The sequence below is a fragment of the Polyodon spathula genome, chromosome 17 (genome assembly GCF_017654505.1).
Source record: "Polyodon spathula isolate WHYD16114869_AA chromosome 17, ASM1765450v1, whole genome shotgun sequence".
Lineage (NCBI taxonomy): Eukaryota > Metazoa > Chordata > Actinopteri > Acipenseriformes > Polyodontidae > Polyodon > Polyodon spathula.
This window is the reverse complement of record NC_054550.1, coordinates 933,239-1,221,596: the sequence shown is the minus strand read 5'-3', so window position 1 is coordinate 1,221,596 and position 288,358 is coordinate 933,239. Positions and strand designations below refer to the sequence as shown.

The following is a 288,358-nucleotide window of genomic DNA, read 5'->3' as shown; positions in this document are numbered from 1 at the left end:
ACATAGCCGTTGGAATATCATGCTGCATCTCCCTCTAAGACAACATAATTATGATGCTGTACCACAACTGGTCTCTGGCTTAATGGGGGGATGTAAGCAGTCTGGTAATTGATTTTCTTTATAATTGACATAAAACCTGAAAGTAAAAAGGATGTCTTGCAAGAGGGACAACTACTGCAAACACATAACTTTGCCTGCTTTAAAGCCTTTCTCTTAGAAAAGTTTACCCCAATACATGTGTACAGTAATTGTACAGTGTATTCTAACTCTGATGGTTAGATTGCATTACCAAAGTTTACCATGGTTTGCCATGTTTTAATAAGCTTGGCCATACCTCCCAAGGCTTTACAATGCTTACCCATGCTTTACCATGTTTTCACCATGTTTTATTACTCTTTGCCATGCTTTTTCTATTTTACACATGTGTAAGAGCTGTAGCCTACAAAACCCAAAGGTATGTCTAACAAAATATAAGGTTGCCAGGTTGTAGTTCCGCTAGTTGACAACCCAGTAACCCCTTCTTCAGCAGCAATAATTGAAGTCCCATGCAGGGTTGGAAGGGATGCAAATGCACCCCACATACATAAATGCAGTTAACTTGAAATGCCTTTAAAATGACAGAAACACAAACATAAACAAAAAAATAAATATAATAGTTTTGCACTTGGATATATTACAGCATTGCACAAAAAAACAAAAACAAACACTATGAGTCACATTGCACATAAAAAAGCAGCTTAAATGTTTTCGTTATAGTGGAATAAAATCATATTTTAATAATAATGCACTGCAGGGGGTAATGAGCAGGGTACTGTAAATAATCAGTAATCAAATACAGAGCTGAAATTGACTACAAAAAAATGAATCTGTAGGACAAAATCATTAAGTGATACATCTTTTCTACATCTATCCCATCTCTCCTGCAACTCTCCAGACTCCACTCTGAAAGTAAACAGCAGCTGTGCATAGTAGCCTACAGTATAGTATGAAAGACATGTTTTTTTTGCAACTCCCTGAAGACAGATACAATAATACAATCATATTTTTTCAATACTGTACTGTATCAGGTAATAAGCAGGATACAGTAAAGAAAGCAGTTATCAAATGCAGTGCTGGAAACAAATATATTATACACCCACAGACTACTGGCTAAACAAATACATGTTTAGGGATAAATTAATGATTTTAGAAGCAATACACCATTTCTGCATCTCCTCCAGCTCTCCACAATGTATTCTGCCAGTAAACCGGAGCTGTGATTGCGGTGTGTGACATTTTGTGCACCACAAAAAAATGTATCATGTGCACTTTAAAGAAATATCACACCCATTTCCTGAGTCGGACAAGGACGCTCTCTGTATCAAAATAAAGGTAAGCGATTAGAGAGTAATGACATGTAAGGATATCCTGAGATCTTTGAACAGTTATATGGTTACATAGCTTCATTTTAAACACACTGGGGTGAATTTGCACACCCTGTCGCCGCCAAATTCCATGTCTTATGTTTGTACTGTATGATGTTGATGATTTTAACAAATATTTGACAATCAAGGATAGTCTACAGGTTATTCATTTAGCCATTAAAATAGCGTTGTAGTAAAGCACGTGCATGCTTGAGAAAATGATTCAGATCACGAAACTAAAGGGATTTCAATAGCAGTTTTAAAATATGTTTAAAATGTGTTTAGTGTTCTGAGTATGATTGCTGCACTATTTGAAATGCTATGAGGTTATTGCTGTTAAGCACTCATTTAATTACAACTCATTTAATTTTTAATCAACATTAGGTTGAAGGAGAAAATCTGATCTTTTCTAAGACCTTGAAATTAACAGCGAGGCAGAGATAATAACTTTGTTTGGAGTTATCAGTTGCCCTGCTCATTAAAAGAGGGGGCATGGGATGTAGACAGAAAAACTGAACTTGTTAAGAATTATAAAGTGAGGGTAAATATTTTTTGTGATTATTGCACATCCTGGTAATGCTTAAGAATTCTGCTTCACATGCTTCACCAGAACAGCTCACAACTCATGAATAAAATATGAAAAGTTTGATAGCATCCCTTGCAGAGGGTTCAGTGACAGTCAACGTGCCTGGGATGCTAATACTCTCCTCCCTCTCCCTCCTGAACTGTCAGTTTTTGGATCTGAAATGGGCTTTCATTTGAAAATTGGTGCCCCATGTGGCCACACTGTATTGTGCTGTTGGCTGAGGCAATAACCCTAATGTTTATAATACATTATTACCTAACAGAAACAGCAAGTGGCAATGTGGTACGAGGACCCCCTTTAATATTTTTTATATCTGTGTCTTAATAAAAACCACAAACAGTACAAAACCACTGTAGGAGCTTCCAGTGATGGCTGGCACAGATGTTTAATATTATCTTGAATAGATCTGGTAAACATGATTTCAGTTCCAGTGCCGAACAACAAATGTTAAAACAGACAATAATCTTAAATTGTGCATTGTTAAGCTGAATCAGCATTTTGGTATAGGGATTTTGTATAATTAATCTAAATTGTAAAATGTAGATTTTAACCTGTCATAGTTTTTTATAATTATTATTATTATTATTATTATTATTATTATTATTATTATTATTATTAATAATAATAATAATAATAATAATAATAATAATAATAATAATAATAATAATAATAATAATAATAATAATGAGAGTAATGTTAAATAAACCAGCTGCATCCACTAACATTTATTCCCAATCCTTTCAAATAAAAAAGCACAAAATAAAAAAAAAAAACACTGACTAGTGTAACGGGTCACTGTAAATGAGATTTCATAAAGGAAACATTTACTTGAATCTTTTTGGAATTAAAAGTATAAATGCAAAACTTTTCTTTGTGACCGTGCTAAGTGAAAAACGGCAGGGGGGGGGGGGGGGGGGGGGGGATTAGATTGGATTAAAAGAGGAGGGTTTTAAATAGTAGCTGCACATCACATACTTCAAGGACCTTCAGCACTGCCTTTTTTAAATCATCAGTAGAGCAATTGATAGCATAGCATTTCTGGTGGTGTTTTCGGGTCCATATGTGGAAGTTTGCTGGGAGAAGAAACTCGCTGCCACACTTTGAGGTGTAAGCCTGAGTATTTCAGGGTGAATAAAGATCCCATACTCCTCCTTCTACACTCATGCTACCCCATTCCAATGCAGTATAACTGTATGTCTCCAGTGCACTCCAAGTTAAAAATTAATCTTTTGGGCATATAACTCAAAAGAATACTTTATATTGTGTACGACTTCCACTGTGCTACCTGTTTAATATTATATTATGTGGGATCTCTTTATTCTCTATTGTCATTTCTGCCTAGGTTATTATTTGCCATGGTTACTTACTATTCTAGCTAACAACTTAATGTGCATTGCCAAGAGAGACATTTAAAAGTCGATTCAGTGCAAGTGAAGTAGTTTCCCCAAGTAAATGAAAAATGGAACCTTTGGGGGTTGAGACAAAGAAAGAAGACGATTCACAGGAGAAGAATCTGGTGTCATTTCAACGATCATGTGAAAGTAATTCCTATCGTTCCGCCTTAAAATTCGTGGTTTTTAACCCAGCATACAAAGCAGAGTCAAGGTGGCACAGAGAGTTTTATGTAATGTGAGAATTGAATTGCACAACAGGGAAATGTCACTTATTTCCAGCTTATTATGTCAGGCTTCAATCAGAGTCTCTTACATAGTATGAAGGAGTATAAGAAGCTGAAATACATTTTTAAAGAGTGCTAAATAATTTACAGTGGGGGAAAAATGTATTTGGAATTCAAATCAAAACCAGCATTTCACTTGGTTTCTGCTTCATAAAATCCATACAAATATTAAGTAAAAAAAATAAATAAATGTATAGTAATACAGTATTGAAATTTGGCATTTGTTTTGGTGCTAGGATCCTGAATAATCTGAAAAACATTAATACCCAAAATCTAATAATATGATATCTGGATCAAGCTTCTACACTTACAAAAAAAATAAATAATCGTCCACAATTCCTGGAGGTAAAGCACTCATTTCTACATGAAATATTCATGAAGTTATAATATTAGTAATGCAATTTAAGTATACTTAAAGCAGCTGCTGCAAGGGAGAAATTAAATGTGAAGTAATTATCAGACAGCACTCATGGGAGTGTCTTGGTTTGTGACCAAAAATAACACCACCTTGTGCAGGACTGGTTGCTTTATCTCCCCTGCAGGCTACAGCAAGCAGAACTAAAAAGATTTCTAACCACAGATATCATGAACGCGAGACCCGGGACATCTTCTTTGGTATACATGTTTAATATCGATGGATAAAGCGCTGACCCCAGCCTGTCCTTGTTAAGTCAATTGTGCACACAGTACATCACAGTAAGTTCAAAAATAAATCACCATTTACAAACCTGCCAACTCACATTTATAAGCCTGTTTCTGCTCCTTAGTTTTCTCCACCATGCCATATTTCATTTAGAGACGCAGATACCATATCTCACTTAGCTATCCTGCATGCAATCTTATTTTTAATTACACGGTATAAAGCTGTTTTAGGTGGTAAATGAATGCCATAAATCATACCTTCGAAGCAAAATCACTTTTCCCCCAGTGCACAAACCTGGCTTTACCCAAATCAGTGTCTGATTCCTCATTGGAACACATGAAACATGCTGTGGTTACACTGTACAGTCTTGACGTAACCACGTGAGGTGTAAGCTTATACAAAATTAACCAGTTCATGTGTTATATATTGATGATCTGCCATCCAGACATCTATAACACACATTACAGATGCAGTGTTCCTTTCCCCTGGGGTCAGAGGGGGAACATACCCCTCACTTTGGGAGGCACATAGCAAAGTCTTATGTCAAAGGCACTGTACAATGTTATTAGATCAAACCTTAAAGGTTAATTTTGAAAGAAACTGTTAAACAACAACAAAGAAACAGCTTCAAGCTGTACATTCTAGAGTCCATACTGCCTCAGTGGAAATGCAAAGAAGTAAGGTGGATTACCTTGAAACAAAAATGATTTGCTATTGTTATGTAGTCCGGCCACTTGGATTACTCCAGCAGTTGCATTGACTAAATCCAGTTCGGTGATAATATCAATGTGTAACTCAGGATCCATTCCAAACCCTAAAACTACACAAAAGAAAGCAAAAAACAAAATGTTGTTATCATTTTAAAAAAAAAATACAATCAGACGTATCAACGTATGACACATTTCACTTTATTGGAATAACAGGTCCTATTGTTTCTAATAATCATGCTTTTGTCGTTTTTGGTTGTTGTTGAATTAACAGTTTGCTCATATTGCCGTGCAGTAATTGTGCAGTCGAGTATAGCTGCTTGTCGGAGTAATCGGTTTCATTTCCCTGCGGAGGTGATGCCAGAATGAAAAACAAAAAACAAAACAAAAAAACAACCCCCGTCCCCCCCGTCCCCCTCCCCATGCCTTTTCTAAAAAGTCATTTGGGAAGGATGTTACCATGGCTGACTGGTGCAGATTACTGCACACTTTAAGGCTTGTATCAAGATTGAAACCTCTTTTCAATAAGAGTAAATAATAATTAAGAATTATTCAACAAGCACTGCCACAATGCCGAAAAGATTTATATTGTGTTATCTATGTAATTGCATTACCTTGTAGAAATATGCAAATAATAAGAATTACAAAAAAAAAAAAAAAAAAAGTTCTGAGGGGAATTGCAGCATCAAGCATTGCTAATAATTGTATAGTCACAATAAGGTTTGCATACACTATATAGTTATGAACAAATAGTATACATTTTGAATGTATTCTCTATTTATTGAATTCACTTACTATTCGGTCAAGACTATATATTGCAGCAATACTGTATACAACAACGGCACTGAGTCCCAGATGGACTTCTTTAAATCGCGCAATGCTTTACAAATACATGTTACCCACACGATGCTCTTCATCTAGCACAGGCAACTGAAGATGTACGGGTGCTCTTCAATTTTGTACAGAACTTGACTTCTGTATTCATGTTCATGCAATTTTAAAGGCTGATGTAGCACTACTAGCTGAGCTTTATTTGTAACATCCTTTGTTTAACATTACGGTATCTGTTATTTGGTAACATATGTAAAGTTTTGCACACACTTATAATAGAAATAACACTGAACAGAAGCAATTACATGTTCTCGCCAATGTCATGCAGCAGCAGTATATATATATATATATATATATATATATATATATATATATATATATATATATATATATATATATATATATAAGAATTATATTTTTTAACCTAAAAACTGCACAGATAAACTCTGACACAATGATGTTACATGCAAGTGTATAAAGAAGTCAAGTGTTTTTATATATATATATATATATATATATATATATATATATATATATATATATATATATATATATAAAGTACACAATATATATATATATATTATTAAAATGCTTACCTGGTTTTGCAACGAGCAGGACTGCTAAAATCATCAGAAAACCGTCCATTTGTATTTATTGTGTGTAACTCTGTACAGTTTCCACACACACAAAAAAAAGACCAGCGTTGTGGATTTCAGTGAAATCCAAACTTGCTCCCAGGCTGCCTTGAAAACTGTGCCAGCACCGCTGGTGTTGTACGCTGCTCTATGGAATAGCCCACCCCCTGTCAGAAAAGGGACACTCCAACCTTCGAGCTGTTCAATGGTAATTGACCTATAAAATGCTTACAGTTATTTCCAGTGGTGCTTGTGGTTGTAGCGTTTTGAGACATTTGTCGCGTCAACCAGCTTTCTTATAATTAGCGTGTTTTTGTTATTAGAAAATCTGTTTCAATTTTAAAACATACCCCTACAAATGTAATAGACAGACCCCGGTTTAGGCATTCAGCGATAGCAGCAGTTAGTTGAAAATAATAGTGCTGGAATATTGGAGAGAAGACCTTAAAGAATGGCTGTGAAGGAATGTATTATTATTATTATTATTATTATTATTATTATTATTATTATTATTATTATTACACTCACTTGGTGGTATTTACAAAAGCTGATTTAAATAATATATCTGTTTAAGTGTTAGCTTTTCCCTTTGAAATAACGAGTGAAGGTTTGTCAAGTCAGCTCTATATTTTAGCTGCCCTGTATATTTTATAGTTTAGCTGGCATGACAATGTGTGTCCTGTTTGAGTTGGTTTAGCAGGTTAGGGTTTGACCTGTTTTATATGTTTTGTGGCTCACAGTCAAGTTACCAAGGCAGAAGTGTTGAGCTTGCACGAGCGCATTAATCACCCACCCTCGCGTCCAATCTAAAGCCGTTCAGTTTGTGATGTACACTGTTCTAGGGCGCGCGCGCGCTTCACAACCAAGGAATGGATGCACACAAGCGACGTTTAAAACATTGACATTTATTTAGTGATTTTAGAACTTACGCAGTGTAGGATAAACTCCAGTCCGTAACATTGTAATATAGGCAAATCTACAATACATAAATTGCATTTGTATACATAAATACAAAATCTGAGGTAGGGCCTCAAGAATAATTTTTTTTTTTTTTTTAAATAAATAATGCATCTGACATGTAATATACTATGATACATATGGCGCAATATTCAGAACATAATATTTATATCTTTCTATTTTATCTGTATGGCAAACAAGTATGTTATAGGACCTGACTGGGGTAGATATCTATATCCATAGGCAGCAGCACCCCACGAAGAACACACAAAAATATACATACGCAAGTAATTAAGAATTAAACCTATACCGTGATAGGTCCACAATGAAGTGCCAAAAAAGATGTGGCATACACTACATGAGAGATATACTATATATGGCAGACTATAGGCTACTCTGTTTATTTCATTTTTTATAATTTTTATTATTTAAATACATATATTTCTAAAATTAGAACACATCTATAAGGCCAGTGGCTACCTGAAGATGTATTTTTGTACCATGTTGCAAATATAATGAACACAAATGAAACATGACTGGCAGTTTCTCAGTCTCTCCCGTTTATTTATTTTATTTACCCTTCATAAATCTCTCTTCCCTCTTTGGTTATCTATAGCCTAAAGTTGACTTGTAGGCAACAAAATACATGATAATAATAATAATAATAATAATAATAATAATAATAATAATAATAATAATAATAATAAATATTCTACAGACTGGGTATTTAGAACAAGCTAGCTAAAGGATAACCTTCTTCACGCCAATAAGAAAGTGAATTCTGTACCACGTTGAGATGAGTGAGCTGGGTGAAGCTAAATGCAACCTGTTGAAGTGGAAGATGAGTTACAAAACAAACTGAAAGGGCAGATATCACGCAAAACACCTAACAGCGGGAAGCGTATTTAACACACTGCTGCTCGAGTGTAAAATTGGATTTCACTGTTGACAGATGCAGAGAAACACCTTTGATGCAAGTGGGGTGTCAGATACCAACCTTCTTAACTATTAAAGAGTTTGAAATTGTACAAAACGTTGCAGCACCTTTGCTGTGGTTCAAAAGGTAGCCCTGTGTGTTTTGTTAACATTTAATGGACTTCCACAAAACATGCTGTTTGAATACAGATATACTGTGCTTTTTATTGCCTTAAACAGAGGCAGATCTATAGCACTTCCCTCATTTAGAGCTGTCTTTCCAAGCTGCGTTTTTTAGGAAAAGCAGCTTCTTTTAAGATCAACGATGGCCCAATTTGAATTATTTACCAATTGAAATTTATGTATAACAGGGCCCAAAAATGTAACTAGGAGTATATAGTCACTGGGATAAGCCTGGTCTATACGCCCATAACTTTTCAAACTTCATTCAGAAAGCTATCTCAAACTCAAAAATTACAGAGTGCAAACAAAGCTAAGGTCACAACAAAAAAAAAATGTATTTGTTAACAACTGAATGACTGCAATTATGCTATGGCAAGGTCCATAGAAGTACACAACTACATAGAGCTGCAATAGACTTACTGGTTAATGGGTTAAGAGTGTGGCCCAAAGTATGGACAGATGATGACTTTGGAGTTTCTGTAGCAAGGCAAGTCTTCAAACTCACATACAATTCAAGTATATATGCATAACAAGGGACAGTGTCATGTACATGAAATGCTCTTATAAAATCCATGCTTCACAATTGTTCATAACCCTGCCTTGCATACCCAGTGTGTAATGACTGTTCAAATGTAATGGTTGACATCCTTCACATGGTGTTTGCTCTGCAATTATGTCACGCTGTTACAGTACTGTAAAATGGCTTTTCTTCTATTTGCTCTATTAGCTAAATAGCAATGCTATTTCAACTAAATATGTGTTGCTCCAAAATAAAAAGCTTAAATCCAGCAGTGTATTTTTTCCATTACCAACAGAAGTGCAAATCTGCAGTTTGCAGTTATGTTAGAATTGTCTAAGGCAGCTCTGAAGAGTCATGAGCATGGTAATGAGCTGCTTCAAAAGAAAATGAACTTGAGTCGCAGTTCTGCCTGTCTGGAAGTGGCTTCATCTGGACAAGTCCAAATGTAACAAGAAACCATATATCTTAAGGTATAACATTCCGATAACACATGGCTTTAAAATACGGGTGATGATATTTGAACTACATCTTGAATTTATGAACATACGTTTACCTGAGACCCTGTAACATGAAGACAAACAGACAAGTTAATGGCGAAACAGTCCCCGGAAGTCAATGAGGATTTCCAACTATAACAGTTTAAGAAAGATGTGTCCCTGAACTATTCTATTCTCACCATCTCTACATCATAAGATACTAATAAGAGGGACATGACAACACTAGTACACACTACATGAACACTGGTTACTTCTTAAAAAAAGTATGCATTTGTACAAATAACAATTAGATAGACAATTTGCAAATTATAGCTCAATTATAGCTATACAGATTCTCTCTTACTAGTTTACTTTCTACTTGACAAATCACTATCACATGATTCTGTAAGGGGGAAAGGCCCACCACTCCCTGAACTAGATCACAACATGTACTGTTAATCAATAGCAAAACTGCACTGTGTATATGGCCATCAAATGCATTTGCAAATTGTAAAGCACAGATCAATATTTTCGGGATGGCATTTTCTTTTAAAAAGGAGGCAAACGAATCATATCATAAACATGTATGGTACAAGCTATCAACAACCATTCACCTATATTAAGTTTCTATAAGAGAGAATATGTATTGAAAAGTTTACATATAGATCTGGGGCGCAATTAATTTCCCCTTTAGTCAAGAGAGAAAGGTATATCTACTTTCTACAATGCATAACTATACAACAGCAGGGTAGTTATAATTAAAATGTAAGAGTAAAACAAGCAATATTGTGTAAAACTGAGCATACAGATAAACTACTGCGAAACTATAGAAATTAGGCACAGATCACATATTTGTTATGTACCTTATGATAAAATAAAATAAAATAAATTGAAATACTGGTGAAATTAAAAACGAATACCAGGATTACATTTATTACATATTTTAGGAACAAACATACTGTTAACTGTAAATTGACTTCATGTTGGAAGCAATGGTAGCCAATTACCATTTTTATTTCACATATTCAACTATTCTTTATACAAAAGAATAGCCTATAAAGAGGTACTGGTAAATGTCAACCTTTAATAGAAGTCATTGAATTTATAGGGGGCACAGATGTTTACTGTCTGTGCCAGTTTTGTAATAAATTAGAGTGAAGCAGAAAAATGCCTTGAATGACATTCAATCTGGAACCACAGCACTGGAACAATATAGCCAATATATGTAGTTTAGTTAAAATGTTATTCGTATTACTTGAATGGACCTCCCCAAGTATGTGACTGTAACAAGCCCATCATGGAAACCACAGACGGAGAACAGACAGTGTCACTAAAACTGAGTTCCTAATTCAAAATCCTTTGGTGGTAGTTTGAGCCCCAGAGAGTTGGTTCCCAGGGGGTCGGTCATGTTCTTGTAGCGTTCTCCGCGATGCTTCATCAAGAACGGGCCCCAGTCTGGTTGTGGAGAACAGACCAGCTTAAGCCTCTGTAAGCAATATAAGCACAAATCTATTTTAACATATTATCTCCACTGTACTCCATTCAACTAAAGATGATATATATATATATATATATATATATATATATATTATATATATATATATATATATATATATATATATATATATATATATATATATATAGTGTTCTCCACTATTATAACAACCTTGACTAGCATAAAGAAGGAAACACATTGAGTGAAATAGCTCGCACAACTTGATTTTCAAGGTGTGGTACCCGAAGCATAATCAACAAGTACAGAGAAACATAATCTGTAATTGACAAACCCAGGACTGGAAGACCCAAAAAGCTGTCTAACGAGGATGAGAAATACTTGAATAATATCCTTAAGGAATAGAAAGAAGACGAGTGTTGAATTGACAACAGAACTGGCAGAAGGCACAGGTGTCGTCGTCCATCCATCAACAGTCCAAAGCACTTTTGAGCATTATTCCACAGTCCAATGTCTGTGTTCTTGTGCATATTTTAGTCTTGTTCACCTTTCTTAACAGAGGTATTCTTACTGCAACACATCCTTTAAGTCCTGATTTCAAGAGTGACCTTCGTACTGTTGAATTCCTTCTTCATGCAAGTCAAGGTTGTTATAGTAGAAAACACTTGTGGAGGCTTTGAGTAAATTGATGCTCATAATACATCAGAGTAGAAAAATGCAACATGTCTAAGACTTTTGAAGATACATACACACAATGGTGAACATCAATTGAACTTTAACATTGTCTTGCCTTTATTATTAATCCAGTTTTTACTCACAGGTCACCTAGTGGCCCACTGGATAACGATACTAGTCATTTACCATTGATCATGTGCCACCTGGTGGATTACTGTTGTAATTGCAGAGCTTACGGTAATGTTAATTTGATGTACAATTGTACATGTATATTACTGTTTTTATGACTGTCCCTTTCTGTCTATGCTTGAGGACCTCTTGCTATGGTTTTCCATTCCCAGCATGGGACTGTGGATTATTTCATGTCAAGTTCCCTTTTATCTGACATGCGTCACATGCAACCTCTTTGTCTAACAGCTGTTTACAACTTAAACTAACCCTGGGACCTTTCGTTCTTTACAACTTACGACTGATATCTTTGTTGCTTATTCAGTTTTGATAATTTTCCTGCATGGTTTTAACTTACTCAAAAAAAACAAATGTGCCCCTTCCCCCAATGAAGCAGACTGGATGGAGGGTGTGGATTACAAAGCACGATGAGGTCACTGTATCACACATCTATCTCAAAATCTCCCTTTGTATTACTAATAGCTTATCAATAAAAATGACATTTAGACCATAGGGCTGCATGTGCCTTTTAGATAAGTAAATGATTTTCTCTCTCCATTGTACGTGTGTTCTGATCAAACTGGTATTCAATGCTTCCTCAATACATTACTGAAGGTTAAATTATTTCTGCGTATCAACTGAATCTCTCTAGAACTTCACATATATCACGGTACTAACTCTCTCTAGAACTTCACATATATCACAGTACTAACTCTCTCTAGAACTTCACATATATCACAGTACTAACTCTCTCTAGAACTTCACATATATCACGGTACTAACTCTCTCTAGTACTTCACATATATCACGGTACTAACTCTCTCTAGTACTTCACATATATCACAGTACTAACTCTCTCTAGAACTTCACATATATCACAGTACTAACTCTCTCTAGAACTTCACATATATCACAGTATTAACTCTCTCTAGAACTTCACATATATCACAGTACTAACTCTCTCTAGAACTTCACATATATCACGGTACTAACTCTCTCTAGTACTTCACATATATCACAGTACTAACTCTCTCTAGAACTTCACATATATCACAGTACTAACTCTCTCTAGAACTTCACATATATCACAGTACTAACTCTCTCTAGAACTTCACATATATCACAGTACTAACTCTCTCTAGTACTTCACATTTACCACAGTACTAACTCTCTCTAGAACTTCACATATATCACAGTACTAACTCTCTCTAGTACTTCACATATATCACAGTACTAACTATCTCTAGTACTTCACATTTACCACAGTACTAACTCTCTCTAGAACTTCACATATATCACAGTACTAACTCTCTCTAGTACTTCACATTTATCACAGTACTAACTCTCTCTAGTACTTCACATTTATCACAGTACTAACTCTCTCTAGTACTTCACATTTATCACAGTACTAACTCTCTCTAGAACTTCACATATATCACAGTACTAACTCTCTCTAGTACTTCACATTTATCACAGTACTAACTCTCTCTAGTACTTCACATTTATCACAGTACTAACTCTCTCTAGTACTTCACATTTATCACAGTACTAACTCTCTCTAGTACTTCACAAATATCACAGTACTAACTCTCTCTAGTACTTCACATTTATCACAGTACTAACTCTCTCTAGTACTTCACATTTATCACAGTACTAACTCTCTCTAGTACTTCACATTTATCACAGTACTAACTCTCTCTAGTACTACACATATATCATAGTATTCATTATTTTCTTACAAGGCATGTACGCATATCTGAGCTGTATTTGGGTTTCTGCACAGTGAATTACAAGCCTGCTCATTGACAAATCTTGGGCTTTTGATATTTTAAGCTTGAACAGACTGATGAATTTCCACACACACAGTATTGAACACATGTATTCTTAAAATTGCCCAACTGGTCTCATGCCACATTAAATGAATGCCTACTCATTATCCTCTACTTCATTTCTTTAAGAGAGATTAAGACACTAATGTAAGTAATTACAGAACCTGCAGATTCATTATTATTTATTTCTATGTAAAGCATACCCTGACACCACTCTCAATGTACTTACCTCAATGAAACTGCCAGGGGCCAGATGCATTTTAATCACAAACATAATAGGAATCCAAATGACGGAACAGACTACCATCAACCATCCAAGCACCATTGACCAAGTGGGGTAGACATAGTCCTCATAGGTCATAACCTTCCATTGGTACAAACTCAAGAACAGGATGAACTAGAAGGAAGCAAGAATAGATTTTCAGACTAAACCATGCTCAGATAACAAGTTAACAGATCTTCAGATGCAGTTTGCATCCCTTGGTTTGCTGATAATGTGGCCAGTTGCAGTAACCCTGAAGGATGGGATGTCATTTATTGTTTGAACAGTAATTCATCTCCTGTATTTAACCATTGAGATACTTCCCCAGTTCATAATTACATAACAATAGAGACATTACAGATAGTTATAGATACGTGTCTATATCAATACATATCGCTTCATGTATTAATACTATATATATATATATATGATATATATATATATATATATATATATATATATATATATATATATATATATATATATATAGAGAGAGAGAGAGAGAGAGAGAGAGAGAGAGAGAGAGAGAGAGAGAGAGAGAGAGAGAGAGAGAGAGAGAGAGACATACTGTAAGGATAGTTGGAGTAACTAAAGCCCAGCAAACTCTCCAGAACCTGTTTGGCTGGAATCCAATCATCATTTCGATATCTTCACAAAATCTTTGCAATCCTGTGACAACACATACAAGTCAAAATCAAGATATTGCCAAGAACATCTGTTGTAAATGCATAAGTTATGTATTAAAACAGTGTGGCATTGTTAAAATTAATCAATTCTACATGGAACAGAGAAGTGTGTGTGTGTGATGAAAGCCATCCACCAGTAGATTGGCTTAGAAACCCAGCATGGAATTGAACCATCTCCTAATTGCTAATCAGACGAGGGGTACAATAACAAACGATGACACATACCCTGTTTAAAAGGTTAATCTCATACTGTCTTTTTAAAGAGAACATCCTGTAAACCCAATGCATTGGTTTCTTCTTAATGACACTATGCTGCTCCTCTTTTAGATTAATAACATCTGTCCTCCAAACAATAATGAGAATATATTTTATGTAGTTATAATGAAATTTACAGTTAATGAGCGCATTGCATGATTTACATACTGGTACTTGGAATGTCCAAACAAAGGATTTTAGGGAGACTGCAGACTTCCCTCAAAATAAAAGTCTTACAGCCATCTAGTGGTTAAACTTTGTATTGCGTGCCTAATTTTATATGTTCATTGTTTTTCAGTAACACTTTACCTTTCAATAAACACTCAACAGGTATGTAAGAGCAGTAAAAGAATTAACACCTGTAACTAAATAACGATGCAAAAATGAGCTAGATATTCCTGATTCAAATAACCACAGGATAAATGGGAAGACCTTTGTGGACAATGGCATTTGGTCTGGATCCTGAATTAAACTGATTTATAATAAAACAAATGGTGGTGGGAAGTGGGGGATTAATGCACAATGTTTAAACCACACTGTAAGTTTTTCCAATGATTCATACTGCTCCTTACCATATATATATGAAATTCCAACTAGTTCGAAAATTGCAATGATGACCAGAGAGTAGGAGGCAGCATAGGTATCCACAAGCTGCAACATATACATTCCATTCTGTTAGTGAACAAATAGAAAAGAAAAAAAACGTACATGTGAGTAGAACACAAATCCTGCTCTATGTTCTTTTTCCACATGTTTCACTCTATGTACTAGATGTGTATTTACTACTGTGACTTACAACACTGCAATTCAAATATGTTCAAATCCCACACAGGTGCTTATTATTAAACATGATTGCTACTGGCATAGCAAACCCATTCTTCATATTCAGCTCACAATGTGGTGGCTTTTTCTTACTGGAAAATTACTTGCAACAGAAAATGTGCACCTTATCCAAACAAAAAAGCACATTTTGCTTTATCTAACTAAACAAGCTGCTTCAGGGTGCATTCTATTGAACAATTGAGAGCTCTGGAGCACACACTGCCTACCTCCGTTATCATGGGAAATCCCAGCACGAAAAATGATATACAACACACCAGTGTGAAAATGGGCTTGTGTTTACGAAGGTATTTGGGAAACTCATCGGAAACAGATGTTACTATCGTCTCAATGGTAGCAAACTGCAGAGAAGGAAAGAAATAAAGAAAGAAAGAAAGTACAATGAATGAACAGAATACAAAGGATTTAAATTACATCAGACTGCTGCAGAACAGGGCTGAGCTGGACCCCCTCCTTGGAGGAAAGTCAACACAATTCCTCGACAGATATGATTCATTTGTTTTCTGCTGGAGGCGGATTGCACTGCTATACTGTGCACAGTTGTTGTTTAACACCAGCCTGATGCAGCATGTAAATATCATTCAAATGTTTGCCTCAAGTATACATTTATTGCTGTTGACATGTCAGGTTTTGCATAAAGTCTTAAGGGAAAACACCTTGTCATCCAGTGAAAGAGAATGTGCTCTCATGACCGGTCTTTCAATGCACTTAAATGACAGCGGGGCGCTTTGCTACAAAATCACCCAATTTAATGTGTGAAACCTCCTCCTCTGGCAGAGCAAGCACCATGCCGCACATTCTGTTAATTAAAAGCATTAGCAGCTTGGGAGGCATTGGGAGACACAAAGGATATTCAACTAGACACGTGTCTTCTACTTTGGAAAGAGCCCAAGGGCTGTCACACTCCAAACATCTCCTGTGTTAGTACAACAACGCTCCAGATTGAGGTCTATTGATTGGGATTTTATTTACATTAAGAGCAATCAATTCAGCTGGTGTGAATTTAAGTTGTTTGCCATTGATAATCAACACCTCCGTAGTGATTCCTGAATATATCAACCCCCTCCGTAGTGATTCCTGAATATATCAACCCCCTCCGTAGTGATTCCTGAATATATCAACCCCCTCCGTAGTGATTCCTGAATATATCAACCCCCTCCGTAGTGATTCCTGAATATATCAACACCTCCGTAGTGATTCCTGAATATATCACCCCCTCCGTAGTGATTCCTGAATATATCAACACCTCCGTAGTGATTCCTGAATATATCAACCCCCTCCGTAGTGATTCCTGAATATATCAACCCCCTCCGTAGTGATTCCTGAATATATCAACCCCCTCCGTAGTGATTCCTGAATATATCAACACCTCCGTAGTGATTCCTGAATATATCAACACCTCCGTAGTGATTCCTGAATATATCAACCCCCTCCGTAGTGATTCCTGAATATATCAACCCCCTCCGTAGTGATTCCTGAATATATCAACCCCCTCCGTAGTGATTCCTGAATATATCAACCCACCTCCGTAGTGATTCCTGAATATATCAACCACCTCCGTAGTGATTCCTGAATATATCAACACCTCCGTAGTGATTCCTGAATATATCAACCCCCTCCGTAGTGATTCCTGAATATATCAACCCACCTCCGTAGTGATTCCTGAATATATCAACCCCCTCCGTAGTGATTCCTGAATATATCAACCCCCTCCGAATATATCAACCCCCTCCGTAGTGATTCCTGAATATATCAACCCCCTCCGTAGTGATTCCTGAATATATCAACCCCCTCCGTAGTGATTCCTGAATATATCAACCCCCTCCGTAGTGATTCCTGAATATATCAACCCCCTCCGTAGTGATTCCTGAATATATCAACCCCCTCCGTAGTGATTCCTGAATATATCAACCCCCTCCGTAGTGATTCCTGAATATATCAACCCCCTCCATAGTGATTCCTGAATATATCAACCCCCTCTAAGCTAAACTGAAATGTGAGGGGTTGTTTCGGTTTTTTTTTAGTTAGCAGCATGAAACTGAGACAGATAAGATGTTCATAAGAGATCAATTTGAATGATCTTAACAGTGCCTTAATACCACCAACAACATATCTGAATTGTATCAAATGATCTCAATAAGGGGATCAGCGGGTCACCCCTAGGGAAAACCCTGGCAGAATGAATATGGAGCTAGAGGACAGCTGTATTTATATCTAGCATTTACTTAAGATACATATAAAGAAATGTTTCCTTGCAGATAAGATAATAATAAAACAGTTACCATTGTATCCAATCCAAGAGTCAACAGCATTAAAAAGAATATCAGAGCCCAGAATGGAGAGAGTGGAAGCCTGGTTAATGCTTCTGGATAAACTACAAAGGCAATGCCAGGCCCTACAAGAGAAAATAAAGATGAATTATAGTTACTTGTTTTAATAAATGCCCATAGCCTGATAACAATTACTACAGTGCATGCGCTTAAACACAGTTAACACATTTATATTAATGCATGGGTTCGGTATAGCTTTGTGAATATCTTACACATGAGGTTTGGCAGACTTGAGCATTTATCTGCCTGCCTGGTCCCATTATGCATTAATACATTGCCCACTAGACATATTTAGCGCTCCCTCTTTATTTTGCTACCTGACTTACATTAAAAATTGACACATACGCCTAGTAACTGATTTAAACAAACTAGTGAAGCATTAATGTGTGCATCACTTTTAAACTCAAGTATACCACCTCTTTGAATACCCTTTTTTGATACTGTGTACTTTCTGTGAAGGGGAATGAAACAACGCAATGTATAAAAGGGCTCCTCAGAAGAGCGCTTACAGGTGAAGTACCTCATTGCCCCGTATCCTGCTTTAACAAATGCACTACCTGGCTTGTGTGTAAAATCCCTTCCTGCGTGCAGCTCTGTCACATTACCTTCATCAGCAACTTTTTCAATTGGCACCTGAAGCTCATGAGCCATGAACCCGATGACTGAGAAGATGACAAATCCTGCGAAGATGCTGGTAGCGCTGTTAGTACACGACACTATGAGCGTATCCCTGAAATAGAGAAGATTGCTCTGTGAGTCATTGCTTCCGACACCGGCTGCAGTAAAATGCCGTCTACCAAAAGAAGTCTCAAAAAGGTATGTTTTTCCCTGGTTGTGCACTGTTGGAAGTTGGAACCAGGGCTGCAGCAGAAATTCACAATACAATTTTACATCCCAGTACATGTATGTACCTCTAGTGCCCTCTGCTGTTTAAACAGCAGCATGACAGAAGACCAACCATCCCACATCGTTGGGTCTACTTCAACAGTCAAATCATTAGTGGCCTCTTTTAAACTGCTCTGTTTTTTTTTTTTTCAATTTGAAAGCCAGCTGGACACAACCATTTGCTTGATGGGTCTGGCATTTTTCTTGCCCATCCAAAGAGTTCACGAGAAGACAGTCATTTTGAGCAGAAGAGACAGGGACAGCTGTGTGCAATAAGATAACAGAGTTTTCATGTTTACCTATAAATGTTATTGTGGAATTTGTTGTATGATGAAAGAGTAATTAGTCCACCCCAGGCTGCAGACAGGGAGAAGAAAATTTGAGTAGCAGCATCCTTCCACACCTATTAATGAAACACAAGTGTAGGAAGGTCTGTAAAGAGCACTGTGGAAAGTGATTGGAACTGCATCAGTAAGCAATCTACTTGCACTATTTACACTGCTGTTCTATGTAAAAGCTTGAGGAAATAACACCATGACGATGCAGCTGTCCTGCATAACCAAGCCCACAGTATTAAAACCTTAATGCATGAACACACATAATTTTTGCCTATATTTTTAAGATCAGATCATCAGCTGTTTGTAGTCTCCTCTTATTGAAATAGAACACCCTTTTATATAATTTTAGACAGCAGCAGAACTAATATTAATAATAAACCCTACCTTAGCATCGTTGAGTTTTTCCCACTTTGGTGTTATAAAGTATAGGATTCCAGCTCCAGCCCCGGGCAATGTGACTCCTCTGATCAACAGAATGACCAACACCACATAGGGAAACGTAGCTGTAAAATATACTACCTGCAATGAAGAAAATTCAGGTTCAGGGTGCAAAGCACAGCAGAGGAGTGACAGCACCAGAACATGTAATTATATATATTGCAGAACTTTTCAAGTTGTTAGATTTTTTAAGTTGAAGATGCATTGCAGACTCCATTAGAGGGCCTTCTTGCATCATGTGGAGAGGAAACTACAACAAATTCCTCCCTCTAGTGGCCACATTAAACACCACAACAGAGACCAATTTTGATTGTTAAAGATTCTTAAAGGTTCATTAAACCTTTTTCAATTGCAAAGGGGGTTATTAGTTTATACTCCAAAAAAAAAATAAAAAAAGTTTAACTGTAGAGAATGAAAGTGCTGTGAATGGAGCCTTGGAGCTGTATACGTGAACCATATTAATTTATCAGAAATCAAAGATCTTATAATGAGATCTTATTATAACATCTATATAAAGGAAATAATGACTGCTGATTTACGATCAATCATAGCACTAAAAAAAAAAAAAAAAACACAGGAATGTTCCATATTCAATATCACAGTTCATAGAATGTCAAACACACAGAAATACTGTAAAATCTTTGCTTTGGTACAGAGTGCCAAATATCCTGAATATTGCACTTTACTGAGAGCAAATTCTGTAATCTTATGAAATTGATTGATACAATCATGCTGTAGGTATATTAATAACAGCAACACAAAAATAAAATAAAGCTGACATTTACACTTCTGCCCGTGGTATCAGTAAAACACGAACGCTTTTTTTTTTTTTTTTAAGTGGAAAATCTTACTTTCCCTGATGACTTTATTCCTTTAGCCAGCGATACATAGACAATGAGCCAGGCCAAAAACAAGCACAGGGCTAGTGGCCACCTGATGTCCCCTGGGTATTCAATGCCTTTAGAGATGTGCAGTACATTGTATCTGCCAAATAAAAGGGTGTTATTGTGAATACAGTACATCTGCAAATATACATAATAGTTTGTTATATAGTTTTAAATTTGAAGTTGTATACAGACAGTAAAAAATAGATTACAAAAATAATTTATAATATATAAATAGAATACATTATCTCTTAATGCTCTTATGTATTTCTTCTTTATGTGGGTATGTAAATGAACAAGATCAGACCAAGAATGCTAGTACTTTTCAGTGGTGATCACATGATGAAAACTTCAGCCTTGTTTAAATATATATACTGATGGTATTATCAGTCCCAAGAAAGAAACACACCTTTAGAAATAAAGCAGTCAAATATGCTGTCATTTAGAGATTTATAATCGTTGCTAGATGAAATGGTAGCCATATTAGTCCAGAGATGATTTTCCTTGTCTATGGAGATTATATAAGAATGTTTTGTCCTGCTTTGTGGCTTTGTTTAAACAGTCTGCACTTCGTTGTGACTGTAGCTCAGAGAAATAAAAATCATGGAAATATAAAGTCGGCCTGTATTTTAATGATCTGAACCGGGGATGGGTAACACTTCAAGATCTAAATTGTGAAAAGGGAAAATACCACCATCGTAAAAACCATTATAAAAGAAAAGGACTTTGTTAAACATCTCTAAGGGCCCTATTCTCACTGGTGTACACACTATTAACATGCTGGAAAAGGGCTCAGTCCTGGAAGACCTTCTTCCAGCGCGTAAATAGAGCATAAACCAAGTGAGAATAGGGCCCCTTAGAGCATGTGTGAGACTAGAACAGTGGTTCCCAATCTTGGTCCTGGGGACCCCTGATGTCGGCTGGTTTTCACTCCAACTGAGCTCTTAATTACTGAATTTCATTGAACTGATCATTTGCTTATTTATATCTTTTTGATTGTTTTCAGCTCTTAACAGTTGCATATATTTCAAGTTCGCTATACCACTTTATAAGTAACTTGAACTCTGTAACTGTTTAAGAGCTGAAAACAATAATACAAAGGTCTAATATCAGCTCAATTAAGGGTCTAGTTCAGTAACTGAGAGCTCAGTTGGAATGAAAACCAGCAGACACAGGGAATCCCCAAGGATGGGGTTCAGAATCACTGTTCTAGTGTATTTTTGTCTTTAAAAGGTAAATTGTCCTATTTAATAAATAAATTAAATGGTGGGTGAATACTGCAATCTTACTCATTTAATTGAACCAATTAGCCACCAGGCTGACCACACCCTCTAGGACTGGAGCTGCCCATAGCTGATGTAACAACCGTCAATATAAATACTACCATCATAACTCAAATCCCATTTGTGATTTCTTCCAGCGGCCAGTTATTGACCTTCTTATTAACATTGTAAAATAAAAAACACTGTGGGAAGAGGTTTGCAAAAGAGCTGGTTTACAAGTTTGAGATCAGCTGTCTGCCATGGTTTAGATTAGGGGCGGACCATGTAAGCCAGTCCTGATCCTCAGTCCAGCCCTGTTCCACATTGTTTAATTGAAGCAGTTAGACCTCCACCCAGACCCTAAAGTGGTTCCATAGTGCACAGTATACAGACACACTGAATGAGAAGAACATATACAAATGTTTTTGAGGAGTTGTCAGGGTGAATAAAAGTGATGAGTTTCTGGATTTTATGGAATACTGGAAACAATCAAAGACAGACCCCACGTTACTTTAATCGGTATACTCTTACTTGAAATACTCCTCACTAGGGCTGACAAAAGTTTTGTTTTCCAATGTGACGTTAGTGAGCCTGGTCAGGTTATTGGCGACACTGGCAGACATACAAAAGGTACTGTTTTTAATAGAGGTGATGTTTTTATCGCGCAGTATACAGGAATCTGTAGAAGCAAAAAAAACAAAACACATCATAGCATAATTACTTACGAATTTATTTATATTCACTTTGCATGAATTTGTATTACTAAATACAAGTTTAATACATGCTGTAGTTATATTATAAAGCGAGATACTTAATACATATAAATACATTGATAATAGTAGCCTACAGTATTGTATTTACATATTTGACAACATAGCTTTCTATAAATAAGAGGCTTACTGCAGGAAATAGTGGTGTCGGCTGCAGAAAATGAAATCTCTCTCCAAAAGGCCAAAATGAAATAAATGAATTACAGAGGGCTCATAAACATATGCAAAGAAATGCGTATTTAAATTACCGTGTAGCAATTGTGATACGCTATCTGAACCAGCCGCAGGAGAAAACCAAACGAATACGTGCATTAGCACATTGATACCACTGGAGGGGATCTTGCATTACGCAGTCACACTGTATTTTGCGGTTAGAAAATAATTAAATTTATACTTAAACGCGATATGACGATGGTTACCAAAATAGCAGAGCGGTGCAAAATATATGAATGCTAAAACAGATGTGACTCTATCTTAGTGCTGTGTATCTAATACATCATTAAATCAAAGAAGCATGAACAACAACAAGTTGGATCTAAAACTAGAACTTATTCAAATAAAATTATATACTGAAACGATTATTTTGCAAGGGTAATCGTCAACGTACATCGCAATGTAAACTAAATAAATTCAGATATAAACAAATGCTTAATCAAATTATTTATCTTGTAATAAAACCATTTAAAAGTATTTGCCATGCGTAATTTGCGCAAAATCAATGGAGAGCTATACGTTCCTTCAATTTATTATGTTTAAACCAGAACAGTTTCTTTGAGAGTTGTATATTTGAAGAGTTGAGACAGCGCCCTTTAGTAGGTTCTTACCTAACAGAAGCATGTCTTTGTCTTTGCAGTCTGGTGTGTTCCAAGGGTTCCTGCAATTCGCCCACGGCAAAGACCCAAGCGAGGAAAACAGGTAGTAGATAGTCCAGCACATGATGATGTTGTAATATATGGCTATTAGGACAGAAATAATCAACATGGCAATCCCGCAGCCTACAGGGAGAAAATAAGAGGGAGAACATTCCGGTTTAAACACAAATTAAATATCTATATACAAAAGAAATTAGTTCCTACAACAAAACGGATATGTTATATTGTAGTTTCAAAAGCAGATACGATAACTAAACTAACCCTTATTATAATATAAAGACTTTACCTTGGAGCGCAGGAATAGCTTTCCATACAGAGACAGGTCCCTGGCTGGCAAATTGTCCCAATGACACCTCCAATAAAAATATAGGGACACCGGCGAGAGCCAGCATTATCAGGTAAGGAATTAAAAACGCACCTGTGGAAACAGGTATAGAAATCTGCGATTACAAAGAGAATTACACGATACGTTCAAACGAGTTAACAATACATCAAAAGAGCAACAATGTACTGACAACGACTCCGTTAAAGAATAAATAGGGCTGGAAATACGTGTTTCTGTTCAGATAAGTTGTGCGCAAGGATGAAAAAAGAGTGGGTCCGATCAGCTTTAAATGTCTGTAATTCATGAAATAAGTATTGAATGTTATTAAACGAATTGATAATAGTTTATAAAATGTAAAATTGTATTTAATTATTTTAATTCGTCCAATCAAATGTTTAACAATTACCTTGTACATAACAGTGTAATATTTCTATCTCACGAGGGAATGTTTATCTTGGAATCCTTCGCGTTACTTCTGTGCGTGCAAAAGCACGTTCTTAAACAATTAAACAAAACAGTAAGATGCGTTTAAAATGAACGACTGAAGGTTTGGTTTTACGAGGCAATGCTTGTCAAAGCAAGGATCATTGTCGACGTTACTGTAATATTACTTAACTTCTGTTTGTATTTCTTCTCAAATGTAATCACGTTATATTATACAATCAGAAAGGCATGCATTCTCAACCTTACAAATATGCTTTAATACGACGTTTTTACGGCTTTTCGGTTGATTGGTTTTCAAGTTTTAAATTGTATTGTAATTACATGTACATATCCTGGGATGATTAACCCACTTTTGATAACCTGGATTGACCTCTATAATAATAATAATAATAATAATAATAATAATAATAATAATAATAATAATAATAATAATAATGAAGGAAAATGTTAAAGTTTTAGAATGTTTCAATTCATTCAACTTTATGACAACACCATTTACAGATGTTGATTTATGTGTGAAATAATTGATGTAATCATCCACGTCTATCCCCGTAGCCTCCTCTTTTGAGCAGTTTATTAAAAATTTAAATTTTTTTTTTTTTAGCCAAAATACGTTGCAACATACTTTGAAGCACGCCCAAAGGCAAATGCACATTTTGGTAATGGCATAAAATTAGCAAGAATATTCATAGGTACAGGAAGTAGCCCTTAAATGGTGGATACTATTACTTTTACCATTGCCTTTGCACAGCTTGTTGTGCATTTCATCTTACAGACAAAATTAAATCGTTAAAAATGTGCTCACGCAAAAGGTGATAACAGTTTAACATCTCTCACAAAGTGACACTGACTTTTACCACAGGCTGATTCTCACCCCCGTGAATTTTAAACTAGGCTCATTCTCAACCCTAGGATACAGGGTAGGGATTAGTCTAAAATTCACGGGGTGAAAGTTGGCCGGGGGTGAGCATTATATTAGGCTGTGACACTTGTCCTGTTGGGATTCGCCATTGTTACAGACCCCGAAGTAACAGAATCTACCCGTTTAAGCAACTTTATCTGCTTACATATCTGGATATAAATTGAGTCCTTGAAGTGTGGCAAATCCGTTTTTTTTTTTTTAGGTTCTTACCTCCTCCGTTTTGAAAGGCTAGGTAGGGAAATCGCCATACGTTTCCCAAACCCACAGCGTAACCAACCATAGAAAGGATGAAATCCAGTTTATTTGACCAGTTTCCTCTGACTTTGTTTTCATCCCCATCTTTGTCATCGTCATCATCATCACCCTGAAGGAAATACCTGATATTTAATATATTTTTTCGGTGCTCCAAGATATGATTTCATTTCTTTTATGTCTCTGCGCTTGATTACATGTATTTTCCATATTCAAATTCTAACAGATCCTATGCTGATGACACACATTCTAACTCTTCTATCCTAAATACGTGGTACTGAATGCTCTGTAGGGAACAATATGGTTTCTTATCTCAGCGCCTGTGAAAGTTTATTAAAATTACAGAAAAGTACAGGAAAGCATAGTAAAATCACGTGGGAAGATTAAATATAAAGTACGGTAAAGGAACATGTAAAAACCATCGTTAACCACGTCAGTGACACTGTAAAAGCCTACGGTCATTAAAAATGGGAATCTACAACATTACACTGTACATGCACCCAGGCGTTTCTTTTATAAAGGCGCTTTCTCCAGACCCCTATCCTCTTGTCTTAAGAAGAACAATGTGCGTAGGCCAGCTGAACAGAGGACTTGCCCAATATTAAACCAATTGATTGTCAATAAAATAAAGAATGGGGTTGAAGTCTTGAACCCGCTGTTGTTTGGTTTTAGAGAATAGTTCACGATAGAAGCTAAAGTTTCCACTGGCAGCTAGTTATACAGAAAGTACTATTGCAGGATTAATGTAGACGTCTAGCCCGGATTTAATGTAAGGGTCTTGAATTAAATTCCAGTTAGTCACTATCAACAAGAATTAACATTACCTTTAAAAGGTAAATCGATGTACATTAACACAGAATGATAGCACTGAATTATAGAAAGCACTCGTGTGCAATTGTTACCTCCTTTCATAACACCACAATAGCCCTAGATTATATTTTATTTTACTAAAAGGCTTACTAATAAACCTGCTATAGCTGGGTGGCTACTATGGCTTCCTGCTGCAAACTCGGAGGCGCTAGTAATTGAATACAACATGTGTTTATTTAGTTGTTTGCTGTTGGGGTTTATTTACGCTAAGAAGGAAGTTATTAGATTTTACAGTTTGTCAGCTAAGCACCATGGCTTAGTTAAACCCCACCCCAAGAGTGTGTGCTGTCCTGGTTGATCCTTCCTGGAGGGAAACAATGATTCGGAACCACTTACCCCGTTGATGGTGCCAGGCAGAACAGACGTGTTACCATCTGTGCCTAATACCACGGTGGTCTGACTCATCGTTGTCCAGTTGCCTGCGGCATTGTTTTGCTCCACCGTGCTCTTCATAATACTTTGACTGAGTACCGCTTCGGTGCAGTGGGGAGACACACATTTGCTATAAACATTTGTAGGTGTATCCTTGTGCGGAACGGGCTCCATAGAATCCTTGCTAGATGCAGAATTGACGTGAGAGGGACTGCTGTTCTTGAACGTCCCAGCTATTGTGGTCCCCCCTGGTGCGTTAGGTTTGGCTTCAACCGCCGAAAAAGTTTTCTGCTCAGTGTATGGCGATTTAGAAACCTTGCCTTGTTGTGCTGGTGGATGGACCTCGGAAGGTAGGTTTTGGTCCTGTTCAGTCTTGTTAATTATAGCTCCAGCAGTACCGCCAGGCTGTCCCCCAGGGTTGAAGGGAGCAGGGATGTTAGTGGGCTGCTTTGCCATGTGTGGAACCTGTCTTTATGAGTCTCTCTGAGACCCAGAATACTATTATTTTATATATATATATATATATATATATATATATATATATATATATATATATATATATATATAACAAAAGGCGAGCACCGTTATTTGAAAGACTCAACGGTTATACAATCTTGTTTTAAATCATACTTCTGTAGTCTATGAACATGGCAAAAGTCTTTAGTGTATTCACAGTCAAGGGGAGTAAAACTAGAACATTGTTTGCCTAACACGGCTATATAAAGGTAGATGATTATACCATTTAGAGGATGTGTAAATATTTGAGGGCGAATCTAACAAGGCGTTCAGATGTAATAAGCCTCACAAGCCCTTCACAGAAACAAACATCCTCCCATTCCAATAAGAGAACGTTTAAAACATAGCAAGCGAGCAGCTCAAGGGGCTCTCGCGCGTAACCTGTGCACATTAATTACAATGACAGTATTTTCTCTGTATAGACGTTCCAGCTTTGTGTTCATATTTAAAATATTGTATAATGTGCAAACAACGGCTAGTTTTTAAATCAATTTTGGATGCTTTTAGCTCAGGCTCTTTGGTTTTCAGCTCACGATTTGCAGGGCGCTTGGGTCGCCCTTTTACCATTAGGGAAAAATTCTTTAATTTTACGCCCCATTTCCTCCCTGTCATTCAGAAAAGCACATTTGCTGATTTTATAGGCAATAGACAAGCTGCTGGGCTCTTCTAATGTGCGGGATAAATACAATATCTGCTCCCGCTGGTCGAGTAATATTCACTATTGAAATTAAGAATTAAGAAACAATAAGACTTGTTTTATATATATAATTTTAATCTTACAAAACAAAAACATACATTTTAAAATAAAATAAATACGATAAGATAATTTAAAACACTTTGTTTCTTCAAAATAAAATTATAATTTTGCATCGGAATTAGTACACCGCACGGGGAATAGACATGCTATTTGACAATATGTGTAACTTATACATTCAAAATTATTTCTGCACTTCAAAATGTTATAAATGCATACATAAAAACCCATGTACTATAATCTACTATAGTAGCGGAACAACTTTCTAAGCTGTTATCGCTGTTTCAAAATAGATAAACGTCTAAAAAGCAGAGGAATGCATCAATAAATAATTTAACATAAAACAGTGGCACAAGTTAAGAAATAAAATAAAACTGTGTTTAAAACAATCTTGCCCATGGTACAGCTTTAAAAAAAAAGATCACTGAGTGAAAACGCAGAAAGAGCTGCATGCATGACCAGCAACCACGTTTCACACACTACAGCAAGACATTACAAAGCCCAACAAATAACATTGCTGGTTAAATAAATTTAATTAATCAATCAATTTAAAAGCGTTTACATAAGAAAAAAAACTATTGTGCTCTCTTATAATCAGCAAAACAGTTAAAAAAATAGTACAAATGTGCTTACCATGTTTGCAGCAGCAACAGATAGGCTAGGAAAACAGCAGTAAAAGGTTTAGATGGACTGGATTTAGCTCTGGTAAGTGTAAGGCTTTCTATACCTCCGTGGGAAATATTGGGTTTGCGTCAGTGCATAGCAAGGTGCCCTTCGCCTGACATTTTCTTGATAATAAGAGTTTGATAAATCATTAGCCTTGGATTCAGATTTTTAAAGGGACAGCAAGTGCCAGCTAGCTGTCACTCATCGTCGTCGAGCTTGCGTATTTGGAGTGACTCACTTGATTAATACAAGAGTCTCAGGGGATTAAAAGTATACTACAATGTTCCACTGTTGGTTATTAAATGCTGTTGGAACGTGGTAGTTGAAATTCATACAGAAAAGGAGCATTGATTTCAATACAATGCCATCATAATACTGTGTTATACTGCATAAGTGTATTTTGTAACTTGGTGTAGACAGATTAATTAAGTTTGCAAAACACTGTGGTATACATGCAAAACGTTGAACATTTTTTATATTGCGATTTGGGGTGCGTTCAAACACTTTTTTGTTTAAGATCAGTATTGCATAAGATCAGTAATTAATACTTTAAAATTTTTAACATCTAATGGATATACATTTAACTTCATACTTTTCAGTATACTAATTGAGAAAGGAATTAATGGAATGCAGGCAATGCAGAATTATCGTCTGTCGAACTGAGACAGTTTTTTCATATTAAAAAAAAAACAAAGCTATCAGACTGCAAGGGCAGTGTAACTTAATGGTGTTCTTGTGAACATGATGTATATATAAAGTTATATATATATATATATATATATATATATATAATATATATATATATATATATATAAATATATATATATATATATAATATAATTTAGATTATAAAAGATCTAAACCGTCCCCAGGGTTTTTACATTGTTGTGCATAGGGGGAACTGTTGGAAACCAAAAGCATCTGTAGAAACTCATTTTTACGCTTTTCAAAAATAAGAAATGCGTTCGAACTTGCGTCACATTGTCACGCATTGTTAAGCCATCGTAATCACTTTGGGGGGGGGGGGGACTGTTTGACAGTAATACAGCAAGTCTAAAAATAAATACAAACATAAAAATATACGCCTCCGTGATGCCAGCAAAGGAGTTGCGTTTTATTTATAGCGAGGAAACGCTGGCTTGTACAGGTAAAAACTGCACTTGTTTTATATACAGGCAGCCGTGTGAAGAATACTATTGTAAACGGTAAACCATTTAACAAATTGGTATATATATATATATATATATATATATATATATATATATATATATATATATATATATATATATATATATATATAATATGAGTGTGGTGCTGTATTTACTGTAGCCAGCAGCGGTATTGTCCTTTACGTGCCATTCTGTGGTTTGCCCTGCGTTTTCTGTTCTGACAGTGTGAGCTTATCGCTTCAGCTGTGAACACCGAGCACTGGCCATAAATCTGCATACATCGCTGATCAGCCGTTCAGGAGTAAATTAACAAGCCAATCCAGTCTTAATTACTTTGTCAAAGATGAAGAATTGTAATTGATTTTTGTTCTCCATTACTTTGTCCTTTTCTGTTCTAGTTGTATTCCAGTGATAAAGGAGACAGTATAGGCTAGCAAAAACAAAACAAACACATACATTTAACGAAATATACTTACCGGTAGCTTCAATAAAGAATATATATATATCTTACATTTGCTTTTACACTCAGTTTAAACTTTTAAAATGCAACAATTAGTTATAATATATGTTTTTTAGAATATACTGTACTGAACCGTTTGAGTCTATTATAATATAAAAATGTTTCTTCAATATTTGAAAGAAAAAATAAACACCAAATAACCATTGAAGAAGCTAAAATCAGAAGCAATGCTAATATAATTACAGCGTAAGTGTATTCTTTAATTGAAAATACAGGTGACCTTGCAACACCTATACCAACTGTGTGTACTGGAAAAAAAGTTAAATATAGTGGAATAGGCCTACTATAGTGTATGTAACTCTATATTTTAAAAGACAACGAAATGGTTTCTATGTAGTTTCCAAATGATATTATTCTATTACAAAATCGCTTGAGTTCTTCTCCCTAAAGCGAAAAGCGTTTAATTGAAATAAGCTTTCAAAGCAATGACGTGCAGACATTCCATGTCACGCCAGCAGCCAGTGTAGGCACATTACCCGCAGTAAACACATTCTAAGCACGATATTGGTTGTATTGTTGCTTTCTGCTTGAATGGATTACTTGAAACAGAGATTTTTCAGATTGTCAGTTTAAAAAAAAAAAAAATAGTAATAGAAAAAAAGCAAAGCACTGTACTGCATCTCAAAAGAACCATCAGATTTCTGCAATAACTGGAAATTGCTAAGAATATTTGTCCGAGATTGAAGCTCCTCCAATGGAATTCAGTAGCTTGGGGATCAGGTGTTAACAGAAAAAGAAGCCATCTGACAGAAGTTCTGCTTCATTTGATGAAGCATTGATTGTCTAAACAGTTAACTACTTATTGTTTTATCTTATGCGTTTGTGTGCTTATAAGCGCATTCTGGTTAAAGCGACTGTTACATCTCACAGCAGGTTGTACAAACTAATTAAAAAGATAGCCAATACATACAATGTTGAGGATAAAAGCATCCAGTAAAATAAAACTTATATCCTTCTATATATGTTCTTGCGGTAAACTACCGTTTGTGTAAATCTATTTAATTATTACGCACATATGTAATCGAATTCATTATATATTCAATATTTACCATGAACTGTCCCGTTGCATCTGCACACTGACGGAAGGAAAAAGATCCTTCTTGACCAGAGTTAATCGTGCTAGTGATCAGATAACATTTGATTCATCGACACATCATTATTTCATCACTTCACCCCTTTCCTGGCAGAGCGAAGATGAGATGGATGTTTTACCTCAAGCGGAGTTTTTGAATTTAGAAAGCTCATTGAAGGTCAAGTAGGTGGATGCCTTCCAGTCCGCTTAAGGGTTTACATGGACAAACCATCAACCATCAACGATTTGGTTTGATTTTTTTTAAAAATACAGTGTAGTAAAAACGTGTTCGATAATTTTTTTAAAATAATTTTTTTTTTTAAATCTGAAAAGTTCTGTATATCACCAGTCATATTTAAATTACAATGTAACTGTAATTACAGTATCATTAATACCACTTACGAGTATTAATTAATCTTCATCTTAGTAAACACATTAAATCGATAGAAGCATTTTTTTTAACTATCCCATTACCACCCTTCAGAAACGTGTTAGCAAGGAAAGCTTTTGTTTTTTGTTGTTGTTTGACTCCAGTCCTCATCGACCAATCATTTCATTAAGTTCAGGAGGAAGGTGATGATCAATGAAAATGAAAATAAAATGTGCCTCATCCTAGTATAAAAGAATATTGTTTTTGATAACAAAATACATATATAAAAATAAGAGTGAACAATATATTTATATTATTGCTGATCAGTAAAAATCATTAACTTGAAAGGTTGTGTTCAATAGACTGATAGCCACAGAGTAAGTGTAAACCAGGCATCAGAGGTAACGAAAGGGGCAGTCAATGCTTAGAGAGTATGGAGATGTCTTTTTAAATACTGGCACCATGAATAGGCTAATACAGCCCCACCTGAATAAGTCTCTCTGGCACTGTTTTTACTTTTTTTTTTAAGGCTCTGGGGAGATGATGAAAGACAAACATCCCCACTGGCCAGCAATACTCCATTGCCACACTGTTCAATTCTGTTGTCGGAGTGCCGAAGCTTGAAAAGCACAGAAATCGTATAGAGCCAGCAATCTATAAAGGATTATGATTGTAAATTTTTATTGTCTCATTTACTAGGGCCACTAAAATGGTTGCTTTAGGTGTTTGTTGGTGTTTCTTAAATAAATAATTTCATTCTCCAGTATTCACATTATACTGGCACATTGTTTCTTCAGGGAAGGAAGATTATTGTGTTTGTTGAGTAATATTTACTCTCCATAGAATAAAATAAAAAAAGATTTCTGGAACAATTTTAATTCGGCTACACACACTATACCTACAAAATAAATAATCGATACAACCAGTAACAGAGAAAGTGCAGCTTGAAACGAATGGTTTGTTATGATTCAGTGTTATCAATATGCATGACCAATAAGGGGATATTATGTAGCCCATGTGCAGAATAGATCATTTGCATTGCCAGTAATAAACAAAAACGGGGCATTTAAATAGTTCTGGAAAAAGTCAAATCAGTTGTTTACAAGACATTTTTAGTCCATGTGCATTTTGATATCATTATCAAGATGGAAGTGGAACCATGAAAGTTTTACAGCAGTATATTGTTTATTAAAAAAAAAAAATGTATTCAGGTTACCAGTGTCTTGTACAATCCACATGCAGTGTGCAGAACTTTAAAAAATGTGATTGAGTTACATTGTTACAGGAACTATTCTACCAGTTATAAGTCTTAGTCCCAAGTCTAGGTTCGCTGGAAGAGTTGCAGGATTTGTCCAGCCCAGGGATACTAATGTGAAGTCTTTGTCCAAGTTCCCCAAGAACATCACATTTGTGCTGATGCAATAAAAACATATTTGTTATGTGGGGCAAGTATACCTAATCTTTCCTTGCAAGGGTCACCTGTAATGCATTCCTCAAAGACAGACGATACACACCTTTGCTTAAGTCATCAACAAGGTCTTTGAGAGACTGATGTGCTGTGCTGCCACAGTGAACTGGACAAAACAAGAAATATGACATGAGATTAATCAGATCTTAAATAACTGCACATGGGCAAATGCCTGTTTTTCTTCTTCAGCATTATGGATCCTGATTTTGAGTTTAAAATAAACAAAGTATAAAAAGCTTTAAAAATGCTTGAGTAAGGATTGTTTGAATCACCATTCTTTTGATAAATGAATTGTTACAAAGCGTACCTTGTTATTTTCTGTATTCCTCTTTGCTGTTGACCATTACAGATTATTTACCGAAAAGGCAATCCTTCAAATGCCTGTACATAACAAGGATTTAACATTTTTCAATTGAAATTAAAACACGATTCATCACTTTCAAGGAAAGTGCTGCAAAACCGTTTTTAAAAAGTCAGCAGTCTGGTCAACGATGTGTACATTTATTGTCAGCCTTTTTTTAAAAAAATTTTAACCCCATTGTCAGCTATTTCCCTCCATCACGAGACTACAGAAATGTCTGCTTGCTTCCCTCAGTATATGTGGCAGCAGTCCCACTGTACATGGGCAATTGTTATGCTAATCCTCACTTAAGTAACTTATAAAGCATTCAATGAGGATATTGCTCTTAAACTGTGGTTTTAATCATAATTAAACCCAATTCTAAATTTGAAGTTTTGTAATTTCCAAGTTATCTGTTCATAGTACACAATTGTTTTTTTTGTTTTTTTGTACATGTAATACAAATATATACATAACAAATGTCTATACTGTATACTAAACTCTCTCCAAATCAGTCTTTCATTTTGGAGTCCCTTTCAATAGCAATCTATTATGATCTGTTATACCACTACACCCATTCCATTTGGTGTTTCTAATACAGTAATTCTACTGTATTTCAGCACCAGCTCCTAGTGAAATTTACTTCAGACTTTCATGCTTTGTGGTGTTGTTCCTTCTCCAGGGGATTAGCTTGACAAAAGCATCATTTTTAATGGCACCCCTCCCTTGGTTTATTGCTGGTGTCATTCCAATATAAATATATTAAGTTATGTATCAGGCCAAACTGCAAATCACAAGTGAACTATACTGTGATAATTAGGCTAATAAACATACTTCTGAAACAGTGAAATACTGCTCTGTCTATATATATATATATATATATATATATATATATATATATATATATATATATATATATATATATACACACACATATACACACACACATACACACACACTGTACATATAGTAATTACTATGGTACTAAAATGTACGACAGTATAGTGGTTCGATTCAACAATCAAAACTTTTTTTAAATATTAAAGTTTGGCAAGGGATATAAAGAGAGCTGGCTGTATAAAGTACTCAGCGTGGCGGAGTGAAAACATTATCACCAAGTCAATATTGGAAAGGTTTAGCAGATTTTTATTTTCCCAATTCCACAGGTATAAAAAACAACAAGCGGCTGTGCAGAAAGCAGAAAGCTTCTCCTGTAGACCGTCACTCTGCTTGGTGTTGCTCATGGAGATGGTGATGATGAGACAGCGGGAATCTTCCCCTGCAAGGTCTCGCCTGCAAAGAAATTAAATAATAATTAGTAAAGAAATGCAAAGAATGCTTCCAGATTGCACTTTCCGCTGACTTGCCTTTGCACTCGTTGCTACTGTAGACAGCAATGTTTACATCAATGGCTAGTATTTGTTTACAACCAGCCTGAGACCTGGGGATATCATCAGAAGCTGGAAGTGCTAACCCTAAACTACAATAAACTATGGAACCATCAATAATATACAAAGCTACAGTCAACTGTTTTGAATCGCCTAATTTTAGGATTGAGACAATTAAAAAAAAAAAAAAATAAATAATATAAATATATATATATATATATATATATATATATATATATATATATATATATATATATATATAGAAGCCATAATAGCAGTACAATATTTCATGTTCGATTTCGCTCAACAATAAAAAGTGTTATGCTTTTGATCTTTCCTGAAGTGTGTTACCAAAAAGAAAAAAAGAAAAAAAAAAATCTTACTACTGATGTGAGAAAATACATTAAATGTGCTTTTACATTTTATGACCAGATGGCAATCCAAATGCATGCATTAAAAGTACACATTGGCTAAGAGATAATTCAGCAGAGATAATTACTTTGATTAATAACACTTTTCACTACCATTATAAATCGCTGTTTACTTGTTACACCCCAAGCCTTTTCCATTACTTTACTTTCCACTGTTTAGGCATGCACACATAGCTGTAAGGTGTGTGTTGCACTGCTGAATAACTAGTGCATCGTTAAGATAGTGACATTTTTCTGAACTTTAACTTAAAAAAATTATTGTGAAAAACAGTATTTTACAGAAAAAACAAGATATTTAAACCCTCTCATATGATTCATATTTACATACTCAAATAAACAAAAATGATAGAAAAATAAATGGAACAGAAACAAGAAATACATTTGAGAAGATTTTGATAAGGCCACATTATTAACCCAACAGTTTAATTTGTGCAGATTACACTTCAATGACTTTTGATTTATGTCTGTAATTGTAGGTGGAAATGGAATATGATCACTAAGCATTGGAACAGTAAGTGCTTAGCATTCTCTAATTATTAAATATAAATGTCAAAAACAAAAGTAAACCAACCCTGACCAAATCAACAGATGCTTCAGGAAACAGATGGGAAGTTACACTTCGTACAAACCATTAAATATGCTGTAGCTGCATGCCTTTACTGGGAGATTTGAGAGAGAGAGAGAGAGAGAGAGAGAGAGAGAGAGAGAGAGAGAGAGAGAGAGAGAGAGAGAGAGAGAGAGAGAGAATGACCCTGGACTAATTCTAAAGACACTACAGTCAATTCCGATATCCTACCTATTCTGCACAAGACATAGCATTGCAGGGGGCTTTGCAGATTGATGGCACTTTACTGTCAGTGTGTTTCTGTAAAACATCAAACCTTTGGTGGAGAAGGACTCAGATTAGTGGTCATTAACAAAAATAAATATATATATATAAATAAATAGTGTTGCAATATACTGCAATTGAATCCAATTAATTAAAACAAAAAATTCCATGTAGTAAGGCACAAGCTGGCACATGTATAATTGAAATTTGCTATCTGGTCTTGCACACCTCAAGTCATATAGCGATGGGGAAAAGGTGTATTTGTTTGACAAGTCATTTTAAATTTAAACGAAATGCAGCTCCATTTGTCAAGGACGGGGCTGCCGTCACTAGGGAGGGATATCTTCAGATCACACCCTGGTTGGTCAATGCAGGGCGGTTTTTGCTGTACGTTACTACCCTTCTGTCTTGTTAATGAATAACGCTTTGAGGGCAAGGGGCCTTTAGAAAATACTGTACCAAATTCAACAGATAAGGAAACTTTGGCCATTTATAAAGGCTGCCAATTAAGAGACCACTGTGCAGTCACCACTCTGAATAACCGTGTATGTACTGTGTCCCCTTCAATTTGCTGTGTTAAATTTCATTTACTGTGACTTTCCTTTCTAGTTGCACTAAGCAGGACCGAAAAAAAAAAAAAAACAAGCGCCGCCTGAAACAATGAAGTTGGCCTCGACACTCCTTCCTTTGCCGCTCCAAGCGGCTCTGGCGCACCTTGGTTTCACAAGGAGCTCCAGCGGCGAACTGAACTAAGCTGCACTTAATGGTAATCAATCATGGCAGAGCCCACAGAGGAGCAGCGAGCCAGGGGCCGCATTCTTGAAAGTCTTTTTAAGACAAACCTTAAGGAAGTTCATAAGAAAATAGTTAAGATCATCCAAAGATTGTTCTGAAGTTCAATTCTTCAATTTTTCTTACAGTCATCCTAAATTTCTTTTAAATATTGTCTTAAAACAATAAAATCCTAAGCTATATAGGCCGAAAGCAAACTGGATTTAAAATACATGTATTGTGATTTAGCTTAACATGTGTTACATTTATTTATTTATCGTATATGTATTACAGCATTTTACTAAAATAAATAAATACACCACGCAAATCAGTCCTCGTTTGCATAAACATTAATGTGAACGTAGGCTTCTGTTAGTTTCATCTGAGCAATTTACTCATTCAGGCAAATCTAAACAGAAATAAAATATACAATGACTATTTCAATAACTGTCAGTGACAGGCTTTTTAACTAAATGGGGATTTTTTTTAAGACACCTTTGGAATAAGTAGCTTTCTTTTCGCCAGTATGAAACCAACTGGTTCGTCGAATCTAATGAAGCGCGTCTCTAATGCGTACTTAATTTCAATTGAGTTCGGCACGCCTCTGGAGCATCCATCTGAAACTGGCCCTAGTTTTCACTCTTGATTAGGTTCCCTGTTGTTTGTTACCCCACTAGGAGTGTATTTTAAAAAAGCTGGATTCACACGGTTGGTTTTAAACGGTTTTAGAATGCCAATGGATCTGACAGCCTTAAGAACAAACCAGCTAAGTGCAGAAATGAAGATAAGTAGATGATCTTTTTAAACAGGCAACAAATACAGCAGGGCACCATTTACATTTAATGCATGTGCAGGGTTACTTGAGATTTGAGTGGCACTGCGCAGTGATGTGGGGCTTGCAAGAACTTAGACCACATGCAATTCCACTCTGTACAGATATCAAATATTTATTTTATTTATTGCATTTATGTCATGCTTTTTATAGAAAAAAAAGTAATTCTAGATGAAACAATCTTCAGTAGTATCAAAGATATCTTGCAGAAAAACATCACATATAAAAAGTACAGTGACAATTCTAAAAAAAAAAAAAAAAAAAAAAATGCATATTTTGTATTGGTCTTGAATTTAGGGATGCTACTTGAATTTAACTTAATTTTAAATAGTGTACTGTAACTTGGATCCCAAGAGTGGAACTTCATGTCAAATTGTGACTAGTATTGCAAGAATGGGAACCATTTGTTAAGTTATTGCAAAAACAGGCCTCAGTTATGACTCATGACTGTTTTGCACATGACCCTCTCCACTTCAGTGCTCAAGTTCAATGCCAGCACCGTTTTAAAAGAGTTCAATGCACAATATACAGTCCATACTGTTGGCTTAAAGGGTTACAATTCTTAGTGGTGGGGGTGGCAGCCACCCCCTGAGAGAATGATGATCACCCATCATGTATTCACCAGAGCACAGACAGCTGACTTATTTTTACTTCTAGCTGGTGGCAGATGCTAAATGCAGCTAATTCATAGCATTTTTGCAAATTACAATTTATAACAAATCTTTTAACGGTGCACTGCAGGAAATTACAAACATAAAAATAACTGATGCACCATAAAAAGGTTAAAAAAAAAAAAAAAAAAAAAAAAAAAACTTTAAATGGTTTGCTGGGAGATTTATGAATGCATTTTTAGTTTTAAGTGAACTTTTGCAAATGATCTGCTATTGTAGAAAACGTGTGAATATGTTGTCCACTGTTAAAAAGAAGACCCTGGACTTATTTGACACTGCTGAAGATTCCCTATTCGCTACATAGCTTCCTCAGCTACTGTATTCGACCTACCTAAACAATCAGTAGATAATTAGCAGGCTAGAAAACGAACCTCTATCCTCTTAATCCACTTCACACTAGCACTGAACAAAGGGCCATGTAGCACAAAGGCTGATCGGAGCAATTCATCACTGTCACGCTGGTGTAAAATGACTGATGTTTGAAAGGCTCCACTGCCCCTATAAGCCTGGAAGACTCTCACCGGAGCAGAGCTGCCGTACTCCACTCTCATCACACCCCTTCAACTGTAAGTGTTCTGCACTGCATTGCAATACTCCAATGTGATTAGAACGGAAACTGAATTCATTAAAAATCTATTATAGTGAAAGATTTTTCTTCCTCCTCCATTTTGTTTCTGCTCGCAAGGCGCTAGTGGATTGATCTCCCACCCCCGTTGAACCGTGTGAAGAACTCTGCGCTAGACCTTCACAGTGAGTGCTTCATATACACACATTTCTTACACTGTATTTCAAAACATCTGTTCTCAAAGTTTCACACTTTGGACCAGGATCTTAAGCCTGTCCTTGAATTCAAGACCCATTAAATGTGTGCTTAGCCTGAGCAGAATGAAATTTTCCTGCCCTGATCCATCAAACCTGTAATTCCTGCTTCCATTTTAATTTGGTTTGATAGTTGTAATGCGTTGTGTCAAACAGCATAACAACGCTAACGTGTCTAACTAATACAATAATTGACCAAAATAACGGACCAGTAATTGAGAAAATGAGAAATTCACCTTTAATGTATGCATCTCTATGTTGTCATGTGGCACGTCATAGGAGTCACAATACAAGCTGTGTTAGAGTTCTGTACAAATATTCAGCAACATTCATGTGAACAGTGAAAAGTCTCCAGGACTTCACAAGGGGCCTTGAACGCAGTGGCAGAAAATATGTCAAGTGTTCCCGGAATGGTAACATTTGCAGAAAACTACCAAGTAAAAGCACAACTCAGGTCGCAAGCAGGTTATGATGGATCAAGCACACAGATTTCTGAAACTTATTATTGTGGCAAGCAGCAGACTTGCTGCAATACCCCAAATAAATTAATTAATGAATAAATAAATAAATAAATAGTCCTCTAGGGTCAGTTTAATTTGAGTAAACACACTGGTGCAATTAAATCATAATGCCTGTGTTAACAAGAGTGTTATTTATTGAATTGTGATCAACCAGGTTTTAGAATAAAATCTGGGATAAGATTTCATTCTAAAAATTAACACAAGTTTAACATAGCACGGAATCAACTTGTACAGGGTGTACTGTCCCTATCACAGTACTGTACATAAACGTTAAAAATCAGGGACACATAATATAGAATGGGAAAGCTACAAATAAGTTTCACTTGTTAAGGTAAAGGTTGTCTTTACTCAAGGACAGCACTAGCCTTGCTGTGCTGTAGGATTTGAGAGAGGGAGCAGTCAGGCTGAAAACCAAAGGAGGGCGCAAAATGTTAATATCATTTTAACGCCCCCAGAGAGAACAGTGTTTCGGATTAGAAAATTAACTGATTATGTGTAATCATTACTTCTTGCAGATTGTTGTAATGAGCATTTCCAGAAGTCCTTGACTCATCCCTTACAAAAAAAACAAACAAACAAAAAAACTTGATTACTACTGTTACACTGCTTATTTGGAAGTAACCATGTAGTAACCTGTGGTAACTAAGCAGTAATTGTGTAGTAACATTACTACTGAAAAGATGTAGTAGTGCTTGTGTAGAAATGGGCAGGAAACAAGTAGTACTGTAGTCAGTAGTGTCTGTGTAGTGTACTTTACTACTTGAATTGAGTAGTAAACAAATAGTCATGTTACCACACACAACAGCAGCTGTGTACATTAGCATGACTACTAACAGGCTACTACACTGGTAATAAAGTACACTATACAGCCACTTTAATTTCTAAGATATCTTTAAAAAAGGGCATTCCAAAGCAGAAGGAAAGACTGCACATGTGGCACATGCTTTCACATTTCACACACATGCTCCGAGTTTGGAAATGATTGCGAGATCACGTACTCACAGTATTAGTGCATGCTCTACTGAGATGTATCTGTGCTGGCTTTAAATCAAAATTTATTTATTTTTATATATTTATTAACAGAAGACACTAGTTAAAAAGATCAAAAATAAAAACAGCAAAAAACATAAAAACAGTGAAACAACTCTAGTACATAAAAAAAAAAGAAACAGCAGAAACAGCAAAACTGTCAAATACAAATGAGTCGGATCAGAATGGAAAGGATAGATCAGAAAAATGACTTTTCAATCGACTTAAATTGCACTGGTTGGAGTCTCTCTTAGAGCCAGGGAGTTCCACAGTACAGGGACCCTACAACGGATTGCTCTACCACCTGTGTGTGTGTGTGTGTGTGTGTGTGTGTGTGTTTTTAAAGCCCTTGGGACAGTAAGCAGTTCAGCATCCCGGGACCAGAGACGCTGTCTAGGAATATGAGGGACTAAAAGACCACTTAAGTATGATGGGGCCAGACCAATCAGAGCTTTATGAGTTAAGAGTAGGACACTAAAATCAATCAGGAGCCAATGTAGGGCTGCTAGCACAGGGGAAATGTGTTTAGTGGGCACAAAGTGAATACAATGAAACGTACTACTTAGAAGGCAGTAAATTGCCAGAACATATTTTTGCATGAACCTACTGTACATATGTAGTTAAATACTTGTTTGTGTCTTTAAAATTTTGCTGATAAACATTATAAAATGCTCTAAAGTAGCTTAGCTTGTAAACAGCTGGCATAGAAATGTTTCTTTTCATTACAACAGCCATTACCATATGCTGGGGAATTACAAACTCTATATGAACTGATACCCTAAGAGCATTCATTCACCACATCTTTGGTATTGCAGCAGGATTGATTTTTTTGTGCTAAAATTAACCTTGGGTTCTCCAGATTATATTTAAAAGTATATGTATAGGGAGTGGTTCATGTAAAGAAGTTGTCATTATAACAGGTTGTACTGTATTTGGTATTGCACAATATAACTGAATTCATTGCACAAGGAACAGACCAGGTCCGACATTATTCCTTTCCGGTCCGACCCTGTCTGACATTATCAAAAAGACGTCAAACACAGGTCTCTAGTCGTTTTTTCTCTGGAAAAAGCAGAGAAAACCTTTCAATGGCCGAGTAAGACCGGTAGAAGCTGAAAAAAAGGCGGATCTGAGCAATACACAGTCCCTTCACCACAGACACAACACAGACACAAACAAACAAGACAGCTGCTTCCGCATCCAGCACTCACAGAATATCACAGACACAACACGGACACAAACAAACAAGACAGCTGCTTCTGCATCCAACGCTCACTGAATATCACAGACACAACACAGACACAAACAAACAAGACAGCTGTTTCCACTTCCAGCGCTCACAGAATATCACAGACACAACACGTATACAAACAAACAAGACAGCTGCTTCTGAATCCAGCGCTCACAGAATATAACAGACACAACACGGACACAAACAAACAAGAAAGCTCCTTCCACATCCAGCACTCACAGAATATCACGGACATCTGCCAAGCTTTTTGAGATGTTACAGTAATAAAATAATGACTTGGATAGCATTAGTGAGGAGTTTGGTGATAAAACAAGTGATGAGGAGATGATTTATCAGTATCCACTACCATGAAGAGATATGTGATAATTACAGAGAGTGGGGCAGGGCTGGAGACGAGTGTCCTGTTGATAGGCAGTGCCTTTTAAACCTGTTTTTACTATGCATGTAAAATAAACAGTGCGTGTGAATATAAACTGGACCTGATGCGCCTGACAAAGGGTTAACTTGGGATAATATCCATCGTGTTTGAGACGTGCTGTACTGGCAATGCATTTTAAGTGGCTTTGGCTGTTGGACAGACAAAGACCTAAAATAGTGATCAAGCATTTCCAGAAACAACTACAGGAACAAGATATACTCATATAAAACAGCAAAAAATAGCTGCTTCTTTTCGTAACTGTCAGCGACTGAAAACTTTTAAAGAATGCATGTTCTTCAAAGAAAAATAAATATTGTTTCTTCCATATAATGTTTTGCACAGATGTCACAGAATAATCTATCTTAATCTACCAAAACAAATGGCTGGTCAGAAAGGTTTCTGTTCTCATTTATAGGAATGAGAAATCACTTTCACCTGTGTAACTGATGCACTGATGAAGTGTAAATGTACTTTACTGATCACTGTATTATTAAATCAGCACCTTTTTTTAACCCATAGGTTTTCACTATGATAAAGTGAACCCAACCTGAGGCAGTGGAATTGTGCACTGCAGTCAGTTTTGTTTGTTGATGGACGATCTGTGCAGTTTGTGGTGAAAAGGCCATTAACCCAAACTTAGAAATGTGTATATTTTTTACAATATTCACACATTGAATCCCTATATTAATTCCAATGTTATTTTTTTTAGTAACACATACTAAATTATCATGTTTTAATAATGTAGGGACGGGAATAAGACTCCTATTGCACAGCAGTTTCACCCATTCCAGTTTTTAATATGTAATCGATTAGCACCAGTGTAAAGGTAACAAGCTTGGGTGTGGCTTATTAAACTCCTATTAAAACCAGGAATGGATCAAACTGCTTTGCAAGTCTTTATTTCCATCCTGAAGTGGGGTGAAAACATCAAGGTTCTTGTTCCATAGCCCAGCCTACAGTAGCTCTGGTTCTGTATCCTGACATTGGTAAAAAGAACACATCTTAAAATCAGCAGTTTAAGATTGCAAATGAACTGTTCTCTCCATTTCTTTCTGGCTGTACAAACCGGATTTCACTGGAATGGGGTGTTTCAAGAAGAGCACTGTTTGCTTCCATTTGAGTCTTAGTGCTCTGGGGGTCCTGTTGAGAACATGAGCTGCAATGCCAAAAGAAGATAAACATTACTTTGAATACTGGATTCAATTAAAAAATAATAATTGCATGGTGTTTTCTTAGTTTCTGAAATACCTTCAGGCAAAACTGTGTAAACTTGATAAACAAACAAAAAAAAGTAATTTCCTTTTCAAGATCCTGTTACCACTTACCTTGTTGCTGCAGTTCTTGTTAAAGAATATGTCAAAATATTCAACGAGTGCCTGTAACAAAGTAAAGGGTGAATTATAACACTGAAAACTGAGGCTATGTTTTGCTTTAGGATAAAAATAAATAAATCCCTGGAACAATTTTGATGATATAAAAATTGTTCTCAACTTAAAAGGTATATTTACACAGTGGTAAAATTAACCAATTAATTCACAAGTAATTTGTAAGACACAGACTAAACAACAAACAGTGTGCTGTACTTCATATGCAGCGTCCCTGAACTGGCTTCACTTGCTTCACTGTCCAAGACACCTATGGTGAGAGAAACATAGAACACAGCTGTGCACCAATTGTAGACACCATCTCAAAACATAGACAGATTATTTTGAAAGATACCTACGGTCAAAGCCCACCTGGAGAATCACAGGACATTATATACTGACCATCATCCACAAGAGGTCACATGACCACGTCAGAACTGCTTTATGATGTCAGCAAAGCATCAGAAATGGTTTATGGGATACAGATTTGCTGAGTTTGTTACTCAGCTGAGCCCTGTACCATGGATAGGCTGTTAACATGTTCTTTAAGCTGTAACATTATAACCACTATGCATGAATAACTGTTATTAATAAATGTGAAACTGTTTAAGCATCTGAAATCTGAGTGGAGGATTCTTTCACTGGGGTCATATCCACAATTAAAAGTATGCCTGCTGGATACATACACTAATAACATTTTTTTTATATATAAAATATACTGAAAACACAACTATAGTCCTCAACAAAACCGTAAAACCGTCTCGAAATTCATGACGTCAAAGAAACTCTAGATAGACCTTAATAAAAGGACATGTTGAGACTTTCAGGTTAGATACATATGTGTGTGTGTATATATATATATATATATATATATATATATATATATATATATATATAGAGAGAGAGAGAGAGAGAGAGAGAGAGAGAGAGAGAGAGAGAGAGAGAGAGAGAGAGAGAGAGAGATAGACAGATAGATAGATGAAAAAAACTGAACACATTTCCACCAAGAAAAAGGAGCCCATCAATCTGGAATTCATGCTTGTAAATGCAGCCACGTGGAACTAATAGCCTTTAATCCTGACATAGTTGACAACACAGAGAGAGAGGTTCTGGACAGACAAAGAGAACAATAATCATGAAGAGATGATGCTGGAGAAGATGATGCTGGAGAAGATTCTGCGATGCTTAGCATAAATAAAAACAAAACAAACAAAAAAAAATAGTTTTTAATTCAGCAAGAGCAAATAAAACAGCTAGTTCTGCCCCCCATGCCCCCCCCCACAAAAACATGTAACAATGCTACACACAATATGTAACAGCATTTGCTAATAAAGCGCTCTAATTGTGCAATTCCTGTTGCCATGTTATTCAGAAACATTACAAAAATGCACTCTTGCAAACTTCCTTTTTAGTCTACACACTGATGTAAACCATTATCAAGTAAAACAGTAAAAGGAATAAACCCAATCGAGCCTACAAAAGCTAGAAAACATTCCAATGCAGTTTCTTTTTCAAATAAAAAAAAAGTTCATGCATGTAAGAAAACATAAATGAGCTTAAAAAAAAAAAAAACACAAACATTTTACCAGTAAAAATCACTAGACAAAATAAATGCACACTCAGCCAACCTAAGGAATACATATATCAGCAAAGCAGAGCATGTTCCACAGGGGTTGTACTTCATAATTACTGTGTCAGCACAGCGTGTTCATGTCGTAACAGAAACAGAAGTACAAATCGCTTTTTATTGACAGACAAGTGAGATGAAAAAAAAAGCTGTGATGTGCAAAAATGTTAAATCATGTCAACCGATTGAAATGATGAATTTTAATGACCCCCACTCGTTAATAACATTAACCAGATCTATAATTCCAATTTAGATGAAATCATTCACTGTGTTGGCGTGGTTTTCCAAATCCAGTCTAAACCCAGCCTTGGACACACAGCTTAACCCTTGTCTTCTATTAATGACAACAATAAGGGTTAAAGGGAAATCTGTACCAACATACTGTGCCAACATACCATAACAACATCAGGGAGACACATTCATTGTGGTGCAAACCATTTCGAACAAGGGTTTTTTGTTCTGCCCACATAAAAAGGGGTAACTTGAATGTTCAAGCTCTTGGAAACAAACAAATAAACTGCACTGATCTTCATCTGCTTCTTGTTAGCATTCCCAGTTAAACAATCCAAACATTTACATGTGAAATGCTATTTGCCGTGGTTGATGGAATAAGGGCAGAGCTTTGTTGACCGGCACAGCAGTATAACCAACACATTTCACTGCTTCTTCTTCAGAAGAGTGCCACTGGACCTTTTAAGTAGACAAGACTTTGTTTAAGTGTTTTATTCTTGGTTAGGCTCTGGTTCCTTGCTGGGCATCAAACACAATTTTACCTGTCCAAGGTGTATAGATCTGTTTGGAACCATGGACATGATTCAAAAAGAAGAAAAATAAAAAGTTCTGTGGAGTTCTAAGTACCTTATGTCCCTCAAGACCTGGTGTGTTTGTCTGAGGCTACAAGCCAAAGGCATAATAGATTCAGTTCATACAGTTAATTGAAATCTGCACACTTCCAGCGCAAGGTCTTCCATGAACTTCTCCCTGGGGAGTCTGTAGTAATGGACCTGGGTATCAGACCGGAGTCGTTTCAACTGGTCCATAAAAATAGCACAGGCTGGAAAATTTAAAAGGATGAGTAACAGCCTCTGTGATAAACAACAGAAACCAGCCCCTCTTTTTAAAGAGCATTACAATGCTTAGGAGGAACTGTAGCAGCAGCATAATTCATCCTTTTGTTCCCACAAATATCTTGTCAGGAAGAAAATAACTGGAAGAAAACACAACAGCCATCTAAAGAGAAGTTTGAACTAACAAACTTTCAAGACATACTGTCCTCAACAGAAGTTTCAGGTGGAGGGTTAGAAAGGCATGGTCACTGAGGTAATAGCTATAATAGCTGACACATTTATTTCTGAATAGGAAAGCAAATGTGGGCTAGCTAATACAGTGCTCACCCTTTGTAACGCTATAGTGGGGAGCCATAGTTACAAGACCGTGCTATTTGTGTTCCGCCTTATAACGAGTTAAACACTGCCAGTTAAACACTGTTCTTTCAAAGTTACATCACAGTATGCCCTTGGAAAATCCACAGGACTAGATCTACATATTTTATACAAAAATATTAGAAATATTAAGTGTAACAAAAAACAATAGAAATGCTTCAGTCTGATACTCTGCCACCGTTTCGATAATTAAGAGTTTCTTTAGCGTTTTTCAAAAAAAAAAAAAAAATATTATATAGGTCCTATTTATAGGGAAGGTCCTATTTAAAATGTGATATATATTATATTTAAGGGGTATTCTTTAATGATATTAGCATTTTAGCCTTGAAACTGTCTTTTTTTATAGACCATCACAGATAAATAATGAACACAAACTGTACAAAGGAAATAAAAATAATAACAACAGGCAGCACCATACAACACTTCAGAGAAGAATATATATATATATATACACACACACACACACACACACACACACACACACACACACACACACACACATGCTTTCATCACCAACAGGAAGTAATTCATCACTTTTCCTTTACTGGTATCATGTTCAAGCAGCATGTGGCTACTATGTACAGTTATGCAGCTGGCCGTGGAAGGAGGTGGATAATGTGCTTTTGATGGAGTCTGTCCAAGCGTGGAGCCTGAACGCTCACCAGGAGGGTTAGGGGCTTCTTAGAAAAATGCAAAGCAGCCATTTATATAGGGATTTTTTTTGCATTTCCTTTTTTAATACTATGTATGAAACATTCACAAATGTATAGCAATCCCTCATCATTAATTATGTACTACCCCAAATTCTTACTACAGTATTGTGATGAACATTATTCTTTAATCCCTATTTGTGCCTGCCACTTTAAATGTTTTCTAGACTCCACATAGCTGCTTTTGTTATTTGTTATTACAATTTCAACACAGTTGCAATGCAATAACAAACAGATTCATTCTGGAGACATCTTTGCTGAGGTCTGATATCCAGTGACCTTGATCATGATACTGCTACTGACCATACCTGAACTAGAAATAACGATCTATTACTTCCTTTGTAGACAATGAAGGCTTAATGCAAGAACAATAACACGAAAAGCAAATATAACTTTAAAAAGCACAGTGCAAATCAAACACCAGATTATGTGATTAAAATCATCTGACCGTGTGCTGGTCAAGTGAAAGCAGACAAAGGGTTTAACTGGTAGGTGACCTTTATGACCTTAGGCAACTGGCAGTTCTATGTCTTCCTACCTGCACAGCTAGAGTGCAGGTAAGGAGACTGGGTACCTTTACACAGTGCTCATCCGTTACAACATACCCCGTTATAGTGCGGAATCGGTTATAACACAGTAGGGTCGTGGCTCCCATTTGCTCCATAATGCCATTACAGCAGCCCTTTTACACTCGTTATAAGGCGGAACACAAATAGCACGGTCTTGTAACTACGGCTCCCCACTATAGCGTTACAAAGGGTGAGCACTGTATTAGCTAGCCCACATTTGCTTTCCTATTCAAAAATAAATGTGTCAGCTATTATAGCTATTACCTCAGTGACCATGCCTTTCTAACAAATGTTAAATGCTTCACAGCACACTTTATGGAAATGTGGGCATCACATTTTTTTGGACTAAAAGCATCCTTTGCCAATCCATTTGAGACTATCTGAACCAGCATTAATAAAATGTACCTCATTTTTTATACAATAAAAGCAGCCCTCAACAAATACAGCTCTAGATTTGAAGAAAAATATGTCATGTACAATTAAGGCACTAGTTTCATATCTCGGAGAATAAAAACGAAGGGCTGTATTGTTCATTTAATGCAAGGTTAGGCAGGCCAATATGATGAATGGACTGTCAGCCACAAACTAAAAGCATGCAGTCAATCACGGCAGTGGTAGAGACTTCACTCACTGAACATCAATGACTCCTATGATATACTGCAAAACACCTGATAGAACTCTATTTATTTTTTACCTGCATTCATCAACAAAATCTTTCAGGCACAAATAAACACTCTCTGGAGAATCGCGTTTCCCGATTGGCTTTTCATAGATCATACATCCTCCAGTTCAGAAACAGCAACACTGAAATGAGGCTTTATACAATTACAAAGACAGAATCAAAAGCCTGGTGGTATACACTGTTATCCTGTTAAAAACAGTTAGTGGCAAATAAAAGAATAGATCTAATCCCATTAGACCATGGGAGCTTAACAACCTCAAGGGCAACCTAGACAAGACCTTTGTATTGATCAACAATACACAAAACCGTGGCTTAAATACTTTGTGCTATGACTCAGAAACAAAAATAAAACGGTACTGTATATCATTTCTGAACCACCTAAATACTTTGTGCTATGTTGAAAACCACTGCTATATGCCGTTTGTGAATGTGGTTTTAATTAGTTTAATTAATTTTTAATTAGAAGTCATACAAAATGATACAGGGACACCTCGAAGACTGAGTCCAGTCTGCTCTTATTTTTCCAAGCTTTCTTTATAGGTCTGCTGTGTTGAGACTGAAGAACCCGTTTACCTGTCCTATAGCTTTCCTTTTTAACCATGCATTAGCCATCATCTGGTTAGTTCATGTTGTACTGTCTACTTATGAAAATAATTTTACACCAATGGTTTTATAATTGTGTGTATTTTTTATGTTTTTTTTTATTTTTTATTACATAAAGTATACACAATCACATTTTTAGAGCGTTATCAAATATTAAAAAAAAAAAATCATTTGAAACCTGTTTAATGACAGTGAATGCAGGAACTGCAAAGAGTAACTGCATGAAAATGAAACCAGCTCAGTCTGCCTCCTCCCATACTTGTGAACGCTGAAGTGGACCATCTGAGGTAATCTACTTTTCAATTTATCTGCACTCCTGGAAATAATCATCTAGTGTGCCAATCATGATTAGCCATCGCAGTCAAAGAGATACAATTGTAACCAAAACCAACTTACCGTGCACGGAGTACTGTCAGTTATCTTTAAAGAGAAATCCACAGAAAACTACAGCTCAGAAATCAGCGTTGCGTTACAATTAAGATTCTGTTAAATAAATGCATGAGTCTAACCGGAATATGCACCAAAATTTTTTTTAGCCGTTTCACTTACAAGGAGAGCAATAGTATTATACACATTTCTGGCCACACTAAGGTACACGGATCTTGAACACCTGTACAATCTGATAAGTCAATGTCTTTAGAATGTATAAGAAGCCTTACCAAAACGTTGCTACTAAACTTCTTTTGTACCACTAAAAAATGAACTAACCTGCTCCGAAATACTGGAAGCTTGCTTGACATATTGAGCAATACTGTGAATAAATCAAACTACATAAAACAGCGTAAAGGTCTCCTTACAAAGCTATCTATACAACAGCATCAATACAATAAAACTCCTGACTCCACACAGTTAAGTCGGACTTTCAATTATATATGACACTTTTACAATTTATTGCAGGCTTCACAATAATAAATGCAATATTGCTGAATTCTATCAAGTCCCGTGATGTATGAATAGCCTTGTAATTTAACAAAGCAGCTGTCCATTTTTCACAGTAAAGTTACAGATTAAAAATTCAAATCCCATTATTTCCAGTGTTTAAGTCATTTATCATGAAGGGTAGTGCTACTCAGTTATGAATCTGATGTGTGTGTGGGTAAAAAAAGAAGAGAAAAAAAGGTAAAGTCTCTGAATATTTAACGATGAGGTCATAAAATATTTGTTTACAATAAAACGCTAGAAAAATTGCGTCAGATAATTTGGGAATGTGGTATTGCATTGACTTGAAATTGTAATATTGAAAGCATTTTAGAGTTTATATATGTTAGTGTTTGTGTTATTTTGGGCTATCCCTGGATACAATAATATCCCAAACTGGAGATCAATGCAGGTTAAATGAAATGCCAATGAATGAAGTGGCCACTCAGGAGACAACTGGTAGCACTAGACTTAGCTGACCTGAAGGAAATGAATTCCTTTCATTTGACTCAACACTGAACTGAAATATCCCACTTCCCACAAGGAGGAGAGACACCAAGCAATTTGAATCCTGGACTGTAAAAAGATACGTTTGAGTTTAAGGAATTCTCTCCATGCTTTTGGAATTGGATGGCTTTGTTACAATTAACACTGTATTCCTCCATTTAATAAACTGACAGGTTAATAATTTGTCATTTGTGTCTGAGAAGGTCAAGGCCACATAATTTCTTAACAGGTAGAGCTGAATGGTGCAGGGCTATTTAATTCTGTTCGTGGTTGCCTGTCACTCTTGGTTTTGATTGAACTTTCTCTAAAACATCTCTAAAAGACTATCTAGATGCTTTCTTATCACAAGCACATTTACGGTTCAGTACTTACAGAATTAGTTACTCCACAGTATGTACTGTATTACAAAAAGCACAACACAAATTGAAATTGTTATGAACAGTCCAAGAAAACGTCATTTTTTTGGCATCTCCTTGGAGATACCCTGGCAACACCCTGGCACCCTACCCTGTCCAGAATACAACGCCAAATAAAACTGCCACTACTACTGTATGGTTCATTGTAATGTAAAGCTGGTTGCTTCCTTCTAAATTAATTTTTTTACGGTATTAATAAATGTTGAATTTTTATTTTTTATTTTTTTTTTAACTACTTATTCACTTGAGATGCTGGAATAAATTCAAGCATACAGAAGATATTTCATATTCACTTACAGCAAGGGTGAGAGTAAATGGGTACCAAAGAAAGTCGTGACAATTTGGGATTAATAGCTTACCAACACCTCAACTGAGAGACTTGGAAAATGTATACTTCACCTGGAGTATTTAGGTAAAAAAAAACCTGCAGTAATATATAAACAGATTAATAAAAAACAAATTTAATTCTATCAACTGCCAGCACTAAAATGTTATCTTTGCTTTGGTGCACAGTACCTGGATGACACAAGGCTCTGAGATGAGTCTCTCAGGTTTCAACACCTCTACAATAGCCCCAGGCACCACTGCTTTCTTCATGAAGGACATCTGGAAGCCATACACATCGTCCCAGAATGCTACCTGGCCATCACCCCACAGCTGCCGGGCTGATGATACACTGCAATGGCAAGAGTAAAAAAGTTAGCAGATTCATAGACTTCCTTTCAGCCTCTCCAAATAAAATGCAGGCTTGTTCCTTGTTAAATTGCCTTGCTTGATTACAACAAAGCTGGGGATGCTGCAAGGGCATGCAACAAAAACATAATTCGATATTTATTACATATAAAACCAACAACTGCTGTTATTTCAATTCTATTCCAATTTTTACAACAGCAATTTAATTACATTTGCGCATTTGGTCAATCATAGATGTTTTGAGACATTTCAATATACCTAAAGAAAGTAATTATTTTTAAACACCCACTTTTCCAACATCCATCTCTGTGCGTTTTTAGGCATTGAGCAGGCCATTCATTTTGTTCTCATCAAAACATCTTCAAACTGTTTGATGACCTTCCTTCTAATTTACTGCTAGGGGTTTACAGATTCATTTACATGAAAACATCCATGAACCTTTCAGCCAGTACACAACCTAGGTCTTCATATAAAGAAAGATCCATTTCCTTTTCAACACTCCATGCATGCATGCACCCATTATTCAGCACACTCCCATCTCTACTCAATATCACTGCATCTTCCAATCACCATTTTTTTAAAGGTTTGACAGCACAAGAGACCAAAGTCATCTGAGAATAAGGATACACAAGCAGTAGGTTTCCTCACATTGTCTCACGATCCTGTCTCAACCCTGTCCCGGACAGAGCACTTCTGGGGTGCAAGATCACTTTAGCCTCCATGCATATCCAATTCTTGGTCTCGCTTTCCTAGATATTGCTTCAAAGACATCTAGTTGCGTTGTGGACAACTGCCAAATAACAGGTAAGGTGATCAGTGAAGTCTACCGCACTCGTTGCAATTGTGGACTCCAGAAGTGAAAGGCTTGGGCAATGTCTCTGCATCATGTTTGTATTCATTGGTAAATAGAGGCATGCAATGCACTAAAGGCACAATATGATACATATCCCATCACAGTACACAGGTCTGATGCAGGATCAACAACACCACGCTGGACTAGCTAGCCAGCCCCTGTGGAGAAATGGCAAGAGTGACTGACTCCTGTCTATTAGGTTGTTGGTTTGAAACCAGCTCTCTCATTATATATTCATTTTGACTTTTTATTTTATTTAGTTTTTTCGACAGAACAAAAAAGGCTGTGGTTATCCGGTTTTGCTACATAACAGGGGTCTTCTCATTTCTGGTGCCAAAAGTTTTTTTTTTTCCCCCCTTCTTAGAGCTGTAAGCACCTATAATTAATTATGTGGGTCTACTGGTACAGATGGAAGGTAAGTAATCCTAGCAGGCATATTCTTAAATCTTCATCTAAACAACACCCCTAACGCATTTATCAAACATGCCAAGAACTATCAACAGGGCATGCATTCTAAATACGTCGGAGAGAACAAGAGTTTTATAATAAATCACAACATTAATTTCAGTGTATGATACATTTCCGCCTCATGATAGGGATGGCCACATTTTTATCTGCAGGATTCCTAGACTTAGAACCACAGAATGCTAACTATACATTCTAATGCGAGTAGAACACAGAGAGAAGAACACAATGGTACCATTCAGTGTATTGTGTCCTTAGGATTCCAGAACAAATATAGCTGAGCCAGCTCTCTGTGCAGGGTAAACTAGAATCAAGATATCGTTGGTGCATTGGGATAGGACTGGGTTCAAATCAGTCTTAGATCACATCCGAAATGCATCCTGTGGTCTCCATGTAGTCCTCATCAAGTGGTACTGTAGTCTGTATTAGAAAACCACAATATAATAATGCAGTATTTTACAAGGGAGGCCAATAAGCAAATGGGGAAGCAAAACACTAAGAGCAGACCGTAACATACTCTAGGGGCAAGGTGGGGAAGCTTACACTGACAACAATGTTTCACCTTATTTATGACATGCTCACTATTCATAAAGACCACGCAGCCCGTCACAGTAAACCTCTTATTGACTCAAAAGTTATTGACTAGGAAAGTGTTCGGATAACCAAGATGCATCTCTGAAGGGATCAAGGACAACTGAAACATAACAACTACAACTTGAAGTATGAATGAATACCTACAATATGCAAGCAGCACAATAGCCAGCGCAATCGGGTGAGGCTTGGTTCCTTCTGCTAGAGCCTGCCAAGCACCTGCCTCAACAGCAGGCAACCTTTCATCCTCCCTACATGACATATTTGTCACTTCATTTTTCTCTGATTAGTGTAGTAAATTAATTATTATTTCCAGCACAGGTGAAATTGCAAAAGTGCTGATTGGGCAGTGCAGGAAGGCCCAGTGCATCGCTCTTCACAGAGATTCATGGCTTTGACATCTGCGTCCTTCTCGATTCACTGCCCAGAACCCGTTAGCCATTTCGAGAAGCTCACGTGGTTACAGCACAAAGAGGGAAAATCCTTCATCTCTCAGTAATGCCTCACAAACTCTAGGACACTTAAGGATAAAGGGAGGTTAATGTTATGGGAAACCATTTCAAATGTAAAACTAAATGCATTTGTTTTAACAAAAACAACACTGCAACTTCTGATTGCTACTGCAGAACTGGATGCAATTTTCTCTGCCTCAAAGTCTGTCAGATACCAAAATGTGTTCAGGAGTAGGCTTTGCTTCTTTGGTCCAATTGCCAGCCTAGGTGTATTACACAGAGATTACCACGACAGCTCTGTTGTGGGAAGGAACATTCCTGTTGGCTGAGCAACAACCACTAACTGTCACTTTCCAAACTGTTACCATTAAGAACTTCGGGTTCTTCAGTGACATATGTGTTGATTCAGTACCCATGATGCTTCAGTGGGACTATAATCTCCAGGGAGGGCATTGGCACAGGGCCAGTGTTCCTAATTTAGAGTTGTCCATACAGAGCTTGAAATGTGTTTTATCATCAACGCTTTCCGCATTCCAAAACCTGGGGTTTCACTCGAGTCTAAAGCAGGCAATGCTATGGAACAGAGAGGATAAACAGGAATCAGGCTGAATATTCCCAAGCATGAAAACACAGATTCACATCAATAAGTGCAATACACACGTTTTTTTTTTTTTTTTTTTTTCTGTTAAAGGATACTGATGTCATTGTTAATGCACTAGCTGAACACGTACAGTCTCATAAGTCTCTGTAAGTTGCCTTGAATAAAGGCGTCTGCTAAAAAAACAAATAATGATCTTATCAGTGAATACCCATTGTGTTTAAGCCAGGACCTCCACCATTATGTGCAACCACATATCATTTTTTATCATCAGTATGAATTTGAATGTTGTGTGTCCTGTTTAGTTTTGGCCATCATGTTCTGTCCTATCTATTAGCAAAAAAAAAAAAAAAGTCTCTCAGTCAAGCACAGTTCACTGCAGGCAAGGCCTCATGATGGAGTCCAGGTGACCTTTTCATGTCACTGTCCCTAACTGCCTACTAAAAACCAGCGTCTTGGAACAACTTTACCGCCAGGGCATGGTTTGTAACAAGTCATTACGCTGGGTCAATGACAGGCACCTAGCACTATCTGTGGGGGAACGAGAGATGAATAAGTAACACTACAAGATTTTGTAATTTATTTAAATAACCAACAAATACTATAAAAATTGAGAGAAAAATACAACTTTAATAGCAATCTAATAAACAAAATACAAAAAATGAAAATGTAAGACTTTTTATTTCTTTTAAAGAAGGAAAACATTTATTTCTCTTAACCATAAGGTAGCAGTGGCTCAATGTGTTATTAAGACATTCAAACTGCACTGCAATAGATTTGAGTTAGGCTTTGAAATACTGTATTGGTATTATATATATATATATATCTATATATATATATACTAGATATATATATATATATTATATATATATTGTAAGTAAGACTAAATGAATGCCTGGAAATATCTTATAATGGGGCCATACTTCATCTGTGGTAGAATATTACAGATCGGTCACAAATAGCTCATAAGTGGTGCTGAGAAGTCATAAGATTTTAAAATGAATTGATTAGTACAAATGTGACATTTTTCACATTAACACAAACCTGATCCACTATCTGCCAAGTACTTGTCCCTTGCATACAGAACAGAGTGCAGCACGGATTCGAAAAGAAGAAAGTAAACCTGTGTGAAAGAAAGATCAACCGAAGAACTGGTTTGATGCAGATCCGGGAAAAAGGATTCTGTTCCTACCTTTATAAATTTTACCCATTTGAACGGCTGAATAAATCGATATTCAGAGAGAATTCTTCCATGTTCTCCAAAATTCGTACTAAAAACAAGGATTGGAATTTTATGTACGGTTAACGTGGTTACCCAATACAATGCAATAAGCCCTCATTAAAAACGCACAAAGATTAACTTAACCCAATCTTTGTGTTCTAAAGTACAGTGTGTGTCACAAATACTCAGACAGGTCCTGCCCCAGAGGTCCTACAATAAATAATCAAGCAGGCTGAATTAGCCAATAAACAGCAATCCCCAAGGGTATGTTTAAAGGCTCAACAGTAAAACCTATCAACGGCTTCCCAATGAACAATCATTCTCATCCTCTGCTGGACCATAAACCAACACCTGGCATTGTTTTCAGTTGTTGCAGCTGGCATTAAAAGGGTGGACAGTTAGTGTGCAAAATGAAAGTTCTAGCAAGGATCCCCTGGTAAGATTTCTGATAGTGTAACAAAATTACTCCCCACTTCGCTAATATCAAAAAACAAGCCTTGGATAAATTAATTCTGTACTTCGTGTTTAGAACAGGAAGCAGTGTTTAATTAATATATATATATATATATATATATATATATATATATATATATATATATATATATATATATATATATAGAGAGAGAGAGAGAGAGAGAGAGAGAGAGAGAGAGAGAGAGAGAGAGAGAGAGAGAGAGAGAGAGAGAGAGAGAGTACACACACACACAAACACAATTATAGCAACACGGTCACAAAAGATATGCAATACAAATCAACAACACTGAATATTTAATTACGGCAGTAAATGTTTATGGGCTGTAGAATTGATTCTGTGTCTGTAAACTCCCTAGAAAATTCACCAGCACAATTTCTGCTGACTGTGTAACTATTTCCCCCCTAATGCCTATATCCAGCCTCTGTTACACTTCTCAGGACCCCCAGCTAAACTACTGTTTCACATGCAAGTAAATGATTTTAAAGCCTGAGGAGAAAGCCTTGACATTAGAAATGTCTAATTACCATACCTACAATCACTGTTCTATACTCTAAATAATGGTAAAAAGAAATCACACTTTGGCCTTGAAGAATCAGATAAAGGTACAATATATTGATTTTACAGCAATCTTACCCATCTTATATATATATATATATATATATATATAAGATAATATGTGTGTGTGTGTGACCTAAAAGTGACCTATCTTTTACAGTGGTGATGTGATCGCTATATTCACTTCACAGTTTTTGTTTTTTTTCGGGCATGTTCATTAAAGCATATTCTAAACATGGGTTAATCAACAGACACACACACACAATTCCCACAAGAACTGAAACTTGTCATTGGTTGGCTGCTACTGTGTGAACACTCATTAAAATATTGCAGCATTCCTAGGATGATGATTATGTATTGAGCAAACATTAGAAAAGGAATCAATCCCCAAGAAATAAAAGGGTAATTAAGAAAATTAGCAGTTAATTAGAAATACAGTCAGTTCATTTGATAATGCATTACTGTGAACAATCCCTTTAAGATGCAAATGAAGAAAAATGCTGGTCCTAACTAGGCATTCCTAATGTTCAATTTCCTTCGTTTGACCTTTTACACTAACCTAGCTCCCTCCTCCTCTCAACCTCTTGCCTTCCATACCTTCTCTGCATAGGAATATTTTAGTGCTGTCCTTGGTCCTGAACCATACCATTTATAACCAATATCAGAATCGTCTCTGTGTGGCCTGTGTTCCTTGCTCATCTGCAGTGTAATTTAGAATGCAATTTCACAGGCTGCTGCCTCACCTGTAGGGGTGCCATCTGGAAGGAGAATTACACCTGACATGGACTCCCATGATGCACCAGGAGCCACTGCCTGCACTGCTCACGTTTCCCAGCATTAGCACCTTCACAATGAATTACCGGAAAGGGAGCTGTACTGCACAAACCTGTGAGCAGAATATTAATGCCAAAGCCACTAGCAGGTTACTGATAAAGCACAGACCCAATGGAAAGTTACTGGAAACTGCCGCTGCTATAGCTCAGAACACTTTTGAAAAAAGACACAGTATTATACGCCAAGCCCAAGAGATACAAATATCGAGTGACTGACATAAAAGCTGTCGACAAGAAGACACATGATCTAAAAATGGAAATAAAGAAGGTTTCTCACTCAAGAGATGTACTTCATAAGTATTTCTGTAAGCCGTACCTTGGACAGCTGCCTAGGCAGAAGAATTGATCAAATCAAGTTAAACTCTAATCTGTTTTGTTCACTTTTTGGTACCACATAAAGAGGGTGTTCATAATCATGTGTGTATATAATAAAGAGTTTATCAGATTATAGCTAAATGCTATCTGAATTGTCTATAAGAGGCTGGAAGTATATGATAAAAGTTTGGGTAAGATTGCTGTAAAATCAATAGTTATTGTTATTCAACATGTAGTGTGTAACAGCTAGACACAATCAGCACAAAAATAAATACAAAATATAACAACAACAACAACAACAACAATGGTTTGCATACAAACATCTGACCTCAGGAGGTGTATCACTGAAGCAGTGCATTTATAACTGTTACCAAGAAAGCTCCAATTGTGCTATGAAAGCATCTCAAAGGCCCCTGTGGACAGGTTTCTTGTGCAGCATTTTGAAAGGAAGACAGGCTGTGATTATTTTTTGGGATGCTTGGGTAGCCTGGCCTTCACACTGCTCAGATTCATTGATTGTATGACTAGGAGGTTAATGTGAAAAGCACACAGGAGAGAAATAATTACATTAAGCAGAAAAATGTCAGAGTGGTTATGAGTAGCAAGATCCGTGCATGTGTAGAAAAACAAAGTGTGTCAAATATTAGGGCTCATGCTGTGTCCCTAAATAAAATGCATTATTGAATAGCTGGAGAAAATGACAACAACAGGGATCCAATAGACAGAACTCAATTCGAATTGCACTAAAATCTAAAACACCTTTTGTCTATAAAAACATTGAATGCAGGTGTAGCTTTTGTGGACCATAAAAAGAAAAAAAAAAAAATCATTCTGAACCGAAAGAAAATCTTTCATAAATAGAGTACGTTTTGTCACAAAAAATCAACACTTGGTATAAAATGTGTTTTATGACAAACAGGCTAAACAGTGGAATAATAAAATTCACACTGACAAAGTATTTAACCTCTAGTCTGTTGTCTTGAGCGAGACAAATCACCCAGTTGACACTTGAGGACGATCGTGGACCCAACCAGAACCAAGGAGCAGGGTTAAGGGTGGAGAATGGGGAGGGGTCTTCGTCAGCCTTCTGTGGGTATGGTTAGACACCAGGAAGAGGCTACCCGATTTGCTTTGGTCTACAGTACTGTACAGTACCAACAGTTATTATATAAAAGACATCATAATTACTAAATGCTATTAATGGTAATATAAAATATATTTTAAAATCCAGTTTGGTAAGTACTTTATGATGGATTTTACTGTTCAAGTATATTAACAATAATGCACATTAATTCATATTTACATTTGTTCTGTAATCCTTTCAAATCCAGTCGGATGTCCCCTTTTCTCCAGAACTGACTAACAATCCAGCCCTTCCTTTCTCCACTACCACTATTCTCTATTATGCAAAAGTAGCAGATATACAGCATCTGAGCTGCATCCTCTTCAATCAAAAGGGTCCTTAAACTCACCAATAGCTTTGACGAAAGACAAATCCCATTCATCTCTTTTACAAGGATAAGGGATTATGTGGTGGTTTTAAACTGCATTGAATCATTTGACAGTGAAATGTAACTACACACACACACAGACACGAACATACACTGTATATGTTACAAGGCATTGTCAGAAAGAGAGATCTGCATTCCTCTTTAAAATATGAATAAGGGATTACAGCTGTCAATACCAGGAGAAAGTAGATCACCTGGAACAGCACATGAAAAAACCTGGACCTGGACAGTCATGTTTCAGAACAGTGAAAAGTAGGATCCAGGAACAGCAGTCAGAGAAGGTGGAATTAGTGCTTGTAACTAAATACAGAATTAAACAGATTACTTTAAATATCGTAGAATATAGCTGGGTATCAACTTTGGAGGCAACACCTAAAAGCATTTGGTCAGACCTCTCCTTACGTTTCTTTTCTAAAATGACAGTATTGTTATTTTTAGCTTTAGTACACAGAAACTCCACACTCGAATATATGTAGAAGAATCTGTTAAGAAAAGCTGAATAATTCTACAGAACTAAGAGTAATGATGATAAAAAATATATCAAATTGTGACGGTAAATTATCTGCTTATAACTATATTAAGACAGTTTTAATAGTTATGCGATACGACCATCTGGCATCAGGATTTCTACAGAAGCCTACATTTCTCAAGCACACATACACGTTTCTAATTATTGTAAAACATCACTACCACTCCCCCCAAGTGACACAACATGTGATTGCGTGGGTATGCTTGTAATACTCAGAAATCAAAATAAACACATAGGACGCTGCTATAGCTAGCTATGCTGTTGTTTTTGGCCATTCGGCATAAAGTACTGCCTCGGATATTGCAGTTGCATCAGGACAATATAACCAAACAACATTTAATTTAAGAACACTGAGAAAAAAGAAGAAGTCACTCTCAGCAGCAAGACTCCTTGGTAATGCCTCACAAGCTTTCAGACACAAAATGGATAAAAGGGGGGTTGCTGTGCAAAGCTGCTGCAAATGGAAACTGGAGGCACTGTCACGTGAAAACCACGCAGTGGAAAACGGACAACACAAACAAATGAAACATTCTTTACCATGAAGCGCAGTTTGTTTAAAATGAAAGTGCAGAATATTTCTGGGTATCTCTGTTGAAGCCAGTACCTAAAAACATTCAATCAGAAGTCAAAATTTCTCACGACGACAGAGCCGAATGCCTTAATAGGACAGAGGTCAAGGTCAAACACACAGAGATATTTTGCCCCAGGAGTTTCTATAACTGCATATTTGAAGTTTGTATCCGAGAAGTTTTTTTTGAGATATGAGGTGTTTAAAGGACGACACTGAGTTAAGAAAGAAAAATGAACTTTAAAGTTTGAATATGGCATCCAATGTATTATTATAATAATAACAATAATAATAATAAAACATTATTATTATTAACACCCCCACCAATTAAAAATGTAAATTATTTACACTGTAAAATCACAAATTTGCACTGCAAGCAATTATGTTCTGCATGACAAAACAGAAATGAAGAAATAGTAATGCTGCTCACATCAGTTATAATGCCGCAATTAGAAACACGTTGAAGGCAATGTATTTGTGCCCTTGCTAATTCCAAGCATTTCTTAATGAAGAACTTCACAAGAGCAAACAGCTAATCAATTAGGCAATATACAGTGGAATTCACAGGCAAATTAGCCAAAAATAGCCTGTTTAAATATAGTTTTATTTATTTATATTCAATTATTTTTTAATTAAATGTGCATTTACGGGCCAATAAATCTTCGATCATTCATGAAAATAATCCCTAATTCAATTTTCTTCATTTTAGGCGCCTCTGCCCTACAAACAACAAAACTAATGCCCAAACTCAAACTCAAAGGAATGAATCAAAATCACCCTGACTTGGAGTGTTTCCCGACAAACAGAATGAATGGATACAGCAACTCCCCTGGATGACAGGCTATCCAGTGACAGGAGATAATAAAGCACAGTCCACCCTGCCATTAATTTAAATCAAATCTGCCATCACAACCACACATTGCTCCCAGAAGGGGCAGAAGAAACAGAATGAGACTGCAGTATATAATTAGCATGACAAACCTGCCATTGAGTGTTTTGAGATGTGCACAGAGCTGGGAGCTTGTGGCCACTGAACTTCAACGAAAGGCAGAAACTTGTTTCACCCACAGTGAAAAATACAGATCTAACGAAAGTGGTAAGAGCTTCCTTTATCCAAACCCAGTATCCTAGCCTGTTACAAAATGTTTTCTCATTTAAGGGTCTCAACTGGCATATATTGGCATGTAATGTTGCATAATTTAATTATCTACTGCAATGACTAGAAAAAATAACTGGTCCTGTATTCTAACAGAAAAAAAATCATTGCACAGGTACCATGAATAAAAGGTTAGTGTTGAAAATAACTCTGTAACTTTCCCTTGAAAAGTTAGTCACAGTCAGAATAAAACAACAACTAAGACAAATCCTAGCAGAAAATTCAAGTAGCCCCCCTGTTCTCGAACACTGCTGTATGTTCGTTGTTAAAGGCAGATTTCTAAAATGAATCTCTTTTTTGGAGTTAGTCACTGTAGTGTAGAATGGGGTCATTTTTAAATCTTCATGACATTTTGCATCAGTTTCCACAACAAACAAATAACTGTTTTGTTCAATCCATTGTACAAGTAGTGGTAAAGCAAACAGATATTGAACCTACTGATCAATATTTTGAGGTTAAAACAACAGTACGATGATTGCAATCTGGTTCATCTCAGTCAATAATGGGTACACTGGTATTTTTCAATGTCTTCACATCATGTTCTTTGAACAAAAAGAGTGCGGCTATTATAGAAAAAACCAGCCCTTAATGGGTTTGAATTTACTAACCCCCAATCCATCAAACCACTGCAGTTACAAAAACAATACACTTAGTTCAGAAGGTTTTTAATTCAATAAAAGGGGCATGGCTGGAACAAAGACCTGGACTGGAAGTTCTGGATTCTTTTGAGACCAGAGGTCTTACGGTGAAAAGGCATCCAAGGATCTGTAGAAGAAATAGGATTGCAGTTAACAAGGGGTTCACAGTGGATAGTTTAAATGAACTAACCCTATCCCTAACCTTACAGTAACTCAATTCAATGACATAAACCTCGACTCAAGTTCACAACCCAGATATAAGAAACCACTCCCAAATCAGAGCTGTACAAACTGTCAATAAAAAATATACATTAAAAAAAGCGATCAATTAACAGTAATTGATGTTTGATTATAAGCCCGACGGCTTGTCACACTTGAAGAACTACAGACTGTCTCTAAACGGCATCCCTTAAACACAGAAAAGGACCGTAAACAATGTACATTTTTAAAAGGCCAAAGGGTATTTTTTTCCACCTAAAACAAACAAGCTCCCCCTCCCCCTTTTTGATCTCTGCACCTGCATTAATGGAATTCACCCACACAGTAACGCCTTTTGCTTCCACTAATTATGAACTTGAAAGGACTCATCGTCGACATCCTAATTCCTTGCTTCAATAAGCCTGAACATTAGACTTGAGTAAATATATCTAATTAAATGTTCACTAATTGTATTTTAATACAGACATTTCCAAGCCCTTGAAAATTCTGCCACAGCTTTAAAAACAAGACAGAACAGTCATCTACCTTCACAAAAGCTGAAAACATCCTGCATCTCCTAAAAAATCACGTGACACGGATTTAAGACTTATTAAATGCTTGTGGACTTTTAATGTCGCGAAATATTACGCTCCCCGTCACTCACTCTGAAGCACCCAGTAATTTCAGCATCTTAAACTAATCTAGCTTTGATGTCCGGTGCATTGAGGACCACTCAAGCTAACCTGGATGAAAATAACACAGTCTCAAACACTGGCAATTTCACACTAGACTTACCATCCACAATAATGATGTCCACTTTTAAACTGGGAAGTCCACTTCTTAAAACTTTCCTTTGATTAAAGTAATTGTGCCATCAAGATTATTTGATCTGGTCGAGGGGGAAACAAACACCAATCTTTTGAGATGTCTGGCCATCGCACCCTCACCTTTTACTGCGCTATAAAATTAGCATGTCCTTTAAATTCTAATCTACATCCCAAACCCAATGCAAAACCATCACCCACAAGTGTTTCTATTGCTGTACAGCTTACTTTTTCTTTTATTTAAATGAAAAACACTTTTTACACTGTGGGTCAGATTTACCAACATTAAAACTACTAATTTTAGAAATTAAGTACCAACTAAAAACTAACTTTGTCTTCATCTACATACCTTATTATTTAAGCTCATTACCTTATTTCAATGAACATGAAAAGGAAAAAATATCAAATTGACTGACAGCGACCACCAAAAAAAAAAAAAAAGTTTTCAGAATAAAATAAAATATTGAATAACTGTGTGAGAGGTAATGTTTCGTTTCAATGAAATGGGGACATACTTTATCAATTGTTGGGCATTATCTAAGGTGACCAAATAGCCATTAAGGGCAGCAAAATCTTCCTTAAAATGTGTACCGCTAGCGAGTTCGATTTCTGGTATAAGCTGAGGAGGCACTAAAACCAGGGCTCCAATTAGTATAGACTGCCAGCACAGTAGGAGCAATGCTACCTGATTAGAAATAACAGTTATATTAGGGGCTGGCGTTAGCCGTTCACTTACAGTTCTCCCACAAGACAACGGAAACAAGACCCAGGAAAATCTGCTGGCAGTCTGCTTACAGTGCTAGAATCAATGCCCCGAAGCAGAAATACACTTGCACTATCTTTCTGTCGCTCTAGGGGCTTGAAGCAGGGTAGTTAAAAAGGCAGATACTAGAGAAGAGACGGATATGCTTGGAAAACTAAAATTAGTTTGGTGGTCAATTCATTTCAAACGCAATTTAAGCTAAAATGACATTTAAAAAGAGAGTTTTATAACATGTGCTGCCTGGCCTCTTGTGTTTTAAATCTGTCTCCACTCAACATTAAAATGTCCTGTGGCCCTGGTCTCTGTGTATTAAATCTGTCTCCACTCAACATTAAAATGTCCTGTGGCCCTGGCCTCTGTGTATTAAATCTGTCTCCACTCAACATTAAAATGTCCTGTGGCCCTGGCCTCTGTGTATTAAATCTGTCTCCACTCAACATTAAAATGTCCTGTGGCCCTGGCCTCTGTGTATTAAATCTGTCTCCACTCAACATTAAAATGTCCTGTGGCCCTGGCCTCTGTGTATTAAATCTGTCTCCACTCAACATTAAAATGTCCTGTGGCCCTGGTCTCTGTGTATTAAATCTGTCTCCACTCAACATTAAAATGTCCTGTGGCCCTGGTCTCTGTGTATTAAATCTGTCTCCACTCAACATTAAAATGTCCTGTGGCCCTGGTCTCTGTGTATTAAATCTGTCTCCACTCAACATTAAAATGTCCTGTGGCCCTGGTCTCTGTGTATTAAATCTGTCTCCACTCAACATTAAAATGTCCTAAATGTCCTTAATATTTTCATTGGATTCACTTCATCAAATTACTTCTTACACCATATATTATTATTTTGTTAATTATTAACAAACACATACATAAATGCCACATATCTAGGATGTAAGGCAAAACATTTTTAATATCCCTCTAATGTACTAGGAGTATGGCAGCAGTAACACCTCCACCTGCAGACTTTCCCACAATCAAAGTACAGTACACTGTGTGCAGGTTTGCATGTGCTTGGCAGTGTTATTAATTGTCTCAGGTCAAACTCACACATTTCTTTTTCAAGTGTAAGCCCATTAATTTTCAATTGCTCGCAGAACCACTGGAGAGAATGGTTTGTTTGCACCATGGAAACTAATAGGTGTCATGTTTGATTTCAAATCAAACACAGCACACTGACTAATGGGATAACAGTCAATGCAGATAATGGGAGAATGGAATTTTGAAGACTGCAGAACAAAGTAGCTGGCTAAAAGTAACATGAATAACATAGGAATATAACTTAAGAACAGCTATAATTATGTTATAACAACAGCTATGTGTTTTAAATTAGACTTGCACCTACCCTAATATGATATATATATATATATATATATATTATATATATGCAACCTAAAAGTGACCTTTCTTTTATAGTGGTGATGAATGATCGCTATATTCGACCTTCTTTTATAGTGGTGATGTGATCGCTATATTCACTTCGCAGTTTTTGTTTTTTTCTGGCATGTTCATTAAAACATATTCTAAGCATGGGTTAATCACACACACACACACACACACACAATTCCCACAAGAACAGAAAATTGTCATTGGTTGGCTGCTACTGTGTGAGCAATTGAAATATTGCAGCATTCCTAGGACGATGATCACGTATTGATCAAACATTAGAAATGGAATCAGTGGAATCAATCCCCAAGAAATAAAAGGGTACATTAACAAAATTAGCAGTGCTGGGACAAATATCAGAATATTCGAATATATATATATATATATATATATATATATATATATATATATATATATATATATATATATATATATATATATTCTTTTTATTTTTTTATTTTTTTTACATATATTCGGATACAAACATCAGATGTTCGCATTCGCTACAAATGACAAAAATACCTTGCGCTTATTTACTGTCTCATAAGAATTACTGCAACAGTTTAAAAAATATGGCAAATGAAAAACAGCTATGTGTGACATGCGAGATTATTATAGTGCAAGTATGTGAACTTTTCTCATGCACTGAACGCATGCGTGCCACAGGGCTCCCCTGGGTCCTAAACCCTGCCCGGTACACACGGTATTGCAGTTACCACACAACGGCCAAGAATCTTACAGACATTAAAGGTTTGCTGTCATAAGGGGTTTAACAGTAGTTTTGAGCAATATATGGGAGAAGAGTCCACATGTACATTATTAGTGTCTTTCATAAAGCTGGAAACCATTGCTAACAGAGCTTCACGGAAGATGACCGAGGTTTGTACCGCCCCCTGTAGATACGCACGAGGCACGCAATGCAAATCGTACTGGACAGTGGAGTACAAATACCTACAGTACAGAACAACGTGGATAGAATTTAAAAGGTATGAAGTTTATTTTATAGACCAAAAGTAAAATTAAATAGCTTAAATAAAAACATTACGAGTTTATAAGACAAGAGGCAATGACCTTACAGGATATGATGTTTGTTCAGTGTCTATAAAATGTCCAGTATCTTGCGTACTTCTCCTGCTTAAACTTGTGAAATGTGTGCTTTAAACACAAAATGTTATATGTGAACACACATGGCTAACTAATTCTTAATAAAACAAACCCAGCGTATTTTTTAATTTTTTTAAACTTTGGTTGATATCCCTTATTCTGTTATTACTTCTTAGTTAATTTCTTCAAAATTGTACAGCATTTAAAAATGCAGTGAAAAGGCAGGGTGCGAACTGACATACTTATGAACAAACCAGTCAGTGAATGAATGAATCTTTTAAAAGTAGGGTACCATGGTGGAATTAGCTTTCATTTTCAAAACAGCTCGGTTGTGATTGTAACCTTATAATTTAGAAGGTCCTACAATGCAGGATTCAATGATATTGTGGCACACACATAAAGACACAAACACACACACGGTATATTGTGTTGAACTATTTGTTGATGATATTTACAATTTTTTTAAAAAAAAAATCACTTTAATGCTGATGTTTAATTTTTCAAATGCTGTACTGTATTCTTGCATCTCCTAATAAAAACTGTGTAACAAACTTCAACATAATTCTGTTTTCACAGCTGCCCTGGTCACACACGGCTTTGAATACAAACACTGAATCCAAATCAGCAAATAATGCAAGTGCCCAAGTTTTAATGATTGCTCCCTCCTCCCAGGCACACAGTATCAATCTTTCTGAATATTCCATTATCATGACAGCTAACGTTACTGGGGACTGAATAATTACTGACACCGCTGCAATTCATTTCTACAGACAGATCCTTATCTCGGTCCTTTCCTGCTATCTCATTCTCCCAGGATCCCACAATCACTCTGCCTGACTCTCAAGGAAACATTGTAATCTCATTAAAAGTGTAATTTAGAGAACAATGCCCGAGACAGCTGCAATGAGAAGCAGGAGGACGGAGAAGCAGCAGAGTGAACAGCCTGTGTGCACTTCTGAACTTGCTTTATTGTTTCATACGAACAAAGCGTCACGTTTTACACTAGAGGTCTCAGATTGAACTGGATGTACGGTACAGAGCAATGAGAGTGAGGTTCACTGTTCTGCGCTTTGCATGAAGTAACACACTGAAAAACCACATGCAACAAAAAATGACTGATACATAAGCAAGTAGCTATTCACAACATGTTGGAATTGTTCTTTCTTGAAGTCAAGACCAAATTTATTGCAACCAGCTCCTGTATCAAAGAACCTTGCTTTTAATTATTCCAGCACCATGTAAACTGACAGGCATGCGTTCCAGTCAACGATACGATACAGCAGACCTCAGAGCCTTAATGTCATTGGGTTACAGAGCAATGATGAAGAGCATATGACATATGTATTTAATGTATTATGCATTGTGTTTTTTTGTTTTGTTTTTTTAAACTGTATATCATGCATTATGCATTTCTCTGTATTTGAAGTATTGTGGATTTGCTTGTTGTTACTGCATCTTGTAAAGCGCTTTGTGACGGTGGTCAACTATGAAAGGCGCTATATAAAATAAAGATTGATTGATACATGTCTGATTCCAACTGCTCATGCTGGAAAGTGGTTGCACATTGGCAGCAATCCTCTTATTTGGAGTAATCACATTCCGTAATATATGTAGACTCAAAGGGCGTTAGTGAATTCTGTACCAACAGTGTAATGTGACTAGCATACCGCTTCAATATAGCCGACACCACAATTTAACACACCTTTTACAGCACAGCTAGTGGGCTTGGGGAAAGGCATCAGATGGAACATGTCTTCCTTAATACAACAAGTCTTTTTGTTTTTTGTTTTGGTGCATGAGGATTGCATGCAAGATTCACTGTTATCACGCCTAATCATTCTTGTGACTATTTTCAGATCATCCCTGAAGGCTTGAGGCAGACTTAAGGTTTACTCTGTGGGAAAATTCTATTAGAGTCATAATGCATGGTTAATCTCTGTATGTCCCTGTACAATGCATACATCTCGTATACTGGCTCTACATTCAATGCTGGCAGCTGCCAATGGGCAATGCTCTGCTTTTATTACCAAGACCACAGTCCAGCGCATGTACCTTACTATGTCCATGACTTGATAGATGATCTCAGACTGGTCAACTCCAATTAACGTTTTGGCCCCAGCTTTGGCAGCAAACATTGAGAGAATTCCTGCTCCTCAGCCCACATCCAGCACTACCTGCAGGCCAGTCAGATCAATCCTTACAGTATTTTAATGCACAACCTTGAATATTTGAATTCAGGGTTTCAAATTGTAGGGTCGCAAAATGAAGTGCAGCAATGATCAGAGACAATCAATCACACCGATTGTTGCATCAAAGGTTTATTGCAGTGGTCATCAAAATACAGAGCGCTCCGGAGAATAACAGTCAGTTCATCAGTAACTAGTGTATTCTGCCGAGGTAAAGCACATACATGGGTTATATAGTTCCTACATCAAATCCCCTGCTCCTATCAGGATTTGGCATACCTAACCTAATTCAAATGCCTAATCCAAATTAACATGTATTTATACTAAAGTAATACAAAAATGACTACAAAAGATTTAGAAGTGAGTAGTTTTTCGAGATTTACGATTATACTGCATTTACAGTAAAATCATAAATCTCGAAAAACTACTCACTTCTAAATCTTTTGTAGTCATTTTTGTATTACTTTAGTATAAATACATGTTAATTTGGATTCATATGTTGTTTTGTTCTGACTTTATGTGAACGAAAAGACACACATTTGCCCGTTTTCCCATTGGAAATAGTGATATTTTGAAATATCACTGTCCTGGTCACAAAAGCAAAGTTTGTGGGGAATACTTTTGAGGCATAGGCAATTAGGAAATAACACTTACTACCCAGGCACAAAAAAAAAAAAAAAAAATTGTTACACGGTGTTATCATTCCAAAACTACTATGAATGATGACTTTTAAAAAGTTTTTCATTTGTTCTAACTTTTTTGTTGCCTCTATGATTCACAAACAATTTGAAAATCGATGTATTCCATTTTAGGTCACCTTTTTCTTATCTGCAAAGAAGCTGGCTTAAAAATTGATCCTTCTGAACCACGACAACAAAGTATTTGAAATAAATCATTATTTTCTTGTCAGGAGACACAAGCAATCTATTTCTAGCAAGAGACAAATAAACAGACGGATTTCAGATTATTTTGCCAGCCTTTCCTCAGCTTGTTGCTAGGATAGTTAAAACCAGCCACCTTAAAAAAAAAAAAAAATTATATTGTAAATTATTGTAAGAACTTCTCCCTCTGATAATGAAAAAGCACAAAATTAAGAGTTTTTACTTGCTGGCCCTGCAAAGAATAATGCAAATCTATGCATCTATGCATCCTGTGACCAGATTCACCACTGTATTTGTATTAATAGTTAATCTAAGCATGTGTATAAACTGGAAAAATGTAGGAGAAAACAAACATACACACACACAGAAAAAATAAATAGGGGCTGGAAAAAAAAAATGTAATTGAACCTCTATCCAAATTATTCACTACAAAGACAAGAGTGCTAGCATCAAAATATTAGTATTACGTTGTTTTATTTCTCTCTGTAGTTACATGTTCTTAACACAAATTCCAGTAGTGTTCTTCCGATTGTTTCAATTTACAAAAATATAGAATTACCCTAACATGGCTCAGCAACTGTGAGTTAGGTGAACTGGGGAAAGACATTGGGCATGTGTGTGAGCCTGGGTGCTGATACGCTATTCTCCACAGTATAACCCTCTGGAACAATCCTTACCATTCTTTTCTGGTCATTCAAAGCACCTATCATCCTATTATTATTATTACTATTATTATTATTATTATTATTATTATTATTATTATTATTATTATTATTATTATTATGTTGTTTCTAATCTTTTAGCAATACAGTCAATGGAAAGATAACTCAGATGACTTTTCTTCCAATATGTTCAACATGAGATTTACATTCATAAAAGGGTTAACTAGGCAATGTCACTGTATAACTGATGACCGTGATGCAGGATGCCACCAAGTGCAATGACTAAACTGATCCGGATTTCTGTTATCAGTGCTCCACAGTCTCCACCAACTAAATAAAACTCTCATGTGTAATAAAGCCAAGGTATATTAAATCAAATGCTGCCTGTCAATGATCCTCAGCTCCCAAAGATAGCTAACACTGGAGGACTCTCACTGTATAATAACGCTGCAAAGCCTCTGTGAAGTTCAGCCTGTCCCAGTTACCTTGTCCTTGAAGACATCTGGATTTAGGTATATGAAATCCCAGTAGCTCTGGAAATTGTAATGGAAAAAAACAAAACTGCACTTTAAGAACATACATTTTAACATGGCTTCAGCATTGAACTACAGTAGAAAAATATCGTCAAATTAAGATCAAATCATTTATATACACAAAAGTACAAATTATTATTATTACTATTATGATTTTATTATTATTATTATTTTTTATGTAAAATGTTTGCTGTAATATCCTAGACTACTTAAGAGTACCATAACAGAAAACTTCTTTATTGTATTTAAGTGTCCTTGATTTGCTCTTTTTATCTAAAATAAATGTTGTAGGACAGTATATTTCAATTACTTTTTTTAGAATGCTTTGTAATAATGGCTATATCATTAAAAATTAACATTGGCCAACTTTACTTGGGAAAGGGACTGTTTAATTCTAAAGTGATGTAAAATCAGTGATCACAACCACAGGTAGTGATTCTTGGTTTGAACCAACCACTCCAGCATGAGGAACAGTAAACAACCTGCAGCTGCTGCAAGAACAGAAAGCTGACGAATAATACCGCACATGTTCAAAAGCAATTAAGTTTTATTTTTTGACATCCAACCAAACTTGGTATTCCAATTCAAAATCAAGCTGTGAATCACGGGGTCAAGGGTTTTTTTTCCCCATTATTTGACACAGCTTGCAATTAGAGGGTTAGCAGATAATGTTCATTTCTATTGCTAGTTCCTCTGTTACAGCTCCAGGTTAAACATTTCTATTGCTGAGCAGCTCAAAACTGAATGGGATAAAATAAAACCCGAACCGTCTGACACGTTAACTGGGGAAGCTGCAGTCATTTCACTTAAACAGAAACAGCTGCACCTTCGTTCATTATTAACCTTTTTCTTTTTCACCGGGCAACTACTGCAATGAAAAGAATTCATACATACTGTTTCTAGCCTGAGGCAATGTTTTAACTGGTACCAGTGAAACTGCAAGCACAAATTTACTGCAATTCAGCACTTTTAAGAAAACAACATGAAACAAAAGGGCGTCTATTCAAGTAAACCGAACCGTGTAACAGGTCTAAATAACAGATTCAGTTAGGTCATTAAAACAGGTCCCTCTGTGAAAGGGAGGGGGGGGTGGTGTCACTCAGCAGCTGCATTTTCAGAACTGTCCTCAACAGTGTCACTCTACAGAGCACTGAGCTGGAAAGAAAGTTCTCAGACTTACAGCATTACCAACCTGTGGCTTGCCTCTATCTCAACTTAATCCACTGCACTCCAAGTGCGCTGACATGACTGCGTACATCAATGCTTCACTAGGCTAATTTTCGCTTTCCTTGCAACATGCCTTATTTATTTTTATTTTTTGTATTTACTGATTTTTTTGAAAAAGGGGAACAGAAACAACCCTTTTATTCCTGACAGTGAAGTGTACTTTCTGCAAAATACTGACTCCTTGATTTTTCTACAAATCGATGCAGAATTAAAGGTGTGCAAGGTTTTAAACTCCATTTTCTTAACTCTCACTAGCACTGGTTTTATAATCACGAATCCCATTTTTATTCTGTTGAAGATTCTGTTTGTTTTTTGCTTTGATGTTATATTTGGAAAGCATACTTTTCAAAGACAGCCCTGTAAGATGTTGTAGCTTATCTGTAGCACTGTATTTGAAATACATGCATATTCTGATGTAAATGAAACAAGTAAAAAAAAACTAAAAGATTCTGAGCGCAATTAAAGGGAGAACATTAATAAAGCTGGTAAGAGTTAAATTGTTTTTGAAAGCAATGGCTGGCACTCATTTTAAAATGTAACTGCACACTAGGTATTAACTGCTTTTTTTTCCACAAAAGACAAAAACAAAAAAATGGCAAACCTAGCACATATACAAAATTAAAAAAGGGAATTAAAAACATAAAAATAAACATATTTCAATTAAAAACAAATCTCCACCTTGCTCATGTGATTCTATTTATGACTGTCCGCAACATTTCTACACTGAAGCACATAAGAAATTCTGCAAAGGAATTTATTTATTTATTTTTTTTCATCAGCAAGACGGCTTTTACAAATACTAATTTTACACTGTGGTGTTGATTGCCTGAAATTATATTTGGGCATTTAATTATAACCACTGCTGTACTTTGTGGGGTAATGGTGCATTATACAACCTGGTAAAAGTTAACCTTGAATAAAAATAAAAAAAATTGTGTGTGTGTGTGTATATATATATATATAATACTATATAATATATTATATATATATAGATAATATATATAATATATATATATTATATATATAAAATTTGAAAAAGAAAGATAAAAATAGCCTGTTCATTTTCACATAAAGTAAAATAAAACTGAAGCACATTTGGTACTTTGAAATAAAGAGAAATGCAAAGTCCTTGGAAGACAAGGGTTAAAAATGCAGCATTTCTCACATGCAGCATAGCATCACAGGACACTGCTTTATAGGAGCCTGTAAAATATTGACATTTCTCTTTCTGGCTGCTGCGCATTCGGATGGAATAATGCGCCTTGTGCAGCACGGTCACAAGAAGATATGATTAATTCCAAAGTCATAAAGATAAAGACCTGGAAATACAGATGGGTATTCTGATAGTGTCAAAATACAGGGTCTTCCTTTTGGAACCCAAATCAAAATGACAACCCCCCAAAAATTATTTATTACAGCAGTTTGCGGACAGTCCCACCTTCAGCATCTCCTCGTGGATTCCACAGTGCCCGTACGAGCTGAAGTAAGCATCGTCCTCATCGGCTCGCAGCCCTGCTACAGCACCGCCTGCTGAAGCACCCGTCCCCACATCTGCGTTCATCACCACATTCTGGGCAAATTGTCTGTAATCAATTTCAAACACACCCTTGAGGCAGAATAACTGGACCATGAAGAGGAGCAACTCTGCTGCAGTGGAATTTTCCTACCACGCTTCCCATCATGCAGAAGCTCAGAATCCCTCTGCTGGTAGTGATGATAAAAAACAGCAGCTGAAAACAGATAAACTCTACAAACTACTGAGGCTCACAGCCCGAGGCTAAAATAGCTAAATTGACGAAAATCATGTTGAGGGCTTTAGCTTTTTAACTTCACCTGTACTGTATTTATTTCCGATATGACTATGCATGCATTGAAAAAGCATTCTCTTAAAGGTTACCTAATGTTACCAAAGATAGTCCAAGATTAGTGTTATTTTGGGGTCTGTGAAACCACCAGTACAATTTAAAATATTGAAATTGTGTTTTTTGATGGATTGCCATGGCTTTTGTTATACTGTTTAAGCATAACAAATAATGGTGCTGTATGCTCATGCAAATTAAAAAGAACGTGTCAGGTTATATATGTGTTCAAAGATCATTATCTAAGAAAATGTTATACAGTAAAACCTACTGACTTTACTTTGTGCAGATCTTCCAAAGCTCTAGCAAGAGCTTCGTCAGCCTTTTGCGCTTTGTCTTCAGAGTTTTGTACCCTCTGTAGCACAGCCGCCTGTGTGCTGGGCTTCCATTACCTGACTGATCACAAGCCTGGACTTCCTGTGACTGTGAATCCTACAGCTCTTCAACATCTGAATTTAAAAAGAAAAGCTGCAGTGTTTTTTTTTGTTTTGCTTTTTTTTTTTTTTTTTTTTTTTTTTTTTTTACAGGTAGGGGGTATCTCTGCGGCAGCTTTGTGTGCATGGTGGGTAACAAAGCACTTTCCGACAACGCAAGTTCAATGAAGCTAGGATGTTGCATCACAGGCATTTTTATGAAACATAATACAAAATTTAAGTCAAGTCTTTGTGATTCCAACTAACTGTGCTCCAGAGTTAGTGCTAGGATGTCGGTTATCAGATAATGAATGCATCACATACCAAACTGAAGTAGTGGGTCATCGTTTCACTTTTCCAAGGAACTCGGCTTGATGCTGACAACAGAGTCTCAGCGCTGCACTTCTGGACAGGACATAAAACAAGAGTTAAACAGCTGCAACATCTTAAAATGACGTTCATTATTATTAGTTTATTTAGCAGACATTTTTATACAAGGCAACTTACTGAGATGAGGGTGTGTGAACTATGCACCAGCTACAGAGTCACTCACAACAACATCTCACCTGAAAGACAGAGCACAAGGAGGTTCCGTGACTTGTTCAGGGTCACACAGTGAGTGAGCTGGGATTTGAACCCGGGACCTCTTGGTTACAAGACCTTTTCTTTAACCACTGGACCACACAGCCTCCTATAAACTAAACATGTGCTTTTTAGAACAGGGCACATGACACTGACTTCATTCTTGAGCAGAAAGTCGCTCCAGTAATTAAAATAATGCTACTTTAGCTGGACATGTTTCTTTCACTGTGTTTAAAAAGTAGCAGCCGTAAATACAGCATCATAAGCCTCAATTTTTGAGGTTTCACCTCTAAAATATTACAATGATGGCTCATTCCCTTCTTGTTAATGCATTTCTCACTATAGATTATTCTGCCAGTCAAACAAGAGCTATATTTAAAACAATTTAAAACCACACCGAAAAGCATGCCCACTTACTGTGGTTCTAATGAAGTTGATGAGTTTAATGTAGCCAAAGTCGTCAAGTCCTGAAACCAAATATTGTCATTTTATTTCTGTCACTGGAATTCTCTCTAAACACCAAAATATATAATTATTCATCATTAGTCTTCCTTCTCTGTCCATTCTACATTCTTTCCTCCGGGTACAGAAAGACGTCACTAATGTGTTTGGTATTAAAGATGCAGTGTTCAATTTTGCAATACTATACTCGAATTCCATTACATTCACTGATCCACCTCCACGCTGCTCCTGAAATACTATCACCTTCACCTTTGCGAAAACATGCGTCGCCATTGAAATGCATTTATTGTAAAACAGAACAAGATAATACGACTTTAGCATGTCTGGCTATTTACTTCTACGGAAATTTAAAGTATCTTAATTGTAAATAATGAGGGATATAAACACGGTTACGAAACGTATCGATTACATTTTACTAAGCAATTATCATAATATAATTTTTTCTTTAATTTACAAAAATTTAAATACCGCAGAAAAAGAAATAAATAATAACGTTGGATAACAAAATATAACCGACCCAGATATGCCGTGGATCGTTTCATCTTTGCTTTATAAACCAATCTAATTCACATATTTTATATCACAGTATTGTTTTACTTTTTGAACCGTTAATTCTACAATAAATTAATTTAATTTAATAAATTTCGCGTGTATACCTGTGTATTTCGCCATTTTGGATCTCTGAGCCCTGAACGCCGCGTTTTCCATCCGGGCCAGAGTCCTGTGAGTCTGTGTAGTACTTCTTTTCTGCCACCATGTGGAGCTTGTGAGGCCAGCAAAGTCTTTCAAAACTTTGCTGAATCATCCATCCCAAGAAAAGACGTTATCTACCTCATGCAGTTTAATAAATGTGTGATTGTATGTATATTGTTTTTTTTTTTTGGGGGGGGGGGGGGAGGGGGAGGGGGGGTGGGGGGGGGGGGGGGGGGGGGGGGGGGGGGGGTCCAATAATATATAATTAATTACTTAAAAAATATATATATATATCCTTGCACTGTAAATATAATACGGTATTTTCACAGTCAAAAATAACTTTCCAGAATCAATGGCAGAAAACATGCATGTTTTATTTTGACACTACAGTATATCAGCTTCATGTGGTTGTTGATAAAGTCCTTTCACGGATGCCTCTATTTATGGAACACTTTAAATTCCTGCCTTTAGATCAAGCCTAAATAAATAAAAGCTTTCAGATTTAACATTCTTCACTGACTGGACACTGTAGGCTGACAGACATGAGGCTTATCATTATGAGCAAGCATTTCATTTCATCAGTCCTCTCCTCTAATAAATGCAAATTGCTATATAAATCAGTGGAAGGTATCACCTCAGGTGTATATGACTGTGTTGAACTGTGTATATGTATATATATATATATATATATATATATATATATATATATATATATATATATATATATATATATATATATTTTTTTTTTTTTTTTTTTTTTTTTCCTCACTTGATTACTGTCTCTATTTTTGTTGCATATTTAATTAGCGTTTCAATGTTCTATTTTTTATTTCTCAAAATCTCAACTCAAAATTGAAATCTCTCTAAGATCACAGCACCCAATAATCAAAGACTGAAACATGAAAAAGTCTCAATACTATGCTTTAAATGCATAGCTGTCCATAGTTTGGGATTTCTCCTGATGAAGGGGCATGTGTAGTCCGAAAAGCCTGCGTACCCTGTGAGACACCCAAGTCGGTCTAATAAAAAGAAACACAACATAACAAAACCCTAATAAATAAGGCACAAAATTATTTTCTCCATGTTTAGATATCCATTCACACACACATATGGGAATTAGTTTCTTAAGACGAGGGTAAAACGCAAACTGAGTGTCGTATATCCGAGTGCTGACTGTCATTTAATATTATATATATATATTAGTTCTCCAAAGGAACCCAAACTTGATCCCATACTATCTCTACCCATACTATATCAACCACCGCCTTTTTTTTTTTTTTTTTTTTTTACAAATTTATTATGCAAGTTATTATTACACACTTTTCTATTTTTCAGTTCTCTCCAAGTTTTCCAAGGTTGTAGATCGGTTTATTTTCTAATATTTCCACCTTCTTGTCCCCCTCCATGACTGTATTGATAACCATGGCTTTGACCAGCGATGAGATAGGTATTGAGAGCGCAGTTGGAAAAATACTGGAGACTGGAGATAGAAATTTCCTAGCCAGCCACTCTGCGGGACGTGACTCCTGTCTATCAACCATAAGAACGCTGCGAAGAGAATTTAAAAAAAAAGAGGGTTACTGTCACATTACCCACACAGAAAGCACACCAAACATACTACAGAGAAAATTAATCAATGTGACCATGACTTTGTATTGGTTGAACAGCAAACGGAATGCAATTTTTAATTGCAATATGTAGTTGTTTCAAATAACTAGTGATCCTATTAAGCAGTGTTCACTGTATATTGTGGTTTTAAAAAAAAAAAATTAAACAAAGCATTCATTAACAAAAAAACAAAAAAAAGACTAAAGCATTCCCATTCCATCCCATCTCATGCCACTTCAAATCCCAGGTTCAAGTGTACTGCGGCACTGGTATCTGGAAAGCAAAGCAAAAGCAGTCTGAAGATGCAGAACGGATTACTTACGCAGGTCGAAAGATGGTATATCTGTCAAAGTCCAATTCTTCAATCTCCACCTCAACTTGACCCTAAAAATTTAAGAGAAACACTTCCAAATTAATTTTTTGTCCAAGAATCACAGGATGCACAACACACACAAAACATTAGTGGGTGCAGAACTAGAGTGTCCTATGCAAGAATTTTTATTTTATATATTTATTTATTTTGTTAACCCACTAAATAAATCGCTAAATCAACCACTGCCTTTTCTCTTATGAAGGCAAAGCGTTGAGGATACAAACAACACAAGAAGAAGAACAATCGTTGTTATTATTATTATTATTATTATTATTATTATTATTATTTTATTATTATTATTATTATTATTATTATTATTTATTATTATTAATTAGCAGAAACCTTTATCCTGGATGACTTACAGTTGTTACAAAGTATCACATTGCAAAATATCACATTACACAATGTTACATTACACAATATCACCTTACAGATAACAGCAGTTATAAAGTACTGTAAAAAATAAGATCAAATTCCAATAAGAGCTAAATAAAGAATACAGTAAATAATTACCTTTAAGAGCAAATTCGACTAAGAGCAGCTAAACTTATAGTAAAAATATTTGCTTAAGACTGAAGTGCATTAAGAGCATGTAATAAGTACGATAAATGGATAAGAACAATTTCAAATATCAGCAATTACAAAAAATGTGAGTACAGATACCTATAAGAGTATGCAAACAATTCAGAAAGACTCAGTGTTACTGACTAGGCAAGTTAATGTGTGCTCAGAAACTTTATTCAGTTATAGCGGTATAGTGCAACAATTACTAGATTTACACTTAAAACTACTGGAGATTTATAGCTTTAAATATTTCATAACATCCTACTCACTGCAGCAGAGAGCAGTGGTTGTAATACAGGATATTGGAAATGGTGTTCTGCCCAATTAAAGAACCATTCATTTTGTACATGTGAAAGGAGAGCACATTTCCACTTTGCATACCTTTACTTTTAAATATAGAAAGCTGCTGGTTTTATCTGCTCCTTTAGACGACTCCAAATTGAAATGCGAGCATCCTCCAGCTTTCGCAAGCTTGGCTGAATTTAAAACATAATCGTGATCCACACGAATGAAGCCTTGCTGTTGCACAGGGGAAAGAAAGTGCATTGGAAAAGTTACAATCTGAACTATTTCTGGAAGATAATCACATACAGAAAACACACAATAAAACTGTGATTAATAACAAATAAAATGAAATATGGATAACATTATGCAAAATGAGGACAAAAAAAAACACTTTAAAATAAAACAGCTATTGCATAAATGTTAGCCATAACATTACTCAACATAACATTACTCAATACAGGAAAATTGACAATCAAGTTGTAAAACCATTTTTACATCTCATAGACAGATAGTCAGCTTGATGCATAATATAAATCCACAGCCCACCAGTCAAGAGCCTAGAGATCTCTACACGGAGCTTCATTGGTGCATTTAAAATTGTGAACGTTGGCCTTCAATAGAAAGCATTGCCTCATCTTAATGTTATTCAAGGCCTGTATAATGATTGAGTGGATTAAAATGAGGCCCTAATTATTTTGGCTTTAGTTCTGGATTAGCCCTCTCTACTGTCGACTCTAATTCACTGTGGCCAATTGATGAAATGTGAACCGACATAAATGCTGCGGCTCACTTTCAATCCCATTATGCAGCTTGAACCACATCAATACTAACCCAAGCATAGGACGCTGGCGGGCCCTTTCCACCACTCTGAAAACCTCTCTCCCATATACAAGCACCCATGCTGTCACCCCCCCCCAAGCCCCAAGCTAGACCCATCATCCTCCCTCAATGGGTTCTATTCAACAAGGTGACACACTCTCGGCCCCAGATCAACCTAAATATTGTTTTATAAGCAACAAGTGGACTCTGAAGCCTAAAGAAATTTCAGATCTTCCGAGTTTGGGAATTTCATTAGCTTTCAAAGTGTCTGAATGCCACAATGACCGTGTTGTGCTGAACGAATCCCAAAAGGTAATCGGTGCGTTTGCGAAAACTGTTTTTGGCCGTTTTAAATGCACCACCAACAACCCGCCTCACAAAACTCACAATGCCTGATCACAGAGCACTCCACACTTAACAAGACAGCTTTTTTTTCCTCAAGAGAATGTATAACCTACTATTGAAGACTCAGCACTCGGAAACAAAAGGTCAAATTTTGTAACAAAAAAACTTTACATTTTTATATACACAAAATATAACTGAATTTCAGCAATGCTTCCTATTATATGTGGATTCTCAGCAGTTCGTAAAATGCTTTTGTGGACCCTAATTCTAAAAGCGTCCAGAGGGGTCGAGCATTCTAATGCACCTTATTTTCATCTAAATACTTTCATCTAAATAGAAAGAGGGATTTCAACTGCAATCTGTAATCTACACTGCAGTTGTACTGCTAAATGACTGTGCCAAAAATTCAAACACTTTCTTTTTACAATTGTTTATAAACCTCCAGTCAAGAACTAATACAATCTGAACTTGTAAATCAGTCAGTCTCTGGGGCATTAATAAATTTATTTTACAGTCCAAAATTGGAAGGCACCATGGCATTCTCTTCAGTTTAACAACATTTAAAAAATACTCTTCAGTGCTCTTCTTACCTCTCCTGATTTGGCTTTTGTTGTTCCCAGGCAGCAGTAACCCACATCATGTCCTTGAAATGCAGCTGCATAGTCATCCAGCTTTTCAAAATCTACAACCTCCTGGAACTAACATCAGCACACAGTGTCAATGTTTGTTTTCACTGTTACAGCTGCACAAATCACAACCTGTTACTGCAATGTGTAATGTGGCTATCGTTAATCAAACACCTTTAATTGCTTAATACTGTATATAAATGCAACTCATAATAATGCTGTGATGTGAGTGTCATGCAGTTGTGAACATGCTAAAGTGTCATGGATTTTGCTAAATATTTTTGCTATGCGTCATCTTGGCTTACCACATTTTCATAAGCTTCATTTTCAAACGCCAGTCTGCGGCCAATAAGAGTGATCTTTGAGAAGATCTGGCTGTTTACAATCTCTTTGAACAGCAGTTTGCCAGTTTCCCCAGACGCCCCGAGAATGAAACAGGTCTTATTTTTCTGTCTGTAGTTTTCCAGGAGGGTTTTTATATCTGCTGTCATTCTGGAAGGAGGACAAAAAGCTAAATTATTTTTTAAAATATATATAAAACACAGTTTTTATTTGTATTCCTGCTGAAATGTTTCATAGTTGTCAAATATTTTCTTTAAATGTGTAACCACATGTATTATGATACTTTGAACTGTGACACTTTGTAACAATTTGTTAGCCCGTGGATATAGGGACCTCCTGCCAAGAAAAATAATAATATAATATTAATAATAATAATAATATTAATAATAATAATATGGAAAATCATAATGATGAATTCCTCTTTTTTACCATTTCACAAACCTTTTGGAATGTATATATTGTGAATAGTTTGTGTTTGGTATTTCTCATATTAACAAATAGAAAAATAAAAAAGCACCATTAGTTCACGTTAAGACAGGCTATTTTCCTGGCTGCTGTGGATATAGGCACCTGGCTGGTGCGGTTGCTAACATCAGAACGACACCTGTACCTCTGGGTGTAAACTTAAATCCTGACTTAAAACAGCTCTGGAAATAACTGCATGTCCACGGCTAGTAGTACCCAGTGGGACTGTGAAACAATTCGATATATTTTTGCAACCCTGAATCATTGCTTGGACGGTTCAGCTCAGTGTTAAACTGGAGGTAGAGAATGAAAAAGGTCATACGGGCAGTAACTAGACTCGAAACCACACGCTGACCTTTTTTCCCAGGGCAACTGCCGTAATTATCAACAACAAATTACGTTTTTATCTCGTGCAACGCCCGCATACACGTTTTAAGCATGTATTGCCCATATGCCTTTTATATTTGTAGCAAGTCGATTTTATTGAGGTTGAACAGTAGTTTTGTCGCGTAAATGGCAAAGCACCACACCCGTTTCTCTCAGTCTCAGCAAGGAGGGGGGAATGTTACGTGAGGCCGTGGAAGATTAAGGACTTTAGCCAAATTAACAGAATATAACCTCACACCGCTCCAGATCAGAGTTCAAATTAACCTAAATATATTACAACCCGTACATTATTAGCAGTTTTCCAGGCTTACCTGGATAGTGCGATAGGTTCAGAATTCTCCAAATTATTTAAAATAGCAGCGAAAAATACAACTAAGACACTGACAATGCCAACTACGATACTGGTCCAGCTGCATGCAGGTAGTACCATTACAAATGAGATGTTTACGACAGTAAAGTAACAGGTCTGCGGTGTTTATGTGTTCGTCTTCGAGTCCTTCCTGGTTGCTACGTCACGGTTGAGCATGTGCACAGCTGCAAACCGCACCCGCTTTTTAGTTGTTATTTTGTAATTGTCCTGCAGAGGGCACTTTGAGTTTAGAAGGCGCTGAATCTTACGAAGAGGGCCTCAAGGTCAGTTCCAGAACTTACGGCCCGTCCCTCCCAATTGGTTGACAGTTTTATACGTCACTGATGTGACTCAGATATATATATGCTATTATATATGCGTATATATATATATATATATATATATATATAATATATCTATGGGATAGTCACGCTTAGATTGTAATTCTCCATCACTGTGGCTTGGTACAGCCTAACATCAGTATTCTCCACTGGACCTTAGAGAGACCGACGAGGAGGTGTGACCAGGAGTAATACACACTGGTCCTCTACTTACCTGTAATAATGAGTATGGCACTTATCGAGTTTCTACGCGTTGCAACACAAGATCAAAATTCTTATAAGGTCGCAAGACTTAATTTCCAGGCGTTGCCTCTTTAGGGCCTTTTTACGTAGAATCTGGAATCCTACGTAAATTGTAACCGGCCTTAATATGACCCTTACTGGAATTGCCTGCTGTGTGCTCTCTCTCTCTCTCTCTCTCTCTCTCTCTCTCTCTCTCTCTCTCTCTCTCTCTCTCTCTCTCTCTCTCTCTCTCTCTCTTATTATTATTGTGTTGCGATTCTGTCACTTTCATGTAGGTGGCGCCAAAGTCACTACTTTGAGTTCAAAAACAAACTACAGCGGCAATAACACAGAAAACTTGAAATGGTGATTTTAGCCCTGTATGAACATGTATTTCTTTGTACTAGGTAAAAAACATAATAATAATAATAATAATAATAATAATAATAATAATAATAATAATAAATAAAAACATCTCATTTCTAGCACAGATTGTACAGTGTTCTTTCTCTACGTTTACATTACTTTAGATATTTCTATTCCTGATAAATTCATACCAGTAACTACCCGCTTTGCTCTGTATTTATGAAAATAATTTTATGAACAAAGCTTTAACTAATCAATTAATAAAACAGTTTTCTTAAAGCCAATTTTGATTAATTAAAAGTTTTAAATCTTTGAAATAAATAAATAAAGCAATATTAATGAATAAACAGTTTATTTAACTAATTCTAGTTTTGACTATTTTAGATTGTACACCGTATATGTTTATTCAAATAGCTTATTTTTGGTTTCACTAGGTAGATTTACTCAATATGTATTTATTATAAAGCTCATAAAATGAAGGACCTGTCACTCGAGGTCTTTGAATAATTCTTACAAAACCTCAGCACATGAAATAATTTCGAGTATAACAGGTAGAGACAAAGAGGGTATCATAGAAAACCTCCATTATATATATATAGAATATATAAGAATATCTCAAATATCAATATATATATATATATATATATATATATATATATATATATATATATATATATATATATAACGAATACATACATATTTTATTAAAGAATATCAAACATAAATGTTACTGTGTATGACATAAAACCATCAAGAATAAACAACGACGTGATTTAACACTAATGACATCACCTGCTGTTGATGTCATCGAAACTTTACTTCCTTAAAATCATTTTAAGATCTTTAGAGCTGTAATGCGGCCCTACAGCTTGCTTTGTTACGAAAGGGAAATGCAGACTCATTGTTCTCTTAGCACTAGGTATTAATTGCAACCAGCAGCAGGGAAGGAGCTTGAGCTGAATTTCTGTCATTTGCACATGTTGATTCATTCATTATTATTCATTGATTTGTGTCAGAATAAGGTCTTTTATTCTTGAAACAGTGGTTTAATGACTAGTAAATAATCAGACCTCTAAGATTTTCACTAAAATGTTACATGATTTATTTATAGATTATTAAAATTATAAGTATTATAGCAGTAGTAGTAGTCATATTAGTAGTATAATTAATGTGTGTATTTCATGTTTTGCTAAAACGGCTGGAAAAATCAAGTAATCTGGTCTGAGGACAGATCTGAGGTGCTCATGTTTATTTTTTAAGCTCCCAAAAGCTGCATGCCTCTGTTGCCCTAAGCACTAACTTCATAGCAGCAGAAATGTCAATAAGGGATTTAGTTGATCAGTAAAATACTGTCCTTTGGAAATGTCAACACTTCCTTGTCTGAAACTCAACTTTCCGATACAGACTTTAAAAGTGTTACTGATTCGAAACGGGAATACTAATGATGGCCATTAATGGAGCCTGACAGTACAATCTGTTTGTTATTGTGCCCTGAATACAGCCTACTGGTCACACTCACTCTCGCTTTCGCTGATCGGGCAGATTGGTACAAACTGACCCCTCTGGTGAGGTGGCCTGTGCACAGCTGATCCTATTGCAAGGATTAGATTAATTAGAGTCACTCTTTGTCATCAAAAAGAAACTGTCAAAAGGATTTTATTGTTGAATAATATGTAATTAATATGAGCTTTATTCTGGTCATCTGGCACCCAGGCACCTGAAAGGAAGAAAAGAATACATAATTTGACTTGCTTGTTTCTCTGGATGTCATGCTTGCCTGCTTGATTTTGACATTATGAAACTCTATCCTTTTATGAGTAAATAGCATTTCGTATTTCAACACCCGTCTCTCAAATGAAGCAACCGCAACACGAATTGCAAAAATAATAATAATAATAATAATAATAATAATAATAATAATAATACAGTGTGATAGGAAGATATGGATCTATGTAGAATACAACTTTTAAAACAATGAAGGTTTCTTGATATCACATCAATAACATGGGAAAGATGTGATGTGGATAACCATACACAATAGGTAGAAATGGCACGAGCAATGTTTGTTTAGCATGATATGCAGAACACAAATAATATTGTTTTATTTCTTTGTCTGCTGTGCTGGCTATATACACTTACCAAGCATTCACATAAGCTAATTTAAACAAAAAAAAAAATTATGTTGTAACAGTGTACAATTCCAAAGTTATTCAATTGGGAGCATAAAGCTAGCAGACTGTATGCCCATTTCTTATATATATATATATATATATATATATATATATATATATATATATATATATATATATATGGGTATATATATATACCATTACTGGTGTGGACAGTATATCATTTACACCTTGTTATATTAAATAACAATATAATTTCAACCCTTTCAAAAATATAAGTGCTGTGCATTACAACTCAGATCTTGAGCTATATACTGTACTCGTGCATTTTGGAATATACAGACTATGAAGCAAACATTTAAAACAGTAATACAAGCATTGCAATACAGTATGTTATTCCTCTAGTGCATTTTCAAATTAACTGGATTCTGTGGGTGGGGTATGTAATGTCAAAATATTTCACTTTTGATTTATATATATATATATATATATATATATATATATATATATATATATATATATATATATATATATATATATATATAAATGAACAAGAAGCCACTTAAACAGCAGGACGTACTTGTTAGGTTCTCACAAGCTGATTATTGTGGGCCTCATAGCAGCCACCAGACCTTTCCCTTATCTTTTTGTAACAAGTCATGGCTGAGTCTTTAAGCCAGGAAAGATCATGCAAGAAACCTGGGGAGAAAGCCTAGTTTAGAGAATACCAATACACATAGTCAAAGCCAGCTTTAGGAAATCTCAATCTGCATCTAATGCTACCAATTAAGCACAACTGAGCCTTCACTTTGGGTTTAATAGATGCTTCCAGCTCGGAACAGTTTAGAACAATCCACTCATTAAGTGAGTAAATAGATTATTACAGCTTCAGGATGCAAAGTTGCTAGTAAACTTTTTTTTCCTAACTACAGGTACCTGTCAGAAACAATGAAGTAAATAGTTTTGTAAATTAAAGGAAGCACAGCACAGTAAAAGACAACACCAGGAATGCTCTACTTAGCCTCAGTTTTGTTTTAGAGGATAGCCTGGAGTAAATATGAGCCACTTTGTGTAATTTATGTTATAATTGCTCTCACCACATAATACATCACATGATTGAATTTGTGTCTCTGTTGTGAGTGGATGAAACAGTTAATAATCTTCCTTAAAGGAAAGTGGCATTCTCCAGGCCAAAATAATCTTCTGGGGGGAAAAAAAAAGGTATGTGTGAGAATCTGTTTTGTTTTTTGTTTTTTTCTTTCCTTTGTTTGAAGCTGTGTTTGTTTGTAGCTGGAAATCTGTTTGCTGCTTCAAATCTTCTCTGTGTCCTAATGTTTGGAAATCTCAATGAGTTCTTAGGCTTGCAATACATTCTTTAAGCCCTGTGTTGTATATTACAATTAGTCTTTCTAGATTTGTGTGCTTCTGGGTTACAACCTTTATTGCCACCCTTTGAAAGCTTAATGTCATAGAATGCATCTAAAATATATTTGAATGTAATCCATCCTTTATTCATTTATTCATGAAAGTTCCAATGCAGTCATATACACGCAATACATGTACATATGAAAAACATGAATATAAGAACATTAACACATTGGAAAAACCATTCTCTCCCTGTGTATAATAACAATGTAATTAGCAATATTTCTTTCAAATCTAGTGAAAAAATAAAAAATACTGCACAGGCATAATTTATTTTCAAAATGCATGGAAAATACAGTGAGAGCTTTGTATTTGTATCGTCTAATAAAATAGTAGAACTGATTCAAGTTAATGTTTTGAGCAATTAAAACTGTGTGACATTTAACCACCTGCATGTGTAAAGATAAACTGATACCCTCCATAGGGATTAGAGCACTGTGTCAAAATAAATAACTTGCGTTATTTTCATCAGTTATCAGACATGTTGAATTTCCATCTGAAAGCATGTTAATACAGAAGTAAACTAGCTGTAAACGTGCCATCTAGCTTGCATGCATATGGCAATGTATTATGTGCATGTGAATGGATTCATTATGTTGCACCTTTATATGCATGTCTATAAAGTATGGTAAGTTGTTCTCATTATCATGAGAAGAAGGCAATGCTGTACAGTGAAAAGGACTGCAAATTTAAAACACAACTTCAATTAACCCTAGAATTTGGATTTTCTTTTTTTTTTGCAGGTTAGGAAGTTGTTTACTTAAGTTAGCATACTGAAATAAATTAACTCATAATACGTCATAGAAATCTCAACAACTGAAGTTGAAATATTATTTTTATGAACTTTTTTAGCCAATCAAGTGTTTTTATACTGTAGACATCCATTGAATCTTATTTAAAACTTTTTCACAAAAAAAAAAAACACATATTTAGTCATAATTTTCCAAATAGCGGCAAATCCTAAAATAAACTTTGTAAATTTCAAGAAGAAATGTTTTGACTATCTCGGTCTCATTTTCTCTTTCTTTTAGTATTTCAAATCATAATTTGCATGCTTTTTTTGTCCCAGGCGTGGTGTAAATCAGCCCTATCTGAAACTTTCCCAGGCAAGCTCTTGTGAGAAAAAGAAAACCAGTTATGTCTGGTGCTTTTGAGTGAGATTAAGTAATAACAGGAAGCCTATAAGATGCTATGTGTATTTGGTGCTCTCTCAGTCAGCTGTTTGCTATTTAATGTCTTCCCATTGTTATGCTGTTTGGGCAGGCCAACGTTTCTTTGGCTTGCTAACATGTACTACCAAACTATTTTAAACACCGAATTGTAAGTCACATTTACCAGCCTTAGCTGTAGATTTCTTAAATCTGAACCTTTAACCTTTTTCCTCACATAGTCTATCCTACAAAACGTTCACTAACACTGAATGTTGCAGTGACGTTACCTCAGATCTGAATGACTTGCATTTCTTGTAAAATAATATTAAATGCCATTCGATATCAACCGGTACTTCTTTGGATGTATAGCAAACAATCTGGTATCTTGAAGTTTCTCAATCTTGAAATTGGCAAGCATTGGTGCTCTAACAGGCCCTTAGCCTCTGCTCATATTAACCAAGCAGACTCAAGCATAATACCCATTTTCGAGATGTTGGCAAGTATTCACTAATGTGGACAAGCAGAAAGTCAGGACCCTTTTAAAATGTAAGCTCTAGTTTGCAGCATTATAAAAATAACTGCTGACAAGAACTTATGCCATTTATTTTTAATCGTCTTCAAAAAACACATTACAGTGTAAATGCCAGCATTGTTTTTTTGAAAACAGAGTAAAGAATAAACATTAAACGACCAATTAATGTAGAAACGATGACAGGATTAGGACACAGGTTCCATACTTAGTTGGATTTTTGTATCATCCAAATATATATATATATATATATTTTTTTTTTATCTCAAGCTGACTTTAAAATTGTCTAAAATGTTTGAAACATTTTTAAACCATTTTAAAAAGGAGACTTGTACCTGTTATACTGGTACTGTATGTGCCAATCATTTTATATATGTTTTGCTAGATCAAATAACAAATAGTTGAACACTAACTACCAGCCAAGTGATTAGGCAAGTGTATTACCTGTTTTACATTTTCAATCAGTCACTCACTGTGTAGCAGTAGTATTCATAGTAGACAATTAAGGCTATTTTTACATGTAAATCATTCTTAGCCACTGTGCAAGACATGGCGAATAAAGTACAGATACCCAACATGCATTGTTTCTGACACAAAACTAAAGATGTGTTTTTCGTTGTTTATTTCAATAACAGACAAATAATAAAAAAGGTGTAGCATAAACTGCAGTCTTTGTAGTGGTAGAAGTTCTCGCTGATACCTGGCACCAACCCAACAAAAACCCTCAAGAGCTTCATTAAGATGTATCTAAGCCGACTTGGGTCTGGACTAACTGTAAGGGGTCATGTCAGGCCCACCACATTACAGAACATGTCCCCTGCTGGGGCACAAACACTACTACAAATGGCAGAGCTGCGAGTACAATCACAGTATGAATGGGTCTAAATTAGCCAGATCCTAATACCAGTTTACTAACACCTGTATTAGTGTTATAGCACTGTGAGGTGGGCTACTGTTAGGCAAGTATTAATCCTATAAGCTTTGCATTTGCATATCCCTCATTAGCTGATTAAAACCTGAAGGAGGCTGGTCTCCGCAGCTGGTGGGTCCATTCCAGCACTCACACAGCCTGGGTGGCTATGCAATGAAGTAATGTTGGTGAATGTGAGGTTTATATGTATGGAAGGGATTAAGAGTGTTAGAATTTGTGTGAACCAATGTGGCCATATTCTCTCCACTGGATCTCAGTAATTGGATGGGAGGAGAAATGGCTGATCCATTAGTTTTGTCTGTTTACTCAGGAGTTGGGTACCAGAGTTCCAATTTTGCTTTCTATTTGGCTCCTTGCTTTTGTAAAGCAGGGCTGCTTTGTCCAGACCAGCCCTTAGCACCTCTGTATGCTTACCAAACTAAGCAGATTCCACTACAAAGAAAATGCCTTGAAGATTTAGGAGACAGTGTTGTAAAAAAAAAAATGCAGCCTAACTTTCAAGTGATACTTGAGGGCAACCCAATCAGGACCAGCTCAATCCTAAGATAGAAAGCAGAATATAATTGAAATCTATAAACACCTCTGAAGTCTTTCTTATTTTATTAGTTCTCTATTTTAGGTTCCCAACAAACCTAGCATCAAAAACGCCGCAAGCTACTTACAAGAACATTGAAATGTATAGAATTCAGAATAAGGAGAATGGAATTATTGTAAGGATTTACTAAACCTGCATAATTTTAATACCAATCCGAAAACCTATTTATTTTATTATTTGTACAGCTGGTGTAACCGCTAGGGTATAATTATAGATTACTTTTATTGAATGCTTTATTTCTAGTTGCAAGTAATGTAACAAGTCCAGCATTTTTCACACAGATAGTGGGGTCTGGTTTAGTATTCCAAGTGAACCATTTGTCTAGTGTGGCACAATGACATCATGAGAAGTGTCCCTATGTTCCAACAGCAAGAACAATATCACTGTACGTGAAGGTGTTTAAAATATTAATGTTGTCCTGCAACATGTTTCCAGTTTTATTCAAAAAAGTGTTTTTTTTTTTTCATTTAAAAATTAATTAGCAATTTTAAAACTTTTTTTTTTTTTTTTTTTTTTAGGAAATGGTGCATAGTCAGTTGCACAGTGTTTGTTTTCAAATGCATGCATAACATGTTAGGTTTCTATGATCTTGTAAAAAGACATACTTGAAGTGCCAGATAGATTAAATCAGGACACAGGTATACAAGTACCTGCATACCTACAGTACCTGTGCACAGAAACATTGAGTTCTTCATTGGAGGTAAAAACCTGTTCATCATGTCAGGCTAGAATTTATATAACCATACAAAATATACAGTAAAATACTGGCAATTCTGTGCATGCTCAATTCAAGATCCATACCTGTGACTGGAGTGCCTTGAATATATATAATATATATATATATATATAGATATATATATCTAATATATCTATATTATATATAATATATTATGTATTATATATATATATATATATATATATAATATATATATATATATAATAATGACTTTCATGAATGATGAATTCCACATAATACCCAAATGGAGATAATGAGCAAAGATAAATTGAGCTTAAGGGTTCCTTGGGATTCTTAAGCAAATTTAAAAACCATGTGCTATGTATAATGTTTCAGAATCTTACAGTCTGCCTAGTCTGCTCAATACTATTTCACATGTATTCCCAGTTTAAGGTGGGACACCTATGTTATAATGACTTGCAACAGTGGCTGTCTGTCCTTGCATAGCCTTTCCAACATGTTAGCTCTGCATTGTGTCATAGTGATGCAAGCTGATAACATCACAGCTGTGCATCAGTTAGGATAGCTTTTAATGACTTCCACAGCCCTCTAATTGAGTGATGTTTGTCATCGCCAGGAAGAACAGAAACAGAACCCTCATTAGAAGCCGGTCTGTTGAAGGGTCCACACCTTGAATCCAGCATACTAAATGGCTTTTATTATCCTGTGCAAAATGCAAAAATGATTGGATCCCAAAGGTGTCTTCCAGCACTCCAGATTGCTAAGAAGTTAAAGAAAGTTCATACACTGTAACTATCATTATTTGTATCTTATAATGCCATTGCTTTTAACTTTAAACATATTCATGGTTAAAACTATAATGCACTATTAATACATGTAATCATGTAATACACACACATGCACACAGACATACACATTTCAGGCATTAATATATCTAAGAAAAGAAATATGACATTGAATCTTCTTTACTACGTTTTTTTTATTATTATTATTATTGTTTAAACATATACAAAGATATTATATGGCCCTATTTTGAAACAAGTCGTAACAGTATAAAATTAAGAATAAAGAAGGTGGTTGCTGGGGGGAATGCTTCAATTGTTGTTCAGAGTATTTTCTTGCTAGTTTTCTATCCAATGATATTATTTTTTGGGCTCCCGTAACATTTGCCTGTGCATTTGCCCATACTGTAATGATAGCCTTATTTAAATGTGAACACTAGGAACAAATGATGTCAGGTGTTTCTTAAGAATGAGCACTTATAAACTTGGTCCAAGCTCTTTGTGTAGTTTGCGACAGCTCAAAATGATGAAGGGTTAAATGATGCTGGATCTGCTTCTGTGGAATACGATTAAAGCGCCTAACTAGCTGTGAGAACATCCCCTGCTCTGTGGACAACATTGACGAGCTCCCTGTGATTTTCACTGTATTGATCACTTCATTTTGCCTTTCTGAACTCATCTTGCACAGTCTGGTGCTGGGTGTCTGAGGTATTGAAGCTGACGGTCCGTCTGTTCATACTGTCATGATCAGTTATTTGTGTGAAGAACAGAGGAAGCAGGTGGTGTGACTAAGCAAGGCCTGGTTAGAATAGAGGCTCTGCTGTTCTGTCCCGTCCCACACTGCCTGCAATCCCCACCCTCCCAACTGTTCCAAATTAAAAACCAGCACCCCAAGGCTTTACAAGCCATTGTTAAAGAAAGAGTTTTACCAACCAAAAGAGATGCATTATCTCTCACCCGTTTTCTGAATGATTTATGTCTTTTACAGAAGATTTATTTTTTAAAAAACTAATCTGTTTTTGTTTTTCATTCTTTTCAGTAAAATGCATTCCTCCCTAGGCACAAAATATTCTTAACTATCCGTTTGTATTAACAGAGTATATGCTTTTATATGAAATAAAAGGTGTGATGGATGTAAAATTAGCTTAAAAAGTGAATGTGAATGATGAAGAATTGGGAAGATTATAACACTGCTCAAACTGTCTCTGATTTTCCTATTCTAGCAATTAATAATAGCCATAACACAGATATTTGCAAACTTTTGCTATTTTCTGCAGTAAATTTGCTAACAAAAAGTGAAAAACAACACACACACACACACACACACACACACACACATAAAAATAAATACAGTGCAATCTGTTTAATCTACCATTGTGTTTAGTTTGTCAAACATGAACCCAGTTCTAGTACTACAAAAATCAATACAAAATATAGTGCATACTTTTCTTAAATGTAGCAGTTGTCAGAAACTTTTTAAGATTGAAATTACAATGTAAAAAAAAAAAGTTGTGAAAGAATAATGATATAATATTAATGATTTATTTTTTTTTATTTTTTTAAATGCCGATTAGGTTGCTAATCCGAATCGTGTCATTTATTATTATAATTTGTATTATTTATTTCATTTTGGTTTTAACTTGCGCTTTTTCTTTGTCAGACTCATCCAGAGACTTTCTCTTGACAAAAGATGCTTTCATGAAGAAGCAGCCTAGTGACGGCCAAAGGTTAAACAGGTCTTCCCATCATGATAAATCACTGGTTAATGAGATGGCTATTGTCCCGCATTGTTGCTGCTCACTTTTCGACTGTTACCTTCTGGTTGTAAAGCTGACACAGCTAATGAACTGTCCTCTTTGAACTTCTTCACAATATTGACTGGTTGCACACAGCAGATGTTCCTGACTGAACAACTACCCAACGTACGTTAGGTTAACAATGAGGGAGCAAAAACGCATCAGGGAGCTTAGAATTGAGAACTGTCTTTAAAAGAGTAAACATTTCAATTACTCATAAAGCCAGACACCTCATCTCGACAGTCAAAATACTTAAATAAGGGGGGCATAACTAGAAAAAAGTATGTGTAATACGAATTGCAGGGCATAAATAAGCGTTTAATTGATATGCAGTTACCCTTTTTATTCAGTTACATGTTAATCAGCAATCAATAGGTATTTAATAACATAGCTTCCTAAATGTTTTTTTCTGGAGGTAATTGCATACTGATTAAATAACTGTTTAAGCCATGCAAAATAATGTGCTGCCAATATAGTGCAATCCAGCTAAAGAAACCAATCTTACTGGGTTGGCATTTTGCTGAAGGAATTTAACATTGAGATGTAGAATACAGTCCCTGAAGGCAGCTATGTAGCTTTAATGCAGCGGTTTTCAAGCTGGAGAAAGAGGATTTCTTCTTTTTATGAAGGAGGCTGAATTATGGTCAAGGGCAAACGATATTTTCTCAAGCTCTATCACATGAAGCTTTCGGACCAATCAATACATGCTCTCACAAAACTCAACAGTCAATAAAATCCACATGCAGGGCAGCTAGTGCAAACTGATGGAGGCGAATGCGCATCCTGGCTGCTCTCCTAGGTAATTCATAAAGACTGTGTTATCAGACTACAAACTTTATTCATGCATTAAACTGCAGGGCACTAAACTTAGAAAAACAACCAGTGAAGTAGCAAACACGAAGTAATAGCAGTTAGATAAGTATTGAGGATGAATTGTTTACCATGCATAAGTATCTTCTGGCATAATTTACTGTTATTGATCAGGGACTGAAGAAAATACATCTAAAATTCTCTATTTGCAATTTAAAAAAATAATCCATCAATTATACAGCACCTTGCACAATGGGACAACCCAGATTTTTCCAAAACAAACATAACTCCCAAGGATAATATTGTATTTTTCCTTTTAAGTTAATGGAAGAGAAGAGAGAATAATTCCACCTGGGAGGAATGCTATGGAACCCAAGGTATTGACTGCCATATAAATACAACAGTAATCTCAGGATTCCCTGAAAAGATATCAATAATTGAATTGTCCAGGAACTGGTATCCAGTACAGTAATTGGTATGTAATGTATCTATTAATAGAGTTGCTGATTGGATAAAGTGTTTCTTATTAAAGATCGCTTCCAAAAGGAAGTCAGGTTTAATTATGCCATGGCCCAATGTTTTCAGTTGAACCATGTTTTATTCTAGCATTAATTAAAACAGAGAGAGACAAATGGGCTTCCTCACATAGATAAATGATGAATCTTCTTAACTTTCCAATATCGCTTCTTTCCACAGGTTGAAGCAAACATATAATACCTAGAAACCATCACTATAGATGAAGTAGATGAAGACCACTTCTCTTCTCATAAGCTGTTGAATCTCATCATGATATCATTGCTTCACCTATTTATTTATTGCTTCACTTCACAAGCCCAGTTTTGATCTGAATAACATCAGTGCAACTTCGTTGGAGATAATACTTGCACCACAATATTGGGATTAAAATAGAGCCCCATGACTTTTCTCCCAATTACAATTGCATGGAGTTCTATTTCCCACTCTCTCACTGTCACCATGTCGCTTTGCAGCTTTGGGCTCAGTAGCATCCTGAGTTTTTAAAGGGCTTATACTGCTGGTGGCAACCATCTGAGCAGCTAACTCTCATCCCTATCACTATTGCTGTCCAACCCTGTAAGGACGGGAGGCTGGTAGCAGTGGTAGTAGATTTCAGTGTAAGTGTTCATTTGATCTCTTTAACAGCTTTAAAGAAGATGAAGGTCTCGTCAGTTAGCTAGAGTCCAATAGACTCATCCTGTGGTTGCCATCGATGTCCGCCATCTTGGTTAACAATGATCTTGCCTGTGAAACTCTTTAAGAAAACAGGTGTAGTGGTTTATCATCCAAGGACTTTTTATTTTATATGACTGGCGCCATCACTGTCCATTTTAGTTATTTATTTTTATTTTTTCATTGTTTGTTTGAAACACTGTGGCAACTGACGTCATTCTGAGTTGCTCAACTCTGGAATTGCAGGCCAGAATCTGCAGATATATAACACCTGAGTTTTTTCCAGCTAGGTGGCAGACCAGCAATAATCAGCCTATGATTATTCAGTAACAAATACAGGTTGTGTCCTATGAACATATCCACAAGTGCCAGAAGAAAATGAAAAGGTGTTACCTGGGTTTAACTTATATAAGGGGACTTTTTAAAAAGAGTTAGGTCGCAGCTGCATCTTCATAATAAAACCGGAATGTGGACTATGATATTAAGAGCATAGGAGAATGTAGCAAGGCATAGTGAAAACATGGCAAAGAACAGGACAGCACGACAAAAGCTTTCATCAAGGAAAAGTAGAACTGCTTTTATGAAAGAAAAGGATTTTGTTTTCAGTGCACATACAGCTCTGACAGTAGGATGTGTTTATTTATTCCCTCACTTTGCTAGTATTGTCATTAGGGCGCATGTAATCTGATTAGAAGGTTAAAAAAAAAAAAAGCCAGGATACCTAATTAAGTAACGACTAGAAAATTGGTCTTCTCAGTTTAGTATTATTTGAGTTCAAAAGTAATGACTTACTAGGAATGCATGACTAAATGACATTCACTAATCAGACTTGTAGTGACAGAGAGAAGAGAGCAAAAAGGTTTGTGTTAGATACACTGATTAGCATATAATTGCTGCTATTGTATTAGCCTGGGAGATGGACAAGGAATTAGGGGCTTGTTTGGTGGCTAGCTTCGTATTCATCCTGTCTCTGAATACAACTTTGCTCTCCATTAAAGTTTGACATCCAGGCCTTTTGAATAATTGAAATTCCTTGCACTCCAAGTTGTGTAAACTATACAATTCATGCAATAGATTTTAAAGAGATTCCTTAACCTGAAATTGTCACTTCCTATTCACTGAGAACAGGAAAGAACAATGACCAGTGATAATATTTCAGATAAACACTGGTCAGACTTTAGTTACCATGTATTACAAAGGGTTATCAATATGGTATTTTTTTTTAACTATAGCACAGGACCAACAGTAAATCAATTTAAACACAATGATATACTTGATTGACCCAAATCACAAAACAACTGTAACCTAATTTAGAAATGTCAGAAAAGCCAAAATGACAGAGTGTGGAGAATGAGCCCATATACGAGCAGAGCAGCAACAGGAATACAATAGCAGTGAGTTTTCATATGTCTTGATGGGGTGGGTCAGGGGCCCTGGTTTGTCACTGACTGAACTCCGATCTCTTCTTACCCGCGCAGTCCTGCCACCTGACAGCTTCGTGGCTGCTAAAACACAGCAGTATTTATTAAAGGAAAATATTTACTTTGATACTAACATCTGCACATCATTGGGGAGTAGCACAGTACAATTTTTGAACTGATTTCCCGTGGATGTGTTTCAATAAGTATTTTACACACACGCACCCTTGCACTCACATGCTTGTGTGTCTTTCAGGGAACCAAGATAACACGTAGTAATTAGCCTACGTTTGAAAACTGATAACACTTTGGAATCAAATGCTTTTTCACTGGACTAGAAAAAAGAAAATCTTAAAAAAGGGGTCATCTGAAGTAAAATAACTAGTGTGTGTATATATATATATATATATATATATATATATATATATATATATATATAGAAATAGAGTAATCATATTTCCATTATCTTCATCAGCCTGTGGGTGTACTGCCACCATTTGTCGCTATATTGACACAGCCATTTCCATGGCAGGCCTGTTGTAAATGTGTTGTTACATGGTGCGTCTGCCACGGTACACATACATTTTTGTGTGTGTTGTCGCTGGCATGGGAGGGGGTATCATGGGTTTGAATGGAGCGTGTGATGTGGCTCCTGCTGGAGTTCTAACCCTGATAAATTGTTTACTTGTTAGCAAGGGAGCTCATGAACGGGCCTGGGGCTGCCAGCTCAGCGGGACAGAAGTATCAGGTGGACCTACGCCAATTATGGGCCTTTGTCATGGCCGGCCCTGTGATTGACATCAGTGTCCCCCTCTCACCATGGGTCCTTTAGTAACACTGCCCCAACACAGACTCACTGTGCAAAAGGCAGCGGTTTCACATCTTGTGCTCCTATTTTTTAGCAAAAAGTTACCCAAGTCCTGAGGGACAGCACAAGCTAAGACCTTTACCATATGATCCATTTCAATTTAGTTTGCAATGAAAATCAAAAATGAAAATGAACAAGTGTTATCTTCCACACAGAATGGTGCCCTTGGGTAGTCAATAAGGTCTTTGATTTGCTAGAAAAGAAGCACCTCTTTAATCCATTACCTCTTCTTTGTTCCTTTGTAGCAAAACGATCATTTGGTCAGTTTAAGTTGCTTGTTTTCAACCCAGATATTTTTTTTTTTTTCTTGCCTAGCTGATTCAAAGAGACGTATTTCTCCCCTTCATTTTTCCTCAAGTGACGGCTGAATAACTATGCAAAAAAATGAAGGCATAATGACCCGGCAATGGTGACAAAACCTAATTAGTCACGGAGGCCACTGGCTAATGAGCCACAAAACAGGCCCCCTGAGTGTGTAATAACTGTATTTTACTCCATTTCTTCCCCTTTAGTCACAGCCTTGTGTGGCATTTTAACAAACTAAAATGGCACCAGATGCAACAGGGTTCAGACATTTTAACTTGAATTAAGAAACCATATGTTCTGATAAGTCATGGCTTCCTCTTTCCCACAGGCTAGGCTTTACATCTGTGAGGTAATACACTGGTGGCCAGGAAGCTGTCATTTACATCAATTCATTTCAAATGTACAGATTCAAATAAAAAACATCATTTCAAAATAATTTTTAGGTTCTACTTTTAGATTTACATTTTTTACATAAATATTTATGCATATTATTAGTCTAATTGTATTGCTCATACAAAGTGTGTGTATATATATGTGTGTGTGTGTGTGTAGATAGATAGATAGATAGATATACTATTGATGATACAACAAACATTTTAATGTATCTTTATAAGAAATAGTAAAAATATATGTATATATAATACAAATAGTTCATTCTTAAAACTGAGCCGTAGATTTTTGCATTTGAACACCATTTAAAATTTGGTTGTTCTGACGTTTTTATGTTTATGGAATTAATTACTTAACCTCAGGTTTTAACTGGGATAAATCCAACGTGGCACAATACCGCAGTTTATTTTTAATAAGATAACACACTTTTTCTTTGCTTTGTACCAACAGCAACATGTTCTCAGACTTGCAATATATAGAAATAACCTAGTATAGAAAATGTTTTATTTTTTATTTTTTTGGTCTGACAAACAAAATCCGTTCTATCTATTCTGCAAGCTTGGCTGCTCAGTTCATGGGGCCTTTGCCTGCAGTCAAGTGAAGTTATTTTCCTTTTTTTTATATACTGCACTTCGTGCCCTTGTGAACCTGTTGAAAAGTTCTGAAAGACAGCTGAAGAGTACCACTGGCTCCTGAAAATAGTTTGGACTACGAGGCAGAAAGAGGGAACTCCGGCTTTATTCAGTGCTAAAGATAACACCATACAGAATGATAGACTCCTCTGAATTGTGTGTCCCCTTCAGCCATTGTTCTTCCTTTGAATGAATCAGACTCTTAGCTGCACTTGAGGCGCTGTCACAGGTAGGCAACCAACAGAGATAATTCCCAGCCCATGCTTGATTGCCTCCTTATAGACACTCACTCATGGCTCTGAAAGGCCTCAGACATTGGTGAATACACTCCTACTCGCTTCCATAAACTTTTTCTCCTACTGAATTTTCCGGGGATGTGAGCAGCTCCCAGCCAGGCCCTCGGATGCCTCTGAATACATCCCTGTTCCGAATCAAAGCCTGACAACTCCACCCCTCTCCACAGATAAAAAGAAAGAAAACGAAAACCCCTTATGGATCTGGAGCCTAACTTAAAAGACACATTTCCCCAAGCAGGTACATAAACATGCATTGGATTCACCATGATCAGTAATAGACTCACTGATAAGAGAGGGAAAAACGAGATTTATAGGGTACAAAAACATAAAGCAAAAATTACTGTATAGCTTTATTTTACCTCTGTAGATATACTGTATTGCAGTTTTAGAAGTTAATTTCAAATTATAATATATGTTTATGGCAAACCTTTCGATTATTTATTTATTTATTTTTTAAAATATGACTAGATATAACTTTTTTTTTTTTTTTTTTTTGCTTGTTTGTTTAAAAAAAAAAATCCCTTAAATTACTAACTAGAAAAAGATGAAAATATTTTCAAAGAACATAAAATATGTTATTAGCAGTACTGCTTGGGCCCTGTACCTTATCTTCAGTTTGTTATCCCTAAGTCATGGTTGCAACATGACAGATTTTGAAAATGAATAAAAGAAATATGCAAGTTGAAATGCGTACATGAAAGATAATGCAAACAAGTGACAAGGGTTTTGTTTTCGATGGCTTTCTGACCGTTTCTTCAGGAAGCAAGTGGGGGCATTGCAGACAGACTAGAAACTGAACGTTTGTTCCTAAAGAATTGCAAAAACACAGCTTTTGTACCAAAGAAAGCTCTCTCCACAGAGGCTCTGCATTGCTGTCTTCATTCTGTAACACAGATAGAGACTGCAGTCTGCTGAACAAGCAGATGAGTTCACTCTGCCATTGTTAAACGACCAGGAGTTAACTATTAGCCTTGCTGCTAAAGGGATATTTCTGCTTTGGTTGCATTACCACAGCTGGTTGGTAGCCAGAATTGATTTTGACACGGAGGAAGGCTGATTTCATTTCAGAAGGATCATTACACCACATCTCTGAAGGGATATACAGCATGTCATGCTGTCTGAAAAAGAAGGATTCTCATAGCTATTTACTCCAGTTTGGTTTTTCCTTCCAGGAAAAAAATGTGCTGATGACGTTTTGGTGAAAATCTCTTTGAGAATCAGGCCCATAGAGTTCTATAGAAAGAAACATCATGTGTAAAGTTGTTGGAATTGATAGCAGTTTTGGTGCTACACACCCGGCATCTTCTCCTTGATTACATCGTTGCTTTCCTACATTTACTGAAATAAAAAACGTAAAAATGGTGTAAATTAAACAAAAAATATGTCCTCAACCATGACTGTTCCTGACCCTCCTGGAGTGCTGCATTAGCTGAACACATTTAAGCAATGGAGATGTCTACGACGAGGGTCATCAATGTTTACTGATAGTGGCTGACTGGATGAGCACCTCCTCCATCTCGACAAGCTCATCACCAAATTAACTTTTGTTTATAGTTTGATGTGTTGAAAAATATACCAAACACTGATTCAAAATGTGTGTATATTTCTGACTTCCTGTGGCACTCTGGGAGATGCACCATTAGACTTTCCCACAATAATTGTCATTTATATGATGCTAGAGCTATCAGCGGGATCAAATTCCATCCCACACAGAGATATATTTCCTCCAAGGATTCATTACAAGATGAAGACCTGATCCAGCTCTCAACCTTTTTGAACTGGCAATGAGTTTTAATCACCAACTTGACAAATGCCATCAAACCACACCACAACTGACACAACAAATGAAACACACACACAAAAGAAAAACAACAATCGTTCTTGTGGATCAGGTCAGAAGGTATAAAAAAGCTTGTCACTTTGCTGCTGTCGGCTTGCTCATTGAAGGCTTTCATAATGGATTGGCTGATGTCATCAGGAAGCTATTCCTACTTTGAAAAGGAACGCCACAAAAATATCTATGCATATTAGCCTCCACTAAGCAAATCCCAAAAAGAAAGCTTTCGATACAACCTTTGATTCTAGGCTGCAATAACTGTATGTATTAGTATATTTATACTTCAGTCAGGAAGACTCAGGGGATAAAAAGAACAACGTGTATTAAAGCTTAGACAAGACAATACTACGTTAAACATATTTTCATTACATCTTTGGCCATGCCCTTCGAGGTACTCCTATCCATCATTTCGTTTTCTGATAGTGGAGAGGCTGACTGTATTGAAGCCATGGGCAGGGGGGCAGGATAGCTGCCCTCACCCATCAGACGAAGCCAAAAAGCAGGTGGAGGCTGGAGAGGAGGAGGTGAACTCTGACGCACAATTGGGACAAATGGATTGAGGTACGATATAAAGGCCTTTCTAGCTGATCATTGGACGTGTTGTTAATTCGAATGGCGAATGAGATACAAGCCTTTTGCCTGACGAATGTTCTGGTCATGGAGGCGCTTGATATACTTGATGTTTAAAACCTTCTTTATTAAATGTGTACGTGGGCAGTGCTTCATTTGAATTTTTCATACTGGGATCAAGCATACTCAACAAGTACTTTAAGGACTCATGATTGTATTATTAACACAAGCACATACAAATTAAGCAAGCACAGCTATGCATTCAGACACAGAGCATTTCTTCTCATCCTCAATATTTGTAATTATTGGCACACCCACAAAACCAAAAATCTATTAGTAAGTCGAATGAATGAATGCTCACAAATCCACACAACAAAACACTGTCTATTAAATAGTGCAATCTGTTGTGCTAGTTGCCAAGTTAAGTTACTGTCTATGTAATTTATGCCTTTACAGAGACCAGATAGACTTCTGTCAATGCAGCACAATACTTTTTTATTTCCATTTAGTCTTTTAAAAGGATAGGCTACCAGTTAGCTGAAGGATGCCCCTGTTTGATTGACAGTATCTGTCAGAGGCAATGAACTCCACTTAAACATTGTCTTTATGCTCCTGTGTAAAGTTGTTCTACTGTGACCCCTCCATCTGTTCCAGCTAATCTGAAAGTCATTTAGGCTTGCTTCTCTCATTCATCCCCAACACAGGACTCTCTCTTGTTAACACACATATGCAAAGGTGTCAGACTGTCAACAGCTTAAGCTGTCTAAGTAAAAGTTTCTTGTACAACATCTGTTCAAATGCGACTTTTAAAAAAATGGTTCATGTTAATTTTATTGTCTTTGAAGAACTAAATGCTGTCTTGAATGTCATTTCTGCTAACGCTTATAGGATACCGTACAAGTTACCGTCTCTTAAATGTGTTGTTTCACTTTTGAATAGGTAGGTACTGCAATAATAGATAGGTACTACCTTGTAATGTGTTTTATACATCATTGTTTCACATGACAATCACAACAGTTTTTTTATTCTGTTGTTATGTATTGTTTTTATATAGAAATGTTAAAAAAGAATTAATATAATAACAAGCTAGAAGCATACACAGTATAATGATGCTTTATTCTTTAGCTAGTTATTAGTTTCATTATTCTAATCAAATGTGTGCCGATGAATTTGGGGTGTACTTCAGCTTTGCTCTTGAGGGTGACCCTATGGTGATGCTAAGCCTCAAAAGATCTAAAAACACCTAGCCAAGAAACCTACTGTTTTTAATCTTTATTATTACTAACAAATTATGTGGCAATGTGGGAGCTTATGGTATATTCCAAAGAAATATGAGAAAAGGCAGATTTTCACACCTTTTGTTATTGGCCTTGACCCCCAGAGTCCTTCGACCTCGGGGGACCTTAAGCAAGCTTGGATCAAGGAAGGGTTTAAAAATCGAATTTATTCAGAGCAACAAAACCTTCTGTGAGGGGATTCAGTCCCCCACAAGCTGTTGCCAACTTGAAGTCTCCTTAACGCTCTACCCATTTTCATGGGTTGTGATAAATATTTCTGTTAAACTATTATTTGAAATGTGAAACAGTTACATCAGGGCACATTTTCAAAGGGTCTAGAATCCCCCCCTCCTATGTTTTCAAAGGGGGAAATCCATTAAAGTATTGCATAATTAGAAACAAACACCTTGACTGTGTGAAAAGGGATGTTCAATTTAATGAGTTTGCTGCTTGTTACCGCTTTTGTAAAATTAACAGAAAAAAAAAGTCCTGCGAAAAAATCGTTGCAATTTCTAGAGCGTTTCGACAGGTAATTCAATTCAAAACTACAAACATTGAACATGGTAATGAATCCATATGTTTTGGTTGTTGTTTACATGTTACAATGCTAAACGTTGCTAAAAAACGAACAACAAATACATGTTATTTCTTTTCAGTGAACCGTAGAACAGAATAGGCGTGAGCATGCATGGAAAGCACAGTTTATACAAATATTTTTTTGTGAAGAATTTTTTTTTTTTTTTTGGAAAGAAATCTGTGCAGGGAATTTTAAACCCAGTGATGCTTTGTTCTAAAGTGATGATTCTACTTAAGAGATTTATAATGTTCTTATCTAAAATAGCTTTTACCCTTCTACTAAATCGACTCAATCAACTCCCCTCAAACTATAGAACAAAAGCTTCATAGATAAAATGAAGTGTACTAATTAAACTCCAAAGTTTCCAATCTCTTTTCACATCTTGAGAATCTTTTTAATGGGAGAGTGAGAGAAGCAGAAGCATTGTTGATTAGCACTTTGATAGCCATGGGTCTGTTGGTGCCAGCAGACTGTTTCATTAGATACAATGAATAAATCTATTAAACTGGGTTTCAAATTAATACTGAAGAAACTCCTCCACTCCCAATGTCATCCCCTTGCATTATTTAGAATGAAGAACTCTGAATAGAGATGAATGTAGCTTCTTCAAAGTCCTCTTCAAGGCAACACTTTTTGCTAATTAACTCAAGCTATTTATTGCAACCCCATATATAGGGTTTTGGGCTTATAGAAAACTTTAAAATAAGTTTATAACATTTTCTGGCCAAATGCCTTTTTCCCTGCCAATGAATCAAAATTACCAATAAAATTAGCAGGCTGTTACTACTAAATAACTGTATTATTGTGCTACTAACTCAATGCGCTTTTTTCTTTTTAAAGGATAGCATTATTCCCACAGTAGTGGTTAAGGCATGGTGTTTATAGAAATGTTACGCTAAGCTTGAACTTCACATGAAAGTCCTAAAATAATTGGAATAATAGAAAATCCATTCTATTCAATAGTCATATCATTAAACTTAATCAAGATCCGCATTGTGACATTAATATTTTTCTATTGCGACTTTGCTTGCAAGCTTCTTGTGGATTTATACTTTTTAAATGAGATACTACTGGGAATATCAGTGTTCACTTGATCAGTGAAAGCAAATGCCCAGCCTTAGAGCAGACTTGTTTTGTTCAACCTTGTTATTTTGGCCCTAGTGTCTGTTTGTTTGCTCCAATGTTTTTGTCTGTTTAATAAACAGGCACAAGGGTCAAAATAAAAGATCAAACAGGGTGGGCATTCACCTTCACTGACCAAGTTGTCCAAAACTACAATGCACAGTGAACTCACCTACACAACAACTAATGTCTTCCCTATATACCTTGTGGCTGGAGCCTAATTAATCATCAATTATTCAGTTAAGGCCCCAGCCACATATATTCTGGCATGAAGGATTTTACTGGAGTATGTGATTTGCTGTTTAATTGTTTCAAAAATATTACTTTTCTACGTCTACGTTAGAATAAAGTTTTAAAGCAATTATGACAAATGTTTGATAATCAGCTGGTTTTGATTCATTGTATTTCTTTTACAGAAGTGTTTTTAAAAAATGTAGATGCAAAAGAAAAATTAGGAATAGTTAAAAATTCCCCACCGCTGCAAAATTCAAGCTGCTGCTTTATCTTATCATTTTACCATCAGTACACAAACAACATTTTACACAGGCAGAGCCATTTCCAAGGCTAACAGACTCATACATGACTTGGTAGAAGTCTGTTATACATGACATTAGGTCCATTATTTTATGAGAAGCCGCCGCTAAATGCAACCTACCTAAAGTTGCCTGTTCATGACCACAACGTGCCCCTTTAAACAAATCAAACACTTTATTTTTATGAAAGATGGGAGAAACTCTCAATATGTAAATTGTCAACGTGTGTGCGCACACACAGCCTTGTTTGTTAATTAATTTTTTTTTTTTTAAAGAAACGGTCAAAAAGAAACAATTATTGGCACTACAATGGGGTAAAATAGACATTTTGGGAAGAATTACAGAATAATTACACATATGCTTAGATCACGGGCATTCTTTGAGGCTGACAATATTTTAAGGATTTAAGATGTTGGTGCTGCGGCCGTCTCTAAGAAACCGAGATAATTCACACATTCAAATGCAAAAGTGTACCATTTGGAGAGTGTAATGCAGTCACTGTTACAAATTTGGGAAAGGATTCCCTGGGCCCAGACATTAGGCACTTAATACCTAAATCTGTTTCCAAATGTAAAGCAGTTAACAAAGGCATGGTGCATTAATGAAATGTGCTGCTGCAGTGGTGTAAAAATAATTAGCACAGGTCTGCTTCATAGAATGAGTAAGCCCCCCTTCTGACAGTCGCATTGTGCCTATGGCTACTAAAAACACACACACACACACAAATAATCCGTCAGGTTCAATATATTGAATAATGTCTTTTTTTTTTTTAATCAGCCCATATGATTCAAACAAACAGCTGTGCTTTAGGTTGTAGATATATTCTGGGGCACAACAAATGATGTAAGTTTTACTTTAATTTTATAAATACAAAAAAAAAGTAGTGTAACAAAATAACTTTTTGAAATTCATCTATGGAACTGTGATATAATTTACAGAGCTATTGTCACGTGTTATGGACTATCCACTTAGTTCACAATTTCTAATTTTTATTTTTAGAAATTGTAAAACAGTTTGTGTGAACTCTATGGTGTTCGAGCCATTGCCCTGCTAAAATTTTGGAAAAAAATCTATGCATGCATTATAAAATAGATACGTCGATAGAAAACTTAACATATTACACTTGTGCACGCGGTGACTGAAGGGTTAATATAGTTTAACCTCAGTGCTCTAAGATCAGTGGAAGGACAAGGCATTTGTGCACATAAAGTCAGAACCGGTAACTGTGTTAATGAAAGTGATAGTGAGCTTGCCAGAACGTCAGGAATCCAACTTGAGGCCTGTACCGAAACATAACAGTGTGAAGCAGCTTTAAGGCACACAAGAGGTGTAAAAAAGAGCAGAAGCAGGGAACAGCAAGGAAAAAATATCTAGCCAGAGGCATTCTGTTATCAATAGCCTTACAGAAATAAATGTTTTTTTTTTTTTTTAATAGAAACATGTGGGTATCAGCAGAGAATTAATTTTCTAAAACATTGGCTAAAATGTTTAATTTCATGTAAAACACAAACAGTGCAAAACAGGGTGATTCTGAGAAACTTTTGTAGTAAATTTTGGTGAAATGAGAAAAATTATTAAATTAAAGAAAAAACTTTGTTTAAGGCTTTCTAATCTTGAAATACAGATTGGGATTTAATTTTAAATACAGCACAGCTATCCATATAGCACCCAAATATAAATAGGTCCCAATATGCAGTGAGGACAACTGAATAGGGTTACTGCAATTCAACAACAATGCTACAAACTATATGTATACCAATACAGTGTTGTTGCTTTACGGAAATCAAAATGTAATCAGCAACAGTTTATTTTTCTGACCCTCTTATAATATGATATCATTCTGCAGTATCTCAGTCATGAGTTTGGGCATCTGACCACTTTAAAAACAATGCCTCTTTGGAACTGCCATGAAGCTTTTTGCAACAGATTGATGATGTGTAATCGTGGAATGTTCAGACTTCAGTTTTGATTTATGAGTAAAAATTCTTCCTTGCTTGTACTTAGTTTGAAGTCAGCACAAGCTTTTCGATATTGTTAAAATATCATCTCGTTCTAACCTCTCAGGAGCTAGCCAAGGTGGTGATTGCATTGAAATATTGGCAAGGTCAGGTGCATCTTAAAGATTAAATAGCAGGGTTCTGAAAAATATAGCATTTTTACACATCACCACGTGTTACTACAACTGTTTAAATAACATATCTGTATATTTTTCCCTTCATTGTTAACATTCTGACAACTTTTTACACATAACTTTAAAGTCTGTTTAAAAGCTCTTTGCAAAATGTCCGCCCTAGTGCACTGATAGTGTAAGGTTTACTGCCCATGTTGTCAAAAAGGTAGCACAGCAATAACGATCCATGATGTGGTACGGAACAGAAAAGCCAGAGCACTTGTTGTTATGTTCTTTTTTATTTGTATAGCTCTTCCTGCAGTGATTTAGAGGACAGATTTCAAACCACATTGCACTGGAGCGGACATTTTAAAAAGAGCTTTAAAACAGACTTTAACGTTATAAGTGTCATGATGCCAACAATGAAAATAAAAATTACAGGTACGTTGTGTAAACACTTGTTGCAACATGTCATGTTATGTGAACAGAAATATTAATTAAAACCAACGTAGTTATGAAAATAAACAATGACTAAGGTAGAAATGCTCTATACAACCATGGTGATAGTTTATGCTAGATCATTTAACCCTCCTTGCAGGCCAAAATATGTTAAATAGGTAAACAATCGAATAATATTAGTCTTCAGATAAATTATAGAACTTTATACAGTATGTATTTCTAAAAAAAAAATAAAATAAAAAATAAAAAGACCATAAATGAAGCACACTGGAACTCTATCCACTTAAAACATTGTTTTCAGTCATTTAAATGGGAAAGTCCCTAAATTAAGAGTTTTAAGGGTAATGTGTAAATCTCCAAGCTCATCACAATTAATAATAAAAAGACCCCATTGTTCTTTCCAAACTGTAACACAAGCCCTGCTTTTGGCAATGTATATGTTTTCTTTCTCTGCCTGCCAGTAGCTCTTCCTTAGCTAAATTCAAGCCATGAAATTTCTTTTTTGTTGATGTTTAGACATGGAAATGTAAAGTATTCATGGGAGCTATAGGCATGAAAAATTGATGAAATTACAGTCTGTTTGGGAATATAAAAGCGAGCCGAAACAAAGGGTGCTTGCTTCTGTCAGCAATGTGGTGGCGCCTTTCAACAGGTGAACGTCTTGTGTGTGGGATTGGCTCGTGAATGAGGCAAAACAAGGGCACCCCTGCTGAGGGGGATACAAAGAAGCACAACCCAAAACCAGAACGATACAGATATTGATTAAAACAAGACTCGGCCTTCTTTTCAAAGTTCTCAAGCTCTTTAATGTTACAGTTATGGTACATTTCACCCCCAGCTTAGGCATGAGGCAGTTTGAAATGAATGATAGGAGCTGGTGGCTGCTTTGCAATTAAAAGCTATTCAGTCTAGGTTACACTTTGAACAGAGCCAGTCTGCAAACCCCCCCCCCCCCCCCCCCCCCCCCCCCGCCTTTTGTCAGGTATGGAATCTGAGGTGTTGTTATAAAATGTAAGAATATATAAAAAAGCATATTTCATTTGTATTAATTTTTTTTAGATAATTCAGAGCAACAGATACTTACTAGTGTTTCATACTGTTATTTTCACAATTTTTTCGTTATGTTTTATCATGGGAATTTGCACTTAACATTGTGCTTAAAGCTTGTTAATATATTTTAGTCACTCAATTATTTTACTTCTATATCAATCACCTCTGGACAAAAACTGAAGCTGATTCAGACTGGTGTCACCATCCTATATATAACTGCATCTCAACTTAATGTTGAATACCAGTGGAAAAATTACGTTTTAATGCAAACTGTATATATATATATATATTATATATATATATATATATATTATATATATATAATATATAGATATATATATATATATATATATCGAACCCCTTGGGGGGGTTTCATTGCATTAAAGGTGTCTGATAAGTTTCATTTGTTTTGCATTGCATTGTATAAGTATTGTGGATTATCTGATCATTTTATTTGCTGTTTCTTATTAATTTATTGTTGCAATCAAATTACAGACATTAGATTCTAGCAAAAAATAATATATACATATAAGATTATTAAAAATGCCAACTGTGTCTTTTTTATGAAAAACTAACTAAGCACTAACAGTAATTATTCAGACACACACATTAACAGGTGTGGAATATGTTTGACGGGTCCTTGCTCTTGAAAAACATCAGCAGCTGCTTTAACACAGGTGCTTATCAATGAACTATATTGTATTTTAATAGCCAGGAACAGATAGTAAAGTAACATTTCAAGAAAATAGATGAATTAGTTTGGCATTATATTAAATAGATAGGTGAAATTAAATTTCAACTTTTTGGGCCCTGTGTCCAGAAATCACAGAAGTCTGACCACCTAATGGGAGCCCAGGGTTAATTAGAAAATCCCTCACAAGGGCTCAGAGTCCAATATCAGCTGTCAAAATCCCACGTTCCCCTCTCTCACCTCTTTCAAGTGCAAAACAACCTGTGTCTCAAAATGTGCCAGAGAATAAAAGGACACGCCACTACTGTGGGCTTTGACTCCAGTCTATTCAAGTCTGCGGTGCTATGAATACAGCAAAATCTCAAATGAAAGTTTTAATCTCTGCATCGCATTCAGCCCAAAGAAAAAAAGGGCTTCCCTTTTAAGAACTTCCCCCACAAACCTTTTGTATAGCCTTGGTCCTAAAAGTCTTAAATTTTGCTCTGACTCTGCAAGGGTTATTTGACACAGAAAGCCCGGCAACTAACCCCTTTGTCCTGATGAACCTACAAAAAAAAAAAAAAAAAAAGCCTCTGAAGCCAAAAGCAACTCATGCAAAATGGTTTCAGGATGTGAGCTGTGAGGATTTAAAAAAAGAAGCGGCAACTGCATTGAGTAACCTGTCCATACCTTGCCTAATTTGCATCATTGCAAACAACTTCTGCAACCTCAGCTGCTAAGCTATTAATATACTAAACTGTTACAGAAGTTGGTAGATTAAAAAAAAAAAAAAAAACATAAAGAAAGTACATGTTTTATTCAGAATTAAATTTGGTATCAAGTTTCAAAAAGGCCCCGTAAAACATCTAAAGTGCCATTCAGAGCTTTCCCTGCTTTTGTGCACGTTCCTCTGGTCATCAGAAGGAGGCATGATTTCATGACTGAGTGAGAATGAAAAAACCCTTAAGATTGCGCTCTGGCTTTCGAGTGAGTATTCTTGTTATTTTCTCTCAGAGCAGTAACACCTACATTGTATGCAGAGAGACAGAGTGCATTCAGCGCCTTCAGAGAAAGAAAAAAACCCTTCTCTTCAAGGCAGCTGGGGAGGCCTAGTGTTCAGATAGACCTCTTCACTCTTGGGTGGGTTTTGTGCAAAGGCCAAATCTGGAGGCCTTTCCTTTTCACATTCTGGCAGAAAATGACTATAAATTCACTTTAGGACATTTACAGTTCTGAAACACTGGTTTATTTCGAACCTTTCAACAAGTTAACCATGTATTAACGTTTTCTATATTGTATACTTAAATCATTTTTTTATAATTCAATATTGTTTTTTACAGTAGAAAAGGAGGTGTGTAAATCATGAAGAAAAGAAAAAAGGAATGAAATGGGAGGACACTAAAAAAGCTTTAAAGCTGCTCGCATTTCTGAAAGGTTATACAAGGTGCTTTTGGACACTCACAAGGTTTACAGCCTTGGTTTCAGAACCCCGCTGATTTTGACAGACTGCTGAATAAAGTACTTCTTTCAAAGGCTCTCTTTGCAGAGCGGTCAGAGTTCAAAAGGTCCCGACTGAATGTTTAGGACCTTTCTGCCCTGAGTCTTGACCAGTTGTGGACAGGAGCAAATACCACAGAGCTTGTGTGGCTGTTCACTTCATGAAGTCTACAAAAAAAAAAAAAAAAAAGATGAACTGGAGCCTGCTCTTTATCTTTCTCCTCATTATACCTACAGCTTCTCATCTATTGTCCCCTCTCTGGCTACTGATCGCTCTCTGTTTACTTATCTTCACAACACTTAATAAAGACATTTTCAGAGCATACTGCCACATATAGAGATATCTGCATTTTGTCCTTTTTATTTATTTTTTAATTTTATTTTATTGTCAGACTATCTAAAGTAAGTCTTGCTTAATTGTACTGATGAAATTAAAGATTTTGGAATGGTAATGACAAGTTCAAAAATGCCCTGTGTTCAAATCAGAAGAGATCAATTTGCTTTTTATAGCCACAAAAAAAGTCAGTGGGCATCTTGGCTTGTCTAATCCCCAGTCAATCAGGCAACTCATTCTAGTGCTTCCCTATGCCTTTGCAACCTTTGAAATAGTCCTATATCTCAAATCAAATGAGTTAATATTAAGCACTGGTATTTGCCCAGCTGCTGTTGCTTTCCACTGATTTTAAAATCTGCTAAGGGTCAGTGAAGTCAAAGGTTCAAAAGAACATATGCTCTTTTTGTCTGAGCCAAATCATAAAAGTACGCACAGTTGCTTGACCAGACCTGGACGACTGAACTTGTTATATATACAAAAATATATATATATATATATATATATATATATATATATATATATATATATATATATATATATATATATATATATATATATGACCTATATATTATATATATGGAACTGAATACATACACTGGAAAGGTTACTGACATTTACATTATGTACAATGTACAATGTAATACCATATAGATTGTATTGCAGTGGGAAGAAGAGCCAAAACATTTGTCTACTTGAGTTTCTAATATGTCACACCTCATATTTTTGATTGAGCGTTTTGAAGTTATGAATAAGTTGCTGGCATTTCTATAGAGCTGAGGGAAGACAAAGCCGTTTTGTGGCTAGGAACTTGGGTTTCAGGAGGCTAGGTTTCAGGAAACTGCATGGCACACTAGGGGGTAGACTTGGGGTTTGATACAGTAAAGTTGCCTCAAACTCGGTCTCCCAATCTCCTGGAACTAGGTTTAAAGCCAGTGTTCCTGAAAAAGTGGCTTTGTGTTCCCTCAGCTTTACAAGTCACATCAATAGAAAATCCCAAGGTTCCAAATTATCCAAGCAGTGTCATAACAGCTGCTAAGAAGATGTTGTGAACTAAAGTTAACAGGCAGTGATAGGAGGCGACTAAACCACCCTGTGACCACAGACAGCTGCTCCTTTCTGGCCAGTGTCACACACATATACACTATGTACAAACAGTTGTCCTGCATTCCCCACTACAATGCAAAGGGTTTTTTTTCTAGTTAAATATTATGGCTAGTTATCAGCATTTAGAAAGCCATTTGTCTCCATACCACACATCAGAATATAACAGTCTATTTTTTTTTTGTTGTTTCATTCAGTTTCCATGTTTTTGGATTTGTATTGTGGTCATGTGCACAGAGCAACCATTCTAACTTCAGCTTTCTTTTATGTGCCCTGGAAAATGACACCCATAGGTATTAAATAATAGGGGGAGATTTATCTACAAATTCAACGGGGTCTTAATGGAGAGCTGGTATATATGCTGATCTATGAAGCACTCGTGTAGATTGCCTAGGGAGGTGTACAGATTCCACAGTGAAAGGGTTGAGTACACCACTGTCTGCACACTGATCTTGGCTGTCCAGGTATTCTCAACAACGTAGAATACTGGGGAACAGAGTATTCCCATATAATACAACATTCCAGACAGCAAGGGTGATAACCCTCCGTTTAGAGTTCCACGGATGCTTGCCCCTGTCTAATATACCAGCATTGTCCAGTACGTCTAAATTCTCCAACATAAAAATTGATGGTACTTACATCAGGTTATAGTTTAAGTGTAAAAAAACTCTTGCCTGTTTCATTTAATTTTGGAACTGAACTGTTTTTAAGTGCTGTGATCATTACAAAAAGAAAAGGTCCAGTTACAAATGATCTAATAAATCCTGAAAAGCAAAATCACACTTTAGTAATTGATGATAGAACTCTTTTAAATAGTACTGGCATGTAACTTCTTTATTAATAAGCTAAACTATTCATATCAACTATAAATTACATTTACCCATCCCTCGAGAGCTATGTGGTGCGTTTGATCATGCATCAAGATGCACATGACATACTGTACATGAGACATACCTTACTATATGATATATCATGTGCATCACCACTCATCAACACACAATCAATTGTTACACCGCTATGCTTTAGGGAAGATTGCTATTAAGATGATCCCATATTCACAAGCGCCAGGAAACCAACTTACATTAAAGTATCAAATGACACTAATAAATGTGTCCCCTACCATGTAAACATCTACAACCAAAAATTAACACCACATCCACTTAAACTGGTCTGAATTATGCAGATCACTCCCTGCGAGACCCATGTCGGGTACCAGGCTGCTGCAATATAATTAAATTTCACGCATTCACTTGGGTAAAGCCTTTCTCTAATCTTGAGCATCCTGGTCCCTGTCTCTCCTAGAGAATACCCAGTTCAGCAAATCTGCAACGGTGCCTCCCTTTGTTGGCAGAAATCACCAGATTAATCCCCAATTGTCACCTCAGTAATAGACTTAATTAGCTGAATCTTAAAACAAACAAGGGCAAAACACACTGTCTACCAGTGTTGTATCTCAATAACAGAACCCCCTCCCCTTTGTGGCACTGTACTAGTATAAGAGGCACCACAAACAGGTGTGTCCTCAGAGCAAAGGTAGCTATGCTGATTTTATCTACCCCACAGTGCCTCAGATCTGCCCTGTAAGGCCCCTTAGTACTGATCGGAATACCCCTCTTGTACTCAGGACAGCGTGCCAGCAGAGACTGCATCATACCTCATAAACAGATTTCAGGGTGGGCAACATAGGTGTATCAGCAATAAATAAAATGATAGAACTATAGTGGGTTTGTCCTCAATGTCCCAAAACAACTTAAGAGCCTTTTTTTTTTGCCAGTTGCAATCATTTTAATAATTTTATTGTCATGCACTACATTTTCTCTTTTTAGCACTCAACAGCAGTCAAAATTATTTTTATGCACTCAACAGCAGTCAAAAATGATTTTTATGAACTTTTTGTTTTCCATGATTTATTTATGTTGGAGGTATACATTTCTTGTCCAAGGACTCCACTTAAAAGCAATACATTCTGGAAATAAATACATGAGCATTCCTAGTGTACTAATAGACATGCAAGTCTGCAAGCAAAGAATTGCAAAGAAACTGGAAGAAAATGTGTACACCAGTATTAAAAAAAACAAAAAAAAACGACCTTGTTTTAGTTTTATTGCGCACAAAATCTAGTAAATGTAAATTTTTTTTTTTTTTTTTTTTTTTTTTTTAATTATTATTGTTATTTAATAGCAGCATTCATAGATAATAATGCAGTGAATTGTGCATTTATTATTAGTTATTTACAGCTATCTACATGGAGTAATGTGAAGCCCCAGTGCAAAGGCTGTTATGCAAATCAATCAATCAATAATGCTTCAGTGAGAATTATATTTGAATTAAATGAGGCTTTGGGTTCTTTATGACTGAACTGCAGACCCAGGTCTCAATACAGAACCTTTACTCCACGGCTAACCATATTATTCATTTGACGAAATGTGAACTGACACGAATACCATGGCTTGATTTCAATCCCATTACTTGGCTACATCACATCAATACCGACTCAGCCAACAGACGCTAGCGTCCCTCATTCATAGGCTCAGCTAACAACCGACAGCTCCTCCCTGATAAACAAGCACCCACGCAGACACCCTGTACCCCCGCACTCAACCCATCATCCGCTCTCAATGGAGCCTATTCGACAAGGTGCTTTACAACTCGGCAGTAAAACAAAGCAAAATATTGAGTTGATGCGACCACATTCCTAAACAGCATCATGCTTCCACAGAGCCCTGGACAACCTATTGGATGTAAAGAGCCTTAATTCTAACAGAAAATGCTTTCATTTTTTGGGGGGTTTTTTGGTGCCATTGAAATGTTATTGAGCTCAGTGTTGATTGTTTCTCTTTTACAACCATCCACAAGAATAATGATGCGGGTTTGCATGAGACCAAGGGTCAATTTTGGTTGAAACCATTGTTATTAACCCACTGGCCTTAATTTAAACTCACGTTGACAGGCACACAGATTCTCTTTTTATATATCACACCTCTGAGCTTGGGTTTCAGGGGACCATATTTAAACCGAAGGCATTTACAAGGCTAAACACTGTACCAGGTGCAGAGAAGTCTTTCACGAGGGTAACTGTATCTGTGAAGCTATATGATAGAGATTAAAATTCGAATGACATCTTTTCACCACGTTGATTCTCAATAAGCTATATGGCCAATTTAGAACTAATGAGAGTGGTCTCTTTTTTTTTTTCACCCAATAGCAGAATGCATGCAAAACACGGATCAATCTAGCTAATGGGAAAAACATGGTTTCAATAGAAAGGTTAAACCCTGTGCAAAAGATTTATTCACATTTTAATCAAAGGAAAAGCTCTGAAATACTTCAGAATGAATGCATTACATAAACAGAAGATTGCACATTCACTTCAAAACATAATATTATTATTTGCAGTAAACTCCCTTTGTTCACGTTTCTTTGAGAACAAGCTTCTGGAAAATGTGTAAGGGCTTTGAGTGCTGTAACTTCTTTTCTACAGTTTGTTTTGTATTAATTAGCTATTAACTTTGTACAAGCTGGTGAACAATATCTTTAGATGTCAGATTATGCAAATAAGCATGCATACTATCCACCGGCACAGAGGTTATAAATGTGATCATTCCTGTTTCCTAAACACCTAGGCAATGTGTACACTGTGAGCAGATTTTTCAAAAGTTTTTGAATGGTTTCAAAATGGATGATTAAGCATACATAAAATAAAACCCAATGAAAATAGATTATCAGTAAATTTATTATCAAAGAGTCAGAGAGGCATTTGAAGAAATAATGTACTCTTTGTTTGTTTTTGTTTTTTTTTTCAATAGAACAGGGCATTGTTTTTAATATGCCTTTGAATGCTTGTGGTCAGTGCACCATGGTATATTATTTAAACGATAAAACTTTGTCTAAACTTTACTCTCTGCAATATTCATGGCCAGCACTGTTGCCTATTAAAAAGAAAAACGTTTTCTTCAGAAAATTCTAATTCAAGTGGTATTAACACAACCACTAATCACCCTGACATGTGACCTGTTTTTCCAGAAATCAATTAACCAGTTTACACGGAAATGTAATCTTGATTGGTTTAATCTAAAAGACAATGTCAGTGTAACTTTTTATTAGTTCCTGTCCCTCTTTCACTCTCCATTCATTTGAATACCAGGAGAAGACAGTCAAAATGGCAAATCTTTGCTCCTGGTTGGTTTTGATTGCGTCCAGCATTGCACATGATCTATAGAGATACTTTACAAATTGTCTAATTGAATTGTTGTCACTCTGTTTTTTGTTCATGCAGTTCAGTAATTGATGCAGATGATATGTTAATTAATCAGCTATGTGGTGTGTTGATCATATATGCTGATTGAACTATTGATTGATTAGATAATGAATTCACTAAATTATTATGAGATGTAGTTTGTAGATTAGTGTTGTTAATGGATGATTCATTTTCAAGTTTACTGCAGAAAATGGCTACTTAAATGTACTTAGTTATTTTATTTAACTTACTAAGTGCCTGTTTGTTTATGGCACCGCTATACTTTAGTGTTATAATGGCTATGGCGCAGCCATACATTTAATTTAAGAATTAAACATACATGTTTTGCAACAGATAATATGTATGTACTTTATTACACTGTAATAAGTGTTGTGTAGTATTCTAGTGTCTATCTTGTTTTCTCAACAAAAAATACACAAAATAAACAATAAGATGTGTTCAAAATCTATTGCGTAAGATAAACACATGTAGGCCTAATTCTTCTGCCCGCTCTAGAATGTCTAGGAACAATCTTTTCTAACAGTGTATAGAGAGTTTTAACATTAACACTGTATTGAGCAAAACCAACCTTGTATTAGTTAAGTCTAGTTAAGCCTCATCCCCAGGGATAGGCTACGAGTTGTGGGACACATAATAGAGTTGGGTTTTGTTATTTGTTTAATTGTACTGGTGTGTAAAAAAAATAAAAAATAAAAATAATATCGCCAACTAACCTTAAAAGTTAAACACTTCACCAGGCATTCAAGAGAACGTTCTTACTGGAGACTCGTTTGGGCTTAGCAAGGAAATCACAGAACAGGTGCTTTCAAATCAAGACAGACTGAAACGATTTGTTCAAAAAGAGATATGGCTTTTTCACTGAAAAGGAGCTCTGTGTTTAATGCAAAGTTAATATCGATTTAATGCTTGTCATAGGTTTTTTTTTTCATCTTATTGCATTGTTAATCCTAATGTTCCACAATCCTCGGATTTAACTCTAAAACAGATGCAGCTGGTCTTGAGACATTAACCATCAGAAGAAAAAAAAACCCAGAAAGGAAGAATAAACTCCCTGTACCATCCACCAGGACGATAACAAAGGTGATGACTTTCTGGGCGCATCTCCTTCAAAACCACGCTTTGTATAGCAACATTACCCTATGCGTCTCCGTGTAATAGCAGCCCAAAGCCAAAGCACCGGGATGAATTGCTTGGTATGCTGTACACAATTATTTGGATGAAGGCATTTTGTTAAACAACAGAGTATTATTTACGATGTCTGGAGCAGCGTAGTGATAGACTATATATAAAAAAACTCAAAAGAAAGAATATATTCCGCTAGAATTGCATAATATTTGCAACAAGTATAAGGACCCCTGAACACACCTATAGCTCTTCCTGGGATTACAGACTGCTAGTTTATTAGTGTAAATACTCAAGCTGGACTTCAAAACTGAAACACGCAGGATATATGATATAAAGTATTATATAATCGTAGAAAGACTAATTAATAATCCAATTCAAAACCATCAACGCGGAATTAAGAAAAAAAAAAGTTGGTCAGATGTGTTCTTGTCGACTTGTTTACAATTAAGTGAAGCACACAGCTAGATATAAACCAACTAACAAAATCAGTACATTGCATCGTATAGTTTCATGTGCACATTAAAGCATTTGTATGCATATATGACTAATGTATAGCCTTGGAATCTATAGGAAACACGCTGTGCACTACATGTAACTCCTTTCTCGCAAGCCCAAGGGAGGGGAAGAAAAAAAAAAACAGTTAACCACCTGTCAGGCTATGCGCACAATAAAGCTGCCCAAATAGAGCTTTTCATGCATGGGTAATATATTTGTTCAGCCATTCACTTAATGAAGCTGATAAATGTGATACGAAACAATGGTCGAGTTAATCTGTTTAGTAAAATGTTTGGAGACGATGCGGCTGTGTTAAGGACAGCAGTGTTTTCATTTAAATGTACCCATCTCCCTTATTAGGTGCCCAAGGGGGCTGCGATATTCTATGTGGATATAATTTCTTATAAATGTGCCTTTAATGGGTTTAATTCATCATTGCCAGCTGTTTTGCGCTAGTTGGTAAAGGGAAAACAAACGTGGCAAGCTTGGAAAGCTAGATGAAATTAGTTTCGGTCACTGGGGCTAAGCTATATTTCCTGCAAACCATCTGCTTTATTGGCACAAAAGAAGGATTTTCGGGCAAAATAAAGGAATAAAAAGCTTTGAACGTTCTAACTGTTACTTTTTATGCAGCGAATTGTGACAGTGTTGTGTTAGTTGTTAATATGACTGTCACGGCAATGATCCAGTCAAAATAGTCCGGTCCTTAAACCACACAGGCTATTGCAGTTTAATAACACGTAATACTGCTTGGATTGGAATACTTCACGAACGCTTCAGTAAAAGTTATGTTTTGCTTTTGTTTTGGTTGGTTGATTGGTTGTTTCTCTATATGCTAGTCTTTGCAAAATGCGTTGGCCATTAATTAATTATGATAGAGGCGAATAAAACACGTGCAAGATATTCATTATACAAGCCTGTCTGAAGGAACCTATTGACCAGCAAGTCTGTTTCATCTTCTTATCCTGGAAATTGCATCTTGCAAAATGTAAAACTGACCGTTTCATGATGCCCTGTAAAACCAAATGCTATGCATTAGTATTTATTTTATTAGTTGGAGAATCGATGCAGCAGATTTAGTTTTCCACAGCATATCAGTGATTAAATAAAGTTTCCCAGAGCTTTAGGCCTACCAATTCCTATGAACTGGGAATACATCATTTAAGTTAATTCTTAATTATAAGATAGAAGGTCGTGCTGCATTCTGATTTAAAAGTAGCCATCATCATTTTCATTTAGTATTGACCTTTACGAATTGATCGAATAAAATAACTGATCACGAGGGGGTTCCTGCTGAAAACTGACATACGACTGGGCCATATTTTCCACTCTAAAGGCATGGCTTATTTAATTTAATAAGGTCAAGAAATAAACTCACACTTTCTGTAATAAAACCTGCAACAAATTTTCTTTGGACTCTACATTTATTTTAATATTGTCACTATTGCATCTTAACAAATATAGTTTGGCGAAGAAATAGTAATAATAATAATAATAATAATAATAATAATAATAATAATAATAATAATAATAATAATAATAATAATAGAATGCATCATTTTCCTTTTTTTTCAGAATTAAAGTGAATATCTTACCTACGGACCTAACAGGGTCTAAAGGGAATATAGTTACAAAACAATGATTCCCAGAATCTGGACTAGAATATTATTTTTTTATTAATTGTATTTTTTTATTTGAATATATGTAATATTTCCAGCTAGAGTGGACTGTTGAATTTGATTGCAAAGAAGAGTAGTGAACAATAAACTATGTTTTTAGGCGCACGATAACTAAATGCGGGTGGTTTAACAAGAATACATGTTTGGGAGAAAGTATTTAGCTGAATACTAGAAACGGTTGGCAAGTTGTCCGTGTGCAGCTTGTATGATTTTTGTACAACTGAAGAAATAGCCTACGTTTTAAAAATATGTCAAATCCCTAATCAGTTAGAAACTACTTTAATATTGCATTTTTTTTAATCCATCGAAATGATATGCAAGCAAAACAGACATTTTCTGGGCAAATAAGTTCAAATTCTACTCTCGTTTCTCCCAGGCTGCTGTAAAGATGCTTGTTTGATTCCGAGCGCCTGCCAGACAATTTCATGGAGATTTATCTTCACTGGCTTTACTTGTGACACACGCAGGGCTAAAAACATTTATCTTCCCTCAACTTTTTTTAAAACTGGACACAAAGAAGGTGAGTTGACTTTTAAGAAATACATTTGAAGATAACCACTGTCAAATGAATGGTCATGAGAACAAAACTGAACGGGTATTGGTCAAACACCGTTAGTCACAGGTCTTAGCCTTGCAGCTTCAGATCACAGCGGACTAAAAGGAAAAAGTCGAAAGAGATCATCAAAAATTAAACCTTTTGTCAATTGTTCTTGCTTATTATCTAGTTTCTTCTTTATGTATGCCCATCATTTTGTTCTTCTCTTTGGTTATTCGATAAATGAAACCCGACCAACGTGTGTCTCAGCAAGACTCCGACCCAGCCATGCACACAATGGAACTCTCCTTCAAACCAGACATTAGCAGCAGTGCGTCCAAAGCATGGCCCAAGTTACATGTATAAAGAGAGTAAACCATCCTAATAGAGATCATCATAACTAAAAGCAAATAACCCAACATCTGCATGTTGTTAAAGCCCTCCTGGACCCAATCTTTGTATCTGGTATATAATTAACTTAAGTCAAAAGCCGTGGATTTTAGGTACACTGCATGGTGCCACTTTGATGCTTACGATGAATATACAAAACTAAATACTTGTTGATGGATATATATATAATATATATATATTATATAATATTATATATATATCTATATATATATTATATATATATATATATATTAAACATAAAATGACTAGTAAGAACTTGATGTTACTTCACATTAAAGTTCTGTCATTATCTAACAGTGACAATAGATTTCGATAAACTGTTAAGCATTTTACAGCATGTAGAAATAGCATAATATATATATATATATATATATATAAAACCCTATTTATTTTAATCTCTGTTCACAAATGTGTTTTTTTCTTTCTTTTTTGGATTATTAAATTGCTGTGATTTGCGTATCTCGTATCACTGTAGCCATTGTTTTATATGTCCTATGATTTTACCCTTCTAGAATTAATAATACAAAAGGTGTTTGCGATGGGACGCGACATAACAGCAACGCTGAACATTTCGCAAGGCTTTTAATGTTTAATGTGCATTCATCGACTCCCTAATTTGAGTTTAATATGAGATTTACCAGCCTTTTTTTTTCAAATGTGATATAAATCGCAGATTCGCTTTTATTCAATGGTTAAAGCAGCGAAGTGAGGATAATGAACAAAAACCGTCCAGAAATGAAACTGGCTAATAAGATTTTTCAGAAAGCTTTGTGTTGAATAAAAAGAAAGAATAACAGCTGAAGGTGACAGTTAGTTCATGGTTAACAGGATAAGAACTGCATGGTTAGGACTGCACACTTCTCATTGCAAATGTTCATAGGAGCCAAGGAAATGAATGGGAACTTTTCAAACCTAGAATATTTAACACATCTGTTAAAGAATTCTGTGTCCGTTTAATATCCCATAACCATGAAACGATCCAGTCATAAAAAAGTCTCACTAAAACAATTGTTCCGCCGTTGCTTAAAACAAACAGATAAAAACTAAATATGCTTTATTTATGTATTTATTTAAATATGCATTATTTCGTTATTTTTATTCAAAAGACAACAAACAAATAATCAAAACGCTATTTCAGTTAGTCGATTAATATGCACAGTGAAAATGATGGATTTATATGTTGATAATTTTCCTAGAACACTATCCTCCAGATTTATATAGGTGTTTCTTCACGCCAAAAAGCACTTGTTACCATGTTCGTGAAAAAAAAATAGACAATAGTTAATTTTACAAGCAATGTAGATACAATTTATTACCCTAAAATTAAAAATACGCATTGTATTTGTTTTGTTAAGATTAATAATTGTATTTTACTTATTTTTTTAATGCATCATTTATAATAAGGCCCAATATGTTAGTTTGTTTTAAAATATTTTAAATGTATTCAATTTGTTTCAAACAAATGTGATAAATAAGCAAGTTATTACTAAAAGTAAAACTGTTTTAAAAACATGCTTGTTTAGTTATTAATCCAGATAGTTATGGTCTCCTCGGATACATTTTCAATCGTTTGGACCCACCACCTTTTCAATAGCCTGCAGCTTTTTCTATATGAATACTTATTGATCTATTTTGTAAACACAACGGGGGGCTGAAATACATTTAGGAGATTCTTTTAATAATTCCCTTATTCAACAGGCAAAATCACATTTGAAACTTTTAAAATAGGCTTTTAACGAGCCTGTATGTGCTGCGTCCAAACAAAACCCCGCTGAGATTCTTTACAGCGATGTATTCCAAAGAGGCGGTCAGTATGCAAAATTGATGACTACACCGTCTTTGTTAAAGGGACATTGTCTATTGCTTGCTTATGAAGTCTAATCCAATCATAAATTGCACCCTTGGACCAATCAGAGAGCACAGATCCGGGGCTGAAAGAAACTCATGTGGAGAACTTTGTTGAACCTTATTGTTCGAGCTGTCACTTTTGAAAGGGCTTAGCTAAGCAGTCCACTATAAAACCCTCTATCCAGTAGGACGGACCAGAAGAAAACTGCCAGGCTTTCTTGTTGGATCCTAACTGAAGAAACCTGCTAAAGAATATTTATTACGGACTTCTTGACTACCCCGGAAGGTGCAATGATGTTCCCCAATGTTATTGCGCCTTCGGCGATGTATCCAAGTCTCCTGCGGCCAGCACCAACTCTGACACTGCCTCAGTCTTTGCAATCTGCGTTTGGCAACCATTCCAGCTTTTTAGTAGAGGACCTACTAAGGATCAGCCGGCCTGCCAGCTATTTCAACCGGACTGTCCATTCGCCAAGCACGTCACCGTCAATCTCAGAAGCCGCCACGCTAAACACAGCCTCAGCTGATCACGTCATCACCTCCACCACCGTGTCACGAGGAACCTGCTCTCCACTGACGTCACTCTCCACGAATAACAGTCCCAGTTACCTGAAGTTTGGAGTTAATGCCATACTGGCGCCATCTACGAGAAACGGTAAGATGTTCACATATTCATGTTTTATATAAACGTTGTACACAGGCTTCTGTCACGTGTGTTAAAAGTGAACTGTTTGCTTAAATGTGCCATAACGGTAGCTAGACACAGCTCATGTCTGGTTGTTGTACAAAAGTTTATAAAATCGAAATATAAAAAAGTCTTAAAGCATGCAATAAGTACATCAAATTCGTGTAAGCATTATCAAAACCTGTTTTGGTAATTTGCAAATATATTCATCCTTCCATTTAGCTTTCTAGCATTGTTGATTAACAAGACCAATTAAATACGTGTACAAGTGAACTCAATGCAAGCAGTAATGTTTTAACTCGTCATTTTTATGTTTGCTTAACCTGCATATCCTTCTATTCACAGAGTCCTCCCTTCCTTTGATTCATAGCATTCACCCAAAGGCTTTCCCGTTCCCGTATTTTGACGGATCATTCCACCCTTTCATCAGATCCTCCTATTTCCCAGGTAGGCCTCTTGCCTTTTCCCCCTTTTTGGTACTAGACCTCCAGGGGTTTCCCCTGTTTCACGCATATTCTAGTGCCTCTTAGCCAATCCGGGGGGTGGATAGGCTCTCAGAGGTTGGAAGCAGTACAACACTCAACAATCAGTCTCGCCAATTTGATGCCCTATTTAGCACAAGCAGTGACTGCTGACATTTTGCACCGTTTCCCTAATCTACAAATTAGCAGGAATTGTCATGGTCCAAATTTGAGGCGGGTCCCTTCTCACAGAAAAAAAAAAAAAAAAAAAAAAAAAAAAAACTGTTGGCTTCTCTTCACGGCCCCGGTTTTCCCACAGAGCAACTGCACTTTGCTACTGATTGCTAACAAAAGTTTCAGCACCATGACCAATTGGTCAGCTCCCTGTGGGCAGCCACACACAGACCTTGCACTGGCATTTACCAGTCATGCACTAATTTCCCATTAAGGGCTATTCAGTGTTTCAGTATTTTCACAAGACCACATAGAGTGCAGTGTGTGTATGTGGGAAGTCCAGGACTCGTTGCTGTGGAATTTGAATATTGTGTAAAACGGTTGCATTATTTAAAAAAAAAAAAAAAAAAAAAAGAAAAAAGAATGTATTTGTATAACGCCAACATAAAAAAATGCATTGAAAAATCACAACAAACAGGAGAAATAGGGGGCATTGAATACTATATCTGTATGTTTTTAATATTTATATTACATACTCTATAAAAAGGCCTATATCAAATTATCCCGGTTGCAAATATTGTAGTGAGTTTTATATGTTAAGGAAAAACACTTACAAATACAAATTGTGACTATTTACTGTAATGTAGCAGTTAAAAAACTAATGATAATAGAATGTCCTTCTTTTCTCTAGCAATGTGAATGCCTCAACAAAACAACGTGAGCTTTTGAATAGCTTTCCGTGTTCATTTAATGACAATCAGTCATCAGTATTCTCCCAATAATCCTGGCATGCAGTTGTGTTTAGTTTGAAAGTGTAAATCTCTTTTGTTACAATAATATATGGCTTTAGCTGCCTGTCCTCAGTCTTTTTCTGTTAGTTCATTACTACACAATTACCGTTCACGCTTCATTAGAACCTCTATCTTTCATTGGCATTTTCTTAAAGGACATTCCCCCTTTTTACCATACCAATGCCACTGAGAAGCAAGCAATGTGCTAATTAGTTGTTTGGTGCCATTTTATTCAAATTGAGTGCTATTTAATAACGTTTTTTTCACAAAATGCATTCAATATTGACGTTTTAAAGAAAAAATATTTTCAAGGGATTTTGTTTTCTTTTCGAAGGAGTTCAAACGTTTTCTTCCTTTTCTGAACTAAACTCACGTGTGTGATTCGTTAGTTAGATATTTCTTAAGCACTTTGCAATGCTATTGCTAATTAACGTCCTCTTCCTGTTCCATTTTACAGCTTCGTCATCAGTGATTCCCATACCAGGCACATTCTCCTGGCCGCTCGCAGCCAGGGGAAAGCCGAGGAGAGGGATGCTTCGCAGGGCTGTGTTTTCTGATGTCCAGCGCAAAGCCCTGGAGAAAATGTTTCAAAAACAAAAATACATCAGCAAACCCGACAGGAAGAAACTGGCTGCAAAACTTGGACTTAAAGATTCCCAGGTATATGTCTTCCTAATCCCTTGAAAAAAAAAACGAATTTATATATCTATATGACTAATAATAAAGAGTCTTCGCCATGTTGACGAACTCAGTCAATGATAACTTATACTTTCTTAAATACATTTTCTCATAAAACGATTTTTTTTTTTTTTTAAATCAACAGGTGAAAATTTGGTTTCAAAACAGAAGAATGAAATGGAGAAATTCCAAAGAAAGGGAGCTGCTTTCTTCCGGCGGGTGCAGGGAACAGACCTTACCCACCAAAATGAACCCTAACCCTGACCTCAGCGACGTGGGCAAAAAATCCTCCGAGGAAGAAGAGTCGTTTTGCAGAGACAGTCCCCGGCCTTCATTCTGCCAGTCCCCCGCGCAGCACAAAGTCATCGATACACATTTATTATCACCCTCACACTCAAGCAAACACTCAGACTTCTCAGAATCAGAGGACGAAGAAATAAGAGTTTCGTAACTATTATACTTTATACAACATAAATAAAATATATGTTTTATATAAAGATGACTTTATACAATATTTGAGTGATAATAAAATTAAAGAGATGGTATCCTGATAGGGGCGCATGTTATTATGCAATTAGCTGAACTGACTCTTACTTTCAGTTTATTATAGGCTACGGATATAATCATTTTAATGCCGTACAATGTATTTTTAAAAGCAGGTGGCTTTAACAGTGTATTAGATTCCACACTGTGCAGAACAATAAAATTAGCAATTGTGTTTGGTTGCTAGTTTTTTTTATATATAGTTTTTAAAGAGACAGACAGAATTTGAAATGTATTTGAATTGAATGCCTCTACTCCAAATCCAAGTGTATTAACATTTTTTTTTTTTTTTTTTTTTTTTTTTTTTAATATCAGTATTGAGAGTTTGGTTATTTAAAGGGATATACCTCTTTGAATTGACTTGCTGTGTTTGCACAGTTTTTGTGAACTGTACACTATTTTGTACACATACTCTGTGGTATGGAAATTATATACCAAGAGTATTATGAATGACTACACATTCAGTTTTTTCATTAGATTTCATTTTTGAAAGTTGTTTAAATGTAGACGCTCAATGTATAACTTATAAAGACATATTATTTTGTATGCTTCTGTATATAGAAGTTAAATGTGTATATATTTAAAATGTTTTGTACAAACACCAAATAAAACGTAGAAGATTCAAAACAAAGTCATACTAAATGACATAAGTGTCGTTATTCAGGATTGAAATCCATGTAGAATATTTTTTGTGTGATCGTTTTATGTAATATTATTTATTTATTTTAAATCAACATCTGTCTCCATATTATCTTTAAGACTGACTCTTCAATACAGGCTCTGTATAAAGTGATGACAGCTTCAAATCAAATACGCAAAAAATAAATAAATATTGGTGCAAAACAAACGTTTTGTTTTTTTGGACTTATTACCAGTGGTTGTTGTAATAAAGATTACATCTGAAAAAAATGGCATTTAATATAAGAACTACCAATAAGGAAACTTTGTAGGGATCTATAGACCTACGATTTAAATTTAAAGGGCGTGTTCTATTGGCCGACTCATTAGTACAGCTGCATAATAATTAGTTGCAGGTACGCTAACAACACTCAATTCACAGCAATTAACTTAATTAACTAAGCAAGTATGCTTATTAAGCTTTGATAAAACCTAACTTTTTAGTAGCCTTATCTGTATTAACGTCTGGTCTCTGAGGCATTTCCCATTTTATTTTGTTCGCGCAGTTGCAATGGACGGCGATAACCGTCCGGTCTTCCCGCACAGTTCAATGATAGCAATTAATTACACTTGCGCTGTCGCCGAGTTGAAATATAACACGATATGTGCAAGAAAACGGTATTTTTCAAATTCCAAATTGTAACAGATGTGTTTCGCGTTTGAAAAAAAAATCGCACTAATCGCGCAATCGTAGAGGCATGAATAATAAAAAAGCACTGTCCTGCAAAAAAAAAAAAAAAAAAAAAAAAAAAAAGGCTTTAGACGCCTCGTGCGAAGTTTCTCAAAGTTTTCTTTCAGTAGTTTACACTTATTTTAAGGCTGTCCGATGCACACTATAGAGAGTTTTATTATCTAAGGAGATCATTGGAGCAGCCGCTAATCCACTAGTCACACCGACGGTCGTGTAAATCTGTGTTTTTCTATTTGATTGACTGAGAAAGTGCAGTACTATATTGTGATCTCTCGTGGCGGCAAGTGTTAGGGCTTGCTATCAAATCAAATATGATAAAATTACACGTACAAAAACACATCATCGAAACACTGGGGTACTATTGATATCAATGTTATTTTTAAGTAATATTTTAAAACCTATGATATATATATAATATATATATATATATATATATATATATATATATATATATATATATATATATATATATATATATATATATATATATATATATAATAATAATTAAAAACAGCGGTATCCCCAAAAGGAATTTGTTTGCATTCAGTTATTTTATTTCTATTGCTATCATAAATTTCAGCACAGCATTTAATAAATAAGCATCCATTTTATTGAATCATCATGAATAATTTAAGACTGGTACAGTGATCATATTTATTCTTGAATGAGGATTAACATGATCTTGAACAGACTCAATGATAAAATCGAAAAAAAAAACCCATCATACTGTACACAAAAATCATTTCCTAGTTCTTTTTTAAAAACGGCTGAAAAAAAGTCATCAAAATGCAGCACTGTAATCAAATATTTACATATCTATGTTACAAAAGAAAATATACATCATACAGAACACATTCATGAACAAACTTCCACTTTTAACAACTAGATTCAACAACAACCTTCCATAACATTTCAACAACCAGACTTTGTGAAAAAAAAAAGAGATCACAAGTAGACAAAAAGGAGAAGGCTTCATTGCAGTGCTCTTCTAAACAATGATGAACAAACATGTCCTCAAATGCACAAAAAAGCCACTTACAATACAGACAGTTATTCACAGGTCTAATTACGTCCTGTACAATTCTTGGCAGTTCTTAAAAACAATAGGAAACTTATTTGGCTTCCATTTAAAATTCCAGATGAATGTTGCATAGGATTGGAACACTCAAACTAAACAAATGCAAGTAACACAGAAAGTGAAATGGAAGCATTTAAATACCAAAAAATACCATAGCCTTCAAATCTGAACGACGAGTTAGTCTAAAAAGTGCAAAGAAGTTACCTTGGGAATAGGGGAATAGTTTTTGTTTTAATCTGTGTAAGTTTTCACCAGGTGTTATTTTATCCTTACAAATCCGATTCGGTTAATGCATGATAAGCACCACAGTCAAATCACATGTCAAATGAGTCAGGATTAAGCAATTCAGTACTGCATTATTTTGCTATGCAACAGAACCCCCCTCCCCCTCCCTTCCTCTGTATTTGTTTTGAAAATCACTTTTCATGCAGTGGCACATTTCTGCCCATTAAAAAATAAACCGATGACATCAGATGTTCATGAGTAAGGCTACGATTTTGGAACAGTCATTTTTAGTACATTTTACTGGCAAAAAATAAACAAGAATTCAAATACGTAGTTTTAGCTACATCAACATACACAAGAGCTTTTAAATAGTACACCAAAACCAATTACATAAAGACTATTGCTTTTGACAAGTTTAAATGTTAGAGTAAAAAACTAACAGTACATATAGGCTCTGACATAATTTCTGGTCCGAGTCAAGGGTTTCCAACCCTGTGTGACAAGTCGGAACTACGTTATCTACAATCTCAAGTCTTTTTTCAAAAGGCGTACAGCCTTAACATCAACCCTTTCAGCTGTCTAAAACACCTCTCTCTGTCACTTACCCGCATCTCTCTAATTAATGTTTGAAATTCTCCCTTTCGGTTTCTCTGTTTGTTGAGAGGATGGATGTACCAATGGCGTAGTTTTTTATTTTTCTTTAAACCTCTTGTATAAGAGGTACAGACTCAGCACATCCTACTTAAATCTCAGTGTATCCAATTTTGCAAATGCAGTCTGTATTTAAAGTATGAATAACAGCTGTGACCACTTTGCTCAGTCAAAAGGGCTGCGACCGACGCGTCCCATACAGCAAAGTATTTTCAGTGCATGACATGCTGCAGTTTTTAAAGGATGCAATGTGCCTAATCAAATGTATTTTGCATCCATTTCCAAGATTTCAGACTATTCAAATTCCATGACAAAATCGTAGCCTTATCCTGAGATAAGAAAAAACCCTTATAAACCAAAAAGTATTAATACAATCTGTACCTCTTAAAAAGGACAATGAGCGAGCACCAAGCTCAACTACTTGTTCCATAAGTTGGCTTTATTCAGTAACATACACATTAAAGAATATCATTTTGAGGATATTTCTCCATTTAAGAACAGGAAGTTACTGCCCAGTGGAACAACTAGCTGCAGGTCAATACATGAACCTGAAAACATAGATCTCATTTTCCTCCTAAATGTCAAGTCAGCATCTGACATCAAAAAATAACTTTGCAGCCATAAACCTTAAAGAAGTTTAGGAGATGAACGCTCAGCCCTGTTTCAAAATGTAAAAAACAGCACAAATGCGCACGCTAACACAATTGTTACAAAATTAAGTAAGGCATCGTTTGAAAGTTCAGCTCCACAAAGATGTTCACAAAAGCGTGTACAGGTGAGTGGAGGGAATGTACTGAGGTTCGATTGCATGCAGCTGTTTCCCCCGGTGGGTTTGCTGCCACACTGGTTGAGGTGTTCTGATGCATGTGTACTTAGAGGGGATATACAGAAAGCAGTTTTCAGCTCACGCGTCTTAAGAGGTTGCACTGCTGATGTTACACAATTCGTATGAAGGACCGATTTAAAAACAGCTGAATTCACTTCACGAACCACCTTGAACAGTTTAAATATACACAGTCTAAAAGTAAACAATGGCACAGTAGTTAATTAAAAAAAACAAAAAAAACAAAACACAACTTTTTTTCTTGTGAATATTCGTGTAAACTATTTTTGCGATTGTTAACAGATTTGCAGCGTTTGAGGTTTTGCTCACTTCCAAGAGTTTACTAAAGCTTAAGCAAGCTTTTATAAACCTCCTTTCTGAATTTAAATAGTCCTAGCCTGTGACAAACACTCATTTCTACACCACTTGGGACTGGGATAAATGTGGCTCCAGTATAGGACTGCTGTTATTATAGACATTCAGTCTATAATAACAGTCTTGTACTGTCCTTTCAGTTGAGTTGACTAAGACTGGTTAGCCACCAAGCTCCTGGGTTTGCAAGAAGTGTGTTTTATCCTTGCAGCCTGACCTAGAATACATTTCAAGGCTAACCATATAGCACCATAATCACCTGCTGCTGAGAAAAGCACTGATAAAGCTGGATGGAAAAGTCCATCCTTCACTGGTCGTTTGGTTCACAGCAGCATAGGCAAGAAGTGTTCTTGTTGACCAGTACACGGAACAATGCTTGTTCCGCAGCTTCAGAACGCCATCATTTTTGCACAGGAGTTCAAATACATTTAGTATTTCACAACTTGGCTTTAAAAAGCCTTTAACAAATACACAGTAAAAAATAGAATAGTGCAGTTTTTTTTAGTTTTTCTGTTTTTTTATATACTTAGAAAAGACTGTTGTCCTCTGGGTTGCCTGCACCCATGGTCACAATAAATGTGATTATTATAAAGATGCTTGTTCTTACAGCAGAGTTTAATTATTATTATTCTTTTTTGCCAATATTGTTTAAAAGGTAAACAGAAACACATTCTACATCAATTGGAGCCCTTGATCACAACGTGGACTCCAGTGATGAATCCAAGATGTCGTCATGGTGACTGTTGCTATTGGAGTCGCTGTCGTAACTCTGGGGGCTGGAGTAGTTGGCTGCTTCTTGAAGCCTCATCAGCATATTCATCTGAAAATGAAATCCACATTGACAGTGTTATTAATGTATGTACAAGAGTCGTGGTTACATCTGGTAACCTGTATGGCATCCTATAAAAAGAGAAAGTTGACAAATAAACGAATGGAAACGCTACTGCACATAGATACACTACTGATGCGCACCTGCCATCTACTGGCAAGTTTCTTGAACTCCCCCTCTAAAGCAGGCGATTTCCCAAGCCCCATGACGGCACTCACCAGCGGATCTCCTTCTGCGTCACTCTGTGGCACTTGCTTGCTGGAACATCCCTCCCGCGCCACAGTGTATCCATCAAAGCCAACGTCCTCAGGTCTCAGTTGAAGCAGAGGAGGCCACTCATGTTGCTGTGGGCTGACAGCCCAGGGGTAGGTATCCATCACCCATTTAGCAGGGTCCTCCCAGGGAGCTCTTCGACCATACAGCTGTAACAAACACAGAAAGAAGTCCAGCATTTTTTCAGTGTCAAATCGCCAAAGGATTGGGCTCAGCAGTCAAACCCATTTCATCTTGACTAGAAGAAAGACCTCAAGCTTGACTGCATTTCTTCATGACCTATTTCAATCAAAAGTTGGAATAAACTGGAGACAAGTACAAAGCAGTCCAGCAGTTCGCCGCACAAAAGTAAGAGGAAAAACTCCTACCTGAAGTCCCTCCCGGACTGCCTCCAACATGTACGGGATTATCGAGTAGTTCCACAGGTCAGTGAACCACACACGTGAACCAGCCACGTCAATTGGGCAAGACAGGAACAATCGGGGACCTAGTGAAAACAAATGCACATCTAACCAGTTCCCGTAACAGTACATGCTCAAGATCTTCCACAAATAAAGGAAGCCTGGACATTTATAAAATAACTAACCGCTGAAGCACTGAATAACTGAACAACATTCGAGGAGGAGACTGCTCACCGATCGTAACATCAGAGGAGCTGTGTGCTTCCAAGAACTTGTTGAGATGTTGCCAGACTTTAGGAATCCAGTCGATGATTTGAACCAGCTCTGTGTTTCTCATCCTGCTGCTGATCTCGGTTTCAATCAGCTTTCTTCTCAAGAAACGTCCCAGGAAGCCTTTCACGGGTTCAGTGTGGTTGGCACACAGCACCCACCTGAGATTAGAAAATAAAACAGATAGAAACAACATGGAACCTGTCCCATATATTCTCTAAACTGCAAGGAGCTCTACTGTAGGGTTGCTGTATAGCATTGTAATTATTTAACCATCAAATGCACAGCCATAGTGCTGGCTGAATCAAAAAAAAAAACCCACCAACAACAAAACAGCACACCTAGTGGAAAAACAACATTACTGCAAGCAATCCTGGTTTTGCACTGTATTTATGGACCTTTTTAAATACCACAAGTGAAAACATTACCTGAAATTATGATGAAGCTGGAGGTTTGGTGTTGAAGATGTTGCTTGATTCATTGTGCCGATAATGTAAGGGCTGTCAGAACAAACATTGAAAGAGTTACAAACGTGAAGAGCACTGTAAAGAAAGAGGCTAAAAAGCTCGAAGCATGTCTCAGGCCAGACGTTGCTAATTAAAAATGCCACCAAACAGCTGAAAAGCAGTTCAGGAATAACTCCTTATGGATGAAATACCTAACAAATTAAAAACTGTTCATCCTTTTTCCCCCCCACTATAATTATTCCATGCTGTTACTACTGTACTTCCTTCTTTGAAAAGGTTAAAGCAGTCCGTGCTCACCAGCGATGGTACTTGCAGTTGAGAAGCCCGTTGAAGATCTCTCCGAGAGAGCTGACATGATGCAGGTTATCCAGAATAATAACCAGGGGCATGCCCACCGCACTGCTTTCACTGTTACACTGCTCAGCCAGGCTGGACAGGTACTGACGCAATTCCTTAAGGACAGGCCAGTCAAAAAAGCATTTGACACGTTAGTAAAGATAAAAAGAGCATGAACTGTTGCTGCAAACCTATTCATCCCTTTTTAATGGGATAAACAATGACTATATACAATCACACTATGAGAGTACCATACAGATTGTACTGCATTGTTAATGTGGGTATATATGTGCTTGGAAATTCTGGCCTGTGGATTGGTTAAAACCGCAAAAATAACATCCTTACAGCACCGTGCAACAGTCTCCCTCTGACATGTGATTGGTTCACATCACTATCAGCCCCACCCCCGTCCCTATATATATATTGTATACACATACAATACAAAAAAAAAAAGTTTTTTGGGGGGATGTTCACAAAAGTTTTAAATGATTAACAGATAATTTATTTCAGGTTGGTGTTTCAGACTAAAGCCCTTCTTCAGCAGCAGTTGTATCTCCTTTCAAACCTATCTATTTCTATTTGGTCTGCTGGACTCTGCTCACCTTGCTGGACTTGTGGTCCACGTTGAAGGTGGCAATGACCCCATCAGAGACCTCTCTGCCTTCTTTCAGCACAACGTACTCTGCCAGCCGATTGGCCAAATAGGTCTTCCCAGTTCCGCTGGGTCCAGACAGGATAATGCGCCGGTGCTCCGAGAGGAGGGAGACGTATCTCAGCAGCATGGGCTTCGGGATCAGGGTCTCAAACACCAAGCAGTCCTGGCTGTGCTCCGATATACCTACATGCAAAAACAACACACACACTGTCACAACGTGTTCTCAATACCTGCTCTTTAGACAGATGTATTGGAAACTTATAAATAAAACTGTGTTTGGATGCAGTTCACAAATAACCCAGTAGAGGGAGGTACTGTACTACCATACTGTATGCTGAAGGGGTGCAGGGGCTCGGGTTACATACACAGCTGAAGTACAAGAACTACCCATATACCAGTAGTTTTTGAACACCATGCTCACCGTTGTGTCTGTTTCAACTTGACACTTTGCCTAAGGATCAGAGCCATATTTCTTTTAAGTCTGTGAGAAGTAATACCGCTATGTACTTATAAAATCACAACTTTCCTTAAGGCAGCGTTTTAATAGAAACAAACAGCTGGCACTAAATGCAATGTGCATTTAAAATACAAGGAGGGACACAAAGATATCGTTTTAAAAGGTATCAACTGTGTATTTTTACCAAACAAATACATTAAAATCAGTAAAAAAAAAAAAATAAATAAAAAAAGTGAAAACTGTCCAAAACGGTTACACTTTTAAGGGGCTATTAGTTTAAATAGAGCACTGACGACCCCTGCTGGAGAAATCTGGCAACGCTATTTCAAAAAGAGAATTTCAATTTTCAACATTTTCTGTCTGAACTGGAATCGGCTAGATTCTGTTGTACCTTTCAAGGTGACGGAGATGGTGTTGTTGTCCCCCACCAGGTAGCCACAGGGCAGTAGTTCTGGAGTCTGAGCTCCGGTGGTGCGATGGATATCCCCAATGCTGTAACCCAGGACACTGTCGGAGCTCAAGCCCAGCTGACTCATTGGGTCTACATGGATAATGTACTCCTAGAGGAATATACTGCATTAGTTACTCCTTGATGGAGCTAGACTGGAAAGCATCATGAACAGCCAGAGAAAGCAGGCACTGTCAATGTTATTTGAGTCTTGTTGTATCATGTTTCACTGTGAAAGTCCTTTCCTCTTGCTACTTCGACACAGAGAACAATAAGAGAGTCTTTATCTTTACCTTGAAAAGGCGACGGACAACCCCGTCCAGCACATCCCACTTGGTTTTCCCACTGACTCCGATGCAGCCGACAAGAAAATGACGAGGTCTACCCTCCTGCACGGAGCAAACGTTTGCAATTGAATATACAAAAGGTGCGAGACAGACGAAAGAGCGATTCTGTAACCAAACACACACTCTAGATAAAACGGAACATTCCACTATATCTCACCTCCTTCCGTTTCATCTCATTTCGCAGGCTCACAACTATCTTCACATGTCTGCCCTCTTTACGAGCTGTGCCGCCATCAGCATTGTCATCCAACAGCATATCTGGGAACAAATCAATAAAATAAAAAATAATACTTTCCAACAACCCGCCAATGGGAATTTAGCATAAAAGTGTTTTCTGCAGAATTAACTCTAATGTTTACTCTGCACTGAGTGGTGGATTCACTCAGCATGCGCTCCTGCGCACAGTGCTGTGAGTGTTCACTTGTGTATGCAAGCCTGGTGAATGTCACCCCTGGATTTCCCTCAGTGAACTCACCCAGGCTGGTGGACTCGGTGAAGCTGAGGCTGTGCTGGGAGAGGCCTACAGACTGCCTGGGGGACGAAGAGACTGAGAGCTGGGATGGGGCCCGACTACCGACCCCCTGATTCTCAGACTTCAATCGATCGTTCTCAATTTTCAACTTTTCAATTTCACCCTGCAAATAATTAAAACAGAGGTTAAACATTTGAAGACAGAAATGGACAAGACCAGTCACCTTGGAAACACGACTCAAAATCAACCTGAGCAATGATTGGGTGATTGAAGTATGAATGTTAACATGGGCATGGTATTATACATGCACTGTTCATTTAAATAGTCTGACTTCCTGCACATTTAGTTTAGTGAGATTTGCTTGTGTACCCAATTCTATTGGATGTCAGGTCTGTTCTGAACTCAGCCTGTTGGTGGCAGTGTGGCATGGTGTTCATTATTAGAACACTGGAGGCCCTCACCTGCATTCTGTTCATTGCCTCACGAAGCTGGTCCAGCTGGTGGGCGGAGCTAAGGGCCTCCAGTCGAATGTCAGTCAATTTCATCTCCTTGTCTCTCAGCTCACTGCGAAGCTGCATGACCGTCTCAGCCTCACCCTCTGTGCATTCGGAAATACTGTGCAGGACAGAGAAACACGTTCCATGGAGTTACTGATCACTAACCTCTGCTCAATACTTGTAGCCAGAATCACCCCTCTTTAGTGACTGCTTCAATGAAGGGCTAAATACCTTCGTATGAAAAAGTAACTGAAGCTATGAACAGTGGCTGATATTGGTTAGTCTAATAACCATTAAAAAAATATATACATTATAATATGACAAAATAATAATTTACAAGTGCCCAGAAAATCAGCTGTGTATTGGTGCTCAAATCATTGGTCAGTGAACCACATTTAGGTAAACAGATCAAAAGTTTAACATAGGAATATCTGTGCCTGATTGGATAACCAGCAGTTTACTTTCTGGAACATGAACTTGTTGGTAAATATTAAACAAAAAGGTGTGCCACCCTTTCCCAGCATGCCAGGTACACACACCACGTAGATTACATTCACCACGCTGACTGAATGATAAATATATTGCGGAACTGCCCACCATTACCGAGCCAGCGAACCACTCCTGAAATGACCGTTCACAGCACTTCTGCACATCTCTTTTACAAAGATGTCAGAGTAAAAGACACTACAAAAATGGACAAGGAAGGGATACAAAGTTTAATAAACACATGCAACTAAACAGGATATACTTAGACTTACAGTGTAAGAGAACAGCCTAGACACAAAACAAACCAGTGATTTATTAAAGGCTGACAGTATCATACAATAATACATCCAGGAACCTTTTAATGTAAAATGAGCCCCCCACCCTCCCTCCCCTACTCCCACCTCCTCCCCTTCCCTTCCTCCACAACCTCCCCTACCCCCACCTTGGGGGTGGAAGAGGAGGAGGGAAAGGGGGTGGAGGGGGGATCCTAGGACCTGGAGGTCCTCTCCCTCCCCCTCCTAAATTGCAAATTTAGCTAGCAAAGGTACTGTAAGGTGGACCTGTTACTTCAGGCTAAGCTTATACTGTGTGGTTAGGAGGGGGTTAGGAGCCTCCACTTCATGACATCTCAGGTGAGACATGCAAAACCTTAATTATTATTATTACTTTTTTTTTTTTTTTTTTATTATTTTTTCTTTTATAGAAGGTCAGTCAGTTTACTAACTGAATTGCCAAGAAAAATGGCAGCCCAATCACAGCTGCCAATCTTTGCCGTTTTATTTATTTATTTATTTTTAATTGCTCTTCAATGGCAACTGCCTTAGCCTGCTTCAGTCAATGCAGACCCCTTAGGTTGCCAAGCGAGGGAATTACTATTAACATTATTAATATTATAGGCAACAGTTTTAGACAGATTATTTCAACAATTAACCCTTCGTTCCCTTGAACAAATCGTTGGTCATCTGCTATAAGGCAGCTTGCTGGATCCAGACTACCACTTACAAAGAGTTGGAGTGCGAGGTTCTCATGAGAGGCGTAGAGGCCGTGGATGTGTTGCGAGGAAGCTTGGGGGACGAGGGGAGGGAGGAGTCAGTCATCTCCTCGATGTCTGAGTGTGAGGAAGCTGACTTGGGGGACTTCTTCTTGCCAAATGCTTGTTTGAAGGAACTCCGTAACTGGAAGTACACAAAATGATAGAGACATAAATAAAAAATAAATAAATACAAACACTGTTTCCATCAGGTCTTGTATAATAATAAGGCGACGAAGAAGAAAATAAAGTAGCAGTGAAGGTGTCTTGTTTCCATGGTTACGATGAAGCCACATTACAAATGATATGGATGGTCTATGAAAGATCTGGGACTAAATTAGCTCTCTTGCAGAGTCACTTGGAGGTGAAATTCTTATAATCTTGTGCATCACTATATAGCAAAAAAAGAAAGAAGATAAAATCGAAGTACGCTTACTTAGAAACACTAGGGTATTGTAGCCTGAAACGTGTTTCAAGGGTTAGCAAGCAAAGTCTTTGGGTTAGTTATGTACAGCACTGTACAAGAACATACATCTTACCTCATAGACCTGCCACATGAAGCAGAAGTACAAAGAAAAACAAAAAAAATGAAACACAAAAACGATGGTTTTGGACAGATACATACAGAAGTGGTAACAATCCCAAGCAAATCTGCGGTGTAGCTGTTTTCTTTTGACAGTTACGTTACAGAAACCAGCCTCACTAAGTTTTCACTGCACTATTGTTATTAATAGACCAAATTCTAGCTTATTCTGCAGTCAGGACGCATTTATAAAAGGAAATTTGGCACACTAACACTGTTTCCTCTCTGTCAGGAATGTCAACACAACTCCCCTTGCATAGATGTTTTTAACTAGTCCAGGTCTTACTGTGATTTTAATTAGACACATCAGCTTGGTAGAAACTGCCAATTACAATGATTCATCTGTACTGAATATTTTGTTCTATGGACTTGGGTTTATATTGGGTTTTTGCACCAAAACAAAAACACATTTAGTATTTTGCCATGTTAAGTAAACAGCAGCACAACTAAAATTGTCAACAATTTAACTATCAAGCAGCTGTTTGCAGTTCCCCTTGGCAGTGGTTAGCTAATTAAGCAGAGATGGGAATAGCATCACAACATAAATGCTAGAACAGGTGGACCAACGTAAGACACCAACATACAGTATCTGCCATTTCGTTTGCTTCATGGTTCACGTGCCTGACACACAGCAAATGCAGGTTTTAACATGCACTACTTTGAAAGAACTTTAACAGTCATCTCTGTATAAAAGCATTGCACACTACTCCAGCACACTGAAGGTTAACACCGCCCATATTCACCTTTCCTCCAGTACAGGAAGTCGACTATAGGATGTAATGGCAGGAAAGAAATGTATAAAAGGGAACAGGCATATCATTCAATAACACACTTAATAATATTACATTTGCTAATTTCGTACTAAGAAATATATTTAAAAATAATAATAATTTTGATTTAGCAGGAGATCTATTTAGAGTTTAGAGTTATTTAATCCCTACTGTGGTAATAAAAGCTTTCTTTCTTCAGTTTGGGAATTTAAGTAGTTTTGTCTGATTTGAGAAAATACACTGAAAAGGTCTTTAGAATGGTCCTGCAATGTATATGTTAAACTCCCCATCTGAAATAGCAACCCATCGGCTTGAGATTAAAGCTAGTGTGGGTTAGGGATAGGGTTCGATTGTTTCACGTATCTGCTATGAGCCCTATGCTGATCAGGTCATATTTCTACATATACATATTTCCAGTTTCCAGGTGCACCAGACTCAGTTGTTTTTCATTGTGTTGACTGTTGACGAGTCGAGACGGCAGCTCTTAACAAAGCTTCTCAACTTACCCAGTTCTTCTTCTTCTTCTTCTTGGAGTCCACCTCCACGTTGCTGCCCACACTGGAATGGCTGGTGGCGCTGTTAATACTGGACACGCTGTCTGAGGAGTGCTGTCTGCGTATGCGGAGGTCAGTGGACTGAGGGGTCCCATTACCTGTGGCTGCAAACAACATTGGAAACCTTAGTGACACCTTGGTCATGCTTCAGACAGATCAGCATGACATTTCAGTGGTTTTAAACCAGTGCTGTAAACCAGAAGCCAGTTCTGTCAAAAAACTATGCAGTCAACAGCAACTGCTGTAAAAGAACTGTACGTCTTTCTGTCCAAACTGGGCAAGTATGACCGTAGAGTTTGGTGTTAACAGTGGGTTGGATAGGTGAGTGAACTCTTCATAGATGTGTACATTGCACAGGTATTAAGATGCATCTACGTACCTTTGCAAGCAAGCTCTGGGGTATTGATGACTCCATTAATGGCAGCCTGGGCAGCAGCATTTTGCTTTTTCAGAAACTCAATAGTCTTTCTTAACTCATTAAGCTCAGAGTCCTACACAAAAAACAGTTGTCCATCAGTATAATACACAACACGGCAATGAGTTTTCCTGTCCAAGCACAGACATTACAGGGAAGCACATTTGTACATATATATAAATATAACAATTTAGCAGTCACCTTCTGCTCTGCAGTCATAGTCAGACTCTGCAGCCTGATGGTCATGTTCCCAAGACTCTGCTCAAAAGCAGCCACAAGGTGAGCCTGCAAAATATAAAATGGCAACAGCTTCATTATCTATTTCTGAACTAGATGTTTTTAGACAATTTGACAATAGCTGGGGAGTTTCTGAATATAGTTAAACTTTTGGAATGCTTTAGCAAATTGCCTGTCTGGGCATAGTAAGGCTTGTGCCTTTAATATGCATCACTATGGTTAAAAAAATTAATGAAAAGGCCCACACAAGCTTGCTAAATCTGTACTGCCTGAAGGAAAACAATTACTGAAATAACACATATCATGCATCCCATTGTACTCAACAGAAAACAAGCTAGTCTAAGTGGAAATTGACGCCATTAGCATTTTAAATTGGGAGCTGTCTGTACAAGCAAGTACAGAATGTTGCTGTTTCAGGCAATAAAATAAGACGAGTCTGAATTTATAACCATTAACAAGGTGTTCTAAAACAATCCGAAAAGGCACACATTAAATCAGACTTTTTTCCCCTTTGCAAAATTGGAAACAAAATCAAACTATACTGTGGTGTAAGCACAAAAAAAAAATGTAATAAAAAATAAAATACCACAAAAAAAAAAAAAAGAAAGGATACCATGGTCAAAATACAGTCATTGAATTGACCTGTTGTGATTTCTACATAGTGCACAGTCGCAACTTGCAATGGTCCTAGTAAATCAACTGTAACCCCAAAAATCACTTGCATCAGTCTTCAAAGCACAGGCACTGTTAGTTATTCCTTGTCAACTTAATTAACATTACATTAACAAATACTTTCTAACCATGTGCAAAACATTACAAATGAACACTCCTAGCTATAGGCAATCAGAGCAATTACCCCTGAAACCGCCATTTGTAGCAATTATCTCGTTCGTGTTAGTTAAAGTGCCCTTTGATCCACCTCAATAAAACAAACGAGCGAGACATAAAAACAGCGACATGTCATCACAGAAACCCTGCGAGCTTAAGAGACAGAAGGTTCCTCAAGATGTAATCCCCACTTTTTACTTTGAATTGTTATGTGCATTTTGAGTGATTTTTACTTTTGTTCTTCAAATTAAATGGATATTCTGCTTTTGCCCTTGTAAGTTTTGATGTTTATGCAATTATGTGATGCACCTTTTTTTGTTCGCTAACTTTATATAACTTTACTCATTTACCAAGCTTGGGAAACAATCCCCTCAGTGCTGGTGGAAAAACAACAAGCGATTGAAAACATTGAAATGAGTATGGTTCGACCCCCTTTGGTTAGGGAGTCACGACCGACTTTTTTCCCTGTGTCGCCTTTGATCCACCTCAATAAAACAAACGAGCGAGACATAAAAACAGCGACATGTCATCACAGAAACCCTGCGAGCTTAAGAGACAGAAGGTTCCTCAAGATGTAATCCCCACTTTTTACTTTGAATTGTTATGTGCATTTTGAGTGATTTTTACTTTTGTTCTTCAAATTAAATGGATATTCTGCTTTTGCCCTTGTAAGTTTTGATGTTTATGCAATTATGTGATGCACCTTTTTTTGTTCGCTAACTTTATATAACTTTACTCATTTACCAAGCTTGGGAAACAATCCCCTCAGTGCTGGACTTGACAAAAGTGTTAGGCACCTGCACAGCATAATTAAAATATATAAATGTTTTAAAACATTCAAAGTAATATTCCTTACATATAATACCTTGTAGTCGTGGGGTTAAAGCTACTGTAGCACATTTCATTTATAAAAAGCAATGCCTCATCACCTCTGCACTTACACAGACTACTGAGCAGACATAGCAAGCTGCACACAATGCTGTTTCACACGTCTCCCGCTGCAGCCAGTCTCTAGGCGCGGGTGGTCTGATAACAAATACAGTGTACCTGGAGACTGACAGGGACTTTAGAAGAGGTTAAAACCTGAAGCCAATCATCTGATGTGTTGTACTCGAGATTACCTGCTACTGAATGAAAGTGTGTTGGCAAATTTAAGTTACCAGGGCTTCCCTATAGCACCCCTGTGGCCATGCACTGTACATACTATATATATATATATATATATATATATATATATATATATATATATATATATACACACACACACACACACACACACACACACACACACACATACACATACGTATATATTTAGGAAAAAACAATATGACACTACATTTTTATATGTTGATACAAATGTGCAGATCAAAAGATAATTGCAACCCAGCATTAACTCTCAACTTCCTTGCAAATACTATTTAATAAACAGACTTGAGAAAGCCAGTGTCACAAGCTACCAAATGTATGCAGACAAAAGAGAATTCTCTCAGGGAAACAACACACTCTGACACTCGTTTTCGACAGTGTAAAATATGCAACGCACGTTTCTTTTAAACACTTGTGTGCCAATGTTGCACGGAAGGAAATGGCTTTGAAAACCAGCCTGTATATGTTTTAAGTTTTAGTATTTAGTAAATGAGGCATTAACTAATTAATTAATACATGTGAAATGGCTCAAGAACATGAACATGCTCAGATTAACACTGCTTAAAACTTGAACGGGACCACTACAAACACACAGATTAAATTCAGGATCAGCATATAATGAAAAAAAGCAATAAAGTGTATGCCAGTTTAGATTGGTCAAGCTGCATCTCTAAAGCATTTGGAGCAAGTCTCATTGACCTGCCAAAAGAATCGATCACATACAGGATCACAAATGTGTCGTATATATCTGCAGGCTTCAATATCCTACCTGCATGAAAAGCCTAAAGCCGTCTTTACCTCTTCAACTACTCCACCTCTCATCTATTCTTTTCTCTTGCTCACGGGAAAGTAAAATACAATTATTAAATGCATTATTTTTTTACACTCAGAAGTTATATTAGAAGCAATATGTAGTAAAATCACAGAATTATGAACTGCCTATAAAAATAAAAACGTTTTAATAAGCCTTAAATTTGAACGTATTTCTTGTATCCAACGTAAAACACTCTCCCTCTCTCAGGATAGCCCCATACCTCATTAATATTGTGAAGGGAGGAGATTGCTGGATCCATGCTGTAAAAGCAGATGTTTTTGTCTTCTTGCCCATAGTTGTTTAAAGACTGTCCAGTCTTTCTGTGTGTCCTCTTCAGAGAGGGGTACTGATTTAGACTAGGCCAGGTCAAAGTGCTGACCACATTACTAGTGGGACTAACAGACATTACTGTAAGGTCAATATCTTCCATTTCAAATCACAAACACCACCAAAAAAAAAAAAAAAAAAGCCCAGACAATTCTAAAGTCAGCATGAAAGACTAGATCAGCCATTCACATACTGTGCAACACACAACTTGATGAACATCACACCAAACTGAGATCATACAACTTGATGTTATCACACCAAAAGGCGTACTCAATACAACATGATTTGTTGGCAAAGACAAAGTTGATAACTAGACATCTGTTAATAACTAGATGCCAGCAGATCTCCAGTTAGGCAAGAAGTTCCACTTTTTTCCCATTTCTTGTAATAAAATCAGAAATGCCTGTTTTGCACAGCAAATATATGTTGGTAAAAAACTTCTGATCCCTTAAATTTATGAAAAAAACAGCTTCCTTTGCAGATCTCAGACTCTCAAATACCTGCCTGTAGCACCATAGTGAAAACAAGCCTGTCTTCAGAGCATTGTGCTATGAGGAAACAGAGCCTCAGGTGCCAGAAAGTACAATGAAGAAAACGCAGTGAGGATCAACTATACAAGAAGCATGAGGGCCAGAGGAAGCTCCTCCTTTCAGCTTTCTCACATGACACTCTGACAAGCTCCTGAATGCAAGTGGAGCTACATGTTAATCTCTCCATCACTGGCAATGTAGTAACATTAGCATATAATATATATATATATATATATATATATATATATATATATATATATATATATATATATATATATATATATATATATGAAAAAAATAAAGATGGCAGCAGCAGACACCATTTCAACTAATCCCCAAATAATCACATTGCACTTTCTCTGAACTAAACACAAGCATTCAGATTCTTAGACAAAAGAATAGAACATGCTCCTTTCTCTTTGAATTGCAATTAAAAAAAATGTAAATAAATAAATAAAAAGGGTTACTATCTTGATACTCTTCTAAACTTGTAGCCTTCAATGCCAAGATTCCCAAGACTAATACGAACAAGAGGCTGTGTACGGTTATTATTGTGTACGGTTATTATTGTGTACGGTTATTATTGTGTACGGTTATTACGCTATGTCATTGAGTGAAAACAGTTTGGATTCTACATCATCAGATCCTTTTTTAGGAGCACGACCAAAAAACAAAAACCCAACCCTTTGAACGAACATACAGCACCAGACCAAAAAAAACAAGACGAGGAAAGAGGACGGGGAAATTGGAGGGTATCCACCAGATACAAAAAGTGATTGTAAATCTGTTTAGTTGGACATTGACATACACTGAGATTTCGGTATGAAACAAAGGCTTGTCTTTTGTCCGTCCTGCAAGAACAGATCCATTTATTTATTTTTATAGTCTTTATTATTCAAATTTTTAGCTAATATAGAATTGAAGTATTTTTTCAGGGACACAGGCGGAGGTGCAAGTTCACAGCTTAGGGTTGTGAACGATCAAGAGTGTGTTTGTGCCTTCTGCTGTTAGTACTTATCTAAACTACAAGATAACCCAATTAGACCAGTTATCTACCCACGCAGGTATGGGATAATTGACTGAAACCTTATCAACATTTACAGACTCTCATATTAAATCATATGTTATTTCCCTACCTGCAAATCTTAGAAACACGACCGATATGTTTTAAACACAGAATATTCAACAGGATGATATGTGGGTAACGTTAGATGTCACTGGTCTTTATAAGAACGTTCCACATGAGAAAGGATTACAAGCATCGGCATATTTCCTGAGTAGAGACATTACTGCCCAACCGCCTGCTGATTTTCTATTGGAAATGGTTACTTTAGTTTTACAGAATTATTTTTTATTTGAGAATAAATACTATTTACAAAATACTACAAATACTATGGGTTCCATTATGGCACTGAATTATGCAAATGTATTTGTGTAAATTTGAATACACCCTTTTGTTGATAAATACAGGGGTAGATATAGTCATGACATTTTAATGTTTTGGATAGGTACAGACGATGAACTTTTTTTTTTTTTTTTTTAAATTATATTAATAACCAGATTGAATCTTTGAAATTCACAATAACTAAAAGTAAACAGAATGTTTTTGGATTTAACTATTTTCAAGAGGGATACTAAGTTATCAACTACGGCATTTGTGAAAACAACAGGCAGGAAAAATATACTAAGAGCTGACAGCTTTCACCCTGTACATTGTAAAAAAGGGCCTTCCTCTGAGTCAATTAGACAGAATGAAGAGAATATGTGAATCTGATAATGACTATAAAAGCAATGCAGATTTGAATCACCTATGTAACGAAGGTAGGGTTAATTAAACACTCTATACACGCTAAGGACAGGCGGTAGGACCGAGACGTGTTCCTGTTTTTTAATATGTTTGTTTTAAATTAAATAAAAATAAAGAAATTTTGAGTGCAGACTTTTCGCTGTTTTATTTAGTAATATAATAATGGTTCACATACAGAATAAGAGACTTTGAAAATGTATATTAACTGCACAAGGGCATTACTGGAATTGTAAGAACGCACGTACTCGTCTCAAAAGCATCTAAATCAATTCAAATCAGCAGTTGGACCCATTATCCAAGACATGTTAAGGCACTGAGAGACTGATAGAAACGATCTGCGGCTAGGACAATGCTTGAGTAGTGATACGGCACCTTACTTTATCTCAGACTGCCCACAGACAAAATAACTGACTCATCAGCTGTTTACAGGAGACCGCATTCTCAGACACAACCCAGTCTACATGCCCTTCTGTGCACACCACCTCCAACACGAAATGCCACAAAATTGATTAGAACACAATGAAAAGGTTTTAAGGTACAATATGAAACTTATTTTTGCGCTATAAAACAAATGTGATACTGTTAAACCCACCATGGATAATAAGCACCCCACCCCCCCTTATAACATGTATCTACCTGAACCAACAGTCTCTCTACAGCGCGTAGCTGATTAATCTGCAAGATGAACAATCCTCTTCCCTTAAAATAAAAAAAAGCCAACACAAACACAATCCAGGACCTACAAAGAAACCTCAGGTCGAGTGTTGATAGGGCAACAGTGCCATCCACACCTTTATTACCCCTCACACTCACTTTAAGCAGGTCCTGCTCGTGATGCCTTCTCATTTGGGCTACTGTGTTGCTTAATTCCTTACTTGCAGTAAGTGTGTGTTTTTTTCCTTCAAAAACGTTTGTGCTTAGAAAAAACAACAACAACAAGTACAGCGCAGATATGTGTCTGTGTGAACGCAAAGGAATTTGCTTGTACAGTACATTGCTAATAGGAACTGCTTTCACAAACCAACACGGTGTTTCTTTGCTATGCTTATCACATATCTGCAGATATGCATTGTGTTAGTGCTGATCGTTAGCAACATCAGCAATCTCAAAACCCAAACATTTTCTGCATGATAAACAATACCGAAAACACCCCTATGGTTAACCTAATTCCACCCCTCTAAGCAAAGTAAACATTGCCAAAGTAATTCTATCCCTGTCATTCAGAATATGACCTTCATGGCAGCCTACCCAAACTATCTGAGAAGCTATGTGCTATAGGCACCTGTTTCAGCTGTAAACACCTGTTCCTTATAGGCTCTACACAGCATTCCTGTTAACCAATTTGAACAAGTAAGACACAATGAGCTTGTGACCTCTAATGCTCATCTCATTCAAGTTCACAGTAAAACCTGGAATTGCTAAAACTGCTACAAAATGACAGTCTTATTCCAGTCTAAATAAAGCAGTTTTAAAAAGTATCCAATGATGTAAAAAAAAAAAAAAAAAAAAAAAAAAAGTTTCTGGTTAAGGTCGCCAAACATTTATTTTTTTTATTTTTTTATTTAGTAGTCGCCATTTGATTTTACCCAGTTTTTCTCTTAATTTGGAATATCCAAGTTAGGCTCAGCTCCCCGCTACCACCCCTGCGCTGACTTGGAAGCAGCGATGACGAACACACGCTGTCCTCCGAAACATGTGCCGTCAGCCGACAGCTTCTTTACACTCTGCAGGCCCGCCATGCAACCATCCCAGAGCTACAGCGGTCGGAAGACAACGTAGCTTTGGGCAGCTTACAGGCAAGCCCGCTGGCACCCAGCCAGTCTACAGGGGTCGCTGGTGCGCGGTGAGCCCAGGTCACCCTGGACAACCTAATGAAATCAGCGTTGCAAAGCCCCTCCATACCACGACTAGTCATGAACTAGTTTCTTTTCAGTGCTGGGTGTGAGCAGAAGAACCACATGCAACCACAAGCAGCCTCTTTGGCTTTACTGGCATATTTATTGTTAAAAAAAATAATAATAAAAAAAAACACATGTTCCTACAAAAATTGCAGGTACTTTTATCCACCCATTAACAACAGAGAACATAAAGCCGTCATTTCGTTTCTAACATCACACTTTATTGTATACAGTAACCAAGCAAGTTCGATCAGGTTTTACAGTACTTTAGTCTGTTCCAAAGCCTTCCAAATTTACTTGCAGTCACGGAAAGCAACTCACTCAAGTAGCAACAAGAACTCTGTGATTGAAATTGGATTTCTGTTCTTTTTTTAAGGTAGTCGATGAAACTGGTGAATGATTAAGGAGTTGCTAGCTAAGGAAACCCCTGCTCTGAACACACAGCTGTTTATCAGACTTTCTATCAAGCAGTTCATAAGTAAAAACATAGTTACTGTGACTGCCACAACAATCTTAAACACCAGCATCTCTGTGTTAATGGCCTTCTTTCTTAAATGCTGGTAACCAAGAAGTTGCTTAGCAAATATTGCTCAGAAATTGTTCACATCATATTGATCACCACACAGAACTCTTGCCAGCTAACAATCAATGTGGCACATCTACACGGTACGTAGAACATACTTAGGTATGCAGAACATACTTACGTTAGCACTTAGCTGAGTGGTAAGAGCTGACACCTTTTCCTGTGATGCATCAAGTTCTCTTCGCAGTTTGCGTATCTAAAAATAAATAATTAAATGAAGCATGTTACAGGGGCTATTTCCACACGCTACCAGCAATAGGGTAACAACACTTTTAAACATTATTATACTGGAATGAGGGAAACTGTTAAACCAACACTTTTTATTAAGGTTATGCCTGACGTAACTATTTATTTGCAGTGGACTATAAAAAATAAAAAATAAAAAGTTTATTTATCTTACCTCTGACTGTGATTTTTCTTCAGGCTGAAAAACAGAATAAATAATGAAATTATAATATAATATTATAATAATATATTATAATATAATTTATTCATATAGCAACAAAATATACCAACCATATAAATCATAAAAAAATGGGTAACACTGCACCTCCCAGGAAGTTTTTACCCAGAGTAACAGGAAAGATCTTTGCATACAATAATTATGAGCTGGCAGTCTATGTTCGAAGTCAGGGTAATTTCTAGGAGTCGACACTTCAGACATTTTGCTAGAGTCAAAAGAGCCGGCACAAGATTTATTGACTTCCACATTTCCTCTCTAACACACAGTAATACAGCTGTGCTGCCTCCAGAGTAGAGCAAACGTCTCCTTGCCTTTATAAATCTATAACACTGTCAATGCAGTCATTATTCTAAAATGAGATTCAGAACACACACAGCCATGGACATGTGTGTGTGTTTGTGTATGTGTATGTGTGTATAAACGGATACTTCTAATAAAAGCTGTGGTTCTAATTACTAATTATATGAACTTTGTAACATGAGACTAGGTGAGAAACATTCATGGGACACACTGACTTTGGCAGCACACAATATTTTGCTGAAAACTGTTTTGACTCTTTGAAACAAATCTGGATGAGTGACACAAGCATATCGCTCAACATGCTGTTCCAGTCACTTCACAACCACAACAGCTTGCTTTATAATTATCTGAAATTTTTTCCAAAAGAAAACATTTCGATTAATAGAAAGCCTTTAACTGTTATTCTTTCATTTGCCGCTCACGAAAGTACAGAATACTCACTTTAAAAAAAATTGTTGTTTCTCGGTACTTATTACACATGTATGAAAAGTATACAACACAAACTCCAAACAAAACTGGGCAATCTATTTTATTGAACTGAAGATATTTTATGATGCTTGTATGTAGAATTCACCTCAGCTCCTTAGTATTTTAATTATTAACGCAGCTGCTATGGCATGAAGGCACTATAAAACAAATCAACAGACAACTTATCTGCAGTGAAAAATGCCATCACAATTGTGCTAAAATCCCACTAGTCAACATAATAAATCCAGTATTAAAACAAGATATTTGGTATAACCACTGATTTCAACATTAAAAGTGGTTGTAATTCATTATTGTAAAGGAAATGCCCTACCGTGAAGTCCTTAGACTTTGCTGTCCCTGCAAACGACACTGTTGTCATCATTCTGAAGCAGCTTTTTTTCTCTGTTCACAACTTTCAGTGCTTCTGCTAAAGGATCACATTTCACTGCACCTGACCAGGCTATCATTTTAAAAAGTAGAACATTCTTTGTGGCAAACGTCAGGCAATGCATACGCAGAAAAGCATATTCACAATCCATTGGCTCATGTTTGCATGGGTGGAACCACCGTGACAGCTTCTCCACACTGTTTGCTGTAAATGTTTATACAGGTACCAGAAACCCTACCTGGCCTCTTCTGCAAACACAACATATCACTTATGTCGTCCCTTTAAACAATTATATTATAAATCCACCACCAAATCAAAAATTAACTTTTTAATACATATTTAATTTAGATGAAATTGGACCTGGTAGGAAGGAAGACTGTGTTTCTGCCCCCTCCGGAGATAACAGAGTAAAAAGTAACGCTGTGACTGAGGCTGAAGTGTGAGCATAATCAGAGCACAGCTATAGAGAACCAGACCACTAACCATTATGTATCACTCCTACAACACACATCCGGTCTGTGGTCTTGTGAATTCACTAGTGCATAGCCTTGGCATGCTATACCTGTAATCTAGCGTGCTATTCTGAGGTTCATTCACTGTAATCTGGACTGGGTAAGTAAGAGAGTGGAGGACTAACTGGTATGAATTAAAATGATTTGTACTGACCGTGGAGTAGATTGAAGAGGTGCTAGAGACCAGAGACAATGACGAGCCATGCACTGGAAAAGAAAAAGAAATAATGCAAATGAAAAAAACACTGAAGCATCAGCAGACAGCTAGGTGTCTTCCTGGTTTATCTGTCAAAGAACTGCAGTAAAAAAAAAGGATATAACTACTTGTTTTAATCTGGAAAACAATTATGTCTAAATTTCGAAAATGGCAAAATCAAGAAACAAAGTTATATACATGGAAATTCCTTATTTTCAACACAGTGAGTGTTTTAAGTAATAGCCTTATTTACAGCAGCAGCCACCTCCCACCTATCCCCTTTGCTGCTGCATTACTTCAATTTTAATTTTTTTTTTTAAATGATTTTAAATATCATCATACAATAGGTCAGATCTCTTTTCATTTATTCAAACAAAAGGACTACTTCAACAACAACTGCACAGATTAAAAAAAAAAAGTGTCAGAAAGAAATGAAAACACTTAAGGGCTTATTTGTTGTTTTAAGTTTTACTTTGAGTCTTGCCGTCTCAAGGCTTCCTTTTTGGCAGCCTCTTTCTTCCTGTATTTATGTATTTAATTTGCCCTAAATGTGTTTGGCTCTTAGGTTCCATTGTTGCTGGGTTATTAACCCCATATCTATCATCTGGATAAACAAGTGTGAGACACTTTTCTGCACAATAGGCACCATTGATCAGTGCTGATGTATTAAATCTCTAAGACCCACACAATCTCAGGTTTTTTGAAGCTTAGGATCTTTATCTCGGAATGCAGAAGAAACTGAAGCTCCTTTTCAGTTTAATAAAAATCAAGAATCTTGATTATAAAATAAGCAAGCTGAAATGTAAATGTTACGGTTGAGCTAGTATGGACTGCTTATTTTAGTTTTCATTTGTACTGTGCAAACTGTTTTTAAACAAACCTGCGATATGTAGTTATATCTGTGTGACGAAACAAAAACACTGCACACCGACTGTGCATAATTCCCAATGACGCAATTTAAACAGGTTGATTACCTGACCACCTAACTCAGCAAAGCGAAGCAAATCTGTTTATAACACAAAGTATATTGCAACTGACATTAACAAGCTTTGCGATGGTATACTGTATTTATACATTGACAAGCTTTGTGATGGTATACTGTATTTATACATTAACAAGCTTTGTGATGGTATACTGTATTTATACATTAACAAGCTTTGTGATGGTATACTGTATTTATACATTGACAAGCTTTGTGATGGTATACTGTATTTATACATTAACAAGCTTTGTGATGGTATACTGTATTTATACATTAACAAGCTTTGTGATGGTATACTGTACTTATACGCTAAACCAAAAGGAATATGTGACAAAACATGGCAATAAACTGTATCAGGAATGGGTTAGAAAAATAACAAAAAGAGAGAAGCAGCTAATATTTCTAGCTGGATCTTAATCCTTATTTTATTGGTAAAGCCTAAAATAATGCAGCAGCTCCCATCAGAGATACACATTACAGCAGCAATCTTCCCCCTCAGGTAAGTAGCTTAAAATGTCTTCTGTTAACAAAGGCCTGGTGTAACTCCTCAACCACCTGCCCTCACTAATCCCCCTGGTCCCCATCCTGTTTATTTATTTTTAATTTAGTCATTGCCATTGTTTTAAAAAAAAAAAAAAAAAATGTGTTCCTGCCAATCTGTCATTTTTCACACTGTGGATCCACAGTGAAGCCACCAGACTTATGGTGCCAGAGGACAGTGCAGACTTGAATGGATGAACTATGGATTGCTCTGCTGACCTAACCCCTTGCAGCCAGGTGGTGCTTGGCTAATTGTGTGGTGCCCCCTAGGAACCCTTGGTCATGGTTGGCAATGACATGGCCTAGATTTGAACCTGTGACCTCCAGGCTATAGACTGCATCCTGCACGCCACGTGGAGTGCCTTTACCGGTTGTGCCACTTGGGAGCCCCCTCCCATCCAGGTTAATCTACGTGACACTACTAAGAAGTACAAGAGGTTCTGCTGTAGGCACACATGTAGTGTGCATACTTAAGTCATATTTACAACAAACAAAATAATTCCTATTACTGCTTACATTCTTTTGTACGCTTTCCTGAAAGGGGGTTGATGCACATACTGGCTCTGGATATCCTCCAGGAGGACATCCTCGCTGGTTTAAAGAATATCTATATGTAGTGTGCCATTAAAGTTTTTTCTTGATCCAAGTTCACCAGACAAAAAAAAGCTTCATTACAGGGCATGTTGAAATGATTCAGGGTTTGGCTACGTTGACAGTAACTTGTACAATTTTTTGATCTGTAACGCAAAATAATGTCGCTACTATCACTGAAATGCTTTATATTTTGCTGTGTGGGATTCAAGCATTTGTACATATCTGTCAGATCATTAACCTTTCTTATTTTATTTATTTATTTTTATTAATTTTCATTAGAACTATTTTAAAAATGTTCCTTAATCTGACATTCAAACACACATCTGCATCTCGTTATTCTTCTTAGGAATTAGCTTAAAATTCAGAATTCATCGTCGCCACTTTCAAAATGAAAATAAAAACAAATGTGTTATAGAGATATGCAGTTTAAAAATTACATCATCAGGTAAAACAATTAGTTACATCTGGTGTTAAGCAAAGACTCTTAAATCTAGTAACATCTTCTCATTTGATGTGCAAGATACCACAACAGTTTGCTCAGCTGTTACAAATAATCCAGCTGGAGCATGTAGAAGATCTTTGTTAAATGGTACACATATGTATTTGTTAAATGTATCAAATAAGTTACCAGAAAGGAGTAATTATGGCTCAACTGATCCCTTCTCAACTACAAAAGAAAATTACAATTGAGGAATCGTTCCCAAATACTGATAAATATACTTCTTATACCCTTTCCTGTGCTTATAAAAACACAAGCTTACACAACGACAGGACAGTCCCTTTGTATGTTGTGAATATACTGGCTTTATGTGCAGATCGTCTAAAGAGGGCTGTGCAATTGCCTGTCTTTCTTTCTTTAGGAGGATGACCGCTCATTATTGAGCACCTAACGTACCTTCTTCAAAGCCGTCCCTGAAGGACCCAGAGCGGCTCATGGTCCTGATTTTCTCATCCAGAGACATGGAGCTGTTACGGAAGCGAGGATCGCCGTATGGATCCAAGGGCCCCTCCTGATTCCGCAGCACTGAGGGGTTTGCAAGGTTAATCTGGGCAGCAGTGGTTGGACTAGCTGAAAACAGCAAGCAGCAGCAATATGATTTTGTGGGGTGTATAAAATGGAACGAACTACAAAAATAAAACTATGACATGCAATATAAACTGCATTTTCTATATCAAAATAACCATGTATACAGAAATGCAATAGCCAGTGGTTCATTATAAAACTGATCACATGAGTGGGAGTTGTATTGTGAATTCTGGCATTTATTGAGCAATGTCTAATCTGGAGCCACGCACCCTAAAAGCATGACTGCCAAAACAAACAGTAGAAACTAATAAGGCACTTAAGAACATCAAGAAAAGATAACCACTATTACGAAATGTCCATACATTCCTGGAATAGTTTGTATTTACCTGTATAAATTTATGGCGGAAACGTAGAAGCTACAGTACTGTACATAGGGGCAAAAAGGTGCATCTGTTGTATAAATGTGAAATAATTGCAGGCTTACCTAGCTGGGCAAAGTTGAACCTGGTTCCAGTAGGAGAGGTAATGCTGGAGCCTGGCGAGAATGGAGAGTTGCTGGCACTCTCCTGCAGGCCTCCTGCAGAATGAGATCGCAACCACTCCCTGGCATCTTCCTGGCCGTGGAGCTGGGAAGGAGGGGGATACCTGCAACAGCAAGAACCTGGTCAGACAGCCTGGTGGAAAACGAAACGCTGGTAAAGTGCAACCAGGAAAGGATCAGTCCGTGAGCCGTGTACTAAACGGGTATTTCAAATTAAAACGTCACTTTTATACAAGTTCTGTTAAGTTAAGCTGCGATTATTGCGATTTATAATAAAATGTGCAGTAGTAGCTATTTTTATTCTATGCAAACAGGGGTCACTGAACATGTGCGCTTCTTGGACAAACATTGCAGAGCCAAAGCAGAAGGTAACCCAGTACTAGGAAACCTGATAACATTAGATTGTTTACCTAGAATCCAGGCACACTGTTTAACTGTAAACACATTGGGGAAGAAAGCAAACAGGCACACTTTTTTTTTTTGCGTGCATGCATCTCAAAACACCAAATTCAAAATGGAAAAATTTGGTAGTGTGAGATTTAAGAAATACAAGTTCCTTTGTTTAAAACTAGGTTCACGCTCAGGGGAGAACCATTGTAAAAAAAAAAAAAAAAAAAAGCTGCTGACTCTTGTTTAACCACTGACATTTCATAAACAATGTGAGTTTAATAGAGCTTGTGCTCTAAAACATTATTAACATCTATCGTCTATGTAAACCTACTGCCTGCAGACCATTACTCTGAATAGCTTAGCAGTGTTTGTCATTTGTCTTCGCTGAATTTATAGTAACAGGAGTAGAACTAATAGAGGTGTCTGGGCTGTGACTTTTCTTTCAGACCATAGTTGCACGTGTTTATTCTAGCAGGTCAAAATGTAAAAACACTTATTGAAAAAAATAAAAAGTCTGGAGTGAGTTCTTCCATGTTCAGAAAACATTCTCAGGCAAACCAAGGTTAAAAGCTTTTGGCAAAAGCTCTGTCGACTGTGGAAACATTTGCAAAGTTTTATCTTTATCTACCAGCACCACAGAAAGCTTGTGTTTAAATGTGCGTGAATGGGAAAAACCATCCTGTGCAGCAAAACATCTTGCAGGATTCACCTTTCAATTCTCTGAAAACAAAACACCTTTTAAAAAAGACCACAAACATAAAATAAAAGGTACATTTGAGTAAAGAAAGTTTTGTAAGACAGATAACCCCACCATGCCCCAGCACAAGTGAATAAAGGGAACGTTTATCAAGGCCACAATACTGCCAAACAGAAGTGACACACACATTTAAACATTGGACAACTTCAAAACGAGGAGTGACTTGCTCATACATGTGCACAAGCGCAAACTGCAACCAGCAACATCCACAATAAGAGCAACAAACAGCGCACTGCATTGGCACCACAGAAAAGCAGGAAGCACCAATACCTGAGTCCCTTCTTTGGTAAGGTGTTTCTATCGAGGTGAGGGTCGCTGTAGGTAGGAGATTTAGAGAAAAGGATAAGGAGGACGAGCAAAGAGGGAAAACAAAACTCAGGACAAATGTTTCATGAGGGCGGAAAAGATATTTCTTTTCTGCTATGGAAGGTGAAAGCAGCTTGTAGAAATATGTAGGTGTTACGCTAAATTTCAATATTAAATTTATTATTTTTTTTTTTTATTTACTTCTGATGACTGACATGCATGATTTTGCTTGCAAAACAAAAGCCATGAAGAAATGTACGTGCAACTCCAAATGAGCAAAGCCTACACTGAAGAATGCTCCGTCACAAAGGAGGCAGGCAGGCTTTTCTGAAAAGAGTCTCTTACTGAGCGTGACAACAGCACACAAAGCAACCTGCATTGAAAGACTAGAAAGGGCCAATGCTTACTGCAGAAAATGTAAAAAACAAAAAAAAAAAAAAAAAAAAAAAAAACCAAAAACCCTAATGACATGCCGACACACTGCCAAGACTAAAGCAAACACACCGTGGGAAATCCTGGTGAAACTATTTATAAGCCTGAAACCGCCTCAGGTCGCAATAGTTTATTTCAATAACTCTCTTTTTACGGATTTAATGTTAAAGGACATTGCGTAAGGTCGCTAACACACCACTATTATAATGGTTCGCTTTGCAGCAGCTCCAGAACACATGACGCAGCTCTTGCTCAACAAATATGGATGCTGCACTGTACAATGCAGCCTGCTGGCAGCTGGCAGAGGCTTCTGGTTTAATAATACCAATGTGCTGGGATTCACAGTCAGACAGCTACAATAGATCTGTTATGTATGTTTGTTCATCTTTTTTTGAATGTTTAGTTCATTTACAGTACTTATCATTTATTTTGCTTATTTTCTCAATGGACTATGCAAACAAGCTGCAATGTGTATCTTAAGTCAAACTGACAACATAATGTAAGCCTTGGCAGTTCAGAGTGCAAACACTTTTCCTAGTCCAGCTGTAATACAGCTGTGAGCCAGCTGGTGGTGCCATAGGGTTATATTATAAAGCATGGTGCAATAGTGCTGCTGAATGGCCTGTCAAGCAATCACTGTGTAACAATGGTGTTAGTTTAACTTTATAAAGCTCAGCACAAGCCACTGGTCAAGACAAACACGTTTACCTGTCCTGTTTCCGAGGTAAAGTATTTCTGCTGAATTTTGGGCTAGCAGATGGGGAAGAAAGAGGACTGAAGGGAGGGGTGACAGAACAGAAAAGAGAATTAGTAAAACGAGGAGGACAGGAGAAGTTATTCATCTCAACCTTCACTTTCAACATGGGGTTAACAGCGTTCCTATAACAAATTAGATTTTGTTTTCAGATTTTTAAGAAAGAAACACGTCCGTAAAACATCAAATCAAAAGGCACAGCGTTGGAATTTGCCATTGGTTTGCTATCAAACTATGCCAATCTTACTTTGCCATTATCCTTAACGTGTGCATTCAAAATGATAAATTATGGATTAAAAAGTAGAATATTCCTAATAAAAAAATGATTATGAATATTTACAGCAAAGTGTTAAATACAGAAAGACCCATAAAACCTGTATCAAATTCCATACCACCAAAAGAATCACATTGCTAGCATAAAGTCTTTAAAAATGCATACTGTAAACATTTCCATGCAAACGATAGAGGTGCCCCTTTATCTCTTACCTCTCGGACAAGGCTGTCTTCACGCTGTTATTCCTTGCAAATGCAGGCAGAGACTCCTCTTTGGACAATGGGACCAGCCCGCTGGTGGAGTTGTGACGGCTGATCCCTCCGCTGCTCAGAGAGATGTCGATGGACTCGCAGCTGGTGTGCAGGCTGCTGACAGACTGGTACCCGAGGCCATCCTTGCTCACTGTAGAGGAGCTGCTGAGGTTGGTGCCCCACGTCAGGCTGTTGGAAGGAGCAGAATGGGCAGAGCCTGGGCTGGAGGCCAGAGAAGACTGGGCCAGGTCGGTGGTCTTGTTATAGAGGGGGCTGCTGCCACCACTGCTCAGCATTCCACTCCCTGAAGGTGAATCAGGGTTAGTCTGCGGAGTGAAGGTGGCATGAGGGTTGGTGATAACTGTGGAATTCTTCATATTCTCAGCTGTTGTGACTGGGGCTTGTTTACCTGGCTTGCCACCAAACAGTCTGCATGAAAAAAAAAACAAATCAAATAAAAAAACATGCTTATCCATAAGAACTGTTAGTTAGACCGTTTACACATAAAAAAAACAAAAAACAAATGCTCAATTAAAATGTCTTGGTTCTCCTGGGTTTCTTTAACACTCCAAAGATAACAAGGATAAAATATGTACTGTATTTCAAGTAATGCACACTAATGATTGCACATTTATTCTCAATTTTTTTCTGCCACAGGTTCCAGGAGGCAAAACCATTAGAAAAACTAGACAAACATTATATTTTACAGAAAAAATATGACGTTTGCCAAGCTACACAATAGTCTTTAGGACTTGAAAAGATTAAACTGCATTTTCATCTACATGCCAGTCCTTCTGAACCTCTCAAAAAGAACAGTCAGCCTACTCTACTTCGCCTAGTTGTTTTCATTAGTTTATGATTAAATAAGCTTTCTAAAGCTAATTCATTAATTTAACGAATACCGAATTTCAGAATAATACAAAAAATTTCAAAAAATAAGAGGAAAATGCAAAAGGTCTTTCACTGCTTCAGTTAATTATCATCACCAAGGAAAGGGTTATTCGTCTGCAGATTCACAAACCATAATTACACGTTCTCATTATCTGAATAAGAATGCAATGTCAGTTTATAAAAAAAAAAAAAAAAGGCTTTACAGCTATTACTAGTAATTCATTACTAGCAAATACCTTTTCTAGGACACTAAACAAACAAATAAAAACCCCAAAACACAGCTTTCTATTTGAGAGTAGATATTTCCACGAATTATTGAAAGCATTTATATGACTGAATTCTGATTCTTACCTGCGCAAAGTGGGTGATGACACATCTGCATATTTGGATGATTGCTGGCGACCGCTCTGCGAGGCCCCAGAGTGACAGGCTGGGCTGGCCTTGACAGAGTTGCAGGAGGCTACGCTCTCTGTATCCGAAGACACACCTTTCTCCCTGTCCGTCTGGTTGGCTCCTCCAGGTAAAGGGCCACCCGTTCCTACTTTGGAAGGCTCTCTTATTTTGGGCACAGGTAAGCCAGCAGACTTGCTGCTGAGATTGGAGTCAATGCTACTGGTGCTGGACCGGTTGCAGTTTCTGCCACCGCTGCCTGACTTACTGGGTCTGGGCAAGCTGCGATATTGCAAGTTAGTCCGGGCGCTGATGGGCAGGTAGGCATCGTCCTGATGGGAGCCATCCACACTAGCCATCCGGCTACCAGACCTGCCGATGAGCCCGGATGACTTGGGGATTTTGCCCAGGGTTGCTGAGCCGCTGGTGATGGTGGCACCGCTGGCAGTGATGATGGTCATGCCCCTGGGCTGTTTCTTGAACCCAAAGGTGTTGGTGGGGGTCCTGGAAGCACTCGATGGAGGTTTCTTGGTTTCGTCTCCACTGCTGCGGCCAGCATCTGAGGGGGAACGCTGGACATTAGCAGACTTGGGGGAGAGCCTGCCCTTCTCTGATACCTTGGCATCATCAGTTTTTCCTAAAGTCATTAAAAAGATCTATTAAATTATGAAAGACGATCTATAAAAATGTTTTCGATTGAAGCCTTATTAAGCAATATAGCAGTACTGATGTGGCTATTTCTGTGTTTCCCACTATCTCTGTGTCTCAAGCCCCCCCTCCCCAAGGCAACAACCTGGGGGTCACAACAAATCATTCACATCTTGAGAAATGTGTGACATTTAAGTTTTATCATGTGAGAACTGATGATGAGTAAGTTGATCTAAACAATATAGCAGACAAAATTTGACCTTCAGCAAAGAATGTATTTGTGTGCTGCTGCATCAGATTTAACTTTACCTCTATTGTTTAATAACATCTGTGAAAGGCTTACTTAAGATTAAAAGGTTACAATTGACTGGATTCCAGTTTGTGTGTCAGACAGATTAAACTTGGTTCAGGGCAGAACTTTTCTTTCTCTTCCATTATTTACAGTGTGTGATTATTACTCTGCAGAATCTCAGAATAAAAGGTTGATTTTCACTTTCAATAGGCTTTTTGTTTACTATGAAAAAGCTTTAAATAGTCAAGACATTTTGACTAATGCTTTAACCAATGCCCCCCCCCCCCCCCCCCCCCCAAAACAAAAAAACAAAAAAACACACAACAACAACAACATCATAAACCTTTTTAGGTTAAGGACTAACGGAGAGTATAAAAAATGAAAGGACATACTAGGTTGTTGCATACCAGTTCCATGGGTTTTCAGCGTGGCGCTTTTCGTCCTGGGTGTTGTGATGCCAACCTGGGCAGTCATGCCTCGTCTCCAAGAGCCAGTCTGTGAGATGACAGTTGTTTTCCTGCCCGAGTTGCTTTTGTCGGACTCATCGGACACATCGGAAGGGTTGCGTCTCCACTTGGAGCCGGACTCCATCTTGACTCCACTGTCTAAGCCGCCGTCCGTTTTCTTCACTTCATCTCCAGACCACACGGAGTTCCGCTCCACAGCACAGTGCTTCTCTGCGTCCGTCTGGGGCTGTAAAGATATCAACACAGCACTCATCTATGAGAGAGGCGGAGGAAGGCAGGCACGCAACATAGTTAAAAAAAAATCCAGAAAAATCACAGCCCCAGTACTAGGATCTTAATTCCAAAACAAATGACAATAGTCATGCAATCTGTCAATTTACGTCAATACAAATTGACATTCACGGAAGAATACATTCAATTAATTATTAAACAGAGAACTAACATTGCCTGGTTTCTGTTCACTGATCGTGGTTTGGTGAACGGTTCTTTCTTTAGAGAATGACAATGTCTGACAAGTGGAGTTGACAAATAAGTCACAAGCTGGATATGAAGACCTCATCGTCCCTTTCGGTGCCTTGAAGGGCAAGAACTACTGTATGTTCCAGGATGCAAATAAGCTTAGGCAAATGCCACATGCAAATGTTCCCGCCCATAGCGTGACAGTCAGTCAATCGCAATAATACCCCTAAAGCACTTTGCTTCTTTTTAAATACTGTTCAAATAAGCACTGGTGTTGAATGTTTGTTGCTTTTTCAGTTGTTGCAGCTACTGATTTATTAGGTACTTAGTCTGAATGGTAACAAAATCAGATAGAGAATTCATCTTTGCCCTTCAAGTCCCCCATTTAAGAGATCAAAGTCCGATTAAAATGAACCCTGATGGGCCCCCATGGAAAACACATGCTCTAGCCAAAGCACATCCACTGCACACAAGAATATCAGCATGCCATTTAGTTAATGATTTGAAAAGCTCAAACAGGAAAACAAGGAAGTTGCATGATACAGAACAGAACACCACTTGTGGTAAACTGGATCTACTTAAAATCAGCCTTCTAGTGTATTTATCCGAACTATAAATCCAGAGCATTGGTATGCCAGAAAAAAAGTTTCAATATTCATAATATACCAAGCCCTTAAATAATAAAAAAAAAAAAAAACCCTCTGCAATAAATAATAATAAACATTTTTAAAAAACAGCATTGCGTTTCTGTAAAAAAATTTGAGGAAATAAAACTTATAAAAATGTGTGTTTTTACAGTTTCTTGGCCGTCACACATACTTTAAGTGCCCAAAATCATTCTTTTACATGTGTAAATACATTTTTGGCAACAGAGTAACTTCTTTCTACAACTGGAGCCAGGCAGACCCAAGATCACCGCGCTAGCATCAGGTTTACCTATGCCGCACAGTACAAAGCCCGAGAACACTGCTATGTGATACAGTACAGGTATGCTTAATATACTATTAGATGAATCCAACCTGAAGTCCTGTAGGTGACTTTGCATTTAAAAACCTTGCAACATTAGAATACCAAAGTGTAAATTGCCATTGAAAGTGCAATTAAATCAGGTGTAAACTGTGTGTTAAAATCCTAGCAGAAAATAAAAGGAATGCAAAAAAAAAGCGTGTGTGTAAAATATATATATATTATACATATACACACACACACACACACACACTTGAAATTCTATAAATGTAGAATACCCAAATTAACATCGCTAGCACCAGTTGTGTTCTCCAGGCAGGTGAACAGAATGTTTGGGCTAGTCTTACCTGGCCGTCAGTACTCTTCCGCGGTGCAGCAGGCGCGTTGGCGTACAAGCTGATGGAAGAGCTGGTGTTGATGTCATCTGTACTGAGGTTGTCTATGGTGTCGCTAATCCCACTGCTCACTGAACTGCTGTCGTCCCAACTGAAAAGAGAAGACGAAAAACAAAAACCTCAACTTCTTGCCAATTTGAAACTACATAGCTTAAGCAAAGCTAAAAGACCTGAAATCACAAACTGTAGATTTATTCGTCTTAAAAATGTGAGTATTATGGTTACATACCAGCACTGTTATACGTTTTTTTTTCTTCAAGTGCCTTTTAATTACTGAACCACGCATGTAGCTTCATGCCATACAAGGGTCAGTCTGCTTGGTTAGTGCACAATTGCTTAAATCAATGTGTGCCTTACAGACAACCAGTCTGTAGACTTTAAGCTATAATTTAACAAAGACGATATGTTTAAAATAATAATTAACTGGAGATAGCCTTCAGCACTCCTAGAGAAAACATGTTTTTGGCTACCAGTAGGTTTCTAAACCTAAAGAATTTTAATGGCCTTCAGCATGTTCACTTTAAACAAAAATGTTAATTTACCAATGCATTACTTAAGCCTAACACAATAAAAAGCTAACAGATGCACTGCAATGAACAACACCACCATTGTAATGTTGAATGCCCAATGGAGAACAAGCTACTAATGTGTGCAGTTCAGCAAAAAAAAAAAAAAAGTTCAACGCAACAAAATATGTACAGTAGTCTCCGGCTAAGAAAGTACTCCTCGGGAAGCAAGCAGTGTTTTTATAGCCGACATGTTCTCCAAGACTGAGCTGACCACCAGAAACATGATTTCCATTACACACACACACACACACACACACACAACGGCTGCAATGTTGGCTCCAGGGATCAGCCACAGTGCAGCCTCCCTTGCGCATCATCATGACAACCATCAGGAATGAGCTGAGCAGGGTACTTCTCTGGGTCTTCAAGTGGGCACCTTCCATCCTTGGTGTTTCGCTGAATAGCCACCAGACACAACATGAATCAATAAATAAATACATATGTATTACTCATGACATGACACACATGCTTCAACATATGAAAGAAAAGCCAATAGACAAGTGTATGTTAATAAACTATAATAATAAAGTAACAAACTAACATTAACAAAACTAAAGAAAAATGACATGGTCAAAAACCTTAAATCGCTATGTACGATGAAATTAGCTGGCGGGTGTGTTTCGGGCTATCACAATGGCAGAGGAAATCCCTTGTGAACGAATCGCTAGCGGTGCCAAGAAGGTGTTCTTTTAAGCAAAGTTCCTATTCCTTTAGCCGGATCATTTACAATGGAAAAAATCAGTTTCACCACAAGGGTGTTCCCTTAGGCGAAGTGTTCCTATACGCAGAGACTACTGCGTGTGTGTGTGTGTGTGTGTGTGTGTGTGTGTGTGTGTTTGTGTGTGTGTGTGTATATATATATATATATATATATATATATATATATATATATATATATATATATATATACTTCAAAAACAATGAGAAGGAAGGGCAAAGGCTTTGTAAGGTTTGCCAGCGATTCCCTTGTTTATAGAGTGCAGTTTTCAAGGGCATTCAGGAGTGTTTAATGATCACCAGGTTGTCCATGGGCTCTGTGTCTGATATTTCCACAAGCTTCCCGAGTTCCACAGATTACACAGCCTGGGAGCTCGGTCAGCTAATGAAACTCCAAGGTGTCCGTTTCCCAGCTTTGTAATAATCATAGAGAAAACTACATGAAAAACCTCCTTTTTATATTACTGTAACCCCATCGCTGTGCACGAATATTTTTGCTCTGGTTTTCCTTTTATCAAATTCTGAACCCCCTGAATAAGGTAAAAGAAAGAATAATTTCACAAATATGCACTAATTCTGACAAGGAAAAAAAAGGTTATGTTGCAAAAAAATTCACCTGTAAAAAACATTTGAGTTTTGTCACCCAGAAAAGGAAAAGCATATATCACAGTACAATATGGTTCAACACAGCTACTGAAATACACCAAGCTTGATAACTCTTGAGGTGTTGACCGATGCAAATTTCACCAGTCTCGTATCCATCTATGGATGACAACTTTTCATGCAGATCAGAACAACTTATAAGACGGCCTTTATTCTTCCTGTCTGTCACTAAAAAAGGAAAGAAAGCATCACAATATACAGTGATTAAGAAGCTTCCTTGTAACTATCAGAGTAACATGGTGTTTGAAGTAATCAGGTTTGGCAATCTTTCTCTCAACATGAAGTCAGGCTCTTCATGTTGCAGTGATTGATTTCCTTAGCTTTTTTCCCCTCCCTCTCATGGTTAACCAACTGAGTCCAGGGTTCATGTTTATTAACCTTAGACCAGTGGTTCTCAATCTGTGGTCAGCAGAAATATATTGCGTTCAGGTGCACGCAACACAGCAGCTTGTAAAGTAAGGGATATCACAGGAAAGGGCGTGCGTTGTGTTGCATTATCATATAGTTGTAGTTGGGTCGGACACACAAGCCGGCAAAGCTGTATGTTAATGCAACACAGCGCACAAGCCCTGCAGTGTTTCCCCACTTATGGATACAATACAATAAAAACAAACAAACAAACAAACAAACAAAAGTTGTATTATATATGCTTCCATTTTGGAGAAAAATAGTTGCTCAAACAAGGTTCTGTTTGTTGTAAAAGTTAAACTGGAGGTTTTCACCTTTTCCATCGATTGTAATTATTGTAATTTATTGTGTGGGCCAGAGATTAAAAAATAAATCAATTAAAAAAATCCAGGTGGTCTGTAAACAAAAAAAAGTTTGAGAGCCACTGCCTTAGACAACGACAGTAATGGCTGTGTTGGCAATTCAATCTATGTATTTATAAAATCACTTAAAAACTTAAAACTCATTTCTGATGAAGACAACTCATATTCAGTTACACAAATCACAATTGAGACTTTTTTTTTTTTATTTGTTTGTTTGTTTCATCTTGAAGGCTTGTGCCCTTCACTGTCTACGCTGTGGGTCCCTAAAGACTTCCTTTTTCAAGGAAGACTGGGACTGAAACCACTAATCCTACCCCCCACTTTTTACTCTGAATACATTTACCATGTATCAAACACTGCCCAGCCCTGCTGATCAGGTGACAGTGGGAACTGTGCTCCCACAGGACTGTATGCTACACTACGAACAAAGAGATCAGGAGCTTGGAGAGAGCGAAACAGGGAGCTGGAAGAAAGAGAAAGGACGCGGAGAGCAAGATAAATGTTTCACATGCTGAGCAGTCTTATTAACGGATTGCAGTCATTTCAGAGGAAATGGAACTCCCAGAATGCAGCCGTTTGCAACAAAAAAGAAACAGCGGTGGGAGAAAATTCAATAACACCCCAAGCAAGACTGTTCATTGAAAGAGACGGTCTCTGTGCAAAGCACTAATAAACACAGCTGGGATTTCTCATATCACTGCATAGAACCACAGAAAGTTTAAAATCCAGCAAAACAATAGAAACGGCTTAGCGTTATGCCAATACACTGCAATGGAGACACAAGTAAAAGCTTTATGCAAACATGACGTCATGCTTTACCTTCTTGGGTTACATTGTCGACAGCAGGAAGACATATATAACAACAAAACACAGCAAACAGAGAGCTATATATATAAACAAAACACAGCAGACAGACGGCTATATATATAAACAAAACACAGCAGACAGACGGCTATATATAACAAAACACAGCAGACAGATAGCTGTATCAAGTAGCTACTACTTGACTGGTGGAACTCGTTTTTGGCCATTGTTCAACCCAATTGTTTCCAGCAGACTTCAGTGCCCCGAGGGCATGCTGATAAAGACGTGGGGGTTGTGTGTCTGTCCAAAAGGAAGGATTAGCAACAACCCAAGGAGAAGTAAAGGGATTAATGTTAATGTTACTACAGAGAAGTAAAGGGATTAATGTTACTATCTCCGAGCCAGGAAAGGAGTTCATTTTCTTAACGGCCTCCTCACTGATCAAGCAAGCAATCTGTTAACTGGTTTTTCAATCATGTTGGCAAAGGTTACATTTTCTTTATCTGTTGGGATTTGTCAGCATTTCTTATATTTTGCTCTGATCTGTCTTCAACTTGCAACTTTTTTTTTTTTTTTTAGCAAGCCAAAACTCTTTTACTGCAATGACACATCTGCTGTGCAGTTTTTTTTAACATGAAAGAGTCAAGAACTTGCAACTTTAAAATATAACAGCCTTTAACATTCCTGAAAGATTCAAAAGATGATACAGCAAGCATAATACTGTACCACATAACTGTCATGTAATTAAATAGCACTGGACACCGCTTTTTAAACAGAATGACACTGCAGCAGCACATCATGCTTATCAAAGTACAATAAAGCGATGTAAAACAGGATGTGCTGGCTGTCAGACTTGAGGATGTAAATAAAAGCAAACCTAAGGGTTAAACCACCAGGCTTGCTTTTTCATTTCAATGTTATCTTAAAATAATCAGATCCATAATGCATAAAGAAGCACTGCACTGGTCACCAAAGGAGACATACCAATCTTATCAGATGTACATTCTTTTGCGAACCAGCAACCTACTGGCACCTAACACACTGCATTATAGGCTTTTGGTTACAAGATGCTTTAGTCTGCTGTCATCACCTTCTATGGAATGGGTGCATTCAATCTGCATTAACTACTAAAAATAATAAAAAAAGGTCTGAGAAATGTTATATATATATAAACATAATTTTTCAATCATGCTGACAGATTACACTTTGTATTCAAACAATACTAAAAGTACTTCATTTACATGTCAATAAAAACATTACTTACATTAATATTTGCAAATGAAATGCATTTCAAAACAATGACAATTATAAAACCAAAAAACACATGTTTCTGTCTCTGTAGCTGCACCAGTGCTTCACCGAAAGTGTTAACCGAAACAAAGTCAAAGTAAATGACTTGGAAGTGCAGCTTTTCAGCTTTGTTCTTTTTTTAAAAGACAGACAAAAATAAATAAATAAATAAAACTTAAAATAACTTTCTACCTTGTTATGTTTGTTGGCCAAAGCATTTCCACGCTCCGCTGGCCACTCAGAGCTCCAGAGAAAGAGCTAAAGTTGACTTTGCAAGCAGATAGCTTCATTGGACTGCCATGCAGTGCAGTGCTTTAACCACTGTATCAGGGATCCCAGAGTTTTGTATCCAGGCAGCGTTAGCTTCAGCTGAACACAGAGCGCTCTGTGGAAACTGCAAGCGAGGGCTTGAAGGAGATCCTTAGCAAGCAGCCCTGGGAAGAAACCTGATCCCCAAACTAAATTAACCTCCAGCTTGCTGAAGGAGGTCAGAGCTGAAAACAAGTCAGCTCTTCAGAGCTGCGAAGCAGTGGCAGTGAAAATACTGAGCACCAACCAGCACCAGAATCAGATACCGTAATTAACATATTAGAAGTGGCTGATCAAAGGAAAGCTGGGAATATTCTGATTAAAACTGTTTTATTATGGACTTACAGCTTCAGTGTGGTGTAGAAACCAAAAACCCTTTCCCTCCTTTTTGCATGCTTCTTAACAGCTGGATAATTCGATTACATGTTGTATTTTTTATTTAACTTATTTTAAGATAATGGTTGTAAATGAAGACTCTACTGTACTGACACTACCAAAATTGCCTCCAAACTCAAATCACAATGGTTCACTATATAAAACAATAAAACCCAATATTATAAAGCTAAATTCAACACTCTAACAAATAACTCCATTTGCATTATTTTGACTGTGCACTGTCTGAAACTATGCACTTTATATTTTAAAATTATGGTACATTAAGCTAGTTGCTTGGGTGGGTTTTGTGACATTTGTAAAGTCCAGCAGGACAAATAATACAGGTCTCTTTAACAAATCCAATTTGTAACCTCCAAGAAAAGCAGATTGTTGCAGTCTGGCCTTCAGCCAATCTTAGGGAATTTATAAAGGTCAAAGAACAGGCCAGGCCCAATTTTCCAAAAGGATGAGAAAACGGGCTAATAAGAACCTAAAAATAGCCAAAAGTAAAATAGCTCAGTGTTTCCCTCTCCACAATTAAACACAAGACCAGGAGCATTCTGTACTATGAATACATACAATATCATAAAGAGATCATAAAGTCTGCTGCAGAAAGAAATACATTTGTATAAATTGTGTTTTATTCCAAGTCTGTGTAAAGTGTTGTCCTACACATTATGTCCTATATACATATAATACATACATACATACATACATACATACATACATACATATATAATATTATATATATTAATATATATATCGATATTATATATATATATATATAATATATATTATATATATATTATTTTTTTCCAATTTAAAAAAAGAAATAATTCAATTTATGAATGAAATCGCATTAGCTAAGCAAAGTTCACATCCAGTCAACATCACATATCCGCCAACATTCATCACAGATTCGGATGAAACTCAGTAGGATGGCAGGTGGAAAAAAACAGCTGTGTTTAAAAGAACAGTAATACAGCTGTGTTTATGCTTAGTGGCCAGTCAACTTAATCATAAAAAGGATTAAACTTCTATATAAACCATTGATAAGGGAATACAATGCAACCACTTGTTAAATCAATTAGTTGATTCTGAGATTACAAGCATAGATACCCAGTGCATGTACACAGTTTGCATGACCTGTAACAGACACCCTTAATAAAGTATTTAGTGATCACTGCTTTATAAAAAAATGTAAAACAAGGAAGTTTTTTTTTTTTTTTTGTTCTATATATGTGTATGCAGCTGGAGCCCTTCTTTATATTTAGCTGGATCACTGATGGATAAAAGATAGAAGCTCCATTGCTGCCTTGTGTCTGTCTCCACCTTGTTTGCTCTCTGCATATTTGTGTCATGACACTGGTGCTGTCGGGACTGTCATGACACTGGTGCTGACGGGATTGCCATGATACGGTACTGTCTGGATTGTTATGGCCCACGGAGCTGATCTAAAAGGCAATGGCTGTTTTATTTGCACATAAATACTCATTATTCACTCTAAAGCAAACTGAGATAGCTGCAGTTGACCATCTGGGTGGGGTGAAGCAAACCAATCTGAAAGTTTCAGTGCCTCGTCATGGTGAATGAATCTGAAATTGCTGTCTGTGGATTTTGACTTGCTCTTCAGCACAATGTTTGTACAGTAATTGTTTTGCTACACTCTCTACTATATTTATTGTACACAGCTATATTTACTGTATAAACCCACACCCTGTAAACCTGATGACAGAACACATTAAAAACATAAACAAGACATACTGTACAGTATTAGTATCCTTCAAAATCAAATTATCAAATTCCAACAAGAAAAAAAAAAACAACATCCCTGCTACATAAAAACTAAACTGCTTATATGCATTGGAAAAGGATCACATTCTTTCTTAGTTATTATTATAAATCTTTTTTTTTTTAACGGTCTCCAAGATTTAAATACAATCACTAAACATCATGTGAGTTCTTGGTAACTAGTGCAAACAATGCGTTTCCAAAAAACTAAACACTGTGCTGTATCGTAGGTTTATCTTACTTTATCAGAAAAAAAAATGTGCACGTTTATATTACCTACAGTAGCTTTTCATGCAGTCTGTAGAAATGAATACCACATTCCAACATAAAATGATAAGGTAACCTAGTCAGGGTCTCAGTTACCAGCTAACACAACTCTATAATCTTTTTGAAGAATTGGAATGGTAAAAACAGAAAAGAAGCCAAAACACACGATGATGTCATATGAAAAGTACTTTGGGTATTCTTAAACTTGATTTTGCAAACACTGTAAACTAAAACTTGCCAATGGCTTCATCTCAGAAATCGATGAGAACCCCTTGGGTTTCAAAGAAATATTTCAATTCTGCTTTATTTCAAATATGGATTGGACCAACAATCTCTTGAAAACATTTTAGTGCATCAATGCTGTAAAGATTACAGTTAAAAAATAAATAAATAAATAAATAAAGAATAAAGCTCAGTTAATTTTTGGAAACATTTTTTTTGGCAGAAAAAGCTACAAGGCTTACTGCACTAGAAAGTTATGCAGAAACACTAATATAAGCTTGACATATACATACATAAATAAAGACAAGTTAATTTTTTTTTTTTTAGCATTTTAATAGCTATGAGTGTTCCAGACAGTTACTTAAACATTGTGAATATCTTAAATATTCACATGCAATTGGAAGGTGAAATTGAAAGCTGGTTTGCAAGCAATCAGGCAGCACCCTTATACGGCGAGGCTGTACCTGGTCTAGCTGTGAATTTTAATCATAACCTGAATCTCTAATCTCTAATCTCTTAAGCATATGCTTTGCTCTGCTCTGTAGCGAGAACTGAGCTAAAACCGGACTGGTACTGCACATAACACAGCCACCCCTTACTGAGTCAAACAAGAGTCAGTCACACTGCCCTACCCCTCTCCTGGAGTTCTCAAATCCCCCGTCAACATGGAATTCTGACGTAACCCTGCTACATCTTAAATTAGCACACAGCTCTAGTATGCTTGACTCATGTTGATACAGCTTGTTAGCTCACTTGCTCATATCCCACCCTTCAGCACATTTATATATATATTACAGTCCCTTACTTATTCTAAGAGGCTCAAACAAAAAAGATACCATGATATGCAGGCCATCAGAAACCCGATTTCCCAGGGAAGCAGCTCACACCCCCGTAAAGAACAGCCCAAACCTACATAGTTATGCCCTAATTTATTTGTGCTTTTCAGTCACTTTCCTTGAAAGCATAAAATCTAATGAATTTTACACTGCCCTTATTTCCACATGAACGCAAAACACAGGATGAGTAAACAGGTACATTTCATACTTCTAGGCAATTATTGCATAACATTTTTATGAATAAAAAGCAAATGCAATGTTCTCAAATAATTATATTGAAAATAATAGTATTAAAACGCTCCTCTCCTCATAATGGTTCTGTAGTCAGACTGAAGACATTACACAAACTTTCTATTTATTTATTTATTTTTAGACCTGTTCCACCAGCGATTTCCTTCCCTACCCCCATGGGCATGAAGAAGTAGAGTATCTCTCTAAAAGTCCTGTTTTCCTAGTTTTGAAAAACTAGAGAAAAGGTTTCTCAATGCCGATACTTTGTAATCGGTAACACTGCCCTCCCCAGCTCTTTTGAAATGGTGTGTTTTTAATGTTAAATAACCACCACTCTCTATTTGCACAAGGCTGGAAAATGTAGGCAAGTAGCTTAAAAGGCTGCAAGAATAACATTTCCACTTCAGCTTGAGCCACTGGAGATAAACATGCAAGTGCATCAGTATTTATCTCAGAGTAATGGTACAATCTGCAAGTAGCAATCTTAGCAAAGTAGCAAACTTTGGCCTTTCCAGTTTATGTCTTTGCTCCAACCGTGACTGTAAATATTAAGTTAACCCAATTAAACCTCTGTCCAGGTCCTAAAGTTTTTAATCAGTTAGTAACACCTATTAAACCTCAAGTAGAACAGCCCTCTAGGGCCTGCATTGTCTCACCCAGCTGCAGCTCTTATTTTTGAGTCAGAGAGGGTCACTATTAAAATTAAAAGGGACATAAATCCTGTGAATTCTTTACGAAAGCAGTTTTCGTAGCTCAAAAGAGTATCAAAGAAACATTTACTGGATGACAGAGAAATAGAAGGAGCCAGGCTGTGCCTAGCACTTTTCTAGGGCTGCTTAATATTTTCTAAGGCAGTCCCAGGGAATGAAAAGACGCAGATTCCAATCCACCAGTTTTGGTACAGTATGACCTTGATTTGACTGATTGCGAAACTCTCACCGACACCCCACCATTAGAGAGTTAACAAATGTGACCCACGTGTTTATTTCAATCACATAATGGCTGGTGTTAAAACAGACCCATGGGTATTTCAGCACCGCACAGAATCAACACTCAGTCGCATTGAGGCAGATTACTTAAGACTTAGAAGGCTTAAAACGGATAGTGAAGGACGTTTCTTTCATGTTTCTAAATCACCTGCATTGTTTGCTCATGAGTAACACTCAGCACAAGTATCCAGTGCAGCAACTGGGGCAGAGGTTCAATTACGATAAATAGAGCTTCAGTTACAGCTCGTGGCAAAATAAATAAATAAATAACCCACCTATTAGTAGTTCACTTGGTGAACAGTTCCTAATTACCGTTCATCAAATTACACAGCGTTAAGACATCAGGCGTCAACATGTACAAAAGAACCCCAAACCCCATGAAGAACTAGTGAGAATTCCCTAGGGTCACTGGTCAAATGTTCTTCAGCATGTGAGCTAACTGTTTTCCCAGTCTCTCCTTCCATGGCATTTTCAAGCACAAACAATTAAACAGATACATAGATAAATAAATAACTCAAACTTTTCTACATAGCGTTTTCATCTTTTAATTATGTGCATTTAAAAAAAAAACAAAAAAAAAAAACATTGCGACTTAGTAGAGGAGAGCAATACTGGTTTCTTACCCAGTAGGTGTACTGGTATCAATGTGAAGAGTGTGCTCAAGAAAGCAAAACAGAAGGATGATTATTTTTGTAAAGTTTATACACTAATAAGGCTTTAGCACATGTCGTATTCAGTATTCAGTTCATGTGTAATGGCTTATTGTACTGGAGTTGCACTTAAGCAGTCTGGTCACAGTATATTACAATGCGTTTCCTTTTTGGCAAAGCCTCATTTTAAGCCCTCTACAGTGCATGCACTGGTCTCCACGTAACACACACAAAAAAGATTAAAACACTCATTCTTATATATATACAATGGCTAATTCAACAACATAACATATTACAACAACCTGTTTCCGAAAGCTAAGTAAAAAACACGTGTTCCAGTCTAGACGCCCGGAACACACAATTATCAAATATTCAGAACAAAGGGATGATGCACAACCTCATCGACAGTTACTTTGAGCACAATAGCACCCTATTTGAATGGTTAATGAGACAAAGAAAAATGTGTTGTTTAAGAAGCAATGACTACCTCCTTACCTGTAGTCAGGGTGAAGCAGGTGTGTGCCTGCCTAGACAGAACACGGACTTCTGAATTAGACATGTCTGGTGACTCCGTCTACCTGGGGCTTTGAGCATGCTCCCTCTGAGAGCTATCCCTGCTAACCACACTAGCTCAAACTCCAGTGCAGAATACTAATATACTATGATTGCTTTGCAGTAATTTAAATGTACATGCTTTAGTAAAAAAATGATTGCATTGCAATTCATTGAGAAAACAATATATAATACAAGGTTGACATTTTGCTGCTTGTTTCTAAAAGCTGCAAATTCGTTTGAAATAATATTCCTAGAGCATCTGCTGCAATACAGTCTCAAATTTCCTCTCAAGTTTGGCATGCATATATTCATGGTATTCTGATCTGCGTTTTTGAGAACAGATCTTTTTCACAATCCTTAGAAGTAAATAAACTGTTTTGTTCAGCAGAGAAACCCCAAAAGGCCAGCACTGTAGGTCTAAGGTTTAGAGAGTAACAAAAAAGAATTTGCCCTCTGAAGTGTTCCACTACAGCAAAGCTACAGTACCATTGTAAAGGCCGCAGTTACAACGGACTCATTGAAATATGAATATCAGAAATCTCACTGAATACCCTCCCCTTCTCTCCTCCTTTCAACATCTGGTCTTAGTCCACACAGCTGTGGTCAGACACTAGAATCTTGTGTTTGACACCGGGGAGTTGGCTCGTGTTACCAGGCTTTTTACCAGCTGAAAAAGACTAACATAATCACAGTATTCTCGGACACAGCTTTCTTTTAAGCGAATAACATGCAAACCACAGGCACTTCATTCATCCCCTTGCTCTTTGTAAGCACTAATTTACAATACACGTTATCCAACATTTTTTTACACCTTAAATTTCAACCTGTCAACATGATTTATAGTCCATGGGTTCTCATTTGCTGATGTTATTGTAATCTTTTAAATTCCTGTAAATTACTGTAAGGTATGTGCAAATCCAGTATAATCTAGTATTCCCCAGGTTAATAAATACGTTTTTTTTTTTTTTAAATGGCACATGTAATTCTATTCCTGCAATAACGTTTTCCCATTAAAAACACTTTCTACATGCCATGTGAAAAATTCTTCAGATACCCATGACTGAGTTTCTGCAATACCCCACAAGAGTAGTGTGTGTGTGTGTGTGTGTGTGTCAGTGTTAGCAGCAGGCAGAAGAACTCTGGGGACAACGACACACACTACCTCTCAGACTGAACAAAGAGAGAGGGAGTGGTTGTATACAGAGGCCAGGAGCAAAACCAAAAATCGCTTGTTTGGCAATAAACAAGATTTAACATGGAAAGCACGAAATAGAATAAATAATTGGTAGTTCTATGTATGTATGTATGTGTATATATATATTATTTAAGACGTTTGCATACTGTCCACCATACAATTCAGACATTAGGGTGCAAGAGAAGACAAACCCATAATTAACACCTGCACCAATGTAAATCTACTATATTACAGTCTATGCTATTATTTAATTATACATGACATTCAAATAGTCATTTCTATTCCCTAGAATGATTCAGATTTTCAGTTTAATTCACACAGTCCATAAGCTGTTAACACCATGAGCAGACAGAGAGGCTCCTTTCCATTCGCATGTTCAAAGAGATCTGGTCTGTGTGTTACATCCCCATTGCAGCCTGGTATTCCTCACCTCTCACCGGTGCTGCCCATCAGGGACAAGCCTATGAGAACCTCCCATCCAGCAGTTCAGGATCAGTTTCCCGGTGCACCTCCCGACAATACCAGTGCGGTAACACAATCTGTTCATTAATCTACACTTCCCTAATGTATGTTTTTGATCTTGCAACAGAACCAGTTATGGAATTACAGCAGCAGCAGACACATGAGGAAAAAAAGAAAGGCAAGAATGTAATTGTGTTATACACCTAGCTTGCAAACTAATATGTTAATAAACCTCGACTATTTTCTCTTCTTCGAAACCCTCCTATTTCACCCCTACCTTTAAATTTTTTTTTTTTTTTAAAAATCACAAATTGTCCACAGGCTGTCCAATCCCAGGTCTGTGCAATGGACTAGACAGTCAGAACAGATGTCTCAAGTCCCACAGCTCAAGGGTTAAGTCCCAGTACCAACTGATATCCCAAATGAAGATGCTGGAACACCATACTGTATCTCCTGGACAGCAGGGAAACCAGATCTGCCTTTTTGCCCCAAGGAGATGGACTGAGATCGGAGATTGACTGAGTGGTCTGTGTTCGGGGTCCCTCCCAGCCCTGCAACATGACAGCTTAATGCTCAAGCAGGTTTGAAGCCCCAGGGGCAGCGAGGAGTTTGAGACGCAATTAAAAAATATACTTATGAAAATAAAAATATTGGTACTATATTAGATCAACGGTGCAAAACTGTTTATTTTAAGTTTGAAAATAGCTGGGATTGAATGCAAAACTATAATAAATCAACCACATCTACAGTGAGTTATCTTTTTTTTTTATATATATAATTTTGTTTCTGATTTAGCACCACTGCTGGTAAATAAGCCAGTTTAATATTCACACCCATTACATTAATCTGCTTCTGCTTCATATCCCCCTTGACAAGTTTTAATTTCAAAAGCTACCCCGTCGCTAACCAAAACCTAGAAAGATCGAAAGGAAACACTGCAATTAACTGTAATGCCAGGGACGGCAAGAAGCAGTCAGACTTCGCTCTACCAGAAACCACTGGCAATATCCAGAACAGTACACTTTACTGTACAAGCAAGGTGAACCATTCGTGTGATACCAGTCCAAATATACAAAATAATCCTGCAGTCTTTTATACATGACTGTATTGGACTTCTTTAAAATCATACAAAAGAAACAACTGAGCTGTAAAGGCCGGAAGGTATCATGCCAAATGTAACAAGTATTTCCACTGGCACAAACACCAGTCAAACTAACGCAGTTTATGGCACACTAAAACACCAATAAATCAGTCAGTTTTCCAGTATCTGTGAACGTCAAACACAATCACTGCCCTATAATAAACCATGGGGAGCTCTGCGTTAAGTAAGGGCGCTCTTTCATTTACTTAACCCTCAGTTCAGAGGCTTCCAATAGAGGTGGCCAGCAATGGCATGCTGGCATTGACACAGAACATAAACCCTTATGATAAACATGGCAGAACTACTAAGCATATTGGATTTCATTGAATGAACAGACCAGTTTAAAAACAACCTCGAGTTCCTTCTTGCAAGACAATTGCGAGTTCAACAACACATTTTGTGTTGGAAAGGTGGACCCTGGGATACACGCTGCCATTTCCAACTGCTGACAAGTGAGCTCAGCTGTGCTCTTACTGGTTCCATTAACCTTCCTCTTCTCTATTAAATTACTCTGTCTAGTTCTCGTTTCCACCGCTGCTTCAGGGTAAATGTATCTTGTAAGGTCTGTGTTTTATGCTAATGGAGTTAACATGCATAACCAAACTTCAATTAAACCAGACAAGTAAACCAGACAGCTAACATTCCTATGCAGTATTATAGAATGCCTAGCTATAGAAAAAAATTAAAAAAGTGAAATAACTTACTTGAAACTGACATTTATTAACAAGTGTTGCGATACCTTTCTATATATATTTCTTTTTTTACAAATTTAGTCATTGCCAATTATTTTTGTTATTTTCTCCCAATTTGAAATACCCAATTATTATTTAGGCTCAGCTCAACGCTACCACCCCTGCGCTGACTCGAAAGCACCGAAGACAAACGCATGCTGTCCTCCGAAGCGTGTGCCGTTAGCAGACAGCTTCTTTACACACTGCGGATTCACCATGCAGTCACCCAGAAGCTACAGTGTGGGAGGACAACGCAGCTCCCGGGCAGCTAGCAGGCAAGCCCTCAGGCGCCCGGCCAGACTACAGGGGTCGCTGGTGCGCGGTGAGCCGAGGGCACCCTGGCCAACCTACAACTAGAGAAAATATCAGTCTAATTTCAGTTAGCTAAAAGGGTACTTTGTCTGCCATTTATTAGCAAGTGACAGCGAGTCAAAAAAAGAAGTAGCATATTTATCAAAATTATGAGTCAAAGCCTTTTGAGATTTTGTTCCTCTTTCTTCAAAGATGATATTAAGCATTGACTTCTGATCCAAAGGACATGTGGTTATTTTTAACTGCTAAAAAGATGTTATAAATCAAAAATCAGAAAGCAGAATACATGAAGTATACATTAAGTTAGGCAGCCAGACCTGAAATCCTGTATTTAAATGATCCCACGATAACTACCGAAGCAGGGGTTCCACTGGCAGATGCTAATTACAAAACGTTCCTTTCAAATAATTAGGAATTCAAGCATGGCTTTTTTTCTAACCGATATCGTACAGGGAATAATTTACCCATATAACAATACAAAATAAAAATGCAGGCAACAGTAACAGACCTTGTAAAATTAATTTTCTCAAGCGGAACCACCACGCTGCCACAGACAAACCTGTTTTTTGCCAAGTTGTGTTTTTTTTTTGGTTTTTAAATGTCCAGATTATTAAATGGACACATGAAGGGCTTAGCCTACCTGTCAGCATCTCCAACTCCCATGGAGGTGTTGCGCTGCAGCGTCTCCCGCACTGCAGCCACCCCGTCAGGCAGTCTGTTCAGGCGACGGGTGTACAGGCCCAATCCCCCATCAGTCAGGTAGCTGCACAAACACAGGAGCAAACAGTCAAACAAAAGAAGGCAAACATTGAGCCTTTATTATGACTGGCTGCCCACCAGCACGCCTTCTGATCCTTTTTTTTTTTTTTTTTTTTTTTTAAATTTTTTTATAAAAAAAAAAAAAAAAAAAAAAAAAAAAAAATCAGGGAGAGTTGTTCAATCCATTAGCCTTTCACCTCTCCATCTGGAGGTTTTAAGGACTTCGGCTATCACTGAACTCTAATCCACATCACAAAACCACCACAATTTAACTTGTAGACTGTAGACTGTGGACTTGTAGACTGTAGAGACTGTACCCACATCCTTAAGAGACTGTTTACACTGTCTTAAACTGAAAAAATAAATGTAAAAAAATAAAATAAAATAAAATTTATACATATATACACACACACACCCCCTATAGCCTATACCCCCAGACCTGAAGGGTCAAAGGATATTTGATACTTTGTTCTTTAAGGAAAACAGCAGTCTTTTTAAACCTTAAACACCCAAACCAGCTATCACTATTGTATCAATACAGAAGACTGCAAGGCACACAACAAAGGAAAACCTCCAGACTGTTTTGCTAAAAGCACGGACGGCTGTGCAGTATTTACAGTACCAAAACGTACCAAAACTATAAACAAGAATGCTTAGACAACACAGCGGCTGAGCACCTTTCACTTTGAACAGCAAGGCAACGCTGTGGAAATGTTTTCTGCATTTACACAAACCTTGATGTTTGTAGTACATTTATTCCTGAAAATGTTAAAGTTTCTAAAAAAAATTTCAGATTAAATAGATTTAAAATCTTCAAAAATAAATAAAAAGAAATACAAAAAGCAAGCCTCAGAGATCAATATGCACAACTGTTCAGCCAGCAAGCATGATTCTCTTCTAAACTGCAACTAACACAGCTCAGATAATACGGCTCATCTGGAATTGATGTAGACAAGTTTAAATTAAATGAGGTTACTTTAAAGAAATGGTTGTCAGATTCAATTATTAAAAACAGAGCTCTTTTATTCCAAAGTTCTGTCAAATAAAATGGCCTTAAAGTGAAAGTTGACACACACACACACACACACACACACACAGTAACGCACTGGTCACGGAGTTCAAAGTACCTCGCTCCCCAGAAATCTCCACAGCATGCACGTGCTAGGCAGGTCACTTCTCAGTAATGGGCTTTGTGATTGCCCCTTTTGGGGGAGTGGCTGACCCAGAAACTGTTATTGATCACTCGCTGCCAGTAACCTGAAAGGCTACAGAGAATGACCGATCATTGCTGGGACGGCTGAGGGCATTGGCACTGGGATAGAATGCCTTTCACTTCGAGGTCACTGGCACCAGTTATGGCTGCAAGAAAGTGCGTCATAAAAACTATAATTAACTGGTGCTCATTCCAGGAAGTCTCTCTAAGGTGAGCATGGAGAATGAGCTTCTAAGTGCCCAGTCCCAGCACCCCAGACACTGCTTATCTACACTGAGCTGTATCTGAGATGTAAAGAGATGACTTTAGTCTCCAATACTAAAATCATCTATTATAAGATAACACCAATGCTTTCTTTCAAGGTAATCTGCCAAGTCAAGACTGGTCTCTCATAAGGACTGCTATGCAACCAAAGTTTTACTTTGCACAATTACTCTTCTAGTACTAAGTGATATCTGAACTTTTAAATTACTTTATAAATAAAAAAAAAAAAAAAAAAAAAACACATGCCAAGCTGATGCACAGTTTAGCAACTCGATTTCCCTGAATGTAATTGAGTTTTTTTTTTTAATTATTTAAACAAAGATACTGTATACAAATATGTTTTGCATAAGAGTGTATAAATAAGTTAAACAGACTTCAATTCTAGGAGGTAACTGTTAGTAAACATCACAAAGACTACACATGAATATTAACGTTCTAATCTTTAACATTTGCCTAAATTTATTTAATACATATTGTTACAGTGTGGTGACAAATGTTGGTTTAAAAAAATAAACAAACATTACTAAACTACCAAGCTGAAGCAGCCTACTGTACTTAACTATTAGCTCAACTCTTGAATCATCTGACATACCTTGTAGTGTTGTACATTAGAGTAATCAGTCCCAAGCCACACAATGGATAAATAATCCTTGTACTCCCCTTTTAGCAAACTAAACAGACCAAACAAACAAACCATCAACTAGAGGAGCAAAGTTACAGAAATATCTGCAGTCCTTTTTCAGAATGCTATAGCACAACACTTTTTCACGTATTCTCGTCCCCAGGTCAGCAGCCTTTGTTTGAAATGTTAACCAGTTCCATGTCTTCTGTAAGTCTAAGGGCTTCAAGCTAATTCATTCTCTCCCTCTCTCTCTCTCTCTCTCTCTCTCCCTCTCTCTCTCCCTCTCCCTCCCCTCTCTCTCTCTCTCTCTCTCTCTCTCTCTCTCTCTCTCTCTCTCTCTCTCATCGCAGCTGGCATGGAGCCAGTCTCAATTATTTCTCAAATAGGAGGAAGGAGGAAGTATGCCTGGGGTGAGCTCCGAGTCAGAGCTGCAGGTTTGTGCTGTTTTAAATTGCAAGCACAGGCAAGAGACCTCCAGGGGTTTGTGACAGTAGGTGTTGCTTAGCTAGTGGTAGCAGGGGGCTGGTCACAGAATTGCCTAAGGCTTTAAGATAGCAATTGTACATATTTTTTTTTTTGGTCAGTTCATTTAAAAGGAAGCTACCATGAAGGAACAGAAGTCAACTGATTATTTGGGAAGGGAATTACCAAGTACTAAGAGAAAGAGAGACGATACATACAATACACTATTTTCAGGGGAAACTGGGGAAAGGATCAAACTCCCCTTGAGGGTTGATACTGAACCTTGGCAAAAGAACACACATAACAATGTCCAAATATCAGTAGGGAAATTTCAAGTATCAAAGGACCACATGTTTACAAATGCACCTGAGGCACTTCCATGCCAATAGCTGTTTAGGTGTCTTGCATACCAATGCTGTTTAGGCGTCTTGTATACCAGATGCCACTGGAAGGTTACAGTCCTGTAATCTCCACCATGGAGACACAGAAGCACCTATTTACCTATCTCCCCCCTCCGAAGCACAATCTAGGTCACAGTCAATCTTAGAAATGCCCCTCTGCAAAAAGCAAGCACACAGGAATCTAGTTCCTGGACAGCGGTGGCTGAGCTGAGGGAGTAACTGTGAGCCGAGTCGCAGCCGTCTGTTTGCAGTACAATTATACACTCGAAACACTTGCTCTGCAAACCTCAGTCTTCACACAGGCCAGGAACAGCCATTTAAAAATAACAATTTCCCCATTGTGAAGTAGTTGCCATCTCTTAGGCTACATTTGGTTAGAGGAAGATGATCATTTGATAAAAAAGACTTCAAGACAATTACAGCCTTTACCACCCCAGGTGCTTCAGACCGGCTACGTCTTTTGTATTCTTTTTAATATCTCAGGTTTACCACCTGTGAACAGAAATGCGAAGCCACTATTTCATAAAATAATAATGCTTCAACACTTAATGATTAACTTTGAATACAAAGAGAATGCATAGCAGGAAACAGTTGTGTGTGAGGTGTACTGTATATAAATCAAACCTCTAAAGCAGCTTCACTATTCTGAATAACTTTTTCTATCACAGTGCATTCTCTGAAGTGGCTCATCTAAGTCAGTGTTTTAAGTCTAATGCATAACTTCTCCTTTATCGCATGTTCAGCTATCTCTTATACGAATTCCAACTCAACAATCACATACTACTATTAGCAGTGTGTACCTACTCCTGATTCTGGCTGTGTTACTGTACCTCGATGGAGAAATGTTTATCTACTTTTCTCTGTCTACAGTGCATATATAGGTCGATAACTTAGAAGTACTGACCAAGGTCTTAAAAGCATTTTTTTTTTTACCCTCTAATTTGCACTAGCATTATAATCAATGGTCTTTTCCTTCTGTTGAATATCTTTTGGTTCTTCACTTGTGCAGATTCTAAAAGCTTCCAAAGTCGACGCTATAGATGAAATGTTATTGCTGCTTCCTGTAACCTAATCACTTTATGTGTTGCAGTTCAAACTCACTCCAGCGGTCAAGCTGCAACCTGGCTTCCAAAAGGTAACAGAAGGCAGCAGTTAACATACAAAAAAAAAAAAACATGCAAACCAGAAACCTCAGCACTTCAAACAGGGGACCAGTAATAATGTTAATAAAGCTAATAACAGGTACATTGATTTAAAATCACTGGTCTGAACACCACAGAGCAAGTCCAGTAAATCACTACATTACAAATGTTCTACCTCCACCTAGCTGAATTTCACAAAAGCAATTATGTTGAACCAGTCCGTTGTTTTTAAAAAAAAAAATATATATATATATATATATATATATATATATATATATATATATATATATATATATATATATATTACCATAAAGTTGTTCAAGTCAAGTTGTTTGGAGTCAACTCCAAGTTAAAACAACTTCTGAAATAAATGATCCTTTGAAATATTAAACATTCTGATGAACTTAAATAACATATGTGGTTGTCTAATTAAAAACAGCTTACTTTTAAAACACCATGTATTAGGCTTTGGAGGCAAAACACAGTTAATTAAAAAATCAATTTAATAATTAAAAAAAAAATGTACACATGTCATTAAGCCCAACAATTAGGTGCAAGCTTGCACATGCAATCAGTTTTGCATAATACAAGCTCCAGGGTGGAACAATGTGACAGTCAGCTAATAACGAAAATCCCTTTCTAGAAAGCAGCAATGGAAAAAAATGTAATCTCAACGTGCACTGGCTCTGTATTTATACATTCTGCAATTATTCTCAGCCTCTCCACTGTGTCTCAGGTATGAGGCTATGAAAACATTTGCTATCAAAATCACACACCTTGTGACAACTCTCGACACGTTTAGTGTGCAATGGCAACGCTGCAATGATGCTGTACGAATAACCAAGACACTGACCCTCACTTATAGTATAGATCACTAATGCAACAGTTGTTCTTAATACCAGATTGCCAACATTAAGGCTGATTCAGAGCTTCAAAAGATAGAATACAGCAGCACCCTTTCACATACCATTAGCCAGAAGAGGGTCATGTTTCCACTGCACCACAAATCAAATCCAACACAACCTGTGTAATTCTAGTAGCCAAATAAAGAGGCATCGTCTGTCTTGAACCCTCCTATTAAAATCAGTTTCAGTCTTTGTTTCAACAGAAATAAATGAACACTGTATATGACATGTAAATCCTTAAGAATGCTGGAGCACACAACCTTTCAAGAGAGCTGAAGAGGAAAGAAATGTGTACTCTACACCCAGTGGCAGTGAAGCAGTTTTTAAAGGGGGGGGGGGGGGGGGGGGGGGGGGGGGGGGGATGAAAGCCATTGGGCAAAACTGCAACCCCTGTGTATGATGGAAGCTGCTGCACCCCCAGTTCCAGCGCCCCTGTCTACAATACAGATGGTGCTCAAGAGAAAGAAGGGTTGTTTTTATCACATTCTAAACATCACTGCGTACCCAAACGATTTGCTTTCAAGTGCTGTAAGGAATCTGTTTCTTTAAGAAAGCTTGCTTGTTTGCATCTTCTTCACTGGCATGTGTACTCCCTTCTGCTTATATCCCAAAAAATGATCTGTTGGCCATTACTGGTTCTTTTCGTAGTACTATCCACTGCTATGTCTTTGACTCCTGGGTTTACTCACAGTTTCTTATACAAGTCATCATGTGATGTCTTTCAGTAAAGTGAAGCTACACCAGCTGTATGCAACTGCCAAATAAATAAATGGGCTGCTTGTTTATTTTCTCTACCAGATACAAAGTTCTATTAGCTTCCCTCAACTGCCCTCCTAATGCTCCTCAATCCTCTATATGCTTGTAATGGTGATTCTGACACTGAAAATAAATGAACTCCATGTCATTGATACATGTAGGCCTTCAAACTAGAACAAAAAAAAATAAATAATAATAAGAAGAAGAGAAATAAACCTTCATATCCCTTCATAATTAAAAGGAGACATTCTCTGTGGGAAGCGGTTTTTAAAAACTCAATCTGCCAACAAGCTAATCAAATAGCTCTGTATAAAATGAAGAGTCAGGAGTAATGAAGATGAAAAGAAAAGAAAGTTAATGAATGAGATAGCAAGGTCAATCTCTTAATGAGGCAAATATGACACGCACGCAGGCACGCACGCACGCTCAAATTTAAACCCTGTTTGGATTTACTAAATCTACTCTTTAAATCCCTGATAAAAATTGGGCCTTTATGCACGTCCTAGACACTGCCAAAATGTTTCCCAAGACCCCTATTTGTCTAATCACATTATTTTCACTGGGCACCTCTATTTTAAGTTGCATGATATACTAGGCTGTCTTGCTTTTTGCTGTGCCAATTAAAACAAAATGTAAGGAGTTAGGCATCGAATACAATAATGGAAAGCAGAAAAATCTGAAACACCAAAATGCCTTTTCATATTATGAATGCACCTTATTCTTATACAACACTTCTTACGTTGTCTTCCAAACCAAAGTCAAAACACACTGTAAAAAAATAAATAAAATAAAACAATAATAAATTCTAAAAGTGATAAAAAATGATTATGGTGTTTGTTTTTGTTATTTTTTTTTTAAATCCACATCCTTAAAGTCCTTGCATATTTGTATATAATAAAATCAAGAAAAAAACTGAACTGACCAAAAACACAGAAATCTGCAAGTTAACACAAACGCTGGTTTCATTCTCCAACACACCACAAGGTGGAGTAAAACTACTATTCTAATGAAGTCGCCAACTTTTTTCAATCTTTTACCATCTAAATTAGTTATTTGAATGTTCTGACTACATTTAATTGCTTGGGGGCGTGGGGAGTGCCAAAATGCTCTCACAATCTACTCATGCATCATATAAATACTGACACCTTGTGGTTATATGGAAGGTTGCTGATACACTATCAAGAGAACATTGTTTAGGCACACAGACACAAATCAGCAACCGCTACGTTTTAATAACTAAAAGCAATAACTTACCCGCTAGACACATCATCTGTCCGAAAATTTTTTCCAAGCACATCCCCATCGCTCATGTAGCCTGTAGCTTCCATGTGGATTCCCTCTAAATCCAGGTCATCCTTGTCAGCAAGGTCCACACTGCACAAGTTACTGCCTCGTGCTGCTAGCTGTCTCCTGAGAGGGGCTGAATACATGTACCTCCCAGACTCCGCGTTTACAAAGCGACTGGCATTGCCCCGAGGAGGGAACCCATTCCCCAGTGATGGGGCATCTCCGGCCTGCAGGCGAGGGCTGGACTGTCCCGGTCGCCAAGACAACGGCGTCGACCTCGCCGTCAAGCTCAGGATGCTGCGCCCACTGATCTCAGTTGTGACGTTGCTGTCGAATGTTGTTTCCAGTGTGCTGGAAAGTGAAAAGCAAGAGAAATCAAGTCAGCTATATTAAACACCCCTTACAAACATTTCTTAAGTGTATTATCTTGGTGTATATTGTAAAACTATACTGGTAGTTTCTTTAAATTTCCTCTTACCAGTACAATTACAACAGGATTCAGTTTCACTACAGTAGAACGCTATAGACAATTATTGCATAGTATGTTATAACAATTAGCAATAGAACAAAAATATTCTACAAGGAATCCAAGGATATATATATCAGTAATAAAATAAATAAATAAAAAAAGATTCAATATTGCCATATCTTACAATTTCCTGAGGACTGGGTATGTAAATCGCTCCTTGTTTGGTATTCCAAAGCAGCAGGGAGACAGATATGCTGCTCCAAATAGACTCAGGCAAGCCTGTTAGTATTTGGCCCAAGGCCAGGCTACTGGGAACCTTGCCACAATTAATAAGTTATTAGCATTTTTTTTTTTTTGTAATTCACCATAAATGGATACCAGTTATTTCCATTGTCTGTTGCCAATATGACCAAAAGCAATACATTGAGAAGATGTGTTACATTATGAATATTATTATTTTAGATGACAGAAGATCCTACCGACACATACAAAATTAACTAAATCCAGAGGATAAGAGTCTAAACCAAATGTCTTAAAACCAAAACTCAATACACTTGGCTGTATTATATGTCCTTTCATTGGGATGCTGTTTAAGAAAAAAAAAAAAAACTCTATTCAAGCAAACAGCAGGGGTTCACATTTTGTTATTTTGACAATTTCATGCTAGGAGCACTTGGAATTACACAGCACAAATCCATCACAGACATTTCAACATACCTTTCCAAGACGACTGCTAAAACAAAACTACACGTGTGAGAAGTACAGTGGTTACATTGAAAATGTGTCAATGCCTATCTCAGACTGCGTGTTTATTGCACGGCTAGGCTGAAGGCTTCAGGGCACTCAAGCATCGAAAAGCTTCAAGCTTCGAAAAGCTTTAAACAATAATCCTGTTCATCAAACTGAATGCTGGATTCCAGCAAGCAGACGAGGACTGCTGGTCTTTATACTGTGCCTTACTGCAATACTACGTTATTAATACCAAGCCACACTATTCATACAGCAAGGTGACATTCTATCACTTTATTAATGCACAAAACCTGTTTTTTTTTTATTTTTAAATTAAATAAATGTTCAAAAACTTTAAACTTCAAATGCATTCAAAAATATTTTGTCAAAACAAGCAAATTGTTGTTTTAGGTGGACAGCAGATGGCACTCTCCCCACAACCTACTTCAAGTAGAATTCCTTGCAGACTGACCGACCAAATTTGGTGTTGTGAATTTCACACAGCTTCAGAAAGGAGTGATGCAAATGACAACTGTGGAAATGGCACCACCTGCAGCTCGCCTTTAAAACTGCAATTCACCAGTTCCTGGATTCCCATCCAAGTAACAGCTTGGTTTATTACCTTACAGGTGTGTGTTTCAGCCATTTTTAAGAAACGCGGCTGCTGTTTTTGATATTGCGTTGCCTGAATAAATAGTGAAATACAACTCCCCTGAAATGTGTATGAGACCCATAAAAAAACTGGAATGTTACTTCTAAATCTTTACAGGAGCAGTACCTGTGAGTAACCTGTGTGCCACGTAGGCTGGACATGGTCTCCTCCAGGTTTTGGCGAAGGTCTGCAATGTTCTTAACAGTCCGCAGTCGCCTGGCCTCTGGGTCTTCCCCTGAAACGATACAATACAGTTTACAGTTTTATAACCCCTTCCAAAGCACGTTGAATCAAACAGCGTCGAACAGAGACACCTGCTGGTGGGGTACAGCATACTCCTATTCCTGCAGTCCACTGAAAATCATACATTTGGATTCCCACTCCTAAATTAAGAGGACAACTGTTTTTTTTTTTTTTCTTCTTCACAGGGATATGTCATCTCACTAGAATAATCTGAAAAAAATATAACCATTTTGTAATTATCTTATTAAAAGGCTTGTGTTTTCAACCCCTTTCTGTTACTTCAACATGACTGTATCAAATATGCCTTCTTCAGCTCCACTGTATCACAGTGCTGCACTAGGGGATCAATCACACTCCCACTGTAGGGTGTGGACTTGGCTAATGAAAAGTATCCTGCTGTGTCATAGAAATGCTGTCAAAGAGCTTCATTCTGTGGCATTTCAAGAGGCCCAGAGTTGAAAAACAATTCCATTCATTTGAAGGATAGGAAGGCATTTCTTTGCAATATCAGTGCAGAGAATGTTGATTTAGGAGGGCAAAAGAAAACAGCTAACTTTATCTATGCAACCATGCATGTGTGAAATCATTTAAAAAATGTGTTGCAAACGCAAGACAAGTTAAATTATCAGATCTGAAAATAGTTCTACCATACATGTTGACACATGGCCAACAGTTTTGCATCACCTACAATTTTAGGACTGATACACAATTTAAAAAAAACCAAATAAACAGTATATGAACATAATTTAGATATTTTAATTAACATTGTGTAAATCAAAGAAATTACAAAATAATATCGCAAAAGCCTACTGGGAGCCATAATAGTAGTACAGTAGTTCATGTAAGGTTTAGAAATGTCACGTTTTCTAAAAACGTATGTTATTCAATACGTTAACGTAACATTATTTTCAGCAGGTTTCATTCGACTTCATGAAGCAAAATGTGTTCATTCTATTAGGGGGACACAAACACTTTTGACCACAGTTGTAGAACAGATTCTTAGCTGTACACTGGAGCCACTGAAAAGGGCGACATTGGTATTGCACTTACTTTCAAATTTCTGGCAAATATCTAGCATGGTGAGTAAAATCTCATCATTGAGACGGGCTATCCCATCCCAGACGCAGGTCTGCTGCACGTGCACCTGGTAGAAGCTGCTGCTGCTGCTGCTGCTGCTGCTTGCTGTCTCTGTGCTGACACTCTTCCAGGTCACCCTTTTAAGTGGTTTTATCCGATCCTTTGCTGCTTTATTCCTACCACTCCCCACAGGAATGCAGCTTGCTTTTGGCCAAACTCCACTCGTTTGACCACCAGTACCCACAGACAATGGCTGCTTAAGACATCCCAGCAGGTTGGGCTTGGCAAAAGCTGGTTCAGCTAAACGGCTTGCAGGCGCGTTGCTGATCGGCCTGCGATACAGATTTGATCTTCCGAGGCTGCGGACATTGAAAGGCAAACTGGATCTATAAACAGGCAAGGCTCCTTCATCGGGATTCACCTCTCTCTTCATTTCCTCCGGAGAAGTAATGCTAGGTTTGAAGAAACGGGATCTCTCCTTTGGGTGGAGCATGTTTCAGGATTGCAAAGTGCACAGAGGCGTTGTTTCTCCAATGTTCTGCTGCAACTAAATCCGATTTTTTCCTAACAGATTATGAAATTTACTTGATACAAAGCCGCCCATCTTTGAGTTTCAAAGCTGTTTTTTTTTTTGTAATCTTTATACCACATTTAGGTTTGTGGATGTTATATAAAACAGGGCTTGCAAAAAAGAAAGCCTAAAACCTAGTAGAGGCAGCAGAACCTGGGACACTTGAAGAACTTTGTGTCCCTGAGAGGCTTTTCTCTCACTTAGAGGATGTCTCAAAACGACTTTGATGGACGGCAAAATGGCTTTTTGGGCCAGCCATACAGAACCCAGCTTGTTTAAAAACTCCTTAGCAACTCTATGACATCAGCAGTCTTTGTACCCCCGCACCTCTTTTTACATGCAGATTTTGCTCTTTCATTCTTTCACCCCGTTTAGCCTTTATTCCTAGGCTACCATGGCATTGGAAGCTGTGCTCGGCACAAAACCAGCTGCACTGGAGCTCGGGTCCACAAACACGTCTATTCAGACAACTTTCATTTGAATGATTAAAATGGAGTCAAATGCCAATAGGCTCGGCCACTGTTAACTATACAGAAAGGAGGCTGCACAGGCATTCCTTCCTGTGTTTCTTTCTTTCTAAAAACTATGTATATCATGCAGCACCATGTTTCTCACTGGAGAATTGCACATTGGTTGCTCAGAGACTGTTAAAGTGAATTTACGGTATTCAAATCAAAATCGTACTTGCTTACCAGCACATTTTTTTTTTTTTTTTTTTTTTTTTTTTTTTTTTTAAGAAAAGAAAAACTGAACTCCATTAATAGTGCATTCCACTGTTTCCTAGGTTTCTGTAATATTATTTCAGGTTCACTGTGGTGGAATAATACACTGAGTTACATACCACTCCCAAGTGCCTCTTCTGCCATTCCTCAGCCTTGCCGGATGTTTTTGCATTCAGCACATTAACATACAAACGTGCACTGGCAGCAATTTAAATACTTTTCCAGCTTGCTGACACCAAACAAAGCTTTTCTGTGAATAACTGCCTCAGTGGAAATGCTGCCTGCCAGTTACAAACATTATCCTGCTTCTTAAGACTGATTTAGTATCAATTAATCTGGATACAAAGACAAGGTTCTGGAATGCAAACTAGGAGCTGTGTGCGCAGTTTCTTTGTGAATTTGCATACCGGTACAGGATTTTTTTTCTGAACAAGCCCTTTCGTAAAGTCCAGGCATGCTGATCAGCGCTCCAGGTGAAGCAGTTTTTGCACAGGCAGTATCTACCTATATGGCTGCCATCAAACACTCATCAAAAAGTGATTATCAGCAATTACCATTTTAAATGAAGGATGCTGGCAAGCTGTCCTTACAAAACTGAACCAACCCCCCTTCTGCTAGCACACTGCCTACCTGACAGGTCTTCAACACCAGGCTGGCCCGCTTTATGGTAGGCCACAGGATCCACATTGCCTCCTCCAGATCCACAGTCTGTGTTCATATTCCCTTCGATATCTGTCTGTGACCTAAAAAAACAAACCAAAGTGTTTCTTCACTGTAGGATGAAACAGCTATCACCAATGCATCCGGCATGCTTCCTACCAAATACAGGAGGCAGACTTTACATAATTCATTAGTCCCATGTCAGGCGATGTCCTGGAAACAGAAAAATTCACTCAGCCATATAAATCTACTAGACGAAGGAAGCCAATGTTATTTTGATTCATTTTGCTTTTTATCTAACTAAAAGGAGGAAAAGAAGATTTCTAACTATATGTGTCAAATTTGAAAAGCTCAGCGGCACAGTTTGAGCAAAAACCATAAGCAGGTGTTTTGTGCAAGCTTACAACTAAAAGATGTTCCTTCATCTGTTACACACTCTGTACCTCTTTACCTAATTTACCACGGAAGATCAAATAATAATCTTTGTTTATTTGGCACTATTAAATACGTGTGTTGAAATTTAAGTGCTGAGATTAAGTTATTTTAAAAGACGCTGCTTCTTGTAAAAATTTCATAGTGATCATTTATTTTTTAAAGTTTGCATAGAAATACCAGCTATTGGGGAGCTCAGATCAGTTTCTAGTCATACCAGTTTAGCACTGGCGTCTTTTGATAGGAAAGTAAATTCAAATTTTGTGATCAGACACAGACTCAAAACATTTTATGTAACCCTGGGAATAAATGAAGAAAACATGCTAACGGGGGAAACAGTCCGATACACCGTCTGATAACACACCAAGTTCAAGGAATCGGAATGTGCGTAATCCTAATAATACATTTTAAACTTTTGTTTTTTTTTTAAAACATTTTTCACATTGGCAGATTACCCCAAATTAAGGATTAGATAAACAAAAGCCCTTAACCTTTCCCACACAGGATATCTAATTAAGACCAAACCAAATTTTGTTTTATACTCTGAATCTGGCACACATTTTAACCTACAATCTAAAACTTTCCCCAAGACCTGAAAAAGTGATTCCATCCTGCAGCAGTGCCTACCTGTACATGAAGGGGGCCACTGTGGCAGTGTTGGGCCGGTTGTATTGCTGCTGAGGTTGAGGTAGCTGAACGCTGATAGTGTTACTTCCTGTCGTCTGGGTGTTGCAGGAAGTGCCTGCCTGAGCACCGCTGTTGGCTTGATGAGGAGTCACTCCAATAGCCTTCCCCTCGGAAGAGGCCAGGCTGGAGGAGGAACTGGAGTGCCTGCTGTCCAGTTGGCCCTTGTGCAGCGAAAGACCGGGGCCAAGCTTGGCGCTGCGGGGCCTCTCCCCTTCTTTCCCAGAGGAGGAGGATGAGGGAGCCCCTGCTGCTTTCCCTGTAGCTGAAGTCTTTGCTCCTGGTTTTGGTATGCCACTGTGTGCTGGAGCAGAGGTCTCTTTTTTCGCACTGCTGAGCTTCCCCCCTTTGGGAATAAAGCTAGCGATCTTGGAGGTCTTTTTGGGTTCTGACATGGCTGTGCCTACCGGCTCCTCTTTGGGCTCCTCCTTGGTCTCTGGTTTCTCCGTCACCGACACCCTTTTTGAGATCTCCTTCGCCTTGTCCTTTTCTTTCTGTTTCTCTTTCTCCTTTTCGGCACCTTTCAGGGAGCTCTTCTTGGTGGTCAGCGCTCTGCTGAAAGTCCTTTGGGCAATCCCCTTCAGTGCAATTTTGGGGCTGTTGGCGGCTGTTCCAGTGCCATTGACTCCCCGGCTTGCAGGTTCTGTATCTTCAGTCTCTTCGGCATTAGAAGGGACCTCTGCTTTCTCGCTGCAGACATTCCGAGACACACAGCTTTCCAGGGGTGCCCCTGCTGTCTTTGAACCCCCTTTAGTGTTAAACAGTTTTAACTTTTCCAGCATTGATTTTTGTCCATTAGGGGTTGTCTTGGCACCTTCCACAGGGGGTTTTGGTGGCTCCTGGCTGGGCTGCTTCACAGACAGCATGGAAGACGTGGCGGTGTGCTTTGCACTGAGGGATTTGCTGCGCCAGGGTTTGTTGGCAGAGTTGGGCTGAGGAATTGCCGACGAGGTGGTGCTGCTGCTGCTGATGGTGCTGGTGCTACTGCTGTTGCTAATGGGAGTTGAAGACTGCAAATTTTCATTCATTCCTGGCTGCTGTGTGGCCGTGCCGTCTGCTGGCTCTGGAAGGAGAATGAAAACAAGCATAAATGAGGTGGCTAGAACATCTATCCATAAAAGGAAAGCAGCTCTTAAGATGTCTCACAATGAACACTCACTGTTGACACTATTCCACTGTGCCATAGTGCAGGTTGTGACCTTATTTAGTTACAACATGCATTGCTGTACAAAACACACAGCAGACAACCAAAAAGTCTAGCAAAAAAAAAAGTTTGTTACTTACGACCATTGGCCACACTGTTTAAATAGCTTTTAAATAAATTATAACATTACAGCTTTCCTGCACTATTCGCACCAAATGCATTTCAGAAGTCACTGTTTTAAATAAAGAATGTGTTAAGCTATATTTACACAACCAACTGTACCTCTCTCTTTTTCCTTTTGCAGGTACTTTCCAATATGTTTCCTTCAAGATACCTCCTCATAACTTTCCTCATTTTAAAAGTGACCTAATAAAAGGCAACTGTTTAAAAAACTAACGGCTTTTAACAGCCAGCCACCAGTACAGTAACAGTCAAATATGCACAACCAAGTTTTTGAATTCAAAAATAAACTGTAGAAGAGTTTTGTATATATTTTAAGAGAGACTGCCAAGCTATGAGTCTAGCTCAGTAAATCACAGAGGCAGACTGTTAGAAACTGTTTCACCTTACCCAGGCAGTGTTGGCAATGAGCCACTATCTCTAGTAACTTGATCCTAGCCAGACTCCACCGAACTGTCAATATGTGTGTCTTCCCCTCAATACTCAGGATGGTAAAGTTTTCTGGGAGCAGCCAAGTATTTTTCCACTTTCCCAAAGTGCATGCAAAGTTTTATTTCTGCCCTCATCCAAACCCATAACGCAAATACACACTAGCCTCTTCTAACCCTGCCTGTCAATCTGGAATTATTTTCAATAAACACAATTCCATCATGAGGATTCCGGATTGCTGAGTCTGTTACGGACGTTTCTAAAGCTAGTCATTCTTTTAAAATACAAGCTGAATGGAGAAGCAGTTTCAGTAAATAAAAAAACACAGAAAAAAAGATCACTGAAATTTATGGAACGCTTCTGATAAAATCACATCATAGATACAAGGAATTTAAAATAAGGAATAAGTGTTACTCCATTGCTCCTGGTAGTTCTTACACTTGCAATGTCAAAAGTGATAATGCAGGGTATTAGAAACATACCAGCACAGCCTGGAGATCTCACTTACGACATCTTCCATACAACCCACATATCACAAGACAACTGGGAGAACTAATCAGCATGTTACAAAACTAGATTTAATGTTCTGTAGTGATGCATTATAAAAATTTAGTGTACCACATCAGACACTTTGGGCAGACATCTTCAGCAAAATTACAAAATGGAAAAATAGATACTTGTTTTCAAGGCATGATGTTTTGTTCAAATTGTTCAATGTATTAAATACTACTTATCACTGTGATTAAAACATAAAAATATTATATTTTAATATAGCATCAAAAATGCTCAATTTCACTAGAGCTACTGGCTACACAAATTAATTCCAAAATCACTTACATAATTAATTCCTATTCCTTTAAATTTTTCAGCATTCTGAATCAATGCTTAACTCACTCAATATATAGAGAAAGCCCAAGATGTTTAATTTAAAGCAGTCTGTGTTGTTCTGCAGGATATGTGCAGTAATTAGAACAGAATTCAATTTACTTCAGCTTCCTGTCATTTACTCTCGTGGACAAATAATACAGTAATTAGAAAACAATTTGGTTAGAAAGTAGGTCAATTTGCAAACAATTTCCTCTATAAATACTGGCCTTGTGAATGAAAGACAGAGTACAATTATCAGAGTGCCCAAGCAATTTAAAACACACAGGCTTTGCCTTCCAGAGTTGTGGGAAAGAACCTCTTCACTATAAATGCAAGACCATTTCATAAGCAGAGTGTGATAATTAAAACTGGTATTATTTCAGGTTAAAAAAAAAACAAAATTAAAAACATTTACTGTATGTAGATTTTAGGAAGAGTCACACTCCTCTATAAAAGTATTATAAATCTTTTTTTTTTTTTTTTTTAATTCACTTTAAAACACAGTTTTTTTGGAAAATGTTTTACATTTTTTGGTTTTCCACAATCATGTTAAATTGACAAGCTGTAAACTGGAAGAGGCACGCAAAGCAAAAACAAAAACAAACACACATTGTTTACATTTAGCTTTTTGGTCCCCTTTTCCCCTGGTACACAGGATATGAACCATTTTTGTAGGAAAAGTCCCCTGACTTGGATTAGAAATAACAGGCAAGCCCTGTAGGCAGATATAATGTTTCTAATATTACCAAGAGATCAGTCAAATCACTGAGATATCCGACAGTGAAACCTGTAGTCACTGGCTCTCCGATGTGTTTGACCTGCTCATATTGTGTCACAGGAAAAGCGATTCAGATTGTCAGGAAAACATTTCATCAGCTGAAAATGATAAGTTTGGGATTTTCTTTTTCCAAAACTGAAATGACATTTTCTGAAGAGCTTAAAAGAAAAAGGAAACCTAAAACGACACTTTAAAACTAAAATCAGAGGAAAAAAAAAAAAAAAAAAAAAAAAAACCTGTGCATTACCTGTATCCCAGACGCTTCTGTCCATTTACAACCTGAGCAGTTCTAAAAGGTTTTTAGAGAAAGCCGTACGACTTATTTTCATAATACAAGATTTCGAACACTTTTACTAAACCGCAATAAAAAACGGTTTGCAAAAGTATTTACAAAAATTTTTCAACACACACTGTAGCAGATTGATCCCAATGACCAGTGCTGTCTTTAGAAATCCATCCACACAGAAAGCACATCTTAGGCATTGTGCCGTTACAAGTGAGTCAGACAGTATCCACTTGTTCTGTAAAGCTTACAGTTACTTCACATGAATAAACACAAAAAAACTAGTAAACCCTGTTCTCATGCAATTCAATATCTGCTTCTAAAAACTAAAGGGCCTTCTGTTCACAAGTTAAAGGATAGCTGTACTTAATCCTAGAGCACCCAGTTTATAAAAGAAAAAAAGAAAAGCTGGTGTTTATTTTGAGGAACATTTCTGAATAAAGGACTGCAGACAATTACCACCAAATCCATTAAAATCATCTCTTTCCACAGCTAGAGCCAGAGATAACAAACACACACGTTTTTCCACTCTTCATGTCAAATCATTATCAACATATATAACATTGAATTATGAATTTAGCCTGCCTCCGTACAAATCTAGAATTCCTGGTCAGCAATACACATTCTAAATATTTAACAGAGGCCTTTTTTTTCTTCCTTTGAACGAATCTGCTATCCATTGGATATGCCTGAAGTATATTTCACAGCGTTCTGGAAAATTATTTACATACAAAAGAGATTACATGCTATAAAACAACATGACCCTATATACAGTTCTGTAGTCACTTTCATTTAGTTTCAACAATAGAGAGGAGGAGGGAAATACAGTATGTAATAATAATCTTTATTTTTATATAGCGCCTTTCATTGCGGACCACCATCACAAAGTGCTTTACAAGATACGAGGCTAGGGTGTGTGAACTATGCATCAGCTGCAGAGTCACTTACAACAACTTCTCACCCGAAAGACGGAGCTCAGTGACTTGCTCAGGGTCACACAGTGAGTCAGGGGCTGAACTGGGATTTTAACCGGGGACCTCCTGGTTACAAGCTTGTTTCTTTAACCACTGGACCACACAGCCTCCTCCTGCAAGTATCTGCATTGTCAATGTCACTCTAGTGGCTCCAGTGTACAGCTAAGCATCTGTTCTACAACCATGGCCAAAAGGTTTTACATCACCCTAAAGAATCAACTCATTTTGCTTCATAAAGTCAAAGGAAACCTGCTGAATAATGCTAGGTTAACATATTGAATTACATACCGCTTTGTGGTTTTCCCCATATACTTAAAGAAAAACTGACAATTGAAAAGTTTGCAAAATCTAACATGAAATATTACTGTGCTGTTATTATGGCTTCCACTTACATGATGTTAAATAAAAAATCTATATTAATGTTCATATAGTTTTTATTTTATTAATGTGGCAATCCTAAAATCCTAGGTAATGCAAAACTTTTGGCCATAGCTATAGATAAGGGTTTTCAGTTAAGCCCAGCTTACAAAACTCAATGAGAAGAGACTGGTAGAGACAGTTTACACTTTCATATGCATAGCAGCCAACATTCAGGGCAGTAGTAGGATGAGCAGTCAAAGTGATTCCAACCCCCACAGTGGGAACTTGTCAATAAGAAAAGTCAGTTACATAAGGAATGCATTGGGAGCAAATCAAATGCCAGAGTCACGGACAGGTTATAGATCTATGCAGTTCCAGCTCTAGGAGCAGATAAAACAGGAGCAGAAACAACGTTAAGCAGAAAAATAAAAAAAAAAAGACAGCAAGAACCAAAAACAGCCATCACAAAAACACATCACATCACAAAAACACATCACATCACAAAAACACATGCTGCTGTACCTAAAAAAAAAAAAAAAAAGGAAAATGTTATACCATTCAACTGTTTGCCATTCTTTACATATCAATAACCAAATTACCACTAGCCCTAATATTCAGACCTGACCCATAAAGAACGTCAAATTAAAACCAATGACACGACCTAAAGTACAGCATGTGTCTGTTTCTTAACACGTCTTTACTGACCTTTTTATTAGCAAGTATCCAAATAAATCCTTTTGAATGTAAAAATACAATACTGAATAAGTAGCAAATTAAAAAAATAAGTTAACGCTTGACAAGTTGGAAAGTTACTGACAAAATAACAGAAAGAGAGAACTCCCCTAACTCAGAGGCTCAGTGTAAACAATCAAAATAAAACACCCTAATGCTCTTTGAGCGCTCTCCGATTGCGACTCTCCACCCACTTGGTGCACACATAGCTCCAGTGAGGCTGAATCAATCAGTGTGATGTGAACTGGTGAAGGGATAGTCGATCAATTTAAAATCACAATTAAACCAGGGTTCTCTGTGCTGCAAATGAAATACAGGCTTAAAAATAAAGAAATAAAGACTATACTTCAGTTTCTTTAATCCCCAGCAGCAAATATACCCACAATGTTAAAGAATAAATGTAAAACACTCGCAGGGAGGGATGAAGCTTTGTATTCAAAATAAGCTCCCATAGCATAATTAGACACCATTAGAGATCTATCAAGACTGATTATTCTAATTTCATAGGAGCAGAATTAATTCCAACTCCAAAGTAAACGTGTGTGTAGATTGAGAAGCCAGCTTAGTTAAAGGTTAAATTCCTCTGCAACACACAAGGTTCATGGCTTCTTAAAACATTTTTTAAATCAAGCAAAAATATATATTTTAAAAGCAGCAAGCAATACTATATATCATTTAAAAAAAGAAACATTTTGCACCATGTTCCACAAACTGTATTAAAACACGATAAACTATTTTTTATTTCTAAATTACAACTGCTGTGTACCATATATTTTTAAGCCTGGGTGATCCAAGATGATGTCTATGGCAAAAGTTCAATCTTTTTTTTCACCACTACTAATTTTCCCCTCTGTTGACTAAATGCTTAATGAATCCCTTTGTAAATGTTCAAGCCCCATAACTGTGGACAGGTGCTAGCAAACTGCAAACCATTATAGTAGATTTATCTCTGCAAAATATACCCCCAGAAAGAAGGGAATTAGCTTCCTGAGCCTGATAAATGCTCTAATTATGTCAGATGTGTAGTGTGCATCGTGAATCAAGTCACTTATTTAACACGGAATAACCAAATGGCAGATTTTACAACTATGATCTAGATATGTGCTGAGGGGTGCTCACAACTTTGAAGTATATTCCTGAGTCTCTTCTTACAGAGCGAGGCAGTGTATAAATAAGACAGCTTGAAGTTAAGCTTATGAATTGGGAAGGTTCCAGAACAGCTAATGTAACCAACCTCCCTGTGGTACTGTTTACCACAATTGTGGATAGACCAATGGGCAAGTCCTGCCTGGCAAAACGCTGACAAGTGATTCAGATTGTGTGTTGTTAGCAGTATAAACAACCCTTGTTTCACGGCAAGGCTGGTAACTCTCCAATTTAAAAATAACAATGCCAGTATACTCTCCAGACCTCAGGTGTTTTTTATGGGAGAGAATGGTTTATTGAGGGGCCACATGACCACACTGTTGGTCAGGTTGAAATTCAAAACTATGAAACAAATGCATGAAACTTGCATTCTCAAAAGGAGACAGGTGGTGGAGAGAAGCCATCTGGCTTCATCAGTTGTAATAGAAAGGGGCTTTCTCCAAGAGTTGGGAAAACCTGCATCTTCTGCCCCGTTGATAAGCTTTGCTGAATATTGGCTGGACGAGGAATGCTCAATCTGAACACTGACTTTCAGCTCCACCAGCGAGTCAGAGGGCAACTTGTCTAAGCAGCACATTATAGACAGACAGAGGAAAACAAGCTGGTATATTATAGTGATTCTTATATAAACCTGCAACTATCATAAATCAGACTAGTTTGGAAGGTGGAAAAAAAATAAATGCCAGTATATAGTTTGTACAGAAGTAGAAAGTATAAATTGACCTATTCCATTCATTTTAAAAATAAACCATATTATAACACTTGCAAAACATGCCGTCTCCCACTTTGCACAAAAACATTTTTTGCATCCGTGTTTGTTTTCACAACGGGAATGACAAATGGCGTCATCCAAAGCTACCACAGTGATAAGAGGAGGATTGATTTTCTGCATTCAAGGTCTCCTCCTGAGTTTGCATAGTCCCACAGAGCTGTGTTAGTTTCTCTTTGTGATTGCTGGGAGCAGTGAACTTTGACACGCAGTGCTGTGACACAACACAAATCCACATCAGGAATAATATTTAACTTTGGTTGTACAATGTGCGTTTATTAGACTGAAAGAGAAAGACACTTCTGCCAATCTTACACATCTGGTGTTTGTGTTAATAATGAACTGTATTATTATTATTATTATTTTTTAATTATTTGCTTTAGAAATTTAAAAAAAAAAAGTCCTCTCGGGTTTACAGAATGTCTTTGATTTGCTTCTCTTAAATGAAGTACAACTGAAGCTTACCAAAGAAAATCCTAATATGGTTATAAAAAAAGATACTGAAATACAGAACTATAAAATATCATAAACCTATCTTGTGCTTTTCTGTAAGCAAGAGGAATCAATAAAACAACCTTTGTTATAAATAACGTTATAATTGCCAGTATATAGATTCGCTTGTTAAATATATATTTTTCTACCGATAATCAAACTTGAGAGGAAAAAAAAAAAAAAAAAAAAAAAAAGCATTTTTGTTTAAATGCTTGTTGCCCTCTACTGGTGTAATTAAGAATACAATGAAAGTCCTGATGAGGGCATACTTAGCAGAAATTCCTGCTGCAACATACAAGCCAGTGTGCATGACGAAAAGAGAGTTGTTCTTTAATAATATGTCTTTCCTGTACTCTCTACTATCAACACATAACTTCCATAAACCAGGCTAGTTTGGAAGGTGGAAAAATCTAATAACCTAAAACTAAAACCTGAACCAGGGCCTACTAAATACAACAGAGTGAAAACGTTTTGTTAAACAGTACTTTAATATTTGGTTCTTCTCACTTAGAACTAGATTAAACATCAAATCAATACTGATAACCAGTATATCAGACCATGTATTTAAAAGTATATAGCGTAACTAAAATATAATTTCAAATTATATTGAAACAGGTCAAGGTCCAAGAGTATATTTTACGATCCATTTTACACCTTCTACTGTGTACAAATCTGCTACTACACTTTCAACAAGCCCTAGATCCACTACACCTCACCTTAACAAACTGTCTAGAGCTCTTTACCTTGAAAGAGCACAATGGGTAGTTTTAATTCTGTGTATCAAGTGTAGAACCTATGAGATCTGCCTTATCACACGCTCAGAAACAAGATCATTTGTAACCCCCGTGGTAAAGTCTATTAATGTTCTGAGATAGCAGTCAAGATGACAAAATCAGTCATTGCAACAAACAAACACCCAACTGCAGCTGTTAAGCAGGGCCTTCCTCCCAGCATCCCTCCATGAGGGAGACATCTCATCTGGGACCATGATTCATTGACTGCTGGCACTGCTGCACCAACTGAGCTTTAAAACAACAACACAATCAAAAGCCATGTTTCACTGGTGCCGCATTGATTGAGCAATCTAGCAGCAATCTAAACTGCTGGTACGTAGTGCACAGTGTCTGTCGTTACATCTTGCATTTGAAATAAAGAATACCGTTTATTTTAGAGAGAAAAAAAATTGGGCTGTAGCCATTTATACAGAAACTGTCTCAGTAAAGATAAAATGACCAACAAGCTGGCTTTTAAAATGCTAATGCACATGTTTAAGGTACTGATTTATGTCATGTTGAACCGAAGTCAACCAGAATGTGTTGATATTTATTTTTACTGCAACTCTAAAATGAGCAGACAGAGCTTTAAAATTCAAGTTGTTAAATTAAAATGCAATTACACAGAAACTGCATATAGGGTTGTTGTAAAAGCTACAATAATTGAGAGGCTGTCACTAAATTATTCTCTGTCTATCAAAATAATATAATATCTTTATTTTTATATAGCGCCTTTCATAGTGGATCACAAAGTGCTTTACAGAGGTAGGCTGTGAACTGTGCATTATATGCAGAGTCACTTAAAATAGGACATTGATTTAACATCTCATCCGCAGGATGGAGCACAAGGAGGTTAAGAGACTTGCTCAGGGTCACACAGTGAGTCAGTCAGTGGCAGAGGTGGGATTTGATCTGGTGACCTTCTGGTTACAAGCCCTGGACTTTAACCACTGGACCACACTGCCTCCAAAACCCCACCAGCCTTGTTTTATCCCAATTTCTTTTCAAGTTAGAATTTCTGTACAAAAGCCATTTCGATTAAGCATGATTTCACTATGGTTCAACAGACTTCCCCTTACTTTAGGGTTTTTTTTTTTTTTTTTTTTAACCAATTTCCAAGATTTTTCAATGGTCTGTTCCCAATGTAATGTGCAGTTTAGTGGCACAGCTGGCACCCACCTTTCTCTTGGCTGCTTGCTGGAGGCAGGTGTGCTGGCTTGGATTTGTCACAGTTGTTGAAGCTCTGGCTGCGTCGGGTGTTGGCACTGACAGATCCACGGGTCTTGGTCTCGCTGCCCGCAGCTGACATCCTCGTGGTGGGTCCTGGAAGCCTGCAGCAAACAAACAAAATGGAACCAAAACATGCAAGAGGAGCCTTTGGATTCAGGTAAAATTAGAGAGGACAAAATGTACTGTAAGGTGTGTTGCTGTTTTTAAGGTGTGTTCTATAAAAGCAGTAAAACGATCACTCAGTTTTGAGTCTACAAATCATCTCCGACTGTTGTTGATGCCGAACAGCATTGGCTGTTTGTAACTGAAAACATCAAAAGAGCAATCCCAAATACAGTGTTGATCATGACAGAATCAAACTAAAGCAGCAGTTTGATTAATTCCGATGATAAGCCTGACATTTTCACCACAGTTCGTTGCTCTTCGCTCCCCCATGCTATCTAATCCAAGTTCCTGCCAGAAGTGAATGTACACACTGATTTATTAAAAGCACAGGTTTTATGAATTGCAAATTCCAGCTCAGGAAAGTCCTGACAACCACCTAAACCGATTATTGTATTTTAATATTAAATTTAAAAACAGACTTTCTACCCTTTCAATCATTTCATTACTGGAAAATCGAAACGGAATTGCCCCCCTTTTGACAACACAAATTCATTTTACATCCTAGTAAACAAAAGATGTTAACACCCCCCCCCCTCCCCCTCTTACAAGTGTGTTATGTTAAGATGAAAGTCCTCGAACAACAATTTAGCAGAATATACAGAACGACAAGGCATGATTACATCTTAAGGTTTCCTTATATTGACACCACAGCTACACCAAAACCACACCAAGAGGGAAATGGATCTTAAAATGAAAAGCATCTCCATGCACACATCAAAACACTGCAGGAGCCAAGTGTAATGGAATTGCCAAGCAGCTTGAATTCATGAGTTAGAACAAAGGCGTTGGCCCGGAGCATGCAGAGTCAGAAGACTGTCAGGACGTGTAAGACTCAAGCAAGAGAGATGACCTAGACGATCTGTTCAGACCAAGGGTAAACCTGAGCAGTTTAGAGGAAATGGAGAAAGAGAGTGAGAGTAAGAGCGATTTAGAGATAGAGAGAGAGAATAAGAAAAAAGGAAATGTGACAGAAGACAAACGTTTATGAAAATCAGGAGTTGACAGGGATATTCCCCTTGACCTCCTAAAGCACACCAGTGCAGAAATGTATAGAAAACAGCAAGACAACAGCGTGTATTGCAAGCAGCATACAGAATGAACGGTTGCCATGTTACCACCATTAGGATGCAATAGGTTTCACACTTGTAAGCTAAGTCATAATTATAAAACAAAGAAAAAAATCAATAAAGATTGAAATACTAAAATGAAACTGTTAGTAAGTTCCTACACAAAGCGTTTCAACGAGAAGTCTTTAAGCACACTTGCATGACAAAGCGTTTTCCGAAAACTAAAGTTTTCCCCGAAAACTAAATCAGAAAACTGATTTTCTAAAAAACGTCACTTTTCTATGTTTGCATGATTAACGATAGAAAATCTAATTAGAATTCAACTGTACACATGGATTGAAGTTTTCGGAAAATGCAGGATATTTCTGCATGCAAAGTGCTGTAATACCCTAAATATGATTTGAAGACCGGACATTTCTGCGATAGAACGGAGACCAATCCAATATAGCGCTTTATCGAAGTGTCGAGTCTAAATTCAAAGATTACTGTCTTATACCTCTATTCAGATTCCCCACAATGTGCAATCAGCCTTTCCAACAGATCATCCTGTTCTATATTACCAGTTTCTTTTGCAGACATTATTTTAAATTATCACGTCATTTTAAAGCTGGAAAACATTTGCTGCTTCACTATGGGCTACTAACAAATACATACAGACTTTAACAAAATGTATTACCAACTAGACAAATGGATGCATGCAGACTGACTACAGACTATTATTATTTTCTGTGTTTTCTAAAACCACATGCAGGAATGAAGGTCAAAGTTTGCACATGTGCAGTACGCTATCGGAATAAGTTTTCCGAAAAGTGTTTTTACATGATATACATTGTTAGTTTTCAAAATTTAAATCGGAAATTTCTAGGTGCTGTTTTCCGAAACCTGACTTTCTGAATTTTCCGATACATTTTCCCGAAAACGTAAGTTTTCTGGAAAATATTGGAATTCTTATGCTCATGTAAAACGCACTGATTGTCATTTTCAGAGTGCAGTAAAAGTTTAATTGTTTTTCCCTGTGGTTCAACCAATCTGCGCATGCATCGTAAAACTACTCGTTAGCATCATGCTACTCGTTAGCATCACACTTCCATCACCATATAAAAAGAGACCATTCTCTGCAGGTGCAATATAAATAAATATGGCACAGAACTGCAACCACACTTGTTACTGCACAGTGACACACAGATACAGTTTGATGCAACATCCACAGTGCTCGGAGCCTTTCGTAATCAGTAGATGAATAGATACAGTTAGGAAGGTAGTAGATAGAGTCTCCTAACCTTGACTGCATTTCTGTTTGTGCTTTTTGCTGCTGTTGCATTGCTTGTGGATGTGGCTGGCACTGCGCTGCGGGCGGGTGGCGGTAGGGCTGGGTGTGGGGTGCAGCTTGCCCGTGTTGAGGGTGCCCAGCTTGGCTCTGGTGCTGGTGGTGCAGCTGTTGCTGCTGCTTGTAGCGAGACAGGCTGAAGAAAAGCCCCAAAATGGCCTTCAGGTTTCCATTTCTGATTTCTGAAAACAAAAGTTAGCCATACGTTCTGTTTAGCAGTGGCAGCACTTCTTTTTAATGAAGACATCTGTTTATCGAAAACAACTAATAAAACAGTTAAGATTAAAAACACTTGCATACACCATATAACATTCAAATGCAGCTAATAAGAAACTTTTTTTTTTAATTTTAAAATGTATACAGTTTCAGCATCTACAAAAAACACATTGTATTTCTCTGTCCAATTTGGTCTTTGTAAGTAATGGATTAAAATGTATATAGTACTGTTATACAAACTTCAAAATATTAGCCTACTTAAGTTTTCCTAGTGGCTTCCATAAAATATGACTGCAACAACCCCATTATGAAAAGCACTAGGATTCAGTAAATCCTGGCACACCTATGTGTCAAGATGCTATTGTGCTTTGCTACAAAGACCACATTCTGCCTGCTTTTGTTAAGTAAATACAAATACAAGGCTAAAAAACGTCAGTGACCCTTCATAACCAACTAATCCCATTGCTTCTACAGCTGGGAAGGTACAACTAGATTAGATTGCTATTAAAGGATTTGTACGGGCATAGTACGCAGATAACTCATTTATTTTTAAAAATAACACAAAGGCACGAAATACAAGTTTAAATTACCAAACAGTCTGACTTACCTTCTGCAGACAGACCCTGTATGTTAACACCTTTGGCTGCTAGGAAACTCAAGCAGGCATCGATATTTTCAATCTGCAAAAAGAACATTTGAAAATATACTAAAAGCCTCTCTGGATATATCCCCGGATTCTGACAGCTTGTTCTACAGTCTACCAAGTTTCATAACAAGTGGAAACGGTGTCCAGGGTGATGCATTGACTTTTTTGTTTCTTACACAGTACAATAAGGTCATGCTTTAATCCTAAATCATTTTGGGTTTTTTTTGTTTGTTTGTTTTTTTTAAAATCAGACAGGTGTTTTTTTTTTTTTTTTTTTTTCTATTTACAACTTAGTCTTTATTTGTTTCTAAAGATACCTGCATATGACAAACAGACCAAAAAAAAACAAAAAAAAACAAGGGACACTTTTTTTTTTAGGTTTAGGTTTCTATTTACATGGTTGTTGCTAGGTTACACTACAGTAGGTTCATGACCCTGCTGCTAGTCAAATGCAGCTTACGGTGCAGTTCAGGCTGTATGTAAACAATAAAACTACTTCTAAATATATAGTGTTAGAGTCTTATCAGAATAGGAGCAATAGGGTCATAAACAGGGACCTAGTGTGAGAGAGAAGCACAGAACAGTCGCTGTAGATGCAGGCACTACTACAATCACATGTATATTTACTTAAATGACTTCATCTTTTTGTAAACAGCGAGACTTTAGTTTCAGTTTGCACACCAAAGAACCAAATTTGAGTTGAACTGTTGTAGCACTAAAAGCAGCCAACAACAGTCCTTTAGAAGACACAAAGGGAAACAGGTGACTTATATTAAAATTCAAAATGACAAAACTGTACAACTTGGAAGTCGTTTTCAATGCTTTTAAAATAATTTTATATCAAAAGCAACCACACCAAACAAAACCACAGCAGCTACTCCACCTAGTCGCTAGCTTTCTAACTGAAAGCCAGCCAATTCCAAAGCTGTGCATACTGTATTTTGTGCAGGTCTAATGTCAAACTGCCACATGCGGATTACTGCACAGATGCATAGTCTATTTTTAATGCTTTTCATTGTACTTCTAATTATGTGTGTATATTGCTATAGTAACAATATAAGGCAAGTTGCAAGAGACCCACATATTTGAGCCGCTGGCAGCTGTTTATTCCACATGCTTACTGGATTCAAAGTAAAATCAACAACAAACATTTCCTGGTATCTCTAGCATGCCCCACTCAGAATTCCTTGCCTTACAGTAACAACTAGTGTTTCTGGTCCTAAACACTTAATAAAAAATACATTAACCTAACAATCTGTCCCAGCATAAACCATTACTAGTATTATCAAAACAAATAATGGTACAGTACTTTACTGTTTAAATATAGTTCAGTACCGGTAACATTTCTAATGCAACATTTGCACTTGATACAGCAGGAACAGAGGCATCCAGAAGTTAAAAGAAATTCAACCCGGGCTCTTCGACATTTGCTTTGACTGCTAGATCAGATGTTTACAGCTATAACAAGAAGCATGGGGAATCCTGTTTCAACCCAAACAGAAGTTACTGAGTGTATTAAAGTCATAGAATTGACTTAAACAATCATCCTACCTTCAAGGGGCTGACCAGTCTTTGATACCATAGTTACAGCAATGTTCACTTCTTGCTTGAACATTTTGCACTGAAGGAGGCCGTTATATTCTTATCTTTTCTGATTTGCAGCGACCCAGACAGTAACTATGAATGCTACTATGTTATGATGTACTGTAAGCTGCGTCAAACAAATATTTGCAGAGGTCACCAAGACTATTTGTTCTCGAAGCATTCTTTTGTGATGAGAACTGGAAGAATCTACATGGAAAACAATGCTAGATGTGCTGTCACTTGTGAAGGAATCCGGCACTACAGGATGTCACCTGAAAGCACTGCTTTTCAGAATAATAACTTACTGTCAATGTCAATGGAGAAAGTGTGCGGTCACGATACATCACTCACCGGAAGGTGGCATAAGGTGTTGCAAGCTTCAAATCAGATACTGTATGTGAACCTCACTATAGCAGAAAGGTTAAGGTGCAAACATACAATGTTAACTGCACAACAATGTGCTGTATTATAAGTAAATGACATCACTTGGAACATGAATGAGATGTCAGAAGTTATGCCATCATACAAAGTGCTTACAATATTATTTTCTGGTAGACACGGTAACCTCTGATTATTGCATTTGATCATTATATATTTGCAGAGCTACAGTATGCAAAACACTATCAAATGAAACGTATAAAACAATTCTCAATTAGAGCTACTCATGGAAACACAACTAAACGTACCTCACTCAGCTACTTCTGGACTTCTGCATCAACACGGACTGAATGAAAACCTGACATCAGAGAGGCAGAAATCTTTCTTTTGCTCCAGGTACTGTACTTACCAAATCATATAATTCAGTGTTTCTAAATAAGCCAGCTCCACAACGTGGAATAAACGACTACAACCTGAGTCCAATATCCAAACGGGAAAAAATACTGCACACTATTACAGCATGAGGTCATTTAGCAACGGCAAGACTGGGCTACACCTGTGCTTGCACAACGCACACCAATCATCCCATAGCACCAGGTGTTACTGTTTGAAAAGCATATAGCTGTGTACTGTAATAAATAAAAAAACAGGCGCATAAAGGAAGTAAAGTTTGAAACATGGCTGGACAGGTATTCCCCATCAAACATTAACCATGAATATAACGCCCGGGTCATACAATGAGCGGGTCATTTAGGGTTTATTAAAGAGAGAGAGAAGAGAGAGAGGACTACACCCAAACAGCTTGTCCTCCCTGAGAATTTCTTACACCCTGCAATAGGTATTAGGACCTTTGAGATTACTGTTCACTTTGACGTCCCAAACAATAGCGATGACTGTAAAGCCAGGTTACACATGCTGACAGTTGCTTAATGGTAATAGAGCAGGTTTTCTTTCGAACTGTGTTTATTATTTGGGACTGTAAACCCTTTGTTTGCAACACTGCAATACACATTGCTGTGTATTGCCCAGGATTACTGTAAGCGCTCACCAGACCGGGATTATAAATAAACGTATTGTTTGGACCGTGGACTTTGTTGTCCGTCTTCTGTTGCGTAATCACATCACCACTACATCTGCGCACTGCAAACTACTTTGCCACAAGGACTAAAAGCACTTGAAGCTGCAGTATGTGGACACTGCATGTGGTAGGTGCAATGCAGAACTGCCAAAACAGGGTTCGTTCTTTATTACGTGTATCGATTATAGGGTTACAAAAGACGCATCGGTAATCAAATTAAAATGTCAGATCACTTTTGTTGTACCCAAGATTAATTGCTCTTAACAAATCCACTCAAGCTAGCTGTACAGGTGGTTGCCATAATAAAGCATAACACTTCTCCAGATTTATGTCTTTCTAGACATAATGACCACACATGTGACACTGTACATAGAACCTACTCTAACTATAAAAATGCACATCTTATTACTGCACTTTGTGGTGGTGGTCCACTATGAAATGCGCTATATAAAATAAGATTCATTGATTGATTGATTTATCTTGAATACCTTCTCAGATGAGTGCACTAGAGACAGGTCACGCTTGAATATTGTATACAGGAGTACTGGGACAAACCTTTTTATTTGAACAATTACTTTAAAAAGGCAGAAAGTCTTTGGACTCAGCAGGTAATGTTTACTGTACATAATAAGCCTATAATGGTTTCTTGCAATTCAATGGCATGCTGCTGTACATGAGCGGAATAAATGAATAGCATGAAGGTTTGGACACACTTAATCTGCTGTTCCTGAAACTACTGTTTCTGCATGACACAGTTTTATGTAAAGGATGCATCAATTACTAACTTACAGTAGTGATTGATGTCTTGGTGTGTCAGTCTTCATAAACACATCTATAGACATGCACATGCTGAAGAAAAATACCTTGTTGTTTACTGCAGATTGCTGTTTTAAAATTGCCATTTCCAAAACTAAAACTGCTTTTAAATGTTCAAAACATGTTGAATCTAGCAATACAAAGAAATGGCAAAACAAATGACCATTTCAATAGAGTCAATGTCTGCCCTTTCTCTAACCCCTGAGCAGGTGCAGTTAATTTGCATGTTATATTGCTGCATAGCAAATATCTTCCATATATTTATTAAAATTTATATTTGGTTTTTGAAAACTTCACACACAAAGGGTCACAATTTTCTTAAGAGAATAGATGCAAATGTCTCAAATGAATACAGTACACCCCTTTTTAAAATTCTAATGAACCTTTGACAAACATTTTTTCTAAAAATTTCTCCCCACCCCCATGAACATGAAAACAGAAAAAGCATACAGCAATGAAAAAATGAACCCCACTCACCATCTGGGACCGACTCTTTGGACAGCCATTGATATCTTCAATCTTCTCGTTTGCTGGAAGGGGAAAAAAAAAAAAAAAGACAACTTTTCTTTATAAATGTCTTCAGCGACAGGGCATTTCTCAGCTATTCTAAAAGCTGAAGTGAAAGACCTGTTGCTGCAGAAGCCTGAAGAAACCAGTGCCCTACATACATGAAATCCAATCTTATCCAAGCAAAACGTGTGAAACCTCGCGACCCAACAGAAAACGTGTTGGGATATTCTCATGGGCTGTCCCCGCCCAGCCCGCAGCAGCTGTAACAAGGTCCTGTACTAAAAGCAGACAACTGTGCCGACAGCACCTCTTCAAGTGGTAGTACAGTACAGCACCTCCAACGCCACCAACTGGAATTCAGGGTATTGAACAGTTTAAAAAATAGAAAAATACAGCCCCCCCCCCCCCCCCAACCATTTTTGCTGCAGAATAATAGCTTATGCACTTCACTGGTGCTACATGGATGGGAAAATAAAATGGACTCTGTCACCTGTTGTATAAAATGAATATACCTCCAGTGATCAGTAATAATGCCACATTGTCTGAATGGAGGCAAGCTACCAACATTATTTAATATCTGCTGCTGCCAAAATAAATTTCAGACACGCTGGACACATTTGCTTTCTCATTTTGCTTGCTGGCACGTGCTGTCTGCACTCAAGGAAGGTGGCCTATGAAGACCCCCCTGGAACTACAGCAGACCAACAGCACAGGACGCGTGTAGGGGGAGGAGACGAGACACTACAAACAGGTGACAGCCCCTTACATTTCCAATCGAAATCTTAGATCACAGAATGCGGGATTGCTGGTTACTACCATGGTTAATAAAATTAAAAATCGGGAAAGAAGGGCTTTTTGTTATCAGAAATTATGGAATAATTTGCCCATTTTTTGTCAAAGCGCTTGTTTACTGGAAAAAAGAAGTGAGTTTATGTGATCTCAAAAACGTTCTTAATCCACACACATATGGACGCATTTGCTGGCTGTCACTCGAAGTAAGACAGGCATACAAGCTGAATTAACCTGCCCCCTAGGAGAGTAAGCAGTCCCTCCAAGGCAGTGAAGGGAACAAACTGTCACAGACCTGTCACCGTATCACCAGACCTCATTATTAACAAGGACACGTTTTCCTTCCCTGGTTCAAACTAGAGCGCCCCCTGCCTTCTTCAGAAATGTAGCAGCTTCAGGATAAATTGGGTGGTATAATATATCTCATGACATCTCCAGTAGAAAGCAGTGAAAACACAGATGGAAGCCACATGAGGCCTCCCACGCACGTGTAGTCAGCTGTTTGGGGTCTAAGCATGTTTTCTCTGAAATCAACACCAACATTCACCTATTTCTGTGCATTGTTGCTGTCTGGGGGTGGGACGTGATAGAATGTCTGGTTTGGCCTTAATCCAGACCCAGTACTTTGATGTGGTTTAATAGACCACCACATTCTTTTAAAAATGAATGCAGCATTTGACATCTGTGTCTAGGTGTTGGTTATTTTTGTGGTTAGAAATCAGTACAGTACAGCAGGTCAGAACATGTCTCACATGTTGATTTTTACATGCTGTGCATCTATACACAGTAGCAACATTATACAAGGGGTTTTGAGAATTAAAAAGAGTCCAATGCAATTGTAAATTGCTACAAAAACCAGTCTGCTTGCTTGCATCAAAATACTAAATGATACTTAACATATGCAATACTGCTTTCCAAACATGGCTAACTACAGTAAAGAGTACATTACAATGCAAAAAAAAACAAAACAATGCAAGTGATTTAACATACACGGAAAATGAAAATCTAGGATCACTGGTAGCTGTTATGATGTATGTTATAGTGCTGTATAAACTAAAACTTATTTTAAAAAGTATTTTAAAAAGTCCACTCACTTACCTACAACCTGGATGATCTCCGCCAACAGCACCCCGTCTGTGACATCTTGTTGCAAGTCTTTAATGAGTCTCTTGCGGCCTGACTTTGCCAGGTAGTGGTTCGCCCAATCAGTGTAAATCTGTAGAACAAAGAAACAAGACCGTTAGTCCTCGTCCGACAGAGAAAGAGTTGCACTATAGTAACAAGCTATACCGTTTAAAAAGTTTTACTATGAAACAATGACGGGCTTTTAGAGAGAAAAAGGACAGAAGCAAGCTTGCTTCTCCTCAGCTGGAACGAACATGTTGGCGTGGGATTCAAATCCAAGGCATTGTGTACAAGTCCAGTATTCAGGTTCTGGTGGCGCTTCTTACAAATGAGGAGTCTGACATCAGAGTTTAAGACAGACAGACTCTTCACAGGCATAAAGAGCCTGAATGGAGCATCAGACAAGCGTCTGAATAATGTGAATATATCTTTGTTTATAATTGGGTGTTCAGTGGCTTTGCCGTCATATCAGCATCTCATTATCAGGGGCCAGTATGCAAACAAGAAAAAGCGCCACTGCTAAAGAATTTATGAGGAGATTATACAGTATTGTTAACTAAAACTGCTCTGCTGTTTCTGTATGCCAGCAATGTGTGTTTCTCTGAAGTGTGAAAATCACATTTATTTTTCACCGGAGGTGCATGAAGAATAATACCGCCACGTGAAACTTTGCTGAAAATGTACGTAGCTTATATTTTACACGCACAATATTGAAATGATCTTTGCTACAGAACATCTGTCATAGACTTCTGAAGCTTTTAGTGGTTCCAACATAAAAAAAAAAAAAAAAAAACCACACACACACACACACACACACACACTTGAATTTGTATACATATTTTCAGGAGTTTCAAACAAGACCCATGGGCCAAGTGGAAGCCTTAAAAATGCTAGACCACAGAGCTCTGAGGAAACCTACCCATTCCCAAAGGAATTGCTTTTGTTGTCACTGCTGTACTGTCTGCAAGTGCTGTGCTGGCAGATTGTGCTCCACTAATTAAAAATGTGCCATTGAACCGTTTATTAGAATTCTAAGGTGGCCCCCTTCCATTGAACAGCTACAATACTGCAGCGATGTCCAGTACGGGCTTATATTGTTGGTATCACTTTTAAATCCACTATACTGTTTTGAGCTTGTTCTTCCAAGATCACTGAACTGCACCAAAATACATCACTTGGCAGGAAATTTGTCGTTTCTGGTAGGAGTCAACCATGAAAGCTTACTGTATTACTCATAGGAATGACTGCTTTAAATGACTATAAACAACAGGTGCACTTTTTTTTTTTTTTTTTTTTTTTTTAAAACATCAAACATAAACCATCCTTACTTTCAAAGTACATTAATGTTTGTAGTGAACCTTGAAATGGTTACACAACTTCACACACAGCAGGATGGCAGGGTTAGCAGAACCTTTGAAATGATACTGTAGTCGTGCTTATTGTGCAATAGATTTCCTCAAAGAAACTGTTGTACAGTTGTCAGCTACTGTGCTAGAAGAATATAACCTAAAGTCTTTTTTTTTTTTTTAAATCGGGCGTGATTTTAAACTGTACACTACATTTTTTACCCCACATAAAATCATGAAATGTCCCTCTATATGCTGCTTGCCCATCAGGATTGTAGTTGTCAGATGTTTTGGGGATTTGGGGATAAGAAGCTGATAGCAATGTAATTCAAATGCCTATACAATGTGGATTTACTGTAGCTACTCAAATTCTGGTTATCATTCATTTTCTTACATAAAATTAGCAAAACTATATCCATACATACTCCAGAGTTAAAAGTTACGTAACACGATATACCCACAACACACAAAAATAACAAATTTTCACTTTGAGCATTCACAATACAAAAACAAAAAAAAACACAAACAAACATTTGACCACAGATGTAACCTGGTTGCCAGATCTCAGCCAATACATTTGAAAACTAAAATCTGTTCTCCTTTCAGAATTGGAAACAAAATATGTTACAACAGGGGGTAATAAGACTTGTCACTCAGCTGTCAGCAAGATGTGAATCACCTTCTAAATCAATGCCAACCCCTTGCTCCGATGATCAAACGTGAAAGCAGCGTGAATCATCAGCACATGATCAGTCACTCGAGCAAGCGGGCTGCATTAACAATTACTACAAACTGAATGCATTTCAGTAGCCTTTCATTTCTAACCACATAACATGTTTTTACCATCGCCTTGGAATGCTACAAAACATACAATGCCTTTTTCTGTTCTGTGTGATGCATTAATCATTAACCTTGCATGCCCGCTCAATGACAGTCGATGCCTCAGACTTCTGGTAAATTCAAAATAAAGCTGCTTTTTTCTTATTGGATTTGTCTCAAATGTCCAAATTGTAATCCTACTTTCTAAAAGGACTCACTACACGCTGTGAATATATTACAATAAGTTCCTATTCTTAAAATGTACAGCTCTCTCTACATGAGTATTTTCATCAGTGTGCAGGTGTCCCCCTTGGCTCATCTATTGTAACAGTCCTTGTATATTAGTAACAGATTAACAATAGCGACAACAGGTTCTAAAGATTTTTAGAGGTTTCTTATGAGAGTAGTTTTCTGACGCAGTGCACACGTATAGCTACGGCCAAAAGTTTAGCATCACCTACACTTTCATGATTGAGACATACTGTAATGGAAAAAAAAAAACTACACGAACAGAATTTGGTTCTTTTATTTATCACGTAAAATCAAAGAAAATGCAAAATTATAAATCATAAGAGTCTACTGGAAGCCATACTAGCAGTACAGGATTTCATGTTCGATTTCAAAATGTCACATCTTTAAAAAGTGTCAGTTTTTCATTACGTATATGGAAAACTACAAAGTGGTATATAATTCAGTATGTTAAAGTAACATTATTCAGCAGGTTTCACTCGACTACGAAGCAAAAAATTCGAACGAAAATTCTATAGGGTGATGCTAAACTTTTGGCCATAGCTGTGCAGTAAATGCAATACTACAGTGTTTGTTTGTGGTAACTTCATGGCACACCTCAAATGAATGCTTTAACAACCGGCACCCAAGGAATTTACACTGTAGCTAAACAGCAATGGTAAAACAAAATACAGCTTTACATAAGCACTGCCTAAACGAACAAATCAAAACACACAATGGGCTTTAATTATTGTATGTTTATGTTAAGATGCTGAATCTCAAAAAGATGCAACTATATTTCATTACTAAATACAATGCTGTACCTCCCGCAGCTGTACTGTATCACAACAGTTCATTCATAAAAATCTCCTTACCATTTTATAGTGTTCACCAGAGAAAGCACTCTTCCCCCACAGTGGAACCCTAAGGCCCATGTTTGCTGCCATCCTTAACCCCTGAGCAGTGCATCCGAAGTGTTGGTTCTCACACAAGGGGTGTGTGTGCAGCACAGAGTGGTGATTTACACTGGAACGTGGGGACTTTGCAGTTAAATTTAGCCATGCCCTCTCAGCCTTCCCCAAATTCTTTTCACACTAGGAATAACATGTTATTACTCCCAGCAATGTCTACTAGTGAGCCCACCCTGACTCAGCCCCCTATCTCCCTCAATTACCATGTAACTCTCTGCTCCCCTTCAAGGTACACAAAGTTCAGGCACAGACAAATGTAAACAGGATTACTTTATTCTTAGAGTTATACTGCCCTGACAGCCAAATACAAGATCCTGTTGGTTACAGCAGCCAGAGTTTATTGACTTGTTAAACTCTACACCTGGTAAATAAAGATTAAATTCACATTTGTTTGGGTTTGGAAATAAAATAGACTGCCACTGTAGTCTAATACACAAAGGGCAGAATTCTACAGTACCTATGTTGTGTTCTAGCAATAGGCAAGTCAGCAGTTTCTTAAAATTGACAGAAGTTGTCATAAAAGTATTTTAACACTGGTTTATTAAGAACAAAATTACAGAGCCCTAAAATATTTTATAAAATTACAATTACATTTTTATAACCTGGTTTCTATAATACAGTTCACAGCAACACATTGATGTGGGTTTTACAAAGAAAGAGAACATAAATAAATGAATAATTCTGTCTGGCTTTAGTGTGTGCCAAACAATCCTGAACACTGAACGATGTTGGGCAAGTAGCATATATTGAAAATAAACACATAAATAAACAAGCACACATGCCACATGAAAAGCATGCATGTTTCTATAACCCTGCACACAAGGCTTGCCTACCAAGTCCTGAAGAAGCTACTGTAGTACAGCTCTGCACTGCTGTTTGCTATGCAATGTTTATGCGGCGGACCAGATTGCAAAAGTAACCACATAAGCAGACCGTTCTTGAGCTCCTGAATGACTTACCTGTACAGCAATGACTGGGCGTCTAGCCGTAAAACCCCAATGAAACTCAACCTGCACAGTCCAGCAATTACATGTCCTGTGAAACCCTTGGAATGAAGTAAAAGTAGAAATCTAGTAAAGAATGAACAAGACTTAAAAGTTGCAGGAGTCGGGGCTTATAGGTAACGGGCTTGTAAATGTAGTTACATTTTAAACTAAAGTACATTTCTCAAAGCCGGAAATCTTGAACACTTTCTTGAAGGGCACTGATCTTTAATATCTGTCAGAAGACAAAGACTGCTTGTTAATCCAAGGCATGAACTTTACTAAATCAATAAGATAACTGACCAAGCATAAAAAACAAGAGAGAGGCAGGGCATTGTGTTCTACTCAGTCTAACTCACTCCTACAGATTATTGGTCCCAAGTTGCTAAAGCCAGGTGAGGGACAGTATTTGCCTTGGCTTGTCCCCACCCCCACCCCTAACACTGGAGACCACTGGTCAGAGAATCATTCCAACTGAAGGGACCCAAAACCCTCTGCAGATGGTGCCCTTTTTATTTAAACACACTTGTACAAACGCATCACACTTCACAATCATTATGGTATACAATAAGTATTGTAGATTTTGCATCCCTTCTATGGCCAATACTCCAACACACAACAACAGTACAGCTGCACCCTATCAACAGGGTCACATGACCATTCCTCTCATAACACTGGAGTGCTGAATTAATTTCAACAGAAGCCTTCAATCTAATCTAATAATCCTGTGGTTAGCCATATGGTCCCCAGATGTCTGTTGCACTTGATCTAACTGGTGTTTCTTGAAATGTAATTGTTATGCTGTAAACAGCCTCATTTACCTTCGATGACTCCAGCTTTCACCTCCCCATCCCACCAAAAACATATTAACTCTTGACGTTGACTGCTTTCAAAAGCAAGGAAAGCTCTTTGTAAACAGATGCTTCTATAGAAGGGATACACTGTCAGTTGCGTTTAAAATGAGTACATGCAGGAGATGAAACGATGTGGCTTTCAAGCACAGCGTGCAGGCAGCACAGACAGTGTGTGGTGTCAATGAAAATGAACTGCTTCTCCTGTAGGCCATTCAAAATGCAGTCTGTTTCTGCTGTGGTGGAGTAACAGCAGAAAAATAAAAGAGATCAGTGACTGTGAGAGCAGCCTTGTTGGGTAAAGAAGTGTGGAACAATTAAACAGTGCAATTTGTTTTTAAACTTTTTTTTAGCAAGCAGTGTCAGGAGTGTCAACGTCCTCCTTTAAAACCCTTACAGCCCATACACTACATAGGCCACCACTGCAAGAACACCAATACTGAAATATTGAACCCAGTACCAAGCATTATCAGTACGCAGAAAATGTAGCATTCATTACAATTCAGTTTCAAGTCAATTATCAAATTTACCACTGTGTCTCCCCAGCTTCAGCACTGAACAAAACAAACTGAATAAAAGAAATTTGCTTGCTCTTCAAGGTCTCGAATTAACATCCTGTACCAGACATCTGTTAATGGTTAGTATGGCATAATTTTCCACGCCACAGGAGTTCTGCAGATGCCCAATGGATAATTAATGCATAGATTTTCCTGAAGTGTTACAGTCCAATATCAGGTGTCATGCACTGTTTAACATAAAAAGAGACAAGGGTCAGGGTGTAAATTAATTACTGCATGGACAGTTGTTGAGCAAGTGACCTATGGATAGTAGGCATTTTACAGCACAACACTCCACTAATTAGGTTAGAACAGGAGAACTTTGATTTTCTAGGTAATATGTCTCAGTTCCTGGATTGACAAGTGAAATACAGTTGATCAGAACACTAGGCATTTAATTCAGAGAACATTAAATAACTCTAGCAACTGCACACCTTCTTTCAGCCATCCTGGACTATTCACAAGCTACTAATGTATTATGCTGTACTGTATATAGCAACAAGCACAACACTGGCGGAATAGTGCTATTAATGCTCAAGTCTTTGCACTGTAGCTTTGTAACCATTTCTGAGTCACCTCACAGTTGAACAGCTGACATTACAAAAAGCCAGTACAGCAACCAGCAATAAATTTGCAGTCATCTAATCAATCAGGAGCCACAGGCTAAAAAGAACAGTACTGTGAACTTTTAGCCTACCATAAAACAGAAGTGTAGCCCATTTATTTCAAAATGAAAAAAAATGTACATCACAGCACAAAACTGATGTGCAGCATTATTTCTATTGGCATATCTTAATGTAGTGCAACTGGATTCCACATGGTCGTTTACCCTGCTGTTTATTTAACTAATGCTTCGAACCTTTTCCGATATGTCTTTTAGGGGGCAATGCAGAGTGGTCCAAGATATGAATCTTGTGTGCAATATCATGTTTTGTGTATCCTTCACCGCAATACAGGCCCCTTGGCAACAGATATATCAAAGAATGATATCTTAAACCACCGAGGCCTGACTTAATTTTTAGAAAAGATACAAGTTTGAAACAAGATTTATAACGCTTTCAGAAAAAGGGTTATTTTACTGTTTTACAACTGAAGCTCAAAACAGACTTTGAAATCAATGAAAATGAAGGGGTCACAGGCTCAGCTTTCAGATAGAGGACCTCACTGCGACTCCCTCACCTTTAGCAACCCCTTCCCTGTACACCTAATCACTCCTCTTCACAGAAATAAAGCACTTTTACACCTCCAGCCCAATTGACAATCTATACCGTAGGACAAGATTCATGGTTCAGGCAAGAACAAAAACGAGAAATAGAAGGGCTGTTGAAAAATCAATATGCAAGTCCTACATGTATTTTTTTTTTTTTATCCCTCCTGGGGTTACAGTGGAAGTCCATACAGTACTGGATGTCTGCATGCAGAGGATCTCTATGTTCGCTTTTGCCATAGACTGCTTTTGTACATGATGATAGTATCTGAATAAAGAGTCAATAAGCTAAATAAGCAACTACTACAAATTACATATACTTTAACCCTACATTATCTTCCATTTTACCGATTGGTAATACTACCCGTCTAGATCAATAAGATCATCCAGTTTATTTTCCTCTATATGAATGATCTCTATCACATATGCTGTGATGAATGCATCTTTTTCTTTATTAAAAAAAGAAAGTATTCAAGAGAAAAGAACAGACAAGGGAATCACAGTAAAATTGGACAAAGCTTCCAATGAGATGTTGTTACAAATGTGACGCAACCCTTAAGCAATCGGCACATACTTTAGTCATGTTTTGATGTTTTGAAGTCTAACCTAACATCTGTACTTTTACAAGTCAGCCTCAGGTAATGTATCTCCCCCTGACAGGTTTTTGGTTTTGCATAGCTGATCAAAGTCAACATCATTTCAGACTGTAAATCAGCAAAAACCCGCAGAATCAAGATTGGCGCAATCCTGACTATAGAAATTTCAGTACAAAGATCATCATACTGTACAACAATGATGAAGGCATACTGTAAGACATCCCAAACTGATTCAATGCTATACCATTTACAACAGTGAGGCACCCATGTACAGTACTGTGCGACAGCAGCACCAGATTACATATAAAACAGTGAAATTTACACATTTGAACAAGCACTGAAACAAACTAGTACCGTAACCCAAATCATGTATGGTAGAGGTAGCCTTAAGCACAAGTCAGTTTTTGGTTGATACAGAAGATCCAGTCGGCAGATTCAAGGGACCTAATCCTCTAAAGGGTGATGGGTTGAAATATACAGCTGCCATTTAAACAAATTAACACTGGGACCCACCCTGGCATCTAAAAACAAAAATACACTAAAATAAAATGTAATGATCTAAAAACAGCAGCAGTGTAGCACAGTATGTACATCAATTATACTGTAGACCTTGTTAGCAGAATACCTGTCTATAGAAAATCTGGGGAATGGTTAATGGAATTAGGCCACTTTTGTGTTCATTAATGCCATTTATGTTGAAAATAAACTGGCTTTTCCCAATGGTAATCCCCAACACCTGCTGATATAATGGTGTTACCAAGCTCATCCTACTATTACCCCAGCTGCTCTCAGATACCAGGCAAAGAAACCAGCCAGAAAATTAAATTAGGAGTCCCCAATACTGCTATAACATTGCTCAGGCTGTCAAAGCCCACACCAACCCCTGGTTAACAGCAGCATACCCAGCCTCTCGCTCTAGAAGATTAAAGACAATCAGCATCCCTCTTTTCTAACTCAATAAGACAGCTGTCTTCCATAACCCAACAATGTCCCTGCAATTAGTTTATGCGGATAATTCTATCTCTATACATTATACATGTTTGCACAGGATTTGAATCCTGCTGGAAGAAACATCGCTTATTGCCCACCCTCCCTAGGACGGAGTTACTTTCGAATCTGTCAATTCACTGGGGATCATTTCACCACAACGGGACTTACTGGACTTCATTAAATTAATTCATTTCAATTCATAATGTACATCTGGCACAGTATGTGCACTCGTCACAAAAAGACAAGCTTCTATGAAGCTATTTAATTTAAACTTCAAATTAACTCTCTGTTAGTGTCACTACATAACATTTCCAGAAGGCCAATCACAGATAATCCGGTTATTTACTTTTTGCTGTCTAAAACTTTTAAAATAGAGGTTCAAGAGCTGCTATATTGACCCTTTTAATATATATTAATCTCACATATTACATGGAGCTATTTAGCCACTTTTGAAATTGTCGCACAACTTCTGGTGAGGCAGTAAATAAGTGCATGGTAGTTTTGTAATTTCTAGCGAATAAGAACATCTGATTTATGCAACCGAATACATGTCAAAAAATATCTGTTTGAATAGTCGGATATTTGTGTGTGTGTCTATATATAGCACTGATACAAAAAAAAAAAAAATGCATTTCAAATTTTTTCATGTTCATGTAGATGCCGGTTTTCTTCCCCTAACAACTGCTCAAATCAAAACAGCAGAGCAGACGGGAACTGTACCTTTACAGTACTGCACACCTTAGCACTACTCTGAATGACCTGAACAGAAGTGTAGTGTTGTTCAAAGCTTCCCTGCTATTCCTTCACTCTACTGGGTGAGATAAACAAACACATCCAAAACAGCAAGCTGCTATACATCACATTAGCAGCAGCCACATACTCCACCTATTTGCCCAATCCTGTCAAGAAGATCTGGAATCCATGCAAAAGGCATGAGAAAATGACCACAGCCAGTCCAGTACTAAGCAAGTACCTAGGGCAACATGCATGCTGAAGCAGACAAAGAAATGAGCTTAGTTAACCAAGAACCGCTTCATATCTTTGAGGGGGGGGGGGTGGTTCACAATTCAAGATGCTGTCTGCTCACAGCTGTTGCTGTCCATATCTCCAGCAGTTCTACTCTCCCCGATAAGGGGTAATGTGTGCTTTAAGATAAGTATTAGCCATGCTCTGCTAATGACAAAGGTGGCTGTGTGAACCACGAAAGGACCAACTCTATACAAAATTATTCTCTCTGTGTAGAGACTGCACTTCGAAAAGGGCTTATACTGCACCATTTTTGGGACAAAGGTTTTTTTTTTTTTTTTCCATATATAATTAAATGTTTATTCAAAAAGAGGACTGAAGTGTATTTCCCTGCCTCAGAATAACTCCCATCCCAAATAAAATAAAAAACAGTCACCAAAATTTGGTATGCTACTAACATTACAGACAAGATTGCATTGTCATATGCTAAAGTTCTTAGCCAGTAACTTTAAAAAGTCTGCTTTTCTGATCTACTTTAACCAGGATAGGAAATTCCCCAATTATACTTCCTACGACTTGACTCGGTAAAAGATGACTATTCTATGAATGCACATGACTCACAGGAAGTTCAAATTATTATCCTCAAGCAGTCACCCACAAGCAAGGAAGCTATTTGAGATCAAGAATTAAGGTCAGCTGCAGCATCATTAAGCAGCTGCGAGATCAGCACAGTTATCTACATGCTTTGTGACTAAGTGGTTACCCCTCCACGATACACAGCGATCTCTGAAGGACACGAGGGAAAAGGGTCAGTGATGTGAGCCGCTATATATTCTCCTCTTCCTGTTCAAAACTATGGGGATACGGAATACAACATGTTCTTCAAAAAGCAGAACACCGTGTATACAAAAGCAGGACAAACACAATTTGAACTTTCTGTGCACAGTACAGGAATTAATTACCCTAGTCAAAAATGCAAAACACTGTAATTATAAGTTACAGTACATGATTCATTGAACTTTTGGAGGTGCATACAAATAAAATAGTACCCCCACACCTATCAAGTCAGTGTGCTATGCATGCTTTTCTGCTGGAAATACTGTAACATTAATTGTTTGTATCACAGGAAACGCTATCAAAATTACCGCTATGTCATATAAAATTCAAAATTAAACAAACCTGCCAAGAATCATACCACAAACCAGTACATTTGCTGTCAATATAAAACTACTGTACGGAGAAGGAATTCAAGCGAATCTCCCCCCATCCCGCCCCCAATTTCAATCCATTTACAAGTCTATCATCCAACCATTTGAAAGTCCTCTGACCCAACCACCACATAAACACACACATTCATTATCCAGTTCACTTAATCCCTTCTTTTTCCACAGACTGCTGGCATGAACCCTAAACAAAGCAACTTTTCTTTCAGATAAAAACACTTGAGGATAAACTGAGATAACAAAGTTTTCATTCTTCGAATCCTTCAAAAGTATCCAAAAACACAGTAACACACACGTTGCAGAAGTGTTGAATCTCTCTAACCAAGAAAGATGTTGAATATTTACCAGCTTCATGGTGACGTTGTTCTGTTCCCAACACCAAAGCATCATGCTCATCTTTCTCAGGAGCGACCAACAAAGCACCTGCCAACACAGGACCAACCGCTGGGCCGAAAGAGTTTATAAATCTACCGTCCAATTCATGACCCATATGATCCATTCAAAAGAAACATGTACATTCTTTTGATCTTCCACTAAGTTTTACTGCTCAGGGTGCTTGTGTTGGGTGAACTGCAATGCACTGAACTGAACAGAAATGCTTTGCCAAAGCTGAGCCCTCAGCCAAGTCAAACAAACTCTTGAGAGACGCTCTGAGGCAGTGGAGTCTGTAGGAGTGAAAGTCAGGACAAGGAAGTGCCCCCCTCCCCTCCCCCGCCAAGCTTAACGTACCACTCAGATTGGGTATCCCTACTTCAATGGACTGCATCATCATCTGGAGAAAAAGAACTGCACTTAACCCTTTCCCTCTCAGCTTTACCAATATCTCAGCACGGTCTGAAAAAATAATAATTTAAAACAGGCTTTTCAAAAACATGGTACACGATGTTGATGGAGATCATCTCTCTCCTGTTAGCTTCAATGCCGGTTATTTCAGCTACAGCATTGTATCTGCATGTCAGGACATCTTTTTAACCCAGAAACACATTTCAATGCAACAGGAAGTTCATATTAGCCCTCTGTTTATTTGCAGCCAGTTTGTTTTCTTTTTAAAAAAACGCAATATACAGTACCTGTCCACATACACTGGATATGAAGTGTAAATAAAAGGTTAGCATTGGGCGAGTAACTATTTATCAGTTACTCACTAATTATTTGCTATATATTACAGCAGGCCTGTTTTATTTGTTTTCGGCCGTTATGCTAGCTGTGGGTTCTAGCCTCTTGAGACTAGCAGCAAAGAAATGGACAAAAGCAAAATCTCACATTAAAAGAACAAACCATAAAACTCTGTCTTCCCCAGCCAGCGGATTGTTCTGGGCACCCCACAGATGGACGTTTAGAATCAGAAGGAGTCAAAGCCTGCTGGAGAACTTAATAGTAAGATGTATGGGTCTATGGGGGGTAAACCAAACAACAAAAGAATAACTGGATATACTCCTGGGGGGGTGAGGGGCATGCTTTGTATTGAGTGTTAAAGATCCAAACAACAGCAATGCATGCAGTATAGTTCAATTCTCCTAAAAACACAAGAGTCACAAAACTCCTTTAAAAAAAACAGATGCAAAAAAGTTGCAGTCACTGTGTGACCCTGCTGATAAGCAACTGTAATGATGGTTCACATACTGCAAATCAAGCTGCAGTAATGACTTTGGATTGCTGGACAAAGATGTAAAGATGGGTTTAGATTGCTCTTTGCTTACACAAAAAAAAAAAGAAAACAAAACCATGAGAAAGGCTATGCACTGGTTGACATCTTTACACAGGATAGGATGGGGTTTTTGGTTTATTTTTTATTTTATTTTTTTTAAAGTCCTGTAACCGATCAATTTCTTCTACGCGATACATAATATTTTATGAATTGGGGAAATGGATGACTATAGAGAAGGTGTTGGGATTCCCAGAGGAGCATTGTGAAGGAGATCAGATGGTTTCAATTTTTTTTTTCTCCATTCCATACAGTACATCCTGCTTGACAGATCATAAAACAAAAAAATCTAAGGTGGAAGACTTCTGTTGCTACAATTTCGAATGGAGAAAAAAAGAGTTTATCCAGTCCTTGACTTGAATAGTAAACACAGTGCAGTATGATAAAGAATACACATTGCCAGCTTTCTACATAATCTTTATGCAAATTAGTCTAAAGTATTATATTACACAAGGCTCCCAACCGTTTAGACCGTACCTGGCATCACATGCCTTGTTCAATTCAAATACCACTGCAAGGAGCTCTTTGAATAAAAGATATGTAAAAAAAAAAAAGCTTATAAACCAAGAAATCATAACTTCCCTGAAGCCTTCTTGACTTTGTTCAAAGAGACCACAATCTGCACACAGGAATGAAAAGCAGTACGGCTTCTCCCCTACAGGTCAATGAAGTGGGTTCTGGCACAGTAACAAAGGCAGACGGACAGTGCCGTACAACCCCAGCTGTGTGGAGATAACCACTCGCCATCTCTCAGCAGGCTCTGAACAAAGGATATAGCATTTTCACTAAAGATACGCACATACTACACTGTACCGTATGCAGGGTTCCCATTGGACTCCACGTACACTGGGACAGTTCAGGCTTTTCAACTCTGAGGGCAAAGCATTATGGTATGTTTCACTAGCCTCGGGTACCTTTCACAGCAGGACTACATTTACCAGAATGCCTTGGGGCTGAAAAGCCTGAAACGTGCCAGACTGTCCCAGTGTGCATGGTCCCATGTACATATCAAGACCTATCGCTGCTGAGAAAACAACATCAAGGCTAGATTTTCTTCTAAGTAGCGTTGGTGTTGCAATTGTCCACTAGGAGGCACAGCACACTAACAATGTGAAAAAGGCTGGAAGAGGAGTTTAGAACAATGAAGCTTGAAGGTCAGAACACAAACCAAGCTAATGAAACAGAGAGGCTCTCAGGAACCCACGTTGGAGCTTCACAAATCCAACACAGCAGAGTGCCAGAGTGTTAGCTTACAGTATCATTCTTTTATCTGATTGCCTTGAAGGTAAATGCCTCCTTTCTAGGTGTCCTGGGAGACAGCAGGAGCTACAGTGTGAAAATCACACGCATTCCCCTGCACACACAACATCAAGGTAATGGTTATTCATTAGTTTTCCCTTTCAGGACTGGTGACCAGTCCGTACAATCACAACTCAATCAACTGCAGTATAACAGTCCAGCCTAAAATACCGCTGCATGTTTCCCAGAATTATAAAAATTCTATTGAGCAAGTACTTACAGTATACACTGTGAAGTTGGGAAATGTCACAACAAAATGCATGATATTTCAAACAGTCCTTACATCTTAGATCTTTATAAATGGATTGCTAGATTTCCATTTGTTTTATTATGGCTAGTTTCATTTTTTGCACCATGTTATTAAAAGCAAGCCCAGCTGATATCAGTGGAAGAAACATAGTTTGAGCAGGTTCATTATTTTTCAATATACTGTAATACTGTGTTCATTATTATAATTTAGAATATACCTCATTGTATAATCATTTGTAGTTTCCCCTACAGAGTACTGTATTTCTAATACATTGCATGTGTATGAAAACCATGTTGCCATATACTGTTCCTCTACTGTTTTTGAGTACAGATTTTGAAACTTCCTGTTAAATCCTACAATTTTCTTTTGTCATCCTGATGCCAAACGTAGCAGGGTTTTGGGTTCACATTATTGAAAGCTAGGCAGTGTAACTGGTGGTTACTTGTTTCATATATTTGTAGGACGTCACGGCAGCCAAATAGATCGTATCTCTGCCTTGGCAGAGGGCATCAAAGTGAAAACGCAGATGGTCACCCCCACAACATTCATATTTGTTCACCCCCACAATCTTTGAAATATCTACTGCTATTAATTTGCTTTCAATGGTAAACCACTTCGTCCCGATTTAAAACACTGGAAACTGGAAAATGTACTCTCAGAAAAATGTTAAAATGATCCACTGTTTTTAGACCACTAAATGAAAGCTCTTTATACATGGCATTTGCAACTGTTATTACGGGTACAGCCTCGGCCATTAACGTTAAACATTGTTATTTTCCTACAATCTAATATGGTGCAATCCCAGGATGTTTTACCTTGCTGTTTACAGTACCCAAGGCATACTGTATTTTAATTGATATATTGAAATCTACTACACTTCAGCCCCTATAAGATTAGAACGCTTCGTCCAGTAATCCACATTAACTAATTTCAGTAAATGCTGTGACCACAAGATTAAAGCAAATGTGTATTTATCACTAGAAGAGTCAATTGGTTAACTAAAGGCAAAAACACAACGAGGCAGCACACTGCTTTCAGAAGGCAGAGTTGTGGTCACGGCAAGGTCAGTGCCAGCTGGTAGATCAGGACAGATTAAACGAACTGCAGGGAAACCAAATCAAAACATGACTTTACTGAAGAGAGCTCACGCAACAAGACAGTATTACATTAAATTACATGCAGTGGAATGCAGCTCTCCCTGTGCCGTGCACAAGTTTAGATTCTGCGCTGTGCCTTGCTTTCCCAAAGGGAAAAATAGTAATTACCAAAACTGATTGCATGTGAGTAGCAATCCATTCTGACTGAGAATTGCAGGCTAATGAACAGCATACATGATGGACAGGCAAGGGGGAAACAGATTGCTTGAAGTAAGATTATTTTATTTATTTCACATCTGGTCCAATTTTTAAGTCATCATTTTTAAATGTCAAAAGTACATTTTATTTGTAATAACTAATAATTATTAATTGGACAGGCAGGGATCAGGTAATAGCATGGCCACTTTCCAACCCCTTGGCTTGTTTCCATGTTAAAATGTGTGCAATATCAGCGAATTAAACAATTAAAAAACATTGTTTAAAATCAGTTCATTGAACTGCATCAAATATCTTAAACATACACTGACACATGTCAAAAGAATTACTGTAGGTTCAATTAAATGTCATTGTTCTATTTAAAAAACACAGTGCCTTCATATGCAGCAGCAGTTGCAAACAATAAAATCTGACTGCAAAGAAATATTCATATTGTTATTGAAACACATATTTCAAGTGTGCATTAAGTCATCTTACTAATTACTCGCTACACACAATGTAATGAAGTGTGCATTAAGTCATCTTACTAAATTACTCACTGCACACTAATGGCATTTCAAATGGTAAATTATGTTCTGGAACTGCCTCATGGAATGCCCCATTTCTTAATCTGCAGCTTGCATTTAACCACATATTAAGCACTGTGTAAGGCTCTGGCTAGTACTGTACGGTTTGCTAAGGTTTATGATGCTCAATTCCTATACAGGAAACCTTTGTGCACCAATGCACTGTACTACCACAAAACATATCATGAATAATGTAAAATGAACACTGTACAATAGTAATCCAGTACCATACTGACAAGTAAAAAAAGACTTTAAAAGAAAATACAGGGTAGTGTAATTAATCATTTTAAAAGCACACAGTAAAACACTGACATGGTACGGTATCTGCATCACTATTCTCAACACAAAACTGCAACCCATTTGGGAGTACTATATGCTATTGACACTTTTTTTTTTTTATATTTTGAGGATAACAAAATAAAACAGACATACAGTACCCTGCACTGATACAGTCACCCTGTATTGCTGAACAGAACAGTGTGCTTTGAAAAAGGCCGTTTTTTCTGCATCAGTTTTCTTGTAGTACACTACTGAACCTCCTTGGCAACTGGCACTCTGGGCACAATGCCCAGAACAGCAGCTTAAAAGTACACAGTAGTACTGTGGGCTATGGGAATATGAAATGCCAAGCTAAGGCTCACCCTGGGAGACAGCTGCAGAATAAAAGCAGAACAAGTGAAACCCGTTTGATGTGTTCATCTTTCAGAAACACAATGAACAGGTTCAAAAGAAATGTAACACTTCAGGGCAGTGCTGTGAAGTCTTAACTACACAGTCATATTTATATAGGACTGTACATGAGAGTGTAAAAACAGACATAAATAAAACAAAAAGAAACAAAAAGCCCCACTGCCACACAATCGTTGGGAAATAAATCAATGTACAGTTTGGCAAACAATTGCTTCATGTTAAGTATTTCCATAGCAACTGATTACAGGACTAGATCTCTACACATTTTAAAAGTGCCAAAAGATTAAACCCAGCCTTTTATTTTGTATCTTCATGGGTTAAAATAGTGGGAACCTCTGATCAGTACTACAGTAGTTTAAATAGATTTGAATTTTCTTTTCACGCAGGGGTGAGCAAAAACATGAATAATTCACAACACCAGTGCTGTCAACATCACTATCCAATGCATCATTATGTGCTTTCAATTTAATCACATTTCCAAGTACAGCAACAGTTTTGTACATGACACAACTACAAACCTATACTATGCTGTCTAAACTAAAATGTGTTTCCACTACTAGTACAACTTTATACTACTGGACTCAGATATCTAAAAACAAGTGCGGATGAGAAAAAAAAAAAAAAAAAATAGATCCAATAATAAAATCTAACCTAAAAAAATAAATGTACCTTTATCAGAAAATGACCTACACAAAAAGATATAAGAGGGAAAGGGTTAAACTCCTGCATTACAAATTACACACACTCACACAAGAGCATTGCATTAAATTAATTAAACTTCTAGCATGAATGCTGTACATTCATGCTAGAACGAAACAGAAATAGTAAAGCTGGCTCTAACCTGGGTGTCAAATCCATTCTCTAAACCAGTACTCTTTCTGTGTGGGGCCCTGTCCTCTTCTCCCTCGTGCCCATGAGGAGACTTGAGAGGGATCTGGCTGGAGTAGGTGGACTTGGACACCTCCAACTTGCTCCCAAGTTTCAGGTAGCAGGGCTGGGGGATGGTCCTAGCTGGGATATGCTGGATAGGAGCTGCGCTGTGCACAGGCTTAGGCAATGCAGACTTCATCTTTGAAGCCACCAGAATGGCCGGCATCTTCCTTTCCTGCTTTCGCAATCTCGTTTCAGGCAGGAGGAGAGGCAAGAGCAGTGAAAATGAAAAAGCAAAAAAAAAGTGCTACAAAAATAAACAAATATAAAACATCTATATATATAAAATGAATACAAAAAGAGCAGCGTTTACAGAGGAGCTCAAAACAGAACAAAGCGTTTCGAGGACAGAACAAAATCAGTCCTTGGTACCTTGACAGCCTGTCAAAGGTGTTAACAGGTTTTTGGTTTAATTTCAGACCTTGCGTTCCGGACTGGTGACTTCATTATCTTGTCACTGCCTGTAGCGAGTCCTTCACAAAAGAAAAGGCTGTAGAAACCTGCTGCTACCGTACAGGAGTCAGTGCGGGCTCTCCAGCTTAAGATGCCTTTTCCTTTAGCTTTAACTGAGCAGCTTAGGAAGTTAATGACTGATGCCCTTGGATATGAGCATCAAGTAGACAAACACCTTATTGGAACCATCCTCCTTTTATCTGCAGCAGCTACTGTAGCTTCTCACCACACAGGAACGGCGAAGCGCAGAAATCTGCCGTCTTCTCTCAGATCACAGATGATGATATAAACTCCTGGCTGGAAATAAACCTCTTCCTGCACATGTTCAAACCGAGAAGTGCAACACATTCCCTTTCAGCCACCATGGACAGGCAGAACACTAGAATGCTGTCTTCTTTTCATTTTTATACAACACAGATAAACCTTAACAGGCCCTGGCTGAGTAGCTGCTTTTTAATTGGCAGCCTCTCATTCCTAGACTGAAGGAGGCTACTGTGATTAGATGAAGTAGAAGCAGGGTGCTATCTGACAGTAGCACAGTGCTGGGATTTGATTGGTCAAACTCTGGAAAAAAAGAAAAAAAAAAAAAGCTCTGCTAGAGAGGAGTGGCTTCTGCAGGCAGATACAAAAATGTGCTTTCAATGTGCTGTAATACATTACTAGATTTATTTATTCTCTACTAATTATACAGAAGAATACACAGTTATTCAGATGCATCATATGAGGAGCATCATATTATACTTGTGTGGTTTATTGTCTAATATACAGCACATCAGGGAAATGCAGTCTATTAGATGAGAACTAGGCTCTTTTTCCTTATACTTTTTTTTTTTTTTTTTTTAATGCAAATGGAAAGCCTGTTTCAATAGGAAAACATCATTTTCGAAATCTGACATTCAAAAATGCTTTTCAGTGTCTGTGTGAGCAGAGCCCGAAGCTTATTAATGTAACAGGTTAGGAAGCACAGAGTAGTTTTTCCAGGCTGGCTGCACACAAACCACAATCAAATCTCCTTCCAGGCTCCATTACTTAAGATTACTGTAACTGGATTACTGTAGATGGTTAAGTCAGCAAAGCTTAAATTTGCAGTACTACAGTACCGCTCACAATGTGTCTCCATGGACTATACAGTATATGAACTGGGTTTTGGTTTGGGGTGAGAATTTGATGGTACTTCTTCATGACTAAGAAGTACTGGACAAGGACTAGATGCGGTACTGCAGGCGCATGCTCGGTGACTGCGGTAGATGCAGTACTGCAGGCGCGTGCTCGGTGACTGCGGTAGATGCAGTACTGCAGGCGCGTGCTCGGTGACTGCGGTAGATGCAGTACTGCAGGCGCGTGCTCGGTCACTGCAGTAGATGCAGTACTGCAGGCGCGTGCTCGGTGACTGCGGTAGATGCAGTACTGCAGGCGCGTGCTCGGTCACTGCGGTAGATGCAGTACTGCAGGCGCGTGCTCGGTGACTGCGGTAGATGCAGTACTGCAGGCGCGTGCTCGGTGACTGCGGTAGATGCAGTACTGCAGGCGCGTGCTCGGTGACTGCGGTAGATGCAGTACTGCAGGCGCGTGCTCGGTGACTGCGGTAGATGCAGTACTGCAGGCGCGTGCTCGGTGCAGTCTCATGGTGGAAGTGCTTCATTCTTTAACTTTTCTTATTTAGTTACAAACAATACTACTGATGTCAATGATGAAGGGAAGAAGAGTGCACTATGGTAGTTATTCCTTATGCAATAGAAGTGTTCTAAAACCCTATAAATGTATCGTTTTAGAGAGGTGTTCTAAAACCCTATAAATGTATTGTTTTATGTATTTATTTATTTTACAGCAGATGTAATGTTTCACAATCGAGTCACTTTCTGTTGAATATTTGAAAAAAATATTAGAGACACAGTAACAAGGCCGCAACTCTATAAAAAGTGACGGGAACTGTTAGTCCAAAAAAAATAAAGCATTCAGCTTCAGTGTAATCTCCACAACAGCATGCCACACTCTTCACAATACACCCTCACATTAGTCTGTGTCTATAGGTCTCAAACATGCCAACCCCTAAGTGTTCACACCAGTGAGACCCCTGCTGAAAAACCTTGGGATTGGGGGACAGATCAAGATTTTTTGCACGTGGCTGACAGCTAAGACACCGATCTTTAGGGCTGCGCACACCAGGAGCGAAGCAACAGACACAAATACAGCACGATTACATTAAAAAAAAAAAACACAACACAACTGTAGCTAGTCATGAAGAGAAAATACTGTCTGCTTTTGCTCCTTTTGTGAAGATGAAATAAAATCAATAATACAAAGAAATACATCTACACATTTCTTTATAAATACTGAGAATTTGTTTAATATAATATACTTGTACTGGTTTTAATAAAATCTTCTCAGTTAGTGTGTGAATGTGATTATTATTATTGGTCAACATTATTTTAGTGTCATTTTACAGAAATACTGTCCACTACATCTTCACAATTCACTCTTCACATTTATACAGACCCCTTTTTATACAGTAGCACAGCAAGGCCCGTGTGGGGGCATATATTCTAGATTTGCTGCTTCCCTGTTAAGGAGGTACAAATGCACAGTAACAATCGTAATCTCCTTTACAATAAATACAATTATAATAATAATAATAATAATAATAATAATGAATGTACTTTTTATGACTTCAGGGTTTAAATAGCCCGCAGTAGCACAGCATTGTTGGTTAGATTTAGGTTGCATCCGGGTTGTGGTTTCCACAGATAAAAGGTTGTAATTTAACAAGTCCCTGTACAGCCATACTGCAATTCCGCAGATTCCCTTAAACATCCGTCATTACAATTACATTTCAGTCTGCCAATTAAACGGGAAATACTTGAAAGCAAGTTTTTTTCCCCAGGATCTGGATTGCGTCACTGACTTTGACAGTAGCTAACATCATCACTGCTGACAAGCTAACCCCACCAAAAAATTCAAGTTTCCTTATATTAGTAGGAATTTGCATCTGTATTACGCGAGGGGCTCTTAATAGGAAAATCTCCAGTGACATCTTTCAAATCAAGACTTCTACTGTACTGGACTGTACAGTGTAGTATAATGTCTGAACATCAGAAACTGAGCATACAAATGAACAATCCTATGAAATCAAAACATTCCCAGCTGATTGTGAAAAACACAGAGCTGTAGACTTCTGTTATACTGCATTACTGTAAAAACTGCATCTTACAAAAAACAGCAGGGAAGAAACCGAGTTTCCCCTTCTGGAATCATCACGTATGCAGTAATTCCGCTACAGGCACACACTTGATGTAGAAGAAGAAAGTGTTCTCGTTTGTCCCGAGAGACGACTTGTTCTGTTTGGGTTTAAATCATGTGTACAATTTGCCTACCGGGCAAATATATAAATAAATAAATAATAAAAGAAACTACATATGGGGAAATGGGTTTCCATGACAACAGATTTGTTCATTTGTTTACCAGAATGGTGGTTCTATAAAAAATAAATCTCCTCCTCCAAAACCACAAATTGAACAGAACAGCTTAAAATAATGTACATCATGTATTGTGTGATTTCATCTTTGAAATAAACTGCTAAGAAATGAGCAGACTCTCACAGCTTTCAGTAAACAGTTATCAATGATATCCAAATCTTATCAGATTACAGCAGGCGACACTTAATTGAAGACGTTGAGTTCCTTTCAGTCCAATTTAGAACAACTGTACTGAAGGAGCAAATCCTGGAGGCAACACATGGACCTAGAAACTGGACTGCAGTCCAAAGGCTAAAATACTGGACAAACCTACAAAACATTTTAGGTATAGATGGCTGCTTCTTCTACATGTTAAAATGCCATTATGTATACAAGCTGCTATACTGTTATTAGATATTAAAACTGGTTACTTCAAAAGGATACATTTAACAGGGCTGAGAGAATTTTAAATGCATGCATTCTTTAGCCTTAGCCATGACCTTGTGGTTCTCAGCACTGGTCTCTCCAGTGATGCTGCAATGAGAATGCTACTCCCTTCTACTGTACTGTATAGGGTAGGACATGGCTTGAATTACATCTGAATCATTTTACCACAGGATGCTGTGCTTGTACTTCATAATGCATCGCTATGTTTAGATGCCCATTTCAATTATATTGTAGGATTGTATTGTAGAGATAATGAGCAGCTCTGCAATAAATGGATGAAAACTCCAACCGAGTGACAACGTTTTTTATTACGTCTGCGTGGACGAGTCGCTTGCTCCTTTTGCACAAAAAATTAAAATAATTTGGCATTTTATACCGTTGTTCAGACCAAGAACAGGACTTGATTATCAGACAGAATAAGCTTTTAAAAAATGTCAACTGTATTTCATAAGGATGCAATGTGCATGCAGTGTTTAAATAAATAAGGCCTCTAAACAAACTGCACCTAGTTCAATATAGGAACCTACTTCTAAAACAGTCACTGACATGAGTCTGGGTCTCTCTGCAGTGCAAGAATAGATTAAATCTGTTCCAGCTACACGCTGGGAGGAAAATATTCGCAGGTGAAATTCCATTGCACGGCTCCCCAAGGGGGGTTGCAAGAGCTGATTCAAATTGATCTGTAGCAGGTACTCAGCAAGGGCAGTGGTGCTATGAAAAATAGAAGCAAACAGGCACTGCAGATTAGATTACAATTAGAACCCCAGTATTTTATTACCTGCTGTGTACATACAGAATTAGAAAAAGCTAAAATCATGAAAAGCCCTATAAAAAAAACCCACAAAAACAGTGGCCTTAACTGTACACTGGAGAGCCTTAAAAAGCAATCAAACACTGCAACTTTCACGATGCTCAGAAACATTCAAGGAGGTGTCAAAACAGCATAAATACTTTAACAATGTCTGTTACTTTAAAATGTAGTATTAAAATGACATCGACAGAAATCAGACGTTTCTGTTAGACACTCCTAACCTCGCTGAAAGGAATTCTTACCCCCCTGTGTGTTTATTTGCAGTGGAGGTTTATTTTTGAAACAGAAGTCTCAAAAGTATTAGCCAACGGCAGAAAGCCATTCAAATGTAAGCAGAGTCAACTCCTTTCTCAAGTATTCATTGGAATAATTACAAGTTTGTTAAAAGGGCTGTACTCTTTCTTTTTTCTTTTGTTTTACTGCTCACTTGCTATACCAGCATGCTCTTGAAAATGACTTTGTCAATGAATCATACCCTGGTAAGAAAAAAAAACAACACACCGCTGTAAAACATGGTCAAAGGTGGTACGGAAGATATCATAGCAAAACTGACCAGCGGTAAACTCCTGTAGCAGACAGATAGCCTGACAGCCAGCTGAAACAGAAAGGGCTGGAATGAACGTCGGTCCTCATTTTCTCTCCTCTTTGGCAAGCATGTCACCCGGAACATTCTCCGAAAACCTTGTGCCATGTCTGTTCAACGACACATGAAATAATATTATTTTAAGGAAAATGACTCAACCAAAAGACTGACTCACAGCACGGCAACGCAACTCAGAAGGAAATAAACAACCCTAACTCATGCCACCCAAAGGGCAAATGTGTTTTGTTTTAAATAAAACTACATAAACTTTTACCTTCATTAAATCACTCTCAATAACATTTGTAATTAACAACAGTACAGCAGAGAATGTAGTTAATGTAACCGCACTGACAGTGACGGACATACGGTACAGAAGGCTGACTGTTGATTGTAAAGTGGGCACTCAATAAAGATAATGATGCGTGTGCTGCATTCTTCTTCTGTTCCCAGGACTACTGACTGTTACTCAGAAACTCATTTCTGTGTACAATCCTGTACTGCACTGTCCTCCAACTCCAGCCCAAGACAGTTCCACAAGACAGCCTACAGTTGCTGTTAAATGTTTTACCTGTATTGGGCTAAGGCAGCCCCAGGGCTTATAAACATTTTCCTGGATATCATATGGATATATACTTAAGACAACCTGTGTACACATTATATGTAATTACTCATTTCACAGGCATGTACTGTTATTTTCCCCCCAGAGAAAGACATTTGTTGTGATTATGAGAAAGTTTGTATAATTTACTGCAATATAAAAGAATATATTCTACAGCTCGGGTGAACTCACTGAACCTTTTGCAAACAGAATCAAAAACACCAAGATGACCTAGGACTACTCCCTGAAGCAAATCTGCAATAATAAATTCTCGAACAGTTCAACAAACCTGGATTTTATTTGACACTTGATTTAAATGGTCACCACTGTATGGGGCTCATTACAATATATCCGTTTCCATTAGAATACATACGTTAGAAATATACTGTATGGTTAAAATAAAAATCCAATAAGCATTAGAACAAATATAAATTGCTGGCTGTTCATAGTGTATGCTAAATGTGGACCCGATCTTTCAGACTGTGCAGCAGCGTACAGTATGGAAGCACACTCCGTGTTCACAAGGTGTTTTAGTTTTTTAGGTTTTGTTAATGCCACCGTCGAAGCATCATTGTGGAATCTCAAGGTCAGCTCAGCTTCCACGACTGTCCTCTCAGAGGTGCCAATTATGAGCTGCAAACAGATGGCACTCAAGTGGGGACAGGGCTGGTCTGCAAACACAACAGGAGAAGTAATTCACAGTCTATGAATAGTCATCGTGACACTGCACTTATTAAAGCATTCGGGGGAAGAGTGTCTACTTGACTTCTTTCTTACAGCTTATGATTTTATAATCAGGAGTTTAGAGAAAAGGTATCTCTCTGGATAAAGCCAAATTAAAATGAAGTAAAACACAGCTTGCTTGAATTATTCCAGACGCTCAATAGGCCTGTGGAGGGATTTTTTTTTTTTTTTTTTTTTTTTAATTTAAAATCCATCCCCAACCATCGCTAGACATTTTTACCCAACAAAACAAAGGACATGGGCGGGAATAATCAATGAACCAAAATACTGTATCACCAAGCATGCATATGTTTAAAAAGTGCACTTCAAGCAAGTTGAAATCATCCTTTTTTATATTCTGCTCAAAACATTTTGCTGTGAACTAAATCCTGTAAAATAGTTGCAGAATTGTATAAAATTGTAGGAATGCACACTGTAAGCATTAATAGAAAACCCATTATTATATATTGATGCAATATCTTGTTTCTTAATGTTCTGTTTCCAGGTATTTTACACTAAACCGCACATAGAAGTACTTTATTCCTCTAGATTACAGTAGGACAGTTTCCAACTGTATAATATTCACTGGAGCTTATTTTTATTTTATAATGCCTTGCAAGGTTAAAAGGTTTTGTGCATTTTATCTCTTAAGCTTTCAATTTTCTTTTTGTTCAGGTAATACATTTTGCCATCAGCACAGAAAACACAGACAAGCACATTTCCCATTTCCAGTGATCACTGCTCTAATCCTGGCAGGGACTTGTTTGTGATGAAATTAAGCACACAGAATTGCCACCCGAGGAAAAAATCACAAAGTCCACAGTAAGCATTCTGCTCTCTTCTGCTTTAAATGCACAGGGTTCCAACGAAAAGGGATCAAACTAATGGTGACAGTTAACTGAGCTCAAGCCCTACTCAGATGCAAGAGCTTTCACGATGAATTCAATCTGCAAAATGTTGGAGCTCATATCCTAAAGACATGGCTGTTCATGACCCCATCATCTTTTCAAGGGAAGCTTCAGATATTGACCTAGAATGTCTCCAAGTTATAAAGTTGCAATTTAATTTGTGGCTTAAAACCATTTTTGCCCAAGCCGTTGCTCTTTGCTAGCCAGACAAATATACTTATAAAAGTGCAACCCTAAGGCCAGCTGTCCAGGCTACATGCAACTTTGCTGCTCTGAAAAAACAGCAAAGCTACTAATGACACAGTACCCTTCAGGTTTCTCCAGCAGAAGAAATCTAGGAATTCGTCTCAGCAGACTGGAAGAGGAAACGCTAATGACCCCGCGTGCATGCAGACCTGCCGAGATACCGTTATCACAAGCCCAACTTCCTCCACAGAAGAGGCCTTGGCTGTCCTCTCGAGTAGAAAGAACCTGTTGGCACGAGCCTGTGGAAATTGTCCTTCTGCTTTTGCACGAGCCTCCAGCTACCGACAACAGCATCTACTGTACTTCTGATATGTTAAGTGCAAATTAACATTGCATTTTTAGGCACGCACACTGTGTTGAAAGATGAGGAAACACGCATGAATTAATAAAATGTCACGCCCGAGATGCCCCAGTAAAACCAGAAAACAAAAGGCAATCACCTTTAGTCAATCACAATGAATATTAATAGCTGGCATCATTTCGGACACAGGCAAGTACACCCACAGTGTCTAACACTGCAGTCTATTAAGGTTTTTTGTTTTTTTTTTTTTTTTAATTTAGCGATTTCATTTTCAGTGTCAGTGAACAATACAAATAACAAAAAGCCCAAACCAGATCCTGTCAGACCGACAACACAGACTGGCTGATCCTCAGTGCTTGTATACATAGTGAGCTGGAGGCTAAACTACAGGGCAAGTCAGCATGGGCCCTTTAGAAGAGGTCCTTTAGAATAACTGCATTGTCTGGGCACATGTGAATGACCACTATTAACCTTTATAAGATCGATGAGGGTTACACACGAAAACAGTGCAGTGCAGACTGTATGAGGGCTGGAGCCAAGTCTGGGTAGTTCTTCCTCCATAAACAAAAAAAAAAAAAATATACAAATCGTTAACCATTAACAAATCAGAGTGCCTTCGGAGGTAAGATGCACTGTGCAACTTGTCCAAACGGATAACCCATTGTTTCTGGGAGAATAAAAAAACTTTTTTGTAATACATGGACTGGCTTAAATAAATAAATAAATAAATCATATTAGAAACTATAACTCTCGTTGGTAAAGTTCCGTACTATCCTAACAGTCTGTTGTACCAGTTGTAGCAGCATGCCTTCTGTATTACTGTATGTTGAGATGCAGCCTGTGCGAGTCTTCTCAGCTAGGTCAGTACTATTGAGAATCTGTTCTTAGATTCTGATAAATGGATAAAAATAGCATTAAGGATATTAGATAGATAGGTTTGATTGACAATTTAGTTTGAAATATCCTGTTACCTGGACAATTTTCTGAAGCAAGTCCCCCCCCCCCATTCAAATACAATGGTACAATGCAAATCCTTTAAATTTTTCTGAAAATAGTTTTTTATATTATTCTATTATTATTTTTAAAAGGGATTGCCAGTAGTCATAGCATGGAGCAGGGAAGTTTCAAAAATCTGGCTCCAATTTCTCTCAACTCACTTTGTGAGAGCAGTGTAACGAGAGGCCAGTGTCTGGAAAGAAACCAGAAGCAGATAGATGCTTTACCAGTTTATCTACCGTATAACCATTAGAATCTATTAAAAACTTGCAACAAAAAAAACAAAAAAAAACAGATACTATAAAAATATCTATGTTCAGGTGACTGTTACAATACAGGTCAAAACAGAGGACCCACAGACCCAAGATTCATGACCCACTCGGACAATCGTGGCTGTGCCAGCCCAAATATACTTTCCTTCCATTAGTATTGTGTAGGCAAGCAGTAAATAGTCCAATTTCAGAATTGAAAGCTACTGCACCTGTATGCAACACAGCTGACTAAATGCAGGATCATACAAAAATATTAAAACAGACTTTGTAACAGCCCAGCCCCTCGGCGACCCCTGCACAGAATAAATGCTGCTCATTTACTTACTTTGTTAGGTGTGTTAAAACATGGCAAAATCTGAGGGAAGCAGCATGCAGAGAACGACTTGCATATTATTAAAAAGCATGCGTTATATTTGCTGCTGGGGGTACAGCAAATTAGCAGAGGCACAGCACAGGGGGAAGAACTCTGATATACAGCAGCTAGATCTTCATGCAAGGAAGACAACTTAAGGAAAAAGACAAGATGAAAGAATGTACTTCAGGAACCAGCTTATTGAAAATAAACCACAAATATTCCTGCGTAATGGGTACCTAGCAATACACAAAGAAAAGCATTGGCATAGCGATGCACAACACCGGTGTATACAGCTTCGTGCAAGGCGACAATAAAAAGGCAACAATCGGGCTGTTAAAATGCATTGCGTAATGAAACATTCATGTGTGCAAGTGCTTGTTAAAGCATGCTGCACTTAATTAGTAAAGCAATCCAAAAGAAACAAACAAACAAACAAACACACTGCTCAAAGCAACTTTAAATAAAAACTCATTGAAAAAAGGAAAGCTTTTTAAGCTTCAGGGCTTTTTCAGTTCCATCCTTCCCCATGTACTGCAGTAATTGGTTAAGCGTCACACTGCCATTTACTCATTCTCTGAAAACGTAATGTTGGAACAATATCAAGCCATTAGAATATGGGTTAATCTTGTAAAATTACAGCCATAATTTGAATTCTGACACCTCTGCAGTGCCTTTTCCTTCTGGTGTCCTGCCCCAAGTGCTGTTGGACTGAGACTAAATTACCTTATTAAAAAGGGGATGTGTTTGCAGTGGTACTGTAACATTTATTACTGCTTGAAAAGAAATCAGTTTAAAAACGGAACAGTGGATCAGTTCAGGCTATTAACATTCATAAAATGAGTCTATGAAAAAGCTGTTGAACAGGTGCTGGCAATGGCAGACCCAGGTGGGGAGAGGGATTTTGAATCTATTCTAAAAAGTACAGGGCAAAAAAAAAAAAAAAAAAAAAAAGGTGACACCAAAATGAACAAGTAACCAGGACAAAGCTATGCCATGCTAAACCTTCTCTGTGAAAGATTCATAAGACAGCATTCACACTGGAACACACATTTTTATCTAACATATTGTTGCATTGCAGCGTTGCACAACTGGCAATATTTATCAATACGAGCAGCGCTATACAGTACCAGTTGTGTGACCCATAGTGTGAACTGGCCTTTGAAACTATAACACACACAAAGCTGGTTCTTTTGACAGAGTCCTTTTTTTTTTTTTTTTTTTTTTTTTTTTTTTAGAACAAATACAGTAGAAATGAGAGATGTAAAGCAAATCTGACCATAAAAAGCAAAATCACCTTCACTCTTTGTGCTAACGACTGTACAGCTTTGCAATGCCAAGTTCTGGAATCTTTCCTTTGACAGCATACTGTTCTCATAGTTCTGCACTTGCTCTGGATAGAACAAAGACAGCAAGTGGCTTATCTGTTGTGGGACTGATGATGCAACAAGAAAATTGTCAAGACTAATTCAAATGCACATGACTGCAGTATGCAGGATAAACATTCTACAGAGCCAGCTAAAAGCAAGGGTCAAGCCAGGTTTGTCCCTATGGAATTGACATGTTTCAGTGCTTTGTTTTTCCTGGATAATGTTCACTGTAAGGTGCAACAGCCACAGGTAAGATTTATTTTTGTATATTTCCCCTGTCTAAAGAAGTACAGGTTAGACACCAGAATAATGGTGTTTTTTTTAAGCTTCATGTGGGTATTTGCTTCCACTGATCTTGCGTATTGTACATATTCAAATGCAAGGAAGATACAGAAGTCATGACAGAAAAATAATCTCCTTGCTGTCATACTGCTTCACATAATACTGTGTGTGGATAGTCGACGCAATAAAACCGTTGATGCTTGCAGCGTTATCTGTATCGTCATTTTTTTTTTCAGACAATCCTCTGTGCAAACACTCCGTATCCACTCAGCACTGACAGCTCGTTTTTGTCTTCTCTGCATTAATTCCCTTAAAAGGGCAGTACGTGCCAAGAATGAGGCTTGGCTGACTGGCAAAAAAAAAAAAACTGACAGCTAAAGACTGAGAAGCTTAAAAGGCACTTAGATTACCCAATAGGTTTTAGAAGCATGCAGATTAACGAACAGTGTGACAATGACATTTGTAACATAAAATTAAAATTTGCACTAAAGAAAAAGCAGCACAATTCTGGATCATCGTATGTACCTGTATTTACATAAAACCAGTGCTAATCACGAATAGGAGTACAGGTCATTTCTGCACAGGGGTTCATCCCAGTTATGAGATTAAGCGCTCAGAGTGCCCAGTCCACAGCCATTCCCTTGAACAGCTTAGTTGCAGGCTGGCAGTCCTGCTGCCTACACGCAATCCTGCTTTTACTATGCAGACCCAGCTTGCATGAAGCTAGGACAGAAAGGCAAGCATAAAGCAATGACAAGTGCACTGTACTAATGATCAGGTATACAATGCATCGTGGGCTGCTTTGTCTAAACCACACTAAGTTAATACAAAAATGCATTCTCCCGAAAACGGAAGAGGAAAATGGATGGACCAATTGTGTTGTGGTTCAAGGGACAAAGCTAACTGTAAAAACACTGGAAAAGGGATTTGTAACCATCACCATCCAAATGCATTTTAAGGCCATTAAAACATTCTCTATTATATACATATAAAAAAAAAAAAGAAGACTTGATTTCATTGCATCTTTAAATCAAAATGAGTCTGGGAGACAGAGCCTGTTAAACAATAGATGCCCTTGCTAAGCAGCATTAAAGCCCTGCAGTGTCCTTTGAAAGCTAACACCATGTCACATCAAATCAGGACTGTACCCATTCTGCTACATGCCTTCCTCTCTTCAAGACATGAGCAATAATCTGACCCTGCAGCTGGAGGAAATGAGACTTGAAGCGTGCTTCAGCAGCAAGGAAAATCAAACTGAGAGGAAGCTGACAAACTAAACCATCAATTAATGTGTCTCTTTCAGATCATGCAAAAATAATGTCATCTAAACAAACGCTTTGGAACTAAGCAGATGTACGCATGGCCAGATTTGCAAAACATTCTGAAATATAGCAAATTGTTTTTTAATATGCAAACTACTGTAATAATAATCATAATAAATGAAGACAGTAATGTCCACGTGATGGATGATGATGATGATGATGACGATAACAAAACATTAGCTTAATATTCCCTGCCAATGATTTATAGATTAGCTTGAGGTTACCCCATCAGCAGAAAAGGTTACTTGTGCACAAATTCAGTCTTGTGATTGTCAGATTATTTTGACAATCCTCAGAGCAGTGCTAAACAGAGCATACAAACTCCTTCAGATCTCCTTCAAGCATTACAGATTGTATGTGCATGCTACTGCAGCATGGCACAGTGGTAGATAGCTAGATTTACCACGAGGTATCCTCTCCTGTTATAAAACAAGTTCACTATCCGTTACATTCTGGAAAAAATGTGCATGCATGCATATCTTCACACTGAATTCTTTATTGAGCTCTAACTCTTGTCCTATTATAGATAAGGCTTCTATCCTTTAATGAGAAAATAAAAAGGACAGCATTCATTCTTTCCCCCCATGGAGTTCAGCACAAGTAACTGGTTTTTCCAGTTAGTTAAATGCATTACTCCAGAAACAAACTGTGCATTAAAAAGGGAAGTAGCAAAAATAAGACAAAAACGGCAATTCAATTAATTCACACAATTAAGTTAAAAATAAGGAATCCATATTTCACCACCCCCAGGCCCAGTTAGTACAACAAGAAACAAAAAATGAACAAGTGTACGATTCTGAGCCGCAGGTGGGATTTCTGTACTGCCCTTAGCTTCCTTGAAATAGACAGTACATGTGCTTTCATTTACAGCATCTCCTGGGAGCAGCTGGTACAGGAGGAGAAGTCAGCTTCGGTAACTAAGGACTGCTTATGGCCGTGTCTGGACTAGTGCCAAATGCAGTCCTCCACGGACAGATAATGAGTTTTATTCCCTTGGTAGCTACAGCAATCACCAACCCTAACCCTAACCATAATGCTGTCTCTCCCCGCTGAACCTGTCATTGGAGAACTTCAGTCCCCCGGAACTCAAGCATTCTAAAAATGAATACCTACATAAATCATCATCACAATAAATAAACACACAAGAACAAAACTGATGAAAAACAAAAGGTTTATAAATAACAACAACAACAACGAGAATCCATGCTGTTGATTGAAGACTGTTTTGATTGACCTTTGACCAGGTGGAACTTGACTTGTCTATTGTAGCAGGCCAAATTGCTGTCACATTAAAAATTATTTTGTTGACCACTTTGTTGGAATTGAAATAATTATGCATTTGCTGAATTTTCTATCTATACTGGAATACTGAAAATGTAAAACTTAAAATATTCTAGTGTTGGCTAAATATTAAAAAAAAAAACCATACAAAATCAAGTTTCAATAAATATGACATACAGCGCTATTGCCTGGTCATTAGGCAAGTATTGCACAATCTGGGAATAAGCAAGTCAAACAGCTGGCTGTGTTGTATTTAATAGGAAAGCGATCAAATGTGTAACTGATTTAGTGATACATGTGATTATGTGCTTTTTACTTGATTGATTTTCCTTTATATTTTGTTCAACATTAAAAATGAAATTAAAATCAATAGGACTGCTTTCCTCAGCACAAATGCGAACGTTATTATTCAACAAATCTAATGAACAGCATATACAGGCTACTCACTGTGATCAGCAAAATAAAACCTTTACATTAAGTGACTCAACAAGAATCAAAACATAATACAATATATGAGAGAGAGAGAGAGAGAGAGAGAGAGAGAGAGAGAGAGAGAGAGAGAGAGAGAGAGAGCGCGAGAGAGAGAGAGAGGGAGAGAGAGCGAGAACGAGAGCAAGAGAGAGCGTGAGAGCGAGAGAGAGAGAGAGCGAGAGAGAGAGAGAGCGAGAGAGAGTTATTTACTGCAGTTACTTCAGACATGTCATTTGAAATGGCTTTTTAAAAAAGACATGTTTTAATGTAGTTTATTTATATAGAGTATTAAGAATATAAGAACTGATGTGCAGAGTCTCTCCCCAGTGCAGTACATTGATTGACACGCTGTACTGTTGGTCTGGTGAGTGAAAATCAGATTAATTTATTTCTTAGAGAAAACATACTGTAACAAGAGGTTTTGTAAACATGGATCCAAAAAAACACATTAAATAAATCATTTAAAAATATTTAGGACAGGTTATTACTGCTTGCCATTTAATTCAGATATTAAACTGCTTTTATGCTTACCTTTTTTCAGTAAAATATTTACCAACCCCCATTCTTTTCAATACAAATGTTATTAACTAAGCCACAGGATACAATTTAAAAGCAAAAGCAAAAATCACTTCTAATTCATTCCTATGCAGGCAGCAGCCTAACACTGGCTATACCGGCCTGCTAACACCTTTAAATCTCAACTTCAGTGGAAACTCTGCTATATTCCAGCATGCTAACAATCACTTTATCACTGATTAAAGTCACTGGGTTTATTATCTCACTTCTTGCCCTTGCAGATGCAACACATCAAGTGATTCTGTTTTAAACTCCAGCAAGTGCAGATTTTTAAAAAGCAGGGAGCTGATTTGAAATCTGTCAATTACTGAGACTGTACAGTTCTGCATGACTTTCCTTCATCTCTACACTCCATTGTTCATTCATTAACATGCACACTACATTACATTTGTTAATGCGCAAGTGTGTTTTGTTTATTAAAGGCGGTGGAATACGGCAGTACACATGGACTTACATCTTCTAAAACAGACCAGAATGCATCAAGTCTTCCCCCACTAAACCCTGAAACACTACGGCAGACGCACAGAGCTGCATGTCCTCAGTTAATAAACAGATCGATAAGGTTTTTAAGCAGGTTAGGGCCTGAAGAAAGCTCAGTATTCTAACTAAATGAATTCAAATCATTTAACTGACAAAAAAAAAAATGCAAAATTTGCCAACTTTCATTTCTCATAATCCCTATTGAGAGGCTGCAAATAAAAGCAATAAATGACACACAGTAGTGCACTACAGTACAGACAACATCAAAGTGTTTACAACGGCTTTTACACAGCCAACAACATGCCCTCTGAGAAATCTGCTGTCTTTCACAGGGTGTTAATTCACAACTTCTCTGCTGAAGCTTTCACGCTGTGTTAAAGTGCGTTCCCTATCAGCTGTAAATTGCTTATTTTAAGTGCAGTTCTACGTTTTAAGTTGGTGTCAGTAAAACTAGTGTTACAGTTGTGGTTCTCGCATGACAAGTGCACTACCTGTAATGTGTAATAATCATTTAAATTATTAGAGACAACACTGCATTATCAATATACGGATAAAATCCAAAGTGGAAATCAATAGTTATTTTAAAAGAGAAAAAGAGCCATAGGGCCCACATTGCAAAATGACTACATTTATCCATTACTGCCAACGTTTACTTTTCCATTTTATAGATGATGACATATTTCCCTTTCTAAAAATAGTCTTGCTTTTGGGTAGGGACTGTAAAAAAAAAAAAAAAAAAAAAAAAAAAAAAAAACACACACAACAGTAGGGCCTGAATATTGGGCTGTGCCACACACAGCAGCTCCTGGCAGCTTGAGTGAAAACAGACAGGTTTCGTCCAGCGTTGAAGGTTTCAGCGATCTGGGCCACTGTAGCAGGTTCAAATACATTGCACATGACTGCAAGTACAATACAATGGGCTGCAGTAAATATGTTGGTTTCACACAATAGGATTGTGGTTTCACACCTGAATTTCTCGTTACAGTTAAACAAAGCAAGCTATCATTGCTTATCAGCACTATCAAGCTGTGCTAATAAAGATTAGCACTAGCACAGCAGTTGTAAAATGAGCACAGACATTCCATTCAAATATTCCACGTGTACAATGGTGGACTCTGGTTTTATTGAAATTTGCGCCACAAAAAATGCAAGCGAGAAAAAAAAGCATTGCATTTAAACCTACAGTAAATGTACATACAGCAGCTCTTCAGTACAGAATGATAAAAGGAATACAGTGGTCTGAAGATAAATCCACTTATTCACAAGTGCAAATCCAGCAGCGATTGGGCTTGGCAGTGTGACGTGCCTACATTAACTTGGAAAAGTGCTAAAATAGGCTTGGGAATTTACAAAAAATGGCCACATTTACCTACTTTTTAGTATGATGCAACTAAACCCTGTCTGTTTAGTTAAATGTTCATTTCCATCCAAAACATCAGAGTAAAAATAAGTATTCTAGAGGAAGGGTGTGCCTAACAGCAACATAAAAGGAAAAATAAAATTACGCTCTCCTAGAGTTTTACAATGCCTTCATGCTCTTAGTGTTTGATACTGTATTTAATGATTAAGTTAACCTAAGACATCTAAAAAAAGAAGTGTAGATCTCTAAATATCAAAACATTTTGCTTTATGCATGATCATTCCAATGCTACTCCAACAGTGTACTTTATTTATAGCAAAAATAAACCACAAAGTGCTGATTATGCAGACATAACCTTACACGTAGGGTTCAGTTTATCTGAGGCCACTGTGACAGACGCCTCACACCCCAATCGTGCATTTCAATGATCATAATGCTTTTCTATTAGCTCAGCAGATTGTATTGAATGACTTATCATGGATTTACTGTAGTATCTTTAAAAGACAAAACCAAGGCAAAAAAATAAATAAATACTACAAAAGGTGTACAAATGAGGGGGTTCCACGTTGCCGCTAGCAACCTAAAAATTTTTAAAAAATGATGTGTTTCTATGTCTGTCTTTAATAATGTAAAAGAAGTACAGTAATCTGTCGCATATCCACCCTAAACGTTTATCCGCCATGATCAATTTCTTCAGATTAGTTCTTATATTGTAGATCCTACCAAAGTTTTCACACGCTGTGTTGCATTTCATCCATGCTCTGCCACTGCTGGTAGTGTCACATGAGCTGTTCAGTGTGTTGATATCTAAAATAAATTTCATCCTGTTCGCCTGTGGGGCATATCAACTTCAACCTCCATCTCCTCCGTCACTCAGCAGCGAATGGACGCACCCACACGGCAGACAGCTACCCTGCTCACAAGCATTAATACCCTGTATCTTTCTAAACAAGGGATTTAGGGGAGCTCTCTAATAAATCTCAAAACAATAATTGTGTGAATACAGTAATTGTTCCAGCTGTGTATAATGGGATTTAAAACAGGATTCATTCATCCGCCTTTTTACATATCCACCCTTACTCTGGTCACACCACAGGTCAGATACACAGTGGATTACTGTACTGTATTAAACTATACCATTACTGTACAGCCACAGATCAGTAAGGTGCACAATTATATACTTAACCTTCATGAAACAGAAACAAGTATTAATAGAACATCCATCCCAGCTACTGCACAGCAGCATGCACTGTAGAACACCACAGACACATCACCCAGGAACTCGGATAGATAGCATTTGTAGCTTTTCAAAATGGGTCATGCTGGCATCCAGAAAAGCATTCCAAGAACCTGTTTCATATACAGTACAACTGGAAAACAGAAGTCTGTTTATTCAGCATTCTCCAGAAAGGACTGTGGTCTCTTTTGAGCCATGTTTGGAAATGTTACTACAGGCATTAAAACCCTTGTACAGGAATATCTAATGATTCAGAAATATTGGCTCTGTGGGTCCTCTCCTTAGCAGCCGGTTCATTCTTACTTTTCTGCAGTACATACATGGCAAAGAAAATTTAAAACACAGCCTGGGTGACTGAGCAAGCTTAGGTCAGAGCTGTATCTGGTAGTGCACGTGATGCCTTTTCTACAGGAGGTCAAATCGGACAAATTCAAAGTATATTTGTTGGCAATGTACAGTAGAAGGTGAAGATGGAGAGGTTTTTTTGCAAACTTGTGTCCAGTAATTCAAATGTGTTACCTAAAGGATGCAGTTTTATAGGGCTGTCATGCTGTAAGCTTTAGATGTAGACATTAAAACCAATATATTCCACAGGCTCATACGTAGCACAGTATAGGATTCATGTACAGTAAATGCCCTAAGAGTATATGAAGTGATGTTGCATAAACAGCCTGTCAGAATTAGGCTACAGTCAGCCATCATGCTGTCACACCAGCTGTCAGACCTTCCAGCTAAAAAGTATTAATAACATTTCTTTTGTCAGGACTCCCTTTGGTATTCCAAAGTAACAAACTTGGAGTTTAAAAATATGCTTCAAGTAGATCTGTGGCTTAGAACTGCACATTATAAAAGCAGTGTATTAGCTGCAGCATCAGGACTGTATTTCGCCTGCTTCAAAGCAACACACAGTGAGACAATATTCTTACAATACAGCATACATTCAGGGCGGGATGCACAAATATTTCATCATTATCCTCGTCATGCTGTACACTGTACAGTAACTGCAATTTTCCTCAATTTGAAATGCATCATTACTCTATAGCCAGGAGGTTGGGATTCAGAACATCCAGAAATTGGATTTGAGGCAGGGGGGGAGGAAGGAATCTGGAGTAAATTTAAATTCTGACATTTTGAAATTGTTAGCTGTACTGCCCAGTAGCTCATTTCTGAGAGCAGATGGGTGACACCAGTAACATAAGCCCTTACTACTGTAACTGGTCCTGGGATTCTGCTGAGCCAAACACTGCACAGGAACACAACACAGGAGCATGCAGAGCACAACATGGCTCTGAGGATTCTCTAATCCCAGACTGCCAAGGTTTAGCAATAGAAACAGATACAAAGTATCCAACAGCTCTCCAAAAGACAAGGCTGCCAAGATATTGCAAGTTTTAGTTGGCGCTAGGATAGTGTTGCCATCACTTCCTTCTTCACAGTTTCCTAGGTGGATGGTTCTTAGCGTGACTGGCATGGTAGCGTGCTGTAAAATTAGGCAAAGAACAGCATTGTTTGAGGGAAAAAAAAACACATTCCTAAGCCAAGCTGTCAAAAATCATGTTGAAAGTCAATGGTGTTTGACAGCTGACAGCAAAACATGCAGAACCTTCACCATAGAGATGACCCTGAGAACTCTCCTAGTATATCACTAGCTCTGGATGAGAAGCTAGGGCAGCTACAGTCAGAGAAAGCTTTATGCTAATGCGCCTGCAGTTCTGTTTTCAAGATGCACCTACATTATTTTTTTTTTTTTTTTAAAGACAATCTCATTTAAAATGCCACACTGTTTGCATCGTAAAAACTCTATACAGTAACAAAGAAAATAAAACCAGCAATTAAGTTAAATAGCACTGCTATTTCAAGGTTTGCTTTTTTTGGCTTATCCCCTTGTTTATTATTTTCCAAAACTGGGTATCCTCTCTTTTGAAAAAGAAAAACAAGAAAACACACACTTGGGCAAGTTTTCAGTGCGCATACTGTCCTGTAGAATCTCAGCATTCGAAATCATGTTTCAATCTCCACACCAATCTTATGTCAGGACACAGAATCCTCACTAGCATAATTGAAGCTCTTTAGTAGTTCCACTGTTGTTTTGTGAGGGATAATTGTGGAAGCATTAAGCATGGCTAACCATAGAAAAGTAGACATGCAATAGGGCTAAATAAATGATACAATATTCTTTTGATTTGCACACCAAGAAATCAACCCTTCTACAGCGGCTCACACAGTGAAATACAGCAGATTGAAGAAGTACATTGGACCATTAAATATTGCATAACCTACAAATGCAATGTATTTGTTTTTTTAGTGAGGTACTGGGTGTCGCATGCATTGCCACAGAGAGTATTAAAAATGTACCAAGAAATAAATAAAACTCACGCGCACACACACACACACACAGACACACACACTCAGGAGTCTGTCTCTGGAGACATCTTCAAATCAAACAGTTCGACAAGCTGCAAACTGTTAATGCTACAGTACTCTTGCAGTATACATACCTGCTACTGCATCATGTTTCGGTCCAAAATACTATACAGTGTGTTCCTTGGACAACCAATTAAGAAATCTACATGTGAAATACAGAATGTGTTTACAGTTTTCAACCTACTTAAAAAAAAAAAAAAAAAAAAAAAAAAAACATACAATACCAACATAACCATCGCATCCTCTTCAACCACAAGTAAAACCTTTAATGCATTTATAAAGAAAGTAAACATTTTCATACTAAGTATGATAATTGACCAGCGTGCAATTCAGAACTCATAGAATTATGATTTTTGCAATCAAAGCTTGTCCATAAAAACTGATATTAAATACCAGCTCATGATGTACATAAATTTAGCCGGACTATATTATAGAACATGTGGAACCAGAGGCTAAAAAAGTATATAATAATGCATTGTACTTTAACATTGGAACCTCCACAGTGCATGTCATTAAAATCCACTAAAACTAGAAATCACACAACTGCAATTTGAATGGCTAATGAAATGTCGTCTTGTTATGGTTTTGAATGTTTACTCTACACCGTACAGGCAACAAAAAGTACCAGATTGGTTGTATTCAGCACGAGAGATTATATTAGCTTTAATGATACTTGCAACATAATACATCAGGAACAGATAATACCAATAAAAAAAGAGCCAATTATAGCGTGACCCTACAGCATACAGAGATGATGTTTCAATCCATTTGCTTCTACAAGACAAACAAAATGATTTTTTGAGGCGAAGACGCAGGCAATTGAGGCACAAAGCTACTGAAAAAACAAACAAGGGCTACTTCGCTCATAAAAAAGCACATCTGAAGTTCAAATTAAACAATGTCATATGTTCGGTATGATCATATTTTGCACAGCTTTGGGGAAACAAGATAATGAGGCTTTTAACAGTCAAGATGCTCTTGTGAAATAGGGGACTCCGAGGGACCGGTAAAATGGATTTTTAAAAAGGAATTATAAATACTACAGTATGCTGGCAGAGGGTATATGATAGCTAGTAATATTTACTACTACACCGACTGGAAAAAGACAATTTCCCAACGTTTCAATGTTAAATGCATTTTTATAGCAAGCGTTTGACAAAAGGTAATGGTGACGCTGAATTTACATCTATGTTCATGTATTGTTTTGTACAGATTAGGTCTATACATTGTTTTTTCCATAGTGAAAATAATAAACACCAACACGTTGCTGCTTTTTAGAATAAGTTACAGCAAATATTTTCCTTTAAAACACTCCTCCTGGTGTAGGCACAGTGTGCCTCGAGCTTCCTCCTACATCTGGTTCCTACGATACACTGGGCCAGGAGATTGTCATTCTAGGGCAGCTAATTATGGCTCATGTTATGTAGTCAAGATGGGGCTGTGAATACCATCAATTGCTGGGTAATGATGTGCCCCCAGTATAGAATGCACTGCAGGGACACATTTTACCAACAGGTAGTTAGACTTACATGGTTAAGCAAACATGCTCCCTGTCCTAATTTGGTTGTCAAATCCAACAGCAGTTCACACTGGAATTACCTCTGAATTACTTCCACTAAATATTGCTTTGAATTACAGGGTCAGGAAAGCAACCGCTTCTTGTGCTGTTAGACATGGATAAAAGGGTTTTGGGAAAATAAAATATTGCAGAGTGAATATTGCAGTGAGAGACTAATTCTGACAGACTGTTTATGTCAGAAGCAGAGTCAGGCTCTCCTTTTAAAAAAAAAAAAAAAGTTACATACAGTCATTTTTAATGCACTGAAGCAAAGTGCCTTACCAAGAAAACCCATTAAACAAAAGACGAAAAACAATGAAACTACTATCCGTTCACTAACAGTTCTGCAATCATGCATTTCTTTAAAATCCGTTGCATTCTAATGCCAGCTGTTGGCACGTGAGGTTTTTTCTTCAGCACGGTGAACCGGAGTCGTGCAAAAAAAACAAACAGGCACATGTTTCAAAACTCCTTTAAAAGGTACATCCAAAATTAGATTGTCCAAAACAGCTAGTGAATAGGGTCTTCCTTCCAACTGCGTCCTGTTTGTCCGACAGCAAAATCACACATGAGGCATCTTGGGTCCTTGCAAGTGTTGGTCATGTTCTTTTGAATTGCAATTGGAAAAGCACGTGTTAATGATAAAGCCATGATGCAGGCGTTCGGTCTTTCTCCTTTAATGGTTAAAGGAGATCGCCCCCTTGATTTTCCAAGTATAGTTAGGTGTCTTTGGCATTTTCATGCAAATCCCAGACCAAGGATCCTGCCAGAGCCACATTGGGTGGCTAAGATTAAATAAACAGAAAAGGATTTCACAAATCAATCAAAATGCATACAGTTTTATGAGCTAACTAACTGCCTTACAAGAGGACATGGCCTTGAGACTAGGATATTAAACACTACCTATGATATAACACCTCAAGCACCCAACCACACCAGACGTATTACACATCTAACACTTACAGAACAGTCAGATTTCAGAAATATACAGCTATAGCCAAAAGTATTGCATCACCAATAACTATGACTGTGACAAATTATTAATAATAATAATAATAATAATAATAATAATAATAATAATAAATGAACATAATTGATATCATTTACTTATTGTGTAATCAAATAAAACTGTACAATTATATTGCAAGTGTCTATCGGAAGCCATAATATTAGTACAGTATTTCATGTTTTATTTCAAAATGTCACATTTTTTCAATTTGTCAGTTTTTTATGTTAAGTATATGAAAAAATACAAAGCGCTATATAATGCAATAAGTTAAAGTAACATTATTCAGCAGGCTTCATTGGACTTTATGAAGTAGAATTAGTTAATTCTGAGATGTACAGTATCGTTTATCTTTCAGAAGATAGGCCTAGAAAAAGACTGTCATTAAAAGATACAGTATTGATCTTGTCTGCATAGCCAAGAACTTCTAGTCGTCTATCCTCACCCAGGAGCAGTTTGGTTGCATAGCAACAAGGTCAGGATGGTAAGAATTTTTCTGTAACATTAGTGCTGGAGAATATTAAAACTATAGTTACTGCTCAAGTGGGCTACTTGGGCAATTCAGGTTTGAATGGATACCGGGCCAGAAGGTTATGGCAACATGCAGTACCCAATAAATACACTAATCACCTCTCTGTACTCGGTGAGTCCCCATGATTTCAAACTGAGCCTAACCGTGCTCTAACCGCAAGTTTGGAATATGTACAATCCAAAAAAATACACAGGAGATGGGGGAAAAAAGTACGACAATTTGAACTTGGTTAAGTAGCGTAGTACCCACTGGAATGGAAAACAGAAAACTAATCCAAAAATTGGTAACCAAGAGAGGCCATTCGGAAAAAGGATATACTGGCAGCACTGGTGGAAGAGTTTATGTAGACATTGGGCCCCCAATGTGTACTGGAGCACATGCCTCTACAGGCAGACATGAGAACCACTTAAACACTGTTTAACAAGCCAAGTTGTAAAATGTTAGAATTGTAATTAATAACAGCTTAATTGGGTTGTTTGTTTGTCAAACAAAATAAAGGTTTTCACTCCCACTCTTGACCGATATTTGCCAGTTGCCCATTACAGCGTGCATTTCATTACCTCTGTTGTCTATGGGAAAAGTCAAAAACTCAGCAGAAACCCCAAGCCCAAAGGGAACTGAGGTACCGTGCAAGGGTGTACTGGCTCTCTTAAGGTTACACTACCGTTTTACCAGTCCCAACTACAGTAAGATTTTAAAAAGTGATGGGACCAAAAAAATAAAAGAAAGTGGACATTCAAATAAGCCTCAAGTTCCAGTTTTGTTTTTGGCAGTCTCAAATATAAATACTGCATTAAGCTGTGAAGGAAATACAGGAGGACAGGATACCCCGGAGTCATTACAAGGAAGCACAAGAGAGCCAACGTACAACACATCAAGGGCAACAAACATTGGGCATGAGAGATAAGATTAGCCCAGAGACCTACAGTATAATACTTTGCTGGTAGGTCATTCTCTTCAACGTGAACGCATATTTCCACAGAGTGATGGCAAATAAGCACACCGAGCCTGCAGATTACTACAAGACTTGTCAAACCGTGGCTTACCAGGTCTACCTGAGGGGACTGAGATTAAAGGATTTCCAAAAAGCGCATAGGGAGCAAGACACCATAAAAACAACAAACCAACCAACGCTCCATATATAATATTTATATATAGTATTAAATGTTAAATTCAAACAAGGGAGGTGCAAAGATGCTCCTTATCCAATTTCCAAACCACAAGGCTATTACTGGAACATGCTGGGTTCATCCTTACATGGCGAGATTAATTTGATACAGAGCAGAGCCCGGCCTTATTAAGTTTGAGTACCTCACACGGCTTTTAATATCCTTTTTTAATGGGTAGCTATATTAACAATTTCAAACTGCATGTCCTCCTGCTTCATGACAAGTGCTCTATTTGCTTTTAGCCGACACGCATATCAAATTGCTAACCACCAATAAAGCATCACACCAGAGATGAGCACAGCTTTAACTGAAATAATAAATGTCTTAACCCTGCAGTGCAGGAACTTGAACAGGGAGAGGAAACCCTATTCCATTTCATCAGCAAACACAAAACCGCTGTTTGGCAGCAATTAGTGGTTTTGAAAACTTCTCAAAACATACAGAACAGAACCCTCCGTGAAACACAGTCTAATTTGCACACTCAACATTTGGGGTCGTCATAGAAACAAACCAACATAGAAAACTCTCTGCTGTGACACACCGGCCATGTGTACTTGTGTAAAATAGCCATTACCAGCCAGTCTGAATAAGGTTGCAAGTAAGATTTCTGAAGGAGATTGGCATCTTTTAGCCATGCAGAAAATTCTGACATTTGTGCCAGGGTGCCAGCCAAGACTGAAAAGACATCAGTATGTAAATGTATATTATCACCACTATACTGCATGTATGTACAGACGCAGGAAACGTATGTGGGCAGTTTAAAAAGAAAAAAAAACATTAAAAAACCCACAAAGACAGCAATTTCTATCATTTCTAATTGTTATATTGAAAGCTATAAATTGCAGGTAGAGATTCAGCTTCATAATAAAAACAACAAATTATTACATAACATGCAAAAACTAATTTCATACTTTGATAAAAGTATTTGGACACCCTTACAGTAGTATTTTGTGTGCCCACCCTTTGCTTAAATGTACAGCTTGCAGTCTTTATTTTTGTATTTTGAAACCTGCCCCTGGCATCTTTCTGGAGATATTTTTGCCCATTCTTCAACACATACAGCTTTAAGTTCTGCAATCGACTTAGGTTTCCTTTTTTCAAACAGCAGCTTTCAAGTCAATCCACAACATCTCGATGGGATTCACGTCTGGGGACTGGGATGTTCAATCCATAACTGTAATGTCCCTTTTTGTCAGGAATTCCTTTGTAGACTTTGCAGAACGCTTAGGGTCATTATCCTGCTGGAATACAAACTTCAGTCCAGTAACCTTTCTAGCACTGGGTAACAAATGAGAGTGGCAAAATGTCTTGATATTTTGCAGCACTTACTGATCCTTCTACAATATAAAAAAGTCACCAGAGCCTGAGGAAGAAAAACAAGCCCATTCCATCACACAAACTCCACCATTTTTAACACTTTAGTTGTATCACTGCCATTTTTTTGGTTAAAACTAAAGAGTACAGGAACATTTTTGTTGCTTTTTAAATTTCCCACTTATTTTTCAGCACTTTATTATGTATTAAATTTATTCTACAATTATCAGGAGTTGGTTTTCAATCATGATAACTGTCAATAATTAGCAACGAATGGGTTTCATACAAAATATGTTGATTGCCCAAATACTTAAAATTAGTTTTTGTACATTATTTATCATTTTATGCATGTTATGTAATAATTTGTTGTTTTATTATAAAAGTTGATTCTATACTTTAAATGTACATCTTTCAATAGAACAATTAGAAATTATAGAAATCACTGTGGTTTCTCTCTTTTTTTTTTTTTACTGCCCAAATACTTTTTTCTAACTGTATGTATGTTTGTTTGTTTGTTTGTTTCTATGAGGGCAGTGGTAACGCAATATTGTAAACCCTTCTTGAGGCAATCACTTTCAATGCCCTTGCATAAAGACACTTGGGAGAGCAGGCTGTTCCAAGGCTTACAGAAAGGGGAGGTTATACAAGCATTCTCGATCTGCCAGGCCTGCGAACGGCCCTTGTGTTCAAACCTCCAGTTTCTATAAACCCTTGGGCTGTTCTAACCAGCCTGTCCTGAAACAGCTGCCGCTGTACAAGCTCATCTCATGCCCAAAGAAAATAAATCCAGGGAGAAGGAGTTTAAAAAGAATGAGGTTTCTAGAGAAAAGTAGCGAGGCCCAGCCAATGTCAATTCCTTCATTTGTCAAACTAACAGTTTCCAACTGTTTAATTTCGAACACTGGATTTATTTGAATTCATTACAGCCAAACACAGACTACTACTTCACACTACACGGCTTCACTTTCAGAAAAAAAAAAGAAAAACACTTAATTTTAATAAACTGGTTTCAAATACAATTCAAAAGGGAATCACCAATATTTATTTTTGTTTTAAAATGTACAGGAAATTAATCAATCAATTGCTAACAGAACAATTGCAGCAGGATTACATTTAAGGTTTCATTTGTGAAACCGTCCATGTACTGCCTACAATATATAAATAACAGTAAAAGAATCGAATCAAGTAAAGCAAACAAATACTTTGTCTCCTCCTTCTGGTTGGAAGAAAAACTGAAAAAAACTAATCATTACCAAATACGAAAAACAAATGGTTCTTAAAAAAAAAAAAACTAAAACTAAAATATGACCAGACAAACTAGATTCATATTTGAAACATTGCATTTCCTTATTCATGCTTTATTTCATACAGTGGTGCAGTTCTGGTGTACCGACAGGACACTCAAAGGGAACGGCAGCATCCCCATTGAGTCATGTGCTGTTTTTCAGTTTTATTAACCCTTTCACATACCAGACACTAGACGTCACTACCTGTGAATGAATCATGTACTTCTTGTTCTGGCACAGTCCGAGTACCAGATGGTCTCCACATTCAGGAAAAAAATTAATGTTATTCTTCCCAGCTGTAAATATTTGAGCAAATCGAGTCACATTCTCCAACCCATTTCTCTCCTCCGCTACCACTATTTGACCAGACAAATCTCTTACCAGCTGGAAAAAAACAAAAATAAATTTAAAACAATACAAGTACATGCAAAGAGAGTAGTTAAAACAGGCTGTAATAAATATCCTGCGTGTCAATTAAATGTATTTCTTTTTCTTTAACACAAACTACAGCAGTAAATTGATGGAACTGTTTCTGTTTCATGTTTCTTCTCTCGTCTCACCACGTGTGATGCTGGGAATGTGACTCTACTGCTCTTTTGGTCTGGTCTTTACACTAGCATTGTATGTGGTTTCTACTGCTCTATACCCATTGCTGCAAATGGGCTAATGGCTCTGTAATGCTGTTCCTTGGAGGTAACCAGCCTGGCAAAAGCCTGCAGGGTTACAGTTATTCAGAGTACACAGCCAAGTCACTAGAGACTTAAAACCTTGTCTAAACATTCTAAGCTAAGTGTATTACTGACAACCACCACACGGTGGCAGCACATGCAAGGACAAAACCAAGCCAAACATAACTGAACCTGCTTGCACTTGGACTCACAGGATATCTCTTCCGATTCCTCTTGCGTGACAATCAAATAGAGGACGACATCCCCTGACACGCAAGGATTGTAGCCGCTGCTGGATGAGGTGGTCTGGAGCGCGTATATGCTTACCTACAGTACACAGGGGGCAGTTCTCAGCTGTTAGTCAATAGTGGGACAGGCAGGACATGCAACAAAAGAACACAGATGGCAACAGTCCCACACCCACCAAAGGCACTACAGGAGACCGTTGCCAACCGAACTGCCTTGTTAGAGTGGGTATGCTCCGAATACAGTGCAAGCCTGCAAGACATGTGACCATTCAGGCTAGTTCATTTAGACAGGTTGCCTAGGGAGTCTCATTTTGGACATCCTGTTCAGTATTTTGAATTTCATCCCAGTACCGAACACTATGCAGCATTCCAGTTAAAAGCTAGTGAAAATGTAACAGAAAGCTGTGATTGGCCGACAGGCTGGGGAATTCTTAGAAACCTCAAATAAAATGGAAGCATGCAGTATCGGGCACCGCAGATATGGTATTGTGCTGTACTGTATCTGTGATACTCCTGGGTTTTCAGTATAGCATGCATGATTACTCTTAATTTGCCATGAAAGCGACTGCCTTTATTTTAAGGACTGTAGCTGCAATAAAACACACTACATGAATCTATCTTTTACCTGACATCTGAATCCAGAATATCTGCAGCAATAAAAAAAAAAAAAAAAAAATAGTACAGGTTGCATTTGCACAGCTGTGTCGTTTAATGTTTAATTATTTGTGTGCAAAATATTCATTTAGCTAGGGGCTACTGTTAGGCAATTACCGGTACATTTCTTCTAGTGTGCAGAGAGACTTCTATTTACAAAGCTTTGTTCAGTACTGCAAAAATGCAGGTACATCATGTAGTGCTTGAAAACACATTATTGGTAATCCAAAATCAAATCCTTGTTTTTTTTAAAGCTGTGCTTTATGCCTCGATCGAATACTAATTTCTTAGGTTTTGGATTTTAGTCACACTAGGCAGGGGGTCTTTCTCGTCAGACACAAAATCAGTGAAACAAATTTAGATCACGTTTCATTTGACTCTCCAGTTGTGCGGCTTTAAGAATCCGATATCTTACTCCGTCCCTTCTGTCCCACACATTCTGCACTGTAGATACAGGGAAACAGGAGAATGCTGGGCTTCAGTTCCCATCACTGATATCCTTGTGCAGTTTATGAACGCTGTAAAAAATATGTAACAACAAAAAAAGACAAAGGAGAGCAGGTGCCAGATTTCAATTCTTCCTCTTTGTTTTCTGTAATCCTCTGCATTGGCTTTGAAAGCTATTTGTGCTATACTGCAGGGAGATGCTCTTGGTTGTGACTGCACGCCTTGTTTGTGTGGCAGCGAGCAACACCTTTATCCCTTCCCTTGCTCAGCAGACACCAGTCTAGCAAGCTGGACAGAAATCCAAAAAACAAAAAAAAGGCAAAATCAAAATAATGAAGTAATGGAAATATTAGTACTGAATACACACACACACACACACACACACACACACACACACACACACACACACACACACACACACACACACACACACACACACACACACACACACACACACACACACACACACACACACACACACACACACACACACACACACACACACACACACACACACACTAGAATCCAACATATTTACTGTAAGTTAGCTTTGAATAAGAAAGAAAGCCTAACCATTTTATAATGTCTGCATTAAAAGCCTCTTCTCGCACACTGTGCTGAATGCATAAATCGAACGAGGGACGTGGTTTTAGTGAACAGCTCAGCTTGTGAGCTGAAAGAGATCTCAGATGTTCATTCATTGTAATTAATGTGCTCTATTTGCCACATTTTCCTGCTCAATCTGTTTTATTCCCCGCTAAGCTGGTGAAGAACACCCTTTATCCTAACCATAGGCAAAACAGCAACCTGGGCAAACCCTTATGTCACAGCGCTGCTTCTCCTTACCATCTGCACGCCATGAATCACTTGCCTGGGGGCATCCAAAGCTTAAAAAGCCTCCCCGCCTGTCCTGCGTCACCCCTGTGGTCCCGAGTACAGCAGCTTGGTTTATAATTGATAACTCCAGAGCTACAGGAGAAGAGACCTGCCCCTTCCTTGCACATACACAGCAAGTGCACGGGCTACCATCTTTGACTTGTTATTTTTATTAGCTGGGACTTTTATTGAAATTTGTCCACCAGTTCAGTGCATATTTATTTTGGATGTGTGTCGTGTAATAAAAAATAAACTAAAAAAAAAAAGGAAGGACAGACCTCAAACTCCCACCCCTTTCCTCTCTCATCCCCAGATTCACACCTCATAAACCCAGTCCACATTATAATGCAATTCATAGCACATCAATCTTACTGCAGAATAAAACAACCGAGGCCAAGCCAACACATGTTTTCAATATTTATTATGTAACATAAATCATTTTGTTTATGAAGTCTCAACAGTACATCAAAAGTACCAACATCTTTTACTGTATAAACCATTTTTCTACCATGGTAGAATTCAACAGTTTACCCATCACTGCAAGGATAACGCTCTTAAGAAAAAGGGAAACTGCGACCCTTTGTGTGTCACACTAGATATAGTACAGTATGTTATTCTGTGCTTTTTGTTCATTCGAATAGTCTCGTTTTTTGGACCTTCAAAAGGAAACCGTTTCATCTATCATCTCTCACTAGGCGGTTCCAGCTGTCTGAGCTCTCGTTGACAACAGCGTCCACACTAATGTACAGAATTGATCCGCCCAGGGTTCTTCATGACCGGAGCACCCAATAAATGGCGCTCATCTATCATGATCTCTCTGACATTTGGCAAACACCTTGAGGTGTGACTGGAGCACTTTGTGCACTGGACAGAAACACTTCTCAATTCTTTAACTTCACCAGCAACAAAGACCCTTGGTTAACGGAAGTCAGAAGAAACCAAAAGAAGTAGGTCAGTCTGTATGTCCCGGGACAAGTAACAAAAAAAAAAAAAGTAAAAGCATACACACACACAAAATTCTGTATTCAAATCATGTCCTTATTTTAATGTACTTCTTTATGCTATATTGTACATCATAGTTAAATTACTCCATAAAACCCATTTAAACATTGAAAGCCATGCTTGTGGAAACATTATTCCACAAACAAGCATGTAGGCATTATTCTAGCAGAAGTTGTTGAAATTATTACATTCAAATTTGTTTTGAAAAAGTTATTGTGATAGTTCTCAGAAAACGGAAACGCTATTTGACACCACAGTGCCCTACAACCAAGGCCTTGACAGCAAGCACAAATGACATGGAATTAATTTGAGCCTGCAAGAGATAGGATTGGTCTCTGTGAAAACACAAGCGCCACCATTCACCAACAAACAGCAGAAGTCAACAAATCAAACAGATTCTTGAAAAGACCTGTCATAACATTGGCATTTCAATTCAACAAAAGTTACACTATTAGTTAAAACCACCAAACATAATTGCCAAGTTAAAGATGGAGTATGAAGGGATTACAAAAAAAAAAAAAAAAAAAAAAGTCTCAAGAACCAAATCCTATCTACATTAGGATTTAACTCCATCTCGGACACACCACCTTCTTACAAGTCACAGAGTGACAGAGGTGTGGTCTTCAATAATTGTACCACTGTGAGTGTGGCACCAGCACAAACACACGTCCATTGCCAAGCAGGTAGTGTAGGAACTGATACTATGGCTATAAAAACCTTCTCAGCCATACTATAAATCACAGCCTGTATATTACACTGCAGTACAAGTCAATTCCAACAACATCAATTTAATCACTAGCAAGAAATAAAGCTCTGGGCAGAAAAGCACAGAAGCAGTGAGGCAGACACTGGAAGGTCCCCCTGTTCATCCACTTGACTCGTGATTTCTGGAACCCCAGCAGTACACTGTATGTGCGTTCATTTTAATCTGCAAGCGAAATTTGCTGTTCCTACAGCACACTTAAAACTAAAAACATTGCTAGGTCACTTAAAACAATTACTGGTCATTTTAAAACGCAGAATTCTGCTGCCAGGAACAGCAACTAATGAAGTAAAAATGGACATGGATAATCTAGCAAAATCAAATTTCCAGTCTGCCTGCTTGATACTGATATTCGCATTTAGATCTGCTACTGTTTCAATAGAGTATGAATATGTTCCAAATAAGTACAAGAGTAACACCTTCTGTATTTATTTACAAAGTACTTCATGCGCAATCATTTCCACGTACTGTACTGTACTGTACTTGAAACAGGAAAGCAATGGAGATTGAAAAGATCAATAAAGGCAAGAAACATTGCCATGAATTTGTAATGCAGGGTGTTAGCAGCTTCTTGGGCTCGATACTATGTGTTAGAAAGAGGGCTTGAACACCAGTCTCTAAAACAGAAAGGTTAATTTGATCTACTAAGATAAGGGGGGGGGCATAATGATTGTAATACTGTACTACTCAAGAAACAGTAGGTGGGAAACTTGAGACCCACAAAACAATTCACTGTAATATAATCTGAAGATTAAAGTGTAATCCTTTTACAGAAGGTAACCCATATTGAAAGCAGGTCATCTTCACTCTGTATTCATCTCAATGGTGACCGAGGCCAAATAGGGCACTGTAGTAGTAATGAACTGTGTCTGAGCCCGCCCCTGCTCTGAGCAGGTGTTAAACTATTATAAAATATGCCAACTTTTAGGCAGTCACCATTCATTCATAAGTTCCTACTGCCCATCTCTAGTTTGCTTATCAACAGAATGTTGTCTCGAGTGAGAATGAATGGTTGCAAGTCTTTAGCATACATTTATGGACCAAAAAATAATGAAAAAAACTAAATTCCAAACTAATAAAAAACTACTGTAGAAAAGCCAATTTCAAAGACCATAACATAATGCTGTATAACATTGTACAAAATGACATTGTGCAATTCATTCTGTATAATTTTCAGAGACTATTCTGGTGCGCCAATAAGATCATGCTATAAAACTAGGTGCTGCTATAAAATGAGTATTTATTACATCGAAATCGGATAATGAATATTGATGCAATGATAAATCATCATTAAACTAAACCGCCTCCTTCACAACAGCTTCAGTGACTGAGACAGAAATCCATACTGAAAACATTCAGCTGTCCTTCAGAGCTGTATTCAAAAGAAACTTGAAATAAAAGGATGTGAAGTGAATTAAAAGCAAAACACAGAACAAATAAGTGTCCTCGAGAGGCATTATATTTGCAAGAACACAACGTACAGCATTTTTAATTGCTTATACAACAAGTACTTAAGACCAATGAATGATGCTTTACATTAGCAGCGTGGGAATACTGAAGCTTTAGATCACATTTAATGTGTCTCTACCACACATTCATGTCCATCAGCGAGGCCACTTTGCCTGCAAATGACTGCATTTACTGGACAGAAAAGCACAAAAACATCCAAGTGGGCAGCCAGTGTCTCTCTCCTCCCAAGAAGTGCTTGGGCATCCATTTTCAGCCTCTATTACAAAGATGTATGCAAATAAAACTCCAAGGAGGGTTTGTGATGATGCGCTTGACATTGAGGATACCCAAGACCGTGATTTTGCCTTCTTTCCAGAGCACAGGCAGACCCACCGAGAAACAACACAGGAAGTGGAATATGCATACCGGTTTAAACCAACAACCGGAAAAAGGTTTTTGCCGTGTTTGAATTGTGTGGAGTTAAAAAGCATTGGCCCTATTCTAACTCTAATTGTCTCAATGATGATGATCATGCCTAGAAAAAAACAATTTGTTGGATCACTTGTACTACGGTACCTATTTCTGTGCTGCAGCTTTCGATTTAATTTATCACAGCCTACAGAAACCACTGTCACTATGGAAACAGGAACCTCTGGACTTACTCCAGCTTTATTAAAAAAAAAGGGGGTTAGGCATTGTTCCTCACACTGGTACAAAAAAGCATGCCATTCCTTCTTCGAGAAGGGGCTGCAGTTTTAGGAGTGCTCCTTCATTGTCCACTGTATTAAGACAGGTCTGGAGCAGGGCCAGTTTTGCTTTGGATGGGGATTATAAAATAGTCCACCTGCTTCACAAACTTATCTTTTGTCTTGGAATTCTACAGCTAATCCCTAAAATACTGGGATGTGACAATCACTGTTGTAACTAATTATTGATGATAAAAACGTTAACTGCTACAGTACATTCGGCCTTCTACAAATAATATTCTTATCCTTCCTTATACTGAAATGTTTTTTTTTTTATGCATTCAATTTATTTTACAGACATTTCCATTCCAACACATGTGTACTTTACATGAAAACCATGTTCACTATCCAAATGTATCCACAATTAGAGCCTGTAAGATGTATTCCTTTCCTATTGGGCTTCACATGGTAGCACATTAATAAATGAGACCTTTGTTCAAATCATAGTTCAAGTTTTTATGTTTTGTTTTTTTCTTTACTTAGAAAGCACTTTAATGGCACCCACTGGCACAAAAAATGTAACCCTTTAAGCTGATGCTACTTGAGGCATGCTTAAGCATTCCTGGACTGGACTGTATGTCTTCCTGACCACTGGCCATTTCCATTCTCACTTAAAGGGTAATGCATACCAAACAGATACTGTATTTATTCTTGCAAAATGTGCACAGCTTCTTTCCTGCCGGCACACCTCCACAGACATGAAAAGCTGGCTTTCTTGCTAAATGTATTCAAAGCTCAATTGATTTGCCAGGTCATGCAATCCTCCTTGCTACTGTAATTACAAATTGGAAAAAATAAAAATAAAAAGGGGGGGAGGGAAGTTGATCTCATCAAATATCTGTGATAATGATGATGATTTAGAATAATTCCTTTAAAATGACACCCAATTTACTCTTCCACTAAATAAATCTAAAAATCCAACCGGCTCATTCTGTTTAATCCTTTTTATTGCGATAGGGAATGGTGTCATTCACGCATACTCAAAACAGCGTTTTCAGCGTATCTTTTCCAACACTGCCTCCTGGTTGGAGTCTACAAGTACAACCATCCAGCCTGTCATTACTTTTGCTTCTCATTGCATCTAGATATTTCCAGCTGTTCCCTCCTGGTTTCCAATCATTCTCCAGAGCTCCTGGTTACATGCCTCCAATAGATAATTAAATCCTGCTTGAGCACACTCGGCTCCTTTGCACCCAGGGAATTCAGATTGTAGTTTTCAGTTACATTTAATGCAGTGATCTGACCTTTCGACGAAGTCTACACATTACTGGGGTTAAACCATCTTTGAAAAAAAAAAAAAAGAATGTTCTGGAAAGAGACAAAATTCCGGCTTCAATATTTAAATGCTTTTTTTTTTTTCTTTTGGTTAAATGTAAGCAACACCTATTTTTCTTGTGGACATAGCAACAAAGCTGGCATACTGTATTTCCAGACTCCAAATGCAGCCTGAGGAAACCCTGAAAATGTCAACACATTAGGTCTAACAGTATAAATCGATTCAGTCATTTTTTAAGTTTTGCTTAAGGCCCAGCATTATTTGGTGTAAGCACATTGTCGCATATGAATGAACACACCAGCATGCCACAAACATGATTAAAGCATGGCTGATACTTCATTTGTGAAAACTGAGCCTTTATTATAGAGGTGCTTTTCAGCAAAATGAGGTTGTATGAAGTACGATACAAGCAAAATTTGTTGACTAGAATAGGGAAAACATGCGTGGTGTTGATGTTGGATTAACATACAGCTACTAAACAGAATATTAATGCTTCATTAAAATTGCATTCCTCTCAATTTGTTAGTCCAGACATGCATCTGCTGCAGTGTGCGTCTGTTCCATCAAAAACATACAGTTCACTAAAAGGTTAAGGCAATGTGACCCAGCAGAACAACACATACAGGAAGCGTACAGAAATTCACACATTCACAGTAAAGGGTCCTGGGCTGGGGAGTAGTACAGAAATCACTCTCACGGAAAGCCTTCCAAAGCAGATGTTGTTTACATGCATGAGTAAAAGACATCGTTCTTTATGAAGCCCTCGCTGTAATTCACCGTCAATAGCGTCTCTTTGCAATGCACTTTATACATTTATAAGGATTGTTTAGTGGTGTTCTACCTCACATTCATTACTGTACCAAATGTAAATCGGTCCCCTCTTATTAGATTTCACGTTGGATTGTTATGCAATTAAATACAGGCGCAGCAGGTTTAAAGACATTTGAGATTCAGAGAGCTGCTCATCCAGACAGACTCTGGGAAACTTTTCAGAATGTTGCTATTAAGTTGTCTGTCAGCAGTGACAAAAGACATCTTGAGAGATACAAAGATACACTATTATGCTGATGTGGACCACTAACCAGAGCATTACCCAAGTGCGACTTCCTGTGCTCTGTACTTTATCAGAAAGCCAGTTGATGGTAACGATACACAATTCCTTCCAAGAAACACACTTACTACTGCCACTCAGATCTGCATGCTATTTACAACAAGAATTGGAACATGGGTTACACTTTCAAGGCAGGGGCGTGCACGGGGGGGGGGGGGGGGGGGGGGGGGGCAAGCAGGGGCACTAGCCTCTCCAAAAAATAGAGATTTCTGCTTATCAATGTATTGCATTTGCTTACTTTTCAAAAAAGCTTCCAATGCTTTCCATTTAAATGACAATATTTTAAAGTCTGCTACCCAGGCCAGTGTTTACAGCAAGACTGGTTTTAGTGTATTACCTCCAGTATAATTGTCTTGAAGCTACTGTGTGATATCTTACAGTTAGGATTTGTATTCAAAAATTGAAGAAGGAACCAATCCTGAAAGTGCCTGGCAGCATAATTACTGACACTGCTAATTGCTGATAATTAGACTTCTGACTCATTTGACCATCCTCAGGAGAAACCTCTCTCATCATAGATACTGTAAACAGTGAAGGGGCTTTTAAAAGTGCCATTATACACAAATGACATACTTCTTTGTATTCCTGTTGTAAATGTTTTACAATTTTCAAAAGACTGTTTAAATGTGCAATACAAAAGGACATGGTGTCTGTGTCGCATTTCACTGCCCTTTTGTAGCCCCTCTTCACTGTGGTTGTTTGGGTGGCGCAGAGATCTATATTACAAAACACAGCCCTGCGGGGAAGGAGCAGTGAACAGCAAAACAAACTTTATTCAATCCATAGAAATTGCATAAGAACAGTGAAGAGGTGCACATCATCTACCATCCACCACTCTCTAACACACTCAAGTATTTAGGTATACCAATGGTAATGTCTAAACCAAAGTCTCAATCTGAAAACTTCTAAAAATGACCAAGTTCTTTGTAAAAGTGCATGGGTTTACTTTGCATTGTGTATCATTTCCCTACAGTACTTCAACACATTATGGTTTTACAACTTGATTTGTAAGGATGTACTTACAGCACTGTATATAAAACAGCTGAAGCCAAAACGATGATGTGTTGTGCAACAGCAAAATCAAAACACAGGGTAGCGTGTGGCTAGCTGGAAAGTTAATTAAACTGGTGTACAGTACAAAGACACTGAATTAGAAAAATTCAGTGTGTTTTTTTTTTCTTCTATTTACATAATTCAAATGTAAATGAACATGTTCCACAGATGTTTACAGGCAAAATAGTTGGTGTTCATAGAAATCTCATGTATTAATGAGCAAGCAACTCAATACATGTTTTCTATCTGATTAATAGGCCAGCACTTCATTCCTAAAAGTCTGTACAGCAATGAAGCTCTTTGCCCAGCAGAAAACTTGCGTGCACATTCCATTTTCTGCTTGTTCAATTAATGGCATTGGACTAACGCTTGCACAGACGCACGCACGAAACTAAAACACTGTCAGAGGTTAGACTCTTTCCGGTAAGGGTTTTCCAGTAAAAGGTATGGACGATCACATTTTACATTTTGTAATGTACTCTCCATTATACCATACTTGTATACCCATCATATTTTTAGGTGTTTAGTTACAATTAATATTATAGTAGTATTTGATGTCCTGTAGGATTTAAGACACAGATACTGTTCATCACAGTACTTGCAAAGTGAAAGGCTACACTATTATTATTATTATTATTATTATTATTATTATTATTATTATTATTAATGCTTACATGTGTTTTGCCTCATTCCCTGCACCACCATTGCAGAATTAATTACAGCAAGTAGACGAATCATTCTATTTGAAATCAGTTACAGCACTGGGTTGAAATCAGATGAAGGCAGGGAAGCCCCAGACATCAATAAGCCACACTAATGAGTTTAGTTTAAACCCCACTGATAGCATACACATGTAACAAAACCAGCTTAAACTGAAAGCTTAACAGGATGACTGTGACAAACAAATCATGCATTCTGCTCAAGAGAGACAATGGAGATCCAAGTACAGTACTGTATATAAAAAAAAAAAAAAAAAAAAAAAACACACACTAATTCAATTATTAGTCTTCACAATCACTCAAATCCATACTTTAAGTCTTTAAGACCAGATGCCCTCATACAGATGCAACTAAGTGAAATATAGCATGGAAAATTGAAATCCTATTTTGATGGTAAAATATTTTGGATCCCCCCTCCTCCCCCTTTTCCAGGAAGAAAAATGTGACACAAACAAAATTGACCTAGTTCGAACAGCTGAGCGCAAAGGATATTGGGAAACATATCAAAAGTATCAACGTCCAACCAGATTTGCGCCTCTGTTCTGTATTTTAGTGCTGCATTTTGGGATTACTGACCCCATGATGCATTTAGAGCTGCTATAGTGCTAACCCATCAATACAATTTGCACAAAGCAGTGCAAAAACCGTGCACTATCCTTGCAGGCAGAAGTAGAGGTGTGGAAAGGGTTGGATAACGCACCACCGTACAAGAAGATGTTGATTTCAACAATCCCACAAACACTTTGTCAACCATCTGGAAAAAAACTGGGGTACAGTAATATAGGCCTATCAACAGAAAACTGTGGGTACAGTTAGAATTTCTGATTTGCTCTATACCTGATGCTGAGGACGTCAATAAATTTAATATAATTTAAATTTCCGTGTTACTGTGATTCAATAAAAACTGCCAATGCATTTGATAATACAAATTACAGAAGCATATTTTTTTTTTTTTGCTGGCCCCTTGAAATTCCTAATTAATGATAATTTACTATTTTCTAAATTGACACTAAATACAGTACAGGCTTCACACGCTGCATTTTGCTCATTTATTGCCTGGTTTTGCGCCAGTTCTAACTCTCCCAAGTATTACCCTTTTGACTGCCATTATCATATACCACTGCGCAAGGGAGCATGAAGGAACAGTTGTCGCTATTGGTTACCATGGCAACAAGGCAGTTAAGGACTAGGATATATATATACTTTTTTTTTTAAAAGAGTACGGTTTTGATAAATTCGTGACATCATTCAACTCTTAAGAAATAATAACATGAAAAACAGGAGCAGAGGGCTATGCTTCCAAGAGCAAACACTGAATTTTAAAAGCAGGAAAAGATAGAGGACAGAGCCACAGGGGTCAAAAGAGGGTATGGGCTAACAAGTCAAGAAATTAAATGTTTTCTATTGGGTCAGATTTGTATACAATTGTGACGTAGCAATCATATCGCTCATTAGTACAGATAATGAACACACACACACAAATTATATCCTTTATTTTCCACCCCAAAAGCTCAGAGTTGGAAAAGAGAACGATCCTGGGAGGTAAAGAGAGCCTCCTTCTCAATTGCAGTATCTAGCCAGTATGCCAGATTACATCAGTAAATCGACTCTGGGTGACACCGGGCGCTGATCCATAAATCTGTGCAGTCAGATTCATCACTTATCCTTTTCCATCAGCTTCTGATCAGTAACACCCCAACTTTACTGTGAAAAATGTCTGGCAAATCACCACTGGTAATAAATCAAAATGGATAAAAATGCTTAGAAACTACTGGACAATATGAGCCAAACAAAACAGTCCTAAAAGCCAATTTCTTCAAAAAAAAAACCAAAAAACTGCTAAATCCACAGGGAAAAAAAAAAGACATTTTCCATCCCTATAAACCATATAGGTAAGTAAATAACTGCAATATTATTCATTTATGAGTGTCTGATTTTTACAGGCAATTCTGCCAAATGCTCTGAAGAGGTTAAACAGGAGAGAGAGAGAGAGAGAGAGAGCGAACCCACAATAACCTGCTCTGCTTCTCTGCTTTGGATGAAGTGGCTCTGCAGGTCACTGTGCTGTCTGCAAGCTTGCTGTCAATAACAGTCATCACTGCAGCTGGATTAGAAAGCAGTCAGCGCAGACACATTGTCCCCGAGAGCTGGCTTTTTAAAATATGCTCAATATTACAGTAACCACATGCAGCTGTGTGCAGCCTATTTTTCTGGTTTGCCAATAACCACCGTAGAAAGTGCAGAATGTCTGCAAGGATTGTAAATGTTAGTTCAATATCAGGTTTCCTCAGAAAAGCCACACACACAATACAACTGTGTGTATGGGATTGAATCAAAACTAGAATAATGCATAAGGCTCATCTTACATTTCACACTGGATCCACTTGCAATGCAGACTCTGAAACATGATCTAAACTATTTCTTAAAACAGCTTTAGCCTTCCAGTGCTTCTATGCTAATTGATTATTATTATTATTATTATTATTATTATTATTATTATTATTATTATTATTATATTTTACAGATTTAAATACATGAATTACATTTTTATCTACAAAATATTTTAAAATAAATAGATTCAATTAAACGCTCCCAGTATAGGCTGGAATAAAAACGTTCATGACGGTGCAAAGAAATCTCAAAATATGAATTACAATTTCCAAAGGCTAAATTTCCAATTTGAGCCCAGAGGTCATGCGCCCGATCACCGCCGATCAATTTAAGTGCTGAATTTACTGATGGAGAAAACTGTCCTATTGGGTAGCAAGGTGTGCTGTCAGCAGATGACAAGGGCTGCCTTTTGAAGTGGGGAACACTGAGTCAACTCCAGCACTGTGCCATCAATTCTTACCACCTTCACTTTTGATTAAAAAATCCACAGAGATTTTTGTACTGAAAAAAATAAATGTGACACTATTGTACTGAATATACCAAAGAATAAACCGCAGGAAAGGTATTACATTAGATACAGTAGTAGCCACCAAGCCTATAATGTGGGGCATTCCTTAAGCAGGTACTACAGATTGGAAGAAATATTAAAACAGAGGACACTGGGGCAATTAAACAACAAGGGCAGAAACGCCTGGACACCATTTCTGGGAAACAAAGACGCTTAGAAATAGGCAATGGGGTTTAACAAGCCAAAATTATATCCTAAATGCCACTAGACCGAGAGGGGGGGAAAAAAAAAAAAAAAAAAAAAAAAAAAGTTTCAAATATGCCAAGAGAGATCTATTCAATTATCTGAGGTACTTAAGGCATTTTCATGCTTTTCGTAGCCAGTCAAGTTAAAACACAATGAAGACAATGTTGGTTTCGTCTCTATGGTACTGTAGACCTGGTGCGGTCTAGTATTATCCAAGTGATGGGGAAAGCGCAGATTGGATAACATAACATTTACTAAAATGATGTACTGCAGTCATGGATAGCTGTCTAAAACCAGGAAAAGCATTTGTGTCGTTCAATTTTGTATGACTAAAGAATCCTGCAGAATATTAAAAACCTATACAAAAATCCTTCATGCAAAATTTAAAAAAACTTTAGGTCACTCCTGCTGCTGTACAAAACTAGCAAAGCTGCTGAATAAACCCCTCTAGTAAAAATCTTACTGAAAAACAGATGAATGCCTAACTTGATTCTCCGTAGTAAGAAGGAGAGTTAAGGAGAGATATGGGGCCCATCCCCCACCTTCCTTTAGTATAGACTGCAACAGCAGGAGCAGAGAGCCACGGAAAAGTCCAGTTCCCCGAGGAGGGCCACCTGCCCTCGGCATGCACAGGGCCGACAGCTGCACACAACCGGGCTCATGACCAGGCTGATAGGAATCCTGCCCCAGACCCAGGGGACAGCATTACCAGCACACTAACTGGAGAGACATTTGGGGCAAGAGAAAGAAACTAGGGAAGCGAAAAACAGCACACACACACACACACACACACACACACACACACACACACACAGCAGCTGGTCAGTGAGACACAATTCTCACCTCTAATCTTGGCCTGTGCAGGAAGCAAAGAGGGAAATGGCATGATTTGCATGACAAGAGACCCAGCAAAACAAGCGAGAACAATGCGGTTCTGCTGGGAGAGATAAAGATATATATATATATCTATATATATAGATATATATACCCTGATTCATTTGTCTGATAATACAGATTCAAATACACATTATAAAACTGATTGTTAGAATGCTGCATTCTCATTGGTCAATCAGGGTTCCATGTCATGGCAGTATCCATGATATAGTAAGAGTTGCGAACTACTTATATTAAGTAAAATTAAATTTAAGATAGAGTAGTTGGGTATTTGTATTAAATGTTCTAGATTTTTTTTAATTTATTTTTTTTGGCCTGTTTAAAAAGGCTTTGTTAATTTTAAACCTAGGTTATAGTCATGCAAAACAATCCAACAAACTTGCCTTAAAATCAGCTTTGAACAAGAGAGACAATTTTACCATCTTAAATAAGTGGAAAAAAACGTAGTTCTAGTGTTAAACACACCATGTCATGTAATATTAGATAGAGTGCATGTGAGTACATTTTACACAAAGGGTTTGGGGTTGAGTTATAAAAAGCAGCATGCAATGGTACAGTACATACTGTAACACAAACAGAATCAATTTGAATACACGTTTCTGATTTCTGCAGTATAAAGAGAGTCCTGTCAGGTCTACCATTCAGCACTGCACAAATAAGAAAGCCAAGGACATGGTGGATTGTGTGCTGCTGTGTATTGTGCTATCTGTATCAGACAGTCAGTGTAATAAACTGAATCTGCTTTTCTCACCTTGTTTATTTTGCAGAAACTCCCAAGGGTGGATGTTCTTCTGTACAACAAACCCAGAAAAAAAAAAAAACACACCACACACGCAGTGCACACGGTACAGGCTGGCGATAAGTAGGACAATCACATTTCAACAGTTTTAACACAATTACATTCAAACATGTTTTGCTATTGAAGACAATGATTAAATATCCACCCAGTACATAGAAATATAGCATTTTCAGCTTGTAAAGCGAGGAGATAACCTTATATTTAAAAATCAAGGAGTACACACTTAGCTGGTGCCAAGGTTACATGTAAAATCAATGCAGACTACATTAAAGAAGGGACACCCTGTCAAAATATGTGAATCCTTCTCCCGGCACTGTGCACATCCAAGGGGGATGAGACTGGAGAGTCAATATTTCCTAATGCATTTTTAACACCAGAGAGATGGACAGCTACAGCTAAGATTTTACACTCAGGAGATCCCAAGATCAATATAAAAATCGAGAAAATGTTGCGACTGTGAACTCAATTTTAATAGACTGTTGCATGTCTCCTCACAAATCTGCCCCATCATGCTTTTCTAGGAGCTCGAAACAACCCCCTGGTTGCTGCACAACATATAACGCCAGTACAAATCAAAGCATACTTGGTTGTGCAATCTATAAAAGGCAACTAAGAAATGACTTTTGCTTTGACACTGGATCGCTGCATTGTCGTTCGTGAATGTGTTTAGAGAGCAGCGTTTCACATCTTTCTTTGAATGGCAATGTGAATCTAATCAAAGAAACTGCTGTGCTAGGTCAAATCACACACTTATTTGTACATGCATGTGCAGGTTATTTTATCACATAGCATTATAGAAAAGTGCAGTCAAAATGCAAGCAAAATCAGATTAAGATCGACAGTAGTGCGTGATCCAGAATTGGCTTCAAAGAAAAGGTACTGTATACAGTTTTACTGTGGCATACAAGCTCACAATATACATAACCAGATGACCATGCAAACCACATACACACGTGCATATCAATCCTACCATTAGGTCACAAAGGTTGCACATTACCTCTATGGCAGATTTCTGCAAAAAAGAGGTAAAGACAGCTAACAAAACACTCCAAACAAAGGTTACCAAGACTAGCTTAATGAGGCTGAGACCACTCGCACTCATTTGCAGTTAAACCCATAATAATAGTGTTTGTTTCCGTTGAGTCGCACTAATAAACGATCGATTTTTAATGAGAAACAGACCACCATTAGCTGAGGGGGTGTCCTGGTAAAAAGAGCGTGCAAGAGGTGGAAATGAGCAAATCATTTTGCCGTATATTTAAAACACAGGCCCAAACCATCCCATGCATTTTGAGCCAAGAATTGTATGCCACAAGATTTGCTGGAGTTTTTTTTTTGCTACAGTTTCAAACAAGATATTTAGCAAACGGTTATCTGGCCCATACCTTAATAATTTACACTGTATTCTTCATTTGCAATGCTTTGTAGGGTAAATATTAGGGTTTTCACGGATCATTTTGCTCTCTCCTGTTTCTGTGATGAGCTCCATTAAACAAAAAAAATGCACGTCCTGCATTGAACAACTAAATTACTCCTCATACGTTATCAATGAACTACTCTTAAATAACACTGTGTGCAGAAATCTTAATCCAAACACAAGGTGCTTACTGCCTGAGCCAAGCTGGTTAGAGAATGAATTCTGAATTTTAACAAACCCATATATATTATACATGAATTTTTAAATTAGACTACATGCCAGACTCATTCTTTATTACCTACTGTAGCTAAGAATGAAACAAACGCCTTTAAGACAACCCAGTTGTGCTTTTAAATGCAGGCACGGTTTCTAATTCTCTTGACAAACATTATGTCTTTGTTCCTGGAGGGTGGAACGATTCATTGTGTACCGATGAATCACGAGTCTTTCTTTACATGATGCATCATTTTGGAACAGAGGCATGTTTCGCTTGTATTAAGAGACAAGACCGAAAGCACAACGTACAGTAGATCATTGTAGTTCAAATGGTTCTTGAAAATGGAGAGAAAAGGTACGTTTTACAGTTGGTATGAATATACATACTCTCCCTATAATGATCATGTGATCTTATGCATCATATAAGTTAGCCCACCAATGCAGGAACACCAATATATGGGGATACACACTGTATTGTTACACTCCCATCTTTCAAGCAACACACTGCAAAAATTCATGAATATGCTTATATGAATTGTATAGTGTAATAAAATCAATAACAAAATAACCTAAGGACAGAAACAGGCTCAATGTAGCAGCTGTTCCTTTGTGACCATTAAGCTGCATTACTAGAATTAAAATTGCAGCAAATCACTCTGTTTCCACCAACAGCATACTATCAGTGATTTTGAAAGGTTTAGAGGCAGTTTAGAAATGGAACTGACTATCTTAAAAACAGTATATTGTACACAGTAACTTTGCAGTGGCACTGCACTTGTTTATATTCAGTTTAAAAGGAACTTTCAAAAATCAGATTGCAAAATTGCAGCAGTAGACTTGCAATACCACCTTAAAAAGAAACAAAACAAAACACAAAAAAAAAAAAATCACCATGCTGACATCTGACTTTGTGTTCCATGTGTAATTGGGTAATTTCACCCCTTAGGAAGCTAGTATTTGAATCTGGAAGAGAGATGACCAGATGCATTGCATTCAGATGGGCTTAGTTATGGTGGATTATCCCCGTGTTCACCTCATGAGAGTAAAGAATAAAACAGACAAAATCAGGGCATGTTGAGAATCAGCTCAGAGAGGCTTAAACTACAAGTAAGGTAACCCTTACCCTTAGACCGTCAACTGGTCAGAAATCTCATTCATACAGTACATCTGTAGGACATTGAGCTAATCAGAACGGCTTGCCACGCACACTTCAGAGCCGAGCATGTAACACGTCACACTTCGGTTTCCTTTACAGTTTCACATGCCCCACTTACAGGACATGCAATCATGAGCTTTCAAAACAAATACACCAAGCTCCAAAACAGAAAACATGTGCACGAAACACTTCACTTTTTCCGAGTTTTTTTTTTTCCATTTTTTTAAATTGCATTAATAGGTTATATCTTTTGATTTATATATTTTTAAGGGATATTAAAATCGACAATAAATGTTATAAAGTACTGCCATTTCATTTTACAGTTCAGTGTAATCTAGGCATCATGACTGAATGATTACATGCAAAACCTTCTGTGTCAAGACGTGATAAATGTGATTCCATAAAACATGCACCAAGCGGATCTTGCAGAATGTAATGGAAGTCACTTTATTTTAATTTTATTATCGTTGTGAACCAGACACAGCAGCCAAAAAATCTTATTCACTAGAGTCAGTGTTGCCAACTGGCTCCAGAATTCACGAACACTATGTCCGGTCAGGTCTTTTAACCCGCCTCTAACTGCAAATGAATAGATTTATTGAGCAGTAGCGCGAGTGTAAACTGCATGATCTGTCACTAAAGGAATGGAATTGTTTTGCTAACTATTACTAAAAGCACACACCTGTCTGGGGCGGGAATTACCTCCTGTGAGGATCGGTTCCATCAATCAGACCTATACAGCTTGCTGATTTGCTGTATTTGTCTGACTGGGGCGGGACTCTGTGAAGCGGCAATAAGTATTACATTAATAGAAACTTAACCCCAAGGTTAAACGAGAAAGCGTGCGGGCAAGTGCAGAATTCTCCTCAGCGACGGAATTGCACTACTTTGATGCATACGGTTTACCATTCAACATTTCAAGCTGTATGATTTTAATACATGTTACGATACTCTCCGGATAGAATTGCCACTGCAGTTATACACATTTATTGAAGACACTTTACTTGTTGATTTAACATCAATTCATTTGTGGTTTAATGGCGAGTTACAAAACCTAACCTGACCGAGTGTCTGTAAATTCTGGAACCAGCTGGCAATCTTGACTACAGTACACATTGAAAAGTTGAATGTTAACGTCCATTCTAATAATAATTATATAACAAACAAACAAATAAATAAATAAACAAACAAATAAATAAAGGAAGCCTATTGGACAATTGCTGAGCTTGCTTCACAGTGGTCCCGAGGGAAGAATTACTGTAAACACCTACAAATTACGCGGAGCACACCTATTTAAAAAAGGAGCAGAGTAATTCTAAATATGGCACAGAAATACTGTGAAAAACACCATTCTTATAACAAAAAACAATTCTGAAACATTTAACAGAAGTCTCAAAGCAAAGCTTAAGCCTATAATTATATTCGGTCATTTCTTCAAAAGAACACTGTCCTGCACTGCACGTATTGTGCCAGGTTTAGAGGCATGGAAGGGGAGGAGGGGGCGAGGAGGATTCCTACACCTTGGAACAATGCTGCAGTGTACGCTTTCCAATAAACCCCTATTCAATTCATACAAGGTCTTACTGGTCACCACCTACTTCTACTGGCTACTGTACCCACATTATACACAAATACATACCTAAAATGGGAGCAAGGACAATTAAACAGGCTACTGGCATGGTATCAGATGGGTGGTTCAAATGTCCCATGAGCAGTCTACAATTGTAATGCTTCCAATTGGATTTTAGTAGACATGTGTGGGTTTTATTATTAGCACTGCTAGTTATATTAGATTTACACTGAGCCTCCAACTGTCGAATACTGTAGAGTGTATTTTTAGTCTGTGGGTTATTACAGCATCTATTATAGACTCAGTTGCATGTTCCCTTTGTGTGAAAGCTGCGAGTCTCCCATTCTCCAACTGGGGACTGTCCAGTGGTTTTCACAGCCTTTGTTCATCAGAACAGAGGGAGGAGCCCAACAGGTTTCACAGTATGCTAAAATTGGGATCAGGAAAGGGTATAACGCTTATGCAAATCAAAACTCTGCCTAGAAAACCTGGCATATAAAAGCATTGAACCTGAGCACTGAGTCTGTGGAGGTCTTGAAAAGGTGAAGGAGGAGAATATTCCCCTGAAGAGAGGGAAACCAGATGAACCAGAAACAAGGAGGCAGGTGATAAAGGTGACCTGGCAGCTGTTGCAAGTCCTTCCTCTCTCAGCAGGGGGTGCTGGTAGGTAGAACTGTGCAGGGTTCCACCAAATCAGCATTTGTTTTTCTGAGCAGGATTGTTAATGCAATTTTTCAAGGAAGCAACAGAAGCATGGCTTACCGTAGAGTGCAACTCCATCCATTTAAACAAATCGTTATCCTCCTCTTTAAAATTCTGCTTTGAAAAAGATCAGGTTCAGTTAGAGCTGAGTCTTCTCCCTCTCTCCGCCACATAGAATGCAATTATCATTATCATTTTATCATCAAAGACTAAGATTAATATAGCAGGCGATGGCTTAGGAGTGCCTTTAACAAATTAAATCCATTTGTAAAATGTAAAGCAATGAAGCAGCAAACCAAGTGGCAGCCTCCTGACAATGCTCATACAAGTGTAAGAAAGCTAAATGGAAGAGAAAACGAGGGCAGTGAATAAAACAATTGCATCGTCAAGCCAGGCATGTGATAAAATAAGTGATGGGACAATTAAAAGAAAATAAATAAATAAATATGAAAATCGGTATTACACAAACTGATAAAAAAACACACCACATTAAACCTAAAGCAACTATTGTAGCATGTGTTTAAAAAAGAAAAAAAAACACACACACACCACAAGTCTAGAGTGGTGCCTACAAAACAGAAACACAACTCAAACATTTCTTTCTGATAAAGCAATTGGAAAAGAAACCCCCTAGACCGAACCTCTGGCATGGACAATAGTGGAGCTGAATGCAATATATATTTAGACAGCGTGTAAATATTTGATGTGGATGATCAGAAGACATCTACAGTGGTATTGATCACTTCCATCAACCATTAGGCTTTTCAACAAAATCACCAGGAGATAGACACAGCTAGATTTAATGGAATGTCCTGCAGTGTACAGTGTTAAGATGTTAAGAGTCACTCACTTCTGATCATAGCTCGACTGAAGACAATCTCACATGTTAAATATGTTAAACCACTTTTCTCTAAACAATAAATGCAAGAAAAAGTATTCCAGCAAGGAGAGCATGTACCCTTCATTATAATTCTGGGTAATGATCCAAGTAATTTACATGCTATACTGTACTCTGTTATGATGAAGGCATTTCCAATATACTTCAGATTCCAGCAGCAATTCATCAGATCACTTTAAAAAGGATGTCATGGATAACACACAAATGCAGTAAGTTTGTAACTATTAAATTATAAGAAACACAGAACACAGTCTGCACACACATACATGGAACTAGATTATTATTATTTTTTAAGTCCCCACCCACCCCACTCTTCTTCTCGACATTCCATCATTCCAATATTCAATTTTTGCATGCTACAGTACACTGAAATAAAAAGGGCAAACATGTTGTATTCTCCTGCTATGCTATGTCAAAGACTGAGATCTGAGTAGTGATGAAAGCATGGGCATTATCCAAAATATAACTGGGATTTATTTCACTTTGGACACTGCCCAAGTTTTGGTGTTTGTCCATATTGCTAACTTGAGAAGCAGTTTCCCCACCCAACCAATACCAAGGCCTATTAGCCACGAAGATCCCATTTCAGCAACGTCCTTGAGCATCTAAAGACAAGAATATCTCCGCACTTTTCAATTGAAAATGAAGTCTTGTTTTTCATACACTAATGTATAACTGTGGCCTGCCCAGACAACCATTAGGATTCACACCAAGGCTACTTGGAGGGCAAAGACTGTTGGTTTTGTCCATTTTGACATTGGTAGTTTTAAATGTACAGCATACAATAACCAGAATATGCACTGAATGCTTAATCCACTCCTGCTCTGCAAATTACATTTTGCATTTCAAGGATAACATCAGCTGTTTGAGTAATAGTTGATTTAATAGACTTTTTTTGTTTTTTAGCCAAATGTTTTTGTTATAAAGCAGAAGCAATGATTTTTATCAGCTTCATAACGAGAGACAAGACGTATTCCTTCTCCTCCTAACATGGATATTTCATGCAAATATCAAGAGAGAATAAAATGGAAAATACAGTACACTGTACAGGAACTGAAAAACTGGCCAACTAACTAGCTCAAGGCAGTGACAAATTGTAACAAGCCTAGGAAATTGAAATTAGAAAAAAAAAAAAAAAAAAATACAGGAAAAGAATAAGCAAGAGAAAAGGCTTGAAAGCTTCACGGTGGGCTGCAATGCAAGAACCCAAACCATAATCTGGTTAAATATTGTGTTTTCTGGTGAAGCTACAGCATTGATCTCACTGAGCATCTCTCCAGGAGCTACAAGCCTACAAGATTTCACCAGGCACTGGAAAGCGCTCCACGTTTAATTGAAATGCAAAGCAGGTACCTGGGAATATGCAGCCGGAAACAATCCATTAGTGTACAGTAACATGGAAAGCACATACCCGTGTCAATATTAGGGTGACACAGCACAGCACAATGCCTTCTGATTGTTCAAATGGTTAAATCAGGACCCAATACACAGTAGAAACAGACACCAAATCCACATAGCTCAAGTAAATTAACAGCTCCTTTGTAATATGATCCTTCGCAGGTTGTTACAGGGTTATAAATATCACTGAATTAACTGGGAAAAAAAAAAAAAAAAGACGTCTTCATGAATAGTCTAATGCTGCAATAAGCAATCATTGAGAATCAATCAGGCTGTTTAAATTTGACTTTACAAAATGCAGTATATTCTAACGGAGCGTTATAGCGGAGACTATTCATACACTTCAACCACACTACAGTTTGGGGATTTCCATCATACAAAGCGATGTGCTGTATCAAACAGAAAAGCAGTTCAGAACTTTCCACTAACCGCTTACTTATTCTCAGCACCTGTGATTCATGTCAGAGCTCTTTGTCAGGGTCATGTCTGCAGCTCAAGTGATAACAACTAAACAGAAAACTGGGAATATCTAACCAAGAGCTTTGGGGGAAGTACAGTAATTCCTGAAGTGTAGAATTCATTTGGAGAGCTGTGTGTCCAATCCCAAATCTGCAGGTTTAGGAATCAGAATGAATTTGTAAATGTTACAAATTGTAACTGTACCTTTAGTCCCCTGACAAGGGCAAGGAGGCAAGAGCAAAAAGAACAAATATTGTACCGAGGCATTTCAGTGGTTTGTTAAATGACTGTCCGGTAGATATAGTACATACAAATGACTTAATTACAGTATGGTTGGGATGCTGCTTTGTGGATGTGCAAATAGAAAGGAGTGGGGACAGCATGCATGATGAATAGCAAGGCCAACAGCTTGAAGAGGCTACTATACAAATGACAGGAAAACACCATCAATCTGCCAAGTGAGGCCACAGCTAAGGGGGGAGCCCAGCTGAGCCAAGGATAAAGTAGGTGTCACACCTGTCAACTCCTGGTGCAGGAGCAGCCCTGTAAAGATGAAAATGCTCGGGTTTATTGTGCATCACACTGGGTTTCTTCTCAATGTGCTGTAACACTGCAAACCAATGTCCAACCAGACTCTACCCACTCTGCATACCGCGTACATTATAAACACAATGCATTTGTTACAGCAAAGCAGCTACACCAACCCAGGCAGTTTTACAGTAGCTGTATGGGTGGTCTTCACAACCAAGGCTAATGCATGTTTAATGCACATGAAGGCAGCAAACCCCCATCTCATCTTGGGCTTCAAATCAAACAATTTGGCAATGCATGATGGGACCTGAACCACAAAACACAAACAGCATCTTTCTTACTACTCTCCCACTTACTGAGCGTGCCTGGATCACTTTACCCTTCCACTCACATGAGTCTGGCTACTGCCTAAGGGCTCCACGTGACTGTTTTCTACCTGCCCTACCTTTTCTTGCACTTTCTGCAAGAACCAGCCGACAGGCGGTCTGTGCTCCCAGATCCCTGCTGCCCACTGTTGCTCCTTTCTCCCTCCTGTCTATCTGGTATCTCCGCTCCTCGTTAAGCTGGGATCTCTCAATTTATAGGCTTCACCAGTCCTCAATACATTTCCTTCTTTTTAAAATGTGGGTTATATTTGGAGCAAATTGAAATCATCACACAGGTAATGCAATCTCTTTCCTTTGCAATTTGTATTCCAGCTCCGACAAGTGTATAAAAAAAAAAAAAAAGCATCATGACAAACAGTATTGAGTAGCATTGGTCACCATACCAAGTACCTCTTCCTTTTACACCTTTCATCAGTAGGCCATTAGCTATAAAATGTCTTGTGCCCAGGCTTGCAGAATGCGTTATTTTTTAAAAAAAAAAAAAAAAAAAAAAAAAAAAAAATCACATAGATCCACGTACAGACCGGATAACAACTGTGTGCTTTCAGCATAATTTGGAAGTCTGCCAGCCCCCGAGGGGGGGGGGGGCGGCACCTTTGTAGTTATTAAACTATTGTTTAGGGTTAATAGCTGTTGCTACACAGGTCTAAACTTTTTTTAACTAATACTGAAACTAACTTTAGCTGGAACTAAATTCTATAGTGCTGTAAACAAATTATGTGCCCTCTATGCTTTCTAGTGGCCATCCCTTTTCTTTGTTCACAAAAGGAACCAATGTTTAACTTAATAAGAAAAGAACAGCAGCTAGTGGCTCGACTTAGTATTGCGAGCTAGTTTAACCCTGTGCGTTACGGGGTCACAGGTTTGAACAGCATCTCAGCCCATCAGTTTGGTGTCTGAACTCTCGCTGAAGCAGTGGCAAGTTTCAAGCTATTGATCTGAAGACAAAAGATGGCTTTACTCAGCAATAGGGAAACCATGGTTTGAATAAATAAATGCAATTTCATGAACCAGGCTGCAATTTTACAGTCCTGTACATTTAGGGGATTATGTGACTCACTGTACAGTTTCGGGTACTCTAGTGTTACAGCCTGGATATAGACTATGTTCTAACAAGTATACTTAGCAGCTTTTACCATTAAATCATTGAAAAAAAAGTCTCCTACTGCCTACTATACACTTACACAGCTGTGTACAGTTAATCTGAAACAAAAACACAACGAAAATGTGAAAAGACGCCAAGTTATCAAAAGTCAATTTTCTGATTTGATATCCCAAATAAAACTTTGCAGGGACATTTTTCTCCTGCAGAAGATTCTATAGTGGATGTGTGATATACAGGTTATTTATGACATGGCTTGTTTATGCCTTATCAGCATTACAGCACCAAGAGCCATCCACCTAGTTTGGGTCATTTCCAAGAACCCCTGCATAGGCCTTGCTTGTTAACACTCTGGTGTGTCAGTTGCAATACATACTCCCTCATCAGCCAGCAGGGTTAACTGCGTAGCAGCACTGTACATACGCACTAGACAAACTCATACCAACATCCTGCCATGAACAGCAACAAACCTGGTGAATAGACACACAATATGCACTCCCTCATCAGCCAGCAGGGTTAACTGCGTAGCAGCACTGTACATACGCACTAGACAAACTCATACCAACATCCTGCCATGAACAGCAACAAACCTGGTGAATAGACACACAATATGCACTCCCTCATCAGCCAGCAGGGTTAACTTAGCAGCACTGTACATACGCACTAGACAAACTCATACCAACATCCTGCCATGAACAGCAACAAACCTGGTGAATAGACACACAATATGCACTCCCTCATCAGCCAGCAGGGTTAACTGCATAGCAGCACTGTACATACGCACTAGACAAACTCATACCAACATCCTGCCATGAACAGCAACAAACCTGGTGAATAGACACACAATATGCACTCCCTCATCAGCCAGCAAGGTTAACTGCGTAGCAGCACTGTACATACGCACTAGACAAACTCGTACCAACATCCTGCCATGAACAGCAACAAACCTGGTGAATAGACACACAATATGCACTCCCTCATCAGCCAGCAGGGTTAACTGCATAGCAGCACATTTCATCCTTTTTACTGTACAGCAAGCAAGATTTGAAAAATAATGGTGTCAAATAACCCAGTAACAAATCTATAATCTTGAGAAATCTACCTTTTGCTCGAATGGTACTTAGAAAGTAAAATCAAAATGCTAGTTAAAAATCTCACCAATAATACAGACACACAGAAGCAAACATTAACGACCCAGAGGCAGACAATGAAATGGGCAAGATAACAGTGCCCGAGTTACTTACTGAGCCAATACAAGATGCACAGGAGCAGCAACGCACAAGTGAAAGTGTTTGGTAGAGTCAGAGTACAAGCAAGATTGTCTAAGGCCTTCATTGAATAAAGTACAAGACGACGAATAAACAGGGAAAAATACATTCCAATTTGACCACAAACCTTCAAAACTTTATTAATTTACAATAAAAAAATTAAATTAAGACATTATCCTACAACATGCATCATCAACAGAATTAAATAGATCGCTATCTGTTTTTCTGTCCATCTCAAGTTAATCAAAAGCAAAAAAGCGACCTTTAACTCTGAGCATTAACCATACTGTATTCTCAGATCTGCTATAAAAGGCAATGGAAAGGTTATGCTGCTTTTAATCTTAATATTAAATTTACTGTTTGGAAAGTTGTTTATCCTAGGCCTCCAAATACATCTACAACTCAAAATGTGCTACAATTACAGTACCTGTAAAAACAAAAACAGGAATCTAAAACCTGATAGAAAAAGGAGCCCATTTCAGATTAATACCACATCTTCAAAAGGGCCTGTGCAGACAAGAGAGTCAGACAATTAGCTAAGCCAGTAAAAAAAACAAAAAGGAGAAATGAAATTTGATCCTACATTAATATTAATTTTGCCAACACAAAAGCGAAAAGGTTAGCCCATGCGTGCAGTGCCATTAAAATGAATGTTACATATATCATTAGAAATGTTATAATCTCTGTAACGGCTGCAGTTCAAGTTAAAACGAGCGTCAAAGCGTGACCTATTGATGTTATTCCAGCTGCCATAGACTCCTCACATGGGGTTATATTAGACTTTCAGATGCTGCTTCCTTACAAGGGAACTCTCTGGTCAAAAAAGACAGAACAGATGGGAAATGTAGACTTCCATAGCCATCATCACCACAGGCGAGCGTGCGGACTGCATATTCATTTTGCTACCAGTGCAACGCTCTTTCACCTTTACGTCAGCGATTGTTTAATTAGAGGCCTATCTACTTCAGCAGGAGGGGAGATGAAAAGAAGAAAGAAATCTTTTCCACTGTGCTTTTCATCATCAAGGCATAGCTGTCTTTCTAACTTCCAAACCTTTAAAGGGTTACATGGCACTGGAAGACTGATAGGGACATGCTGCAGGCTCGAGGGCTAACTCTTTGAATTCATTTCAAATGATACCCAAGTGCCCCTCCTCCGATATGAACGGTTGTTGTTTTTTCCCTAAAATTGCTATCAAATAGTAAAGATTCAAAGTCACCATTAAAAGCAGGTTACTGACTTACAAACCACACGGAAAGCTGTAGAAATATTTTGACAATAAAGCACAAGCAATGTCCTTTATGTAATAAGACTTGATGCAGTGGGCACTACAGTGTATTGACTGTAGCAGTCTGTAAAGCTAAAGGCAAGGCATTTAAGAAATGCCAAGGTGCCTCCAAACACAGAATAATATCGCCCCAGAGGCACGGCCATGGTGGTGTTCTGCTGTATAAATAAAAGGATGACAAGGTAAATTATGTTGTGGTGAAGAATTGTACTCAGGGTATTAATGCTATTATAATAACTTGCATACAGATTGATTTAATCTCTCTGATATTGGTAGAATGTAGGTTATTTGGGTGTTGCTTGTGGAACAACTTTCTGTATAGTTTCGTAGTGTTAAATGAAAACATCAACCTCATAACGATGACAGGAGTAATGAAAATGGCACTGAAACTAACAATAAGAAGGAAAGTGGATTTGACCATTCCAGCATGTGTTCATGGGGCTTCTGTGCATTGTGCAAGCAACAAATTAAAACCGTCACTTCAGCTCAGCTTCGCACCAAGAAAGAAGCAGCTGAAATGCTGTCACTTACCCTTTTTTGATCTTCTAATCCGTGACTCACTGGCTTTCTCCTCTGATGCTGGTTAGACTCGCCTCCCGATTCCATTTCCTCAAGCACAGATTATTATATCTTCTGTCCTTTCCCACAAGATATCCAGCAAATTCGCAGTGGAGGAATAGAATGCAGTCCTTTGAACCCTTAACTAGTCCATCAAATTCAATCCAAACGCTGGCATTCCTTCAGGAGCGCAACGAGCAACACCTTTACTTACTGAGCAGTCATTTTCCAAATCATCACTGTTCACTTGAGTTTAATTCCAGCACAGACAGCACTATTATAAGGTAGGAACACAGCAAGGAAGCCAAGGCAGGTGGTTTGTGCTTCATTGTTGCTAAAGTACTGTGTACTCCATTACAGTCAGGCCTCGAGTAATTTATCTGTCAATAAAGTTTTAAATGTACATTTAATCCACTGGGTTGATATGATCAGCATAGCTTTTTACAAGGGCCGCCTTGCTCCCATTATACACCAATAAATCACACAGGAAAGCCTTTGTAAATCCAGCAACACATATCCCAAGATGCAATTCTCCATGCACGGTTGTCGTCTTCATTAAATTAAACCTGAAATATATATATATATTTTAAATGTAAGTGGCAATCAGTAAACAAACACCCATTTCATCACTGTGACAACCTTGGTAACCATGCGGTGTTATAATCGCATTTATACTTCAGTGCAAAGACTCCCTGAACTCTGATTGGCTGAGCTAAAGGGACATAAATATGCCCTTATGTTTATAACTGCATCACAAAAACAAATAAACATTCAGGATGGTACTGTAGCCTTAAATATAGATTGTTATGGTCGAGGTTTGGTTTTTGAAGTACGGCAAACTTGACAAGCAACATAACAGACGAGGCAAAAAATGCAATACGAGTGGGAAACGCACCCAAGACATTTATAACTATGAATGATTCTCACATGCTTGACTAGAGGCTTGAGTAGCTGGAGATTCATTGCACTACTTGGAAAAGTAATTACCTAGTTATTTAAAAAGTCAAACACCGCCTGATCAAATGCTGCATGCAACTTCCAGCATATACTGTATATTTACAGATTAAATTTGTTTGTTGCTGTTTGACAGACGCTTGGAGATTCTTCCTGACCTACTGCAGTCTTACCAAGATTTAATGAAGATTAGTTTTACAGGGGGCACCGTTTAAAAACACCGTTTATTAAAAAATAAACTTCAGATGAGATACATTGTTTTTTTTTGTGTGTTTTTTTTTTTTTAAATTAAAAAGTAGTTAGTGTAAATATTTTATGTTGGAAACTTGATTTGATAATTATTCTTTATTTTAGTTAGCTGTGTCAACAAACACATCATTTACTGGCTTTAAAAAAAATAAAAATAAATAAATAAATGCAATTTCCCCATCATGTTTAAACATTTTCACAACCCTTTAGTTTAAATTAGCCTGTTTACATTGCTGTGGTTTTCAACACATACATACATATATACATGCATAATGTATTACCTTTGACGTTTTAATATGACTATTTTTTCCTTTTTTATAGCATTAATACAAAGTTTGGTAACTGGGGTACATTTGAATACCGTTTCCCCACCCCAATGTCATGAAGTACTGTACAGCTGGTTACATTCAATCTGTCCAGTGAACCTGTCATATATCGATCCAGGCACTTGACGCTGACCCACAAACTGAGTTGAAATACCGTGCCGCTCTAGCTCGCCTCACACCCTCCCTGCAGTGGAAATGCATTTCATTTTAACGACGGGATTACAGAGGAATATTAAATCTTGTTCAGCTAAATGTGATCCTTATATCGTAGATTGGTTGTATGTGGTTGTTACATTGACATCGCTGTGCTAAATCAAATTCTGTTACATTTCAAATAGCCCATATTTACACCCCCCCCCCCCCCCCCCAATAATACTTAATTTAATCGAGTATATCCCTTGCGAAGTAACCCCATAAAAACAACAAGCATGCAAAGCCTAAAAATGACTCAATAATTACAACCCTTGTTTTATTCACACTTCAAACTGCTCGGTTACAAACAATCATTTCGGGATCTCCGAGTATCCTGCATTCCAGTCGAAGTATTAGTTTCAGCTTTCTGGACTGTACTGTAGCTTTTCCACTTTTTTCCCCCGCAGAGAGAAGCACTTCGCATTGGTAAATAACTGCAAAACCCCGAGATATTGCGCAATAGTAATAGATGCACGTTTTTGTTCGTAATCAATATTGCCTGTATCAAAACTGCTAAATTTAAATTTCTGCCTGCTTGAAGTGCTCATTCTACGATGATGACCCACCCCATCTCCACTAACATTTGGTTTACTTGCCAGACTAACTGAGAAAATGCCAAATTTACAAACCATTCCTAAATCGATTGTACATTCACGAATCACGACACATACAAAACCATTGACAACTCCCGTCGCCTTGCACCCCCTTCCTCAATGCAGCATGCTATGGTCCTCGTACTCCTAGTATAGTTCACACAATTACCGAACACATCACATTCATTTTGCAATGTATAGATATTCCTGTACTACTTATTTCGCTTAGGCATGCATTCTTGTAATTAAAAGTGCCACGTTTAAAAAAGAAAACAGTACTACTCACCCCCGAAACAAAAACATTAAAGTCCTATTGCAGCCAGACTGCTTTCCATTCACACGCAATTTTCTATTCTCTCTTCTCTTGCAGCCAGTGCATTATTGCACAGCGCGACCCCCCTTCTAATCGATCGAATTACGTCATTATTCGCGCGCCACTCTTCTTCCCGGTTTTTGAGAGCTGTCCGTTTCCATGGAAACTCTAGGGGAAAAAAGACTTAGTTGTGGCCTCTAGTGAGAAATACCAATTTTGTAATGCAATGGTTATGGAGCTATAAATAACATGTACCGTCTTATTAAGCTTTGCGTTCGTGGATAAGACAATATTGAGATCTTATATTATGAGTGTTCGTCTGAGATAATATAGTCTGGTTATTTATTTATTTATTTATTTAGTACAGCTACTTATCACTACCATTGATTAAAAAAAAAAGTTTACAGTTTAAATGTTACACCTCAGTGCTTGTGTAATATGTATGTGTATCTCTCTCTCTCTCTCTCTCTCTCTCTCTCTCTCTCTCTCTCTCTCTCTCTCTCTCTTATATATATATATTCAACAACGAAAGTACAAACTGTAATTCGATTTACCGCGGAGACAGTCCGCTAAATTTATTCTGTGTGTGCAAAAATAAGACACAACGGTATTTAAAGATATTTTACCACGGACCTCATAGTGACCAATAATAAGAAAAAAATGCTTAATCCGAATTTGAAAAACGAAAATTAAAATATATATATATATTATATATATATATATATATTATATATATATATATATATATATCAAAATAAAAAGTGAATT

At 37.4% G+C, this 288,358-nt stretch overlaps 6 protein-coding genes across 20 annotated transcripts in view; 1 reads left to right on the top strand and 5 right to left on the bottom strand.

Annotated features, from left to right (window-relative positions):
- The window catches only part of LOC121329625 (protein kinase C-binding protein NELL1-like), a 111,774-nt gene extending 105,008 nt beyond the window's left edge, over positions 1–6,766 (bottom strand). Inside the window, exons 1-2 of the mRNA XM_041275310.1 lie at positions 6,445–6,766; positions 5,002–5,130 (exon numbers count right to left, since the gene is read on the bottom strand). Coding sequence (XP_041131244.1) covers positions 5,002–5,130; positions 6,445–6,493 — 178 coding nt within the window. The 5' untranslated portion in view covers positions 6,494–6,766. The remainder of the gene's footprint in view (positions 1–5,001; positions 5,131–6,444) is intronic.
- A 625-nt stretch (positions 6,767–7,391) lies between these two features.
- Positions 7,392–27,118, bottom strand: slc6a5 (solute carrier family 6 member 5). Its single transcript, XM_041276244.1, has 15 exons — positions 26,631–27,118; positions 25,383–25,536; positions 23,768–23,899; positions 23,434–23,604; positions 22,371–22,518; positions 20,545–20,677; positions 19,640–19,774; positions 19,217–19,320; positions 18,638–18,762; positions 17,985–18,097; positions 15,912–16,043; positions 15,435–15,534; positions 14,490–14,590; positions 13,889–14,056; positions 7,392–11,020 (listed from the first exon to the last, which is right to left on the bottom strand). The coding sequence occupies exons 1-15, from the start codon at positions 26,838–26,840 to the stop codon at positions 10,865–10,867; spliced, it is 2,082 nt and encodes a 693-aa protein (XP_041132178.1). The 5' UTR covers positions 26,841–27,118; the 3' UTR covers positions 7,392–10,864.
- Positions 27,119–62,722: 35,604 nt separating this feature from the next.
- On the bottom strand, positions 62,723–75,371 carry LOC121330027 (protein arginine N-methyltransferase 3-like). 4 transcript variants are annotated; one of them, XM_041276247.1, is made up of 5 exons: positions 75,332–75,371; positions 74,687–75,229; positions 73,991–74,135; positions 71,278–71,325; positions 62,723–62,921 (listed from the first exon to the last, which is right to left on the bottom strand). In XM_041276247.1, the coding sequence occupies exons 3-5, from the start codon at positions 74,111–74,113 to the stop codon at positions 62,811–62,813; spliced, it is 282 nt and encodes a 93-aa protein (XP_041132181.1). In that variant the 5' UTR covers positions 74,114–74,135; positions 74,687–75,229; positions 75,332–75,371; the 3' UTR covers positions 62,723–62,810. The 4 variants fall into 4 exon arrangements, with proteins under 4 accessions (XP_041132181.1, XP_041132179.1, XP_041132182.1 ...); XM_041276245.1 differs by having other exon boundaries at positions 73,991–74,860; positions 75,149–75,229; XM_041276248.1 differs by having other exon boundaries at positions 75,149–75,229.
- Positions 75,372–77,326: 1,955 nt separating this feature from the next.
- Positions 77,327–82,908, bottom strand: htatip2 (HIV-1 Tat interactive protein 2). Its single transcript, XM_041275146.1, has 7 exons — positions 82,687–82,908; positions 81,487–81,673; positions 81,146–81,253; positions 79,488–79,625; positions 78,492–78,553; positions 77,882–78,109; positions 77,327–77,580 (listed from the first exon to the last, which is right to left on the bottom strand). Exons 1-6 carry the CDS (start codon positions 82,803–82,805, stop codon positions 77,893–77,895), a joined length of 831 nt encoding a protein of 276 aa, XP_041131080.1. The 5' UTR covers positions 82,806–82,908; the 3' UTR covers positions 77,327–77,580; positions 77,882–77,892.
- Positions 82,909–123,375: 40,467 nt separating this feature from the next.
- On the top strand, positions 123,376–126,639 carry LOC121329542 (homeobox protein DBX1-B-like). The gene is made up of 4 exons (XM_041275153.1): positions 123,376–123,739; positions 124,115–124,216; positions 125,653–125,855; positions 126,019–126,639. The coding sequence occupies exons 1-4, from the start codon at positions 123,376–123,378 to the stop codon at positions 126,322–126,324; spliced, it is 975 nt and encodes a 324-aa protein (XP_041131087.1). The 3' UTR covers positions 126,325–126,639.
- A 2,798-nt stretch (positions 126,640–129,437) lies between these two features.
- Positions 129,438–285,226, bottom strand: nav2a (neuron navigator 2a). Of its 12 annotated transcripts, none has more exons than XM_041275163.1 (38): positions 284,937–285,226; positions 210,838–210,955; positions 208,918–208,970; positions 204,546–204,618; positions 203,676–203,904; positions 201,113–201,264; positions 190,950–192,069; positions 189,861–189,973; positions 186,744–186,852; positions 184,735–185,118; positions 177,597–177,719; positions 162,030–162,168; positions 160,183–160,483; positions 158,812–159,487; positions 157,531–157,998; positions 156,999–157,064; positions 155,823–155,867; positions 154,349–154,509; positions 153,733–153,906; positions 150,680–150,732; positions 148,795–148,818; positions 148,516–148,590; positions 140,426–140,509; positions 140,189–140,300; positions 139,762–139,913; positions 137,875–138,047; positions 136,351–136,504; positions 135,893–136,052; positions 135,575–135,675; positions 135,364–135,459; positions 135,014–135,182; positions 134,113–134,348; positions 133,472–133,626; positions 133,136–133,207; positions 132,672–132,868; positions 132,405–132,523; positions 131,982–132,185; positions 129,438–131,754 (listed from the first exon to the last, which is right to left on the bottom strand). In XM_041275163.1, the coding sequence occupies exons 1-38, from the start codon at positions 285,009–285,011 to the stop codon at positions 131,629–131,631; spliced, it is 7,041 nt and encodes a 2,346-aa protein (XP_041131097.1). In that variant the 5' UTR covers positions 285,012–285,226; the 3' UTR covers positions 129,438–131,628. The 12 variants fall into 12 exon arrangements, with proteins under 12 accessions (XP_041131097.1, XP_041131100.1, XP_041131089.1 ...); XM_041275166.1 differs by having other exon boundaries at positions 160,198–160,483; positions 284,937–285,225; XM_041275155.1 differs by lacking the exon at positions 284,937–285,226 and adding an exon at positions 228,266–229,266.
- Between the last annotated feature and the right edge of the window lie 3,132 nt (positions 285,227–288,358).

Coding starts and splice junctions, on each gene's coding strand:
- slc6a5 (XM_041276244.1), bottom strand. CDS start 26,840: ATGGAGCCCGTTCCGCACAAGGATACACCTACAAATGTTTATAGCAAA. Junction 22,519..23,433: donor CAAAGACATGCTTCTGTTAG/GTAAGAACCTAC, acceptor TTGCTTCTACAG/ATTCCTGTATACTGCGCGAT. Junction 14,591..15,434: donor TGGAATTTCATATATATATG/GTAAGGAGCAGT, acceptor GTGTTGTCACAG/GATTGCAAAGATTTTGTGAA.
- htatip2 (XM_041275146.1), bottom strand. CDS start 82,805: ATGGTACTACCTGCATGCAGCTGGACCAGTATCGTAGTTGGCATTGTC. Junction 81,674..82,686: donor GAACCTATCGCACTATCCAG/GTAAGCCTGGAA, acceptor TCCTCCTTCCAG/AATGACAGCAGATATAAAAA. Junction 78,554..79,487: donor TTCTATATTTAAAAGTAAAG/GTATGCAAAGTG, acceptor TTAAATTTTTAG/GGTCAAGTTGAGGTGGAGAT.
- LOC121330027 (XM_041276245.1), bottom strand. CDS start 74,182: ATGGTCCAGTTATTCTGCCTCAAGGGTGTGTTTGAAATTGATTACAGA. Junction 71,326..73,990: donor TCCACGAGGAGATGCTGAAG/GTGGGACTGTCC, acceptor TACAATTTCCAG/AGCTACTGGGATTTCATATA. Junction 62,922..71,277: donor CAGATGTCTTCAAGGACAAG/GTAACTGGGACA, acceptor TTTCTTCTACAG/ATCCTTGGATGCCTTTTCAC.
- LOC121329542 (XM_041275153.1), top strand. CDS start 123,376: ATGATGTTCCCCAATGTTATTGCGCCTTCGGCGATGTATCCAAGTCTC. Junction 123,740..124,114: donor GGCGCCATCTACGAGAAACG/GTAAGATGTTCA, acceptor TTCTATTCACAG/AGTCCTCCCTTCCTTTGATT. Junction 125,856..126,018: donor TTGGACTTAAAGATTCCCAG/GTATATGTCTTC, acceptor TTAAATCAACAG/GTGAAAATTTGGTTTCAAAA.
- nav2a (XM_041275155.1), bottom strand. CDS start 228,520: ATGCCGGCCATTCTGGTGGCTTCAAAGATGAAGTCTGCATTGCCTAAG. Junction 177,720..184,734: donor ACAGATGATGTGTCTAGCGG/GTAAGTTATTGC, acceptor GTGTTTGTGCAG/CTACCTGACTGATGGGGGAT. Junction 148,591..148,794: donor AAGAAAAATCACAGTCAGAG/GTAAGATAAATA, acceptor ATTTATTTTTAG/ATACGCAAACTGCGAAGAGA.